The sequence below is a fragment of the Oryctolagus cuniculus genome, chromosome 1 (assembly GCF_051225735.1).
Source record: "Oryctolagus cuniculus isolate XC-2025 breed Fujian yellow rabbit chromosome 1, ASM5122573v1, whole genome shotgun sequence".
NCBI lineage: Eukaryota > Metazoa > Chordata > Mammalia > Lagomorpha > Leporidae > Oryctolagus > Oryctolagus cuniculus.
Genome location: NC_142867.1, coordinates 52,752,651 through 52,965,000, shown reverse-complemented (window position 1 = coordinate 52,965,000; position 212,350 = coordinate 52,752,651). Strand labels below are relative to the sequence as shown.

Sequence of the window (212,350 nt, the reverse complement as noted above, 5' to 3'; positions counted from 1 at the left end):
ACTGCTGGGTTCAAGTCCTGACTTTACTTCCATTTCTATTTCCTGCTAATGTGCACCCCAGGAGTCAGCAGGTGATGGCTCAAGTACTTGAGTTCCTACTACCTGATGGCAGACACAGCTCCAGTTCCTGGTTCCTGGCTTCAGCATGGCCCAGCACTGGCTGTTGTGGGCATTTTGGAAGTGAACCAGCACATGGAACATCTCTGTCTGTCTCTCTGTGTTGCTCTGCCTTTCATATAAAATTAAAATAAATAAGTAAAAATTATAAAAAGATTTATTTTACTTGAGCAGCAGAGTTACAGAGAGGTAGAGGCAGAGAGAGAGAGCAAGACCTTCTCTCCATGGGTTCATTCCCCAGCTGGAGCTGGACCAATCTGAAGCCAGGGGTCAGGAGCTTCTTCCAGGTCTCCCACGTGAGTGCAGGGCCCCAAGGACTTGGGTCATCTTCCACTGCTTTCCCAGGTGCATTAGCAGGGAGCAGGATCAGAAGTGGAGCAGCCGGGACTTGAACTGGTGCCCAGATGGGATGCCGGCACTGCAGGCAACAACTTAACCCACTATACCACAGTGCTGGCCCAAATAATTAAAATTTAAATGGTGGTACAAGTATACAATGAACCAATAATCAGATATTGAAAAATTAAAGTTGTTCTTTTTTGTAACATAAAAAAATCAGAGATAGTAATTGGAAAAGAAGTTGCTAAACAATATCCTGTGGCCTGGTTTTTGTGTGTGTTTGCTTTGTTTTTACTTTCTGGAAGTACACAATGGCCCCTTCTTTATTTGAGAGATAGACTTCTCGTGTATTTGAAATTCAGAGAAAAGCCCTCAGTGTTACCACCATCCACTTAGCACTATGAGAGCTGAAGGGAGGATTTCACTTTTTACTTTATATACCTCTGGATGTTTTCTCATGGCTTTCTAGAGGCGCTTGCTAATTTTTGTCACAGAGGAAACATGGGAGAATGTGGAAGAAAACCATGGTATTTTAGAAGCCCACAAACTAACAGTCTGGGGAAGCGTGCACCATGGACGTGAGGTTTGACAAGGCAAATGAAGATGTCTGTAGTGGAGAAGATGATGACAGCCATGCCCAGTCAGAGGGAGACGGGCCCTGGAAGCAAGTTCAGGATGCTGCCAGTGATGGAGATGGGGAAGAGGAACCAAGGAGTGACCAGGCAGGAAAGAGATAGAGTTGATGGGATTGATTCTCCCAAGTTCCAAGCAGATTATTGATTTAAAAGAGTGCATTCACTCTGGCCTCAGAATCAGCCCTAAAGGCATTCGGATCTGGCTGAAAAGCCCATGAGAGTATTTCAGGCATGGAAAGCCAAGACACTCTGGCAAAAGATCTCTGTGAGTGAGATCCCAGTGGAAAGAACAGGTCTTCAAAGAAGGAGGTACCTTTCTCTGAAGGGAGGAGAGAACCTCCACTTTGACTATGACCTTGTCTAAACAAGATAAGAGTCGGAGAACTCAAGGGGCTTCCATAGCCTTGGAAACTCATGACTGGAGCATAGGGGGATTGCTGATGCCATAGACAGGAGTGTCAATTGGTAAAGTCAACAACAGGAGTCACTGTGCACTTACTCCACATGTAGGATCTCTGTCCTTAATGTGCTGTGCATTGAGATTTAATGCTATAACGAGTACTCAAACAATATATTTCACTTTGTGTTTCTATGGGGGTGCAAACTGTTGAAATCTTTACTTAATGCATACTAAACTGATCCTCTGTAAAAAAAAAAAAAAAAAGAAAAAGAAAAAGAAAAGAAAAGAAACTATCAACTCCCAACTTGACTCTCACTGGGATTAAACATGACAATAGGTCTGATCTGATTTCATCATCATTTAAAAAAAATCATCTATTATTTTTCACTTTATGTTTCTGTGTGGGAGCAAACTGTTGAAATCCTTACTTAAGGTATACTAAGCTGATCTTCTGTATATTAAGATAATCGAAAATGAATCTTGATGTGAATGGAAGGGGAGAGGGAGTGGGAAAGGGGAGGGTTGTGGGTGGGAGGGACGGTATGGGGGGGAAGCCATAGTAATCCATTATTCGTACTTTGGAAACTTATATTCATTAAATAAAAGTTAAAAAAAAAAAAGAGTGCATTCATTCACTCAAAGGTGTTTATTGATTATCTACTATGTAATATAAAATAAAACCCATTGAAATTTTTCTTTTCAAATTACTTTCTTTTTTTTTTTCACCCAAAGAAACCTTTTGTTTCATGAATGCAAATCTCTTAAGTACAACTTTAGGACTTAGTGATTCTTCCCACAGTACCTGCCCTCCCACCACAGTCCCACCCCTCCTCCTCCCTCTCCCATTCCCAGTTCCATTCTCCATTAAGATTCATTTTCAATTAACTTTATACACAGAACAGGGTTGACGCTATGGCACAGTGGATAAAGCCACCACCTGCAGTGCTAGCATCCCATGTGGGCGCTGGTTCAAGTCCCAGCTACTCCACTTCCAATCCAGCTTTCTGCTGCAGCCTGGGAAAGCAGTGAAGGATGGCCGAAGTCCTTGGGCCCCTGCACCCATGTGGGAGACACAGAAGAAGCTCCTGGCTCCTGGCTTCAGATCAGCACAGCTCCAGCCATTGCAGGAATCTGGGGAGTGAACCATCAGATGGAAGACGTCTCTCTCTCTCTCTCTTTCTCTCTCTCTCCTGTTTTGGGAATGAATCAGTGAATGGAAGCTCTCTCTCTTGCTCTCTCTCTCTCTGCCTCCCTGTAAACTCTGCCTTTCAAATAAAATAAATCTTTTAAAAAAAACTTTATACATAGAAGATCAACTCTCTATTAAGAAAAGATTTCGGCCGGCGCCGTGGCTCAATAGGCTAATCCTCCACCTTGCGGCGCCGGCACACCGGGTTCTAGTCCCGGTCGGGGCGCCGGATTCTGTCCCGGTTGCCCCTCTTCCAGGCCAGCTCTCTGCTATGGCCAGGGAGTGCAGTGGAGGATGGCCCAGGTGCTTGGGCCCTGCACCCCATGGGAGACCAGGAAAAGCACCTGGCTCCTGGCTCCTGCCATCGGATCAGCGTGGTGCGCCGGCTGCAGCGGCGGCCATTGGAGGGTGAACCAACGGCAAAGGAAGACCTTTCTCTCTCTGTCTCTCTCTCTGTCCACTCTGCCTGTCAAAAATTTAAAAAAAAAAAAAAATAAAAATAAAAAAATAAAAAAAAAAAAAAAAAAAAAAAGAAAAGATTTCAACAATTTGCATGTGCACACACACACACAAACTGAGAATGTGTTTTACAGTTAACTCTCATAATACAACTCATTGAGGACAGAGGGTTTGCATGGAAAGTTAGTGCACAGTGACTCCTGTTGTTAACAATCAACACTCTTATGTATGATGTCAGTGACCACCTGAGGCTCTTGACATGAGCTGCCAAGGCTATGGAAGCCTTTTGAATCCACAAATCCTATCAGTATTTAGACAAGTCCATAAGCAAAGTGGAAGTTCTCTCCTCCCTTCAGAGAGAAGTCCTTCCTTCTTTGGTGGCCACTCTTTCCTCTAGGATCTCACTTACAGAGATCCTTCCTGTAGGACATTTTGTTTTGCCACAGTGTCTTGGCTTTCCATGCTTGAAATGCTCTCATGGGCTTTTCAGCCAGACAAGGATGCCTTAAAGGCTGAGTCTGAGGTCAGCGTGCTACTTAAAGTGATTGTCATTCTATGGGTCTGCTGTGTGAACTACTTTTCATGTTGGAACATTCTCTCCTTTATAATTCCTTCTATTATTATTACCAGACACTTGATCCTATTTATATGATCACTTTAACACTTAATACTATCTATATGTTCACTTCAAATTACTTTCAGACTGATGGCAGAGGCAGACAAAAACCAAAATTAAAATATTAAATAGGGGCCGGCTCTGTGGCACAGTAGGTTAATCCACCGCCTGCAGCACCAGCATCCCATATGGGTGCCGGTTCTTGTCCAAACTGCCCCTCTTCCAATCCAGCTCTCTGCTGTGGCCTGGGAAAGCAGTACAAGATGGCCCAAGTGCTTGGGCCCTTGCACCAGCATGGGAGACCAGGAAGCAACACCTGGCTCCTGTCTTTGGTTTGGCGCAGCTCCGGCCATTGCAGCCATCTGGGGAGTGAACCGACGGAAGGAGGACCTTTCTCTCAGTCTCTCCCTCTCACTGTAACTCTACCTCTCAAATAAATAAATAGAATCTTTTTAAAAATTAAATAATTGGCAAGGGCTTTGAAAAAAATACTGACTGTGGGAATGGAGAACATGGGGATATTTGTCTAGCCAGGCGCCTCTGAGGCAGCTTGTTTAAACTGGAATCTGCAGGGTGGCAAGACACTGCTTAATGAAAGGGTTGGGATGAAGGGCAGAGGCATTCTAGGCATAGAGGACAGCATGTGCAAACACCGGGGAGAGAAAAGCCCTGTTTGAGAATGGAAGGAAGGTCCCTGTAACCAATTTCCAATTTCTTTTTTTTTCTTTTTTTCTTTTCTTTCTTTCTTTTTTTTTTTTTTTTTTTTTTTTTTTTTGACAGACAGAGTTGATAGTGTGTGAGAGAGAGAGAAAGGTCTTCCTTTGCTGTTGGTTCACCCTCCAATGGCCGCCACGGTTGGCGCGCTGTGGCCGGCGCACTGCGCTGATCCAAAGGCAGGAGCCAGGTGCTTCTCCTGGTCTCCCATGGGGTGCAGGGCCCAAGGACCTGGGCCATCCTCCACTGCACTCCCTGGCCACAGCAGAGAGCTGGCCTGGAAGAGGGGCAACCAGGAAAGAATCCGGTGCCCCGACCGGGACTAGAACCCGGTGTGCTGGCGCAAGGCGCAAGGCAGAGGATTAGCCTATTGAGCCACAGCGCCAGCCCAGTGTAACCGATTTCCAAAATCGCATGGTGCATTTGCCTTCTCTGGTATTCTTTACGGAAGCTACCCTGTTGAGCACCCAGTGTGCCCTCCTGAAAACATGTTAACTAAAGGGTTCCTGCACTACCTGCATTTGAAACAGTTACCTGCTAAATCTCCTACCCTATGCTTCATTCATGTATCTGTAGGAGTTTCTCTGTGTGTATGCGTGTGTGTGTGTGCATGTGGTGTCAGAGAGAAAGAGAGAGACTTAGAGTACAATAGGTATGCTGTTATCTGTTCCTATTTTAAAAAATTAAACATGAAAATCAGTGTACCCTGAAATCGTTACCCTTTTGGAATTGGATATGGTTAAGTCTTGTGGCACAAGCTGAATGTTACTGGAAATTAACTTGAAGTGCATAAAGCTGGGGCTGGCACTGCAGCGCAGCAGGTAAATGCCCTGGCCTGCAGCACTGGCATTCCATATGGGCACTGGTTCAAGACTCAGCTGCTCCACTTCCAATCCAGCTCTCTGCTGTGGCCTGGGAAAACAGTGGAAGATGGTTCAAGTCCTTGGGCCCCTGCACCACATGGGAGATCTGGAAAAAGCTCCTGGCTTCGGATTGGCACAGCTCTGGCTGTTATGGCCAATTGGGGAGTGAACCATCAGATGGAAGACCTCTCTCTCTTTCTCTCTCTCTGCCTCTCCTCTCTCTGTGTAACTCGGACTTTCAAATAAATGAATAAATCTTTAAAAGAAAAAAAAAGAACTGCAGAAAGCCGAGAGGAGGGAAAGCACCAAGACTGACAAGTTGCACTGTGGCTTCTTTTAAATGCTTGGCCATTATCAGAATATGAAGGAGTACAGCAGGTGATGTGTAAACCCTCCATGATACAATGCACTGAAGACTTTTCAAGAGGCAACAACAGAGTAGACATAGTACCCATCCCTGGGGAGCTCACAGCCCACTGGGGAAGTCCAATAATACGGACTGATCCCATACAAGGTGAGACTGCCAGAGAGGCAGCATAGGTGCACTGGAAGTCCAGATAAGAGAGCCACAGCCTCAGCCAGGGGAGGGAAGTGGAGCTCCTGCAGAAAGAGGTGAGAGTTGGGGCTGGGCCAGAGGCAGTCATCAAGGGTAGAAAAAACAGCATAAAAGGGGCTGGCACTGTGGTGTAGAGGGTAAAGCTGCCGCCTGCAGTGCCAGCATTCCATATGGGCACCAGTTCAGGTCTCGATCTGATCCAGCTCTCTGCTATGGCCTGGGACAGCAGTAGAGGATGGCCCAAGCCCTTGGGCCCCTGCACCCATGTGGGAGACCTGGAGGAAACTCCTGGCTCCTGGCTTCGAATTGGCACAGCTCTGGCTGTTGCTGCCTATTGGTGAGTGAACCAGCAGATAAAAGACCTTTCTCTCTCTCTCTCTCTCTCTCTCTCTGCCTCTCTGCCTCTCCTCTCTCTGTGTAACTCTTTCAAGTAAATAAATTAAAAAAAAAAAGAAATAATAAAAAGAAGGGAGGCCAAACTGAAAGTACACAAGGTTTGTAGGAACTACTTAGAGATGCAGAGAGTGGCTGCTGATGAAACTGAAATTTAGGCCAAGAATCAAGGACTGAAGGACCCCGGATCACCTTCAAACTTTGGCACTTCTATAGGTGTGTGTGGTGCCTGGGCAGAAGGGGTCCCCTCGAAGCAAGTTAGGAGGAGTGAGAGGATCAGAACTGTGTTTAGAGAGATCCCTCTGCTGCTGTGTGGATGACGGGCAGGGCCAGGTCTGAGAACAAGCAAATGAGACAGGTCTTTATTTAGGGATGGCCTGTTCCTCCCCTCCCCTCCCTCACCCCAGCCTGACCTCTGCACACTGATGGGTTTGAGGAATGACGGAGTGAGGCATAGTCAGTCTTACCTCCCAGGCCATGGCAGGTCGGACCCTGGCCACCCACCTGTTGTTTTCTCTGGGGATGGCAGAGATGGGGCTTTGGCCAGTGTCTTCATGGAGCCCCATGTGCACCCCTGAACCCCTACCCAAGGGACACCTGTGGGCCCTTACTTATCAGGCTCAGCCAGAGTCACAACGAGGCTGCAGACTCCTTCCTCCGGGGCACCAGGAGAAGGCTTTCCTGTTCACCTGCCCAGGAGAGGATGAACCTAATGCTGGCCTATTTCCTAGGCTGAGCTTTCTCGATTACTCTGCATTTCTATTTGGGAAAACCTCTGTCATTTAGGAGCTCTTTTCTGGCTGCAGATCAACAGCAGCAAACACGGACCCTGGGAACAGGCCCAGAGTCCCAAAGTGATTAATATCGGTGTTGCAAGATGTCACAATGCACGCATAGCCAAAGCTTTTAGAGCCGCAGGCCGTGCGGTGCTCCTGAGTCATGGAGGCGGGGGGGTGAGGTACAGATGCTATAGTCCCACAGAGGAAATCAGTGCAATCAAATAAAGGCTCTGAAAATAACCCCCACCTGGACGTTGACTTTCAGGACGTGCTCCAAGTTTGGTTTCCCATGAATCCTTCCACAAAGCCCTGCCCATGCCAGGCGTACCTTTCCCTCCTGCTGGACCCAATCCCTGCTCTGCCCGGGGACAGCCCTGCCTTCCTGACTGTCACATATCAGTGGCTTTGTTTATCTTCTCGTCAGCCTGTTTTGGAAACACTCTCCTAGACTCCTGCCTGACTCAGAGGTTAAGGAGCATGAGTAATTCTTCTGGAACTCGCTTGGAACAGGAGGGAACCCTTCCCATTGGATTTCCGGTCCTAAAAAAAGACAAGACAGTTCACACAGGATGCTAATTAGTTTTCCTATTCAACAGTGAGGGTGGCCGAGCCCTGCTTGGAAAAGTGCCTTTTGTGCTGTAGGGTTTAGAAATTGGAACACTCCAGCTTTCGTTCGGAATTGTAAAATAACACCGGAATATTGTCTTCTTGTGATGAGCTTTGCTGCTGAACCTGTAGTTTTTGTTACAGAGGAAAACCAAACGATTTCTCCTTCTGAGACCTGGCAATCAGGAGGGACTGACAACTCCTGTTGGGCTGTCGGTGGTGAAGGTAACCTCTCCTTGGCCTCTTCCTGCTGTTTTTGGCTGTCCTTTAGGCGCTGGTGTGAACTCAGTAAAGCTTTCGCCCCGTGGGTGTGGCTCCCTTTGTAGCTAGAACAGTTGGGCGGTCTCTTCCTGCAGCTGCGATGGTGAGAAAGTGGCTTCAGAGAGAGAGCCCTTTGTCTCTAAGGCAGCCTGGGGAGGACCAGCCCCTCGGCAGGACCTGGGTGTCTGAGAGCTGGTCAGCACGGCCTCACTGGGGGCAGGAGTGTGGGGGGCTCTAACTTGCTGCTTCACACGCCTTCCTACAGTTTGAATTTTCCACAATGAGTATGGTAAGGAGACAGAAAGAAAAAAAAAAATCAAAACTCTGAGTGTTTATTTAGAAATAGTTTCATCAGTCTTAGCAGCTGTGTGGTTTGGGGCAAGGTTATGAACCTCTCTGACTCTCTGTGAAGCAAAGATAATAACTCATCCAAACATATAACCCAGGGAAGCACTCATGTTCAGTGCATATAGTCAGTCACATTCCCACAAGCTACTCTCGCTGTGCCGTTGCTGTTACCCATTTCCAATTCCCCAAATCCCCTCCCTGAACCTTGATGCTGAGCGGTGCAGACTGTGACTGGAAGGAAGAATTTCAGTCCTGACTCGCTGCACACTCTATGAGGAAGACATGGGAAGATAAAGTAAAGCCACTTCCTCTCCAGTCTTCTCTAGGAAGCAGCTGAAAGACCCCTTTCCACTCCATACTTCTTCCTCTAAGTGCAAATCGGGTTAGGCAGCTCCCTACTTGAGTCCCTGTGAAGTCTTCCAAAGCTTGTTGGGTGAAGCCAGTCTCATGGTCTCCCCCTTCCCACTTCTATCCTGCTCCCTCCACTCGTTCACCAGCCCATTAAGCTCTGATCTCCCACAGGGCCTGGTGCAGGAAGCCCACCCTCACCCTACTTTCCTACACCCACTGCTTATTGTAGATCTCAGCTTAAATAGCACCCTCTTCAGGATGGACATTTGGTGCAGCAGTTAAAACACCACTTGGGATGCCTGCATTCCATATCTAGAGTGGCTGGGTTCAAGTCCTGGCTCTGGCTCCTAACCCCGGCATTTTGCCAGTGCAGACCTAGGGAGGTAGCAGTGATGGCTCAAGCACTTAGGTCTCTGCCAGTCATGTAGGAGACCTGGGTTGAGTTTTTGGATCTTGGCTTCAGATTGGCCCAACCCTGGATGTTGCAGGCACCTGTGGAGTGAACCAACAGATGGAAGATTCTGCTTGCTCGCTCTCTGTCTCTCTCTCTCTCTCTCTTTCAGATAAAGTAAGAGCACACAAATATGGGTTGGCATTGTGGCACAGTGGGTTAGGCTGATCTCCCGCAATACTAGTATCCCATGTGAGACTGGTTCGAGTCCTAGCTATTCCATGTCCCATTCAGCTCCCTGCTAAGGCAGCAGGGGATGACCCAAATGCTTGGGCCCCTGCACACACGTAGGAGACCAAGATGGCTTTCCAGTATCCTGGCTTCAGCCTGGCCCAGCCCTGGCCATTGCTGCCATTTTGGGAATGAAGCAGCGAATAGAAGCTCGCTCTCTCTCTCACTCACTCGCTCTCACTCTCACTCTCACTCTCTCTTCCCCTTTCTAACTCAGCCTTTCATATAAATAGATATTTGGGGAAAATATATATACACAAATAAATAAAAATGCCCCTTTGTGGCCAGCGCCGTGGCTCACTTGGTTAATCCTCCGCCTGTGGCGCCGGCATCCCATATGAGCACCAGGTTCTAGTCCCTGTAGCTCCTCCAGTCTGGCTCTCTTTGTGGCCTGGGAGGGCAGTGGAGGATGGCCCAAATGCTAGGGCCCCTGCACCTGCATGGGAGACCGGGAGGAGGCACCTGGCTCCTGGCTTTGGATCGGCGCAGTGCTGGCCATGGCAGCCATTTGGGAAGTGAACCATCCGAAGGAAGACCTTTCTCTCTGTCTCTCTCACTGTCTATAACTCTGTCAAATTAAAAAAAAAAAAAAAACACCACGCCCCCTCCTGGCCATCCCCTTCCTTAGTGTATACATAGCCCCAAGTAATTTCTTCAGAGCACCAACATATGCTACATCTCATTTATTTGCTTGCTTGTGACTATCCTCTCTTACTAGGTTATAGGCTCCAGGAAAGCAAAGCGTGTACCTGGGCTGGCATGCAGTAAGTGTGTAATATATACCCCTAGGCAGTGGGGAGAAGCAGATCTGGGGAAAAAGAGAAGGAGAAAGGAGGGAGGATGAGGAGACAGAGCAGGGGAGAGGTGAAATACCAAGATGGGTAGATTAAAAAGCCTATAGACTGGTAGCAGGTGGTGCCAATGACAGAGACAGCTTGGGATGGAAAATAAGGTTAGAGAGCAAACCCATGGCTTTGTTCAAACCTGTTTCATGGAAAGTGTGGCAGGAAATCCAGGTGAGAAATATCCAACAGACAGAGAGAGAGGGAGGGAGGGAGGGAGAAAGGGAGGGTGAGAATGAGCTAAAACTCAAGGCCAGGCTGGGGCTGCAGAAGCCTGTTGCAAAGTCTTGACAATGGTGTTTGACTTTCCAGAATGAAAGAGATCTTTGAAGGGCGGAGAAAGGAGGGAAAGAGTAACCATGAGGCGCGAAGTCTCTGGGCTGTAGGGGAGAATGTAATTATGAAACATAAACCTAAGGAGTTCAGGAAGGCGACATCAGGAGGGAAGCCTGCAGTGTAATTTCACTCAACATGGGGTCTCTGCTCTGGGTCAGTGAATGAGCAGGCGTGTTCAGGCAGGAGAGGGCAAGGTGGGGTGGGGTCCCAAAGAAAAGGCTGATGGGGATACATGATGACAGGTCACTGATGTCACTTGGCTGTGTCCTGCCAACTAAAATTCAGGAACACATGTGCATGGTGGCTTGTGATGAGAGCAGGCAAAACTGTGGTTAATGGTGCTTTGCTTTTCTGCACAGGCTTTCTGCTGCCATTTGCCCCTTCCTGGCTGCCACTGGTGTCCCGTTGAGGTCCCAGGAGAGGAGCAAAGAGAGAGGGCTGTGGAGACAGAGGCCTGGGTTTGTGTCCCCCAGCTCTGTGGGCCTCTGCAAATACTTCTTCTCTGGGTCACAGGTTTTTCTTTTTCAGGTGAGGATGTTACACAAATGCCTCGGAAAGCCCTTGAGCCTGTGGGCTCCCACTCTCGTCAGACGCTTAGTGGAACAACGTGAGCTCTTCCAGGAGTGTTGGCATTTAAAGCTTTCTATACACTTATGAAATTCATTTTTTAATTGTCTGCCCATTCTTTATATTAATATTTATATGAACGCCTACGATGTGGCTGTGATGGTTTGAATATGATTCGGCTCCAGGACTTTAAACCCCAAAGTCATAAATTAGTGTTCTAATTGGACAGAGATTTAACCCAATTATGGTTTTAGGAGGTGGGGTCCAGTGGAAGGTCCTTGGGTGGTTGGGGGCGTGTCTCAGAGAGGAGGGTTATAAAAGCCTGAACCAGCCTCCCTTCCTCCCGTGATCCTTCTGGGCACCTGTGCACCATTCCTTTCTGCCACCCTCATCAGATGCAAAACCAATGGGTGCAGCCTGATCTTGGACATGAAGCCCCAAAACTGTGAGCTAAATCAGGCTTTTCTCTCTACAGTTATCTCAGGTCCTTTGCTGTCATAATGAAAAGCTGGCTGAGACGGTGTCTGGTGCTGAGCTGGGTACCGAGAGTGCAAGGGTGAGTGGAACATCAGTGCGCCACTTCAAAGCTGGTTCGGGCAATTTGCTTTACTCTTCTAAGGGACATGCAGGAGGGTATAATAAGGGTCCTCCAGCCTAAGGGTCACTGGGGGAGCTCATTTAAAACAGATTGCTGGGGGCTGGCACTGTGGCACAACAGGTTAACACCTTGGCCTGCAGTGCCAGCATCCCATATGGTGCTGGTTCGAGCCCCGGCTGCTCCACTTCCCATCCAGCTCTCTGCTATGGCCTGGGAAAGCAGTAGAAGATGGCCCAAGACCTTGGGCCCTGCACCTGCATGGGAGATCCAGAAGAAGATCCTGGATTTGGATTGGTGAAGCTCCGGCCGTCCTGGCCAATTAGAGAGTGAACCATCAGATGGAAGACTCACCTCTCCCCTCTCCCCTCTCCCCTGTCTGTGTAACTCTGACTTTCAAATAAATAAATAAATCAAAAAAAAAAAAAGATTGCTGGGCACTACTCACAGGAGTTTGGTGTTCAGGCCCAGTAAATCTGGCATAGATTCTAGAAATTTGCATTTCTAACAAGTTCCCAGGTATTGCTGCTGCTGCAGCTGCTGGGGGTTCAAGGACCACACTTTGCAAACCCCTGCAAGAGAGTGTTAGGAGGAGGGATAGAACATGAAGTGAGAAGTCGTTACCTATTGTCTTTCTAATAGGTTGTTTTCCTTGATAAGGATAAACTGGGCTTATTCTCCTTAAGGGAGGAATCTGAAGGCAGAGTTACCTCAGCTGCTAGATCCTGGGTCCAGTCGCCTTCAGCCTAGCCCTTGTCCTTCAAGCCCCTATTCGAATCAAAGCCACCTCCTGCTGGCGTTCCTCACTTCCCCAGGCAGCTTTTGGCCAGTCCCCACTCTCGGATGCTAACTATTTCACTGGACTGTAAGTTCGTTTATTGACCCCCGGTTCCCACTGGACGGAGAAGGCTTTATGGGTGGAACTGTGTCCTATCTCCCAGGATCTCCTTCAGGGCTTCCGTGCTTACTGACTGCCTTGTGATTGCGTAAATGGGTATTTTTAACAATCATTAAAGTGGTATAGGGAAAAGCTGTCAAAATTGATACTGCATACAGATCTTGAAAATTGGTAGCAAGTACTTTCTTGTCTGTGAAAGCCGAGTTCAGTTCTTTGCTGAATCATTGGCCATGCAGTCTTGGCTAAATTACTCACTCTGAGTTTTATTTCATCATTGGTAAGATAAGGACAGTGGTGTGTGTGTGTGTGTGTGTGTGTGTGTGTGTATGGATTAAATGAACTAATATATATATAATTGTTTAACAGAGAACTTAAACCAATATCTAATAAAATTTCAATAGTTCATAAAGAGTTGAAATGTGCAAATGGATTGGACTAAGTCACATTGTCCATGAAAGTTATTTATAAAACTTGCCTAATATTTATGTCTAATTTCTAAGCATAAAAATACTATTTTGCATATCACTAAATGGATGACAAATTAACGTTGGCAGTTTTCCAGCATTAAACTGATGTCCTCTAGACAAGGAGACTGAAGATGAAAGAAAAGCCATTTGAATTAGTGTTTAGGGTATCATTAGTGACTTTAAAAAATCGTTATTCAGGAAAACAGGTGTAGAGAAGGATCAGAATTTCAGAGTGAGTATCAAGAGGAAAGAAACATAGGTAACGTTTTTTGAGAAGAGTAGCAACAAATAAGAGATAATAGCAACTCTTTGTTGAACAATGTATCTGTAGAAAATAAATATTTCCACTGATGTTAGTAACCTATGCCAGAATTGAAATGTTTTTTGCTTTTAAGACTATTTATTTGAAAGTCACAGCTACACTGAGAAGAGGCAGAGAGAAAAAGAGGTCCTCCATCCGATAGTTCACTCCCCAATTGGTCACAAAGGCTGGAGCTGCACCAATCTGAAGCCAGGAGCCTCCTCCGGGTCTCCCACAAGGGTGCAGGGGTCCAAGGACTCCATCTGCCACTGCCCTCCCAGGCCACAGCAGAGAGCCAGATCGGAAGTGGGGCAGCCAAGTTTGAAACCGGCGCCTCAGGCCAGCCCCTTGAAATGGTGTGTGTGTGTGTGTGTGTGTGTGTGTGTGTGTGTGTGTTTGACAGGCAGAGTGGACAGTGAGAGAGAGAGACAGAGAGAAAGGTCTTCCTTTTGCCGTGGGTTCACCCTCCAATGGCCGCTGCGGCCGCAGCGGGCCGGCGCACCACGCTGATCAGATGGCAGGAGCCAGGTACTTATCCTGGTCTCCCATGGGGTGCAGGGCCCAAGTACTTGGGCCATCCTCCACTGCACTCTGCAAAGTACCAGGTGTTCTTAAATCTGAAGTTCCACCATTTTTTCTCTGCATTCTGTGAAGTTGAAATGCACATATGATTCATTGTTTCATTGCAAAGGTGATTCCTTCACCAATGGATTCCCATGTGTTTCTTTTAAAGTGCACTTAAAATGTTTATTTTAAAACGGAAGCTGTTTTAAAGGGTAGATATTAAAAACGGGCAAACGCCCCCCCCCACCAGGAGAGAAACATTGTTTATAATTCAGATTCTTTTTTAAAAAAAAACTTATATATTTATTTGAAAGGCAGAGTTAGAAGGAGAGAGGTCTTCCATCTGCTGGTTCACTCCTCAAATGGCCACAACAACCAGGGTTGGGCCATGCCAGGCTGAAGCCAGGAGCTTCACTGGGGTCTCCCACATGGGTGCAGGGCCCAAGGACTTGGGTCATCCTCTACTGTTTTCCCAGGCACATTAGCAGAGAGCTGGATCAGAAGTGGAGCAGCCAGGACCTGAACAGGTGCCCATACAGGATGTTGGCACCACAGTCAGCAGCTTAACTCTCTATGCCACAATGCCAGCCCCCAATAAATCAAATTCTAATGACCTGGGCAGGACACAGCAAGTAGGACTCTGATTGCTGAGTTGGTCTCAAAAACAGGAATACACAGGAAATGAGATGGCAGCAAATTTCCAAGCACAGCAAAAATCCTCATTAATGCTGAACATGGAAGTCATACTTCAGCTTAAAATCTGCTGAAATAGAGATAAAGACCCAACACGAGATCCTTTGGCTCTTCATCTGTACAAAACAACATGAGTGATGTGTTATTCTAGGGGGCTCGATGATAATCAGGCTTGACTGCTTGTTTTTCAAGGAGCTTTTATCTTCACATCCATTCTCGAGGCGAGCTCATCTAGCGCGCCGTCCCCTGCGTGTTCAGCCGTGCATCCAGGGCTCTCCTGCAAACAAACTTGGAGAGGGAAGCTTTTCAGCTTTATAATAAAAGCTGCATTGCAGTTAATGGCCTCCTCCTGCCTGCTTTAAGGAGCGAATGTGCAGTTTGCAAGCATGGTTAGTAACTAGGCAAGAAAAAAAATTAAAGCATGCTTTCTGTTTTTCTGCTTTTCTATTTTTTAATTTTAGAGAAAATGTATTTTTCAAATTCAACTCACCAGATAGACCCCTTCTCTCTTTGCAGAGTAAGAAACAGAATGGAATGCTTGTCTACCTTTTCAGCAGACCATGCTGCCTTCCATTTTAGAACTGGATCTTATTTTCTAATCTTGACTGATCTGTCACTTTCAGATGTAGTGAATTGCAAACAATCATTTATAAGGTGGTGCTTTGGAAGTTTGAAAACATTTTCTAATGGAGGAGAAAGCTCTTTTCAATGACTGCATTTCCACACTAACACAAATCCAGTTAACTCATGATGTGCCAAAAAGACAGTGGGACTGGAAAGTATTGGCTTTTTTATTCCTACTGATAAAAGGTACTATTTGCACTATTTCAAGGATGAAAAGTGCACCAACATTGGAGTCAGAGACACCTGAAACCTGAGTTGAACCCTAGATCAGCAGCTCGCCAGCTTTGTAATGCTGGGAAAGAAGCTCTCCCACACCGAGCCTCTGTGGCCTCATCCATAAAGTGGGGATGATGCCCAGACCTCAGGAGTGATGCTGTGGAGACAGCACAAGGCTTGAGAGTAGTCTGGAGCCCGATGCCTATGCCTGGGTGCTGACTCTGTCATCTATTTGCAGAGTTTTTTAACCTCCACGTGTCAGTGTCCTCAGCTGGTAAAATGAGGGCATAATAGAAACTTGCCCATAGGGCTGATTGTATTGGGTTGAGCTGATACATATAAGTGTTTACAATAATACTTGGCATTTGGTAAGCACCATAAAAGTGTTAATTATTATTAGGCATGCTTCCTGTCTCTTGTTAAATGGCAATAATGAGCTATCCTAAATCATAAGAGATACAGATACAAGAGTTGGCTAGGAAGTTGACTTGGTTCATGGCAATTTACCACTATATATGGAAAATCAGCTTCATCCCCTAGGTTTTGTAAATGAATACATGGGGAAAGAAGGAAGGATTGTATCTAGCCAGAACCACACTTTCAGATGTAACATTCACTTGGTTTAGAAGGCACATCAAGTGTTCTCTATTCTTCACCAGAAGGAAAACAAGCAACAAGTCTCTGCAGCTAGACATAGAAAGTATTGTTTTGAAGAAATGGAAGGAGATCTCAGACATGCTTGGGCAAGATTGTCATTCCACTGCCTCTTCATTACAATTACCATACTAAAAATAGTTACATTAGACTTCATTCATTCATCATTGTTCAATAGCCCCATTGGTGGAATATGAAAATATTTGATGCCTTGCAAATGAAGACAGCTGGATGCTTAAAACCCAGCCTGAAGTATTCCACAGAGTCTTAGTGTATTATCTTCCCCTGTACAATGAAATTGTTGTTTGTCAGCCATAGCTTTAACTCCTAGGATTAGGCAGGGGTGGAGAGGAAATTTTATTGTAATAGGGAGGCTGCCAACTATTTCAGCTTCACCTAGTTGGAAAGGTTAACCCCTGAGCATCACAATGAGCTGGGAGGTGTGGCCAGCCTTCCAAGATGACTGCGCAGCTTTCTGTGTTAGAGGGGTAAGTTGAGGGTGAATGAAGTGGGGCTTCCATGACAAGAACTAGGTCACCCCCTAATTTCTAAACCTGTTCCTGGGAACCAGGAAGTTGCTAAGGCCATGGCTTTAGGGGGAAAAATATATATTTTCCTTGTTTTCAGTCCACACGGGGGCCTTTTGGTTGAGGCAACAAGCTGATGTGGGTGTTGGGGTTGAGGTGCTGTAGCAGGAGGTCTCCCCCCAAGAGGAGCTTGCAAGCTGGAGAATATGAGAAAAAGAGAAGCCAGGCTAAGCACCAGTGAACCTTAAGTTATTTTGGATCCTGTCTCAGAATTGGAAAGTCACGCTGCAGCTCCTGGTATTACTCAATTAGTATATTGTGATAAAAAGGGAATCCAAAGTATAAACACAAATCACCTTGGAAATTTCCAGGGATCCCAGCGCAGCCAGGGCAAGTCATCTTACAGGCTGTCCAATTCTGAGGTGGATAACTGGTGACTTTAAGAAGAGAAAACCAGAATAACATAAAACGTTGCCAGGAAACACACCAAGTGTTCTGCGATTCTTGGCTCTCTGGATTTGCTTTTAAAATAATTATTACTATAAACAACTTTGCAGAAGGTTTATCCCATAGCCTGTCAACAAAATGTAGTTATTGAGATATCTAAACACTTACAACCCTACTCATGTGTACATCTGATTTACAAACTTTGACTTTGTGATGATGAAAGTCTTGTCAAGTCGCATCGTTTTTACTTTCTTTATATCTGTGGTCAAACTTGATATTTAATATTTTAAAGGATGACATTAACATTTACCTGGTTGATATAACTTATTTTTTCAAAGGAGAATCAACTGCATATTGTTGGACTCCCTGACCGATAACAAGAAAACAAAACACAACAGTAACACTATCATGTATGAAATTTTTTTTCTTTTTATACCTAGCAAGATATTTTATCTGAACATGTTAACTCACAATTAGGCAATAAAGCAAGAATTTTGACAGTGGCATCTCAAAATTGGCTAACAAATGATGGAAATAATGCAGCTAATTAAAGGAAGAAAGTGAAAAAAGTTATTTTCTTATACTCTTGCTATAGAATGTGGTAGGTTTTGCTCAAAGCTGAAATCACTCTTCAGAAAGCCAAAATGACCCAATTATGCTAGAATCTCTTGAATTCATCCACTGTTTAGTACTTATTGCACACCTGCTCTATGCTAGGACAGAGCAGTATGAGAGCTATAATAGCAAAAAAAAAAAATCCTTCTATTGCAGACCTTATGGGAGGCAGCACCTACTAAATAAATATATACATAATGAAGAATCAGGTAGTAATATTGTAAAGAAACTTCAAGAAGGGTGACTGGGTAGAGGATAAAACAGGGAGGTTGCTGTTTGAGAAAGGGGCTTTGGGAAGTTTTCTCTGATGAGGGAGCAATGGGAGTGCTTGAATGCAGTGTGTGTCGGAGAAAGCTGCCTTGTGCGTGTCCATATAAAAAGTGCAGCTCACTTTCATCTCTCATTCTTTGATTCATTTGTTCAATCGATGTCTTTGTGAAGGTACTACTACTCCATGGATGGCTGTGGGAGATAAAAGATACAGGTGTGCTACCTTTCTCGCAGAGTTGATGAGCAGGCAAGAAAATACGGGTGCCTATGCTCAGAGAGGAAGTCGAAGGTGCTGTTTTGGCAGATTTTTATAGCTGGGAGGTCAGGGAGCACTTCCCTGAAGCAGTGACCTTAAAGCAGTGAGGCAGGTCTGAGCCAGGGTAATGTGGATAAAGGCAAGGGAGCAAGGCAGAGGGGCAGTAAGCAACCTTTATTTTCCAAGTGACTTACTTTCAACTTTGCCACCCATCCAGTCTAGCAAAGGCTAAGAAGTAGCATTACTTGATTATATTTCCTTGGCTCTCTCTGGCAGCTGCACAAATGCAGGATTTAGGCAGTAGACAAATAAAGGCAAAGGCACAGCTTAAGGGTTCAAAATAATATCACCACCCAAACTGACAATTCATCCTTGAGATTTGGATATCTTTATTTGCAGTAAGGTTTATTGTCTTTTTGATGGCAGCAGTGCCCCTTGAAATACAATACAAAATTGTATTGGTCATAAATTTTCCAAAGATCATTTATCAAACTATTATCATTTTGGGATATATGTTTAACTCAATTACGTATAAATTTTTCTGAGTCTTTAAAATATTGTTTGTGGCAAAGACAGAAGCAGCAGCAGGAGAATAAAATATCAAATTTTTACAAGAAAAATGTAAATTTTATTCGCTGTCTTTATTGAATAATTCCTTGAAATCCAGTATGATAATGATACAGAGGGAGGGAAAGCAGAGAGCCAGTCCCTTTTTAGCTTGTGCCCCACAGAGGGCCCTGCGATTTAAAAATCCCAAAGAATATTCTGTTCAAACTATAATAAAGAAAAATTAGAAACAATTTGGAAGTTCCCAGCCAGAGGGAGTTGCATAATGGCATATGGTTCCTCCGTAAAGTGGAATCTGCTGCACACTAGACATTATGTTGCAGAAGGAGGCTTAATGACATGGGACAGTGTTCACAATAGATTAATTTTTAAAAAACAAGATGCCAAACAAAATTTCAGTGTGGTAAAAAGCAGGTCAAAACAATATAATTACAAAGAAAACTCAACATGGAAAATACATCAATATTTTGACAGGGGTTATAACTATTTAATGGAATTATAGATTTTTATTCATGCTTGTGTTTTCTATTTTTCTTGGGTCACAAATGTGTATTGATCTTGTAATCTCGGGGAAAAAGTAATGGATTTTCTTTTTTTAATTACAAAGAGAAGAGGTTTCAGTCAGAATCATTCTTGGAATGGACACCCCTCTGTGTACCATGGGAGTTTTTCTAAGGTAGGTTTTGAATTGATAGCTCTTGTGTGAGTGAAGTAGAGCACCAAGGGTGCACTGCATAGGCTCCAAACAGGCTTGATTGTTTGAAACAGCCAAGGAGAGAGTCGGGGAGAGAAAGAATGAGAACCAACAAATTCAGGCAACTTGATGAGTAGTAACTGTAAGCAGCGATTCTGTGAAAGGCAGGCTTAAATAATGCCCCAAGAAGCAACTTACATCTCCCCACCCACATTGCTGCCCTTCTAACTGGAACATATACAGTGCGGACTTAATATATACTGTATGATGAGATCTGGTTGGCCCTCTATATTGTTTTTATGGTGTGAGGGGTGTTAATCTTTGCTTTTATAGCCTCTGGATTTTGTGTTAGAGTCTTCAAATTCATAAATTTGCTCTGTTTTTCTAATATTTTTATAATTTTCATAATTTTTTCTTTATTTTTAAAGATTTGTTATATGAAAGGCAGAGTTACAGAAAGAGATGGGGGGAGAGAGACGGGGGGTGGGAGGGAGAGGGAGAGAGAGGGAAAGAGATGAAAGTCTTCTATTCACTGGTTCACTCCCCAAATGGCCACAATGGCTGGGGCTGGGCCAGGCCAAAGCCAAGAGCCCAGAGCTGCTTCCAGGTTTCCCATATGGTTGCAGGAGCTCAAGTACTTGGGCTGTCTTCTGCTGCTTTCCCAGGCACATTAGCAGGGAGCTGGATCGGAAGTTGAGCAGCTGGGTCTTGAACCAGTGCCCATATGGGATGCTGGCATCGAAGGCTGATGCTTAACTTGCTACGCCATGACATCGGCCCTTCATTACTTTTTCTTAAACGGTAAGTTCTTGTGGGTCATATTTTAGCATGATGATAGGGTAGGGAGCCAGTTCTATGCATTGTCGGGTGGCTAGTATGTTTGAATAGCATTTTTAAAGATGTGTATTATTTATCTAAAAGGCAGACTGACAGATCTTCCATCTGCTAATTCACTCCCCCAAATGGCCACAACAGCCAGGGCTTGGCCAGGCTAAAGTCAAGGGTCAGGAATGGACTCTATCCAGGTTTCCCATGTGGGTGGCAAGAACTCGAGTTTTGGGGCCATAATCTGCTGTGCTTCCCAGCCACGTTAGCAAGAACCTCAATTGGAAGTGGAGTAGCCAGGACTCACACTGGCACTCTGACAAGGGATATGGGTATCCTGAGCACTGGCTCTGTGGGGAGCAAACCGGACTAGACTGAGTTACTGGAATTAAGACTTATTCTATGCATCTGCTCTCCCACAATATGGCGCTGGGAGAGAAGTAAACAGCTTCCGCACAGCTGCCTCCAGTTCAATCAATAAACTGTAGGACTTGCTCCTGATTGGGGAGCAGCGTACTCGGCGTGTGGGCAGCCGAGTTGGGATTGGCGGAGGAGGACTATAAAGGAGGAGAGAGACGACATGCACCAGGAACATCTAAAGGGAACATCTAGCTGAAGGACCACCCGTGCAGCCCCCGAGAAGAGCCGGCCGGCGGTGTGCCGCTCCCCTGCGGAAGTGGGGAATGTGGCCAGGGGGAACTGCCCTTCCACGGAGGTGGAAGGGATAGTAGCCAACCCGGGAAGAACCAGCAGCAAACCCGGGGAGGGCCGAGCAGACGAAAGAACAGCGCAGGGTCCTGTGTCGTTCCTCCACGAAGAGGGGGAGCGACAGGCTCAAACCACCACAACACTCCAACAGCATTTATTGAAAAATCCATCTTCCTCCCCAATAATTTAAAATTCAATTTACTTGATGTTCAGTTGTACTTTGGATCTGTTTCTGGATCCAATGCCATTTCATCAATCTACTGGTCTATTTCTATATCAACACCAGGCTATTTAAGTTATCACAGTTTTATAGTTTGTTTTGATGATGTATTAGGTCAAATTCTCCCAATCCATCTTCTTTTAGCTTTGTCAAAAGCATAGTGTAATTCTTTGAGCTGTTGCATTTCTTAAATGGCTTGACTTAACAGTGTACTAACTAGAATAGATTCTTCCTTTCTTATATTATCCCCAGAATGTTAGTGCTGCTCATTTTAGAGAAGCAGGGTAAAAACAATGCCAGTTTTTTTTTCCCTTAGCACAGTGTCTATCTGTTCTTCAGGGCTTCTGTTGAAAAGTGATGTGGTCTTAGCTCCTTCTAGCCAGATGGAAAAGCCCCCTTTACGAGGTGTACACCAGGATCTTTGGAATCTTGGCCACATTTGCAAGCAAGCTCTAAGTCTAAGGCCTAATTACACAGTCCTGGACACATTCCAAATGAGGTATTACTGTTCTCCAGTTATGAGCTGCCTTGGCCATCCCATTCAAGAAAGAAACAAGAGGAGCCAGAGTTGTAATGCAGCAGTCCCATGTAGCTCCCTGCTAATGCACCTGGGAAGGCAGCAGAAGACAGCCCAAGTACTTGGACCTCTGCCACCAATAGGGGAGACCAACGTGGAGTTCCTAACTCCTGGCTTGCTGTTGTGGCCATTAGGAAGTGAACCAGCAGATGGAGGATGAATCTGTCACTCTGCCTTTCAAATAAATAAATCTTTTTAAAAAGGAACCGAGGGACATCTTTCAAAAAAAGCAGCTGAAAGAGCTATAATCACTGGCTAACCCATTAATGCCTGACTTCTAAAAATTCCTATTTCTGTATGATCAGGTGTTGGCCTTGGTTCAAAAAATGAAGCCATTCATCCACACATACATAAGCTCCTCTCATCTGTGACTGTCTTTCCAGTTTCCCCTTAGATGACAAATGTCTTCAAAAGGTCATGGCTCCATGGCACCGTGTTGGCTTCACTCATTTCTGCGTCTGACTTCCCCAGTGTCTTGTGGCAGATCTTCTGACCTCAGAGGCAGTTTTAGTAAACAGATTTCTTATCGTTACATCTCTTTGTTTCTCTAACCTTTCCTCAAGTATAAGTTTCTGTTCCCTTACCTCTAATCCCATCTGTTGAGACTTTGTTCTGCAGCTTTGCAAGCCTGACCTTTTTGCTTTCTTGCTTCTCCTTTCATCATTTAGCATTTTCTCCTGCTGTGGTTCTTCATTCCATTCGGTTGACACCCTTGACTTGTGCTCCCACTGTCTGAGCCTATAGGAAGACAGCCGTGGAGGGCCATCTGCAGTGGGCAGGGGGTGATGAGCCACACAGGAGAGACCTAAAGCAGACAGGCAGAGAGAAGCTGAGGCCAGAGGCCATACGACCCTCCAAGAAGTGAATGGGAGCTGTTTGCATGACCGAGGGCACCCTGGTTCTGTCCTTCATAAGGCCTTGCTGTATTGCTGCTTGTAAGGGTTCCCTAAGATGTCCTTAGTCCATCTCAGTAAGCCTCCCCCTTCTGACTTACACTGGGTAAAGAGGCTTCTGTGTCTTGTGCTCCCTAAGTACATGATGGCCCAAACCCTGAAACACGGTCCTGGTAATCTCCCTTTCTCCACATAAGACCCCAATTGATGGGAAAATTTAATGTTTTTTTGAAGATTTTAGTTATTTATTTGATAGAGTGATGGAGGGAATGGGAGACAGATCTTCCATCTGTTGGTTCCCTCTCAATTATGGCAAGCACGCGGGCTCGGCCAGGCAGAAGCAGGAGCCAAGAAATCTGTCAAGGTCTACCAAGTGAGTGGTAGGAGCCCAAGTACTCAAGTCATCTTCTGATGCTTTCCCAGGTGCATGATCAGAGGTGGGACAGCAAGGACTCAAAACAGCATTGTGATGGGGGATGCCGGCATCATAAGCAACAGCTTAGCAGTTGTACCACAACACTGGCCCCAGAAAAATTTATTTTTAATTGTGATTATCACTTATAAATTGATGATTCTTGAATTGCTACTATATCCCTAAAATATCAAGTTACCTTGTTTTGCCACAGGAATTATGAACTGGCAATATAGCCAAGTGGTGAGCACTGTGCTCCTGGGGTCTCGGGATCTGTGCTTGAGTTTTCGCATTGGTAAAATAGGAATAATAGAGGTACCAACCTAGTAGATAGGTTGTGAGAACTAAATGCGGTAATACATACAAAATTCTTAGAACAGCACTTGAAACACTGCAGGACTGTTATTTATAGCAACACATTCCCACATGGTTTCCATAAAAACATTAACATGTCCACCTCAAGATTCCCCAACATCTACTCGCCCAAAGAGAACTGTCTTGCATAAGTTCCTTGTGCTGTCATTGGTTTCTCCACTCAATCCAACAAACTTTGGATTTGGTCTTGGGCCTGTTTGACTTCAGAGCCTGTACTTATTCCATTAGATCAGCAGTTTGCAAATTATCTGCATCTCAGATACCAAAAACCTTGACTCAGAATATTCCAGATCGGGACTTAGGCTTCTATATTGTAAACACTCCCCAGGTAATTCTAATGGACCTGGGTATTGCATCAGAGGCCTTTGTGAAATATATTAGTTTATCCTCACTAACTTCGTCTGTACAACTGGGAGCTATAAATGCCTATTTGATGGGATTGGTAGCAGTGATACCTAATATATACTGAATTTTTACTGTATGCCAGGTGATGTGCAAAGAACTCTCCATCTGTTACCTCATTAAACTCGCACATCAGTCCTTTGAAATACATATTAGATTACCCCCATCTTACAGAAGAGGAAACTGAGGTAAAAAGAGATGAGGCAGTTTGATAAGTCACCCAGCAGCAGTGGTGGAGAGGGTAGCTATCAGTTTCTAGAATTAGTGAGGGTTATATTAAATATATTTAAAGTAGCTGATATACAGTAGAGATTGCATGAATGTTCTCTTTTCCCTTCTTTTTATTCCTATGATTCTATTCATGCCATTTATTCATTGAGGTTGAGAACAATACTTTGACCTTAGCAATGCCTATGTAATTGAAAGCAGTATTCTGGAAGGTAGAAAATAAACAGGAAGGTAGGTACCAGGGGTAGATAGGGGTGTTGGGGATCACCTATGGGAGGGTACAGTTAGACATGAAGAATGAGCTCATGTGAGGAGAGACAGGTGTTTAACCACGGAGGGTAGGAAAAGGCAGGGTGAAAACTGTTCAGCGAGGAAAACCCAGGTATGAGAACATAAGCACATGACCTCAGAAGAAAAGATCTCTGGTACCACCTCCCTGGCATGGTCATCAGATTCTTGCTTGGCCACTTATTGTGATGAGAACCTCAACGTACCGAGGCAGGGGACGCTCTGGTTGCTAGAAAATTCTTCATATTGATCATTTTAGAGTGTCTACCCACAGAGCCCCCTCCCACCCCTTAAGGCTCTGAAGAACAAGTCTAGTTTCTCTTCTCCTGGACAGCTCTTCAAATCATGACCATAGTTGCCTTGTATCCCCTGGGCAAAAGCTTTGCTTCCTCCTACCTTCCTTCAGGTGACGTGGTTGAGAGTTTCTCTACATCCTGGTCCCTCTCCTGGTGCATGTAGTAATTTCTCTTTGCCAAGTCTTAATTGCAGACATGGGTACTGGCCAGCACTGAGCAACACAATAATAGCACTTGTCTTGCTTTATATACTAGATTTCTATTGATGCAGCCCAAAACAGCATTAGTTTATTTTGACAGCCACAATTCACTAGGGTCTTACATACAGTTGTTACTCACCTAAGTCTTTTATTCTTACCCACAGCTGCTAAGATCCCCTGGCTTGCCCTGGTGCAGCTGGTTTTCCAGAATGGGACCCCACATTTATCCCATGACTCCAACAGAGAATCTGTGCAGTGTTGTCTCGCCCCCTCCTGGCTTTGTGTCATCTGCAGATAGGATGCAAGTCCTCCAAGTTTTCATTTAAGACGTTGCTCAGAGTCCTAAAGTCTGGACCTCGGTGAGAGCCTTCTGCCATCTTACTTACTGGCAGCTCGTGATGTGGAGGTTTTTAAATAAAGAGATAAACATCTGGTTTGAGTTATAGCTCTGCCACTTACTGTGTGACTTTGGGCCAGCTAGTTAAACTCTGAGTTTGTTTCCTCATCTGTGAAATGACATAATAAGAGCTTCCTTTTGGGGTAGTTATGAGGATTAAGGTAGAAAGTGTCAGGAAAGCACTGAGCATAGTGCCAGGCACATAGTAGATGCTGCCAAAATATTGATTCCCTCTACCATTCTTTTGAGTCAACCTTTATCAGCATCTTTAGGTTATGGTTACTTAACTAGTTAATTAACCCAATTAATTATACTAGCATGCAGCCCATGCTCTTTATCTTGTCCACAGTATCTCGTCAAGCACTTTGCTAAAGTTCCCTTTTTGAGTGATCTCAGGAAACGTCAGCAGAGACAAACAGCAACACATTCCATCTATGCGTAAGATTAGGAAAAAACGGTAAGTTGGTTGACCTTGAAAACAGTCTGCATTCGATCCACAAGGGATTGAGCTGGGAATGCAAAAACAGATTCACAATGATAAAAATGCTGCCAGACTTCCAGCGTCCATGGGAGCTCGTCTGGGCCACAGAATTAGGTGAAGTGACTTCATTCCACTTGTTCATGCATCTGCACATTTTCGGTCCCCTTGCTAGGTAAGCGCCCTACCCGCCCCATTAGGAATTAAAGGGGGAGCAGGACATGGATAACAAAGCAGACTGTCCTTGTATCCAGAAGTTTGACATCTAGAGAGGTTAGGCGTTCTTTGTGCTAAAAGCCCTCTGCTATGTGGCTTGAGATGCGAAAGTAAGAGTCTCCGTTCTCAGCACCCAACCCGCCCTTTAGTATTGCGTTTGTATTTTCTGTAACGATTTGTTTCGTCCTGCCTAGCTCACTGGACAGCCTTTTGCAGTAGCGACTGTGGCTGCTGGGGCTGCGTCTGGCACACAGCTGGTGGTCCCAAGCTGGCTCCTGCTCCGGGAGGGAAATGCAAGGACTTCGCTCCACGCCCGAGAATGACAGCCCCAGGGGGACGCCTGGAGGTCAGCTCCAACGAAAAGAAAGTGAGAACGAACGCTCGCAGCCCTTGGGGTGGAAGAGCCTGCGGGAAAATGCCGAATGTTCTTTCCCTCGCTTGGGCTTTGGCAAAACAGGGATTTTTAGGGAGGGTCTGGCAGTCTGCGTTCCTAAAATCGGTTTCCTAGATGGAGTTGGAAGGCGGGGAGCGAGGAGATGCAGCCCTGAGTCAGGCTGTCCCAGTGAAGAGGCGGCAGGAGGAGGGGTGACGCCGGGACTAGCCTGGGACCAAGAGGAGAGGGACCTCCCGAGCGAGCGACCGGCCGCGGGCAGCTCAGCGTCTGGACCCGCAGTGGTCACGGCGAGTGGGAGACCTGAGGGGAGAGACAGAGGGCAGGGGCTCGGAAACCCGGAGGAACGCGCGGATTGGCTCTGTCCTCGGGGCGTGCGCTCCTCTGCGCCGAATGATTGGTGGCGCGAAAGGAGCAGGTAAGTCGGACCCTCGCCGCCCCGCTATTGGTCAGTGGCCTCTCCAGCAGCCACACAACTGGCCGGCGGGCTGCCGAGTCGCGCGCCGATTGGCCAGCGGCGGCCCCTGAGCCCGGGCTCCCTTCGAGCGCTCCGATTGGCTGGCGGGAAGAGGCAGGTATCCGGGCTCCGCGGCTCCTCCATTGGTGGGCGGGGAAGGGGGGTTGGGCACAGCGATTGGTGGGCGGGGGGCCGGGCCTGGGCCGGCGGGGAGCGGATTGGTCGGAAAGTAGGTTAGTGGTGCGACATTTAGGGAAGGCAGAAAGTAGGTCAGGGACGGAGGTGCCTGTTTACCCGCGCCGGACTCGCCGCCGCTGCCGCCGCCGCCGTAGGATCTGAGTGCGGGCGCCGGTGCTCCCGCGGGCCACGGTGAGTGTTGGCCGCTGCGGCTAGCGACGCGGCCCCGGGCGGCCGTCGGGCCGTTAGCATGGGGGCCGGCGAGGCAGCCCCGCCACCGCCCGGGGCGCAGCCCGGCCTCGGGGAACCCTGCCCGACGTGCCCGCTGCCGGCCTTAAAGGGCCCGTGCCCTCTCCCTGCCCCCACCCGGGCCTCGGGGAGGCTGCGCCCCTTAAAGGCGCCGCGCTCCTCCGCCCCCATCCTCCTCTCAGGCCGGAGCCGCGGGCCGAGGCGGGCAGGGGTGCGGGAGGCGCCCTTAAAGGAAAGAGCGAAGTGTCTGCTGCGGGTCGGCGGGAGTCCCCACCTACCCTCCTTGGGCATCGCTACCTGGCGGGGGGAGGGGGCAGCCAGCTGCCCCTTAAAGGGACTGCTCTGCCCTTTGGGAGCGGTGGGCAGGCTGATGACAAGTCCCAGGATGGGTCCCCGGGGATCCCTGAGGGGACCATCCTTGGGAGCTGCCCCCAAGGGCATTGGACGAACGATGCCGCCTCTGCCCTTCCTCCCCCTCTCCACTTCCCTTTCGGGTGCCTGGGAGGTTAGGTGGGGGCGGGGAGGGCGTCTCCACTGGACTTGGGGAGTCCGAGCCTGCCTACCCCTTCAGCCGTGTCCCTGGGGCCATCCGCGGCCGGTGCTGTACCCGGGAATCCCCGGCCAAGCCTGGAACTGACCGCAGCCTGTGAACTTTCCTCGGGCCTGTGCGGTCCGTGTCCTGGGCGGCCCGGGGAGGATCTCCCGCGGGTGCGAGAGCAGGTGTGGGACGGCGTGAGGGTGTTGCTTGGTGCCCAGGCGTGGGCCTGCGGAAGGCCCGGGAGCCCCGCGGAGGGGAGTGCGCAGCGAACAGGCTCGGGCTCCGGCTTTGACAGGTGTCAGGGAAGCGAAAGGTGCCCGCTTGCGCCCGTCGGGGTTGGCCTCCCAGGGAACTCGGGTTTGCTCCGAGGATGAAGTTCAAGGGAGAAATTAATGTGATCTGGTGGGGCGTGTGGTCCCCGGGGTCGCGCGGCTGCCGCCTAGCCTCTGGCTGGCGAGCGCCGGCGAGGGAGGGCCGCGTGGGGTCTGTCACGGAGTTGGTGCGGGCCGGCCCGCGTCGCCCCTCCACTCCCTTGCCTGGTTCCCCGTCGCCTGTTGTGGTCGTTTGGCGCTTGCCGGTGGGTCTCTCCTGCCTTCTTTCATTGCTGCTACTCAGCGAGGAATCATTAGCCAAGTTTTGTCATACTGCTTCTAGAAATCAGATTCGGTATTTATGAAGAAGCGTTTCTTGCCAGTACCCCCGTTTCCAGGATCTTCGTTTTTCAAAAATCCGAACGAGCTTGCCTGTTAGGTGCGTCTCCTGCCCCACAAGCTTGCGTGTCATTTGTCCTGCGGATATCTGCTGCTGTTTCCCTCCCCACCTTTAATCTATTTTTATGTGACAACTATTATTTTAATTCTTCTGGTCCCATTGATACCAGGATCTGTCAATTTGGGTTGGTGGAGTTTTTAATTAATGTGCCCGTTGAATCATGAGCTTAAAATAATCACCGCTGCTCCTGAACAGTTTTGAATAATCTCATGCTCCCTGTGCTGCAAGCAAGAGTTAAAAAAAAATTACTGCTGTTAAATTTGATTCTGGTGTCAATGGAATTCGAAAATATTTTTTTTAAAAAAATACAAAATTTGATGTTTTCATTAGTGCTTTAATCCTGAGTTCAGTTTATCAATTAATTCTTTAAAAACGGTTTGTTGAGCATGTTTAGAAGGCTTGGAAATTTCCTGGATGGGGTTTTAAATTGCCAGCATTATCTCAAGCTGGGGCTCTAGAGGCGTTTTGGTTTTTGTGAGGTAGCCACAGAATAGTCATATTGATTTAAAAGGATAAATTTGTACGTTGTTCTCCCTCCCACCAACCCCTAAAGTTTGAAAGGGGAGAGAGAAGAGCAGGCGTAGTGGAAGACCACTGACTTGGGATTTTGGAGGTAGACATCCTGGTTCCAGCCCAGGCTTGGATGCTCATGGCTGTGCCACCTAGGACAAGTGCCTAAACCTTTCTGGGGTCCATTTGCCTCCGTTGGAAAGTCAGACAGTTGAACCAGGTGAGCCCACATGTTCCTTCTGCTCAAAAGGTGTTAGTCACTAAGTGTTTAATACATTGGAATTCAGGTTGGTATTTATCTCCCGGAACCTCCAGAATACCTGAGCCAAAGCCCTATTTTCACAGGAAAGTTAAGCAGATCAACAGATGGCGTTTTACAGGATCCATTTCAAATGATTTATAAAATGCTGACTACGCTAGCATCTCTGCTATTTGCAAAAGACATTTGTGTGCCTCGGGGCTGGAAAGGGAAGTGGCCGTGCTTTCAGATCGATCCCTTCATACCAACGATCTCCCTGGACTTGGTTTACTAGGAAATGGACAAGCCCTGTAGAAAGACATGGCTACCTTAATAAAACACAGGAATGTGTAAACATGAAATACTGAATATTTGTTTGCCATCCGTCTGTGAGCTTGCTTTCATTTGTGATTCCTTTATTGACTCTCACTGTGATAGGAGAAAGCATTTCAGAAACTGTTTCTGCCCCTTGCAGTGTTATAATTACAGAAAACGATTTGGGTTGGCATCGTGCTAGCTAACGTAGGCACTGGCAGGGGAGTAGAACTTCCTCTCGAGCTGCGGTGCAGCACGGGGCACGGAGACGCAGGCGCAGCATCCTACTCAGCAGCCCTGGCTCTCCCCACCGTGACTCGGACTTGCCCGAGACACTCACCCTGACTTTCTCCTCCTCTCACCTGCTCTGACCTGAGCTGCTTCGGCCTCTCTTCCTTCCCACTGCAGTGTCCCTTGCTTTCCCCGTTGTCCCCTCCGGTCTTCCCAGTTCAGAGAATGCAAGTGGATCTCCCCCGCCCCAGCCATTCCCTCTTCTTGGGCTCTCATTGTGGGCAAGAGCTGGGACTCTGATGCGAAAAGGGTCTGGGACTTGGGTTCAGGCTGTGTGGCCATGGACAAGTGCTTGACTTCTCTGTGCTGTAATGACGGAGTCTGCCTCATGGAGTCCTGGTGTGGATTAAGGGTGATGGTGCATGTAGAATGCCTTCCACACAGGAAGCCCGTCCTCACAGGCGGCTGCCACCCTCCCTCCTCTGCCAGGGTCCTTTCTCAGAACATCCTGTGTGCTTCTTGTTCCTAGCCTTCCCTACCACCCCCAGAAAAACCGTGCTCTTGATTTAGGAGAGGAAGCTGGGAAGAGGAAGACTCAGACCTGCTGTGGGCCTTTGGGTGCAGGGCAGTCTACATGTGTATGCGCCGGGTACCCCCAAGTCTGTGTGTGGGACTCTCCTCTCCTGCCAGCCTCTCGCAGAGCTGTGAGCATGTGCCTCCTCCACTCTCATCTTCTTTCCACTTGCCCTCCAGCTTCTCTGTCTACCACCCTTCTTCACATTTCTTCACGTTTTCTCCAAAGCCTTTCCAGTCTTAAGCCTCAGGGTCCCATTCTTAGTCCTAAATGCTTGTCTTTGCCCCCTTTGCAGCATTTGCCTCACCTGTCTTTTCTCCTTCAAGTCCATCCTCCTCCAGCCTGTGGGTCATGCTGCTTCCTAGATTGTCCTGCAGCCCTTGGAGGAGGGAGATGTGTGTGCGAGCCCTGGCTTGTTCATGCTGGTCTCTTGACTGGGGGTAGGGGAGTCTGGCCCATCCCCCCTGCTTTAGCTGCTGGCAGGTCAGGTCCATCATAGATGGTAATGGCAGCTGGTAGCCAGCATTTGTGACTGTGGGGTCAGGTTTGTAGGCTCCTTGCGAGCTCTCTCCTGTTGAACCCTTCTGTCACCCTGGAGCCTATAACCCCTCACTGCTACCCCCTCTCCCCTGCCCTGACACACGTGCGTGCACACACACACACATACACACACACACAGTGTTCTATGATGTAGAGTGCAGACTTCACATCCTAACTGTTCTTTACATGGCCTCAGAGCCTGTGGGTGAGGTGCTTTGCTCTCGGTCTTTGTGGTTCCCTCTACAAAACTGGGATCCTAGTAGTTCCTCCCTCGCAGAGCTGTGTTATGGCTTAAATGAGGGGAAACATGGAAAAGAGAAATGGAACTCTACTCACAGCATGCAGCAGACATTGAAGGAATGCTGGCTGTGGCATTGCTGCCCCTTGTTGCCTGGCCCAGGCTCCTTGGCCCCATGTGTTCTCCACTTCAGCCTGCCTGTCTGCCAGAGCTTGCTGTGAGCCCCAGACTGATATCCCTTTGCTGCACCCACCCAGTCCTCTTACCCCCCACCTCCCTATCATCATGTGTCCAAATCCTCCTGTGCTTTCAAGAGCCAGCTTGGGTGCTTACTGCTTGAGGAAATACTATTTCATGTTTGCTCCTCTTCCCACGCCTGGCAGCAGTGCCCCTGGCCCTTGACCCGGTTCTGATTCTCTTAGGTTCTGCTACATTCTCTCTGGTGTTGAGTTGTCCTTAGGAGTGTGTCATCTACTCACTCAGGCTGAGCGCTTTGGGATGTGGTCATCCTGGCTGTCCCCAAATGACAGGCACAGGGAGCTGTCAAGATGTGTTTGTCCAGTGTACATCTCATTCAAGGGCTAGAGGAGGAGAGAGAGGATGGGCGCTCAGGGAATGAGCATGTGGGGGGGAAATGGATGTGTGCTGTGGGGGGCAGGTGGAGGCGGGAGAGGAGGGATGCCACAGGGCCATGAATGGCCGTGGTGGTGGGTGGTTAGGTTTCCGTGGAAGCAGGGTTCAAGTTGGGACTTAACCTCTGGGGGAGATGAGCTTTGATAAGCTTTAGTCATCTTGGCTTCAAGGGAACGTTGAGTGCTGACATAGCAAGGAGCATGGTTTTCACTTGAGTACGTGCTGTCCTTTTGAATAGTAGAAGCCCATGTGCACTCTGGGTAAAGGAGGAACCGGATGGCCTCTAATTTAATAGTCTGCCTAATACTGTCCCTGCTGGGTTTTGTGCATATGCCAAGTAGAACATTTACATGTGATTGTTCCTTTAACAGCTGCTCGAAATGTGTGACCTGGGCAGACTAGTTAACTGCTTGGAGTCTGCTTGACTTCATCTGCAAAATGGGAATAATAGTGATTATGATAACTGCCGCTAACATTTATTGAGCGCTTTCCACGTGCCAGAAAATATATTAGTCACCTCGGGCTTGCTAACTCAGAACTACCCCATGAGGTAGGTCCTCTTATGATCTTTATTTTACAAGTGAGGTGGTTCTGTCAACTGCCCAAGGTCATTGAGCTGGTATGGGGTGTGGCAAGGGTTGTGCCCCAGGGGCCTCCAGAGGCTGCTCCCACACAGGGCAGTTGGTGCCTGCTGGGAGGAAGCCCTGTGTGATACCCTTCCCGTAATGGGCCCCACACCAGGCCCAGAGCCTGCTGGGCCCCCGGTGGCTGGGAACCGGTCTTGCTGTCCACACACAGCCCGTGCACCTCCTTTATCGCAGGACAGATGCCCTCTGCAGTGCGGCGTGAGGCCACCCCTTTGAGTGGTACCCTAGTGGCAGCTACAGAGGCTTGTGGCTGCTTGTCACAAACTGCCCTGCTTGTCTGTCTCTCTTGCTTCCTCCTGCCTTTCTGTGGCTTGGCTCTGCCACCAACCCCGTGTGGCTCAGGTAGGTCCTTGGGTGAGATGCACTTCCAGATCTGCTCCCACAAAGCCACCTGCAGAGCTCTTACTGTGGGGGAGACCTTGCCCAATCTCTCCCCTTGGTCCTCCTCTCCCTGGTTCCTTACCCTCAAAAACCTGAAGTTCACCCATAGCCTCGGGGTGTGTGTGTGTGTGTGTGTGTGTGCATGTGCGTGCACATATGCACATGTGTGTATGTGTATTTTTTAATGCCAGTTGTTCTGTGAATACATGCAGATGGTGAAGGAAACATTGTTTTATGTCAAGAACCTGTTACATAAAAATGTGTTATATAATGTTCAAATATATACTGCACAGTGAAATTAGATGCCACTTCTTTTTTTCAAAGAATAGAAAGCTAATAAACACTGGCTATCCTGAATATGTTTGCTCTGTCTCAGATTTGGAGGGTGTGAGGGTGTGGAGAGACGTGCTCTGCTCTCAGCTGTAGGGTTGAACTCCGCTGTGTTCCTCGTAGGGGAGTTGACCTGAATCTGCCACGGGCACTGCCTCAGGACTCTCCAGGATTCAGCTTCGTGGGAAGGGACCCTCCTTGAGCTCTTGCTCACTTAACTCTCTCTCCTAGCTCAGCAGTGGGAAGAAGCTCTTTGTCCCTATACCTAGACCGCCAAGGTCATCATGTCACCAACTTTCAGCTCTGCTTTGTACTTTCGATTCTTCCCACATGAATGGCCAGCTTTGCCTTCTAACAGCCCTGTTGTTGGGCATGTGGTTGACACCCCTCTGTCCAGTCTTCCAGGCTCTTCAAGGTTGGACCCCACTCTCTGTTTCTAGCCCTGCTTCCCTCTTCCCCACCATGCCCTCCTCACCAGCTCCCATTCGCAGATGTGTAGCCCCAAGCCAGAGGTTCAGTTCTGCTGGTCGCCCTCTGCCCTTCCAGGCCACATTTTCTCTCTTACTGTTCTGCTTTGCTTAAGCTGTTCCCTTGACCTAAGTAATTTCTCTTCCTTGTGTCTGTGTCCCTTGAATGTCACTTCTTTGTGACATCTCCTCTAATGACATTTACCCTATTTGCTTTTTCTCCTGTGTGTTTTTTTTTTTTAAGACTTATTTATTTGAAAGGCAGACTTCCGGGGTTGAAGGGAGAGATATCAATTTTCCATCTACTGGTTCACTCCCAAATGGCTGCAACAGCTGGAGTTAGGCTGATTTGAAGCCAGGGGCCAGGAGCTTCTTCCAGGTCTCCCACGCAGGTGCAGGGGCCCAGTGACTTAGGCCATCTTCTGCTTTCCCAGGCCATTGCAGGGAGCTGGATTGGAAGAGGAGCAGCTGGGACTTGAAACTGTATGCATATGGCATGCCAGCATTGCAGGCCGCAGCTTTACCCACTACACCACAGTGCTGGTCCCTTTCTTGTACAGTAAAAAAAAAAAACATTCTGATTGCCAACCATTCATTCAGAAGCACTGATACTTCACAATCAGCAAATTGCCATGTCCTACCTAATTGGTTTGAGGTATGGCCAACCCTCTCATTTTCCAGTCGTGCCCTGATTAATTATGTTGTCCTCACTCCCCACCCTCCAGTTCTGCTCATTGAGTGAAGTTGACTGGACGCTCACCATGTGCGTAACGCCATTCTAGGCACTGAGGTTGTAGCAGAACACAAACAGAGGCTGGGGAGGAAGAAGCTGGCGATAAACCAGTCTGTTAACTCTTGATTCTGCTGGCGCTAGGAAAGAAGTCAAATAACGTAAAATTAGTGAAAATGCATGGTGGCAGGAGGTTGCTTTAACTGGGTAATCAGGGATGACTTCTCTGTGGAGGTGGCATTTGAGCTTAGCTCTGGGGTGATTTGAGAGAAAATAGTCCAGGAAGAAGGAACAGCAGGTGCAAAGGCCCTGAGATTGGAAATAACGTGGTGTTTTTGAGAAACGTTAGGCAGGCAAGCAAGGCTGGATTTTGAGTTCCATGTGTTCAGATGTTTTCTTCCTTTTACCTTCTCTGTAACCCTGAGTTCTGTGTCAGAAAGGCCATGTAAGTACTTGCATATAGAATTAGAGCATTTGTCCTTGGTTATGTATAGTATAAATAGTGGTTTACTGTATCCTGATCAAAGGCTTTTAATAAGTCTAATACATTGTATGCACTGTTGAATATAAACAAATGAAGGATTTAAAGAATTTTCTCATAAGTACATTCCTAGAATGTGTCACCAGCTACGGCTGTTTTAGTAGTGCTCAGTGCAGAGCTTCAGCCCTCAGAATTCTGTGTTCCATGCACAGCCTTCTTAAAAGCAGGTTTGGTTCCAGAAGTTGATTTGTGAGACAGTCAATGGAAGCTTGGAAAACATTTTCCTATATAAAAACTAAACAGTGATTTGCTTTGTAAGTGAGCCCACAAAACCACGTAGTGGTGGCTGTACCTGAAACCATACTGTTTGGAACTGAGCCATTAGTGGCATTAATTAGGTGTTGTGTTGCTGGATCCACCTTCCTTTACACAGCGTCACAGGTCACTTGCTGTTAGCATTAGGGGGACCCGGGTACCTCAGCCACTTCTACTATTTCTGCTGTCCATCACAAAGTTCTTAAAAGGCAGTTTTGACCTGCATGCCATTAAGATTTGGTTTCAGCTGTCACAGATGAGACAGTCGTGCAGAGATTGGGGAAAACCCTGGTGTGGAAAGGGGGAGAGTCCCCTGCTCTGGTCTTGGCCCAGGCACTGATTCACGGAGTAACTTTTGAGTAAAGCTGGCTTCACTGAACTTTGATTTCCCAGGCCTTTCCTGACCATAAAGTCCTCTGTCTTCTCACCATAACAGGAAAATCTACTTCATTGTTCAAACCTGCCCTCAAACGGCCTCTCATTTGTTCTTGACAAAGTATATGGCATGCAAATAATGAGGAAGTGAAGAAGTTCCTGTGTGTAGTGCTCAACAGTTATGCTTTCAGTATGACCCCTGATTTTCATCTGCTATCTTTCTTGATGAGTTCAAAGAAATTTTGTCCTAGAACTTTAGGTCCAGATAAGAGTCTGTGTTCTTGGCCAACTTATCTTCCATATAATTATGAAAATCACTTTTTTTCTTTTTAACTCTTAGGGATAAAAATGGTGACTGTGGTTTGTTTGCTTATGAAATACACTTCCAAGTGTCCTTAGGGAGTGGAATGAGTTTGCAGGAGGGAGCAGAGCTGAAAGAGTGTGGGATCAAAAACAACTTTAAATGTTAAATGCAAAGCTATTTTCGGTATCCTGCTGGAGGAAAAAAAAAAATCTTTTTTCAAGGCTTCAGAAGACAGAAGAAGTTTCTGCTCTAGACAGAAAGAAGCCTGAGGTTTTGCAGTAGGGAGAACTACCTGATTGTGTAACCAGCTGCCTGTCCCTCGCTTCCCACCTCTGAGTTTTGTTTCGGGCATCATGAGCCCACATGTGCCACTTGAGAGGCTTGATATTTAAATGATGTTAGTGGCAGAGCTCAGCTGGTAGTGTTGAAATGACTTAGGTGCGGAGAGCGATGCTGCACACTTCACAGTGGATTCTGGACGATAGATGCTTTGTTGGGAGTGACAGAGCACTCTCAGGGATGCCTGTAGCTGGTCACTCATGAATAAGATGTCCCATTTTCCCCCACCTCTTACTTGAAGCCGCATCCAGGAGTTTGGTGCAAGAAGCTGTTGCTCTGTGGGCTTCACTTTGGACATAGAGAGTGGCATTCCTCCTAGCCTTCCTCCGTAACTGCTGAAAAGCAAGCAGGAATGTGTTGTCTGCCATATTCCCACCAACTAAGACAGTGCCTACACAGAGTAGTCCCTCCATCTACAAACACTTGTTTGTTCATTCAGAGAGTGAATTCAGCCTTGGGGAAGCCTCAACCTTCCCTCACCTGCTAGCAGGAGAGGCCCTTGGACTTGGCCTCGTAATTTGGAGTTCAACTTAACATTTCCTTTTGACAGGTATGTTTTTCTTATTCTGTGAGTTGGCTAGATACTGGTATCTTTTATAATGTTGATGAGTTAACTGGCCATGGCTATCCCTGCCCTGCTGATGTTCATCTTTATGCTATCTTTAATTGGCTCCAAAGTACAACAAATCAATAGCTAAGCCACATCAGCTAAAAGGAAACTTATTGCATATTTATTTGGGCATAGGTACTAAATGTTTGTTTATTTAGTCAACAAATATCTGAAGGGTCATATGCCAGGCACCATGCCAGGCTCAGATGAGCAGAAATAATTGTGACCAAGAAGACCAGACCTCGAAGAACAGAAATACAAGGATACGTTAAAAAGTTGATGGAAAGTAGAATTAAAAGTTAAAATTATTTTGGTGCAAACAGCCTTTGAAAGCCATGCACACTCATTGCTGTTGTGACCAAGGAGCCTGCGGCTTTATCCACGTGAATAAGATGATCCCAGGTCACATACAGTGCCAGTGAAGTGGTCTAGATGATAAGTGTTTGTTACAGGAACTGAGAGAGCAGAGAGATCTTTGTATCACAGAAGAGAGGAGGTGCTATGGAAGTGGTCAGGTTTCACTCTGACTTTAAGGATGCATAGGATTTAGATTCATAGGCAAGAAAAGGATGGGTGCCTTCCATGAGTGTATGGGTGAGAACAAATCATAATTAATTTTTTCTTTATAGATTTGTTTATTTACTTGATTAACCCGGCATTGTGGTGTAGTGGGTAAAGTGGCCTGCCGCCTGTGACCTCAACATCCCAAATGGGTGCTGGTTGGAGATCTGGCTGCCTCCATCCAGCTCCCTGCTAATGTACCTGGAAGGAAGCAAAGGGTAGCACAAGTGCTTGGGCCCCTGAACCCACATAGGAGACCTGGAGGAGGCTCCTGGCTTCGACCTGGCCTAGCCCCTGCTGTTGTGGCCATTTAGGGAATGAACCAGCGGATGGAAGATCTCTCTCTCTCTCTCTCTCTCTCTCTCTCTCTCTCTCGCTGTCGCTTGCTCGCTCGCTCTTTCTCTAAATAACTCTAACTCTCTAACTCTAAATTTTATTTATTTGAAAGGGAGAGAGGAAAGGAGGGAGGGAGGGAGGGAGGGAGAGAGAGAGAGAGAGAGTCCTTTCATCTGCTAGTTCTCTCACCAAATAGCAGCAATGGCCAGGAATGGTCCAGGCCAAAGCCAGGGGTCTGAAGGTCTACCTGGGTCTCCCTCGTGGGTGGCAGGGGCCCAGGTACTTGGGGCATCTTCTGATTTCCCAGGCACATGAGCAGGAGCTAAATCAAAAGTGGAGCAGATGAGCCTAGAACTGTTACTCCAATAAGGTATTCTGGTGTTGCAGGTAGCAAGTTAGCCTGCTGTGCTACTATGCTGGCCCCAACAAATCATGATTAAAAGCATGGAGGTAGGGATACCAGCTTGCCTTCAGGGACACAGCCTTGCCTGGAATGGAAAGTTCTTAAATATGGTGGGAATTCAAGTATGGAAGATCATTAAAGGCCCAGGCCCAAAGCCTGTCATTTCAGATTATATTGCTTTTTGAGCGTGTGTGTGTGTGTGTGTGTGTGTGTTGAAAAGCAAATACCTGCTTTTCCTAGGAAGAACTGCAATCTAGGAGTCAGATAACCTGTATAGAATGTATATGTATATATACAAGAGAGAGAGTGTGTTCTTACAATGTTGTTAGCATTTCACATATATTATCTAATTTAATTCTTATAAAACCCCCACAAAGGAGGTGCTATCATTGTAGTTATTATAGAAATGGAAAAATAGAGGCAGAGTGATCCTAGGGTCACATGGCTAATGAGTGGTAGATTGAAGCTTGAAAACAAGGCCATGGAGGCAGATTGGCCTTGACTGGGGGTGTTTGGGTGGTGAGCTGGGAGTGGGCAATGCTCTCGTTAGCCCATCCCTTCATTCTGTGGTTGAGGATGCTCAGCAAGGTTAAATGGCAAGTTGAGGTTTACCAAGTGAGGGAGATACAGGGAGGTAGTGGGGAGCTCCTGGAATTGCTTGATTATGATGATGATTTTAGAAGTGTGAATGCTTCTCCTAAAGAATTATTGCAGAGTTAGTGTTCCAGGTGGTTTGAAGCAAATGCAGCAGACGTGATAGGAAACCACTAGACGAATCGAAGCAGAGAGAGAGAGGAAGTCCAAAGTGAGAATTAATTGTCAATTATGCTAATGGGCATGGCCATCAGTCACCTTTAGATTTCCAGAGTGCGTTGAGCATCTGCCCTGTGAGTGGCTTTCAAGTGTGGGAATCTGCACTGTACTGTGACTGAGATATTAATGCCATTATGGAAGTGCATTTTCTAGAAAGAGCGCCTTCATTCTGGGAGTCAGAAAACCTGCATTCCAGGCTGCTCCACTAATTAATCAACAGATAGTCTAAGCTGAATCATAAAATGTCTCAAACTGAGTCTGATTCTTTATCTGTGGAACAAGTGTAACGATTCCTGTCCAGCCCCTCCAGTGCTGGTCTGATGCTTGAGTGAGATGAGGGGAGAAGAAGGCTTTTGAAGCTGTGACATCGCTCCCAGGCTTCAGGGAGCAGCAGTGCAGCTTTAATAACAAGGACAGCCTGGCCTTTTGCAGGAATATCCTGGAAGGGCCAGAAGGAAGTTCCTCTACCTCCAGGGCACAGATAGGGATGTGGCGCTGTCCACCAGATGGGTGCTGACAGGCATCACTTTGCTGGGTATAACCATGTTTCAAAGAGTATGCATTTCACCCCAGAGATGGGGAGTAGCAAGTTCGGGCATGGGTGGGAGGGCTAAGCACAGACATCTTTGTGAATCTTTTCTTCTGAATGGGCATATGGTGATGGGCAGCTGTGAACCAGAAAAACAAGTGTCAAGAGTCTAGCCAGCTGGCCAGTCTGGCGTTCTTGGATGTTTCACCTATCCTGAGGCATTAGGCAGAAAGCCAAAGGAACTTTGATTAGCCTAGGGGATTAATGGGTGAGCTAGTGTGCTGTCCAGGTTACAAAGCCTGTAGCCAAGCCGTGTGTGGAGATCTGCCAAATCTTCACTTTTGTCAGCACTACATATGCATTTATTATTATTTTTACAGTATCCAATCTTTGACTGTTGACCATACGCTAAGAACTGTGCTGAGTGCATCCTTGCCTATTGAATCCATGCAGTATCCTTGTGGGGTGGGCAGCCTCAGCCCCACCTTGTGGTTAGGGAGCCTGGGACTCAGATCATGCACTATAAATAGAAAAGCCTTGATTCAAACCCAGTACCATCTCATTCCAGAGCCTGTATCCGTAACTGCTATGATCTTCTTCCTCCCTTTTTCTGCACCCTACATGCTTCCTTGGCTCTGGTTTTGACAGTTCAGTGTGTCTTTGGAAAGCACTTCTTGTTGATGGATGTGTCTCCATGGAGTGGCTTCAGCTTGCTATAGCTCTCCCTCCTTCACAGCCTGTGACTGACGTCCTTGCCAGCAGCTTTGTGGCCAGTGAGCAAATAGATGCTTGAGATGAATGTAACAGAAAGATAACTCTTAGGAGCTAATGCATGTGGGGGAGTTTTAAAGACAGCAAAAGAGATGGTTCTGGGTCAGTTTTTCAGGGTGCCTGAGGAGCTTGTCATCTGCTCAAAGTTTGCATGATGATGTTTGACAAAGTCTCCCCCCAAGAGCCTTTCCAAGTGATCCTGTTAGCAATACTACTTAATGTTCCTGTGTGATTTGTGAAAGTTTCATGTTTAGACTTCACCACCCTATGAGACAGGTGTTAGGACATCTCCTTTTGTGGGTTGGGACATAACCTAGAAGATTAAACAACTGTCCAGGGTTCCAGCGGCAGAGCCAGGACTTAATTATTGCTTTTTCTGACTTTAACTTCTACTTTGTACCCAAGTGTCCTCTTTGCTGTCCCTATTGAAGATGTTCTTAAATGTTGTGATTTACTATATTTGGGAGTCCACAGGAATTGCTAGAGTCAAATATGTTATTCTCTACATTGTTATTAAATCAGGGTACACATTATATACTATAATTGTAGAGTACCAAGCCAGCTCACATGATTAGTAGTTAGTTGAGTTTAATTAATCTGCACTTATTTTGTGTGGTACAGAATACACACATACATGGACTTCAGAAAGTTATTGGAGGCCGGCGCCACGGCTCACTAGGCTAATCCAGCTCCCTGGGTTCTAGTCCTGGTTGGGGCACTGGATTCTGTCCCAGTTGCTCCTCTTCCAGTCCAGCTTTCTGCTGTGGCCTGGGAAGGCAGTGGAGGACGACCCAAGTTCTTGGGCCCTGCACCCGCATGGGAGACCAGTAGGAAGCACCTGGCTCCTGGTTTCGGATTGGCACAGCGCACTGGCTGCAGTGCACCAGCCATAGCGGCCATTTGGGGGTGAAACAACGGAAGGAAGACCCACCCACACTCTCTGTCTAACTCTGTCAAAAAAAAAAAATAAATAAAGTTCATGGAAAATGTGATGCACAAGATAGCATGGGGTCTCTGCATATATGACCCCAACAGTTGATACCCAATGATGCCTCAGGTGGCACATCCCAACCTTGTCATGAAATCAGTAAACCATTGTCTTTGTGCAAGAAAATAAACTTTTTTTTTTTTTTTGACAGGCAGAGTGGACAGTGAGAGAGAGAGACAGAGAGAAAGGTCTTCCTTTGCCGTTGGTTCACCCTCCAATGGCCGCCGCGGCCGGCGCGCTGCGGCCGGCGCACCGCGCTGATCCGATGGCAGGAGCCAGGAGCCAGGTGCTTTTCCTGGTCTCCCATGGGGTGCAGGGCCCAAGCACCTGGGCCATCCTCCACTGCACTCCCTGGCCACAGCAGAGGGCTGGCCTGGAAGAGGGGCAACCGGGACAGAATCCGGCGCCCCGACCGGGACTAGAACCCGGTGTGCCGGCGCCGCTAGGCGGAGGATTAGCCTAGTGAGCCGCGGCGCCGGCCCGAAAATAAACTTTTAATTATGTTTTCATAAACTTTTTGAAGTGAGCTTGTATCTTTTGTGTATATTATTGGTCCCACAGCCCTTCTAACTTTAGAAGTTCTAAGACTTTACAAGGTGATAAAACATGGAGTGGATATAATTTCTTTAAAAAGTTGACCATGGAGTTCTTGGCCAGGAGCACAAGCTCCTATTACAGTACTGTTTCCATGGAGACAATAGCCTTGACTCCCATCATTTCCAGTGTCTGTGCCTTTTCTAGGATTAGAGTGAACTGCTGAAAGAGAAGGACTGGTCGCGGTTGTCAGCTAAAGCTCTGTGGCCTGCTGTTTCTGTAGGAGGCTGGTTTTCTCTGCTGGAAGCTTTCAGTTTTTCCCATGACCAGAACATAAATTGTCTTTGAGATCCTGGTGGTTTCAGTTTTTTTAAGTTTTCCATGAAATAAAACCGAGTGGAACACTTTCTTACGTGGTTTTTGAACACCCGCTTTAGAATATTTAACTGGTGCAACAGCTTTGCTAGAAGGATGTGGAACTGGTCTCGTTCAAACTTGTATTAGTCGGGATTCAGGGCAGTTTGCTCTGGTAACAAGCCCTGCAGGCACAGTGGCTGCAAGAAGGTACAAGCGGCTTTCTCTCTCGTGTACCAGTCCAGAGGATGGTGGTCCAGACTGGCATCTTCAACCATGACTTCCCCTTGATGGCTGAAGAGAGGCACTTCTGTTTATCATTTCCTAGGGGGAAAGTGTCAGGGGATGCGCAGTCAGTTTAAGGGGGAAAACCTGGAAGAAGCACATTCCCTTTTGCCAGTAGTCAGCACTTAGTTCTGTGGCTACATAGGAGGTTGGGAAATATCATTAGTTGAGAAGCCACAAGTCCTGCAAAATCTGTTTTCAAGGGTGGGAGAGAGAATGACTGTTGGGGGAAGCAGTTAGTCTGTTACACGTGGTTGCAACGGGAGGAGGGTATAAGTAGAGTTTGAAGCTAGTGCCAACGTAGGTGGAAAGATGCTTGCGTCAAGAGTCAAGATGAGGCAGCCACACAGAAACTAGAACATGCACATCCATCCAGGGGTCAGGGCAGCTCATTGCCAAGGACTAAGCAGGCAGAGAGCACTCAGACGTTGTGGGGAGCATGAATAACCCAAATGCCATGAAGTTGTCTGTCAGAGGAAATTCACCAGTGTTAGTGGTGCAGTAGAAAGAGCCCTGGACCACGTGTCAGAAGACCCAGGTTTGAGTCCAGCCCTATCACTTCATAACCTAGGGCAAAATACTCCATTTTGAATATTTGATCACCTAGAAAATGGGAGTTGCAGCGGTGGCCTTTTCTGCCTCCCAGGCTTAGTGTGCGGCTAATGGATGGGGAAATATTCTGCAAACTGCAGCTCCATGGAAACAGGCACAGTGGCTGTGCTATTCAGCCTGTGTTCCCAGCACCCAGCCCAGTGCCTGGCTCAGGCGTATTGGCTGAATGAAATAGTACAAGAGGCAGAAAACAGAGTGCGTGGTATCAAGGAGACTTTGATCCTGGGCAGTCGTTTTCTACTGAGCAGAAAGGGTCTGCTGTATGATGGTTAAGGGCTTGGGTCTACAGGTGAAACCAGGCACCCCTTGAGGACGTGGGTGGATAGCAGGGCAGCAGCTCCTGACTGGGGAACACAGGACACATAATATGTCCTTGGTGAGGTCATTTGCTTACTGCATTGTGCGGGTGACACAATGCAGCAATACAAGAGGTGGAGTCCATGGATGTGAACTAATGGTTTTGAAATGAATGGCTTCACTAGCAGATTGGAAGAGAAAAACTTCTCAACATGACAAACTTGATTTCTTGTTTCAAAATCGTGAGATGCAGTTATAAGATTCTTTTGTTGATTTGGGGAAAAATGTGTAAGTTGTTCAAAGTAATATTTATGGGATGATGTGATATATGGGTAAAAGGATACAAAACAATCTTAATTTTTCTATCATGGGCATTTCTAGTCTAGCTATAGTTTTTTTTTCCCTCTTGGTGGTGGGAAATGAGAGTAGTAGAATAATCAGTTTTGTTGTTTTTTTTTTTAACTTCATGCAGAGTTCCTATTCATTTTGTTATTTAATCTTATTCTCTAAGGGTGAGTGTCTTTTCTTGGAACTCTTTCTTGGAATATTCCACTTTCTTGGAGAACTTTCTGGGAGTGCTTTTAGATTAACTGTACTAGAAGAAAAGCAGGGATTGAAATTGTATGCCCAGTGTGCTCCCAGCTCATTTAAATCTCCCTCCTGGAAGGAGGGGAATGCCCCCAGATACTCACAGCGGTTCTCAATTGGCAGAATTAGAAGTGATTTTTATTCTTGGCTCCTTCTCTATGGTTTCCTATTTTTCAACCCATGAGTGGGTATTATTTTTATAATCATAAAGGGGTAGTTAAAAGTTAGTTCCACAATGGCTGGCGCCACAGCTCACTAGGCTAATCCTCTGCCTGTGGCACTGGCACCCCAGGTTCTAGTCCCAATTGAGGCGCCGGATTCTGTCCCGGTTGCTCCCCTTCCAGGCCAGCTCTCTGCTGTGGCCCGGGAAGGCAGTGGAGGATGGCCCAAGTGCTTGGGCCCTGCACCTGCATGGGAGACCAGTAGGAAGCACCTGGCTCCTGGCTTTGGATCGGCACAGCATGCCAGCCGTAGCAGCCACTTGGGGGGTGAACCAACGGAAGGAAGACCTTTCTCTCTGTCTCTCTCTCTCACTGTCTAACTCTGCCTGTCAAAAAAAAAAAAAAAAAGTTCCACAAATTAATACTCTTGAGCCCAATCAAGAAGTTTAAATTTGGCAGCCTGGCTTGGGCTGTTAACTCTCCTGTTATCTCAGTCCTATCTAGATTGTTTTCTGACGGAGGCCTTAAGAAACTTGTTAGTTCACAGATGCTGTCCTGGAAACTAGCGAGCTAAGGGCTACAGTGGGCTAGGCGAGAAGTCCCGAGTCCTCCTTCCTGGACCTGGACTAGCCTCGATTACTGTGACTTACGGAGACGGCTTCTGTGGCTTCCCTGTTCACTGTGTGAACCTTTCTTCCTTTATTCACACTCATAAGTACCCCGGGGCCGCTGCCTCTGTTCTCCTGGGCTTGGGTGACCCTGCCCTTGGCTCTCTGAGGCCTCTTCCGTTTCTGATGTTCTGTGTTCACGTTCACGACTTCCTGGATTTGGCTGCAGGTTCTTCGCCCACACTGTCATAGACTGGAAAGAGTGCATTGTGCTCTTTGTTCCCCCTGTGCTGCTTCCCCTTCCTGGTCCTCACTGCTCAGGCGATGGCCAGAGCAGTGCTTCTGGGCCTGGGTGAAGAGGAGGGGTCAGGACTGCAGGGAAGGGCTGGGGGCACTGAGCTGGCAGCAGCACCTTGCAGAAGGCACTGGGCACCCACCGCTTCGGGCAGGACAGCTAGATATGGCTCGTGAGAATGACTACGTGGTGCTGGAAGCCACATGCTCCCCTGTTGAGGTCCTGCAGTGAGGCAGCCTGTGTTCCAGAGGCCGGCTGAGGGTGCAGTGATGAGCAAGACAGGCTGACCTTGGTGGTTATGGGCCTTTCATTCTTAGTGAGAGATATAGGCAATTAACAGGCAGATCCATAAAAAAGGTACCGCAGGAATAAGAGTAGCCCCCAGGATGATGATAAGGTATCTTAGTGCAATGGACTAGACGGATCTGCATTGAGATAGAACCCAGCTGTCTTTATTTCAAAGCCTAGTCCTCCTCCTCCTTCTTACTTTTTTTTTTAAATGATTTATTTAATTGAAAGCCAGAACTACAAAGAGAGAGAAATAATAAAGAGATACTCCATCCATTGGTTCATTCCCCAATTGGCACAATAGCCAGAGTGGGGCCAGGCCGAACACAGGAGCCTCTGCCAGGTCTCCCACGTGTGTGTGGGGGACTAAGCATCTGGACCACCCTCCTCTGCCTTCCCAGGCACATTAGCAGGGAGCTGGATCAGAAATGGAGCAGCCGGAACACCAACTGGTGCCCATATGGGATCTGGCATTGCAAGCGGCAGCTCAACCTGCTACACTACAACACCGGCCCCAAAGCCTAGTTGTTCTATGTCCCCTGGACTTTGTGGTGGGGAGAGATGAGATGGAGATCTCCCAGGAAGGCTGAACTTCTCCCGTTTAGTCAGCTTGGTCCAGGTCGGGGCCTTCAGGCAGAGAACCAAAGCTGAGGGCATGAGCTAGGGGCTGCTGCACTCTCCATCTCTGGACAACTTCAGGTGCATCGCTGTGTTTTCTGCAGAGTGATGAGCTTATCTGCACATGACAGTCCAGATGTTCACAGGCTGCCACTTTGCCTAAAGCTGAGCTGGTGTTTTCATCCCTATTTTCAACTTCTGATGAGATCAAGCATCTCGATGTCCCTCCAGCTAAGCTGTTGGGTTGGTACCTTCCATGAATTTCTTTTAAAGATTTATTTATTTATTCAAAGGCAGAGTTACAGAGAAGCAGAGGCAGAGATAGAGAGGTCTTCCGTCCGATGGTTCATTCCCCAAATGGCCACAGTGGCTGGAGCTGCGCCGATCCAAAGCCAGGAGCTGGGAGCTTCTTCCAGGTCTCCCACGCGAGTGCAGGGGCCCAAGGACTTGGGCTTTCTCAGGCCACAGCAGAGAGCTGGATCAGAAGTGGAGCAGCCAGGACTCGAACTTGCGCCCATATGGGATGCCAGCACTTCAGGTGGCTCCTCTACCCGTGTGCTATGATGCCGGCTCCCCATGAATTATTTTTAACTAATTCTCCTCACTGCCCCATCACCCAGCTCTGCCCAGCCCTCACCTGGTAGCTCAGAGTTTGTCCTTGCATACATTGAGAATATCTTTGCCTTGTTGTCCTTTATGCAACTTTTTATTTTTTAAGCCCTTGCCCATCACAAACAGGGTGGTGTGTGGTGGGGAGAGAATGAATGATATCTTCCATATGTCTCCTGGTTCATTACCTAGATGGCTACAATGGTCAGACTTGGGGCAGACTGAAACCAGGAGCCTGGAACTCCTTCCAGGTCTCTTCCATGGGTAGCAGGGCCCAAGGACTTGGGCCATCTTCTCTTGCTTTCCCTGTGCACTATCAGGGAGCCAAATCAAAAGTGGAGCATCCAGGACTTGAACTGGCACCCATGTGGGCCAGCATTGCAGGCGGTGGCTTAACCACTGTGCCCCAACACTGGCCGCCAGCCTCAGTCTCTTGATCTGTGAGAGAGTGATCAGTGAATCTGCTCTGTGGCTTTGTGAGGATGAAACAACACAGTTGAGTGTGATCATTATGGTAGCCTCCAAAGCAGTGTCCTGCTTCCAGCCTTGACCTGTTACTGAGTACTTTCTGCCCAGTGATCCTGTGACTGGGGGTGGGGGTGGGGCGCTCAGATCGGGACCGGACTCTGCTTTCAACCCTCTCAACAGTAACTTCGCATCTCCCTAGGAGGAAAAGCTGAACATTCCCATGGTGTTTCTCTGACCTCATCTCCCACCCCGGGCCACTGTGTGTGGCTTATCAGGTTGGGTTCTGCGCAGCTCAGTGTGGAGTGAGTGGTGCCTGTCTGACTTACGCAGTGCACCACTCATGCCACTGTACATTGCTAGTCCTTGCTGCTCCGCTCCAGCCACAGCAGGGTCCTTGCAGTTCTTCAGATAGCTGCTTGTTGGAGCTCTTCCCACTGGCTGCCCACCCTGCCTGTTGGGTCACCTTCTTCAGGTCTTTGCTCAGATGTCACCCAGCTGAGAAGTGTGCCGCCGAGCCCACCATCCCCACGTGTCTCCCCTTCTCCTTTTCTGCTTCATTTTCCCTCTTTGCACTTTGACCGCAGGCACACTCTGCCCCTTTGTTACTGAGCTCTGTGAGGACGGGTACTCATGTTTCGGTTGTTCTCTGATCTGCTGCGGTGTCTAGGATGGTGCCTGGCAGTAAGGGCTCCATGAAGCGCGAGTGAACGAGTCTGGCTCAAAACAGGTGAAGTATTAGGCACGATGCTTAGCACACCGCGAGCACCCGACCGTGTTGGCTGTCATTTTTCCTGTGGTCATGAATCATCTGCAGGGAGTAGCTTGGACGTGGCTTTCTCTGAGCCCTCCCCAGCCCCATTTCAGGTTGACGGCGTCCGCTGCCTTTCCACCTGTTGCTCCTCGTTCCTCCGGGCCCTCTGTCTCTGCCTGACGTTTAAGTCAATGGGGCTCATCTCTGCGCTTTCGCTGCTCCACTCTGGATTCCTGCAGGGCGAAGACTGGCCTGTTCAGATCTGTACCTCAGGTGCCCAGCACCCACCCTACTTGGCACACAGTAGGAGCTTTAGGAAGTGCTTGGCGTGGGCAGCTGGAGAGAGCTGTTCCACCCATTAGTACCCTTCCAGGGTCTCTAGGTCCAGTCTCACTGCCTCATGTTTATGCCCTCCACCCCCAGAGGGGCCTCCAGAGAGACTTTGACAACCACCTAAATGACAGAGCCTCTAATGGAATGCTTAGGGCATGTCCTGGGGAGAAGAGTCCATTGGCTGACAGCATCTGGGTGGACCTGGTGGCTCCACTTAGGACAGTCTGGCCCTCTGGCCACTCCAGCTTAAGGGGTTGGCGTCTTTCAAGGGACACAGTATGAGACTAAAGTGTTTAGAAGTAACCAGGGGGCCGGCACTGTGGCATAGTGGGTAAAGCCGCCGCCTGCTGTGCCGGCAACCCATATGGACGTTGGTTCTAGTCCTGGCTGCTCCACTTCCAATCCAGCTCTCTGCTATGGCCTGGGAAAGCAGTGGAAGATGGCCCAAGTGCTTGGGCCCCTGCACCCATGTGGGAGACCTGGAGGAAGCTCTTGGCTCGGATCAGAGCAGCTCCAGCCGTTGCAGCCAATTGGGAAGTGAACCAGTAGATGGAAGACCTCTCTTTCCTCTCTCTCTGCCTCTCCTTCACTCTCTGTGCAACTCTGACTTTCAAGTAAATAAATAAATTAAAAAAAAAAAGTAGCCAGGAAGAAGGGCAGCAGGAGAAGATGGTTGAGCTGGCCCTTAATTTGGGGGGGGGGGGGTGCACTGCTTCTTGGGTGGTCTCAGGAGCAGGACAGCAGCCCTGCCCAGTCTGGGAAGAAGTGACAGCCCTGTGAGGCATAGGGAAGTAGGCGGTTTGGAACAAGAGCGAGGACTGTTAATGCCCGGACAACAACTGTGACCTCTTGTGTCTGGCAGGGGGGTCCACGTCGGGGACTCTCTGGGAGGAGGTAGGAATCCAGGGGACCAGGAAGGTGGAGGGGAGCGCTCATGTCCCCTTCCAGAGGAAGGACTGTCCCGGGGAACCTGCCTGGGGCTCACGCAGGCTGTGCTCTGAGAGACCAGCATGGATACACTCGGGGCAGCAGTGTGTCCAAGGGACAGAGCAGGTGGAGGCCTCAGTGTCCTGGGGGTTCAGGTAAGAGGGCGAGCAAGCTGAATCCCTCCTGCCCAGGGTCAGGATCAGCCTCGGAGCCACCAATGGCAGCCCTGTGGCCAACCGTGGAGAGGATAGCGTGGCATTGCCTGTCGGAGAGTTTTGCAGATTGTTCTCTGATTCTGCAGACCTAGGGAGGGGCCAATCCCCATGCCCCTCGCCTGTACTGGGACAGAATTCCTGGGAAGGTCGGGGCTTCATGGAGCCTCTCCAGCTCCCATCCCATGCTCCTAAGCTGCTCGCTGCTCTGTGTCCATGTTCTCCTTTTCCTGTGGCTCCTGCACTCGCTCTTATCCTGTTTCCTGAGATTTCCTCTTAGCTTTGCCCTAACTTGCCTTGCATCTAACCTCAAACCTTGAGCCTAACCTGCCCCAGCCAGAGCCCCCCACCCCAGCACAAATACGTGAGTCCCTACCATTCCAAACGTCTTCACTCGCAATGTCTGCTCAGCCTTCCTCTGGTGTCCCTGAGCTTCTCCCAGGCATGCTTCAGACAGCTGCATAATATGCTATCAAGAGAATGTCTCCAGTAAGCCATGAGCTTGTTAGGGTGCATCTAGATTGCTTCTAATTTTTGCCCTTTCAGCTGATGCTACATTAAGCCATCGTTGTGTATAACAGAATCATTTCATTAGGTTGGCATTTAGCTAATGGCAGTGGCCCAAGATTTAATAGAGAATCAGAATTTCTTTTTTTGAGAAGAATGTCATGAGGATATATTAAAAATGTATCTCATGTGCAGGGAAGCAGTCCTTTTTGTGTTCATGAATGAAGAAGCAGGGTAACAATAATGTGAAATTAGCTGTGAGTGAAAGACCGCTTGTGTACAAGTGGTTCACAGCTCGTCTGTTCCCAAGTGTGCAGAGGAGCCAATACCGCCTCACGAGGAACAACCTACCTGTGCAAACTGAGCAATTCTCTACCCCTTCGTCTGAGGCTTTGATGAAAACAGTAACAGAATAAACAGTGAGCCCTTCTTACGGTAGTTTTTGAAATGCCCTGAAACAAGGAAAAGTAAATAGGATTTCTGAGAAAAGAAAAAAAAAAAAAGTGTCTCCTCAAGCAAGAGTGAGCCTGTCGGGAAGTGCTCTTAGCCCTGGAAGCAAGCTGCAAGCTTGCTGCAAAGGTTGGGCTTCCTGTTGGCCATTCAGAGGCAGCTAGAATGAAGCTGACAGTCAGACAGTGCCAGCTTGGTCCCTGCTGGTTTGGAGCCTGTGGATCTGGATCTGGTTGGCTGTGGGTAAGAGGGAGGCTGCCCTGACTTGCTGGTTTGTTGCTTTTATCAGTCCCTGGTTGTTATGTAGACCCTGCATAGCAGTTGCAAATAGCCACTGGTTTCCAGCCCTCTCTGCTACAGGGCTTGATGCAGTGACTTGGGTGAGACAGAGCTCAATCCACCCTTGCTTCTCCGGGGCTCCCTGCCTGGGAGTGGGAAGAGCAAAGCAAGTTGAAGTCTGATGGTTTTCTAAGGGATACTAAGAAAAGGGCACTGGGAGAAGTCAGCCCTGTTAGAGAAGGGAGAAATTCTATCTCATGGAGGGGAGACAGGACCAGGGGAATCAAGAAAGGTTTTGGGAGGGGGCTGCTTTTGTCAGTGCCTGAAGGACAGGCTGAAGTGGAGGCTGGACACTCTGCAAAGGTAAAGGCCCCAGGACAGGAGGCGGAGGTACAAGGACATGAGGCCTTGTTTGGAGTTTGCCTGCGCACTCGGCGTGTGGCAGTGGTCCTAGCACTTCATGGAGTGCAGCGGGCATGGTTCTCGGAGCTCACTCAGGCCACACAGCGACTCACAGGAGGGACCGTCAGGATCTGCATTTTGCAGAGGAGGAAGCTAAGATGTGTAGCTGTTAATTAACTGCCCAACATCGCGCCGCTCCAGAGCCAAGATGGGAGCACGTTGGTCTGGCTCCAGGATCCCTGCGTCTAATCACAAAGCTGCCCTGCCAGTGCACTGGGGAAGAGCAGACACCGGAACCCGGAAGGTGGGCAGAGACCACATGTCCTAGGCTTAGGGTGCCCGTGCTGAGGGGCACAAGGGGGAGGGGTGGGGCTGGGGAGTCTGGCACAGCCCGCGGGCCTCCTGCTGTGTCCTCCGTGACGGGGGCAGGTGAGAGCTGGCACTGCTAGGTTGGCAGAGCTGGTGGCTTTTCTGCAGCCTAATGATTTCGGAAAGCTGCTTGCCGAGCTGAGGCACGAGTGTGACTTCCCCCCATCTGAATGCTGTGGCAATCGCTATTTTTCCTGGAAAATTGGGCCCATGTGGGCTCCGTGTGGGGTTTATTTGAGTTCCATTTTTACAGCCTTATTACCTTGTCCCCATGATGCAAGAAGCCTCTCTCTCTCTCTCCTCGAGCTTTGCTGTGAAAATTGCTTCGTAAAAGGCACAAAATGATCTCTCTCCTTTGGGAAGCGCCCTGCGCGGCAGCACTCCCCTGCAGACCTCTCCTGTGTGCCCCTCTCCTAGCCCCTGCCGCCCCTTGCCGTGCCCCTAGGCTCCGGCTCTGGCTCTGTGGCAGTTGATTGAGAACTTCTAGGCAGCTCTTGAGTCTCATTGCCTGGGTGTCTGCCGAGATTTCTTCCTGGAGAACCTGTGCATGCACACTTGCATTCAGCACCTCCCTCTCTGGCGGGCAGCTCTACTCAGGCGGACGCTGACACCTGCAGCCCAGTGTTGGCCTCTGACCTTGAGTCGGCCACAGGAGCAGGGAGCGCTTATGGAGCCGTGGAGCCGGAGCTGCCTCCAGGTTCGTGAACTCTGTTACTCCTCCAATGTACAGACCAAAAAAAAGGGGTCTAAAGAAATTCATTCCAGGCCACACAGCAGCAGAACTGGGCCTCGACCAGGTCTCTCTGTCCTTGATTCTATGTGCTCCGTTCATTCATTCATTTAGTCATTCATTCAATAGCAAATGATTTTCTGCAACATGCTAGGAACTGTTTTAGACCCAGCCTGCAAAGCAGAGGGGAAAAGGCAAAAATTGTTGCTTTCAGCTTCTATTCTAATAGTAACACCATAATAATGACATTTGCAATGTAGGAGTGAGGAAAATAAAGCGAGGAGTTCAGCTCAGAAGCGTTGGGAGGATTTTCAGTAGGGTGGTTAAAGAATGCCTCCTTGAGAAGCAGACCACATTGTGAAGTATTACAAACCCACACAGCAAAGTCCCAGAGCAGCTACCCCTGATTAGCAGGCGGCATAAGGGAAAGAGAGGAGAAGATCTTCCTAGACACGGGGAGGAAGCACGCCCCCCCCAACCCTCCACCCCCGTTGGCTGGGACTGGGTCACGTGCTTGCCCGCAGCAGCCCACCAGGTGGGTGATGAGGTCTAAGCCACGTGTCCACCTGGGAAGGGAAGTGGGTTCTGGTGAGCTCGGTGTAATGCGTATTACAGGGAATGAGGCCGTGAGGCAAGCTGTGTGCTTAGTTGGGGGAAGGACATGTCACACAAGGGAGAGAGCCCAACAGAGGCCGCCAGTGTGGCTGACGCGGAGTGTGGCGGCGGTGAGGGCAGAGGAGTAGTGGGGCCAGGTCGTTGGTGTCATTGGGAGAACCTGGTTGCATTGAGTGACAGAGTGGAGCCTAGAACAGTTGAGGTTTTGCTGTGGTAGGGATGGGAGAAGAGGGGAGTCAAGTTGAATCGGAGGCTTTGGCTTTTCCTTGTGACTGTTGGGCTCACCTTCTGTCCTCAAGGGTAAGAGGAGGGGACTTTTTGTTGTTGTTGTTGTTGTTTTTTTTTGAAAAAGATAGGCGAGTGTCTTGTGGCCTCCTGCTCTGCTCTCCCCACAGGCCCTGCTCTTCCACAGTGCTTTCTTCACACACAGGCGACTCTCGGTCACAGCTGAGCTTGGAGACAGCGGAGGGCTCGTGCAGCTCCGCCTTGCACGATGATGGACACCATCAGCAATGCTCTTAGTCCTCCTCTGGGGTCTTTGGGCTGAGCTGTGAGACCTCCTTGGCCTGATCTGGGAGGCATCCCATGTGCCCTCCGGGTGGCTAAGAGTGCCTACAGGGGCCACTTCCAAACCCTGTAGTCTGCGGTCACTGGCCAGGGCCTGGCCGTGGTATCAAAGCCCCGTGTGCTTGAGAATGGGAGCAGACATGGTTTCCTTGGTCCCGCCAAGGCGGACACTGAGATGGGGCTTTTCACAAGGCTATGATCTCACTAGGGACATAAAACCCATCTCAAGAAGAAGGGATGTGAGCTGTGTGAACAGATACTGCATGCCTACTAGGTACTGGGCACTTGATTTCATTCCTGGCAGAGAGGGATTCATATGGCTAAATCATAGAATTATTAGTATTTTTTTCTCTTTAGCAGATATGAATGGCATTGTATTTTTAATTTTAGTGTCCATATGTTCATTACTAGTATATAGGAAATTAATTGGTTTTTGTATTTTATCTTCTACCTTTCATCCTTTCTAAACCCATTAATTAATTCTAGGAATTGTTTTGCTTATTTCTAAAGATTGCCTACATAGGCAGCCATATCATCCTCACGTAGGGATTGTGTTCCAGTCTGTTTGTCTTCCTCCCCTCTTGTCTTACTGTGCTGGCTGGGACTGTGGGTCCCATGCTGAATGAGATTACTGAGAGTTGACTTCCTTGCCTTGTTTGCAGTCGTGTGGGAAGAGCGTTCGTCTTCACCATGAAGTGTGCTGTGAGCTGGAGGTTTGTTACAGACGTCACTTGTACTCTGCTTGTATGGGTGTAGGTGGAAACATGGCTAAAATAGAGTGCTTATTTTTTTTAATTATTTTTTTATTTATTATTTGAAGAGCAGAGTTGGAGAGGGAAGAGACAGAGAGAGAGGGATCTTCCATCCGCTGGTTCACTCCCCAGATGGCTGCAACAGCTGGGGATGTACCTGGCTGAAGCCAGGAGCCAGAAGCTTCTTCTAGGTCTTCCATGTGGGTGCATGGGCACAAGTACTTGAGCCATCCTCTACTGCTTTTCCAGGCACATTAACAGGGAGCTGGAGGAAGTGGAGCAGCTGGGGCTTGAACCTGGCACCCATATGGGATGCTGATGTCTCAGGCAGCAGCTTAACCCACTGCGCCACAATACTGGCCCCTTACTTCGGAGTGCCTTTTGTCTACATGTTTTCTGTCTTCCAAGAGGGAGATTTTGTTAGGGCATTTCCAGTTTGTTGGTTTCTTTAAGACTGGGATATATGAGGTGAAAAAAGAAGTAGGAAGCTCACTTTGTGTTGTTCCTTGGGTCCTGAGGTCCCTGAGCTGATCTGCCTTTTCTGCTTTGGTTTTGATATACAATGTCTGGGGCTTTGAGTGATACTTAGCAGGTCAAATAGGGAAAAGTCGAATAGGTCTACTTCATCTTCCTGAAAATGGCTTGGAGAAGGTGGTGTGTAGGTTGGGGCCAGTCTGTGAAGGGCCTTAGATATCAAGGATTTGACTCTGCAGGTGATGGCAGGGCTCCTGGGGGCTCACCCTGACTGCAGTGTGGAGCAGTGGTTGGTGGGGGCAGTGGTAGAGAAAGTAGGCTTCAGTGAGCCTGCTTCCCTTCAGGGAAGGAGCCGCAGAGGAGTCTGGCTGCCGTGTCTGAATCCAGGGGGTGCGCTGGGCAGAGGAAACGCTGTGGGAAGAGGCAGAGAGACAGGAAACAGCATGGTAGGTCTCTTGAGGCTTTGGCTAGTAGAGGCAGAAGTGGCTGGTCACTGGTTCCATAGCTAGGCAGGGTGCTGGAGGAGTTGACAAAAAGAAAGATCTGGAATTCGAGCTGGCTCCGCAGGTATTCCACTGGCTCCTTGCTTTCTGTTCTTTTGGTGTTGGCATTGGTCCTCTCTAGTGCAAACGCAGGCCACCTTCCCAGTGGAGACACAGCTGCCGAGAACCTCGGATCGCCATCTGACGGGGAGCTCCTTTCTCTGTGTCTGAATGTCCATCTGCTCTAGAAAGACCCTCTGATTGGCCTAGCCTGGGTGACGTGCCCATCTTCTGGACCAGTTCTTGTTGCCAGGGAGAAGGTACTCTACTCTGGGCTGGATTATGTGCCCCCTTCTGCTGGGCAAGTACAGCCTTTTTAAGAAAAAGGCAGAGGGGCCCTGGCACTGTGGTGTAGCAGGTAAAGCTGCTGCCTGTGATGCCGGCATCCCATATGGGCACTGGTTTGCATTCTGGCTGTTCGACTTATAATCCAACTCCCTGCTGCTATACTTGGGAAAGCAGTGGAAGATGCCCCAGATCCTTGGGCCCTGCACCCGGGTGGAAGACCCACATAGAGTTCCAGGTTCCTGGCTTCAGCTTGGCCATTGCAGCCATTTTGGGGAGTGAACCAGTAGATGGAAGATGTTTCTCTCCCCTTCCCTTCTAACTTTGCCTTTTTAAAATAAGAAGATAAAGAAAGCAGAGGAAGCAAATCTAGGGAAGATTTAAAAAGACTCCCTCCCTGGGTCCAGTGTTGCGCTGTGAGTTAAGCCAACACTTGTGACGCTGGCATCCTGTGTCAGAGTGTTGTTTTGAGTCCTGGCTGTTCTGCTTCGGGTCCAGCTCTGCTGCTGTGCCAGGGAAAGCAGCAGATGATGGCCCAAGTATTTGGGCCCCTGCCCCCTCCCCGCCATGTGGGAGACCCAGATTGGGTCCATGCTCGTGGCTTCAGCCTTGCTCAATTCTGGCTGATATGGCCATTTAGGGAGTGAACCAGCAGATGGAAGATTGCTCTCTCTCTCGCTCTCGCTCTCTCTCTGCCTTACAAATAAAATCTTAAACAAACAAAACTACCCAGCATGGAACACACTGTAGCAGGCTATATAGAGTAAATAGTATGGCAGCATAGGAACACTGTAGAATTTTGAGCAGGAGGACTTAATCAAAGTCAGGTTTTATTTCTAAAGTTATTTATTTCTTTGAAAGAGGGGAGTGACAGACCTAACCGCTCCCCAGATACCTGCAAGGGCAGAGCTGGGCCAGGCCAAAGCCAGAAGCCAAGAACTTCATCTAGCCCTCCCATGCAGGTGGCAGGAACCCAAGTATTTGGGCCATCATCTGCTGCCTCCCAGTTAACATTAGTAGGTAGCAGGATTGGAAGCAGAGGTGGACTTGATCCCAGGGATACAAATATGAAATGCAGACCTCACAGGTGGTGGCTTACCCTTCTGCACCACACTGCCTACCCCAAAGTTAGGTTTTATTGAAGTCATTGCAGATAGTATACAGAGTTGTGGTGTGGAGGTGTTAGGAAGCTGCCACCTGTGCAGCCGAGACCTGAGCTGGGTAGAGTCCTGAACGATTTTATTTGTACTTCACCTCCAGCACAGTGTCAGGGAGGTGGGGGAGAGGGATGGAGTCCAGAGACAATCAAGTAAGCAAGATGGGTGACCAGCTGGAGACAGGAAGAAGAGGGGCTTAAGGAGGATTCCACACCACCACCAAGGGAGAGGGTAGCTTTTCCGTGGAAGCTTAGCCTTGTCTTTGCAAACTAGAAATGAAGCAGTGGCAGATTGTTCATACCTTACTGCTTCTTGGGAACTGGGAGAGTCATTGGCTTCGTGTAGTGCCCTAACTGGAAAAGGAAGCTGATTGGTTAAATTTCCCTCCCTTTAAAAAAGTTTCCTTTGTTGGAGAAATGAGATGACAGGAAATACCATCAGGACTACCAGTGGGGAAATAGCTGGATGAGAGAAGGGTCCTGGCCCAGAGACCCTCCTGTTCCCCACAACCCAGCTGAAACTGTGGCATCATCCTCACTGGGAAGGCGTTTAGGGGATTTAAGCCTAGAAATGGCATGAACTGATGCGTGTTGGAACAGATGTCCTTCTCGATGAAGATTAGCCTTTGGGTGGAGGTGGGAGTGGCACCAAAGGTAGAAGCAGAGACCTCAGTGAGGCGGCTGTGGCAATAACCTAGGCTGGTGATGGCGGAGGTGGTGAGAAAGGGTCCTATTCTGTGCCTATTTTGAGGGTGATAGCCAGTTTTGGTGAGGGGTGACTATGGAGGAAGAGGGAAAGAGAGAGACGAGACCCACTGCTAATCCTTTAGCCTGGGCAACTGGAAGAATGTAGTCTTCAACTGAGATGGGTCAGATGCTGGGGGAGGCCAGGGGTTTGTGTTGGATGTGTTGAGTTTGAGACACGGTCCAGCTTGTCCTACTCGGAGCTCCTATGAACCTGACTTAGTTCTTGATGGTGGCAGTTGAGTATAGCAGTCAGGGGTTTAGAGGAGGGGGCTGGGCTCAGCATAGACATGACATTTGATTCGAGATCATAGCACATCACCAAGGGAGTGTGCAGACAAGAGAGGAGAGCAGAACTGGGCCCTGGGGCCCTGTGATCCAGGAGGCAGGGAGATAATAAAGGACAGGAAGAGGGGAGAAGCTGCCAGTGGAAGGGTGGGAACACAGGGCCACTCCTAGTCTGGAAACCCAGTGAAGAGAGCAGTGGAGCCAGAAGACAATTAGTTGGTGATGGAAGGTATAAGATGAGAATGAAGAGGTGAACCAGTGAATCCCGCAACATGGAGGACAGGCCAAATGCATGCGTTTGCACCCAAGTTTAACCTTGCAATGAAGATACCGTTCTTTCCCTGAAGGGGCATATAATGCTGGTGGGGTGGGAGGGATCATTTAAAGTGGACTGAAATAAGTTTGAGCAGGATGTAAAGATAGTACCATGGGAGTTCAGTGGAAGGGGACCCTACCCTGGCTTCTGTGTGGAGGATGGAGTCAGATTCATTTGTTTCATCATTCATTCATTCAACAAAGACTTATTGGATGCCAGGAGCTTGAGGAAAAGGAGAAGGGAGGAGTTATCCTTTAATGGCTGTGCTGTTTCGGTTTTGCAGGTGAAAAGAGTTCTGGAGGTAGGTGGTAGCAGTAAGGGTTGTGCAGTCACGTGGAGGCACTTTGATACCGCGGAGCTGTTCACTTGAAAAGTGGTGAAAGATGTAAATTTGGTGCTATGTGGATTTTACTGCAATTTTAAAAAGTGAAGGAAACAATGTTTGGGTCCTCACCATGAACTGGGACAGAGATAATGTGGAGAGAAGCAGGGGTGGACACCCAGCCAGAGTGCGTGTTTGGGAGCTGGCCATCAGTGCTGTCTGCCTGGTGGGGTCCGTGGGGGAAACCTGTGTGCTGAGGCTGCAGAGTCAGGCGGGGCTGGTTGATACAGGCCTGGCATTCTGGCTACAGAGCTGGGCTTGCCCTCTTAGGTTCCTGCCCTGGGCATTGTCATCCCAGAGGTGTGTGTTTAGATTTATCTCATTAACCCTTCCTGTCAAACTATTGCCTATGAAAAGTAATGGGACTGAAGTCTGCATTTCTCTGGTGAAATTGGTGGCCAGGCAAAATTTTAGATTCCCAGGCATGTGTTAATGAATTGAACAGGTTATTTTTATAGTGATTTTATCAATGTTTGTTTATTTCAAAGATTTTATTATTTGTTGGTTTGGAAGCAGACACACACAATTTTTCCGTCCATTGGTTCACTCCCTAAATGCCTACAGCAGCCAGGGATGTGCTGGGCTAGGCTGAAGCCAGAAGCCTGGAATTTCATCCAGCTTTCCCACTTGGGTGGCAGGGACTGAGTTACTTGAGCAATCCTCTGGTCCCTTCCGAGGGTTTATTAACAGGAAGCTGGATCAGAAACAGAGTAGCTGGGACTTGAACTAGCACTAAGATGTGGGATGTGGGCTTCACAGGCAGTAGCTTAACCCACTGTACCACTAGGCCTACTGCTGCAAGTGTTTGTTGAGGACCATCTAAATTGTGCCTTCTGTGTTCCAGGCAGTGGGGGGCTAGGGTTGGGCTGATTTAACAGGCCTTGTCTTTCAGAAAGCTTACAGACTGGAGATCCCCATTCGTAAATAAGGAAGTGTGCTTCATGTGCCATGTGTTGCCATAAACGTGTCACCAGTTTATAAGAGCTGAGAGGGAGGGGTACCTGGTCTGCCTGAGGCATGGTGAGACTCTAAGGGAAGACTGTCCAATGGATTTAAAAGCTACTTGGGGGTTTTATGGGGAAAAAAAGCAGAGCTGGGCATCCTGAAGGATGACGAATTGAAGCCTATTGGGCATTATGAATTTAAAGAAAATGTAAATCTTCTGTTTTACAGCTAAACTCTTATCTCATTAAACTCTTATCTCATTGGCTTTTAGGTGGTGCTGGCTAAAGTGCATGCTTTTGGACTCAACCTTAACTTTTCAAATGTGGAATTCTAGGCTTTCGATGGTAAGTCTGTTTGATGCCTTTTTTACTGAATTGTGCTGCTGAAGATTGGCATTTGGAATGAGTTATCATTGACAAGTGCTCTATGGAGATGCCCAAACCTGAACTGCAGAAGACTCTATAGTAGGGGCTGAAAGCATCCCTAAGAGAGGCAAAAGCTCCCTCAAGTTTTCTGTGGCAGGTGCAGGGATGAAGGACAAAGGGAGAGAATCCACAGGGAATGCATACAGCTGGGCTCATGGAGAGGTGGAGCTTTGATGGCCTTTTGAAGGAAAAGGTAGACTGGGAAAAGTTGAGGGAGGAATGAAATAAAAATTTTTGAGGCTTGAGGACATGAGTGTAAAGTGTAAAGAAAGTAGGCTCAGTCACAGGCCCACAGGAGCGAAAGCTTCCTCCAAGGAGTCGTGGGCAAGAGCCTTGGCTGGATCTGCTGGCATCTGATGATTCTGCCCAGGGTCTGGAAACTTTTTTGTGAAGGACCAGACGCTCAATATTTTTTGGCTTCATAGACCACGTGGTCTCTGTCACAACTACTCAACTCTGCGGGGGTAGCATGCAAACAGCCATAGATGATATATAAGTGAATGGGTGGGCTGTGAGCCAATAAAACTCACAGAAACAGGTGGCACATCGGACTTGGCCAGTAAGTTGTAGTTTACCAACTCCTTTGCCAGACCCTGAAGGCTGAGCTGAGGCAGTTACACTTTATCATGAAGGCAGTGGGAAGTCATTGATGTTATTTTGCCAAAGAAGTAAAATGGCACAAATGATACTTTAGGAACATTGATCTGATGACTGGATAAGAGGTGTGGACCCCTGTTAGAAGGCAAGAGCATCACCGGTGCCACAGCTCACTAGGCTAATCCTCCGCCTTGCGGCGCCAGCACACCGGGTTCTAGTCCCGGTCGGGGCGCTGGATTCTGTCCCGGTTGCCCCTCTTCCAGGCCAGCTCTCTGCTGTGGCCCGGGAATGCAATGGAGGATGGCCCAAGTACTTGGGCCCTGCACCCCATGGGAGACCAGGAGAAGTACCTGGCTCCTGCCATCAGATCAGTGCGGTGTGCCGGCCGCGGTGGCCATTGGAGGGTGAACCAATGGCAAAAGGAAGACCTTTCTCTCTGTCTCTCTCTCTCACTGTCCACTCTGCCTGTCAAAAAAAAAAAAAAAAAAAAAGGAAGGCAAGAGCAGCAATTCAGTCCTGAGGTAGTGTGGCTAATGGTGGTTAAAGTGGAAGCAAAGGACCATTAGAAGAGATGTTACAAAGGAACACTATTTTCAGTCTTCTTAGACTTGAAAGACAGGAATCCAGAAGATGAAAGCTTAAACTTGGTGGTCCACAATGGTTCCATTGGCAGAAGTGTGGATATTGAGGGCGGGAAAGAGTAGTTGATGCACCTAGTTTTAGATACGTTCAATTTGAGATGACAGTGGTTCATTTGCAGGAAATGCCCAGTAGAAACTGGACATTCAGGGCTAAAGCTGTTCTGGGAAGGTTAAGCGTGGAGACATAGAATGGAAATTATAGAAAGAGTGGGCTAGGCCTTGGGGAATGGGTGTAACGCTGGGGTGGGAGGAAGAAGGTAGAGGAGACCCAGAGACTGGCAGAGCAGTCCTAGGAAGAGAAGAGGAGGGAGTGGCAGAGAGTTGAGGGAAAGGGACTGCAGGCAAGCTACTGAATTTGTGATAAGGTATTAACAGCTGACCTTGAAGAATGTGATGTCCCAAAAGAGGAAGCCGGGGAAGCCAGGTTGCATTGGGTGGGTCACATGTGAATGATAAAGAATTGAGATGTTACTGAAGTACACCACTCAGAGTTTGCGTAGTAAAAGAAGGGAGACGGATGAGCTATAGCTCTTTGCAGGTGACATTAAACTTTACTTTAGTTCTCAGGCAGGCAAAGCATGCTGTGACCAGTTCTCAGTTCCTTCTTTGGAGCCAAGCCATGTTTGGGAGCTGTTGTGTACACTGGGCTTGTGAGTGTGTTCTTAGGCTCTCTTGGAGGTGTGGTATCCATAACTCTGCCACAACTTGCACCACAGAATCCAGCCCGTGTTTGGGACTCTTGCCATGAGACAAGATGTGATCTGTTGGGAAAATAGTTGCATTTGTGTAAATTGGAGGATAAAATGGAGTGGATCAAAAATTGGAATAGAGCTTCTTACTGCAGAGTCCATACCAGCATAAGGCATTCGAGTCAGTTCCTCAGGTCATTCGACTATGTATCACTTGGTGTTCTAGCATGGTGAGGGTATGTCCTTTGATTTGAGTTCTAAGTGGTTTTTGACTTGCCTTGTATGGAAATAAAAATCTAGTAGTTAAAGCAACAGGTGTGACTGGTTTGCAGCCACCATGTATTGAATGCTCATCATGTACCAGTGCAGTGCTCAGTGCTCTGTGTATCGTTTCATTTCACCTTTGCAATTGCCAATGACAGGAGAGTGAGTTTTCCTGTTTTTTCAGCAGTACAGAAATTAAGTAGTGAAGAAGTTGAGTAACCGTCCCAAGGATTTGAAGCCAGTTTGGATGATCCCTGGTTTATGCCGCTCCCTGTTTTCTCTGCCCGAGCCCGGAATCTCCCTTCCTGCTCCAGGTTAAATGTTCAGAGCTGTGGTGGATGTTTCCACTTGCTGGGAATCTGTGAAAAGGGTGGGAAGAGGCTGAAGAACCTCAGGTGCTCTCATGGTGTCCTCAGGTGAAACTTTGGTCTAGTTGGAGAGGCAACAGCCTCGGGCTGGGAAAGGCAGATCACTAGAAGGCATGTGAGTCAGGTTCCAGGCCAACTCTGTGGCACTCAACAATGCCATTTCTGCTTACGTACCTGGTATTTCTCTCCACTCCCTTCCAACTTCGAGCTCCAGGGACAGGGGCCTATTTTGTCATTTTGATTGTCACAGTCCCAGCGTCTAGCAGAGAAGTGGGCATGTAGTATATCATGTGCTCCCCGATTACCTGTTTAAAGATTCATTTTATTTATTTGAATGACAGAGTTACAGAGAGAGGTAGAGACAGAGAGAGAGGTCTTCCATCTGCTGGTTCACTCCCCAGATGGCCGCAATGGCCAGAACTGAGCCAATCTGAGGGTCTCCCATGCGGGTGCAGGGGCCCAAGGACTTGGGCCATCTTCTACTGCTTTCCCAGGCTATAGCAGAGAGCTGGGTCAGAAGAGGAGCAGCTCGAACCGGTGCCCATATTGGATGCCGGCACTGCAGGTGGAGGATTAACACAGTGCACCAGCCCCTGTAACTCATTCCTAACCTTAGCCCAGTCATCACCGCTGGGTACGTTTCCCAAGGCTGTGTTCTGTGTTGGGGGTGACCTGACCACTGTCCCCCAAGAGGGAACTCAGCTCCAGTTGCCCCTTGCCCTTCTGGGTACCTTCCTTCTCCACCCTGTACCCCTCTGTGACCTGCAGGTGACCTTCCTGTGGCTCCCAGAACACCCTGCCTGTCTCTCTTGCAAAGCACTTATCAATGTAAGTGTTGATTTACTTATCTGTTATGTTCAGTAAACTGAGCTCCTTCAGGGTGGAGAGCACACACACAGTCTGTGTGTTCCCAGTGCCAGCACAATACACCTGGCTCAGGAAGTGTTTGTTGAAAGAGAGAGGGTAGCAAAGTCTGTTTGTGCAGCCGAACAACAGATTTAGAATGTGATCTCCTGTATTGGAAATTGGAGGTTCATTGGCCATTGCGCTCGGTGGGGGCCCCTCCTCTTCTCAGCGTCGAGTACAGGTTGTTCTGGCCTTGGGTCTGTGACTGCCTGCGGTGTTCCTAGCATATGGAGCTTCAGGAACGTCACTTCTCTGTTTTCTTTACCCCTGACTTTCTGAAGTTCCTGTTGTTGCCGATGGCATAATTGCGATTTGAAATAAAAAATAATCCATCAAGGAATTCTCAAGAATGGGGTCTGCCCAGCTTGGTCCTGGATGAATCTCAGTCTCCTACATTAGCCCAGCCGCTCTCTGGCAACCTCTTCCCCTGCATGGGGCACTGAGAATGCTTTCCTTGCAGGGGGATGGGGGGGAGTGGGGAGGGAGGAGAATCCTCCCCACCCCCCTCCCCGGGGTCCTCTGTGGAGGTGCCCAGGGGCATGTTTGTCTTTGGCACCCTGTGAAGACTCAGTGCTCAGGAGTAACCAATAGGAAGAAGCCCTGACTGCAGGGCTCCCAGTCTGGAGAGCCTGACCGACTCCCCACAGGAGCTGGTATGGTGCCCCTTGTCCATGGCAAGTACATTTGCATGTTTTCATGTAGGGCCTTCAGCTGGACACTGGTGCCTTCCTCACTTCTCAGTTCTGCCAGGAGCGTGGCTGTCATCTGGGGGCTCCCGGCGATCGGGAGAGCCATATCTGGCATAGAGGTGTCCTGTGGTCAGGAGCCCCCCGGCTCTTAGGCGTGCTTTCCTTGCTTGGAGGTGCGGCTGCTGCCACCGTTGCTGGCGGGGCCTTCCTGCAGGCTGTCCCTCTTCCTCCGGGTCTGCCCAGCTCATGCCCACACAGCCTGCAGATCCTAGCCGATCGGTGGAAGCGTTCCCCGAGGAGCGGGCTGGATCGTCTCCCCATTCCTCTCCTGTTGTCCAGCACCATCCGAGTGCCTGGTAGGGTAACCACGTAGTATTAGCCGCTCGCCGCGTGCTGGCCATGGTAAGTGTTATCGCTGTTCCACCAAAGACGCCATCTAGGGAACTGGGGCCCTGACCAGCGGAGTCTGTGGCAGGGAAGGGGTTGTCCCAGGCACCCGCCTGCAGTCTCAGCTCATACCCCTTCTTCTCTGCTCCACGGTCCCTCTGTCACACATCTCAGCAGCCTCCTGCTCCATAGCTCTTGTCGCTGAGGTCCTTTTACACGGACTGTGTGGTTACTAGTGAACCTTCCCCTGCCGGACAGCCCCCTGTAAGCCCCAGGACCATAGGAAGACCTGGGTCTCAGCCCCAGCATGGCCGCCTCACCCCTGGCAGCATGTGGGCCTGGGCAACAGACATAGGAGAGCCACTCAGGACCACTGCTCTTTTTTTTTTTTTTAACTTTTATTTAGTAAATATAAATTTCCAAAGTACAGTTTATGGATTACAATGGCTTTCCCCCCGATAACTTCCCTCCTACTCGCACCCCTCCCATCTCCTGCTCCCTCTCATTCCATTCACCTCAAGATTCATTCAATTATCTTTATATACAGAAGATCAATTTAGTATATATTAAGTAAAGATTTCATCTGTTTGCACCCACACAGAAACACAAAGTGGAAAATACTGTTTCAGTACTAGTTATAGCATTAATTCACATTGGACAACACATTAAAGACAGATCCACATGAGAAGTAAGTACACAGTGACTCCTGTTGTTGACTTAACAATTTGACACTCTTGTTTATGGCATCAGTAATCTCCCTAGGCTCTTATCATGAGTTGCCAAGGCTATGGAAGCCTTTTGAGTTCGCTGACTTCGATCTTATTCTGACAGGGTCATAGTCAAAGTGGAAGTTCTCTCCTCCCTTCAGAGAAAGGTACCTCCTTCTTTGATGGCCCCCCCGTTCTTTCCACTGGGATCTCACTCGCAGAGATCTTTCATCATTTAGGTCTTTTTTTTTTTTTTTTTTCCCCAGAATGTTTTGGCTTTCCATACCTAAAATACTCTCATGGGCTCTTTGGCCAGATCCGAATGCCTTAAGGGCTGATTCTGAGGCCAGAGTGCTATTTAGGACATCTGCCGTTCTATGAGTCTGCTGTATCCTGCTTCCCATGTTGGATCATTCTCTCCCTTTTTGATTCTATCAGTTAGTATTAGCAGACACTAGTCTTGTTTGTGTGATCCCTTTGACTCTTAGACCTATCAGTGTGATCAATTGTGAACTGCAATTGATCACTTGGACTAGTGAGATGGCATTGGTAGCCATGTGTGTCTGTACGTGTGTGTGTGTGGGGGGAGGGTTCAGCTCTCACCCTCACCTTCCTGAGTCTGTCCTCAAGCCCACTGTGCTAAGGAGGCACCTGTGCCTTGACAGTGTCTGTCCCTCAATGCCGTTGCCCTCCCCTCCACCTCGCAACCCACTGTGGCCCTTCTGCAAGGCAAGGGCCCCTCTTGCCTCCCCAGGCAGGACCAGCTGCGCTTCCCTGCTGTCCTGGGGACTGCACATCCTCTGAGGATGACTGACCATGGTGAGTCGTCGTGTCCTTGCCCTTCCTTCCACCCCCTTGACCCAGCCCTGGCCTGCGGTCTCTCAGGCCAGGCAGTGAACACTGCATTCAGGGCCTGCCCTGGGCTGTCCAGAAAGGGTTGATGGAAGTACGGAAGTCGCCGCCCACAGGGCAGCTGCCTTGGCGTGCAGGGGGTGCATTTGCACGTGTGCGTGCATGAGTAGGTGTGTGTATTTCTTCCACACTGTCTACTTTCATAACTTACACCCTCTGCCGATTCTTCAGGGGTCTGGGGCGGGGCTTTGGGTAAGAGATCTGGCTCTTGGCAAAATAAGTCTCTCCTCTCCCAGTGGGAAGCGCATGCCCCCCTTTCTCTGCGCCCCCTCTGTGGTACCTCAGCAGCCACTTCAAAGGGTTGGTGTGGCTCCAGGGCCCCTCTTCCCAGGCCTCATGCTGATGGCAGTGACTGGCTGGCTGGCTGCGCAGGGGAAGCCCTGTCCCTCAGGGCACCTCCCCAGGCCTCCAGGGCCTTCTAAGGCCACCCTGGATGAACTCCAGATGACTCACACTGTTTTTAAGCGGAAAAAAATAAAAATTAAAAAATGGCTTTTGACCAAGTGGGGGAAGTGGATGTGGGGAAGGAGGAGGAGGAGGTTAGCCACACCCTAGGTACCTTTGCCAGCAGTATGCTGAGATGGCCTTGAAGCCCACGTGGCCTCCTGGAGGCCTCTTCAGAGGGTGCTCAGGATGCTGGCGTTGGGCTCCACATGCTAGCTCTCCATGCCTCAGTTTCCTCATCTGTAAAATGGGATCTCAGGTTCTGGTGAAGATGAAATGGGAACCTGCTTAGCACTGTGCCTGGGGTGCAGACAATACCAAACAGTCACAAGCTTCTATCACTATTGTTGTTTCTAAAGCCTCCCTGGTTACTTGTTGGCTACCGTGAGAAGACTTTGCATGGGTAGAGAGCTGTATAGGGAGCAAGAGAGTGGACTGAGCTGTGTCCATATTATTATTAGCACAGATCTACCGCTGTGGCTTTGGGAACCATGACTGTGTGCAGTGTGCTGATGTTACGTCCATGCTCCATGCTGTTTGTTGTTGTTGTGGAGGGAGGTTTGTCAGAAAGCCTGTATTGGAATCTTTCCCAGTGGCTGTGTGACCCAAATCCTGGATGCCAAATACTTGGACAGCACCTGGCATGAAGGAACATTTCAGGGGTTGCTCCTGGACTTGAAAATGTTGTGATATTCCTTTAACAGCTGGTAGGACGTTCCTGCAGGCTCACTGACAGTGGCTGCTCCTCGCACCCAGCCTGCACTTCTCTATGGTCAGCTCTCTCAGTCTTGGAAAACTTTGTCGTGGTGCCTGACATTTAAGATTTGGTGAATTTTGTATCAAACTCTAGATTTTCCAGCTCGAAATGAAAAACCACAGGTCTGGCAGGCCTGACCCATTTCCTTCTTGGCCACGCTGAAGATCAGTGGTCCCAGTCCCAGGAGCTCTTTCTTGTGTGCCCTGACTCTGCCTAGCTGTTTATTTATTTATTTTTATTTTTAAGATTTATTTTTTGAGAGGCAGAGAGAAAGGTCTTCCATCTGCTGATTCACTCCCCAAATGGCCATAATGGCTGGAACTGTGCCAATCTAAAGCCAGGAGCTTCCTCCAGATCTCCCATGCAGGTGCAGGGGCTCAAGGACTTGGGCCATTGTCTACTGCTTTCCCAGGCCACAGCAGAGAGCTGGATTGGAAGTGGAGCAGCTGGGACTCGAACCAGCGCCCATATGGGATGCCAGCACTGCAGGCAGCGGCTTTACCCACTACGCCACAGTGCTAGCCCTGCCCAGCCTTTTTGTACCTTCCCAGGGCCTGCTGAACCCCATAGGTAATTGAGTTTGTCATCCCTGCCAAACATAGCTAACAGCCCTGGGATACTGTGGAGCAATTTAGAGTTGTTTCCAGTAGCAACTCTGACCGCACGTAGGAAGGTTATTGCGCTTGTTGTCATTCTCATGATAACTCAAATGGCAATCACGGTCGTATTTTAGTCTCCTTGGCATTTAGTAGGGTTACCTTCTCTCCTCCCCATGGGGTTGCCTCGTTAGCAATTTTTTTTTTAAAAAAAAGTCTTCAGCAAGGCTCATCCATCAACATAAAATGTTGGATAATGCAGGGTGTAAATTTTGATGGCCACTACTTAAGGCAGGTTGCAAACAAGTGAACTGCTTAAATTCAATAATTTATGATGCAGTAAATTTGAAAAATTAAAAGTAGACTTTTTTATTCGCCTTGTCACTAAAATAGTTGTAATTTGGCAGTAATTTAGTGCAGTAGGTGTGGGTTTTGAGAGTCCCAGGCCTGGAGACCATTCTCTTCTACAGCCTTCCTTTAGGCGAGCTGGGCTTGCTTTTAGCCAGTGAGCTTGCTCAGTGGCCACATGCAGAGGGCGGGGAGGAGATGCAGTGTCCAATGGTGGCACCCGGGGGAGTCCTTATAGACACCAAAGGTTTGAAAAACTATTACTAATATATGAACTTTTTCTGTTTCTTAGAAAACTTTAATTTTCATTTTATTTAAAAGGCAGACAGATGGAGAGAGATCTTCCATCCACTCCCCCCCCCACACACACATACCCTCAATGGCCAGGGCTGCACCAGGCTGAAGCCAAGATCTGGGAATTCAGTCTGGTCTCCCATGCGGGTGTCAGGTGCCACCCTGCCATCTGCTACTGCCTCCCCGGGTGCACATTAGCAGGGGCTGGATTGGAAGCAGAACAGCTGGGGCGTGAACCCAGGCATTCTGACGTGGATGTGGCAGTCCCAAGTGGCAACTTAACTGCTGTGCCAAACACCTGCCCAACTCTCTGAACTTTCAGAAACGGATTTTTTGCTATGGGGAACATAGTCTACACTTGTAACGAGTTCAGACATAAGCAAGAAGTCTTCTGCAATGCCTGCTTCCAGCTGTCCCCCCAAGGCAGCCACTTCTGATGGTCTGTTCCTCACACGCCTGCACACTTGTGTCTGCTTGTGCCCCCCCCCCAGCCCCCTGTCACTGCCTTCTGTCTTCTGCCCAACATACATTTTCCCAAGTCAGTGCTGTACAGCTCCATCTCCTTATTTTTCACAGCTGCACTCCATTGGATAGATGGAGTCTAAGTTTATGTGGTGTTGGTGGACACTCAGGTGGGTTCTGATCTTTTGACATCACAGCCATTGCTGCTCTGGGAATTACTGTGAACACTGGTGAGCTTTTGCAAGAGATTTTCTGTGGTGTAGAAAGCTAGAAATGGGATTCAGGGTTTTGTCAGTTAGAATTTGAATCAGTATTTCCAAATTGCCCTCCAAAAAGATTCTACCAATTTCTACTATCCCCAGGAACATTCTATTATGGCTCTGATAATTTGGTTTTGGCTGCAACATGTAAATGGAAAACACATTTTAAAAGCTCACATACATGCCATTAAAATGAAAAATTTGTCTTAGAAAAGCATTCAACATACATAACTCTGTATATCTAATTAAATGATGTTCGTATCTTGTCTTTGGCAATCCAGCACTTATCCTGTAAGGTGACGAAACTGTCTTCAAATATTGTGACCAATCTTTGGATGATTATCTAACAATATCAGTTGTGTCAGGTGGTTTTTGGAAGAATAATGGCCAAATTACAGGCTCCTTTCCCAGATGTGTACCTGGGTGGGCTTGTCAGTTCCTAGTCTGGGGTGGCACTTGAGAGACTGCACTAAGGAGAGCTGGCTTTGGACCAAGGGTACCTTGGGAGAGAGGGAGATGGCAGCAGGTGACTTCTGTGAGCTGAGACCAAGTTTTTGCCTATGACACATCATGGAAATTTCCTTTAATGAGCTGAGTGGGGGGTGGGGGTGGAGAGGAAAGGGAAGTGACGTTCCCAGACTTCCTTTTGTGACCACAGCTTTCTCCTAGGAGTGCTGACATTTAGATTCATATTCTTGAACCTTGGAAAGTTCAAGTTCTTTGTACTTAAGAAGGATCTGCCACTTCTCTACCAGGAGCCTTAACCGACCCACATGGTTGAGAACTCCTGGCCCAGGCCCCGTCTCCTCCCCTAGGTCTGAGTAATGGGCAGCTTACCATCTGCCATCTGCATGTGAAGTTCTGTCCTCCGGTCCCCTGAGCCAGGGTCTGGCTTCTGCTAGTAACTTGCTCTCTGTTGACCACAGCTCCTTGGGCACTAAGCTCACTTAGGAGACTGTGGAGGTTTGGGTCTCAGTCTGTCCTTCCAGGATGCCCTTGGCTTCGTGTGACCCCTGTTGGGCAGTCTGGCCTCATGGAAAGAGGGACTTGGAGTGAGATAGATGCAGGCTCAACTGCTGACATCATCATTTTCACTAGCCAAGTGGCCCTTTGTCTGGTGACATCACCGCTCTGAACCACAGTGTCCCCTTCTGCAGTCATTGTCTTATAGGGGCATTCTGAGAAATACATGAATTAATATTTGACAGGTACCTGTCAGATGTTCAGCACAGAATACACGTTCTACAAATAGGAGTCCTCTCTCATCCTCTTGCACATAGAGAGAAAAGTCTCCTCCTGGGATGCTGCAAGCTGCTGGCTACTGGCTGGGGATCCTGGGGCCAGGGAAAGTCCACCCCTGGAGCCGAGAGATGAGTCAGCAGCAAGGCGTGTTCCCAGGAGCTCATTATTCAGTAGGGGAGTCCAACAAGCAGAGACGTTGTAATGTGTGCAATAATACAGTAATTAATGGATAAAGAGGAATTAACCCTCCAGGTGGGTAGGTGGAAAGGCTCATCACACAAGTGGGGTATTGAAGACTGAATAGGAGTTTGGCAGAGAGGATTAGGACATAAATAATTAAAGTGCGTCTCTCTCCATTGGAGATAAAGTTATAGTGCTTTTCATACACACATTTACTTGCAAAGCCTGCCAGTACATGGATATGTTAAAATTCAACTCCTTTCTTTTTCCTCTCCTTTTCTTTTCTCTCTGCCTCTCCCTCCCCTCACTCCTCCTTAAAATACTCAGTCACTAAAAATTTCTTACAGAATTTCCTTATCCTTTAGTAAATCCCCAGAGGATGCTATTTCGCCCTAGTAAGATTTTACAAGAGCTTTGCTGTAGCTATTTTTTCCCCCATTTCTTTTTCTACAATGTGCGTACGTTCCTTGTTCAGCAACGGACAAACTCCCAACCCTCTGAGATTGACTGTGTGTCTCCCATATACCAGGCCCGTACGCATCCCACTGAGTCCCCAGAACAGTGGATCCGCTTTGGGAGACCGCCCGTGGCTTCTTTTCTGTAGATGAGGAAACTGAGGCTGGGAGAGGTTAAGCCGCTCCAGGCATCTTTCCCCTGTCCTGTGCTGCCTGGCTGAGTCTCGGGACCCTGCACACAGTAGGTGGACAGCAGGCGTTTGTCAGAATGCCTAAGAGAGCTGTCAGGCACTGGTCAGTCCCATTCATGTCACTGGCTTTGGAACCTGCTCGGTGCTGTCACAGCTGCTCGGTTACCTTTCTGCTATTAGTAAGTCCCTGGAGAGGCACAGCAGTTGAGAACACCATTGTCCTTGCCTCTCGTGTTGATTTTTCTAAGGTTCTTGTAAGCAGATGGGTTGCCCTGTTAAGGTTTTGTTCCTTGCTCTGTCTCTGCTTCCTAGGGAATCGGTGAGAGAGGCAGACACAGGGCTCCAAAAGCCCCACCTGGGAGTAGGAGACCTAGGGCCTGACTCTATTCTTCCAGTAACGCCTCAGTAACCGTGGGCAGACCACATCCTCTCTCCAGAACCCCGGGTCCCTGGGGTAATCTGCAGCTTGAGTGGTCCTAAGGATCCTGCCTGCTGTGGGACCCCAGATCGTGGAGTGAGGCTGTCTGGAATGTGCTGGAAGGAACACAGACCTTGGTGAATCCTGGCTTCTGTATCTCCCAGCTCTGTGAACTTGGGCGGTCCCATGACCTCTCTGATGCTGTCGGTAAAGGCCTGTTTCCCAGGGGCTCCGGCGGCAGGGGCAGAGGAAGGACATCCGCTTCCTGGCCTTGTTTCTGACTTGTGAGGGCACTGGCTTTGCACCCTGGGTGGGAGGACGCGGGTGCTCTCTTGGGAGTCAGGAAGGGTCCGGGACTTTTGAGAAGTCTTGAAAGATGATTAGGGGTCTTCCCAGGTGCTGAACCCCAGAATACCTTGATCAGGTGCTGTGTTGATCACACCTTGAAACGCCCTGAAATACCTCGTAGATTTCCTGAAGTTCATGTTTGCCGAGAAGCTCACGGGAAGGTGCCGTTCTGTCCCGTCGAGCGTCAGGAGTGCTGCAGTGCCAGGGCCCCGGGCTCTCAGCTTCCCCCCTTGCAGACGGCAGCTGCACAGTGAGTCAGTCAGCACGTGCGTCATTTCTGGTGCGCCTCTCTGCAGAGAGGAGAGCTCCATTCATTCAGTAAATGTTCACCATGTCCAGGCCTCTGCTCGCCGACAGGGGCACAGAGGATTAGACCCTGAGTTACTGCCCTTGAGGAGTCACGGGGCGAAAGGTGTAAATAGATAGAGGGCACAGCCTGTGCCCTTGTCAAACGAGCGTCATAGGGTATGGTAGGAGAAGAGGGGGCAGTGGCGTTCTCTTGGGGAATCAGAAAGGGAAGAAATGGCTTTGGGGCGAGTCTCAAAAGATGGGGCAAGTCTGCCAGCTGCCAGAGTGTCCAGGAAGGGCTTCTCAAGCAACGGGTGCCGCAGGGTAGAGCCAGAGCCCTGGTAGGAGGTGGGGCTGAGAGGTGGAAGACGCCAGTCACCGCACCTTAGCAGTCATCCAGATGCTGCCAACCCCCAGGTCCTCGTGACCTGCCAGGACCCTTGTCCTGTGCCACAGCTCACGTACCCACGCCCACACCACAGCTGCACTCTGAGGTGTAATGGACATGCCAGATCCAGGAAACTCAACACGAGCCTTATTCCTCCCTCATATATGGCCTGACCACTTACCTGGTTACCCAGGCCCAAAGTCAGCGCAGCATCCCCGCCCCTTCCTCACACCATTGTGACCACTCCTCCTTCAAGGTCGCCATCCACCCCCTCTCAGTCCGCTCTCCGCCGATCGCCCTACTTCCTTCCTCGCCCCACTGCCATCAGTTGTCCACGTAGTCAAGCAGAAGCATCTTCGATTTTTTAAAAGATTATTTATTTATTTGAGAAGCAAAGGGAGAGAGAGGAAAGCACACACACACGCAGAGAGAGAGAGAGAGAGAGAGAAAAAGAGAGAGAGAGAGAAAGGCTCCGTCTGTTAATTCATTCCCCAATGCTCCCAATAACTGGGGCCAGGCCAGGAGGAAGCCAAAAGCCAGGAGCTCCATCCGGGTCTGCCATGTGGCTGGCAGGACCAAAGCACTTGAGCCATCATCTGCTGCCTCCCAGAGGCATTAGCAGGGAGCTAGATTGGAAGCAGAGTAGGCAGGTCTCAAACCAGCCAATTCTGATACGGGATTCGGGTGTCCCAAGCGTCAGCTTAACTCACTGTGATACAAAAACCAACCCCCAAACTTTTTCAAAGAGTAAGTGCCTGTGCCAGCCCTGCTGAGCACCCTCAGTGGCTTTCTGGCAGCCTCGGAATAAACCCTAAACTTCTTTCCATGGCCTGCCAGCGCCGCCTCTCCGATCTCGTCTCTCAGCACTCCGTGCTTTTCTCCACTTCGGCCCCGAATCATTCTTGCTATTCTCCTTTTTGCCCCAGGGCCTCAGCCTGGATTGCTCCTCCCCGTGTCTTCACTGGACCCGCCTACAGCAATTGTGGTCCCCATCACCTGTCTAAAAGCACCATTTTCCCCCAGCCCTCCCACTCCCACAGTGACTGGCCTCGTCCCCGCTGTGTTTTCCTCCACTAGCTCTCGTCACTTCCCAGTGTTATGCTATGCATTTGTCTTCTTGTTTACTGTTTGCCTTCCCCTACTAGAACATAAATCCACGATGAGGGTCCTTGTCTTACTGAATTCAACACTCAGGGACCTAAAAGCATGCCTGGCAGGTGGCAAGTGGCCAGGAAATGTTTAACAGGTACATGAACCAGTGAATGAGTGCCTGCGTGCCTGCGGGCGAACTGGAACTTTGGAGCTTTCTTCCATGGGCAGCGCAAAGCTAGTAGCCATCTTTCACGAGGTGAGTGACGTGGTCAGCAGTTTTATTTTAGAAAACCAGCTGGTGGCAGTGTGGGGGCTGAACTGTGGGAGGGAGGCAGCAGAACTACTTTAAAGGCTGTTAAAATGGTCCAGGAAATTGATGCTGAGCCTTGTGCCAGAGCTGTGGGGGTGGAGAAGAGGGGCCAGATGGCAGGACCTGGAGACCTCTGAGTACCTTTGATTTCGATTGGGATGACTTGGTGTAGTGATTCCTTTATAAGAAAAGCAGGAGGGGACGAGCTGGCCTGGGGAGAGGCTGGCAACACGCCCTGCTGTTTTTTCTCACCAGGCAAACGTGAGCCCTGGTATGCATGTTTTCCGCAGGGATACCAGCTCTCTGAGGAGCGACGCTGCTCCCCACAGCCTTGCCCATCAGTCTTTCGCTAGGGCTGTCTTCAAGTTAGTGTCATCAGCGAGGACGTGGGGCCGCTGGTGTTTGCACACCGCCAGCCTCGTTAAGTCCATGGTTCTTCCTTGGAGCAGTGGCTGCGTTTCTTCGTATTTGACTCCAGAGCGGACTTGCTGTAACACATTCTCTGTTTTGAAAGAAGGCCTGGGGGCAGGCGTTTGGCACAGCAGTTAAACTGCACCTTGGGGTCAAAGTATCTGGGTTCAAGTCCTAGCTCTGCTTCCAATTGCAGCTTCCTGCTAATACACATCCTGGGCGAGGTAGAAAGTGATGGCTCAAGTACTTGGATCTCTGCCACCCAGATGGGAGACCTGAATTGAATGCCCGGCTTTGGCCTGGTCCAGTCCTGGCTGTTGGGGGGCATATGAGGAGTGAACCAGTGGATAGAAGATCTGTGTCTCTCTGCCTTTCAGATAAATAAATCAACTTTTAAAAAAGCCTAGACTCTGCTCAGGTTCCAGGTGGGGTTTGCTGATAACCAGGAATTCAGTATCTCTCTTGCTGCAAGCAGGCATAGGAGCCCTCGCTCTCCCTCGGGTATCAAGGGCGCACATTCCTGGCACAGGCATGTCTGTGCTGTCTGCTGCTGCCTTTTGAGAACTTTGTTTTGAACTGGAATTTTTCCTTTGTCCAGATTCTTTCCTCGCTGAGTAAACCCATCCCTCTCCATCTTGCTGAGGTGTCCCTCTGTATGCCCAAACAAGGCTATGTCATCCCACAGTCCCTAGTCGTGCTTGTGAAGTGAAGTGCTGCACCCTCCGTGTGGCCACGTGCTTACGTCCCCCCTTTCTCTCCCTCCTGGGGTCCCGATGTGGGAATATCAGAATGAGCTCCACCAGAGCCTCTCATGTGCCGGCACTGCGCTAGGTACTCCCCATGCATTCTGTCTCATCCCAGCCATCCTGTTGTCCTCTACTACAGATGAGGAAGCTGGCGCTGGCAGTGTAGTAGAGTGGTTAAGAGTAGGGGCTGTGAGCAGACTGGATATGGAATTGAATCCCAGCTTTCTGTGGCCCCTGGGCATACTACTTGATCTTTACTCTTCTTTGCCCAGTTCTAGAAAAATGGAAATGAAACTGTGTAGAGAGGGTTCCTAGGGTTGCTGTGAGATTTGAAGGATACCTAACGTGTTATTTTGTTAGTACACAAGTACTTGCTTACTATGTGCTAGACATTGTGCTGTCAGTAAATAATGGCTCATTGCAGATCCTGTTGTCATCGCCATCATCATCCCCATCCCAGGGCCTCACAGCTGGTGTGTAGGTGGAGCCCTGCCTGGCTGTGTTCATTCTTCTGTCCCACCTACTTGCTCCCAAGTTCATCTCGCCTCAAGACTTTCTGGTCCCTGGTTTGCTCTCCTGGTCTTCTCAGGATGTGCCATTTGTGTCTACCTGGGCAGCAGGGTCAAGCTAAGACTCAGCAGTTTCTCACTCCCTTCTGCCAATGATGTCTTTTCGATCATTAAGGAGTTCCCAGTGGCTGGATTGTCTGGGCAAGCGCTGGGATGATTTCCCTGATCAACATCTTGATCACTGTGAAAGCCAGAAGGTCTTCCCTGATAACTGTTTGTGCCAGCAGGACTGTCTAAATAAATCAGGGAGTGACAGCAGGAAGAGCTGGTGCTCCCAAGAGTCACAGATCACTTAGTGAACCTGGGGAAGTTTATAGACCGTCTCTCCAGGAAAAACAAACATGGGACCAATACAAGTCCAGTGTTGTTCATGAGACATTGTCCCTGAAGCTCCCCGCCTCCCCACCCCACCAGGGGTCCCAGTTGAAATTTCAGATCCAGAAGGTGAGGCTGTGTGCTCTTTTGTCACTAGGCTCCTCCCCATCCACACCCTAGGATGTTGCCGCTGGCTGTGTGTACTGGAAGGTTCTTGGGCACAACAGCCTGATAACATTTGGAAATACCTGCTTTATTGACACCATTAATCATTAGCAGTTGTTTCCCGTATTTGAGAAATGTATTCATGCTACATCTAGCCTGGCCATTTTGATGAGATGCACCTGCTGATTTGTGCCTAAATTCATGCCATAGCCTGCATCTCGCAGATGGACTGGAAAAGTTTTTTAGCCTCAAATATCAGACTAATAGGAATTTTACTGTGATTTTAGGTGACACAGGGCGATAAACTCAGCTTTGATGGGGTTCAATGTTCTGTTTACATGAGTGTACATCTCTACTTTTTAATTTTTTTTTTTTTTTGATAGGCAGAGTGGACAGTGAGAGACAGAGAGAAAAGGTCTTCCTTTTCCATTGGTTCACCCCCTAATGGCCGCTGCGGCCTGCACACTGCGCTGATCTGAAGCCAGGAGCCAGGTGCTTCTCCTGATCTCCCATGCGGGTGCAGGGCCCAAGTACCTGGGCCATCCTCCATTGCACTCCTGGGCCACAGCAGAAAGCTGGACTGGAAGAGGGGCAACCGGGACAGAATCTGGCACCCTGACTGGGATTAGAACCCGGTGTGCTGGCGCCACAGGTGGAGGATTCGCCTATTGAGCTGCGGCGCCAGCCATCTACTTTTTTTTTTTTTTAACTTTTATTTAGTAAATATAAATTTCCAAAGTACAGTTTATGGATTACAATGGCTTTTTCCCCCCATAACTTCCCTCCCACCCGCAACCCTCCCATCTCCCGCTCCCTCTCCCATTCCATTCACATCGATTCATTTTCAATTAACTTTATATACAGAAGATCAATTTAGTATGTATTAAGTAAAAATTTCATCACTTTGCACTCACACAGAACATAAAGTATAAAATACTGTTTGAGTACTAGTCATAGCATTAATTCACATTGAACAACACATTAAGGACAGAGATCCCACATGAGGAGCAAGTGCACAGTGACTCCTGTTGCTGACTTAACAAATTGACACTCTTCTTTAAGGTGTCCATAATCTCCCTAGGCTCCAGTCATGAGTTGCCAAGGCTATGGAAGCCTTTTGAGTTCGCCAACTTCGATCTTATTTCAACAAGGTCATAGTCAAAGTGGAAGTTCTCTCCTCCCGTCAGAGAAAGGTACCTCCTCCTTTGAGGCCATCGACTTTTCAATTTAAACATTTTTGAAATGTCAGGTTTAAAGAGTATGCTTTGTTCCCCCTCTCTCTTGGGTTTGGGAGAAGGCACGTTCCAAGCACCTTAACTACCCATCCTGTCTTGCTTGCAACTGGGCATCTTTCCAGTGAACCGTGGACTAAAGCCTGCTATTTCTAACAGTGACAGGAGAAATGATTTTTATTGCCGATGATTCCACCCCTGGCCTGGCTATTGTAGGCTCACGGAAAGACAGGGATGGACGCTTCCTATAAAGGAGGCCCCAGGATCTTTCCTCCTGCTATGGCTGCAGTGCACTACTCTTTAGCTGGAGATGGGACTTGACTATTGAGTACAGGAACTGAATCCATCATCTGATGTAGAACTACTGGGTGATGAGCAGTTTTTCCTCTAAAATTTTTCTTCTTCCCCCCTCCGAATTATAAAAGTAATACATGTTTGTTAGAATACTGGGATTAGGGCTCTCCATATCTGGCTTTGAATTCCAGCTCCTTCGCTTGCTAGCTGTGCCACTCTGGGGAAAATGTGCACCCTCTCCAAACCTTGATCACTGTCATGGTTCATCTCCGTTTTACCTCATCCCATGACTGTAAAGGTAGAGGGAGACGCGTCTATAGAACACTGTCACAGAGGCCGGGTATGCTTTTGTTTGTTCAGTGAATATTTGCTGAGTGCCTCCTAAGAGGCAGTCACTGCCAAGTCGCTCCGGAATAAAGATGGAGCTTCTGCTGTCCTGATGCTCACGTTCTCAGCAGAGCAGACCCAAGTGCATAAGATTATGTCGATCTTAAGCAATTGGAGCCAGCGGCAGGCGTTGGGCGGGTGGTTTATGACCATCACCCCCCCCCCCAGCACCCTTGTCTTGTAGGACTACTGTTTTTAAGAAATCCCACCCTCTGTGTCCCAATTCTAAGTCTGAAAAATGTAACCTCGTGGCACACATCAGTTCTCTCCTGGGCAGTACTTGCTCACTAATGGACTGCTCATTCTCTCACTAATGGACTGCTCATTCATAATCTGGGCCCCTGGGGGCAGGGAGCAGGTGCTCTATCCCTGGGCCCTTGAAGGCCCTGAGAGCCAGCATGTCTAAGTGAGTCCCCAGCCACTGAGCCCACACCAAATGATGGGCCTCGTGTTGGGAAGCATGGTGAGGAGTCTCCTACCAGAGCCCTTTCTGCTCCAGTGCCGCTTTGAGCACTCCGGTTTCTGAGGAACTGCAAGTCTCTCTCGCTCAGTGAGAGTGTGGCCCGCCACAGGCTCTGGATCCCTGCTTACAGTTCTCTGGGGTCATGTGGAGCCTGGTGGCTGGGCCAGTCCCAGCTTACGCTCTGGTACGTGAACTGCAGAGCACTAAGCCCAACACGTGGGCCCTCTCCGGGTGGGGCGTGGACGCTCCAGTGACTACTTCAGCCGTGGGCGACAGGGACCCAGGCTGAGGCGTGAACAGAAGGGCAGGCCTTCTGCATGTGACTCACCTGTCCTAGCGATAGTTGACCTGCTTTCGCGTGACCTTGATTTGCCTGGCAGGCACCGTGACAGATGCCGTCCGTCGTCAACACACTTTCACTGTCTGATTTAATCCAGCATGTGCTGCTGTAGGATCTTAAATCCACACAGGCTGCGGGTGGCTGGTTGGGCAGGTGGTTAGTTCTTCACTCACCTCTAAATTGTAACTCTACCACAAGGAAAAGGCTTAATTTCCAGAACACGGAGCGATTATTTGAGACTAGATATGATGCCAAAGCAGCAGGCCTCGATTCCTCGCTACAGGGCAGCTTAATCAGGAAATGGCCTAGATGGCCGCCTTTCAAGTAGGTCCTTGCAGTATCTTGGCAACAGGCGCAGGGTCATAATCGGAAGAATTTGGCGCTGAGTGTCTGTGGGTGTTTACAGTGCACGATAGGGCAGAGCTTCTCTTATTTATAGAATATTTTGAGCAACAAGCAGCAGAAGGCTGAAAAGCCACTAAATCCCGATTTATTTTTAACAAATTCCATTTTTCCCCTCATCCCAGAAGGAGGACTGAGTTATTAAAAAACAGTAAAAAAATACATCATTGCAGAGCGTGCCATATCTAATTATGGGGTTGCCAGCGTCGGCCTGCAGCCACAGTTTTAAGGGCTTTGTAAATCAGCCATCCATTCAATCTGTGAACTTATATGACTCCCATTCTTCATTTAGATGTAGAGTGGAGTTATTGGCAACTGAGTGCTGATCAGAGAAAGTTCTTCCCTGTCTAAATCAGGAGATGGAAGGTATAAATATAGAAGAGCGCACTTGTGTTCTCAAAGGGAGATAAAATCACTCTTCATTGTCCATTATACTTAGCTCACAAACATACATCCTATAGCACTGAATCCCCATGTTAGGGTTTTCGCTCATTGCCGTGGCATATCTGTGCCACTCAGAGGAGCCACATTGTGATATCTCACAGAGCCCTGCCCCAAGTCACGAGAAGATGTGAATCCAGTGCCTCTTTTTTTTTTTTTTTTTGCCTGCCATCTCATGCTGTGGTAGAGCCAGAGGGCGCTTCCGAGACCCTGTAGTTGAGCTCCGTCTTACTACAGGTGGGAGGCAGAGGCCCAGATTGGAGAGTCCTGGCAATGGTGGGCTGTTTCCCGAACCTACCCTGCCAATGAAATGCAGTAGATCTAATTTCTGCACTTGAGACGAATGCTAAGACAGTCGCATAATCAGCCCTTATGTAGCAGACCAAGTAATACGTCCATGAAAGCTGAGTTGAGCAGTGGAGGTGTAGAGCAGGGGATTTTGGAATCTGCGTGTTCGGATACCAAAGCAAGGGTAGAATCAGTTTGCTCTCTGATACACTTGGGGAAAGCTCTGCGGATGCTGTGATGTTTTCTAATGGAAAAAGGTACAGCCCATTTGCAAAGTGTCGGAGGGAAGTCAGGGGCAGTGGCCGGTGGGCAGCAGGGAAGATGAATGAAACAGGCAACTTTGCAGGAGCCCTGGAAATGGGTTATTAAGATTTCATGGTACTGCCAGAGAGAGCAAAGGGCTGGGGCACAGGCCATGGAATGCCCTGCCCTTTACTGGGATCCCATGTGGGTGGCCCTAGTGCTGTGTTCACACTCCTCTCACCCCACACGGCTAGAAGTGTGACAGTGCGTGGTGGTTGGTGTCTCTCTGTGCCCCTCTGAGTCCGCCTTTGTATTACGTCCTGCTAGTCAGAGTGACAGCTGACTGTGATGGTCCTTCTGGCCCTCTGAACCCCTCTTTGTGCACTGTGCAGGCAGCAATGTCGGTGGACTGGGACTGGAAGGTAAGGAGGAACTTGGATCTGTTTCTTGCCCTTGCCCACCTGCCAGCATGGCTCCAGCCCAGCTGGGCACGACATGTCGGTTCTCTTTCAGAGGGAGGGCACAGGGCCCTAGACAAAGCTTTGCAAGGGAAGACGGGCTGTGAAATCACCTCCATGCCTACTGGAGGCCAGTGATTTCAGAGGATGTGAGTGAGGTGCGAGAGGGTGACCTGGTTCTGAAGCAAGGCTATAGCAGTCCACCTGGAGGGGGGCGGTGCTTGGGGAGGAAGAAGCACTGGGATTTGTCTGCAGGCAGGCAACCAGCTGGAGAGTGGAGAGCGACTGTGGGCCATGGACTGCCCACTGTAGAGGAGGTTGACAATGGAAAGGGAGGAAGTAGGGGCTGTGGGCAGGTCCATGGCAGCTTGGCTCCAAAGCAGAGGCCTTTGGGCAGTGGGTATCTTCAAAAAGAGATGGGCCTTCCTCCTGCCAGCGGGTTCCCAGTCGGCCTGGACAGTGGCTCTCAGACAATGAGATGTGAGTACACAGGGCATCTCCAGGATCCTCTCTCTACACCTTTCCCCCTTGATCTTTTTTATTGCCAACTACCTGCTTTCACATTCTCAGTAGAAAATGCATGAATTCACAGTAACAGGAAAGATCTTGGAAAATAGCATATGAGCTTTAGTTTGGGAATCACATAATTTTTTTCCTAGATTTGTATTATGCTTCAATACAAACCAATTTTTTGTTGGCAAAGTAACTTGATTATTTTAACTGTTTTTGGTTTTTATAGTTTGTAAAGATAGCAGCATTTCATGATAGAAGGGGCCTGCTGGGGGCGCCCACTCTGAACTGGTTTCCAGGTTCTCTCTCCTCCTTGCTCTCCTGTCTTGCTCTGGTCTGCTCAGTGTGTCCCAGCATCGTCATTGAGTAGCTCAGCCCAGGAAACGTCTTCGGTGAGACCCAGGTTGGGGGTTGTGTCTGGGGGTGGTAGGGAGCACTGTGAACCCTTGCCCAAGACAAGGGTGCTGAGCATGGCCCCCAAACCTCTTGTCCCAAGCCCAGCCCAGGGAATTGGCCTGATCCCTTCATTCTGTATGCCCGCAGGTAGGAACGGCATTAGTAATTGATACTGCCTTTAAATCCTCCAGAGTAAGAAAGTGTTGATAGCTTGCTGTCACGGCTCTGTCGTCTTCGCACCCTCTCTGAATTACTGTCCTGGCACCCAGTGCTTTTTGGTTTCTTCAGCCGTCGCTGGTCACTGTCACGGCCACTGCCACTGCCACTGCCACTGCCATGGCCAGCAGTTGTTCTGAGAGCACTGAGTGAAAGTCCTGAAGGTTGTGTGTGTGAAGATAGGGCCAAAGTCCGGCCTGCTTCCTTGAGGCTGATGAGGCACACCCTGGCTATCAGCATGCACTTGCTCCTTATCAGGGAGAGAGAAAGGGCCAGTGGGAGAGGGCACCAGGGTCACTTCCGCTGGCCGAGAAAGCCTGTCTGCACCCTTCGTGACGGGCAGTGTCCTGGCCCCATTGCACACCTCTGCTCTAGGCATCCTGCTCCCCTGTGTGGATGTCTCCAGTTCTCTCAAAAATCCCCTTTTCTGACTCCAGATCTGCCTCCTGGCAGTGTTTCCTCATTGACCTAGTTCTGCCTTTCAGAGCCACATGGAACAAAGGTCCGCAGACATGGCGTGATTCAACTGGAGGACTCTGCGAGCCGTGCTCCCGGGCCCAGGCCGCGCTCCCCTATCTCCCTCCCTGGGGTTAATGTTCACCATTGCCTTCAGCCATTCTTTATAGAGCATGGAAGTCAGGATCAGTATTAATTATCGGGACATTGGTTGAGTGAGTGCTTACCCTGGGCCGGGTGTGGTTCTGCACTCTGCTCAGGAGTTCTTACTGACTGCGAGGTGGGTACTGTCACAATCTTTTTACCAAAGGGGCCAGAGGGCAGGTCTTATCCAGAGCCATACCAGGAAATAGCAAAGTGGAGGTTCGGGCCCAGGCAGTGCGACTCCGGAGCCTGTGCTGTCTCCCAAGCGTTTCTGCTCAGGGCCAGAAAAAAACAAGAGCCAACGGCGCAGCAGACTTGGGCTGGCCCTGCTTGACTTTGCAAGACGTCACTTGACAGGAGCCTGAGTGGAGCTGTTTTCTGTGAAACCTCAGAGTTTGTTGGGACAGAGTGTGCTCCTATAGGGCAGATGCCTTTGCACTGTCTCCAGCAAATGGGTTCGTGCTCATGCAGTAAGTAGTGGGCAGAGGGAGGTGACAAGCATGGGCTATTAATATTTTCTTTTCCTGAACACGATATCTGATGCAATAGGTCTCTTGCTCAAAGTGCTTAGTCATGGTTTTATGGCCAGAAAGTAGAGAAACAGAGATGCCTATGAATTACAAAACTGGATCCCCTCTTCCAATGCCTACCCCAGGCCTCAGTCCGGCAGAACAGCCCAGCTGGTATGGGGTGTACAGATGTGACGACCACTTGCCCTGCACAGCTGGGACCTGGGTGCCAAACATGCTTTTTCCTGAAACAACCCCTGCTGGCTTGGGCCGGGCTCCCCCACCTCCCACCGGCGTCTGGGGAATGCTGACGGGTGACTTCATCCAGAGCCCCCACTTCCTGTGTGCAGGGACGCCTGAGCTTTTCTGCCTGCAGCCACACACTGACTGGGCCAGGACGCCCAAGAGGTTGGGATCGAGCCACCTTTCTCTTCGTGAGCTGCCTTTCAGGTGGAACGCAGCCCAGACACTATTTCCTTGAGAGTTAAGCTGCAAAGTGAGGGCCTTTGTCCCTGACTGTAGGCCCCAGAAACCTAGAAGAGAAGCACCGTGTCGCAGTAGGAAAAGCACTGGATAAAATTGGGTTCTGGCACCTCCAAAAATGGGGCTATAAGCAGTGGCTGAGACTCTCCTAAATGTAGTATCTTCTCTGAAAAAAAATGGGGGTGATGAGAGCCCTGACCTGTAAGGTACAACAGCCCCAGCACAAGGTTTCACAGAGGGGAAATAGTGTTACCATAGTAATTCCCTTCTTCCACTCTCCCTTCCCTTTCTAGTCCTGTCTGCCATCGATTTTCCGGATAGCTTTGGTTGGATGTCTTAACCTCTGCCTCTTTGTGTCTGGCAAATAGAGGGGTGAAGCATGCTATTGGTCCTGAGTGGGTATGCAGCGCCCCCTATTGGATATCTTGGAAGTGTGTGTGAGTGATTTGACTGTAGTGGTGACAGGGCTCTCCTAAGGGCTGGGGTACTGGATGTGTTGCCTGGGCAACAAAGCCTTGTCCAGCATCTGTATAACTGAAGTTCACTGGGCATACTCGTGGGCACTGCTTGGTTATGATGACCTCAGCCAACTCCATTTTACATGTGAACACAGAGGTCGTTTTTGCACATGCTGAATCTAGCAGGAACACAACTGCCAAGGATATGCGATTTACCTACACATCCTGGAAAGCTATATCTCATTGTGCCTTTCATATGTCTTCCCGTGTAGCTGTGCCCCAACACTTGCATGCTGATTTCTGTATTATTTAACTGACTTTATTTCCTTTCTTCTTTGTAATATTGCAATGATTTTTTTTTGAAATTATAAGTGTTGGCAGGTCATAGTCCAAATTTCACTTCGAGAGTGAAGAGAGACATGTTAAAAAGACTTGTATTGCCTCTTTGAAGGTACAAGAGAAGGAGTGTGTGTGTGTGTGTGTGTGTGTGTGTGTGTGTGTATGCATGCATGTGTCTGTGAGCTTATAAATGAATTAGAGAAACCCCAGGGCAGACTTGAAATGACAAGCAATGACTTGGTTCCTCCTAGAGGTGTCCTTTTACACAAGGACGGTGGGAGTCGGGCTGCCAGCTGCACTGGCTGGTTGTCACAGAGGTGCTCTGAGGGTGCCCCGTTCAGGAGCTACACGGCCCTGAGGAGGCGGAACGATTTTCATGATGGCCTTTTCTCACCTTGCCTGCTCTGGGCTTCTCACCTGCCCTCCTGCTCGTACACACAGATTAAAAAACACCCCCGAGTAGAGTTTTACAGAAAGGAAGGCCAACGGGGCTCCCTGCCTTACCAAGTTCCTTGTGGTTGCTCCCTGGGTCAGACTGGCTCTGAGAGCCAGGGGCAGGTCTGAGGTCAGGCAAGGAAGAAACAGCATCAGAGGGGCTGCCCAAGCGCCGGAGTTGAGTGTATGAGGTCGGTTTCCCCTTGGCTTCCTGCTCTGAGCCCAAGCCTCTGTCCATGCAGGAATCCTCCCGTTTTCCTGGAGGCGCGTGGGACCCGACACCCGGGAGCAGCCGTCGCTAGGGGGTGTGCTGTCCAGCACGAACTGCACTGCACCGAGCCAGGCGCTCCCGTGGGTTGGTGCCTGCCCTAGCCAGGCGCTCAGACCAGACCACAGCAGCTGAAGGACGAGCGCGGTGGGAACGGAAGGGACGGAATGCTCCTGGTGCTGGTTGTGAAATGTAGCCCTGGTGGTAACGTGTGCACTCTCCGTTCCTAGACCCTTAACCCTCCCTGTAGTGCAGATTTCACAAGGCTTTATCTCCTGTAGCTGCTGTTTGAAGATGCCCTTGTCCTTTGGTATTCATATCTTAAAAACCAGTTGAAATCTTTTATATACGATGTTGATAGAGCAAATTTGAATATTTCATAGTAAGATTTATAGTTCTGCATAGTCCAAAAGTAATACATGCTCATTAGACAAAGTTTGCGACAGAAAAACTAAAAGGTAAATAGCAGTACCCATTGTCTCAGCCTGCCAAAGATGGCTATCATTAACATTTTGGTTTATTTCCTTTCAGTTCGTTCGTTCATTCGTTCTTTCTTTTTAAGATTTATTTATCTGAAAGGCAGAGTTACAGAGAGAGAGAGAGAGAAGAGAATCTTCCATCACTGGTTCACTCCCCAAATGGGCACAACAGTGGGGGCTGGGCCAGGCCAAAGCCAGGAGCCAGGAGCTTCCTCTGAGTCCCCAATGTGAGTGCAGGGGCCCAAGCACTTGGGCCATCTGCTGCTGCTTTCCCAGGTGCATTAGCAGGGAGCTGGGTCGGAAATGGAGCAGCCAGTGCTCCAACTGGCACCCAATGGGATGCCGGCATTGTAGGCAGCCGCTTAACCTGTTATGCCACAGCTCCAGCCCCCCTTTCAGTTCTTTTTTTTTAATTTCATAATATAAATAATTTATGTTCATTATATAAAAAGATGGAAAATTGAGAAATTATAACAATAAACAAAAGTAACCCATCTCATCAGTCAGACAGTAGTCTTAATACTTGAATGAATTTTCTCGTCTTTCTCCGTATAGCTGTGTAGCATGATTGGACGTATTGAATGCATTGGTCTTTTAGCCACTTGCATAATATTTCATCTTCTATATGCCTGGAATTACTCCCTTCTGCTGAAATTTTTTTAAAGATTTTATTTTACTTATTTGAAAGGTAGAGTAAAAGATAGGGCAGACTGAGAGATCTCCCATCCAGTGGTTCACTCTCCAAATGGCCCCAACACCCAGGGCTGGGCCCAGCTGAAGCAGGAGACTTACTTCTCTGGACCTCCCACACAGGTGCAGGGGCCCAAGGACTTGGACTGTCCTCTGCTGCTTTCCCAGGTGCATCAGCAGAGAGCCAGGTCAGAAGTGGAGCAAGTGGGACTTGAACTAGTATCTAAATGAGATGCTGGCATTGCAGGCGGCAGCTTAACCCATTATGCCACAGTGCCCACCAGGTAGAACATTTAGATGTTTCTGATGATTCCTCACTAGAATGCTGTAAGAAAATCTGTGTATATTCACTGGTCTGCTTATATATGCAGGTGTGGGTTTGTATTTATTAAATGAATGCTCTGTAACAGATGTTTCTTAAGACATAATGTTTAACTTAGACGTGAAATTACATTGTCAAAAGGGATAAATATTTTTAAAAGCGTTTGATCCATGAGGCCACATCTCTTCCCAGAAGCTGTGCCAGGTTCTATTCTAATCTACAGCTCATTTACCTGCTTGTTTCTAGCCCCCAGTGATCCTGGTTCTACCCTTACAGTCGAATCTTGGTGGAAAGTGGCATCTCATTACTAATTACATTTGGATCAGGATGAAGTAGAACATGATCTGAGATATATATACATACATACATGCATACATACATATACATACATACGCATACATATACATACACACATACATATACATACACACACATACATATACATACACACACATACATATACATACACACACATACATATACACACACATACATATACATACACACGCATACATATACATACATACACATACATATACATACACACACATACATATACATACACACACATACATATACACACACACACACATACATATACCTTTCTGTTTCATCTTTTATGATTTCCTCTTCGTATTCTTTGCTTCTTTTTTACTCTGAGGTATTTGCCTTGTTTTTTTTAAATTGATTTCCAGGAGGTTTTGTTTGGTTTTAATTCAGAAAGGATCGAGCCCCTTCCCTGACAAAGCATTTTGGGGTTAGAATGCTGCCTCTCCCACGTGTGAGCCGAGGGGTGTCAGACAGTGCACCTGACCTCTCTGAGAAGTAGTTAGTTCTTCACTGAGAGTGAAATGAAACAACCCCGACTGGCCCAGGGTGGCTTCTGCCACCACCGGTTTGGGTTGTTGTTGTTGCAATTCCTGCTGTGAATATTTTCTCCGAGATTGAGCCAGGGCTTCTTAGAGGCGTCCAGTTTGCCTGCTGTAACCAAAGCTTAGAAGAAGTGAAACTAACATCCTGAGGTGGCATTATTGTTGTCAACATCATCATCATCCTTCATGTAGGAGAGAGGCAAATGGAAGAGAACGAGCTGATTGTATTTGAGTTAAGAAGAGCTTGTACTTTGTAGGGGTGTCCTCAGGGTCAGGAGCCATGGAGAGCAACCTGATAGGTCTAGGGCACAGCAAGACCCTGAGACACATTGCAGGATTAAATCACCTTCCTCCAACTGTGCTCGCCGAGGCAGGCAGGTCATCAAACAATTCTAGAGAAGTTGCCAGTCTCTCTGAGTTCAGCAGAAAGGATCATCTGGTCAACCTTTCTTTGACCCATTTACCAGACTGTCCATCGCCCCAGTCCTGTGGTTACTTGGCATCCTTGTTACAGGTTTGCACCCTTGCACCGTAGGTGGAGGCAGGTGGGTGGGAAGCTGCCCTGCCCTCTCTCCCCTATGTGAGGGAGAGCTTTTGCTGAGTCACTGATTCAACAGAGCCCATGCAGAGTCCCCGTTCTTGAACTGGGCATGTTGGATCGGAGTCCCTGTGTTGCCCCTTCCTGGCCCCGGGACCTTGGGTGAGTTGCCTCACTTCGCCGAATCTTGGTGTTATCTTCTCCGCAATGTTGATAACAATGCGTTCCATGGAAGGTCTTCACGAGGACAGGACAAGATGTGTCAGGGCCGGCGCTGTCCTGGGCATGTGTTTGCTGCCCTGGACAGGCAGGTAGTTGTTCTGGAAGGGTGGGGAGGCAGGTGTCCAATAGCACTCTGGGGGCTCCTGCTGCCCCCTGCCTAGACCCCCTCCGGGCCTCACACCTGCCCTGCCCCCCTCCCCAGGGGCCTTCCTGACTGCCCACCTCCTCCTCTACCCTGACTTCCCTCCCAGGCGCCTCCCACCACCCAGCACCCCACGGGATTCGTGGCCTTGCTTCCTGTGCCTGCCTTCCTCATCAGCACGTAGCCCAGATGAGGACAAGGACTTTTGTCTCCCTGCACCGTGCTGGCACTGCCAGGGAGGACGCTGCCTGGCACTTGGATGTCCTCAGTCAATATTTGTGGAGGGATTAATGTGTGATCGTGGGCCAGCACGCGAACAGAGTCTTCATTATTACAAAATTGCCCCGAATTGAAGTTTGGCTGCCATGCGCAGTTTGTGGTGGAAATTTACTCAAATCGCCGATTCTCTCAGTGCAGGAAGTACCTGGCAAGCGAGGTGCTCAGGCTGTTGTGCTGGGTGATCCCTTTAAGGCCAATGCCTGTGCCAGGCAGCATGAAAGCAGTGCCCCTGGCAACCCCTAGCCAGGTGCTGCTGTGTCCCGGGGCCGCCCACCCAGATGCAGTGCCTCAGTGGGCGGAGCTGCCAGCCTGCTGGGCTCAGCCTGCTAAACTTGCTCTCTCCCCGCTGCGGGCTCTGGGTCCCTCGCTTTCTCCATCTCATCTGAGCAGCTCCAAGATCCCCTTCTTCTCTCTCTGGCTTCCCTTTGGTTGAGCTTTCCATCGGAGGAGCTATTGTACTTTAACAAGACAGAGGGATTTGGGACTCTTAACATCCCTTTGCCTTTGCAACCCCTCCCATGTGCCCCGTGTGGCCAGCAGCAAAAGGCTGACTGGGTTGGGGGAGGGCAGGTGCCCTCCAGTCTGTCCTGCTCCCCACAGGTCACTGTCTGGGGTCTGTCCTCTGCGCCTCTCTTCCTCCTCCCCACTGTGAGCAGCTCTCTCCCTAAGGCCTTCGGTCAGAGTTGGCTTCTTCGCCACAGCCTTTGGCCCTCTTGTGTCCCGCGTGAGGGCGTTGGCACCAGTGACCACGGTTAACCCACGCTCAGTGCTTCTCTTCACGGAGGACAGCTGAGCAGCCCAGCAAGAGGGGTCTCTGCCCCTTCTATAGAGGCGGGGCCTTCAGCTCTGAGAGGCGGCCTGCCTCGCCCGGACACACAGCCACACAGTGCGAAGTGAATTGGCAGAGCTGGGACTCCACTCCAAGGGGCCTTGCACTGCCTGCCACACCCCACAACTCTCAGTCTTTGTGTGTGCTACTCCCCCGCCCCCCCATGCCAGGCCCTGAGGATAATCCGCACCTCAGCTCTGCCTCCGCTCGCTGAGGGGCTGGGAAGTCCACATGCTTGCTCGGCAGACCCCTGCCCAAGCAGCCCATCCCGGCAGCTGGTCCCTGCTCCCCTTCTCCAGGGAGGCGCGTGCTTTCCTGGCTGAGTCTCAGCTGTACCGAGCCCACCCCGCTGCCAGGCCCAGCCCCTGACTGCAAGCGAAGCACCTTTCTGACCTGCTCTCCTTCATGCCAGCATCTCACCTGTGGCCACCAAACAGCAGCAGCGTGTCCTTTTGTTTCCTTTAGAACAAAGTGCAGATGTTTTCCAGAATTTTCTTCAACTTCGGGCAGTAAGCTTTCTAGCTAAAGAGTGTCCTTCCCCTGAGAACCAGGCTATCTTTGCGGTATTTCAGAACAAAAAGTCACAGGGAAGCGGAAGTCAGGCCGAGGTCTCTGTGAGCTGGCTCCTGAGCGTGACCCACTGATCCTTCGCGGTGTCACCAGGACGGATCCCTGTGCCCTCTCTGAAGGCAGGGGCACAGCAAGGCTAGGGGTCAGCAAAGACAGCTTTGCCCTGGCGAGGAGGCTTTCAGGACCGAGGGCAGCAGACAGCGCACCTGCCCCTCCCCTGGATGCTGGGCCACAAAGGAGAGCAAGGCGCAGGCCCCTGCTCAGGGACAGATGGCCCTGTGAGCCCTCCGTGTGGCTCCAAGTCCCGTGTTTGTCACCCAGGTGATGCACACAAGGCCCGGGGCCATAATCATGGAGAGAGTGTGGTGTGCGTTTAACCCTTCCTTCCTGTACAGTCACCGCTGGGCAAGTTTACTCACCCTCTCCCACTTGGCTGCCTCACCTGTCAGGTGGGGGGCAGCACGAGCTGTCCTCACAGCTGCTGTGAGAGTTAATGAGAGAGCACCTGTGCCAGCACTTGCCGTGTGCCGGGCGCCATTCTCAGCACTTCGCAAGGCTTGTCATCTCCACTCCAAGGCAGGCAGTATTCTCCTCATCCTCGTGTCAGGAGGCTGTGACACAGGCTGGGTGTCGTGCCCAGTGGCCCACAGCTGGCAATGCCGGACCTACGGTCTGAACCCAGGCACTAGTGCCAGGCAGAGTCAGGCTTAGAAACCTGACACTTCCCACTGGACAGCGTGCTCTTCACTGCTGTATTAGCATGGTCTGGGCATTAGAAATGCTAAGTAATATCGGTTCACTTCTCAGACATTTTGTGGATGCTGCCAGGGGGATTGGAGGTTCCCGAGACTCCGAGTCGCTCTGCAGTCTTTTTAATCTAGCCTCTTAGGAGCTGACTCCGTCACCTGCTTACCTGTGCCCGATGGCCTCAGCGTGATTGTTCTGGCGCCTCCACGCCCTGGTCCACCTTAATTTTTGCAGTTGCTCAGCTATCAGCTGGAGCTGGGCCCCTCCCCACAGCCGTCCCATCCATAGCCTGTGCATCCACTCCCAGGACCAAGAGTCCTGCCCGAACGCCCAGTGGGTGGCAGCCGGTTCTCACTGCCGTGCCTCGGGTAGAATGCACAGTTTCAGAAGGTATCCTCTTGTCCTGCCTGTGCTGGGCAGGGTGCACAGCCTTGGGGCATTTAGGGGAGCTCTAAGTGAGGATGCTGAATCCCTGTAGCCACCCTTGGGAGCTGTTCAGGACTGGAATTCTGTAGACTCATCCCCATCAACAGTATTGGGGGTCACTGCCACACAAACTTTGCAGGGTGCCCCAGATTCACACATCTTGCTACTGGTGAAACTCAGCTGACTATGCAAGCCCTGTAGCTCCAAATGTGATCTCTGTTTGATTTCAGGGTCCCCAAGCATCTGCAGCTACCAGTGGGATTGGACACACAGGGCCACACAGATGGGGCTGTCCCCCGGTCCCCAGGGCTAGCACCTTTCCAGCTGAGGTCCCACTGCAGATACTGCTCTGCTTGCTACAGAACCTTCGCCCAGCCACCAGGCTACCAGGCGAACACTTGCAGCACCTCCCTTGGGCCCCACCTCCTCCCTGATCTCTCCTTTCACCGCCGCCGTCCCCTCCTTCCTACTGGCCAATAAGCTTGCACCTCATCCGTGCCCCACAGCTGGAGAAAAATAGCAGTCTATCCTCAAGATGCTTGACTGCCATCTGCTGGAAGCTTATCATCACGGCGTAACACATCTCTCGCCAGGACATACAGGTACCTCCTGGAGCCGGGCAGTGCGCTACTGCTCGCACCATGACAAGCCTGGTCCAGCCTGTTGCCTTGGCCGTGCTGCCATGTGTTTATGTCAATGCTTATGTCTCCAACTGCGCTGAGGGCATCTTGAATGTAAGGACTGCTGAAGTCTCCCTTTATCCACGTTGGCCGGGCTTCGGCTAGGAGCTGGAAGTGCTGTTTGAGTGACCCCGGTGCAAACACCTGCCACTTAGGTTCAGGGTCTGTGGTCTCACTCAGTGAAGGGTTCTCTACATCCATGTGTTCCAAAGCAAGGCAGCCCGACTCCCCCCAGGATGTCAGAGGAACCAGAGAGGGGCTAGCCTCCGGCCTCTGAACAAACCAGGGAAACTGGGCTATCTTTCCCTCGGCAAGCTTTTAGGCAGGCCCTGTGTCATGGAGAACGGGCCCAGGGGTCGTCTGCAGTGTCTCTTTGGGCAGGGGAAGGGAAGCAGGACTTCCAGACCATGTGCTGTGCTTGGGGCCTGCTCCTCATAGGTTGTGGGGTTGCAGAGGTGGCGACACAGGTGCCCCTCCTGGGGAGGTGGAGGTTTCGTGGAGAACGTAGGTCACTGAGCAAACAGCTATGGGGGGGTGGAAGGGGTCAAGGGCATTGATTCACTATTGTATGTATTTTCCTAGGCCATACCCCATTATTAGGTAGCATCGTTGAAAGCTGGTGTCTGAGTGACATCCTGAGCTTCACGTGTGTCGTAACTCCACCTAGCTGTCCCACTGGGGATGGTGGAGGACAGGAGGAGAGCCAGGCTTTCACTGGGCCTCTGTGGATTTTATTATTTTTATTTATTTGAAAATCAGAATTATGGGGAAGGGTGGGGAAAGATATCGTCCAACCACTGGATAGCCAGGGCTGAGCCAGGTAAAAGCCAGGAGCTTCTTCCAGGTCTCTCACGTGGGTGGCAGAGGCCCAAGTGCTTGGGCCATCTTCTACTGCCTTTCCCAGGTCATTAGCCTGGAGCTGGATTGGAAGTGGAACAGATTGGAACATGAGCCAGCACCCATGTGGGATGCTGGCATTTCAGGTGGCTGCTTTACCCACTGTGCCACAATGCCAGCCCCTGGGCCTCCATTTTGAAAAGGGAAGCCCTCTGTTCTTTCACAAAGCTTGTTCTCCCTGAGCCATTCAGCACATTGCTACTCAGGCCCCATAGAGAGACTCTCCCCATAGCTACTTCTTGCTCACATCTGTCCTGAGGGACTGACCAATGTACTTCCTGGTCTTACAGTGAGGGCTGCATGTGTCCATCTTTGCCGTGGCTGCCAGGAGGCTCAGAACTTGTTTGCTCAGTTTCCGTAGCTTTCCTGACCCAGGATTTCTTCTTATAATTTCCTGTCATTCCTTCCTCAGGAATGCTTGCTTGTGTTTTGTTTTGCTTTGCTTGTGTCTTTGTGCTTTACTTTTGGATATGGTATTTGGAGACAGGATTGTAGCAGTGTGGTAATTAGAAGCACCAGCAGTGAAGTCACACTTGGGTTTCAGTCCCCACTTGCTAACTGTGCTGTCCATAGCAACATGTACCATTGCACTTTTTTTTTTTAATAAATGTTTGTTTATTTGAAAGACAGCATTACAGAGAGAGGTCTTCCGCTGGTTCACTCCCAGATGGCTGCAACGGCCAGAGCTGTGCCAATCTGAAGCCAGGAACCAGGAGCTTCTCCCAGGTCTCCCACATGGGTGCAGAGGCCCAAGCACTTGGGCCATCTTCCACTGCTTTCCCAGGCCATAGCAGAGAGCTGGATGGGAAGAAGAGCAGCAGAGACTAGAACCGGCGCCCATATGGGATGCTGGCACTTCAGGCCAGGGTGTTAACCCACTGCGCCACAGCGCCGGCCCCACCACTGCCTTTTCAACCCTCAGTTCCTCACCTGGAGACCTGGGGTAATGATGGTCATGCACAGATTTCTGTGGAGTTCAGCTCGTCTAGCATAACGTCATTGTCCCCTTTCCCTCCTCCTCACCTGGCTCTAGGGTCCTCGTCTTTATTTCCTCCTTCCCACCTGTGTCAGCAGCTTCTGATGGGTCCCACAGCCCTGGTCGCTAGCCTGACCCACTGTCCCAGTTTTTTGGGGCCAGGAGATTCCTAGGGCATAGGGCTTGTGAGCTCTAAAACGGGAAAGTCCTGGGCAAGCAGATGATTGGGTCGCAGCTCCGCGCGGCAGTGCCTTACAGTGGGAAGGATTTAAGTCTTCCTATCGCTGCATCCCTCTGGGGCCCCGGTATCCTGGACGCCTCTGGCCCTGGGCACAGACCGAGGGCTGGGGGTTACAGGTCCTGTTGGAGAGTTCATCCGTTCATCCTTTCATCTGTCAGGACGGGTCACAACACTGGGGTGGGCCGCAGGGTGCGTGCTTCGCACAGGGAGGGCTGTGTAGCTTTGACCGTGAGTCCCATCTTCCGGGTTCCCCTCTCTCGTCTGGTAGCCTGTGGGTGCTAGTGCAGGGAGGAGGGGAAGGAGAGAGATTGTGGTCTGCAGTGGGATGGGGCGGCTTTGGGGCCTGGCAGCTTCCTGTAGGTGGTCTGCTTCCCCTGGCTGGCCGGCAAGTCTCCCCTCCCCGCTTTGGGAGTCGCTATCTCGGAAATGGACACACACATGACCCCCCACCTCCAGGACCACAGGCCAGGTGATGCTGAGATCATCCTCAGCACGCACCACTTGGATGGGTATACTGGGGCCGGCACCCGAGGCCAGCCCCAGCCGGGGGCCCTCTCACCGGTTCCTAAGGTTTCTTGGGTCCCCACCGCCTCACCTCGGCTCAGCTGCCTTTTGGCAGTGGTTAGCATGGAAAAGAATGGGTTTTTGTTTTATTTACTGTTCTTGTTTCTAAGTGCACCTTCTTGGAGTGAAAAGTATTCCAAAAATAACGTTAAGTGTCCCAGCTGCCTTACCTTGTCTAAGACTCTGAGTTTTGTTTCACAAAAGTTATGTCCACACCTGTGTTAGCAGTTATTACTTCTGGAGGCATGGTCGCTGGGAAAAGGGATGCAGGTAAGAATCTTCATATGGACTCTGGCACGTGGAACTTAGAGCCAACATTCAAGCCCCAGGGAAGTGAGGGACAGAGAAATGACATGAACTTGAACTTGTTTGTTCACTTTGCATTTGCTAAGTACTACCTGGAGTGAGGTGTGGGGTGGGGCCGGGGAGGCACCCACAAGCCAGAGCCTGGATGTGCCAGCTAAAGCATGAAGGCAAGGAGTGACCACTGGGTGTGGAGGAGCTGGCACCAGGGAGGGCAGGTGCATCTCACCTGGCTGCTCCAGGAGGCCATGCCAGAGGGACTTCACTATGGCTGGGTGGCTAAGGAGGGCTGCACCTGCCCAAACTGTGGGCCCAGCACAGGCAGGGTGCTGCTGCGAGCTTCGCTGTTGTGGTCTGGCTAGAGCTTTGGACAGCTGATGGGCAGCTTGGGCTGGAGACTGAGCGAGGTCTGATGTTTCCTGCCAGGCAATTTGGGATTCTGTCTGGAAGGCTCAGGATGGACCAGCGATGCCACGGGGTGTGTGTGTGTGTGTGTCTGTGTCCTATCTCTGCCTCAGGGTGGAGGGCTGGGACTGGAGGGCACATGGGCCGGACTGAGGCAGGGGCAGGAGACTGAGGGTGGCAGAGAGAGTCCAGGGTGGATGGCAGGTTGCTGATTTGGGACTGGGAGGATAGCATGTAGCCCACATAAGGAGTCAAATGTGGACAGAATTATGTACATTCGCCTGGGGATTTTGCATCTTTTTGCTGCTATTGTGAGCATTAAGGCTTGGGAACTAGCAGGTGCCTAGTCTGGGGTGAGTGCCCCAGGGAAGCTTTCTCAGTCTCACTGTCCGGCCCCTGAGGGACCTTTAGGGTGCACTACAAAGCTGCGTGAGCCACAGAGGGTGGGCATTAGCCAGCGTGGTAGGAAATGCTGCTCACCTCACTGCCGAACGCCAGGGAAGCCCCGCGGGAGAGGTGAACTTGCCGTCAGAGCAGGCCTGCATGAGGAGGCCCAGGAGACGCTTCTCTTCCCGGGAGCAGGGGGCAGCAAGGGGGCCCGTGCTATCAGTGACGCTGGGGGCAGTGTGTGCCCATTCGCCGTGGGTTTCCCTGACAGCTTCCTGTGTGCCGGGGGTGGTTGAGGTTCACAGAGGTTTTCTTTTTTTTTTTTTTTTTTTTTTTTTTTGACAGGCAGAGTGGACAGTGAGAGAGAGAGACAGAGAGAAAGGTCTTCCTTTGCCGTTGGTTCACCCTCCAATGGCCGCCGCGGCCGGCGCGCTGCGGCCGGCGCACCGCGCTGATCCGATGGCAGGAGCCAGGAGCAACACAGAGGTTTTCTTTAAGCGGCCCAGCTCCCTGCCAGCAGCTGGTGTTTGGTTCTGGCCTGCTGCTTTCTAGAGCCAAGTTCGCCACTGTCGCTGGGTGACCACCCTCACTGGAGAGAGTTGTGGGGTGCGTTTGGCAGCCAGGGCAGCTTCGGGAGGCTGTGCCCCTTGAGCTGTGTGACTGTGCCAGGCTCATCCCTGTCTCTGTAGAATGTAGGGAGTGACAACATGGAGTGACTGCACGATTTGAATGAGTTCATCTGCAGGAAACAAGGAGAGCATCTGCCCCAAACAGCGACTGCAGGAGAAATGAACACAGTTACCTTCCTTCCCTTAGGGCCATGTCCAAGAGTCCACTTTTGGTGGCTTGGAGGGCATTGTCGGTCACAGTGTCTCCCGCATCTGCAGTGTGGCTCTCACAGGGAGCCCGGCGAGGGGCAGTGGACAGGGCGGAGCCCAGCCGGTGCCCTCGCCCATGCCTGCCCTGCTCTACAAGGTTTGGGACTTCACCTGCCCCGAGGTGACCTGTCTGGGTTTTCTTCTCCCCCGGTTCCCGCTGTAGGTTTTCGGAAGAACTTGACGGGCTGACGGGAATACAAAACATGAGAATTGCTTCGAGGTGACCAACCAATCCAGCGGTCCCTCGGTCCTCGCACGCTGGCTCTGAGGTTTACCAACCGTGACTTCAGGTAATGAATAACCACACCCCCTCCCAACTGCAGCTCGCAGGGCGTGGCTGTTCTTCCTTCCTCTCGGATTCTCCCCGAACCTGAAACTTACAATACTCTGCCACATGCGGTCATTTGGCTGCTCCAAAAGACGGGGTGAGGACACTAGGGACACCCCATGTCTGGCACGCAGCCCGAGGGGGTCAGGGCTGTGTTGGTCTCCAAGACCTAGGGGGTGGGCTCTGCACGTGTTCCGGGTCCCGCCGCTCTGCACGTGAGTGAGCGCGGTAAGGACAGCCGTAGGAGCCCTCAGAAAACTCTGAAGTTTGAAGTTGTTACGGACGCTTCTGTGAAGGATGAATTAGAGTAGCCAGGACATTCCTGAAGACGACAGAGTAGTAAGAGTGAGACAGTTTGTTCCCTCAGATGCTGAAGGGTGTTCTAGAGCTGCATAAGAGCAGCATGGTAGAACTGCAAGAATTAGATCAGAAGAACGCAAAGAAGTCCAGAAACGATCGATAACTCAATGATAGCAAATTTCAAATTATTGGTAACGGACTATATCGCCTAATGAATGGTGTTAGGACAAAAACGTATCCACTGGCAACAAATAAGAAATTCTTTACCTTAGGTAGTATCCTAAAATAAAGTGCTAATAACAAATAAAATCATAAAAATATTAGTAATTATTTTGAGGGTAAAAAGAGGCTTTAAAGCCAAGTAAAAAGGCATAAGACAAAGAATGAATATTCCTAATTCAATGAATTCCTAAAATCATCCGTTCAGTATCTACTTATTGACACTATGTGCTAGAAAGTATTCTAGGCACTAAGGCTGCAAGGAGTCAGTAAAATTCCTGCTCGCCTGATGGTTATAGTCTAACAGAGAGGACAACTAGTAAATAGAGGAGGAAATCACTGTTGATCAAAATTTTTCAGTAAGAGCTGTAGAGAAAGCTAAGCGAGGGGCTGAGTTGAGTTGGCAAGGTTTGTTTCCTACACATAGTCAAGGAAGCACTGCTAATGAAGAGACTGACATTGAGAACAGAGATGCGAAGGAGATGAGGAAGAAGTGGCCGAATGCTGGTTTTGGAATGCTAGCGGATGTGATATACTGATGGGCTGGATGCAGGCTATGAAAGAAGGGAGCCAGCGTGACCCCCGAGTTTGACTCCTGTGTAGCGAGAGGGATTGAAGCCCCAGTATTTGAAGCAATGAATCTATGTGGAGTTCCCACAGGGTGATCCTGGACAGGAGAGGGAGTCCCAGAACACACACAGGGCCCTCATTGAGAGGTGAGGGCAGTGCAGAGCCAGCTGAGAGCCAAAAAAGAGTGGCCATGGGAACAGAAGGAGAACCATGAGAAGGTGGCATCTGCTGACCTGGCTGTCCTCCTGCCTCTGGCCCTTCTTTTTTTTCCCCTTCAGATCAATAAGATTTCTCATTATGGATAGAAATTCTTGGAGCTGGTCTAGAGCACAGTGTTTCAGTATGTTCTGAAACACACAAGTGGGGCCAGCACTGTAGCATAGTAAGCTAAGCCTCTGCCTGCAGCGCCAGCATCCCATTTGGGTGCCGGTTTGAGTCCTGACTGCTCCACTTCCGATCCAGCTCCCTGTTTATGGCCTGGGAAAGCAGTGGAACATGGCCCAAGTGTTTGAGCCCTTGCACCCCTATGGGAGACCTGGAAGAAGCTCTTTGCTTTGGATCTGTCCAGCTCTGGCCGTTGCAGCCATTTGGAGTGAGCCAGCAGATGGAAGACCTTTCTCTCTCTGTCTCTCCTTCTCTACCTGTAACTCTACCTCTCAGGTAAAATGAACCTTAAAAAAAAATACAACATGTGTTCCCCTTTGACCAATCAGTCTCACTTTTTTATTTTAAGATTTATTTTATTTATTTGAAAGGAAGAGTTACAGAAAAAGAGAAATCTTCCATTTTCTGGTTCACTCTTCAGATGACCACAATGGCTGGGCAGAAGCCAGGAGCCTTGAACTCCATCCAGGTCTCCCATGTGAGTGGAGGGACCCAAGTGTTTGGGCCACCTTCTACTGCTTTCCCAGGCACATTAGCTGGGAGCTGAATCGAAAACGGAGCAGCCAGGACTCAAGAGATGCTGGCATGTCAGGTGGAGGTTTAACCCACTCTGCCACAACGCTGGCCCCTAGTTCCACTGTTGAAAAAAAGTGTGTTCTGAGAGCAAGATAAAATCTCAAGTGCCTGGAAACATATACACAGAGATCCTCACTCAGCAGTGCTTATAAACGTGCAAATCAGTGTGCAGCTACCCTGCAGGGGCCGGTTCCCCAGCGCTCACACTCACCTTCCCATTCTGCAGATGCGGGAACGTGGGCCCAGAGAGAGGGAGTGACCGCTCCAGTCACGTCACCTGGAGCCAGGACCCCTGACTGCGGCCAGGGCCCGCCCTCCTCACCTGACTTTGGCGTTGGAGTCCCTTACGAGGTACGTGGCCTCTTTTTGGAGCCAAGTCACTTTCAAGCTTTTAAACTAGGAATTCTCAGAATGTTTGGCAGATGTGTGGACAGTGACTTCATTGCTTTATGCAAGGCTTTCCTTGGGTATGGAAGACAGGGCAGACCTGGCCCGGGCTCGTGACGGGCACTGGGATCCCCTGCGTCACAGGCAGGCCTTCCACTCTAAGAAAGACGAGAGTGCAAAGACGACGAGTAAATCCCATTGATTGATTTCTTCAATCACAAATGTATTGATGAGAAGAAATAAAATTAGGACTCTAAGAGGGCATTGGGGACTCCGGGCCCCTCATTTGGACCAGTGCAGGGTTGTCACCCCTGGAGCGCGGGTACTCAGCTTCTCGGGGCTTTTGGGTCTTCTCCAGAAAACGAACAGGGGACCCTCCATGGCCCGTGTTCACCCTTTCCTTTCCTCCACATGCCTGCGGGCTGGGGGTTGCGCGGTGCGCTAAGCCAGTTCTGTGTGCCTTGGCACCTCGCAAGAGCACATCGAGTTAAATGCCCTCCTGGTAACGATTGCAGAGCTTCCCATGGCGGACCAGAGGATGGACATCTCTTCCACCATCAGTGACTTCATGTCCCCCGGCCCCCCGGACCTGCTGTCCAGCTCCCTCGGCTCCAGTAGTGTAGACTGCAACCGCAAGCGGAAAGGAAGCTCCACCGACTACCAGTAAGGCCCCCGGGGCTCGTCCACCTCTCTGCAGGGACAATCCAGGGGCAGCTTCTCCCAGACCAAGGCCTGGGATACAAGAGCTGACCCCCAGATGGCTGGGTTTGCCTTTATCTTCACCTGGTTTGTCAATATGGGGCACCTTCGGCACCACGGAGGGGGTCACATCCCCTCTCGTCCCCTGACTGTTCCATGTGTCACCTGGGAGCCAAATTGTGCCTTTTATCCCTTCTTCCTTTGCTCCTTTGAGCAGGAGGATGAGGCTGTGGATGTAATCTCAGGGGTTTCAAGGAGACTTGGCCTGAGGCCTCCTGTGAGAAAGACAGCAAGGAGCAGGTGCTTGGTGCGTGGCTGTGGATTGAGTGCTCGGAGGCCACCTCGGAAAACCATGTAGGGACATTGCGATCGTCCTGAAACATTATGGAAAGTAGTGTGTACCTGTTGTATTAAATAGTATTTTTGTTTCTTTTTAGACTTGATGACTTTTCTTTTGAGTAAGTAAATTTTCACACCTGCAGTCAACTCTCCTGTATCTGTCCAAACGCTTAGGGCATAAGGCAGTGTAGCTTGTTCAAAGGCACGCTTTGTTTTGCTGAGGAAACTGTGTGGATCTTACCCACGTGTCCACTGAAGAGGTTTTCCTTTGTTTACCGAGGGAAAGGCCTCCCAGGCAGCCTCCCCCCTGCACCCCCCGCCCCCCAGCAGATGTCCTTTCTGCTGAAGTTCACAGGTCGGATTTGGGCAGCACAGTGGCTGGAGGTCAGATGCCCACTAGGAGGTGCTCTGATTAATATGTAAGTAATCCCGGAGAATGAAGAGAGCCAACGCCCAGGGGACAGAGAGTGGGTGTGAGGACCGTGAGGGTGTCCTTCCCGGCAGAGAACAGATGGACACACCCTGAGCCGGAGGGCGGCTATCTATGCCATGTTTGTCACCTCCCCAGGCCCTGTGGCTTCCCACGTGGAGCCCATTTGCAGTCTTCTCTAATTTGGGAAGACGCAACCAGTGAAGCAACCAAGATCCATTTCCCTAGAGCTGGAATCTTCCAGGGTCACCTGGAACCGCTCTCCTAAGATGATTGGTGTGTCCTCGAGGACAGCCATCCCGTGGATCCAAAGAGGAGGGGTGGAGCTTGTTTTCCAAGGAATCCTGTCTGATTTCCTGTGGACCTAAGGGCTGGCCAAAGAAACTCTGCCCCGGGGAAACCAAGACACCTGCGTGGGGACGGCTGTCCTAGAATGCGGCCGTGTGAGCCATGCTCTAGGAGCAGTTTGTGCCCATGAGGTTTCGTTGTTTGAAGGGCCCCGATCCCTCCTTGGCTATGGAGAAAGGAGAGAAATCCAGGTGGCAGTCAGTAGCCTCCTCATAACAGGCCAGGAGAAGCGGCAGGGCTGAGCTGGGGGGATTTGGAAGTCCTGCCTCTGGGAATGTTGGTCAGCTTCCTGCTGAGCCACAGGGCGTCAAAAGCTTGTGTTTCTGGGGCCTGTGAAAGGCAGGCAGATCTTGCCGTGACCTCAGGACCCTGTGCAGCCCCCAGCCCCACTCCTCCTCTCCATCCCGATTCCCAAAGCCTAGGATTCCTACCCAGCTGAGAGGCAGACGTTTGGGAGCAGGGCCTTTGAAACACTGCCTGGGGCTCTGTTCAGTCCTTCTCTGTTAGTACTTTCATTCCCCTCCTCACTTCACCCCTCCCCTCCAAGTAGATACCTATGCACATGTGTCTTTGACGCTTGACATGTTTTGCAAATAGAATCAGCTCCATTTATCCAGAATGCTGGAGGAATGAAATGTTGTAGATATTTGAAGAGTTTCTGTAAACACTATATATTCTCAGTTTTCAAACAGGATAAGGTAAAATTTATGTTAACACCCAAACTCTATAGAGACTATATATAATTTTATTTCATAATCTGGAAAACCATTTCAGGTACTACAGTAAGTTCAAGTTCATTGTTCTGTCTGGTTTGCTATTATCCATCATTAATCAATACTTAGGTTACTTGAGCTTTCTGGCATTTGGTTTCTGGATAAATGAGAGCTTTCTGTATGACAGTGAACTATTCTGTATGTGTTCATTGACACACAGTCACGTTCTGTCTTGTTTTTCCAGAGAAAGCATGGACACAGACAAAGATGACCCTCATGGAAGGTACCACAAATTTGGTCATTTGAACTTCTATATCCCTGTAGCTGTTTTCTTGCATGGTTACAAACTATATAACATGGAGCTGGTTCCTCCCATGTCCTTGGTTAGAGAGAGCCTGTAGGTTCAAGGCTGTCTCCCAGCATGCCCCCTCCCCAATGTGAGTAACAAGTGAGAGCCCCCGTGTGCCTGTAGAGAGAGGACAGGGGCCAGGCAGGAGGAAACAGAAGTGCATGGCGGCCATCCCCCGCCCCCTCTTCTCCCGCCAGGGGATTGCATTTTGATCGTTTGCATTCTCCCCTCCAGGTTAGAATACGCTGAGCACCAAGGCAGGATCAAAAACGCGAGGTGAGTTTGGACTGCATTTCTTCTACCATCTGTCCGGGTTCTGGCTGCGGTGCACCGAGTGCTTGGTCCCTGGCATGTCTGTATGTCCTTAGGGAACAGGGGAGTGGGGAGTGGGTCTCCACACGCCATCACCTTCTGCCCTCTGCTTTCTGCCTTTTCTGACTAAGCACATTCAACCTAAAGGGGACTTTGGAGGTGGCAGGAAGTCACTCAAGGCTGAAGTCTCCCTCCAAGTCTTTAGCAGATTGCTCCTCCCTGACTTGAGGGCCCCCGGAGGAGGTACAGGGTGAGGATTCCACTTCTAGGCTGCGCCTTGCCTTCTGCAAGGGCCCTTGCTGCACTTGTGGTCCTCTTCCGGTGGAGTCCCAGTGCCCACCTGAGGCTGTGTCGTGACACACACAGCCAGGGGCTGCACAAGTTGGCTGGCCTAGTATCTCTAGCGGTTGGTTCCGTGGGTGTGTAGCTGCCCCTCAGAACCCCTCAGAGGAAGCCCGGAGACCCAGATGCAGTGTCTGAATGCTGAACCATGAATGGAGGCACTAGTGCCCAGGGACCTGTCCGGCTCTGAAGGAAGTGATGTCACCCACAGGCCACACTGCCCACTCCTCCTGGACCTCAGATACAGCCCACCAGGGACTAGGCCCTTGCTGTGGCTGTTCTGGGAAACCTCCACCTCCCTTCTCTCTCTTTCCATTCCCATCTCCAAATCCTGTTTACAGGGGCTGGGAGGGGAAGCAATGAGGAGAAACTAATTGAGTTTGCTCAAAAGGACAGTTTATGTAATTCTCTTCCGTGATCCTAAGGATGAGCTAAGCACAAGAAAACTGGTACCGACCTGGCAGGGGGACCGTTCTAGGGGCTGACTTGAGTAGAAAAACCTGATTGGAAACATTGTGCAAAGTCTGAATTGGCCTTATCAAATGAATATTGAAAAGTTACAGTTCATTTATTTTTGTCTTCTTGTTGCCGCTGGGTTCTGTTTCCTGAAAAATCGCTGTCCGCATTGGTGTGTTCAGAGAGGCTCACAGTCAGATTGAAAAGCGGCGCCGGGATAAGATGAACAGTTTCATTGACGAGCTGGCTTCTCTGGTTCCCACGTGCAACGCCATGTCTAGGAAGCTGGATAAACTGACTGTGCTGAGGATGGCCGTTCAGCACATGAAGACGCTACGAGGTGAGACCCTGGGCTTGCTTCACTGTCCTTCTGTCCTTGTTCACAGATGTTACCCACCTCGTCTAGAATGTTCCTCAGTGCCTAGGTGCATATTGATTACATCAAAATCTGTAGCCATGAGGTAGTTACTGAGCCCGCGTGGGTCTCGAGATGCAGTTTTGCAGGTCGTGAATCTCTGGAGTGTCTAAGGCATGTGTCGTGCGTGTCTCCAGGTGTGCCTGCCACTGGGCCACGTGCCTATCGGGACCCTGCGGAGGTCCCATCTTGTGTAGATGTGAGTGCCCCTGGATTCCACCTCAGCGGTGGTATAAATCAGAAACGTAGGTGCACACAGTGACACACAAGAGGCGCTTTCCGTTTTTCAGAGAATAATTTGTTCCGGTTCCTTTGTGGAGTGAGCCACTGATGGCGCCTGCTGCGTTTGGTTGTCAGGGCGGAGCACTGCTGGTGTTCTCATCTTCCTGGAATTTTCCCCGACCAGGCTCACTCTGTGAGGGAGGCAGTAGCTTCCTTCTTTGCTGAGTGTGGGGAGGGTGAGAAAACAGAGGCAGGAAAGTGGAAGTGACTTTTCCAGATCGCAAGAGAAATCTGAAATGTATCGGGCATTTCAGTGACTGCTGTTCTGGAATTTTCCATAGCTAGTCTTGGACGATTGGAGGAAACTGGGAAGTGGACGCTCATTCTGACCTCTGACCTGTGTCATAAAAGAATTTGTCTTTAAACTTGCACAAGGCCAGTGGAAATAAAAAGCTGATTTTGTCTGACTTCTGATCATTATTCAAAACTGTAAATGCTGTATCCTGTGCTCAGAGAATGGCATTTAAAAGTTTATGTCAGCAAAGGCAATGAGTTAAATTATTTATTAGAAACTAATTTCTATTAAAATGAAAGAGGAAAGTGGCAAATCTCAAGCTATACTCAGAAGCAGAGCTATGGATCAGGAGTAGAGGCCCTGAGTTAGTCTGTATGAAAGTCACAAACACATGGAGTTGATCACCTTCCCACCTACTCTGAATTGTTATGCGTCCATTTCATCCTAGTCCTTCTCTATTCCACCCGCTCTCTGCAAGGCCAGGTCTTTGGCTGCTGGCATTTTGCCAGGTATCGCTCTCCAGATGGACAGCCCAATTTAAAACCCAAGGCTCGCCCTCTCTCAGCCCAGGGAGGCTGCGTTGAAGGGAGCTACGCATTTCTGTGCGTTGCCAGGCACCTTTAACTCGCCCCGAAGAAGAGAAACGCGCAGTAAATAGCTTCTGCAGCGCATTTCCCCAGGGCCTGGCCAGCAGACTGGATGATTGCCAAGGACGCTGCCAGTGGTGGCGTGGGGGACTGCCGGACAGCCCGAAGGGGCAGGGTGGGCCTCCAGGGGCCACTGCCAGTTTCTTCTAGAGCTGCTGTCCTTCTTAGAGGCAGACTTTTCAAAAACGTCTTCTGTTATCTCTTGGTTTTCCCTTAAATGAGGAAAGTGAGCTTAAATTTCCTGTGTCCAAAGCCAGATTAGTGTTGTCTCAGTTAAGGAAAAAGAAGATGAAATTGAAATCCCACGTGGTAGGGACTGGGTCCCATCCCAGATGGCTTGAGGCGAGGAGTCGAGAGAGATGTTATGTAAAGATAAAGTGTGCCAACTCTTTCTTTTTCCCCCTAAGGTGCCACCAATCCATATACAGAAGCAAACTACAAACCGACTTTTCTGTCAGATGATGAATTGAAACACCTCATTCTCAGGGTATGTGGCAAATATGGGATTGTTTTATGTAGCATTTACATAGCATTTACTTATTACTTACGTGTACATTTCAGAGTAAGAACCAGCATGTGGGAATCTGATGTCTGAACAGGGACCTTTTATACCTGTGTCCTCTCTTGGGTCTCCACCTTTTTTTTTTTTTAAAGATGTTTCATTTTTTTAAAGATGTGTTTCATCTGTCACTGTTTCAAACAGTGACAGAGAGAGAGTAAGCAAGCTTCCATCTATTGATTTGCTTCCCAAATGGCCACAATGGTCAGAGCTGGGCCAGGCTAAAGGCGGGAACCTGGACTCCTTCCAGGTCTGCCACGTGGGTCGCAGGGGCCCAAGCACTTGGGTCACCTTCAGCTGCTTTCCCAGGTGCATTAACAGGGGTTGGAAGCAGAGTAGCCAGGAGACAAACCAGTGCTCCAGTATGGGATGCTAGCATCGCTGGTGGCCGCCTAACCCACTGCATCACAATGCCAGCCTCGATTCTCCACGTTTACCTTAACTGTCTGGACAGGCTTCGTATTCCTTCCACAAAACCTTTCTCTTCTTCTCTGACCTTGCTTAGGTAAAAATGGAAGGTCTTTGCTACTGTGATTTTAAGTCAGAAGAGCCGGATTTTGTTTAAAGTAGGTGGGGTCAGGAACCACGCTCCTGAATCTTCGGAGACTCTGTCTTCCCCTGGCTTAACCACTGACGTAAAAAGTTCCACCTAAGTCTTTGCATGACAATCCCAATCAAAACCACAAACCTAAAGGGGAAAACAAGGAGAAGAGGTGGATGCTTTTGCCTGCTTGGCTTGGCGCTGCTTTGTCAAGTCTCTGCGGCAAGCTGGTGGAGGTGGCTCCCTGTACAGAAGCAGGCTTCTGTTGGCTTCCGTGCAGAATGAGGTCTGCACGGGTGCCCACGTGGGCTGCTGGCAAGAGTAAGATTCACCTGCTCTGGACTCAGAGCATGTCCTTTATACATTGGAAAAAGAAAACCAGGAGCCACCTCCACCTCCCAGAGAGCCAAGGCGGCCTCATCTCCCAGCGCCCTCTAGGAGCCGGAGCAGAAGTCTGCAGAGCATGGGGTGGGAGCCAGTCTGGCTGGATTTTTGTCACTGTCGCCCATTTTCAGCTCCCCCTGGCTCCGGCACCCCTTTGATCTGGCCTGTGCGCTCTCTGCAGTGTTCTCCGGCCATCCCCTCATGCTGGGCTCTGTCAGTTGGGAGAGCTTTCAGCTGTAAGGGACTGAAGACCAGATGGATAACAACAGTTTCATTTTTTGGGTAAAACTGGCCCTGGGCAGGTTGTGTGGAGTTACTGCAATGATTCAGTGAGGTCAGCCTGAGCCAGGCTCTGTCTGTCATTGTCATCTTTTTTTTTTTTTTTTTTTTTTTGAATTATTTTATTTATCTGAAAGAGTTACAGAGAGAGGTAGAGACAGAGAGAGAGGCCTTCCATCCGCTGGTTCACTCCCCAAATGACTGCAACGGCCAGAGCTGAGCTGATCTGAAGCCAGGAGCCAGGAGCTTCTTCCAGGCGTCCCACAGAGATGCAGGGGCCCAAGGACTTGGGCCATCTTCTACTGCTTTCCCAGGCCATAGCAGAGAGCTGGATTGGAAGAGGAGCAGCCAGAACTTGAACTGGGGCCCACATGGGATACCAACCCTGCAGGCAGGGGCTTTAGCCCAATGCGCCATAGCACTGGCCCCTGTCTGTTGTCTTACACAGGCTAATGAAGCTAGCAGCTAACTGGGTTCCTTTTTTTTTTTTTTTTAATTAATTTATTTATTGGAAAGGCAGAGTTACAGAGACAGAGGAAAAGACAGAGATTGATCGATCTTCCATCTGCTGGTGCACTCCCCAAATAGCCGTAACATTAAGAGCAGCACTGACCTGAAGCCAGGAGCCAGGAGCTTCATCTGGGTCTCACACATGGGTGTAGGGGCCCAAGCATTTGGGCCTTCCTCTGCTGCCTTCTCAGGTACATTAGCAGGGGAGCTGAATCGGAAGTGGAGCAGCTGGAACTCGACTTGGCACCCATATGGGATGCTGGCAGTGCTATGCCACGGCGCTGGCCCCGAGCTGGGTTCCTTTTTATAACGAGGTGGCTATGTCCAGGTTGGCGCTGTGGTATAATAGGTATAATAGAAACCAGCCACCACCTATAATGCTGGCATCCCATATGGGCACCAGTTCAAGTCCTGGCTGCTCCACTTCTAATCCAGCTCTCTTCTTGGTCTGGGAAAGCAATGAAGGATAGCTCAACTCCTTGGGTCCATACACCTGGGTGAGAGACCTGAAAGAAGCTCCTGGCTTTGCATTGGCACAGCTCTGACCATTGTAGCCTTCTAGGGAGAGTACCAGCAGATGGAAGACCTCTCTCTCTCTGCCTCTGCATTTCTGTAACTCTGCCTTTCAAATAAATAAGTAAATCTAAAAAAAAAAAAAATAGCTATATCAGGTCTGTGTAGCCATACCAACTGAAAAAAAGGAGAGATAGGGGAGTCCAGGCTGCTGTCCTTCTTATCAGAGAGGGTATGCCTTCCCTGGAGGTCTGGGACTGGACTTGAGCTTACTGGGAGTATGTTACTTGGTCACCTCTAGCTGCTGAACAGGGTGAGAAGCAAGTATGCAGGTTTTCCAGTCTCCAGAGTGGAGTTGGGGTTGGGAATTTCCCCCTCCCCCACCAGTATTTCCCAAACACACCTTCTGGAGCCACATCCATTGCTGAGTTTCCATCCAGAAGTGGCTCCCACAGCCCGGTGCAGCTCCTCAGCCCTTTGCTAGTTGGCCTCAGGACAGCTGGGGCTGAGGCTCCCTCGCCTAAGAATCCATCCTCTTGATGCCGCATTCTGGGTATCTGCAGTACTCCTCTCCCCGGCTCCCTTATACATGAATGCTAGATTTTTACATCTTGTGTGGGTAGACTTCATGGTTTTGAACCAAGATGGGATTTTTATCCCTACCAAAATGGCCCAGCTTGTCATCGGAGACACTTGCCTCTGTGCCTTTTGTTCTTGTTTATTCACAAGCTCAGAGAGCATTCTTGCATCCTGATGCTTGGCACTGTTCTAGGAATATGCAAATCAGTGACGACCCCTTCAGGGTGGGCCCAGTCGTCCCAGCCAGTGACCACTGTGGGTGCTTGGTTATTCTGATTCCCACGTCTGCCCTCCCTCGGGGCCTTGCCACAGACACGTCCTCCATCTCACAGAGCGCATGCTGAGGCTGAAACATCGATGTCTGCAGCAGCTCGGAAGCTGCTATCAGGGCTGGCTTCAGGCGGTCACACAGGGTCTGGGGGTGGGTGTAATTCTCTGCTGTCACCGTCTGGAAAGTCGTAATATTTTCACACAAGGGTCCCAGCGTTTTCATCTTGTACTGGGCCCTGAAAATTACGTAGCTGGCCCTGATGGTCCTCCTGCTGCTTCGATGCTTCAGCAACAACCTAAATGCCAGGGTGGCTGCAGGGACCAGCATCCCGCTTCCCTTCACCAACGCCAGTCTAGCAGCTTTCTTTACTTTATTATTTTTTTAAAAGTATTTATTGATTTGAAAGGCAGAGTTAGAGAAGGAGAGATAGAGATCTTTCATCCACTGGTTCACTCTCCAAATGACCCCAACAGCTAGGACTGAGCCAGGCCAAAGCCAGGAGCTGGAATCTTCTTCCAGTTCTCCCACATGGGTGCAGGGGCCCAAGGACTTGGGCCATCTTCCACAGGGACTCTCCTAGGCACTTTCGCAGGGAGCTGGATTGGAAGTGGAGCAGCTGGGACCCAGGCTGGCACCCATATGGGATTCTGGTGCTGCAGGCCAGGGCTTTCACCTGCTGAGCCACAACACTGATCCCTTTACTGTACTTGAAGATGTCTTTCATAAGCTGTGGTCAGGGATTGGCAACCCTTGTCGGTTTATAGCTAGATTCTCTGCTTCCCCATGTTTCGCAAGCCTGGCAGACCCCAGCAGGGCTCTGTCATGTGTGGACGTGTTCCCCAAGAGCAACCTATCCCTGGTCGGCCCTTACGGTATCCTCACCACCTCTGCTCCCCGGCTGTCCCCTCGTGCCCAGCCCCTTCCCCCACTGGCCTACTTGCAGAGTGTAGTGGAGTCCTCATCTCCCCACATTGACTGCATTCATGGGGCTCCGGAGCCAGCTCCCTTCCCCCTGCCCGGGTTGAAATCTGCTTTGTGTCTCAGTCCAGGCCTGTCTCTGCCCAGCCACCCCCTGCCCTGCAGGCTGCCGCCATCGCCTTCTTCCCAGACAGCTTTGCAGCCACCTCGCCACGTCAATGAAAAGCCTCAAGCCTCTCCTCTTGTGAGATGGGAGGCAAGTGAGGAAGTTATTAATACCTCACTTCTCACAGAGTGAGGCTTCCAGCAGATGGTGCCTGGAAAGGGGCACTCCTCCCTCACTGTCATCCCTTGCCCCCAGGCCGGCTCAGCGACCTAAGTTAGGAAAGGATCCTCCTAGCTTCCTTCCGGCTGGGTGGCCTGCCAGGTGCACACAGGAGTAGCGATCTGCTCCCCTCCATCCCTCGTACCCTGGCAGAAGCAGGTGTACCAATCCTTTACCTCCTGGCACTTGTATTCATTTCCTAGTTCTCTGAATTAAACTGCACCCCAAAAGTATTTTGTGGAGAAGGGCACAGAGTTTCTCTGGATTTTTCCAAAGGTTAGTAAACAAAGCAAGAGATTGGCCCACTGTGTGGACCAAAGAGGGGAACAGAGGCCTAAGAGCCAGGAGCACCCTGCCTGTCACTAGGAGAGCTCCAGCAGAAGCCATGGTTGTCCCTGTCCATCTGCACAACTGGGGGAGGGAGCCACACACACGTGGACGAGACAGAAGCTCTCGGGCTCCGCAGCTGTGGTGTGTGCCGGCTTCAGTCTCCACCAGATGTGCTGCTGTCTCTGTACCTGTCTCTACTGGCGCTGCAGACTTTACCTGCATTTAAACTGAGGAAGGAGTAAGAAGCTGAGAAGAGGGAGCTCTTTAGAAGAGTGTTCCCAACATTTGGACTGGTTTCTTTATAAAATTACTTGTTTGAAAGGCAGAATCAGAGAGAGAGAAATTAACTAATGGATGTTCCATTTGCTGGTTCATTCCTTAGATGCCCACAGCAAGGCCAGACCAAGGCCAGGAGCCTGGAACTCCATCCAGGTGTCTCACATGGGGATCAGGGACATAAGTAATTGAGCCATCAACTGTTGCACCCCAGCCTGTGCATTGCTGGGAAGCTAGATTGCGTGCCAATAGGGGACGCTGCTATGCCAAGCACCCCTGAACTTACTGCACCGCAACAGCTCCCCTGCAGTGCTGTTGGGCTTTCACTTGAGTGCCGCCGGTCTGACAAGGGGCTGCGTCACTGGTATTGTTTTAAAAAATCCCCCGCTCCAACGTGGCTCAAATGCGCACAGGGTTGAGAACTACTGCTCTCAAAATTTTCTCTTGATTCAGGACTGGGATGTTTGTATTCTAAGACAGGGAAAAGGAAAGTAGAAGTTGCCACTTAGATTCTTCAGTTTAAAGACAGGTAAAAATCCGAAGTGCCAAGAGAGACAGGAGCACGTCTGGTGGAGACTGAAGCGGGCACGTACCGAATGCAGCTCCTGAGAGCTTTGCTCTCGTCCACATGTGCGTGACTCCTACCCACAGCTGTGCAGGTGGGTGACCACTCAGCTCCTCACCTGCGCCATGCTGGCTTTGTTTGTTTGTTTGTTTTTTAGATTTATTTTATTTATTTTAAAGAGAGGTCTTCCATCTGCTGGTTTACCCCCCAAATGGCTGCAATGGCCAGAGTTGAGCCAATCCAAAGCCAAGAGCCAGGAACTTCTTCTGTGTCTCCCACGTGGGTGCAGGGGCCTTAAGATTTGGGTCCTGCACTGCTGTCCCAGGTGCATTAGCAGAGAGCTGGGTTGGAAGTGGAGCAGCCAGGGCTCAAACCGGTACCCAAATGGGATGCCAGCGCTGTAGGCCAGGGCTTTAATCCGCTGTGCCACAGTGCCGGTCCCCCCATGCTGGCTCTTCGGACTCAGCTCCCCACTGGCTGATGTGTTCAAGATGGAGATGTTCAGGGAAGGTGGTGGCTGAGATACTGGAGAAGGGAATCCAGGCTCAGCTTCTGCAGTTCTCCATGGCATTGTCATTCATTACAACAATGAAACATGATTCCTTGCTGCCTTCTTTGAAATGGTTTGTTTAGTTACTCTTTCCTTGTAGTCATTCAGTGCTCTATGGATGTATGTGAATATCCATGCAGATGTCTGTCTGCCTTGGGGAGAGCCTCTTCCCATCAGGTGTTTAAGTATCTTATGGAACTGTCGATGAATGTTCCTGTGGTTGGGATCTTTGGGAAACAAGTCCTTGATTTGCTGTCAGCGTGATGACAAGTCATATTTCCTAAAGTGTGATAACTCGATTATCCATTTCTCCTGATTAGGCAGCAGATGGATTTTTATTTGTCGTAGGATGTGACCGAGGGAAGATACTCTTTGTCTCAGAGTCTGTCTTCAAGATCCTCAACTACAGCCAGGTATGGTCCATGCTGCCATTGGTTGTGGGCAGCCTCAGGATAGAGATATCGCCATTTCTCAGAATATTACAGTGTATATCACATATGAAATCCTTCCTCCAGAAGGATTTAACTTCTTAATAGAGAAATTAATTTAAACTTAGAATATGTTCCATGTCTTCCCCCTCCCACCATTGGAAAATCAAGCCAGGAGCTTCTTCCGGGTCCCCCTCAACGATGCAGGGCCCCAGGCACTTGGGCCATCTTCTGCTGCTTTCCCAGGCCATAGCAGAGAGCTGGACTGGAAGTGGAGCAGCTGAGACTCGGAACTGGTGCCCAATGGTTTGTTGGCACTGCAGGCAGCAGCTTTACCCACTAGCCACAGCGCCAGTCCCGACTTTGTTACTTTCTTACTGCTGCAACATAAACATCCAACAATTATGGGAAAAGGGTGATAAAGATAGGAAGGTAATTGTATACCAGAGAGTAAGAAACTTGAGAATCCACCCCATACTATTGTGGTTATTTATTTTCATTTCATCTGAAGGCAGAGAAAGAGATCTTCCATCTGTTGGTTCACTCCCTAAATCGCTACAATAGCTGGGGCTGGGCCAGGCTGAAGCCAGGAGCTGCAACTCGGTGCAGGTCTCCCACATGAGTGGCAGGGATCCACATACTTGACCATCACCTGCTACCTTTCCAAGTCCACATTAATCCAGGCACTCCAGGATGGGATGTAGGCATCTCAAGGTGCCTCTTAATAGTTTGTTTAAAAATGTATTTATTTGTAAGGCAGAGAGAGAGAGATTGATCTTCCATACATTGGTTCACTCCCCAAATGGCTGGAACAACCAGGGCTAGGCCAGACTGAAGCCAACAGGTCTCTCACTTATGTCTCTAACAGGGTGGCAGAAACCCAATCGTTTGGGCCTATCTGCTGCCGGCCAGGATGCGTTAGCAGGATCTGGATGGGAAGCAGAGTAGCCAGGACTCAGAGTAGACATACCAAGAAAGGATGCAAGCACCCCTGCACGGGCTCAGCCCGCTGCACCACAGTGCCTGCCTTAACTGCTGGGCCAACAGCCCCGCCTCCCCGCACTGCTCTTGCAGTGACGTCAGCTCTGTTGAAACTCGTCCTCCTCTAAAAGTGGATTACAGTTACCTAGGCCTTTTATGGCTGTTTATAAGAGCAAGTAAGAGTGGCATTTATGAAGGCCTCAAGAGTGAAGCTTTTCAAGTATTGTGTCCCCCAGAGTCAGTCATTCATTGATTCATTCATTCACAACTAGTCTTTGCATAGGAGCTTGGTAGGCAGAAAAACTGAATCAAAGTGACATTTATATAAATAGAACTATTGTAAATTTAATGCTTTTAACCTCAGAAAAATCATACAGGAAGTTTTTTTATCTCTTTATTAAATTAAGGTGGCAGAGGCGTATAGGATGACATAATTTAAGAACCGAGGTGCTTAATGGCAGGGCAGGAGTGAATCCACACCCTGCATTCCTCCTTACGGGGGAGTTTGTGGGCCTCAGAAATACATGAGAGAGAATATCCATGGCTCAAAGATTCTTGCCTTGGGGATGCGTGAGCTGTTACTATAATTGAGACTTTCCCCCTCGGTGTTCATCAGAATCACCCTCTCAACGCCTCCTTCATTGTGTTAATCTAGACAAAGGTTCACTTGTGAAACGTTGGAAATTCTTATGCTTAAAAATACAAAATAAAGGCGCAGACATACAGGCTGTGCACTTGTTGCATAATTTATGTTCCACACTCGGCTAACCTGTCATTTCCAACGTTCCGTCCCCACAGAACGATCTGATTGGTCAGAGTTTGTTTGACTACCTGCATCCTAAAGATATCGCCAAAGTCAAGGAGCAGCTGTCCTCCTCCGACACTGCGCCCCGGGAGCGACTCATAGACGCGAAAAGTGAGTAGAGGAGAAGGCGCCCCGCAGTGCCCTTCCAGCGCAGGGAACGCGATGTGTGGCCTCAGCCCCTCTGCCCACAGCTGCTATCAGTGGCTGAGGGGAATCACTTACATTCTCTGGGTTTGTTTTATTTATATATAGAGAAAAAAAACCCTCAATGTCGAAATGTATTGGGAGGAAGAAGAGCTCTTTTCACTTGATCTTCCTGGATTTCAGTCAATTGTTTCAGACTCTAGAAATTCCCACTTGTGTACGCCTGAGGATTCAAGGGCTCTCCCCACTTTGATTCATTCTCCCTGAATAAATTAGCTCTGTTTACCTGCGTTGCACACATGTAGCCTCAGGAGATAAAAGCAAGAACATTTCTGATTTCTGATATAAATGTGTTTCTTTGGCCAGAGTGTTTGCCCAGTAGATTAGCTCCTGGCTTCCTCCTGACGGCAGTGGGGCCACTGTTCACGCACTCCCTGGATGAGGCTGTGGCTGCCTGCCCTCCCAGTGCCTCCCGTAGTAGCTGAGTGTGGACGCTGGAGGCAGATTGTCTGGCTCACGTGCTGGCTCCGCCCTCCACGAGCCGTGTGACCTTGAGCGAGTTGCTTAGCCTCCCCACGCCGCCGCACTTTCCTCAGCTGCAGAGCGGCACCTATTTGTCGGGTTGTTGTGAGGACTGGATATGCCGGTACACTAAAAGAAGAACTCGGGCCAGTTCCCAGCACAGAGCTGTGTCACCTTGGCCCAGCCTGCTCCCACGCTCTCCACGTGAGTCCCTGAGGGAAACACCACCGAGGAGCGTCCTTTTACACATCCTTTTCATGAGGGCTCTCACCCCTCTGCCTCCTGAAAGTAAAACATGCCCCCTGAGCCTGTGGCCCTTTGTGGTCTGGCCTGGGCGTCTTTCCAGTGGCCTTAAGAGGAGTAGATGAATGGTGTTTGGTCCTTGCCCCGGAGCTCTTACCCTATGGTCAGGGAGGTGAGGAGACAGCACCTTCACAGTGGCAGGTGCAGCCATAGAAATAGATCAGGCAGCGCCAGTAGGATGAGCCATCGTCGTGTGGGTGTGAGCACAGGCTTCACCCAGAGAACTGGGGTGGGTCTGCGGGTAGGAAAAGAGGAGAGGAGGCGTGTGGACAGGCACAGAGGTGCTGAGCTGAGTGGACTTCTTGGTGCTGTTGCAGTAGAATGTGTGTGTTGGCTCAGGGGAGCTGGACCACGAACATCTTTTGCACGTTGGGGATAGCGGAGGACTCTGAGCCGCAAGTGGGGCAGGCTTGGGTCGGTGTTGGGGGGGTGCTCACCGAAGTGGCGGTGTGGGGGGTGGACTGGCCGGGAGGACACGCAGGAGGAGCCCCACTTCAGCCTGGTTGCTCCGAGGGTGGTCAGGGGGTACTCCCCTCCAGAAGTGTGCTGTGCGTCAGAATCCCGGGGAGCTCTCCAGTGCACTCGTGCGCCACCTGCAGGCTAGTCGGGGTGATCCAGAACAACCCAGGCTAAGAGAAACTACTGCGGAATTCAAACATGAGCCACATGTGCAGTTTCACATTGTTCTGGCAGCCACATTTTTAAAAAGTTAAAAAAAAAAAAAAAAAGAGAGAGATGTAAAGTGAATTTGAATAATAAATTTTTTTCTAGCCCAGTAAATCTAAAATATTACTTTAACATGTCATAATTATAAAAAATTAGTAAGTTCATTTACTTTTTTTGGTACTAACTCTTTGAAATCCTGTGTGTATTTCACCTTTAAAGAGGCTCAGTTTGGTTAAGTCCACATTGAATGGTTCAAGAGCTGCGCTCAGCTTAGAAGCTGTATCGGACAGCATGGATCCCGAATGGGGCCCAGGAATCGGAATGTTGATAACCCCCCAGGGGATTCTGGCCCAGGCCAGGGTGGGGACTCGGAGCCACATGCTTCCCACCAGCGCCAGTCTTCCTTCCTCCTCTGGGAAGCACAGGCTGCCCTTGCCATGTATTGGTGCCAATCACACACCACCCTGTGTGTTCTCCGTCTGCTCTCCGTGCACTTCCGGTTCCCCATTTCAGTCAGGAGCTCCTGGTCGTGGATCCCACGCTGTATTTCTCTGTACGCCCCCAGAGCACCTAATCCATTCATGCATGATCCAGATTGGCAACACATCTATGCGTGGTGCATCTTCTGAGGCCCGTACTGGGGAGCAATGGTATTCTCAGTCTCCGTATAAGACATTGAGGCATTAAAGGAAAGGCTCGGCTCAAGGTCACACCGCCCCTCCTGACGGACGACACTGCGCTCAGTTTATCACGTTTTGTGTGTTGATTTGCAGCTGGACTTCCAGTTAAGACAGATATAACCCCTGGGCCATCCCGATTATGTTCTGGAGCACGGCGTTCTTTCTTCTGTAGGATGAAGTGTAACAGGCCTTCCGTAAAGGTGGAAGACAAGGACTTCCCCTCGACCTGCTCAAAGAAAAAAGGTAACCACCTCACACTTCTTCACAGTCCCGGACAGGTGAGGCTTGCTTCCTGCAGGGGCGCTCCCCACCAGAGCCGCAGGGCTGCACCCAGGGCCCTGCTGCCCCCCGCCCCCTGCACTGAGGGCGGCTGGGGCAGGGGAGGGGGCCAGGCATCCCCGCTGTGTGGTCAGGAGGACAGGGATTTGTGGGGAGGCTTTGTGCCTTCCCCATCGGTGCTGCTGTGGCTGGGCACGCGTCCTCTGAGTGGCTCCTCACTGCCCCCGAGCGCCCGCTGGCCCTTCGGGTCACTCCTGCTCCCCTTCATGCTGCTAACTGCAGTGGTCAGGTCCCTGTTCTCCCTCCCGGAAGTGTTCTCCTTCCCAGGAGGCCCTGAAAGGGCACCTTTCTTGTCCCCCCATCCCGCCGCTCCGGGCGCTCTTGCTGGTTCCTTCTGCCGGCTCCTCCTCTCTGTGCTGGGGCAGCTTCCTTCCTCCATCCCTGCAGATCTGCAGGCAGTGTCACCACTCCCTCGGCGTCAAGTGCTATTGACCTGCCAGTGACAGTGTTTCCAGTCCCAGCTTCTCTTTTGAACGCCAGGTTCATCAGTTACTGCTTAGTACATCTACCTGCTTGGGTATCTCAAGGGCATCCCAAACATGATGTGTGCAAGCCGAAGGGGCCACTGAGCCTCGCCTTCCGTGTGAATGGCATCGCCTCTCATGCCAGAAGCCTGGGAGGGACCCTTCCCTCACCTCCTTCAGCTACTCGGCCTGCCACAGGGACACCCATCTGCAGAAGCCAGCTGCACTGTTTATGCACCTCCATGCTCACACCGTCCCTCACGTCCAGACCACCCTCAGCTCCCACCCAGCTCTGGCGAAACAGGCTCTGCATGCTTCCCCATCCACACAGCAGCCAAAGTCTTTTAAGTTTATTTATTTGAAAGGGGGTGGGGAGAGAGAGAGAGATCCATCTTCCATCTGCTGGTTCACTCCCCAAATCCCCAAAGGCTCCCACTTGGGTGGCAGGAACCCAAGCACTTGAGCCGTCATCTGCTACCTCTCTGAGTTTGCATAGGCAGGAAGCCGGATCAGAAGTGGAGGCAGGACCTCAGTATGGGGCGTGACTGTTCCAAGTGCTGGCTTTACCTGCTGCACCCTAACACCCGCCCTCTGAATGGTCTTTTAAAAAGCAAATCTCTTTTTTTCAGTCACTCGCTTAAAACTCTTCAACATTTTTCTTTTCTCTTGAAGAAAAAGTTTAGAATGCAACCCCTGTCCCCACCACCACCCAGTACATCTGAGCCATGCAGACTTCTCTTGATAGCTGAAACCTTTGTGGGCAAGGCCTCTGGACATGCTGTCACCTCTGATTGGAGTCTGTTGCCCCTCCCCACCTAGGTCGCCCCCCCCCACCCCGGATGCCTCCTGGCTCCCTGCAGCCCCCTGCAGGTTTCCCCCTGGTACCTGCTTATGTTGCAGCTGTTGAGTTTCTTGTGTGGTGATTTGTTTCAGGTCAGTCTTGCCACTAGGCTGTAAACACCACAAGGGCGTGTCTTGATTTGCTTCCCACTGTAGTCCAACGCAGACTTGTGCTTGGCAAAGGGCAAACACTCCGTGATCGCTTTGTTGTTGAAGCCTTCAGGTGCTCCACACCTACTGTGTCCTGAATTCAAATGTTTTCTCGTCTATCTAGTATGTACTGGTCTTTCCCTAGCTAGTGAGTGACACTGGTAACCACCCAGAAAGACTGGAGTCATTTTCTTGCTTTTCCTGCTGCCTAGTAATCTGCCAAATTCCAGCCGTTCTACATCGGAAATTTCTCCTGCTTCCTTCCCCGCCTTCTCCTCATTGCCGTAGTTCAGTCCTCATCATCTCTTGCTGCGTTGTCGCCGCTGGATTATGAACTTGCATTCCTACTTCTGATTTCTTTTTTTAAGATTTATTTAATTATTTGAAAGTCAGTTACACACAGAGAGACGGAAAGGCAGAGAGAGAGAGAGAAAGAGAGAGGTCTTCCATCCACTGGTTCACTCCTCAATTGGCCGCAATGGCCACAGCTGTGCTGATCTGAAGCCAGGATCCAGAAGCTTCTTCCTGGTCTCCCACGTGGGTTGAGGGGCCCAAGGACTTGGGCCATCCTCCACTGCTTTCCCAGGCCATAGCAGAGAGCTAGATTGGAAGTGGAGCAGATAGGACTCGAACCGGTTTCCATGTGGGATGCCAGCACTGCAGGCAGCGGCTTTACCTGCTACACCACAGTGCTGGCCCCTCTACTTCTGATTTCTTCCCGCTCACCCATCACCCTGCTCCTGAAACATCTGAGCCATGATTTGATTTTTCTGTATCTCCACTTAAATACCTTTGGAAGTTCTCCTTTCCTATTAGAAAAAAGATCAACTCACTTGTTAGCCCAGCGTCCTTACAGTCTGCCCCAACCTGCCTTCCTGCCTCTTCTCCCTGGGAGCTTCCCCCACTTCACCTCAGACACACACAGTGCCTGCTGTTCCCTGTGTAGGATGTGCCTCTGTGTCTCTGGACAGTCTCTGCCTTGACACGTTCTGGTCCCTTAGCCACTGTCCACCCTTATTTATTTATTTGAGAGGCAGAGAAAGGGAAAGAGTGCACTCTCATCCACTGGCTCACTCCTCACATGCCCACAATGGTTGGGGCCAGGCTGGAGCTGAACCTGAAGCCAGGAACTCGTCCAAATCTCCCATGTGGGTGGCAGGGACCCACACTGCTGCCCTCTGTGGTCTGCATTAGCAGGAAGCTGGAGTCAGGAGCTGGGAACTGGACCCAGGGGCTCCACTGTTGGATACAGGTGTCTTAGTTGCCAGGCCGAATGTCTGCTCCCTGCTCATCTTTTTGGATTGTCCCACACTGGCTTTTCTGGAGTGCCTTCCTATTCCCAGGTAGACTTAGATATTCCTTCCTTGGCATATATGATGCCTTTGGTATAGCTGGTTCTACCAGGCATATGGCGATGAATGATGGTTGTCTTATTTTTCTTTCTGCCTCTCTTTTTTAAGATTTTTTTTATTTATTTATTTGAAAGAAAGAGTGACAAAGAGAGGGAAAGAGAGACAGATTTTTCTATCTGCTGGTTCACTCCCAAATGGCTGCAAATGGCCAGGGCTGGGCCATGCTGAAGCCAAGGGCCCAGAGCCTCTTCTGGGTCTCCCACATGGGTTCAGGGGGCCCCACTGCCTTCCCAGGTGCATTAGCAGGAAGCCGGATCAGAGGTGGAGTGCCAGATCTTGAACTGGAGCCCCTATGGAATGTCGGCATCACAGGCGAGGGGTTAACCTACCATGCCACAGCACCGGGCCCCTTCTTCCTGCTTTTTGCATAGGTGCTCAGTTCTAGAGAGTGGGGCCTTGGTTTTGATTTTTTTGACTCCCTACCTATATCCCACCCCGCCATCAGCTGGCTAGGCCTCCATGACCCAAAGCCAGCCCTGACACTAACCATGGACTTTATTTTCTAGCAGATCGAAAAAGCTTCTGCACAATCCACAGCACAGGGTATTTGAAAAGCTGGCCACCCACCAAGATGGGGCTGGACGAAGACAACGAACCAGACAACGAGGGGTGTAACCTCAGCTGCCTCGTGGCCATCGGACGGCTGCACTCTCACGTGGTTCCACAGCCAGTGAACGGGGAAATCAGAGTGAAGTCCATGGAGTACGTTTCTCGGCACGCCATAGACGGGAAGTTTGTTTTCGTAGACCAGAGGTAAGGGTCGTCTCGTTCCCTCGAGGCCAGGGTGGTAGAGGGGTTGCAGCCCAGAGCTGAGGAGCAGGGGAGGCTGAGTCGGCAGTTAGCTTGTCCAAGAAGAAAGACCGGGTGGGACGTGGTGAGGGCCTCCGCTGGGAAATGAGGCCCAGGACAGCATCGCCGTCAGCGTTTAGAGACAGACGCGTGGGGCCGAAAGGGGAACGCTAAGGGTCGCTCCCTGTCTGTGTGGACCCACACTGTGACTGGTCGCTCCCTGTCTGTGTGGACCCACACTGTGACTGGAATCGGGGAGTACAGGATCTGGAAACAGTTACTTCCACCCGAGTTATCTAACACGGGAGTCATTGCCATGGTAGCCTCACGTGGCCAGTTGGTTTTTTGTTTTTTTTTTATTTTTTTTATTTTTATTTTTTTTATTTTTTGACAGGCAGAGTGGACAGTGAGAGAGAGAGACAGAGAGAAAGGTCTTCCTTTGCCATTGGTTCACCCTCCAATGGCCCGCCGCGGCCGGCGCGCTGCGGCCGGCGCGCTGCGGCCGGCGCACCGCGCTGATCCGATGGCAGGAGCCAGGAGCCAGGTGCTTTTCCTGGTCTCCCATGGGGTGCAGGGCCCAAGCACCTGGGCCATCCTCCACTGCACTCCCTGGCCACAGCAGAGAGCTGGCCTGGAAGAGGGGCAACCGGGACAGAATCCGGCGCCCCGACCGGGACTAGAACCCAGTGTGCCGGCGCCGCAAGGTGGAGGATTAGCCTAGTGAGCCGCGGCGCCGGCCAAGTTGGTTTTAATTGAATCAATTAGAATGAAGGGTCCACTTCCTCAGGCTCACCAGTCTCACTTTTAGCACGCAGCTCTGTTGGGCAGCACTGGTCTAGTCCAGCCGCCTCATTCAGTGGACGAGGAGCTGAGGCCTGGCCTGGGGACCGGGCTGCTGCAGGATTCTCAGCTCATCGGCAGCAGGCCTGGGATGGGAGCCCAGATGTGCCAAATGCCTGCTCCCTGCTGCCTCCCTTAAAGATAGCCAGAGGCTACAAAACTTTCTGGCTACCAGAGACAGCCACGAAATGCTAGAAAAGGCCGCTTCTTAATGTTCTGTGGCCTCAGCTGCTGGGGCACCAGCTGGTTTGGTTATTCTGATTCAAAAAAGAAAAAAAAAAAGGAAAAGGCCACTGAACAAGTGAATGCTATCTAATTAACACGGCTGCCCCTTTAGAAACTGCTAAACCTGATCTCTTGTGAGAGCAGCCCCTTTGGAAGGCTTCTTTGCTTTTGCTTTCCTCTCTTATAGCCTTGGTTAAATGCAGATACCTGGGGAAAAAAAACAAAAACCAAAGAGCCGCACAGCAAGCCCTCTCCCACTGTGACGTGCGCTCACCCGCTCAGAGCTGTGACTACTCGGCCGCGTGACTTTGTCATCGTTAAAAGTGTCCCCCTTCCCTTTCAGGGCCACGGCTATCTTGGCATATTTGCCGCAGGAACTCCTAGGCACGTCATGTTATGAATATTTTCACCAAGATGACATAGGGCATCTTGCCGAGTGTCACCGGCAAGGTAAGCGGTGTGGGAGAGAAGGCCTGAAGTGGGAGGTGTCCCCTGCTTCCAGCCTGGTCCCCGTGACCTGGCAGGAGCCTGCCCTGGCGTGGGAGGCAGGCAGGGCTGAGAGGGAGGCAGGCCACGCCCAGGCACTGCTCAAGCCCCTGGCAGCTGCCGGCCCGCGACTGCGCAGCAGTGAGGGTGCATCTGGTTCAGAGTGTTTGTGCAGATCCTGTGAGGTCCGCACGGTCCAGGCCCATCTGAGTGTCTTTTCCGAAGAAGCCGGCCTGTGCCGTCTTTCTAACTAGTGTTTGGTGTGTTTGCAGCCCTGAGGGAGAAGCCAGGGTCGACCCCTGCCTTGGCGGCATCTCTACCAGACCCAGTGCCTTTGCCTCAGGGGCCCCTTCTGTCACATGCCTGCTGGGACGTGGGCTTAGGCCCGGCGCCTGCCTGGAGACCTGACACAGACTTCTGGCAGGTCTCCCTGCTCCTGCTCATCCCCACTCCATCTTCTGTAGTGATCTCATTTGTCCTGGGACAGAGGGCGCCTGGGCACGTCTCAGCCCAGCTGTCTCTGACAGGCATTGGAATCCAGGCCCTCCCACTGCCTCAGTTTCCCCCATCCATGCCTGCAGGGGTGTCGCTGCAGCCACACTGCTCGTCCCCTGGGGCCCTGCCCCGCCAGGCCCTGTCGTATCTGCTCACTCCCGAGGGCAGGAGTCACATCCTGTCTCCTCGTGCGGCTCTCGTGCTTGGCCCCTGCAGGGCACTCACGGGTGATTGCTGCCCGCGGGACCGGGGCTTGAGCAGGCAGGTGGCCTCGCTCCAGCCCGGAGCTCCATAGCTGCGGCAGGTGCTGGCTGCCTGCACGCCCCGTGGCTCCTGCCTCTCACGCTGGCGTTCAGCTGAGAGCAGACCCCGGTCAGGTGTGTAGATGCAGTCGCTCCTTCCCTGGAGCCGTCCTCTCGCAGGCTCCGGGAAACTGTGCCAGACTCACGAATGAAGTGAGACTCCGGCGTGGAGTGCCGGCCCCTTGGCTGTCCAGGGAGATGGTGCCAGGGCCTGGGGCTGGGTGTCCTATTGATCGCTCCACTGTTTCCAAGGAGACGGTATGGAGGGTTTTTTGTTTCCTTCCTGTCTTTTCAGTTTTACAGACAAGAGAAAAGATTACAACCAACTGCTATAAGTTTAAAATCAAAGATGGTTCTTTCATCACACTACGAAGTCGATGGTTCAGTTTCATGAACCCCTGGACCAAGGAAGTAGAATACATTGTCTCCACCAACACGGTGGTTTTGTAAGTAGTCTTCCCCTTAACCCAGGGTCTCCTGCTCCTTAGCTGGGAAAGGGCATCCAGGCAACAGCCAGGATCAGCTCCTCAGTGCCACCTTGCTAATACCTGTGACCCGCTCCAGAGGGGTTGTTGGGAGCAGACTAGCTTTGGTGCTCACCCCCTGCAGGCCCCGGCTGGGGTGGAACTGCTCCAGGAAGCAGCAACACAGCCTTCCAGAAAGAGCAATCAACCTTGGGGTTCCACAGGCCCCGCGGCGGGGCATCCTCCTGCGCTGCTGTGGAGGGAGGGGTTGACAACCCACAAAAGGCTCCCACAGGCCTGCGCGGAGCCGCGCCTCCATCCTCCCTCAAAGCCTGCCGCCTGCCGGGTGAGCAGGCGGCGGCGGGAAGGCACCTGCGCCTCACACCTCGTCCCCACGGTGCCCAGACCCCCATCTGTGCTGAGAGCCGAACCAGGGGTGGGGGCGGGGCCGGCTGTGCTGCACACAGCTGGCAGGTGCGGAGGGGTCCACAGCGGCGTGGCAGTCGGCCCGTTGCAGGCCTGTGTCCCCCAGGCAGGCAGTGAGGCCAGCGGCTGCAGTGCTGTCCGTTGTGTTATCAAACAGCAGGGCGACCTGTCAGCCGCTGAGACAGACACTTCATTTTCCGGCCTGTCCAGGTCCACAGTGGACAAGGACGCGGGGCTGAGGGGACAGGTGCGCGGCTCTGAGCAGGCCTGACTCACGTTTGCTTATTGCTGCGATGTTCACAGAGCCAGCGTCCTGGAAGGCGGGGACCCAGCCTTCCCGCAGCTCACGGCATCCCCGCACAGCGTGGACAGCGTGCTGCCCTCCGGAGAAGGTAACTGTGTACTGCCGGGGCGGCGGGGCTCACCCAGGAGACGCTGCTTGGGGCCGCCAGTGCGCAGGCTCGCTGTCCTCACGCGCTGTGCCCCAGGGGCGCCCTTAGGGGGCGCTGTGCTCATGGGACACTGTCGTCTCTGTCTGCTGAGCCTGGAAAGCTGAGAACTCTCTGTTGCGCTTCCGGAGGCTGCCTGGACCCCGGAGACCCTTGAAAGAGCAACTCCCTTGCTCTTCCTGTGCTTTGCTCCCGAGCTGCCCAGTGGCTGTGACGTGGAGTGCGGTTGGTGACTGTCGCTGTGGGGAGTGTGTGCCACACCCAGCGGGCTCCTCCCTCCCAGGGCTCGGCCCCAGCTCTCGCTCTCCGCGGTGGCCTCGGCCTTCCGGGGGCCATTACCGCTTGCGTGGCTACTATCCCTACCTCTGCAAACGTGATTCCCACACCCACATCTGTAGCCCCTGTCTCTCCTGAGCTCCAGATCCGTCTTTCCAGCTGCCTCCCAGACAGAACCGTCTGGAGTCCCAGAGGCACTGGACATTCAGAAGATCCCACACTGATTCTCTGCATTCTCCCATCGGGTCGATTGTTGAGGCCAGAAACCTTGACTCTTGCCTCTCCCCCATACTGTCTGGACACAAAGTCCTGTCCCTTCCATCTCTAAACGTCGCCGTCACACCGCGCACTCCGCATCTGCTGCCTGCTTCTAACTGTAGTCTCGTCTCCCCTCCCCGCCTTCTGCGACACTCGTGTGCGGGGTAACAACGTCCAGCCAGCGTTGAGCCACACGTGTGGCAGAGGTCCTGGGGGAAATCCCCGTTGCTTAGTGACGTTGCGGCCTTCATGATGTCTTCACTCCCAGGCTGGCGCAGCGGTGCCCACGAGCTGTTCACGCGTGTTCCGCCGCTCCGTCCTTTACTGCGCTGCACTGGCCTGCGGCGTTTAGTACAGTAACAGCTGTACCTCGTTGCCTCGGCGTGCTGTAGGCTGTACTGTCTTGGTTTCTGTGAGTTCCTCTGTGATGTTTGCCCAGCAATGGAATCACTTAGCAACGCATTCTTCCGAGGGCATCCTCCTCGTTAACTCATGGATAACTGTAGTTCATTCTCCGAGCCGTGAGCTTTCTAATAACCCAGATCTCATTCGGTGCATCCTCTGGGTTAAGACCTATGCTAATCCTTTTCCCCTTGTGGATAGTCTAAAATTTGCTGGTGTGGCATCCAGCGCCCTCGTGATCTGATGGGTACTGGACACTCCAGTCTGCCGTCTCATGTCCTATCATCACTCCTAAACTCCTTGTGTTAGTGTCCCAAGTTTGGCCCTGCCTCAGCGCTCATGCACGTGTTGGCCGCTGCGCCTGGAATGCTTCCTGCACCTGCTCATCGCTCTGCCAAGCTCGCTCATGCTCATCTCTAAGATTCGGCCCAGTGAACCTCTTGCAGAAAGCTGCCTCGGGCCCTGCTGCATGCTTGCCTGGTACCCTTATCACACCGTGGCTGCAGCCATCCTTCATCTCGTCTGGCTGCCCCTTAGACTGTGAGCTCCCCGAGGGCAGGGACACCCGTGCGTCTCTCTAATCCTGGTGTATAGCGCTGCGCCAAGGGAATCAGCTGCCTCCCACCCTAACCGGGGCCTCTGGTCCCGGGAGGAAGCGTGACCCTTCTGTTGGAATGCCTTTTTCTGGCAAGCTGTGGCGGTCACGGCTCACGGCACAGCCCTGATGGTGAACTGGTTGTAACACGTCGTGGTGTTTCTTCCTCAGCTTTCCCCTTTCCCACTCTGATTCCTTTGTTGTAGGTGGCCCAAAGCGGACCCACCCGACTGTTCCCGGGATTCCAGGGGGAACCCGGGCTGGGGCAGGAAAAATAGGTCGAATGATTGCCGAGGAAATCATGGAAATCCACAGGCAAGTAACACTTCGTAGCTGCTTTCTTAAAGGAGCAGTTGTCCAGCGGGGCAGTTTGGGCAGGGGTGTGTTCTGCACTGTCCGGGACGTCTGGGTTGTTGCAGCTGGGTGGAAGGTTGCTGCTCACTATCCAGGGAGTAGAGCACGGGGGGGCCGTTTGCTGAGCGCCCCGTGGCACACAGGACCACAACCCAGAACCCGTCGGTCCAAAGTGTCAGTAGTGAAGCTGCCTTAAATAAAGAAGCTAAATGAGACAGACAGAAGCAAAAGGGGGTTCGTGGGGAGGCTTTGTGTCTGACTCGGGGGCTTCCCTTGAGGACGGATGTCCCTCACTGTGGCAGGACTACAGGGGTGGAGTGGCGGTCGCTGCTTCCGATCGAGAGGCTGCCTAGGGTCAGTGGCGGAGGTGATGAGCCAGCATGAGAGGCAGCTCTCAGACTTCCTTCCTGTGTGAGAGCGGAGCCCAAAGCTGTGCCCTGCCCCCGCCTTGCAGCTGAGTCCTGGGCCTGCCTCCCCGGGGTCCTGCTTAGAGAGCTCATTTTGTCCTCTTGGTCTCTGTCTCCCAAGGAGTGCGGGGAACTCAGGCAAGTTCCAGGAACACTGACAGTGAGTGCTCCAAAACTGATAATTAAATCCAAGTCTTTAAAAGCAGTCAGTAGGCGGAAGCAGTTATTACAAATCCATGTGAATGTGGGGGAATGGAGAGCGTGGTAACCAGATAGTTAGAGATGCAGCCTGAATGGAGCGTAATCATAGAAAAAGGGGGCAAATGATGCATGTGCCTTGCTGCGCTGCAGTAATTCCCTCCAAAGCGGAGGCTAGCCTGTTTCCCGGGGGGGCCGGGGCTCCTGCCCCGTATGCAGCAGTTCTGCACCCACCTCAAGGAGGAGACGCACGGGTCGTGTGCAGTACAACAGGGCTGACGGCCACATCAAGCCCTGTGTTTTGTGTGAGGCCATCCGAGAACAATCTCAGAGCCCTTGATCTCAAGATCTTAATCTTTATATTAACAGGAAAAGGGGGGAGTGTGTGGGCTGAAGCAAGCCATTCAGGGCCTTAGCCCGGGTTTGCAATGGCGGAGGTGTTCCCTCTAAAAAAAGAGGCAGGCATAGGTTTTTTTTTTTTTTTTTTGATAGGCAGAGTGGACAGTGAGAGAGAGAGACAGAGAGAGAAAGGTCTTCCTTTGCCGTTGGTTCACCCTCCAATGGCCGCCACTGCAGCCGGCGCACCGCGCTGATCCGATGGCAGGAGCCAGGAGCCAGGTGCTTTTCCTGGTCTCCCATGGGGTGCAGGGCCCAAGCACCTGGGCCATCCTCCACTGCACTCCCGGGCCACAGCAGAGGGCTGGCCTGGAAGAGGGGCAACCGGGACAGAATCCGGCGCCCCGACCGGGACTAGAACTTGGTGTGCTGGCGCCGCAAGGTGGAGGATTAGCCTATTGAGCCACGGCGCCGGCTGGCATAGGTTTTTTAAAAATAATTTTTTAAGATGTATTTATTTGAAAGGCAGAGTGACAGAGGGACAGGCTGGGGATGGGGGTGAGAGGGGAGAGACAGGTCTTCCACCTGCTGGTTCACTCCCAAAATGACCTCAATGTTAGGTCACTAGGCTGAAAACCAGGAGCCAGAAACTCCATTCAGGTCTCCCACGTATGTGCAGTGGCCCAAGTATGGGCCATCTTCCGCTGCTTTCCCAGGTGCGTTAGCAGGGAGCTGGATCAGAAGCTGAGCAGCCGGGACTCCGGAGCGGCCCTTCAGTGTGGGATGCTGTTTCTCAAGCAGCAGCTTACACTGCTGCGCCCGGTGCCGGCCCTGACGGCAGGCATGCTCTTGCGTAGGCTGGGAGTGGCACCTTCAGGGTCAAGAAACAGGCCATCCGAGTGCATTCTGTCCAGGAAAGAGCCACAGAGCTGTGATGGGAGATGAAGAATCCTAAGAAATGATAGTGAGCAGACGAAAATGCTAAGAGCCCATTCATTGCAGGATGCCGAGCAAGGGCCCAGAGTGTGTTAGGCATGTGGAAGTCGCACTGGGAGAGGGTGCGCGTGTCTGATAACCCAGGAATGAGCCCTCCCCGACAGCGATGATGCTGTCAGCAGAGAAATCAACGATCTAAGAGCTGAAAGTTGAAGGAAGGAATGATGGAAGTTATATGCTGGGGAACCTGGGAAGCAGTGGTTGTGTAGATGTAAGTAGGTCGAGATAGGAGAAACGGAGCAGTTTTTAGGAAGCAATGTGTAGTACACAGGTATGCAGAGAGGACACGCTATATAATTCTGTGCTGGTTTTGAGGAGTTTATAGTCGAGGACAGGGAAAACATAAAAATCTAGACCGCTAGCAGTACAGGCCAAGAGCTAAAAGACCGGTGCGCAGTGCAGTGCTCCCCAGATGGCCCCAGTGCCGCGTCAGTCCACGCAGGAGCCGAGTCTGACGGTCGCGTAGCGGACCCCACGTCAGCCTGAGAGTTCATGTGGATTTACAGGCTGAGTCTGCGAGCCGCCACGCTGGCTGGGGAAGGCCTGGCCCGTTTTCCATCAGCTGCCCTAGAAGGCTGCGATTTCCCTACTGCTAATTCTACGGCTGTGACCACCAGCACTGCTACTTTGTGGGTGTGGCTGTGCCCCCCTGGCCTGTTCCCACTCGGGTTTAGCTAGTATTACTTACTGTTCGTAGGGAGGAGAGGTCATTTGCTGTGGGTTCCAGCTCATCGTATTAAAGTCTGAGCTTCTAAGGTCTCCATTCATCTGAATCTGTGAGGAAATACAACTGCTCCTCACTCTAAATGCAGGAGCTGAATCTAAACTCCGACCCAAGGGCTTTGTCAGTGAAACGCCTGCTACAGGTGCCTGCAGAACGCATCCCGTGTCTGTAAACAGCTTTCCCGAAGCATCGCTGGGCCCATGCAGGCAGAGCAGCAGTGACAGAGACCTTAGGGCCTACAGGGCCTCAAATAGTACTACCTGGCCCTACCGAAACACCTGCCCACTCCTAATCTAGATCTTCATTCTCCCCTTACCCTTACTCCTTAACAACACACACACACTGCACCGAAATAAGGTAGTATCACTAACTCTTCTCTCTGCGGCAGGATAAGAGGGTCATCGCCTTCCAGCTGTGGTTCCAGCCCGCTGAACATCACAAGTACACCTCCCCCTGATGCCTCCTCTCCAGGAGGCAAGAAGGTAAGGCCCAGGACTCAGGCCAGGCAGCCTCGAGCCGACGCTCACAGGTAGGGAGCAGAGTAGAGATTTAGTCGTGGTCACTGAAACAAGTGGCTTTTGTCCTGGAAGTGAATGCATCTCTAAAGGTGGGTACAGAGTAATCGTAGAGGAGCTGGGGAGGCCTGGGCCTGCTCACGTCCTCAGAGGACTGAGTCCATGTGAATGGGGAGAGGCAGGAAAAACAGTCTAAGGAATTCTGCAGTCCACTGGCTGAGGGAGCAATTCTAGAGTTCCTATGAGGGTAGGATTAGAGTGCCTCACGTAGCAAAGCGTCTGATTCTCGGAGTTTTCAAGGGAGAAAATATGCCTGGTGAGGAGCTAAACACAGCAGTGGCACAGCTGTACTTTGGAATTCTAGCCATGTTTTCCAGCTGCAGAATACCTGGGGCCTACTGCCTGGGTTCCCCACGATGTGACAACATTGGCCACCAGCCCTCACGAAGAGTAGGCTAGAAGTATGCACTGTAAATAAGGTTAGAAACCACTCACCTGTTTTCACCTTTGTCAGAGAATTTACAAGCCTAGGTGCATGTTAATTGAGAGCCATAAATCTATTTCTAGTGTCCAGGTCAATATAAGTTAGGGCAGCCCAAGGGCTAGCACCTTAGGACTTCTTATCCTATTTCCGCAAACAATTGAGGGCACAGGGGAGGGGAGAATACTAGGATTTACCTGGGAGGGCTCCTAGGGTACAAAGTATATATAAAGCCAAGGCAGGTTATTCAAACCTGGACTCCTCAGAGGAGCAGGTTACCAGGAGCTACTGTGTTACCAGGTGACATGAGTTTTGGGGGGGAAGGGCAAGACTTCTGCTTTTACCAGGGCAGTTTTACTTCTATTTTATGTGAATCTTCTACAAGTGTTTATAATTGAAAAGGATTTGGTTCCCCCCACAAAGTTGAAAGAACACAATCCAATTCAGACAGACATGGGTTTGAAGCCTGGCTTTGCTAGTTATGTGGCCTTGTATAACTTCTAAGTCCCAGTCTTCTTTCTACTGGGGCTGATACTGGTTAGGGCCATCAGCATCTTTGTAGAAGTTGTTTATTATGAAACAGTGTAGTGCAAGTACCTGGTCCTTGGTAATGACTCAGAAAACAGCACTAGATTAAGGTGGGCCTGGTATCCTACCCACTGCTTGTTGGCTGTGCTGTCAGCTCTGCTACATACCCTAGGTCCTTTTTCCATGTTGGATCCTTCGTCTTGTTGGGGTAGCCTGTCTCTGCATCTCAGCTTTGATTTTAAAAGGTTACTGTTCCAGTGTGTGCTTAAATATCACTTTGAGAGCTTTTATGCACAGTCTCACTTCTTCTCACAACTTTTTCAATTCAGGTTCCCCAGCATTTAATAAGCAGGGCCTCAAAACTACAATCCAGGTCTCAAGGCAGAATTCTCATTCTTTTCACAACTGCCAACAATAAAAAAGTTGTTCTCTGTATCATAAAGCCCCAAGTATTTTTTGAGGCATTTGTGAATTTTTTATTTTGTATAATTCGGCAGGTCCAGAAATGAACCAGTTAGCCAGGAGTTGTTTCAGTCAAGATCAAGCTAAAAAAGAGGCCAAGTTGGCTTCCACAGGTCCTAGGACATCCAGAGGCACTAAAGTCAATTCACTAAGGGGATGGAGAGTGTACCTCAAGACCATTTCATGGGTTTGCAAGGTCAAAGCTAATTTCATAATAATGCCAAAGCATTAAAATTTTTTGGCATTGTGTTGTATACATCAACAGTGCAGAAGCAATGTTGGGTAAGACTACTGGTGTATTTGCAAAAATAAGAGCAGTGGTGCCAAACTGTACTAATAGTCATTGTATTCTTCACCACTGACTCAATAAAAATAATTTAAAATCCAGCTTCATTTAAGAATGACATTAATGAAGCACTAAAAGTCTTGCAAGTGCTTGTCATGCATACTAGAGTATGACAGTGGCTCAACTAAGTTGTGAGCTCAACTACCTACTTTGTTTATAGGATAGCATTTCTGCCATGGTGAACTGTGGCTATTCAGAGTGTTTAGCAAGCATTTTCTTTTTTTATGGATGCAGTAAACCTGTCCCTTAAAGGAAAACAGCTGATAACATTTGTTGCCAATGATAAAATATGAGCTTTCAAGTAAATACTGGAATTTTTAGAAAACCTGTTATCTGTGACTTGGAGCTTGACAGCTTCTCAAAACTCATAAGATACTTCTGATGAGATAGGTGGTACGAACACTGGCGATGTGTTGCTACTGAGTTATGGAATGTGTCAACATCTGAAAGATATATGTAACTCAGTGAATGCATAACTCAGTGGTCTCTAAATGACCAATGCAAGATCTTCCAGAATCATCCAAGGATTAAAAAAAAAATCCTAAATGCCAAGCTACACCAAAACCCTTGAACAAAGTACAGAAAATTCATTATTAGGTTTCAGATTCCATATTGCAACTAATCTTTAAGAAACTTCCATGTGCCAAGTTCTCTCTCTATACAGACTGAATGTAGAAAGATATGAGAATCTAGTTTAGTTAACCCTAAAGTTAGACTTGTAAAAATGTAAAATTTGTAACAGTCCTTTCACTAATGTTTTGTTATTGTTTAGGAAAACTCAGTTCTTTATTAAAATGTTGTTCATTATCCAATGTTAATATGTAATGAATGGGCTTATTGTGTTTCAGAAATCTATTGGTTTTAATGTCAACTATGGTAAAAATTGATACACAACCTACATAAACAAAACTTCTGTGGGGTTCTCAATACATTTTAAGAATGTAAAGGGGTCCCTAGATCAAAAAGTTGAACTGTGGAGCTAGAAAAGTTGTAATGCCACCTACTGGCAAGGCCTGAAATCACTGCTTCTCATGGAATCCAGCACTGAACTGTTCCCTTACCGCTATCCAAATATTTCTCGAAGAATGCGCTTCTGTGAGACTCAGGCAGAGAAAGGAACCTTGTGGGGTAGGGTGGGATTTTGAGACAGAATTCCTTTGAGGTGTAGCAATGATACTCTTCAGTGGCCTATCTTAAGAACTTAAAGCAGAAATTACTGATGTTGGCACTTGCAGTATACTTGTTGCTCAAAGATTTACTTTAGGTGTTTTATTGTTCATTTGTGACTCCAAGCTGATTATTTCTTCTTCAGTAACATCTGTTGCTATGTTCAAGGTGTTTTATTCCCTTACCAGAGGTACTGCCCAGCTGGCTCACTGAACTTCATGAAATATGTGAACATGATCCCAGGTGGTTGAATTCTATAGGGATTTATTCAGCTGTGACTTTACCTGAATCAAATGCAGAGAGTATCTGGGGGGAGAGATTTTCATCTTATTGTGACTATTCCTAATAGTTCCTTGTTTAAAATCATCCAATAGGACACTGAAGCCATTTGAAGCTCCCCCAACTTCCTCTTTCCAATATACTTCATTTTCTTGGTGATACTGCACGTGATATTGATTGAAAGTTCCATTTAAGAGTGGAAAACTTCTGGGGCTGGTGGTGTGACGTAGCAGGTGCAGCTGCTGAATGCAATGCCAGACACTAGCATCCATATTGGAGTCCCAGTTCAAGTCCTGACTTCTGCCTCCAGTCCAGCTTCCTGCTAATGCACCTGGGAAGGCAGCAGATGATGGCCCAATTGCTTGGACTCCTGTCCCCTGACATAGGAGATCTGGATGGAGTTCTTGGCTTTGGCGTGACCCAGATTTGGCTGTTGCAGTCATTTAGGGAGTGAGCCAGTAGATGGAAGATATTTCTCTCTCTGTCACTCTTTTTAAAGATTTATTTGAAAGAGTGTGTGGTGTGAGAGAATGAACATAAAACTTCATATTTTCCCCTTTTCATTGCAGATTTTAAATGGAGGGACTCCAGACATTCCTTCCAGTGGCCTATTACCAGGACAGGCTCAGGAGAACCCAGGTTATCCATATTCTGATAGTTCTTCTATTCTTGGTAAGTGGTATTATTCATTTCTATTGTAATGAGCTTGCAGAAAATCTGGCATAAAGTCATCTGTCAGAACTGAATTTTACAAAAGAAACTAGCTGTAGATAAATTTAAGAACAAGGTAAAGATTTGAAATTTAAATCTGAGTAGACTTTAATGGTAGAGTTTGGTGGGGATCTAAGTTTGTTCCTAGCACTTCCTAAATCTAAACATGTTTGGTTTCTGTTGAATCACTAACCAGTCTGCCTCCTCCCACAGGTGAAAATCCCCACATAGGCATAGACATGATAGACAACGACCAAGGCTCGAGTAGTCCCAGTAACGATGAAGCAGCAATGGCCGTCATCATGAGCCTCTTGGAAGCAGACGCTGGGCTGGGTGGCCCTGTTGACTTTAGCGACTTGCCATGGCCGCTGTAAACACTACATGTTGCTTTGGCAACAGCTACAGTATCAAAGTGCATTACTGGTGGAGTTTTACAGTCTGTGAAGCTTACTGGATAAGGAGAGAACAGCTTTTATGTACTGACTTCATAAAAGCCATCTCAGAGCCATTGATACAAGTCAATCTTACTATGTGTAACTACAGACAAAGTGGAACTAAGCCTGCTCCAGTGTTTCCTCCTCATTGATTATTGGGCTAGCTGTGGATAGCTTGCATTAATTGTATATTTTGGATTCTGTTTGTGTTGAATTTTTTAATCATTGTGCACAGAAGCATCATTGGTAGCTTTTATATGCAAATGGTCATTTCAGATGTATGGTGTTTTTACACTACAAAAGTCCCCCATGTGGATATTTCTTATACTAATTGTATCATAAAGCTGTTTATTCTTCCTTGTAAGAATCCTTTACTATAAATATGGGTTAAAGTATAATGTATTAGACAGTTAAATATTTTTAATAAATGTTTCCCTTGTTCTATATATACTGCTCCATTTCAAATAATAAGAAAAAAATCCAGTCCTGGAATACAGACGATTGTCAGTTCCCACAGTGGGTGTTTAAGGGTGACAATTTGTGCTGATGTCACTTGCAGGGCCTTTCTGGACAACACTTCTGGGACTTCATTTCCCAGGCTACAAGTGTAGCTCTATTGTCAACTATACTTAATTTTCAGATTGTTTGCAGATTTAATTTCTGCAAGGCCAAAGACGTTACTGCTGAGAAATTGTGAACCCTGAGTTTAGAAGTCAAGGTTGGATGTAACACACTGGCTTCTCTGATTCGTCAGCGTTTCATCCCTGTAACAACACCTGAGAGGCTTGCTTTGGCTCATAGTTCAAGATCAGGCGGGCCCCCCTGGTTCAGCCATCTGGTGAGGCCAGAGGACAGCAATGGCTGAGCACATGCAGACAAAGGATTGCATGAGGAGCCAGGAAGTGGAGTGACAAAGTTGGTTTTGATAACCAGGCTTCTTCTGAGACCCACCTTCTGAGCGCATGCCAGTAGACTGAATTATGCTTCTAGTCTTCTTAGTACCACTAACATAAGACCTTGGAGTCCAGAGGTTACACAACATGGTTGTGTGGCTTCAAAGATGAAGTGACCCCTGACCCAAAGCACTGAAAGGTTTCCGCTTCTGGCCGCAGAATATTTCAAATAGAATTTCCATGAACCACATGGTCGAGAGCAGCACAGCTGAAGCCTCAGCTCTAGTACAAAAGTGCCTCATCACACACATCCCAAGGTAGAGTTCCTTGAGCTACTATTTGCTTTCTGCTTATACTTACACCAACAAGGCAGGACATCTGCTAAATGTGCAACTAAAAATCTGGCCACAGAGGTTATAAAGTTGGTCAGAAACCTTAAAACAATGGAATTTTATTGATGAAAAAACTTGAGTTTACAATCATTTAGTAAATGAAGAGCAAACACTTCATTTTCCTATCCCAAACTCTCAAAAGTATTAGTAAATAAATATCTGTGAACAGATTAAGGGTAAGGCAAACTGGATCATAAACCACCTCTGCTGTTCACTTCTTGCATGTGACTCACTCTGAAAGGGTGAAATGGCACTGGAGAAAAGTGAACAGATAAGACGTGGGCACTGACTCATCCTAATCACCCAAATAAGCCCAAGATAAATACTCATTTTTTGCTCATCGTGGGCAGCAAACTATACACATCTTACTGAAGGAATACTTTGATAGAAGCACTTATTTAAGTTATATTGTGCATCACAACTAGAAAATGGCTTGAACAGTTCCATTTGACCACCATTTATAAAGTGCAACTATATAATATTCTGCATTTTATCTGGGGTATAACAAATACCAATCTGAAAAGACTGAAAGTACCCCAGCTGCCAATTTTGACCACTTCTGAAAAGACCTAGATGTGTGAAAAAGGACTGTCCCCATACAAAGAACCAATTTCACAAACCTACTGGTAAACAAAACATTTATGTAACTGGAACCTCAAGATGCTAGAGTTGTACTCACTTAAGAAAACCATTCAGCTACCTTTGGTCTTTGAAAAAGCCTACACTGCAATATGCTAAACGTTATGTGCATCTTACAATGAAGAAGAGTGGCCTTGCAGTGCAGAATGAGGAGAGTACAGCGTCACTGTGAAGAGTAGCATGCTATGGTTTCATGGAACATCAGCATCACAGCATTGGATTCTGTGCATCAGGATCGAGGTCATTGCTGCCCGACGGGGGATGCATAGGGAGAATATCCAGCTCATCCACTTGGGGAGTTGGGTGCATGACTACCAGCTGGTCCTGGGGAATGTCTGCAGCAGCTGCTGCCAGGTTAGTGATAGATTTGCTCTTTACACACTGAAAGTCTACATGCCGACTCTTTCCTTCTTCCTTCTCCCATGACATTCGGATAAAGGGTCTTTGGACATAGTTGTAAATCACTTCTGGGCGACCTCCAGGCCTTTTCTTTACTTTTTCTTTGTAGGTAGGGTAACCTGAGAAAAGAAAAGTTTTAAAAACTTAGGATCCCTCACCCAACTTAGCCTCTGAAAGCTTTTCTGCTACAGATCCTGAACACTCACAAATGAAAACAAAGAAGGAAAACCAACATTCTATCCACTTAGTCATGAGTTCAAGAGCCAGGAACTAAAATCCTGATGTCATTCACAAAACCTGCCACCTTCTCATTCACTCAGCACACCAACCACCAAAAAACATGCTTAAAATGGAGGTATGAAGGGGATGGGGCCCCAGTGCAGTGATATATGACCTACAGAGATCCTGCACTCCAGCTGTGTATCCGTAATATCCCCAAACCATTCTCTTCACAGAACGATCTGGCCTAAATGCCTAACCACAGTAGCTTTCTCATTTCCTTAAACCTGAGTCTCATCACCATCATATTGCTCTGAGTATTTTGTTGTTGTTAAATGTCAAAGAGTTATTCAGTTCTTCAGGTGGTTCCAGATAATTCTGTACCTGGGTCAGTAAGGTTAATATAGTAACCTGTATCACTTCAATATTACTATTCTCAACAACAAAAGTAGCCATCCATGATTAATTATACATTCTCCTATTGGATCTTAATCGCTGAAAAATAGCAACTGGTAAGGACGATCTTAGTTTTGGAAACATTCCAATTAATTGTTTTTCCATAGATTTGCCAGTTCTCAGAAACTAATCACAAGCGCCTGCCCTCCTTTCTACAAGCTAGAATTTCTAGTCACTCTGCCCATGTAAAGTGACAAATACATAAATGAGCAAGAATACACCCCAAGAGTCAGCACTGTGACACAGATTAAGCCACCACCTGCATCCCCTATGGGCACCAGTTTAAGTCCTAGTGCTCCACTTCCAATCCAGCTTCCTGCTAATGCACCTGGGAAAACAGCAGAAGATGACCCAAGTATTCAAGCCCCTGCCACCCACGTAGGAGACCTGGATGGAGCCCCTGGTTCCTGGCTTCGGCCTGGTTGTAGTCATTAGGGGAATGAATTAGCTGACAGAAGATCTCTCTCCTCCCCCCACCCACCTTCCCGCTTTCCCTAACTCTGCCTTCCAAATAAAATAAATGTTTTTTAAAATAATATGTTCCAATAAAATTGTATTAAAAAACATGTGTTTTTTTTTTTGGGGGGGGGGGATTTTGGCTTATGTGCCAACTTAGACCATTGTTACTATCAGAAAAAAAAAAACAGGCCTCACATAGTAAGGGTTCAATTAATGATAAATGTATAAGGATGTATGCAGGTATTACTGACAGTAGTATATTTAGCCCTGTAGGAGTGTGGGGGATGCACAAGGCTAAAAGAATCTTGTGAAGACCTATAGAATGCCTTCTTTGCTTCCTATGTTAGTCAATCTACCAACTGCATTCAGGGCAGCACCAGCGATCAGAAAGGTCTCCATCTCTAATTCTCTTGTCCTTGATTACTCCTGGACAATGAGAAAGTCTTTAAAATTCCCATTTCATTCATTGTATTTCCATCCCAATTTTTCCTCCACACAGAATCACCATCCTAGACAAATGTGATCATGTGTATCCTAGCAGAAAACTATCACTGGCTTCCCCATACTTCAAGAGAAATTCTGTACTCCTTAAATAGCATATGAGGTTTTTTAAAAACCTATTTTCGATCTACTTAACCTCATCTGTCCTGCTACACTCCCTCTAACCCTAGAACTCTCAAATATACTGGCCATGTTAATCTTTCTCTAAATATGCCTAGGTGCGTTCAGACATACTGCTGCCTTGCTTCCTCTCACACCTTGCACTCCTACAGCTCCAACCTCTTTTTTCCTCCCTTAATGTTTTATATTAAGGCTCCCCACCGAGTAAATAATTTGCTCCTCATGTTCCATAGCGTTTCCACTATGCCATTAAATTGTAACAATACCTATGTCATTAAACTGTAATTAATTTTTTACATGTCTGTCTCACCTAAACAGTGGGTTCCTACATGGCAAAGGCAGTGTCTCTGTTTCCCTGGTACCCAGCGCAGTGCCTGATAATACTGCAGGCAGTAGACAAATACCTGAGCAAATTGTAAATTATCAGGACATAGCAGTTTCAAATGATACCCACTTCCTGCATAGCCATCTTATTGAGGAGGACACTTTTTCTCCTTTAAAAAAAAAAAATCACGGCCGGCGCCGTGGCTCAATAGGCTAATCCTCCGCCTTGTGGCACCGGCACACAGGGTTCTAGTCCCGGTCGGGGCGCCGGATTCTGTCCCGGTTGCCCCTCTTCCAGGCCAGCTCTCTGCTGTGGCCAGGGAGTGCAGTGGAGGATGGCCCAAGTGCTTGGGCCCTGCACCCGCATGGGAGACCAGGAAAAGCACCTGGCTCCTGGCTTCGGATCAGCACAATGCGCCGGCCGCGGTGGCCGTTGGAGGGTGAACCAACGGCAAAAGGAAGACAAGACCTTTCTCTCTGTCTATCTCTCTCACTGTCCACTCTGCCTGTAAAAAAAAAAAAAAAAAAAAAAAAAAAGGCAAATAAATCTTTAAAAAAAATCAACTTTGTGCCTGGCTTGCAGATTCACCCATCTATTTACTCAGCAAGCAATGATTTAGCAGCTCCTGCATCAAAGATGTACACACCAAGGTGCTGCCTTAAGGCTTTTATAATCTACTGGAGGTGATAAAATTTGTCCATCAAAAGAACATCCCAAATAGCCAATTACACACCTAAGGGAAAATGTGAAGACAGTGGTGTAGGTATAAGAATTCAGAAAAAGAATGAAATTTTAAAGGGCTAAACTTAAACTTACAGCTTTGTTCAAAGTCTTAAAAAATAACTTTCCCCTGAACTCAGGACAAGGCTTCGAATGTTAGGAATAAGGCCGTATTAGCAAACCCCTGCAGTCCTAAACTGCCTTTGAAACTCTTAGAATTTTTTAAGATTTTATTTATTTATTTGAAAGGTAGAGTTACAGACAGTGAGAGGGAGTGACAGAAAGGTCTTCCGTCTGCTGGTTCACTCCCCCAAATGGCAGCAATGGCTGGAGCTGAGCCAATCCGAAGCCAGGAGCTTCTTCCAGTCTCCCACACGGATGCAGGGGCCCAAGGACTTGAGCCATCTTCTACTGCTTTCACAGGCCATGGCAGAGAGCTGGATTGGAAGAGATGCAGCTGGGACTAGAACCGGTGTGCATATTGGATGCTGGCGCCGCAGGCATAAGATTAACCTACTGCGCCACAGCGCCGGCCCCAGAAACTGTTAGAATTTTTTAATTAAAGGCTTAATTCAACTCTTCTCTAATGATTAAGTGTGTAAAGGCCACATCCTTCATTATAAGATTAAGCAGTGCCTTTGTGGGGTATTATTTTAACACCATAAGTATGTTCAACTTCCCATTAAATATTACCTAACAGTTTTTAAATACTAGTTGAAAAATCTTTCCTGAGTCAGTAGTTTCATTAGCGAATTGCAAAATCATCATTTTCTAATTCTGTCATTCCTTTTACATTCATTAGCTAGTATCCATCAGTAGAGTTTTTCCCTTTATCAAATGAGGCCATTTCATTATTCAAAATTATTTGTATTTGTAGGGGCTGGCACTGTGGCGTAGCCTGAAGTGTCGGCATCCCATATGGGCACCAGTTCAAGTCCCAGCTGCTCCACTTACGATCCAGCTCTCTGCTATGGCCTGGGAAAGCAGTAGAAGATGGCCGAAGACCTTGGGCCCCTGCACCCACATGGGAGACCTGGAAGAAGCTCCTGGCTCCTGGCTTCGGATCAGCGCAGCTCCGGCCATTGCAGCCAACTGGGGAGTGAACCAGCAGATGGAAGACCTCTCTCTCTCTCTCTGCCTCTCCTTCTTTCTCTGTGTAACTTTGACTTTCAAATAAATAAATAATTTTTTAAAAGATTTATTTATTTAAGAGGAAGAAACCTATTAAAGTTTCATGGGAACAAATAGCAGAACCAGGACTTGAATCATGTCTCCAATATTTGAGTCTCAATAGTTTTGAAATATTAACTGAATATGCCTTAAAAGACGCAGCATGCAAACTTACCTGCCTGTCTACTAGAAGCTTAGGTAAATTGGTCTTGACTGTGGCAGGGCAATATATAACCAGACTTGTCTACTGTTCCTTCAATAACTGCTTCTAGATTCTGAACCATTCTTTTCTTTTCCTAGCTAATATGTAGACACTGAGCCACAGTCTTCCATCAAATCTAACCTTTTCCTTTTAAAAACTGTAAAATAGAATCCTAAATCCTGGTAGAAGCTATCTCGTTACTGATACTTCAATCAACAGAGAAGACTTAAATTAAGCTTCTAAATATAACTTATAGTTTCTAGTAATTAGAGAAGAGAGGAGAAAACTGAAGGACATCACCGAGAAGTAGGATACATCCAGAAGCAGGGCCTTCTACAGGAGAACTGGCCCAGACTCTGCAACACTGACGGGCACAAATCAGACTGTTCCAGATTAGGCAATCTGATAAAACAAGCATTTAGTTGCACTACTTCCCACCCAGCTCCCTGCTCATATGCCTGGGAAAGCAGTGAAAGATGGCCCAAGTCATTGGGCCTCTGCTACCCATGTGGAAGACCTGGATGAAGCTCCTGCCTTTGGCGTGGCTCAGCCCTGGCCATTGTGGCCATTTGGGGAGTGAACCAATGGATGGAGGCTCTATCTCTCTAACTCTGCCTTGTAAATAAATAAATAAACCTTAATTAAAAAAGACATTTGGGGGAACCATTGGGAAGTTTTAATGAAGATTAATACTAAGAAATTTTCCTTAATTTTACTGGGTGAAATGATTTTTAAAGTAAGACAAATAGGTCCTTATGATTATATGAAAATTCATTTAATTGTTTAGCTCGATGCTTAAAGTAGTGCTAGTATTCCCTTATGACAGAGATAGAAGTCCTTTAGTAGATAACTTATAGGTAGCTTTTAGATAAACCTATTCACTATTTGAGAACCCTTCTATGCCAGTTACTAGGCCACATGTTAGGTATGTAATATGCTACCTGACTTCTCTCAAATTTATTTTGGGTAGCTGTGTCATCGAAGTTCCAAGAAGGATGAATAATAGTATCTATCTATCGAACACTCAAAATTAAGGTTGGAAGGAGGTGATTTCTAATATATCTCATTTCATTTTCACGACCATCCTCTAGAATATACAGAATATTCTTCAGACTATCCATGTAAAGAAACTGCTGCTCAGAAAGATTTATCTTAAGACACCTGGCCATGACATTCTCTACCATGATCTGCAGCACCCTCTATCTTCTGAATCTACTCTACTGCTCCTATCAACGTTCATGTATCTCTTCAAATCGCATCACTTGCCATACCGGTCTTATTTGTGCTTTCTGTACCTCAAATATACTAAGCTCATTCCTATCCCAATACCTCTGTAGGGCCTGTTTTCTTTGTCTAGAATCATCCTTGTCATCAGACCTCAGCTCAAATGTTTCCTCCTCAGAAAGGCCTTCCTTGTCTTTCCAATCTAAAGTGGCTTCAATTGCCTGCTCTCTAGTTCTGAGACCAAGTAGCTGAATCACTTTGTTTGCGAAGTGATGAACCAGAACACACACAGGTGAAGCTAAGGTGTCAGCAATTCCTCCATTTTTTAAGCCCAAAATCCTCCTTTGGCTGCAAACATCTTGTTTGTGGTCATTCTTCTCATATATTTCAATAGCCCACTACTGTGCTCTCCAGCAGGCCATCCAGGTCAGTAATCAACATTATTATCTTCATTATCACTCTCACAAACATTCACTGGGAACTTAATATGAACCAACTACTATTGTGTTTTTCTTCATATATTGACTCGTTCTATCCTCACAATAACCGTATCAAAATACTTATTAATGCTACCATTTTAGATGAAGTAACTAAGGTACAGAGTTTAACTGCCTTGGCCAAGTTCATACAGTTATCAATTCATAGGATTTGAACATAAGCAATCTGGCTATAGAGCCTTTCACTTTATAATATGCCATGTTTTATATGGAAAAAAAGGTATTTTGTTTTGAATAGGGGTATTTTAAAAACAAATATCCAACAAAGCATATGGAAAATTCGTTTATAACATAAAGTAGCTATCTGAAGAGTGTGTGCACTTAGATAAGATGAAAGAAGTTTGGCAATTTTCACTTAACTCAAACATACTAACTATTATCATATGTTAAGATTCTTGATTAGTATATGCTACTAGTCCTGCCTCTATGGGAATTTTTGGAAAAGTATTTTTTAATTACATTTGGCTTCCATGATCATCATTAGGCAAAGAGCACTGCCAAATTTATGGGAACGTACACACATGCATACCCACATAAACTACATGAACTTTGTCAAAATGAATTAGGGTAAGTTGCAGCAGAAAAGACTAATTTATTTCCCATATCACTATGAAAACTCATAGAATAAGTAATTTCTAACGGTATCTGTCTTCTCAGATAAATGTAGTTGATTTCTGTCATTTATGTCTTCTGCATAAATATTCAATCACCTGTCAGATTTTTCTCAAAGTATTCAACTATATTCTGAATAGGATCCAATTGTTTAACCTTGTTTTTTCAAATGAAAATTAATAGACAATAACAAAAATACCTTACCTTCTATTCCCAATCTAATCTTCTTAAGACCCCTCTCCTTCAACACTGATTTGGCCACATCTCTGTTTTCAATATACTTGAAAAATCTATATAATTTTGTGCTATAAATAACTGGGGAAAAAGAGACAAAAGTGTTTTCATTTTAATATCAAAGTACTTATTGAGAGGAACTTAAGTTTAAGTTGATTATCAAAGGGACCTGATAGCCCTAAAAGCCCAAATAATGGATGCAGTAATGCCAAAGGGTAACTAGCCAACATGACAGGACAATATTCAGTGCAGTTAATTTAAAAGCAAATGTCTACTGAAGTGGAAACAAGAAAAGCTTTGATAACCAACTGGGTAACCCAATCCATAGGAAGAATCTCCTTTTGAAAGATATGTCACACACACGCTTACTGCAATGGGATCTGTCTGAAGTTTCAAATAAGAAAACAAAAAAAAAGAAAAACAAAAAACCAATATTACATCATTATTGAGCAGGCAAAGTAAAGGACTTCACTAAGATGCCTGTAAGGCCTACTCTGGACAGGGGGAAAAAACTGCCTTTTCAAAGAATACAAAACAGATACATTTTTATAGTTCATGGATTGAGCGCTATTAATAAATCCCCCAAAGCCAAAGACCCACCCACACACTGTTTTCCATTCAGGCGAACAGCCCCATTTAATAATGATGTTAAAAAAAAAAAAAAAAAAGGCAGATTCGAGCATGTTCTGCCTAGGTTAGTCCGTTTAGAGCAAACTGGCTTTGTAAAGGACAGACATTCCACTGACAACATGTTGAGTCTTCCAAATGTGCTGGGAACTTCGGGGAGTTAGACTGATGGACCTTCCTCGCCTTCTCTCTTTCAGGTGAAGTTATCTCCCTTAAAAGGTGAACTGCAAAGGTTTTTTTGAAAAAAGAAAAACATACTCATAAACCAACCAAATATGCTGGTTTATGAGCCAATGAAAGGAAAATACATATACAAATTCTATTCATGGAGTAAATCTGTGATTACCAAATCTTTTAAGATTACTGATATTTTAAGACGAAGTTTTTTTTTTTGACATTTCAGAAAGAATAGTGTCACAGAGTTACATTTTAGAAAAACTAGGCTGACAAGGCTATCTCTAGCTCCTCAAACAAATCTTCCTTAGGTTGGACCACCCTGGCACAAAATGAAACATAGACAAATTAAATATCATTTTTAAGTTCTTTTAAGCTTTTAAAAACCATACATAAGAATACAAAATAAAAAAAGTTGAAATGTAAAGTTCAGCAATAGAAAAAAAAAAGAGCCAGATCCATTATAATTCCTTTATCACTACGATGTCATTTCTGTATCCTACCTTTGTCTCTATTCTCTTGGAGGGAAACCTTTTAAAAATTAAAGTATAAATTATAAGCTTGTTTATCCCTTTTTCATAATAAAACCACTGCCAGCAAGGAGCCTAAGGATGAGCAAACAGCAACAGAAATGCCTGTTACTAAAACTATCCACAAAAGAATCACAACACTAATTTAAGTACCTCATGCAAAGGAAATATCTCAGTATAAACTCTGAAAAATGCTACCATACCTTAATATTAATAATTAATTACCTTAATATTAATCTTTTGAAAATATTTTTTCAAAGTCAGAAAGAATACTATTTGTGGTTGGCTCTATTTTATTCAATTTTTGAATAGGATATAAAAAATGAAAAAAATCAGACATTAAAGATTTTTGGTACTTTCTATATTACTGTATTTTTTACTTAAACTCTAATCCTTCCTAAACCAACAGACTGGAACACAAAACAGGAAGTTAGCTATTTTACTCAGTCCCTTGAGCCATTCTTTCAACTCTTCTTCTCCATCTATGAAACTGGCCAAGAATACTAATATTGGGTTTATCAAGCAAAAATGTAAGATAGATTTTTTAACAAATAAGTTAAAAGAATAATCACAAAAGTGTGGAAGTGGATTAAGAAAAATATTAGACATTGCTGCTCAAGAAATGCTGGTTTTTTTTCCCAGAAATATCTAAAAGAACTATAGTTCCACAAAACTTTCTGAAAGACCATTGTGTCTTCCTGGAACACATACAGTATTATGAAAGAACATCTTAGAGTTATCCCACACTGACAGTCGACAAAGAGCAAACCACCTCTGCGTGTGGAAGGGTGGGCACATTTTTTTCTGTACAGGGACAGACAAGAAATACTTTGGGCTTTGAGAGCCATGCAGTCTCTGTTGCAACTACTCAACTCTGCCATAATAGCAGGAAAGCAGCCATTGGCAATACATCAAATTTATAAACACAAGAGGTAGGCTAGATGTGACCCTAAAGCCGTAGTTTGCTGCTCCCTAGTGCATGGAAAGAGTTCAGTGTGTGTGTGTGTGTGTGTGTGTGTGTGTGTGTGTGTTTTATAAACAAACCCTATCCTTTGATTAATATGATAAAAGATGAACAATCTGATGATTCTGGAGAGAAGAAACATGCCACAATACTCACTTTGTGAATATTCTTCTCCCATCTGTGGTGGATACTCTTCATCCCAATCAACCACATCATCATCTGTAAGCACCACTATGTGGCATTCTCTTTCACCACTCTGGGCACTAGCTACCATAAGAGGGAGGATCATTTCTTCCAGATAAAATTCAAATTGTCTCCGAGCACCATCATTTGATAACTCATGCATTAGGGCACCTGAAATGAAACCCACAAAAATATCTCGATTTTTTTGGATGATTGATAAGAAAAACACAACACCACATTAGTTCAGCATCTATTTTGGGACCCTACAAACAATATAATGGTTATTATTTAGTCACCAAAACTAAAACGAGTTCTTAAAGAATTGTAGAATATGACAGCAATAAAGGACAATTAAAAGACAACCAACACAAGCCCCCTTAATTCATACATCATGAAGTCATTTGCTCAAGGTTACAAAACTAATTTGCAAAATCAAAATTAATACCTCATTTCCACCCAGGGTACTTTTCATTATGTTATCTTCCATCAGAACATGGAATTATGTCTTAAAGTATATCTTAAATATACATTTCAGATTAGCCATATAACTAAAATAGTTTCCCATATTCCACTCCTACATTCTCCCTCTCAGAAAGCTATTCACAAACAGTACTAATATTTCAGTGTAGCAAGAGAGTTGAGAGGAGAAGGATCAACAGGAATAATGCAGGCAAAAGGCCAAGCAAAATATAACATGATTAGGAATTCTATAGCAGACTTGAACATGGAAGTGAGAAAGGTGACTGATTTCTCTCGTTAAGTGAATGTCAACTTCCTAAGTACACAGTCACAAACTCACCTGAACTGACCTAATCTTATTTTCTTTTATTCTTATTTCTTAGCAATGTCCTATCTCCTACCTAAGAGTCCACTATCTTAGGTGTAACTACTACCGCATCACCCTGGAAGCAGATAAAGCAATTCTGTGGGCGAGTGAGGAAGGGGACAGGGGAAAGGAGACAGAGAAAGAGACTGTGTGTGTGTGTATAGGAATTGGCAGTGGGTTAAAGAAGGGCACTAGATTTCAAATCCACAATCTTCTAAAGGAAAGCTTTTACCTTCAACATGTTATCTCTATAATTATATATAATAAATGATAACTAATGATTAATCTGATTATTAATTAGCCATGTCTCTCTCTCTGCCAGCTATTCCATTATTTTTTATAAAATCCCTTTACAGCCAAATTTATAGATGTTTCAACATAGTCTTTCCCCTCCTAACTTCTGGACCAATTCCAATGTGGCTTCTACTCTCACTACTCTATACAATTGCTCTCACAATGGTCTCCAAATGGCTTTTATATTGTTCTCCAAGTGGCTTTTATATTGTTAAAGGAAATAAACACCTTTGGTCCCAATCTTTTTTTCTTCAAAGACTTATTTATTGAAAGGCAGAATTACAGAAAATGAGGGATACACACACACACACACACACACACAGAGAAAGAGAGAGAGAAAAGCTAGGAGCTTCTTCCAAGTCTCCGACATGAGTGGCAGGGGCCAATATCTCAGGCAGCAGCTTAACCCGCTACGGCACACGGCGCACCCCTTTTAGTCCCAAGCTTACTTGACCTCTCAGTTGAATCTCTTAGACTATACTGTTCCCACTTTCTTGAAATATTCTCATCCCTAAAAATCTAATTTGTTTATTCCTGGTTTACTTTCTCCTCTCTGCTATTCTTCTCAGTCACCTTTACCAACTCTTTTCCCTATTTAGTATTTAGTGCTCACTAAATACTGATATTTCTCAGGACAATTTCATATTCTTTTCCTCTAGCATTCTATGCTGACAATTCTCAAATTTATTTATCTTAATTCTGTCTTCTATATTTGAAATGTATTATAAGCAACTGACTTCTGGAAATATCCACCCAGATACTTCCTCACAGAGACCTCAAACTCAGATATTCAAAATTAAACTTACTTATGGCTCTTTCCCTGCAATGTTTTCAATGTTATCATCCACTCAGGTTCTCAGAATACGGTCAAACACATAATAGACACTTAAATTTATTTGCAGAATAAATGAACAAATCCTTGCTTTCTCCTTCACATCCTAATCCAAATCATTCCTCAAGTCCTTTTAAACATATCTTGCATTTAAGGTTTTCTTACTCTGGCAGATTACATATTTCAAAGTTGCCTGCAAACTCTCTCATGCTATATGCTTTCTGCTTTGACATTTCCTCCTGAAAGGTAGGGCCTAATTTCCCTCCCCTTTAACGTAGGCTGGTCATACAGACTGGCCCATTACCATGAGAGCATGGCCACATCAGGAAGAAACTTACAGGTTCTGGTCTCTGGAATGCCTGCTCTCCAAATGCTCCCTTCCAAATGCTCCCTCCCTAAACAGCCTCTAGGATTTGAGAAGCCCAAGTCACAATGAAAGGTCACATGTAGGTATTCTGACTGGCATTTCTGGCTGAGCCTAGCCTCTGAGTTATCCCAGCCCACATACAAGGCATGTGAGTGAAGAAGTCTTCATTTAGCCTTTAGCATCACCCCAGCCCTTCAATTCTTCCTTGATGAGGCCTCAGACAGTGTGAAGCAGCCATAATCCACTTCTGCTGTGCCTTGTTCAAATAACTGATTCACAGAATCAACGAGAATAAAATGGTTGTACTTCATGGTACTAAGTTTAGAATGGTTTATTATATTGCAAAAGTTAACCAGACACATTCTGTTCTGAACTCTCATCCAAACTATAACAAAAGCATTTTAATTATATTCTCCCAACATTGCTTTTGCTTCCTGTAATCCATCTTCCCCCACAGCAATCAAATCTAATTGTCTCTGCTAACTTAAACCATTCATGACTTGTACTACTTAGAATAAAAGTCCCAAATCCTCAACATGATCCATACAGTCTATAATACAAAAAAGGTTATAAATCAGTGTGTACAATAATTTAAGGAAATATTTTCGTTAAATAAGGCTCCTACATTTCTGATCTCCATGAAGTTCCCTCAACTACAATTAATGACAATCTTACACTTTCAGTTAAAGCCTTCTTCTCTCTTTCCCACCCCACATTGAAGCAACAAGCAAATGGTGACAATTCTAGTAGCCAATATATCCAGAATCTGACTTTCTCACAACTTCCATCCTGATCCAAGCCACTACTACCTCTTACCTGGAGTTTCACAATTACATCTTCACTTCTACCTCAATTCTCCTTTTGGTTCATTTTTTTCAAAAGATTTATTCATTTATTTGAAAGAGTTACAGAGAAGGAGAGGCAGAGAGAGAGAGGCAGAGAGAGAGAGAGAGAGAGAGATCTTCCATCTGCTGGTTCACTCCCCAAATGGCCACAATGGCCAGAGCTGCACCAATCCAAAGCCAAGAGCCAGGAGCTTCTTTCATGTGGGTGCAGGGCCCCAAGCACTTGGACCATCTTCCATTGCTTTCTCAGGTGCATTATCAGGGAGCTGGATCAGAAGTGGAGCAGCTGGGACTTGAACCGGCACCCATATGTGATGCCAACACCAAAGGCAGCAGCTTTACCCACTATGCCCCCTTGGTTCATTCTTAAACAGTCAAGAGTGATTCTTTTACACCCTAAGTCAGAACAGGACTACAACAATAAGCAACTCTACACTTAATAGTGTAAAAATAGTATCCCCATGAAATGGCATAAGGTGGCAGCCTTACAGATCAATTCACTTATTTGTTCAAAACTATTCAAATGACTTCTCAGAGTCAAAAGCCAAAAAATAGATGAACTAGTACTTTGTTGCTTCTCATCTCATCTCGAACAGTACTTAGTGTAGAATGGATAGTCATTACATATTTGTTCAGTTATGTTTCTTCCTCACCCTCTAGCCTTATTCTTCATCACTTACACTCTATCCTTCAGTTTTAGCCACACTGTTTCCTTCTTCAGTTCTTCATGCCATGTTCCTCCCCACTTGAGAGCGTCTGCAAACACTATCTTTGCATAGTTAGCTTTCCCTTCTCGTTGCTTTTCCTTCAGTTTTACTATCACTAACATAGATAATTATTCATCATAGTCACTTTGAAATATACTGCTCACAACATCTAATTTCTCCACTGCATTTTTCACAACTTTATTTGTTGAGTGCTTGTCTTTCCCATTGGACACCATAAACTATGGAAAATGTCTGTCTAGTTCATCTCTATAAGGAACACATAAAAAGCTTGATAAGAACAGAGGAAAAAGAAATGACAAGTCAAATGGTAGACTAGAAATGCATGACTAGTACTCAGGAGTTAGCAAATACAGAGGTAGCAATCATAGTGTAAAGGTAATTTTGAAGCCACAGTGATGAAGGACAACACTGAGGTGTTCCTTAAGTGTAGATATGCAAAAAAGAGATAAAGGAAAGAGAAGGTAACAGTAGAGAACAAGATGTTTACAATTTTTAAGATTTAAAAAATATATATATTTGAAAGGCAGAGACGGAGGGAGGGAGAGAGACAGAGAGGGAGGGAGAGAGATCTTCTACCTGCTGGTTCACTATCTAAATGCCTGCAACAGCTAGGGCTGGGTTAGACTGAAGCCAGGAACCATATCTCAAATACTGTTTTTGAGAATTATTTGTTTCTTCCAGAGTGCTCAGGATATTACAAGATAGTTATCAAAAATAAATTTTTGGATGCTGTGATCTGAGTAATGAAACACTTGACCAAAATCAGGATCCTTAGCAAGGAGATAAAGACTGATAACAAATGATAAAGGAGCCAGTCAAGGAAGAAAGTCTAAGAGTTCATAAAAAAATAAATTATTAAAGTTGGAAAACTGCACAGAGATTATATCAAGAGCTCAGTGCACTTCCATAATAATTTTCATGGTACTAGAATGCTTTATAATTCAACTAAATATTTGAAGTCTAACTAGGTAAACTGCGTAGTTCAGACTTTTCATTACAATATTCGTAATTCTATAAACCACTCACACATAAAACATAATACTTACTGAGATCTCTACATTTAATAGTACTATATTCAAAAGAGATACAAAGATAATCGCATGCTTCTCTCAGTTCAGGAATGGATATGCCATCAGGACAACGGATTATTCCTGTTTTATAGTAATCCTAAATGAATAAACAAATGTAAAAAATGCATAAAATATTTAAGTATAAGGTAGCCAAAACATTATTAAGGTTGAATTGGTAATACTTTCAAACATAGTGAAGCTTTGACATTTCAGAATTATGAAATTTTTAAGTTAGGTGGGATCTCTGTTCACCTAAGAACTTTTTCATTTTACCTATAATGATAATTCAGGCCCAAAAAGATTCACTGATTTAACCAGTCACACAATTTAACAGCAGATATAAGACTAGAATACAGGTCCTTCCTATTACCTTGTACATCTCATCTGTTACATCATACCACATTCATATATATCTTCATCTTACAAGTCATTTTTCTAACCATTTACCATAAATTTATAAATTTTTAACTGTTATTCTCCAAATTACTTAAATATTACCTAATGAATTTAACTTCTACAAAATTTAAGATTTTTAGTAAATAACTGCACAGTTGTATCCAAGTATTAAGAGATGTCAAATAAGATGCACCAATGGATATTCTTCTAAACAAAATCATTTCTTGTTTCCATATTACAAGCAGTCAATACTAATTATTTCCAAAATCTACTTAAAAAGTGGTTAGATTGACCCCAGAATTACAAATAAGTCACTCCACAGATGAGTTACAAAAATTGTCAACTCCAAAGAGGATCAAACATTAGTATGGGCAGCTGAAAATGTACTTCCCCCCAGAATTAAGACTTGTTTCAAGTTTCTCAGAAATTTAGAAGCACAGTAACCAGAAACACTGTTTCAAAGGTTACTGCATCAACAGAAGCAAATCAAGTTTTGGTAGTTGTCCAAGTACTAACCTGACCAAAAAAAAATTTTTTTAAAGATTTATTGATTTGAAAGCCAGAGTTACAAAGAGGTGGGGAGGGGGAGAAAGAGATTTTCCATCTGCTGGTTCACTCCCCAAATGGCTGCAATGGCTGGAACTGGGCCGATCTGAAGCCAGGAGCTTCATCTGGGTTTCCCACGTGGGTGCAGGGGCCCAATTACTTGGGCCATTTTCAGCTGCTTTCTCAGGTACATTAGCAGTGAGCTGAATCAGAAGTGGAGCAGCTGACACCAAAACCAGTGCCTATGGAGGGTGCCAGCACCACAGGCGGCTGCTTTACCCACTGTGCCACAGCTCTGGCCCCAGACCAAAAATTAACTACTTTTCCCCACCTATCTTCTATATCAGGATATGCTCCTTCTTTAATATCACCAAAACTATTTAAGGAAACCACATATCTTCAGAATGTGGCACACACAAAGTGCCACACCAGAAATCCAATCTTTATCACTAACTGCAAACTACATGTAGGGACAATGAAATACTACTTCAAATATTCCTTGAAACAAAGCGTTAAAAACTCAAAGTTTGAAATACAGATGACAACAAATACATTTTGGAGATGATTTTAAAATATAAACTTTCATACTGTTGGTTATAGGCAATAAAATATTAAAATTCAAATAATCACATTCATTCTCATGTAGCAAAAATGACTGACTTACCATATTTAACAGAATTAAGAAGGAAGGAGTAATATGACTCCAGAAATATTACTACTAAGTATCTGAAAGAGATGAATTTTCCTATCATTTTTTCTCAAGGTCATAAAATTTGCTTATATCATTTCTTTATGTGCTAAAATAAAAATGAATTAAATGGTATTAAAAGGAAAATAATATCTTACATACCTCCAAAGAGATATTTAAGTAGAACTTTGCTTCTAATTCAAGAACCTACCAAGCAGGGGGTCTTACAACTAAATGAATATATGCAAAAATTACTCACCAGGATAGCTCGAAACACAGTGGAACCAATTCCCTCTGCTACCTCATACTCTCCCTTCTCATTGGGACGTGTAAAATTATGTTCTCGGCCAGATCCAAACATCCTATGATAACAAAAAATTAAGAAATACATCAATAAAATACTTCCTTCAAAAGGTAAAATCAATTTCCTGCACAAAATAAAAAGGAATTATAATTTAAGCACTAAAAGTTATGTTAAATTGAGAATTTTTATCAAATTTTTTCTGGCAAACATTATAAATGAAGGAGTATAAAAATTTCTTTTGATAGGAAGGAACAGTCGTACAGATTCCCTGAAACAATAATAAAATCCAACTCAGAAAACAAACACCTTCTTGGCCGGCGCCGCGGCTCACTAGGCTAATCCTCCACCTAGCGGCGCCGGCACACCGGGTTCGAGTCCCGGTCGGGGCACCGGATTCTGTCCCGGTTGCCCCTCTTCCAGGCCAGCTCTCTGCTGTGGCCAGGGGGTGCAGTGGAGGATGGCCCAGGTGCTTGGGCCCTGCACCCCATGGGAGACAAGGAAAAGCACCTGGCTCCTGCCATCGGATCAGCGCGGTGTGCCGGCCGCAGCGCGCCGGCCGCAGCGGCCATTGGAGGGTGAACCAACGGCAAAGGAAGACCTTTCTCTCTGTCTCTCTCTCTCACTGTCCACTCTGCCTGTCAAAAAAAAAAAAAAAACCTTCTTGAAATTAAAAAAAAAAAAACTAGAGTGATTTTTTTTGAAGATTTATTTTATTTTATTTATTTGAAAGACAGAGTTACAGAGAGAGGTAGAGACATCTCAGATTTTAATTCTAGAACTGAAAAATAAGCAATCAAATGCTTGAATAGACTAGTATGGAGAAGTAGAGAATCAAAAATTTAGTAGAAAGCTCTGAATTTTTATATAAGAAAAACACAAATGATTTATATTTCAAATCATGTTGTTGGCCCTTTAACAGTATTTAGAAAGGAGGCCTTTATGGCCCTTTGGAAAGAAATGCTGCAGGCAGTACTCGCAATAAAACTTAAAACATCATGATTAAAGAAAGTTGAACTTCAGAATTTGATAACAGCACTATTCTCAAAGTAAATGCAAACTGGTCTAAGAATTCTGCTCAAGTTTCCTAATTTAAATGTTTTCCTCTTTTGTTGAAACACAGAGACCTAGGAAGAACAAAGCTTTTTTATTTCAAAGCTTCCAAAAGAATGTCATCTGCTTTTTATAGTTCCCATGAATATTAATTTTCATTCCCAAAGATATGAGTTAGTCAACTGACATGAAAAGAGGGCTTCACTGATTAAAGAAAAAAGAAAAAGAGTCTTTCAAGAATCAAATGTCATGCAATTTTCTCAAATACCTGAAATTTTTACAAATGGGAAAATATTCTTTACAGATCAGTATGAATACTTAAACTAAAAATACTTAAACTAAAATATTCTTTACAGATCAATATGAATACTTAAAAAACTAAAAATCTTAAAATATAGCCTAACAGCTGAAGCAAACTGTCAAACACCCACATTTCTTATTGTGTATTTCTTTAAACTTTACATCAAAATATGAAGTATTAGCATTGTCACTCTTTTCCTAATAGCTACCAACAATAATCTCCTAAAATACTGAAAATGTATAAAAGCCTGTTTACAGTTCAAGTATTTCTTTTCCTGGCTATAAAGGCTAGTGTCAATATTAAAACATTTAGCAACTCAAAATGTATATAGTGTTAGAATACTCCAGCATTTATTCCGTATCTTGATACACTAATTCTCTCCCTCACACACACACACAAGCACAAAATATAGAAAAATATAAATTTTCACTGTACATAAGCTTCTATTTACTTATACCTTCATTTTATAGGAGTGTGAAAAAGATATAAATTTTTATAACTAAAAGGTATTTGATCTTAATTTTAGACATACTATCAAATTTATGTTGTCTATGATTTCCTTCATTTTACTAAGTGTACTTGTTAATGGCATTCCTTTTTGCTTTTGTTTTTTTTAAGTATCTACATCAAACTGGTAACTGATGCTGACTTTATAGCTAACCAACTGTTTTCTTTTTTTCTTAAATAATGCTAACACTTCTTTATTTGGTGTTTGGACTTGGAAATACAAGTGCAGGAAATGTATCACTGCTAAATTTACATGGTTAGATTCAATATTTGGTCTTAATATATAAAGATCTTTTAGTATCCTGACTTCAATAACTATTTATTACTCCTCCTGGAATTGCAAAGAATATTAGAAATAAAACCAAACTCGAGCTTTCACTTTACCATGTTCTCGCCATATTAACTTGGACAAGTGATTTAACCTCCAAAACTCAAGTTTTTATCTGTAAAACAGAAATGCTATATTCCAACAGAGAATTACTATGAAAGTTAAGTGAAAATGATGACTGTGAAAGAGCTTTACAATTAATGGTATAAAAAAGAAGAACATAATACAAACCTGCCTAACATTGTATTTGGCTGCGCAGTAAAAATGGATGGGTCTACAACAAATCTAGTGTTATCCACTATTAGCGTTACTCGTTCTGATGTTCTTACACTCCGTGCTCCTTCTTTTGCATTTTCATATACAAAAACCATCTCTCCAGATGTCTTACAGCTACCATCTGAACTTGACTGACTACTGTTTCTGCTGCCATTCCCAGTACTACTGATGGAACCATTGGGCGATGCCTTTTGAGGACGAGGACTGCTTGGACGAGAGGAACTGTGATCTTTTTCTCGTTCTGAAATAAAGATGTTAAAGTTATGCAAATTTTTAAAAAATATTCAATCCCTGATATATCTTTTAAATTTACAGAAGCTGTTTTAAATCACTATTTCTGTTTTGATTTCAGATAATATTATCACAGAATGCCATAAACATTAATTTATTTTCCAGTATTAAAACTCAAGACATCAAAACGTTTTTACATCTTTATTTGTAGATTTTTTTTTTAAAAAAGCATAGCTGACTAGGGACTGGGACTAAGATAAAAAAATTAAAGCAAATGTTATACTCCACTAAAAAATATATAGAAACCCAAGGGATCAAGTATTATAAGTCCAATAGGCTTAATTTAAGTTAGTAACAGATTACTAAGAATACCAATTTAAACTGTTTTAATTACTGAAGTGGGTAATTTTATTCTGAAAACACAAACTTTAGAGTCTTACTATGTTAATAAAGGCATTCTAAAACCAGCAATTTATCACATTCACAAAAGAAAGGTCCAAAAAAAAAGAAAAAAATTTCACTAATGGCCGGTGCTACGGCTCACTTGGCTAATCCTCTGCCTGCGGCACTGGCACCCCAGGTTCTAGTCCCGGTTGGGGCGCTGGATTCTGTCCCGGTTGCTCCTCTTCCAGTCCAGCTCACTGCTGTGGCCCAGGAGTGCAGTGGAGGATGGCCCAGGTCCTTGGGCCCTGCACCCACTTGGGATACCAGGAGGAAGCACCTAGCTCCTGGCTTCGGATCAGCACAGCGTGCCAGCCGCAACATGCCAGCCATAGCAGCCACTTGGGGGGTGAACCAACAGAAAAAGGAAGACCTTTATCTCTGTCTCTCTCTCTCTCACTGTAACTCTGCCTGTCAAAAAAAAATTTTTTTTCACTAAGGACCAGAAAAAACTATTTTGCCCACCAAATAAAGTGCTCTAACAGCTGATGATCTACTGCTTTTTCATTCTCATTTTTGTTATATAAAGCACTGCTACAAATTTTAAATGATCTATAATTACTGTCTATGTCTTTTACAGATTAAAATACAATTTTTGTTCACATATTCCAATATTCTATCAAAAGAAAATAAAGACTAAGATTTTATGCTAAGTTTCATTTAGAAGCTGGAACACAAAACTTTAAAGGTGACCTAAAAATGTACCTCCATCTCATCAGTTTCATCAGCTTTTGCCAAATTCCTCCATGACTCAGGCTACTCGGAACACTCTGTACAGCATTACTGATTATATAATTAGGTTTTGCTATATCTCCAGAGATACTCTGACACTCCCCCCCACCTTCTTTTTGCCTGTTTGCACAATGATGGTAGACTTCCAAAAGCAAAATTTGCTAAAAGTAATAACATAGTTTATTATATCCTGCAATTCTACTGCCAGACACTAAACTAACAAACTGTTAACTCTTATTTATACTTATTTAATATCTGGTTTATAAATACTAATCTGTTTTCAAGGATCTACTTAAATATTGACAATTTCTCTGCATTACTAATAGACACTAATATAAATGAATTTGATTTACAATAGACTATAAGAACCTCTTCCTAGGGTAAACTGAAGTATTTCATTTGCCCCCTCCCCAGGAGAAAATGAAAATCAGCAAGCTCACATTCCTTCAGCACCTCTGTTTCAGACTAGTGCTTGACAGTCACACAATGTATTCACCTGGAGTAATAACGTTCATTTATAGTAATAAGTAGGAAGAAGGGGAAATACTTGAGTTAGCTGCTAAAAAAAAAATTACACACCTCCTCATTCATCTTCTATTTTTATTAAATTTGAAATATTCTTAAAAACCAAAGTCAATAACTCTATAATGGTTATTCCAATTTTTACTTTCTTTATAAGAGATTTTTATTAACAATTTACTACAAATTATTTTAAAATAAAATATTGCAATATACACCTTGTTTTTATAAAGTCTTTTTTTTTATTTTATTTATTTTATTTTTTGACAGGCAGAGTGGACAGTGAGAGAGAGAGACAGAGAGAAAGGTCTTCCTTTTGCCGTTGGTTCACCCTCCAATGGCCGCCGCGGCCAGCGCGCTGCGGCTGGCGCACCGCGCTGATCCGATGGCAGGAGCCAGGAGCCAGGTGCTTTTCCTGGTCTCCCATGGGGTGCAGGGCCCAAGCACCTGGGCCATCCTCCACTGCACTCCCTGGCCACAGCAGAGAGCTGGCCTGGAAGAGGGGCAACCGGGACAGAATCCGGCGCCCCAACCGGGACTAGAACCCGGTGTGCCGGTGCCGCTAGGCGGAGGATTAGCCTAGTGAGCCGCGGCGCCAGCTGCAATATACACCTTCAAAGATAAAAATTAACTTGAGAAATCCATAGGCCAGTTTGAAATGCATTTTAGTTACTTCATTTATATTATTGCCCTAGACTTTAAAAAAAGTTCACCTTTAAGTTACATTTAATAAGATGTTTTTTCATAACAAGAACCAAACTCTGCTAAAACAGAAACAACCTAATAGAAAGTAATTTTACTCTGAAGTATTAGGCACATTTCAGTGTCACTACCACTTTAAAAAGGTAAACCCATAGCTCTTAAGAACCACTGAGCAGACTAGATGATTTTACATACCAACATGGTGCTGTCGTGTTGGAGAAGTAACATTTCTAATACAAGGAGTAAGCTGAGACTCTGTTCTTTCATGTGATGAATCTCGCGATCTGTCACTTGACCTTCGTCTATCTCTTGATCGCTCATGCCCCCCACTAGCACCATGTAGACTCATTTTGGTGTGGTCCACTCCTCCTTTAGCAACACGCGAAGGGGTACTGGTAAGTTAGAAAAAAATTCACAATTAAAATAGAAAGATCAGATCACAAAATCGTTTTAAAGAAAGACACGATTAACAGAAGGTATCATAACATTTTTAAGTAAAAAAATAAAATGCTACTTTCCAGTTCTGAAATATAACATACCTCAAACTTTTAGGTTTCATGAATCCTGGAATAATGGGTTTGTAGAGATCACATAATAGAACTCATTTTTTAAGATGAGGAAACTAAAACCCTAAAAGGTTAACTGACATTTGAGTTAGAAGTACAAGTATAAGTTAACAGTAGATCACTCAGATATTCCAAATATTACTCAGTATTCCTTTTGATTTCTTTGATTGTGGAGGAAAAAGAGGTGGGAAGCATATCAGCTTTTAGAACATTAAAAAACTAAAGTACAGGGCAAAGTAATTGGTCTCCCTGCTAAGTAAATTTACATGCCAACTTCAATCAACTCACTTTGAGAAGTCTTTTCAAAACACTGTTAATTTTTAAACAAAAATTTTGAAAAATATCTCTCTGAAAATTTTAACTGCACTGACTGCCTAAAGTCAAGGGACTTTAAAACATCTTACAGAGTAAACAGGTCCACAAGAAGTAAAATCTCTCTCTCTCTTTCTCTCTCTCTCTCTTTCTCTCTCTCTCTCACACACACACACACACACACAGAGAAAGTAAAATCATTGAGAATGTTAATTAAAATAGTCTAAATTCATTCACACAATTATTTACATGTACTATGTGTACAACACTGCTAAATGTCAATAGAAGAAGCTCCTTCATGAGCTTATGATCTAAGCATAGCAGTAATACATGAACATGTAGCAATTTTCAGGAGTTATCTCATCTTCCAAATATAAAGCTACTACATATATCCCAGTTATATAACTACTGAGTGAGTGAGAGATGCGTTAGGAACTCAGCACAAGATGACATTGCTATACATCAGAGTTAATACTAGTCCAAAAGGCCCTGACAAATAGACAAGATTTCAATAATCAGAATACATTGCAGGTTAGAAAATTGATGGTTATACAAATGAGAGCACCAGACACAGGCAAATCAGAAATTTACCATGTTAGCATACATAATGGCTCATAGTTTAAAGTTACTTAATTTTTTTTTAAGAAACATAAGGAACTTCATCAATTTAGGATTATAAATGCAATCAAATTGTCCTTTAATACTAAACTTGACATTTTGAATGTTATTTAATATTTTGGAACCTTGGTTTCCCATCTGTAAAATGTAGATTCTATTTACCTTTGAAGGTTAACATGAGGATTAAATAAAGTGTATTAAGTAAGTTAACACGAGGATTAAATGTGAACTATAAGTAAACTGATCAGCTGCCACAATATAATCTACCCATTAAATGTCAGTTTAATTGTCACATCATATTTAGTGGAAATCCTCTATCATTTAAGCTTTTTGGTTCATCCTAGTGCCTCCTCCATAATATTATACTCTCACCTTTACCAAAATCATACTAGTTAATATTTCAATTTTTTTTTTTTTTGAGAAACAAGGAGAGATCTCCCATCTCCTGGTTTGCTCCCCAAACGCCCACAACAGCCAGGGCTGCGCCAGTACTAAGTTAGGAGTCAGGAATTTAACTCTGTTCTCCCATGCGGGTAGCAGGAAACCAAATATCTGAGCCAATACCTGTTATCTCCCCAAAGTGTACATTAGCAAGAAGCTGGAATATTGAGACTGGAACTGGGATTTAAACTCAGACACTACAATATGGGATGCAGGTTATCTCAAGCAGTGCTGTAACTGCTATGCCAAAGATCCATCCCTAAAATTTAATTTTCTTAGTGACTTAGAAAGTTTTAAATCCTTCAGTGTCTCAGGGTCATCTCTTTTGTTGGTTTATTAGCTATAAGCCTTTTCATCATTTTAGTAGTTTTTTCATTATGAAAACCAATCATCACCTTGCTATAACATGGAATACAAGAACTTTGTATTTACGCCAAAAGTCACTTCTAGAAAAATTTAAGAAAAAAAAAAAAGCTATGAGCCTTTATCAGTCATTTGTCTCTCATAAACATACAGAGAAAAAATTCCACTCCCATCTACTTTCTGGCAAAAAAAAAAAAAAAAAAATTCACATGATTGTATCTTCGAAAGATAATCTTTCTTCATATAGAAGAAATCAAAAGATCCTAAAGCATTTATGTTTAAAAACCTCAGAGTAGGAACAATGGAATTACTGGTTCCTTTTCTTAAGTAGGAAAAAGAAAAAGAACCCATATTAATAAAACAAGGATCATACACAGGAAAAAAATAATTTCAAATTATTCTGGTTGCTAAGTTGTAAACATTTTCAACTATATTTTCTAAATGTTTGTCTGCTAATTTAATGAATACGGAATAAACACAGCTACAACTAAAGCAAATGGAGAGTAAATGCTCAGTTTGAGCAAGAGCCAAGTAGACTGATTAATTGAAAAAGCATTTCCACTAGACACCTCAGTAGCTTAGACACTGCTAAGCATTCTGCTGAAATATTGGCTTCATTTCTAAACTGCTTATACTTTAAATGAATGCAAAAAGTGTCATAATATACTTCTACTTACTTTCTTTTCACTCCCAAATAGTTATGTGCCTGGAACCTGATCTCAAAATCAGATGTCAGAGAAGACTAATTATGTCCTACTCTGCTTAATTAAATAATTTTAGATCAGTGAAGCACTCTAAAGATAAAAATAATTAATATGTGCAAAAGAAAATGAGGATGCGCAGGTTTAAAAGGACAGTTCTGCTTTAGGGTACATTTAAAAGGATGTGAGAGACATGAATTGAGGACAGGTAAGGAGATGAAGAGTAAATCAACCCCAATTCCTGCTTCCAGCCATGACAGAATAAGGACTGTATTTTACTTACTTTCCTAAAATAATTAAAAAAAAAAAGAATATGAAACAATTTTTTTTTATTTTTATTTTTTACAGGCAGAGTGGACAGTGAGAGAGAGAGAGAGAAAGGTCTTCCTTTTGCCGTTGGTTCACCCTCCAATGGCCGCCGCGGCCAGCGCGCTGTGGCCGGCCGGCGCACCACGCTGATCCGATGGCAGGAGCCAGGTGCTTATCCTGCTTATCCATGGGGTGCAGGGCCCAAGGACTTGGGCCATCCTCCACTGCACTCCCTGGCCACAGCAGGGAGCTGGACTGGAAGAGGAGCAACAGGGGCAGAATCCAGCGCCCCGACCGGGACTAGAACCAGGTGTGCGGGCGCCGCAAGGCGGAGGATTAGCCTAGTGAGCCGCGGCGCCGGCGAAACAATGGTTTTTCAAGACACAATACAGCAGTAAATGAAGAAGAGTAATCCCAATTTCCACGGTAAGCACAAAAACAGGAAACTCAGGGAAACCCAGTGGACTCTTAAATTAAAGATTCAGAGCTGAGATACTGGAATAGGTGGCCAGAGTCCTCAGAAGAGGACTAGAGAGGAGAAGTAGCACAGAGAGAGAACATTTGAGAGATAAGCAGTCTTCCTTGAGTATTCAACTAAATATCAGAAGTAAATACATACAAGGAAACTACAAGAGGGTAGGGAAAGAAACCACTCAAAGGATTCAAGGAAACAATGTCCAGCACACACACAGAGCCAGTAATAGAGTCTCTTTCCATAAAACACAGTGAAAAACCTCATAATGTATATGTAGGACATGGAAGAGAGAGCCAGGCAAGTCCTGATTCCAAAATAATAAATAATTAGACCCAGAGTCAACACTGCTTTAGTCATACCTAACCAATTTTAACTTGACCTGAAAGCATCAAATTGTTTCTGAATAACTGAATAAAAAACAAAGCTCAAGAATATTTGTAGGAATAAAACATATCAACTCTGACAAGGAAAAATTCATAATGTATGACATGCAATCAAAAATAACCAAGCACAGGAAAGTCAGCTTGGTGAAATGGGTTAAAAGGTACCCCTTGGGAAATCTGTATTCCATAACAGAGTACTTGGGTTCAAGTCCTGACTTTCCTTCCAATCCAATCCATGTTAATGTGCCTAGGAGGCAGTGGATGATGGCCCAAGTTGGGATAAGAGAGATTGGGGGGAGGGGAGGGGACCTAGATGTAGTTCCTGGTTCCTGGCTGTGTTGGGACCCAGCCCTAGCTGTTGTGAGCATGTGGGAAGTAAACCAATGGATGGAAGATCTTTCTCTCTGATTCTACTTTCTCCCAGTCACTCTTTCAAATAAATAAATGAAACTTAAAAATGACCAAGTACTATGTAAAGAAGCAAGAACACGTAATTGATAAGGGGAAAAAATCAACTGAAATGAAGCCAGAACTGACATATATGTTAGAATTAGAAACAAAGGCATTTGGCTGGTGCTATGGCATAGCGGGTAAAGCTGCTGCCTGCAGTGCCAGCATCCCATATGGGCGCTGGTTCAAGACTAGGCTGCTCCACTTCCAATCCAGCTCTCTGCTATGGCCTGGGAAAGCAGTGGAAGATGGCCCAAGTCCTTGGGCCCCTGTACCTGCACGGAAAGACCTGGAGGAAGCTCCTGGCTCCTGGCTTCAGATCGGTGCAGCTCCGGCTGTTGCGGCCAATTGGTGAGTGAACAAGTGGATGGAAGACCTCTCCCCACCGCCCCCCCTTCTCTCTCTGCCTCTCCTTCTCTAACGCTTTCAAATAAATAAATCTTTATAAAAAAAAAAAGGCATTAGAAAAGTCATCATAACCGTATTCCTCCAAAAAATTACACAGAGAAATAGAAGACAAAGACACAAATTAAATTTCCAGAAATAAAAATGAGACAAAAGGGGCCAGTGCTGTGGTTTAGTGACTAAAGCTGCCGCCTGAGGTGCCAGCAACCCATATGGGCACCGATTCGAGACCTGGCTACTCCACTTCCGATCCAGCTTTCTGGTGTGGTCTGGGAAGGCAGTGTAATATGGCCCAGGTCCTTGGGCTCCTGAACCTGCATGGGAAGACCTGGAGGAAGCTCCTGGCTCCTAGCTCCTGATTAGTGCAGCTCTAGCTATTGTGGCCCATTGGGGAGTGAACCAGCAGATGGAAGACCTCTTTCTCTCTCTCTGCCTCTCCTCCTCTCTATGTGTAACTCTGACTTCCAAATGAATACATCTTAAAAAAAAAAAAAAAAACACTGAGTGGAATTAATGGGAGATTACATGTTACAGATTGATGAATTTGATAACAAATAAATATTTATTAAATATCTAAAATGAAATAGAGAAAATAGCTATTAAATAGCAGGAGTATACTGTGGGTCAACTTTAATTGGCCCAATACAGGTATAAATAGAGTCCTTACAGGAAGAGAAATAGGAAGCCAAAAGAAATGTGTTCCTAAGATCAAACTCACAGATGGGATATGCACAAATTCTATAACTAAAACAAAATTTGCCAATAGGTTTGTTAGAAAAGACATCTTTCAAAAAAGAGAAATACAGACATTCTGACAAAAAAAAATTTACCATGAGCAGATCTGTACTACAAAAAGGAAGTCCTTTGAGCAGAAAATATAATGCCAAATGAAAATATGCATCTACACAAAGGAATGAAGAACCTTGGAAATAGTAACTGCAAGGACAAATATGATACTTTTCTCACTGTTTAAATCTCTTCAAAATATTAATAATTATACCATTATAATGTGAAGTTTATAACATACACGTATGATTACAATAGCTAAAATTTTTATTTATTTATTTGAAAGTCAGAGTTACACAGAGAAAGAAGGAGAGGCAGAGAAAGAGAGAGAGGTCTTCCATCTGCTGGTTCACTCCCCAGTTGGCTGCAATGGCCAGAACTGCACCAATCCGAGGCCAGGAGCCAGGAGCTTCCTCTGGGTCTTCCACATGGATGCAGGAGTCCAAGGACTTGGGCCATCCTCTACTGTTTCCAAGGCCATAGCAGAGAGCTGGATTGGAAGTGGAGCAGCCAGGACTTGAACCGGTGCCCAAATGGGATACCAGCACTGTAGGCGGTGGCTTTACCTGCTAAGCCACAGCACTGGCCCCATATTGTAAGGTTTTTATACACGAAAAGAAATGGTGTAACATCATTTGAAGGGAAACTGTGATAAATTAAAATACATACCATAAATGTTAAAGCAATCACTAATAGAAAGGATCTTCAAAACTTTCACAAATAATGCATACTATGAAAATAAGACATATGGATTTCACAATTTTTGAACCAAAATAAACTTATCTTTAATCCCATTTTCCATGAACTTTTTGAAGTTCCTCTTTTTAAGGACATAAGGAATTATAGCTAATATGCCAACAAAGGAGATGAAATGAAATCATTTTAAACAATACATTTAACCCAAAGGAGAACAAAGATAAAAAAGGAAGAGGGAGAAATAGAGAAGAAAAATTCATAGGACAAATAGAAAACACAAAGCAACATAACAGACTCTAAACATAAATATAAATGGTCTAAATCACTTAAATGTAAATGATCTAAGCCATAAAAGGGGGAGATTATCAAATTGGACACAAAAACTAAACCCAACTATTTGTTGCCATCTACATATGTTAAATATAAAGGTACTACGAGGTTCAATATAACAAGAAGAGGAAACATACAGTAGGCTATATTAGTCCAAAGAAAGAAAAAGTATAGGGAGACCAGGAGGAAGTATCCGGCTCCTGGCTTTGGATAGGCGCAGCGTGCCGGCCATAGAGGCCATTTGGGGGTGAACCAACGGAAGGAAGACCTTTCTCTCTGTCTCTCTGTCTAACTCTGTCCAAAAAAAAAAATAATAGAGCTCAGAGCAAAGAATGTTATCAAAGTATTTCATAAGGATAAAGGGGCTGATTTATTAAGAGTATACAACAATCCAAGCCTCAAACAGAGCTTCAAAATATATGGAACAAAAATAAAATTACAAGAACTAGACAACTCCACAATTATAGTCAGAGATTTCAAAAACATCATACTGTTTAACAGAAAATCAATTAGTAAGATTTGAATGACCCAATCAACTGATTTGACCTGACATTCAACAGAACACTTCACCCAACAAAGGCAGAAAACTTATTCAATCATATTCTGGGCAATAAAGCAAGTTTTAATAAACTTAAAAATTTTAATCATACAAAGCATTTGTTCTGACTACAATGTAATTAAATTAGAATTCAACAACAGAGCCATCTGGAAAATTCCCAAGTATTTGGAAATTAATAATTTTATCCAAATAAGTCATGGGCAAAGAAGAAATTAAATGGGAAATCAGTACATTTTGAACTGAGAGAAACTAAAAACAAAAAATTTCCCATCAACATTAAAATTTGTGGCATGGCATGACATTATACCAGTACCTAGCAAGTAAATTGTAACATTAAATTTCTACATTAGTTTAAAAAAAAAGTCTACGGAAATGACCTCACTTTGCACCTGAAGAAAATAAAGAACAAGTTATACCAAAAAGCAGTGTAAGAAAATAATCAAGATCAAAGTAGAAATCAACATAATTAGAAAAAAAAAATAGGAAAAAAACAATGAAAACAAACCTGGTCCTTTTGAAATGAACTGATAAATTTCTAACCAGAATGGTTCAAAGAAAGAAGATATAGACTACTAACATCAGAAATAAGAGTTGATATCTTCAAAGCTACAGTTATTAAAATAGCAAAATATTGTAAGCAACTTTATGCAAACAAATTTCACAAGTTAAGAAGAACTGAACAAATTCAAATCTACCAAAGGCCACTCAAGAAGAAAGATAAGCTAAAGAGCTGGGTATTTATCAAAGAAAATGAATTTGTAATAAAAACATCCTCTACAAGAAAATTTCATGTGGCTTCACTAAAGAATTCCTCTAAGGCTTTAAGACAGAATAATATCAGCCCTAGCTTCCTGCTAATGGGCCTGGGAAAGCAGTAAAATATCCCATGGCACCCACACGGGAACTAGGTGAAGTTCCTGCTTTGGCCTGGCCTAGCCTTGACTATTGCAGCCATCTGGGGGGTGAACCAGCAGATGGAAAATCTCTTTCAGGGCCAGTGCTGTGATGTAGCAGTAAAGCCGTAGCCTCCAACGCAGGCATCCCATATGGGTGGTGGTTGTTGTCTTGGCTGCTCCACATTTGATCCAGGTATAGCTGGTAAAGCAGCTGCCTGGAATGCCAGCATCCCATATGGGCAGCCAGTTAGTGTCCTGGCTTCTCTGTTTCCCATCCAGCTACCACTAATGGCCTGGGGAATGCAGTAGTGGATTACCCAAGTGTTTGGGCCCCTGTTACACACGTGGAAGACCTAGATGAAGATCCTGGCTTTGGTTTGACTTAGTCCTGGCTATTGCTGCCCTCTAGGGAATGAACCAATGGATGGAAGCTTGCTTGCTCTTGTTCTTTCTCTAACACTGCGTTTCAAATAAATAAATAAATTTTAAAAACAAAAACAAGGGGCCAGCACTGTGGCATAGTGGGTAAAGCCACCGCCTGCAGTGCTGGCGTCCCATATGGGCGCCGGTTCAAGTCCCAGCTGCTCCACTTCCGATCCCGCTCTCTGCTTAGCCTGGGAAGGCAGTTGAAGATGGCCCAAGTCCTTGGGCCCCTGTACCCAAGTTGGAGATCTGGAAGAAACTCCTGGCTCCTGGCTTCGGATAAGCACAGTTCCGGCTGTTGCGGCCAATTGGGGAGTGAACCAGTGGATGGAAGACTCTCTCTCTCTCTCTCTCTCTCTCTCTCTCTCTCTCTCTCTGCCTCTTCTCTGTGTAACTCTTTCAAATAAATTAAAAAAAAAACTAAAGATATCTACTCTTATCACTTCTTTTCAATCATGTACTTATGATTCCAGCTAGTGTGATATGGCAAAAAAAAAAAAAAAGACATTGAAAAAATTCAGACGGGTAAAGAAATAAAACCATCTTTATTTGTAGATAACATGATTATATATTGACTCCAGTACAAAAAAGTGATTTGAACTGCTGAGTTACTAAGTTAGTTTACCATGGGTGCAAAATACAAGATCATTATTTTAAAGTCAACTATTTCTATATATTAGAAATAATCTGAATTTGAAGACTTAAAAACAATACCATTTACAATAATATTGAAAAACTCAAATATTTTGATACATCAGAAGACTCAACAGTGTTAGGATGTCAGTTCTCCCAAAATTGATGTATAGATCCAACATAATCACAATCAAAAATCAAGCCAGCTTCCTTTTCAAAAGTGACAAACTAAATCTAAAATTAATACGCAAATGCAAAGGGCTTTAAAGTGCCTACATAACTTTAAGGGGGGAAAATGGGGTTATAAGACTAACACATATGATTTTAAGACTTATTATGAAGCTGCAGTAATGAATACAGCATGCAAGTAGATCAGTGGGCCAGAACAGAAACTCTAGCAAGATCTATACACCTATACATGTACAGACAACTCATTTTCAACCAGAGTTCAGAAACAATTCAAGTAAGAAGAGTTTTTCCATGAAACAGTCCTATAATAAATGCATATACAATGGTTATTTCATTTCCAGCACTCTTAAAACACAAAAATCCTCTGATCAACAGCTCACATCATATACAAAAGTTAACTCAAAATGAATCACAGACATCTAAAATCTAAAACCATGAAACTTCTAGAAATAGAAGGCACAATTTCGAGAGGAATAAACTGATAATTGAATTTCATCAAAATTAGAAAGTTTTGGGGAGGGGCCAGCGCTGTGGCTCACTTGGTTAATCTTCCGCCTTCAGCACCGGCATCCCATATGGGCGCCGGGTTCTAGTCCCGGTTGCTCCTCTTCCAGTCCAGCTCTCTGCTGTGGCCCGGGAGGACAGTGGAGGATGGCCCGAGTGCTTGGGCCCCTGCACCCACATGGGAGACCGGGAGGAAGCACCTGGCTCCTGGCTTTGGATTGGCTGCAGCGCTGGCCGTGGCGGCCATTTGGGGAGTGAACCAACGGAAGGAAAACCTTTCTCTCTGTCTCTCTCTCTCTCTCTCCAACTCTACCTGTCAAATAAATTAAAAAAAAAAAAAAAGTTTTGCACTTCAAAAACACTTTTAAGGGGCCGGTGCCGTGGCTCACTCGGTTAATCTTCCACCTGCGGCACCAGCATCCCATATTAGCGCCGGGTTCTAGTCCCGGTTGCTCCTCTTCCAGTCCAGCTCTCTGCTGTGGCCCAGGAGGTCAGTGGAGGATGGCCCAGGTGCTTGGGCCCCTGCACCCGCATGGGAGACCAGGAAAAAGCACTTGGTTCCTGGCTTCAGATCAGCAGCACTGCTGGCCCTAGCAGCCATTTGGGGAGTGAACCAATGGAAGGGAGACCTTTCTCTTTGTCTCTCTCTCTCACTGTCTATATCTCTACCTGTCAAATAAAAAAAACACTTTTTAAGGGGCAGGAATTGTAGTACAGAGAGTTAAGCTGTCACTTGGGATGCCAACTCACACATCAGAGTGCCAGGGTCTGAGTCCTGCCTCAGCTTCTGAACCAGCTTCCCATTAATATACACCCTGGGTGACAACAGACAACAGCTCAAGTATTTGTGTTCCTGACACATGTAGGAGACTCAGGAGGGAGTTTCTAGTTCCTGGCTTCAGACTGGCCCAACCTTGGCTGGTGTGGATATTTAAGGAATAAGCCAGTGAAGATCTCTTTCAAATAAATAAAAATAAACATTAAAAAAAAATAGTGCTCAGAGAATGAGGACAACTCACAGAGAAAATATCTGAAATCATATATAATAAAGGATTTGTATGTAAATTATATCAAGAATTCTCAAAATAATGGGCAAAATGTTCATGATACACAGATGGAAAAGATAAATACATATGATGTTAAATATTAGTCATTAAGGAAATGCAAATGAAAAACTATGTTATACCATTATGAATCTATTTGGATGGCTAATTAAAGAGGTTGACCATATCAAGTACTGATGAGGGTGTGTATAAGATGGAACTATCATACCCTTTTGGCAAGAACAGAAAATGGCAAAACTACTTTGGAAATTGTTTTGAAAAAATTTCTTTCTTAAGTTAACCATATACTAGCCATATAATCCAGCCATTCCATTCTGTATTTACTCAGAAGAAATGAAAACATGTCTATTAAAAAGACTTGTACAAAAACATTCTCAGCAGCTTTATTTGTAAAAGCTCAAAACTAAAAACTTAAATGTCCATGAACAAGTGAATGGATAAACAATTTGCAATATATCCATATAACAGACCACTACTCACCAATAAAAAGGATGAACTATTGAGACAAGTCTCAACATGAGTCAACCTCAAAGCACTATGCTGAATGAAAGAAGCCAAACTCTTCAAAAAATTAAATAAAATTTTAGAAAACACAGACTAAAGTGTCGTGTCGGCAAAAAAATAAGAATAAAAAAATAAAAAAGGCTTGTGGGTTGCACTGGCATAAGCTATAGGGACTGGAAGGGAAGGGTTAAAAAGGGCCCCAAGGAAACTTTTTGGTATGATATCCATGCTTATAATCCTGATTGTGGTAAGATTTCAGGAGCATACACAGATACAAACAGTACACCAGAAGTAGCCTTTTGGTCAAAACACAAACTGCTTGAGGCAAGCCTAGCATCCCTAATCCGAAAACATGAAATTCAAAACACTCCAAAGTCTAAACGTTTCTAAGCATAAGTGGAAAATTCTGTAACTGACCTCACACAACCACTGCAATCAAAACACAGGTACACTAAAAATGTTATATAAAATTATCTTCAGGTTATATAAAATTATCTTCAGGTGTATAAGGTGTACAAGAAACAAATGAATTTTATGTTTAGGCATGGATTCCACCCACAAGGTACCTCATTATATATATGTAAACAGTCTCCCAAACTTGGAAAAAAAAAAATCCAAACTGAAACATTTCTGGTTCTAAGTATTTGAGATAAAAGCCACTCAACCTGTATTATTGCTCACGGCAGCTTTCACACTACAGTGGCAAAGTACAGTATTAGAAACAGTGTAGCCCACATAACCAAAAATATTTGCTAACCAACCCTGTAAAGAAAACATTCATTGGCCCCTATATTTTCAATGACTGATGACGTAAGAAATGCTGTCAAGCTTTTGAAACTATTTAACAGCTTTACTAAAAACTTCTCTCATCGTTTCCTTCTTTTGTTCAATTAGCCTTCTATAAACTTTCTGCTCTTCCACTTAATACATAGTCAGTGTACCAAGATACAAAGGCTAATTACACAAGTTCTCAACCATTGTAGGGCTGCTCTCAGAAATATGCTCAAATTTCAACTGAAGTCACTTAAGATCTAGATACTAGCACTCCTGAGAGATAAGTATCCTTAAAGACCAAACTAGCATTTTACTACAAAGTAAAAGTTTTTCAAATGAGAGAAACTGATTTTATGTGAAAAATCAAAAAAAAGCTGTAATTTTTCTTTTTTAAAATTTTCTTTGAGAGGCAGAGATCTCCCATTCATTGTTTCACTCGCCAAAGAGATCTCCCATTCATTATTTCACTCGCCAAATGCCCAGGAAGCAATCAAGCTCTCTTACATTGTGGCAGGAATGAAGTACTTCAGCTATCACTACTGCCCCTTAGGGTCTGCCTTGGCAGGAAGCTGAAGTCAGTAACCTAAACCAAAAATCAAACCCAGGTACTCCAATTGTGGGATGTGGGCTTATTAACTGCTGAGGTAAATGCCCACTTCCCTACTTGCAGAGGTTTCTTTTAAAATGTTTATGATCTTGTTTTTTATTTTTTATTTTTTTAAAGGAAGATGTTGTTAAACAAGCACTTCTTTAAACTGAGGAGACTGAATAGATAGATGTTTCTAATAAATTAGCTGAACTATATGCCATGTACTGTTCTAACTCTGGTGACTATAACTGAAGAAATCCCTGCCCTGAAAATTAAACCAGTCTAGTAAAGAGTAACATAGTTATAAACATATTTGATGTCATATGGTGATAAATGATATGAGGAAAAATAAAGCCGCGTAAGCAGAGCATCACCACTTTGAGTGCTCAAGGTAGAACTCTGAGGGGGGATGTCTGAGCAAAGACCTAAAGAAAGTAAGAAATGAAGCTATGAAATGAAGCTCTCTAAGACCCTGTGGCAAGAGTTATCTTTCAATAGCTTTGTTCTACCTTTGGAAAACTCTTAAGGCAGGTTTTCCTTAACATTTAAGTCTTAAATCTTTTTACTTAACCCTAGTTTAAGGTTTTAAACTAGAAAATTATTTGTTGTAGGGAGGCTGTTCTGTGCACCTTAAGATATCTTAGTACCAATCCTGGCCCCCAAGTATTTACACTCATTAGGTCCCCAGTTGTAATCACCCTGGGCTGAGTACAACTTCCCTAGTTCTACCTGGTAGGATCAGATAAAAGCAGCAACAATGTTAAATCTGAGCATTTACTATATGCCAGACACAATAATATTGAGTACTTTAATTCTCAAAACCATCCCCATTTCACAGCTGAGAACATGGAAGTTTAGAAGCTGAACAACTTGTCTGAAATCATATAGTTAATTCGTAGTGTGTCTAAGACAGGGTTTAACTTCACAGTTCACATTCCTAACCTCAAACAAGTCTGAATCAAACCAAATCTAATTCCTTTGCCAAAGGATGATTCCTCAAATAGGTAATGATATCTCTCATTGCAAGATTCCTTAATATCCATCCAGTGCCACATCAAGATCTTTCTTAAGTTCTTAGTTCCGTAAGCTGACAAGGCATCCAAATTCTTCGCATCCTTCCCCCTGACTATACACACAACCAATAAACAGCACTTCAGTGTGTAGCAGAGCAGTTCTATCTTCTTTTCCATTAACTGAAATGCAAATGGTTTTGGGGGAGGGGCTGCTCTGAGAAAGATGATGACAGCCTAATTGTACTACTGTTTTAAGTCACATTACTGATAAAAACCACCTTTAGGTCTTTTTCAAATGTGATATCGTAAAGTCATGCAACTTTAAGGTAAATTGCTGTTTTTCAGGCCTTACAAAGACTCTGAAAAAGTTCATCTGAATTATTCCAACAATCTAGACTTAAGACATGATTTTGGATCATTCAGTATACATATTTACTATCCTTTCATTAGCCTCACAGAAAAATTTGGCAATTTATTTTTTCCAGATGAGCAAGAAGACAAAGAATAAAGCCACCTCCCAAGATCAATCTGCCTTTGAATAGGGTCATTCAAAATCAAAACTATATTAATCAACATAATCACCTCTTAGCTTACTAGTTCCCTCACCTTAATGTTCAAGTATCCTATCAGTCTATTAACTGAATCAGTGAAAAGTCAAAATTTGTCTGACAAAATGGTTTTAACAAACCCATTCAAGATCATTTTTCATCCTTTTTGTTCAAGTTAGTCATAAATAATTATTTTTATTCATATCCTAAAATCTTATACCTCTTTTGAAATCAGGACTAGAATCTCCCATTTTTAACAGCTATTCTTTTCTCATAAAATCTTCAAAGAAAACGATTATTACCAATAATTTTAAGATGTTGCAAGCAATTCTTTTTATAACTATGTTTCAAATGACCCCCATGACAATTCATTTAATGAAATACATTCTTTACCTCCATACCTAAACTGATTTTTGTGTCCTTCTTAGCAATGTTTGAGTTGTTATTTTTATTGTTGTTGGTGGTGGTTTGTTCTTCCACTTTGATAAACAAGTTTCAAAATAAGAACTAAAATTCTTTTTCTACTACCCTCATTGTCATACATCATTACTATACTTTTCTTGGTTACCTTGGTTGGGTTGTCTTAGCTTTTTTTTAAAGATTCAACTTGTGTGAGCCTTAGTTTTCCTAGTGTTTTTAAAAAGATTTATTTTTTAGACCTTATTATGGCAATCCTATGTACTTTTATTTTAAAAGTAGTAAGCATACTTTTAAAGAGTTCATTTTGTAATCACACTATCATGTGAGTACATGTTTCCTTACCTCCTTTAGATAGGCTTCCTTTCTGGAGAAATTAATGCTATCAAATCATGCTGACCTTTTTCTCTGATCAAGTATCAGAAAAACTCAGGTTGGTGAAATAAATTACAATAAATATATATATACCCACAAAATATAATACTTAACATTATGCTATAGGAGACTATTAAATGACAGAGGATGTTCATAATTTTTTAAAAGAAAATAGATTATATAACAATACATACAGTAATATCTGGAAATTTTTAAGTGCACATGTCTGATTTTATTTGTATGTACCCATAGGAAAAAAATGCTACTGCCAAAATATTTAAAGTATTCTTCCTTCAATAGGATATTTTTTCTATATGCCGTCCTATATTTAATATTTATGCAATGAATATGCATTTTTACAAGAAAACAAGCATTATTATATTAAAATAGCAGAACCAGAGGAAAGTATTCTACAAAGTATGAGATAAAAATGTCTACCTAGAGTTTCTGCTTTTACCACTATTACTATCAGAAGCTTAGAAAAACATTTCTAGACCCCAAACCACAAAAAAGTCAATATAAGATACCACTAATCTAGCTATATAAATAAGTCATGACACTGATCAGGAGAGCCATTCAAACTATTAGAAATTAAATGGGGCAAATCACAGGAGTTTTTTTATATTGCATAGGAACAATGTTATGAACTACTTAAACATAGAAAAATAAAACTAGCTAAAGATGTGTATATACCAAAAGTCCCTACAAAATGAAGGATGGGTAAGGTAGGGGGTAGCAGAGAAGGAGAAAAAATCAGTTAAAATGTTTGGAATTATGCTACAATTTCCTAATAAAGTAAGCAATATCACTTGTTAAGAGTTAACATCTCACAGAAAGAACAATTATCTTTATATAGAAAATTTATCTAGCTGAAAATCAGTTGCACTAATTCAAAAAGTTATCTTTTCTCTGTTTTATTAGCAGTATCTAAATCTATTTGAAATCTGTGTCCTGTAAACCTAGAATGAAAAACCATTTTAATCAATTAGAACTCTATCATTCAAATACATTTAGTTCTGTAAAATACTACTATCTCTAAGTGGTTGAACCAATCCTTAATTCATTCAAAGGTAAAAATATATTCAACTCCTTCTTTAGGAAATTATTTTGATTATTTCATTTCTCTACCTTAAATTTTATTTTCAAGCATATCAAAAATATTATTTCACAATTAGTCTTTCCTTAAATTTATATATATTCACTAAAACAATCCTAAACATACCTCCTCAAATTACATGAAATAAAAAATAAAGCATTAAACCCATGAAAACATACTCCATTTATTTAATTAACTCACCATTAAACTGACAATTATGATCTTTTATATCTAAAAATGTAAATGACTATAATGAAACAAGAGCCAAACACAGCTTTCAATCTATTTCTATATGTACATAATTATAACCCAGAGATATCATGTAATAAATGAATACACACCTTCCTTTAGTACATGCCAAGGTAGACACACAAAAACAAGAAAAAAAATTTGCAATCAGAGTATAAAGGGACTCTGCTCTTTCAAATAATGCAGCACTGAAAGCCAGGTCAGGATCCTTGGGCATTACTAGGAAACTTTAAAATATCTGATATTTCCATTATCTTCAAGATTCCTCTGAACAAACAGAAAATTTCCCAGGCTCCCCTACCTCACCTGTCCAGACTTCTTTTAGCTTTCCTCCCTCTACTGTGTAATAATGCTGTTGCGGTTACTTAGGCTTTAAATGTTCAGAGACACAACCCCCTCTATATATTAATTCAGTTCATTTTCTCACAGACACTGACTCAGCCCTGGGTTGTGCAGCACTGACGTTTCTAACCAAACAGGATCCTGTGAGCTGCGATCAACCCCTTTCTTCATCTCTGAGCAGTGATTGGGTATTGTAATTGATGGACAGGTTGAAGAAAAGGCAGGGGATGAGGGCTTAGAGATATGTAGATATGTTGCCAATGCCATCTGTAAAGCTAATTCTAGCTCTGCCAGCTTGCCAGGTTTTGGAGAACTAGGATGCAGATAACTTTCTTTTCTCCTTTCAATATCTGTGTATCCATTCCGTGCAATAAAGCTTCTCTTTAAAACAAAAGTATTATTTGTAATTTAAGAATTCACTCAAGAACTATTCTCTCAAGCAATCAAACTTTTCCATTTCTAAACTGCTGTGACTATTTAATGACTTAAAAGGGAAACTGGAAAGCTCACACTTCATGCAGTCTCAGAAGAAATGAGCATGCGTACTTCCACGTGGCAATGAAACCTTGCGGCAAAGTCTGATATTGAATGTATGATGTGTTTATCTTTAGTAACTTGAGCAGACTGTATATCTGAGTTTTATACAGTTGTATTCTACCCAATTCAAATATCAAAGAGCTTTTAAAATACTGTCTACCTAGACTCTTCAATGTTGTACAGAAAAGGCACTCTTTTTTAAACAGTAAAATCTTTTCTAATTCATAATTTAAAGAAAAGTTGTCACATTTTAGGCCAAGTATACTTCAACTGAAATGATCTGTAACATCACAGCAAGACACCAAATCCTTCATTATAGTATTAACTATAACTACTCACACTAAGGTCACTAATTTTAAACTATTTTTGTATATGCCTGCAGAGAGATCATGGGCACCCTGAAGTCCACCATCCCAGACCAGTTTCTGTCCATTTTTATATCACAGAATATTATACTTAGAAGCCTACATTAAATAGAAAAAAACCTTAAAACCGTACCTTAAAATTGTATTAATACAATAGAAATCATAAGGCAATGTCCAAACCTTCAATTGTCAATAGTAAGCACAAAAGACAGTTAACTATTATTGTTACTTTCACAATTCAAAAGCTTATTTTTGTCACAGCCACCAAAAAATAGGGGAAAAAATCAAAACTAAAGCCTGAAAAAAATACCAGGCTATTCCAAAATACAAGACAAAACACAACTTGAAACAAGACTTCCATATTATTTGTGAAAACTGAATCAATAAAGAAAAGTATATTTGTTTACATATTGTAAACTTAAATCTCCAATTTCTTTTGAGGTGGCTATTTACCCAGTTTAAAAACTACATTTCTGGGCTGGCATTACAGCATTGCAGGTTAAGTTGTCCCCCATAATGCCAACATCCCATATAAGTGCCAGTTTGAGTTCTGGCTGTTCCATTTCTCATTCAGCTCCCCGCTAATGCACCTGAGAAGGCTACAGAATATGGTCCTAGTATGTGAGGACTGGATGGAGTTTCAGGCTCCTGGCTTCGACCTGGCCCAGCCCTGAACTTTGCGGCCATTTGGGGAGTGAACCAGCAGAGGGAAAATCTTGGGTCTGTCTCCCTTTGTCACTCTGCCTTTCAAATAAATAAATAAAGTTTAAAAACAAAAAACTCCTACATTTCTTAGTCTTCCTGACCTAGGGATGGCCATATGACATGGTTCTAGCTAATGATTTATTAGTAGATACCTGCTGGGAATTACTGAAAAATTTAATTTCCTTTTATAAATGAAAACCTATCTCATCGTCTCTTTCTCCTTTTTCCTTCCTTCTTGTCTAAAGGGTCAACATGATGGCTGGAACTATAGTATCCACCTTGTGATTATGAGGGAAAAGTCAAGAAAATAATTTTTCACCCCAACATACTTAAGCCACTAAAGACTCATCAGTCACTGCCCACCTCTGAACTTCTCACATACAAGAAAAGTAAATTCCTAACTTAAACCAGTGTTTACTCTGGATTACTTTTACTCAAGCATCCTGAAATAAAATGCAGAATATTCACAAAGTAGGTAAGGCACACATGAAACAAAATTCAGCTGCAAGTAACAAGGATTCACTATACCTATTTTTTTCAAATTATTTAGAATTTGAAAGGAAGAGAGAAATTTGTTTATAAATCTCAGCTCTGCCATTTACAATATGGATGGCCTTGGGTAAGTATATTAACCTTCATTTTTTTCATCTGACACATGGGGACAGTAATACTATCCAGAGCTCTATCTCCAGATTCAGCCAAGGTAATCTACTAAAGGTCCCTGTCAGTAGTGTCCTTCACCTATCCAAATACTCTCATCATCCAAAGATAAGCTCAAATCTCATTTTTACCTATTCAAGATGATAATGATTTCTTCACTCACTCTTATCTTACAACCCAATACCATACTTCAAGTGCTCTGTAGTCCTTTAACTGTTTCATACATATATGGATAATAAAGTATTCCACATGTACTTTTGACTCTCTCATAAACTGAGGTTCTCAATAGTACTTGCTGATTGTTATTTTTAAAATCTCTCAAGCAATTAATTTACTATCAACCTCAAAACATACTATCTTTAAAAAGTCAAAATGTATTCTTTAAAATATCCTAACTTGTACGTTTCTAAGTACATACAGAAAAGAGGTTTCTAAAAGTAAGCTGTTCTTCCTTGAGCAGAGTTTCCATGAATGAAGATTAAATAAACTCATTCAAAGTACTTCTTGGTCTTTATTTAAAAAAAAATCAATTTATTGATATTTGTTTTCTATTTCACTTTAGGGTTTTTCATTCAAAGAATCCTAAATACTAACACAAGAGACTTAAAAACAAGTCAATAATATTATAGTTATCAAGAACAGCTATGATACTTGTTACTGAAATGAAACAGCAATGAAAAGAATACTGTTGTTTTTATAATATTTTTCCACTGTAAGCACGTAGCTTTCTACAAAGCAAACAATGACTTATTTTCACCCTAGTCACTTCCTCAATACCTAATGCAGTAGTGTACCTCATCAGAACACTATAAAAAACTAGGAAAGATAACATATTTTATCTGGAAAAATATATACAGTAGATATAAATACAATCTCATATAATATGATAAAACCAATAACTCTTTCATCTCAAAAGATAAGAAAATTATCCATGAAATAGAGAAGAACTACAGCCCCACTTGCAGGACACTGAAACACACACACACACACACCTTAATATTAACATTATATATCATCACATTAAAGGTCTATTAAAAAGTTGAATGTCTTGTCAGGAAACTTAAAAATTACTCCAGTCATTCAAATTTTCTACCTATACTAGGAAAGTACATGAACTATTTCTTTAATATTACAAAAAGGATTTCAATATCATGGCATTTTTTTAAGGAAAGTAGTATTTCTTATCAATGATCAGGAGAATTTATATGCAAGTAAGTTATATGTTCAATAATATCCCCTAAGTAATATTCATAAAGCAAAATCCTATATGAAAACATGCTTACATACCTGTAATGTGAGGTTAATGGGCTGTCAATTAACATCTTAGAATATCAGATCACAAAGTGCTGTTCTAAATAAGGTTATTACTCATTAAGTCACCCAGCACAAAATGAAAGCTTAAAAAATCACAGACGTACTGAAACTTCATTGCATGCATCACACTTTAAATGAACCAGTAGTCATTTCAGATACATTAATTTTCCCATGAGGATCAAGATGAGAACACAAAATCACGTAGTTAAAAACATATGGTGGCAAATACTGACAAAAACCCACAATTTATCATATATAATCTACATACACAACGTATATACAGCATGAAAAGACTTCCTTTTAGAAGAGTTTTAAAGAACTAACCTGTCTTTGCTATAGTTTCCAATAAATCAATTACAGAACTTATTTAGAAGTAGAAACAAATATTCAAATAAATTAATTTAAAAAAAGAAATGTTTCTCTAAAAGTTGTTTAAGGATAAATACAAACATTCATAATATTTTGTAAATCAGTCCCTGTCCTCTCACAGGATTTGCCATAATCAAATGCAGTTTTAGCAGAGCTTTGATATGTGAAATACATATTTTCTACCTACCTTGAATGTTTATAAAGTTTACGAGGTCTACTATGCAATTTCCGATCCCAATTCTCTGGATCACTGGAGTTACTGTCATAGGGATGAGGCCGTCCTGCCATCCCACTTCAAGTTTCCTCAAACTACTGCTCTGAAAGCACACTTGTAGCACCCATAACCTACATAAAAGAGTAGTGTTGACCTTTAAATCTATTCCATGCAGAATAAAAGTCATAGAATGTAATACACTTGATTTATTGTGACATATTTTGAAGTGATAAAAAGATTTTAAAATATTAAATGCATAAAATGCCACAAATCAGATGAAAATAAATGCTAGAAACCTTTTCTAGGTACTTTCCATTTGATTTACTATTAAATTTGCTACCTTGGGTAATACTTTAATACTGTGATATTTGTATTTTAGTAAATATATTTAACTGTCACCTAGGTACCTATTTCCAAACATAAAGGTAGGCCTAAAAAGGTTTAAAAAAATTCCATAGTATGATTCTTTTAGATAAAATTTTACAAAGAACACATTTCTTAATTACTAAAAGTCAAGATACTTAATAAAGCATCTACTAAGACCAAATAACAATGGTATCATTTATTTAACCCAGTTAAAGACAACAGCAATTTAATATTGATCAAATATAAATGTATATAAACATCCTGATGTTTGTTTATGATGCAACTACCATGAAAATGTTGTCAGTGTGATTCATACACTAAATGTATTCTTGTGTGAGGCTTATGACTATTTCTACTATAGTCTTATGAAATTATTTTTAAAAACCTCACTTGAACAATAGTTTCACAGGATACCTAAACTTAGCACTTTCAAAGTATACTCACTACCTAATTTAATCTTCACAATCACCTTGGAAGATAAGCATTGTAATCCCCATATATAGAGCATAAAGCAGCCTCACAATTTTAGTAACTTTGTCAAAGGTCACAATGCTGGTAAATGGTAGAATTATAAAGAGCAGCTGGTAAATGGTAGAATTATAAAGAGCAATGAGAATTTTCTATACATGGGCCAGTGTTGTGGAATGGCGGGTTAAGTGGTTGCCTGTGAAGTGAGCATCCCATCCAAGTGCCAGTTCCAATCCTGGCTGCTCCACTACTGATCCAGCTCTCTGCTGATGTACCTGGTGGGGTAAAGGGCCTACCTGTCTGGTAGTGTTTTACCCCCTGTCACTGGCAACTGTTTGGGGCCATTTGGAGAGTGAACCAGCAGATGGAAAATCTCTCCTTCTGTCTCTGTAACTCTGCCTTTTAAATGAACAAATCTTTTTTTTTTTTAAAAGGAGTATTCACTGTATAAAAGTCTTCATCTTGAAAAATGCTCAGGTTACAGTATTTGAAAACAGATCAGATCTTTTAAAGACTGTAAACATCAAAAGAGAAACCAAGTAAAGCCAAACAATTTGAAGTTATATAAATTGAAACATAACCCAGGTTTCCTCCGACCCACTCCTCTTTACTTTTCTATGCTTTTTGGAGCCGTATTTAGTGGAAGGAAGTGAGAGGCAGTAGAACACAAAAGTCAAAGGGAAATCCTAGAGTTGGGAAATATGATACCTTCCTCAGTTTTATATGGTAATCCAGTACAATCTCACAAAGAATGACAAAGATAAACTCATTAAAATTTTGAATCTGTATCCAAATCAGTAGAAGCAGCACTTCCATTTTAGAGAAATAGTTTTGCTGTTTTACAAATTCTTCTCAGTACCTTCTTTCCAAACACAACTGAAAATCTTGGGGCCTGTACTCTGGAGAAGCAGATTAAGCCACTGCCTGCAGTGTCAACATCCCATAAGGGCACCAATTCATGTCCTGGTTGCTCCATTCCAATCCAGTTCCCTGCTAATGTGTCTGGGAAAACAGCTGAAGATGGTTTAAGTCCTTGGGCACCTGCCACCCACATTGGAGATCTGGAGAAGCACCAGGCTCCACCCTGGCCAAGCCCTGGCTGTTGCAAGCATTTAGACTGAACCAGGGGATACAAGATCTCTGTCTATCCTTCTGTTTCCATAACTCTACCTTTCAAATAACTAAATCTTAAGAAAAAAACTTATTTCATACATTAAAATATTCATTTTAAGTACATAGATCAATGAGTGAAAAAAAGTAGAAAAGAGAAAATAGGACTAGTACAATGGCTGATTCAAATATCTAAGTAAATGATACATAGTTTCTTTTCTGAATACTCTAGAAAAGGAAATTATTTTCTTAAGAATCACTGAATTGAGCCGGCGCCGTGGCTCAATAGGCTAATCCTCCACCTTGCGGCGCCGGCACACCGGGTTCTAGACCCGGTGGGGGCGCCGGATTCTGTCCCGGTCGCCCCTCTTCCAGGCCAGCTCTCTGCTATGGCCAGGGAGTGCAGTGGAGGATGGCCCAGGTGCTTGGGCCCTGCACCCCATGGGAGACCAGGAAAAGCACCTGGCTCCTGGCTCCTGCCAGGATCAGCGCGGTGCGCCGGCTGCAGCGGCGGCCATTGGAGGGTGAACCAACGGCAAAGGAAGACCTTTCTCTCTCTGTCTCTCTCTCACTGTCCACTCTGCCTGTCAAAAAAAAAAAAAAAAAAAAAAAGAATCACTGAATTATCAAAAATAAATCAGGTATTAAGAAGTAACAGGCCGGTGCCGTGGCTCAATAGGCTAATAATCCTCCGCCTTGCGGCGCCTGCACACCGGGTTCTAGTCCCGGTCGGGGCGTCGGATTCAGTCCTGGTTGCCCCTCTTCCAGGCCAGCTCTCTGCTGTGGCCCGGGAGTGCAGTGGAGGATGGCCCAAGTCCTTGGGCCCTCCACCCGCATGGGAGACCAAGAGAAGCACCTGGCTCCTGGCTTCGGATCAGCACGGTGCGCCGGCAGCAGCGCGCTGGCCGCGGCGGCCATTGGAGGGTGAACCAACGGAAAAGGAAGACCTTTCTCTCTGTCTCTCTCTCTCTCACTGTCCACTCTGTCAAAAAAAAAATTAAAAAAATAAAAAGAAGTAACAAAAACTATGAAATTATTCTGAACACAGAAATACTTCAATCTCATCTGGGATTTTAAATATAAAAATAAAAATGTCTTTACTACAAAGGAAACTTAAAAATTTATATTATGGCTAGTAGAGAAAAAAATTAATCAGTGGAGTGGGTGTTTGGCATCCACTAAAAGAAAATTTAGATTCAGCAGTGAAGACAGTGATTGGAATGTCTACTCCATATTCCAAATGGAGTTCCAAATGGAATATCGCACTGGGATCAAACACCAGCTCTGTTCTCCATTTCAATTTTCCAGTACTGTGTTTCCTGGGAGGTAGCAGATGATGGCTCAAGTACTTGGGTTCCTGACCAAAGCATGTGGGAAACTCAGACTGAGTTTTTGGCTCCTGGCTTCAGCCTGGCCCAGCCCCGGCTGTAGTGAGCATTTTGGGAGTGAATCAGTGAATAGAAGACCTCCCTCTGTCTCTTTGCCTTAAAAACAAATAAACTTTTGGGCCAGCGCTGTGCCCTAGTATGTTAAGCCTCCACTTGTGGTGTCAGCATCCCATATGGGCACCAGTTCAAGTCCCAGCTGCTCCACTTCCAATACAGCTCTCTGCTATGGCCTGGGAAAACAGTGGAAGATTGTCCAGGTCTTTAAGCCCTGGCACCCGTGTGAGAGACCTGGAAGAAGCTCCTGGCTCCTGCAGATCGGCACAGCTCCAGCTGTTTCAGCCAATAGGGGAGTGAACCAATGGATGGAAGACCTCTCTCTCTCTCTGTCTCTCCTTCTTTCTCTCTGTGTAGCTCTGACTTTCAGATAAATAAATAAATATTTAAAAGAAAAAGAAGAAAAAATCAGAAATACAAAGGAAAAAGTCAGAAAGATACAGTCACCAAGAGACAAACAAATGGTATAAAGAAGAACAGGGAAGGGACCTTGTGGCACAGCGGGTTAAGCACCACCTATAACACTGACATCAGCACATAAGTTTGAGTCTCAGCTGCTCTGCTTCCAATCCAACTCCCTGCTAACACTCCTGGGAAAGCAGTGTAAGATGGCCCCAGGCTTGGGCCCCTGCACCCGCATAGGAGACCTGGAAGAAGCTCCTGACTCCTTGCTTTGGCATGGACCAACCCCGGTCATTGGAATCATTTGGGTAGTGAAACAGCAGATGGAAGATTTCTTTCTCTCTGTCACTCTGTCTCCTGAATAAATAAATCTTAAAAAAAAAAAAATTGTAGGGCAAAGTAAGTAAAGAGGGAAAAGAAAGATCTAAAGACACAGCATTGTTCTATAGAGACAACATTTTCTCCTAATTCTGTAGGTCTTTTAGTAAGCAATTTCAGGAATTAACATTTCTTCGAGGAAATTTATCTTTTCCTTACCCTTAACCATCAGAGATACTCCTCTGAATAGGATAGCCACAGATGTCCACTGATGGAAAGATGTTTCTAAAACATGGAAGGTGATATCCCAAAAAGTAAAACCACAAGAAACAAAGAAAATTTAGATTCAGATTTCCCACCACCATTACAGTGATAGCACTCATCTAGAAGTAGGAAAATACCAATGTTTTCCTAATCCTGTTGAAATTAATAAGCATGTATGTCAAGAAGGCCACAAGAAAGTAAAGAATGTTCATATGAAAGCTATCAAAAATTCAATTAAAAATCATATTCACAGGTCCAGCAGCGTGGCGTAGCAGAGAAAAGCCGCCCGCCTGCAGTGCCAGCATCCCATATGAGCACAGGTTCAAGTCCAGGCTGCTCCCTGCAAATGTGCCTGGGAAAGTAAAAGATGGTCCAAGTACTTGGGACCCTGAACTCACATGAGAGACCCAAAGGAAGCTCCTGGCTCTGGATCAGCCCACCTCTGGCCATCAGGGCCATTTGGGGAGCGAACCAGTGGATGGAAGACCTCCCTGTCTTTCAAATAAATAAATATTTTTTTAAAAAATATGTTCACATTTCATGTCTATAACATTATCTGAGAAATTTCTCCCTGCCTCTCCCTGACAATACTCATAGGAATACAAGCATTAATTCAAGTTGGGATCTTTGGGAAAAGTAAGCCTATGTTTGCCTATACATGCTAGAATATTTTTAAATTTTATTACTAAACTATAATGTAACTATAAATGGCTAAAAGGCACAGGGTATACATCATATGCCATTTTGTACTCAATAGTAACAGAAAAACTAATAATCTCTTTAATTTTAACCACCTTCTGTACCACACTCATAGACATTATATTTGTATGGCTTCATTTATTCATTCAAGCACTTACTGAGTACCTATTACAATATGCCAAGAAATTTGCAAGATACTAAAACAAGTCAGACATTATTCCTCAAAAAATTCATCCTAGAATTGTTTTGAGCCTAAGTATCTTAATCTTTATTCCAGGTTCCTGTTACAGAGGTAAGGATTCAAAGCAGATGCATAAATACAGTACACAAGTGATAGCAGGATTTATTTAAATGAGAGAGAGAGTAAAACTACATTCACAAATGAGTGTGGGCCACCCCACATGGGAAAATACCTGTCACGAGTGGGCTAGAGAGTTGCCTATCAGGAGAGAGTGAGGAGCTGAGAGAAGGATGCATATGCATGGTCCAGAAGCCCCGAGTCAAAGCCAACCCCTTCCACATTATGTCTCTTTTGAGATAGGGGGCAGTGTCCTAACTGAACATACAAACAGGATGCAGCTTAGGGTTTCAAGGCAGCCCCATGGGGAGTTTAATTTCCATGTGGTCATCATGACCTCTCCTCCTTCCTGGTCCTGGATGAGACCCAGCTGCATATTGGGAAAGTGGGCATACCAGATGACAGGTAAGGGGATATAGTTACAATGCGGGTCTGGCAGAAACTGTGAGAAAATGTTCCCTCTCAATTTATCCCTATCTAACCTTCCTGTCCAATTACCCCCATACCAGTATGGTTCCATATGCCACTTCCTCCTTTATCTTTCTCCTTCCTGTAGCACCTCTATTCAACTTCTTGCACTGTAACTCTACCCTTTATCCCCACTAAATCTCGGTTTTTTTAGGATTCTACCTTCCTTCTAGACTCTGCTTGCTGGGTCCAGGAAGACAGCAGACAAAAAAAGAAATCAGGGCCAGACCCTTAAGAACATTGGGATCTACATAGCACATGAGAAATGTCCAAAAGGTTGATGGGAAAATGCACATTATGGGTAAGTTTATTTTGATACAAAAAATTTAATCTTTTCATTCCAGTTTCCACAAACTTTTTGAAATACCTTCATACAATCTGTAGCTATTATCACTATCTGAATTCTTCAATAGGTACCCCAAATTCTTTATGTTTTTAAAGATTTATTTATTTATTTGAAAGTCAGAGTTACAGAGAGAGGAGAGGCAGAGAGAGAGAAGTAGAGAGAGAGAGAGAGAGAGAGAGAGAGAGGTCTTCCATCTGATGGCTCACTCCCCAATTGACCAAAACGGCCAGAGCTGCACTGATCTGAAGCCAGGAGCTTCTTCCAAGTCTCCCAAACAGGTGCCGGGGCCCAAGGACTTAAGCCATGTTCTGCTGATATCCCAGGCCATAGCAGAGAGCTGGATCGGAAGTGGAGCAGCCAGGTATTGAACCAGCGCCCATAGGGGATGCCAGTGCTTCAGGCCACGGCATTAACCTGCTGTGCCATAGCGCCAGCCCCAGTACCCCAAATTCTCATTATCTTGGTCTCCTCCATCAACTAGTGTCATTACTATTCACAAAGTCAAAAACTTTGATGTCACTCTTAATTTCTCATTTCTGCACATCAGGTCTACTTCAAAATTTTCTTCTTACTCTTCTCCCTTTCCATTTATATGGCTAATACCTTCATTTAAAACCTCATCACATAAGCCTATTGGCTGACATCCTTATCACCATTAAATTCTGTATTTCCTCTGTTGTAACCAGAATTCTCTCTCTAAAAACTTATAATGGCTCACCATTTCCTATAGCTAACCTCCTTAACTTAAAAAGTTCCTTCAAAATCTGACACTTGAGGGGCCAGCACTGTGGCATAGTAGGTAAAGCCTGCAGTACTAGCATACCATCTGAGCGCTGGTTCGAGTCCCAGCTATTCCTCTTTCAATCCAGCTCTCTGTTAAGGCCTGGGAAAGCAGAACATGGTCCAAGCATTTGGGCCCCTGTGCCCATGTGGGAGACCCAGAAGATCCTGGCTTCGATCAGCCTAGCACTGGTCATTGTGGTCATTTCCATGAACCAGCAGATGAAGATCTCTTTCTGCCTCTGCCTCTGCCTTTCTGTAACTCTTTAAAATAAATAAAAACAAATCTTAAAAAACAATTCCGATACTTGAATCACCAATACCTATTATATATTAAGCAAAAATAAAATTTATTGTTGTTTGGATCTTATTTCAAAAAGAAAAAAACTTCAAAACTTTCAAAGTGATTATAATCATTATATTTTCTGCTTTTTGGGTGGTACAGTTTTCTAAAAATAGAGGCTCAAATGATCCTCAAGTTTCCAGTCCTTTAGAATTCTTCCCTCTAGGTCCCTCAGAAGACCTCCTGTATAGTTAGAATTAATTGTGTGAATGTTGAGGCATTTGTTCCTTTGACTTCCAGTTTCAAATGATTCATTTTCTCTCTGTGGTTGTCTCCCCCTTTTCCACATGGAGATGGCTACCTTAAGACATTTAGCTCGCTCAAGGGGTCTTCTTGGTTACCTCTAGCCTCTAGGTTAGCCTCTACTACCCACATTTCTGGATATCTGGCTTTCTAACCAGCCAAAGGCAACCTTTGGCTCCTAGCCCTCTGCCCTTTTCTTCTTTTTTTTTTTTTGACAGGCAGAGTGGACAGTGAGAGAGAGAGACAGAGACAAAGGTCTTCCTTTGCCGTTAGTTCACCCTCCAATGGCCGCTGCAGCCAGCGTGCTGCGGCCGGCACACCGCGCTGATCCGATGGCAGGAGCCAGGTACTTATCCTGGTCTCCCATGGGGTGCAGGGCCCAAGGACTTGAGCCATCCTCCACTGCACTCCCTGGCCACAGCAGAGAGCTGGCCTGGAAGAGGGGCAACCGGGACAGAATCCGGCGCCCCAACCGGGACTAGGACCCGGTGTGCAGGCGCCGCAAGGCGGAGGATTAGCCTATTGAGCCGCGGCACTGGCCCAGCCCTCTGCCCTTTTCACCATTCCTCTTTTGCCTATCAAGTCTTTCTACCCAATAACCACAATCACTATCCTTGAATTTACTTTGTTTGCAAGGTTTGAGAGAGAGATTTCACAATACTATTAGAAAAACTCTATCTGATGACAGTATTTAGATTGAGATCTCAACATGATGGTCAAAGACACAAGATGGTTGAGCCTTAAAAGGGACGTTTGTTAAAAATAAAGAATCACAGTATCTGATCCTATAGACCTAGTTTGGTACACAGGAAAGAATATGGGCTTTGGATAAGATAGGCATAATGGGTTAATTTTAGTTCCAAGATTTCTCATATATGAAACAGGATAACAATACAGAGTTGTTTAAAGCTTTATATAGGAGGAAGGAGAAAAATTCTTTAGCACACTGATTGATAGTAAGAACAAATTGTCTCCTTACATCATGTTTTAAAAAATCCTTCCATGGATCATTGCCATTAGTTAATGCTATCTGGAAACAGTGTCCCAGGCAGCACATATTTATTATGTCACTGCAGTTTTGAAGATTCTGTTATAACTATTCCTCTCCTCTTTTGAGATAGTAATTCCCAAGAGAAGAAGAAATAATTAAATCAACCTTTTTTCAGTTGACTTTTGCCAGTCTTCCAAACATGTCCCTAATTAACAGGATCAATTATTCCAGCCTCTGTAGAGATGATTTCTGGATTATTTGGAATTTAGAGTCAATATTTCTAAGAGCCCAGTAAGTATTTTTTGATGATTTACCATTAAGCATAACATAAATTCATAAGTTAATTGACAAGGAACTGAACAGTTGTATTTAAGAAAGTTAAAAACTGGAGGAGCTTGAGAAAGCAGATACTACTATTCAAATAATCATGTGCACAAAGAATCAATAGAAAGCATTTTTTAAAAGAAAAACAAGGATAAAAAGGGACTTCCTGTAAATGCAGCCTGGTAAAGTGATCATGCAAGCTTCCTACAAAAATTTATCTCTGTTTAAATTTTAATCTCCTAAAAACTTAAAGTACTGGAAAGTATCTAAAAGCAAACAGTGAAAGAGTTTACTCCTGAAAAGCTACAAATGGAGAAGAACAGAATCATGAGTTCAATTTAAAGTTGATGTGTTGAATGCATTCCCCATTCCTCACAAATATGGTGACAGAAATCAGCCAGAGTCTAAAGTGGTAGAGAAAACTTACAGGATGGAAGTGCAGATGGAAATTTAAGTCAGGCACACCAGCATGAAAGAACCACAGAAAGGTGAGACCCAGTATCTGAGCAAAAACTGCTCAAATCCCTTGCTTACTGCTGAATTAGACATGCATGCAGGGGAGACCCTGGATGGCCTAGCAGAGGCATCTATGCTTGAAAGTAGCATAGCATGAAATCCTTGCGTTTGATTCTTTTTCAACTGAATGTATTTCCTGACTATACACGGCTTAAGCGACACAACGTGGGGAAGTCCTCACTGGTTGGGGTATCAGAGGACAGAGACCACCACAGCTGGCAATTAAGAAGGAATTCCTAGAAATAAAGGACACACAAGATGAATTCCAAACTCTGAGTATAATTGCTGCCCAAATTCTTGGCTATCAAAAAACAGAGGTACAAGAGGGCCTTTCCTCTTCTAAGACCAAGCTAAAAATAAGTATCTTGAAGAAGTTAGATCTGAACACAAATAGTAGCTGCTATACACTGCAGGGGAAACAAGTCTGCAGTTTGAGTCCAGGTGAGTCACCAGTCACTAGATCAACAACAAAAAAATCCTCATAAGAACACCACAACAATCAGGTTTCAACCAAAAATTATGATACATGCAAAAAAACAAGACAGTAAAAGATAATAAAAAAATTGACTTCAAGTAGTTCCAGATGTTGAATTAGCAAAGACATTAAAGCACCCATTATAAATATATTCAAACAATTAAAGAAAAATATATCAAAAGAACTGAAAAAAAAATCTTGATGATTCACAGGGAATTTTAGTAGGATAGTAAAAACTCAAGAAAATAAAAAAGGAAATTCAGCTCTAGTTGCTAATAATAAAATGAAAATTTAGATGGGCACAATAGCAGATAGAAAAGAAAAATGAATAAGGCTGCAGAAATGGGGGGGGCAGTATCTAATGATACAACATGTAAGTAATTAGAATGATTTTCTGATACATACAACAACAGGGATGAATCTAAAAAGCATTAGCTAAGTGAGAGAAGCCAGATTTAAGGTGTCTAGAAGTATATGTAGAATTTATAACTAGTTGCTTCTAAGGAAATGCTGAATTAAGAGGAAGACTTACTTTTACTGTATCCCTTCTCTCATGCTATTTGAATTCTCTACACACTGTTTTTATAATGATAAATATTGGAAGGGTCCATAATGAAGTATCTGGAGGTGACTTGACTTCGTTTTAGAAAATTTCTTCTTAGGCCGGCGCCGCGGCTCACTAGGCTAATCCTCCGCCTAGCGGCGCCGGCACACCGGGTTCTAGTCCCGGTCGGGGCGCCGGATTCTGTCCCGGTTGCCCCTCTTCCAGGCCAGCCCTCTGCTGTGGCCAGGGAGTGCAGTGGAGGATGGCCCAGGTGCTTGGGCCCTGCACCCCATGGGAGACCAGGAAAAGCACCTGGCTCCTGGCTCCTGCCATCGGATCAGCGTGGTGCGCCGGCCGCAGGGCGCCGGCCGCGGCGGCCATTGGAGGGTGAACCAACGGCAAAGGAAGACCTTTCTCTCTGTCTCTCTCTCTCACTGTCCACTCTGCCTGTCAAAAAAAAAAAAAAAAAAAAGAAAAGAAAATTTCTTCTTTAATCTTACTGCTTGCTCACTTGGCTAATCCTCTGCCTGCGGCACCAGCACCCGCAGTTCTAGTCCCTGTTGGGGCGCTGGATTCTGTCCCGGTTGCTCCTCTTCCAGTCCAGCTCTCTGCCAGGAAGGCAGTGGAGGATGACCCAAGTGCTTGGGCCCTGCACCCGCATGGGAGACCAGGAGGAAGCACCTGGCTCCTGGCTTCAGATCGGCGCAGCACACCAGTCGTAGCAGCCATTTGGGGGGTGAGCCAATGGAAAAAAGACTTTTCTCTGTCTCTCTCTCTAACTCTGCCTGTAAAAAAGAAAAAAAACCTACTGCTTAAAAACTTACTGCCTATAATTTTGTGGACTGATTACATATAATCAATAAGCATGCATTAACAGAACGTTTCTGCTTTAAGTCTCCCATTAGACCATAAGACTCTAGAACAAGACCAAAGTATGATTTATGTTTGTGTCCCCACAGCCTAGTATAAATTTTAAGTAATCGTTTCAAAATACTTTAAGATGAAAGAAATGAAAGACACTTCATTTAGCAACCACTAGTGCAGAGGAAATACAAAATATTAAGATTTATAAGCAGTGTTTCAATTCTAGTTGCTTGTCTTAAAAAGGATATTATCACATAATTATACCCACATTTCAGCTATGGAAAAGAACACCAACCATGTGAACCTCATCCTCAAATGAGCAAAATTTACACTAATTCGGGGCTAGCACTGTGGCACAGGTTAGGCCACTGCCTGCAATGCCAGAATCCCGTAATGGGCACAGGTTAGAGTCCTGGCCACTCCACTTCCGATTCAGTTCCTTGCTAATACAGCTGGGAAACCAGTGGAAAATGCCCACATTCTTAGGCCCCTGCAATCACATGAGAGACCTAGGAAAGTTCTTGGCTGCCAGCTTTGGCCTGACCCAGCCCCGGCTATTGTAGCCATTGTGGGAGTAAACCAGCAATGGAAGACCTCTCCCTCTCTCTGTGTCTCCTCTTTCTAACTCTATCATTAAAATAAATTGAGGCGGAAATTACAATAGTTCAATTTTAAGGCCAATACTTGCTCTATCAAGCAGTATTAACAAAGTAGGAATAAAGGAGAAAAAGTGTAACATTCCTAGAAATATTTTTCAAGATACCAAATAAGCTCAAAATATTCTCAGATGCCTGTTTACAAAGAAGCCCTTCCAAATGTCAAGGTTTACCCTTCCTGACTTGCCACAGTTAAAAGTGATACTTTCATAGATTCCTGTTCAAATTTGCTGACATAATTAAGGTGTTAATACTTAAAGAAATGTTTTCACTCAATTTTTTTCCCTATTTCAAATATCCCAATGTTTGAAAATCTTTCTAAATTTTAGGGATTTACAAAGTACTTATGTTAGATAATTAGCTCTGCAAATAGCTAGATTCTGTTAACAGTACTAAGTTCTTAAATTCACTAAAAGGGTTAGTATTTTAATATTCTAAAGAAAAGTCTTAATGTTTTATTTTCTAGACTTATGACCCTATTCTTCCTTTTCTACTATGGCCACCTTCAAAACCAGAAATACCTCAGTTGAAGCAAATCACCTTGACATATTTATTTTATACAGGCAAAGCTCCTTTGTAAGCTGATGATGTGACTAAATCAAAGGAGATTACATTTAACTACTAAGAGGCAACATCCTTTAAACAAAGTCAGACTCTTAAGCAGTATTTTTTTCTCCAATGCTTTTCTTTGTAAGTCATGTTATTTTCATGTAACTATTATTGCATTGCTCCATTTTGACCTATTCATGACTCCTTTTCCTTCTACTCCTTTCATATGTTTGTTTTTGTTTATCTTCTATCAACTTAATAGGCTAGGACAGGCTCTAAATATAATTCAAGACAGTCTACAGTTCTATCCAATAGAACTTTGTAATAGTGGAAATATTCTACATCTGCAATGTCCAAAAAGTAGCTGCTAGCTACATGTAGCTACTAAGCACCTGAAATGTAGCTACCAAATACAAATATAGAACTAAATTTTTTGATTTCCTTTTTAATTAATTTAAATTTAAAGGACCATATAAATGTTTTATTTTAAGGAATCTAAAATTTGTCCTGAGGCAAAATACTTGCTCACAAAGAAACTCTCTAGACATTTTATGTATCAAGATTACAGGTAGTTTCATTTTAATAAAAATTATTTTCTTGGATTTAGGATTATTTCAGTAACTAAAAGTCTGTGGTGGGGCCGGCACTGTGGTGTAGTGGGTAAAGCCACCGTCAGCAGTGCCAGCATCCCATTTGGGTGCTGGTTCATATCCTGGCAGCTCCTCTTGTGATCCAGCTCTCTGCTATGTCCTGGGAAAGCAGTAGAGGATAGCCCAAATCCTGGGGCCCCTGCACCCGGGTGAGAAACCCAGAAGCAGCTCCTGGTTCTGGATCATCTCAGCTCCGGTCATTGCAGCCAACTGGGGAGTGAACAGCAGATGGAAGACCTCTCTCTCTCTTTGTGCCTCTCCTTCTCTCTCTGTGTAACTCTGCCTTTCAAATAAATAAATAAATCTTTAAAAAAAAAAAGTCTGTGGTACATTAACAGACAACCAGACAGTAGAATAAGTTAAAAAAAAGTTCAGAAATAGGCCCCTAAAACATAGAGAAAATTGATATATGACAAAGTAGTCTCTCAAATCACTTGATGAAAAGACAATCACTAATTAATGGTACTGGGACAACTATATCTACATTTGGGAAAACATAAAACTGAATCTATACAAGAATCAACATTCTAATTGTGAAAATTGAAATCATCCAAATACTAGGAAAAAACAGGTGATTTCCCTTATAATCCGAAAGGAAGGAAAGCCTTTCTTATTTGACTATGCAAAAATAAACATCTTTGGGGCCAGCACTGTGGCACAGTGGGTTAAGCCTGCAGCACTGGCAATCCATATGGATACCAGTTAAGATTCTTGGCTGCTCCACTTCCAAACCAGCTTCCTGCCAATGTGTCTGGAAAAGCTGCAGAGGTTGGCCTAAGTCTTTGGGCCTCTGACCCATGTGGGAGACCCAGAAGAGCTTCTGGCTCCTAGCTTCAGGTCAGCCCAGCTCTGGTTGTTGTGCCCCTTCGGGGAGTGAACCAGCAGAAGCAAGACCTTTCTCACTGTCTCTACCTCTCTAGCTCTGCCTTTCAAATAAATAAAATAAATCTCGGGAAAAAAAGATACAACTCTACAAATTCTCAACAAAATATTAACTGTAGCATTATTTGTAGTGGCAAAATTCTAAAAACAATTTGAATGTGTGCAGGCACGGAAAGCCAAAACACTGTGGCAAAAAACAATCTACATGAAGGATCTCTGTGAGTTTCCGAAGGAAAGAAGGAACCGTCAAAGAAGGAGGTACTTTTCTCTGAAGGGAGGAGAGAACTTCCACTTTGCTTATGGACCTGTCTAAATACTGACAGAGTCTGTGGACTCAAAAGGCTTCCATAACCTTGGCAGCTCATGGCAAGAGCCTCAGGTGATCACTGATGTCATATGTAAGAGTGTTAATTGTTGGTGCCGGCACTGTGGCACAGTGGGTAAAGCCGCCACCTTGCAGTGCCAGCATCCCATATGGGCACCAGTTTGAGTACTGGCTGCTCCACTTCTAATCCAACTCTCTGCTATGGCCTGGGAAAGCAGAAGAGGGTGGCCCAAGTCCTTGGACCCCTGCGCCTGCGTGGGAGACCTGGAAGAAGCTCCTGGCTCCTGGCTTCGGATCAGCTCAGCTCTGGCTGTTGCAGCCGTTTGGGGAGTAACCAACGGATGGAAGATCTCTTTCTCTCTCTCTGCTCCCTTTATGCCCCCTACCCCCTTCTGACCCCCTCTCTACTCACCCCCTGCCCTCTCTCTCTGCTCCTACCCACCCCTCCACCTCTCTTTGTGTAACTCTTTCAAATAAATAAATAAATCTGGCCGGCACCGCAGCTCAAAAGGCTAATCCTCCACCTGTGGCACCGGCACCCCAGGTCTAGTCCCGGTTGGGGCGCCGGATTCTGTCCCGGTTGCCCCTCTTCCAGGCCAGCTCTCTGCTGTGGCCCGGGAGTGCAGTGGAGGATGGCCCAAGTCCTTGGGCCCTGCACCCCATGGGAGACCAGGAGAAGCACCTGGCTCCTGCCTTCAGATCAGCGCGGTGTGCCGGCCGCAGCACGCTGGCTGCAGCGGCCATTGGAGGGTGAACCAACAGCAAAGGAAGACCTTTCTCTCTCTCTCTCTCACTGTCCACTCTGCCTGTCAAAAAGATAAATAAATAAATCTTTAAAACGGTGTTAATTGTTAAATCAACAACAGGAGTCACTGTACACTTACTCCCCATGTAGGACCTCTGTCCTTAGTGAGTTGTACTATGAAAATTAACTGTAAAACTTGTTTTCAAACAGTACTTTATATTTTTTGTGTCAATGTGGGTACAAACTGGAAATCTTTACTTAGTGTAGAGTTGGTCTTCTGTTTATAAAGCTAATTAAAATCAAAACTTAATAAAGAAAAAAAAAAAAAAAACAGGATTAAGCACCTGGCTCCTGCCATCGGATCAGCGCGGTGCGCCAGCCGCGGCGGCCATTGGAGGGTGAACCAACGGCAAAGGAAGACCTTTGTCTCTCTCTCTCACTGTCCACTCTGCCTGTCAAAAAAAAAAAAAAAAAAAACTTAATAAAGAATGGGATGGGAGAGGGAGTAAGAGGTGGGACGGAAGTGGGAAGGTGAGTATGGGGGGGAAGAACCACTATATTCCTAAAGGTGTACTATGAAATTTGTATTCATTAAATAAAAGCTTTCAAAAAAAATTGATGGGACTGGGAATACGAAGGGAGGATGTGGAGGGGTGAGAGTGTGGGTGAGAGGGCGGGAATGGTGGGAAGAATCACTATATTCCTAAAGTCATACTTATGAAATGCACAAAGTTTATATTCCTTAAATAAAAGGTTTCATTGGGAAAAATAAAACAATTTGAATGTGCATCAAAAGGAGCTAATTGAACAACTCATACATCCATACAATAGGATACTTTTTGTATACCTAACACTATAACTAAATATCTATACTTATGAAGAAAGGTGGTTTATTTTGGCTCATGGTTTTAAAGGTTATGCTCAAGATGGAGTGAGCCCCACTGGTTCAGGCATTTGGTGAGGCTGCAGGCTGGCAACACAGAGCATGTATGGAGGAACAAGCACATGGCAAACGAGGAAACAGAGAGCTAGGAAGTATGTTTCTTCTATGTGACCACCAATTATAAAGCCAGCAAGATTCAATCACAAGGGCACTCTGCATCAATTTAATCCAATCACATCCAAAAGGCTCCACCTTCCAACACCAGAATTGGATTATATTTCCATCCTTAATTCAGTAACATAAACTTTGGAGGATCAAGCAAGCCTTTAACACAGGCCTTTAGGGGAACACTCAAACTAATATTTACACCATGGCTCTACGCATCTGTAAAATCACTAAGATTTCCGTGGACTAATAGGGATTAATATTCAAGGTACAGTGATAGGTGTTGGGGGATGGAGGAGGCTGGAACAGGTGCAGAACAATATATAGTTTGCCACCTTTTATGACCTAAAAGGGAAGTAAAATAAACATACAGAGGCCAGTATAGTGGTGCTGTGGGTCATACCACAGCTTGTAAAACTGGCATCCCATGCTCGAGTGCCATTTTGAGTCCCAGCTGCTCCACTTCTAATCCAGCTGTCTGCTAACACACCTGGGAAGCTAATCGTTAAGACCAGGATGGAGTTCCTGGATCTTAGCTTTAAGATTTGAGAAGTAGAGACAGACAGAAATGTCTTCTATCTGCTAGTTCACTCCCCAAATGACCACAATGGCGGGAGCTGAGCCGATCCGAAGCTAGGAGCGAGGAGCTTCTTGTCTCCCAACTGGGACAGGGGTCCAAGCACTTGGGCCATCTCCCACTGCTTTCCAGGCTATAAGCAGAAAACTGGCTCGGCAGAGGAGCAGCCAGGACTCAAACTGGTGCCCATATGGATTGCCAGTACTGCAGGTGGTGGATTTACCCACTATGTCAGCACCAGCCTTAATCTGAGGTGTTTAACCTGTCAAAGATATGCATTTTTAATGATAATCAGTGATGGCTAAGGTTCCGGGAAAATGGTTACTCAAGTACATTGGAGTTTAAATTGATTTCAGAGACTCATTCTTGACATAGAACTCTTCTAAAAATTTATCCTAGTATGTTTATCAAAGTGTTTATATATCAGAAAAGAGAAGGTCCAAATTTCCAACAATTGGGTACTGATAAAGTAAATACAATATAATACAGTACCACAGTGCTGAAGAATAACATGGCAAACAGTTTCTACAAAATTCTCGAGTGATTACAGGTAATAATAAATTCACATGTGTAAGATGTTAATTTTTCAATCTAGTCATAAGTGAACATTACTTGAAATTTCTTTCAATTTCTCAAAATAAAATTTTTAAGTCATTACATACAGAATCCCAATTTTGAGTGTGTATGTATGTACACATATATATTTGTGACTGGACATAATTGTCCTTGGGTCATGGAATGTGTTATTTTCTTCTTTGCCCCTTGCAAAATGTCCCAAATTACATGCACTGTGCATTACCCTTATAGTCAGAAAGAAATTACTCCAAAGCAACTTTTATAAGAGAAATTTCAAAGTACTTATTATAAAACAATTTTAAAGTTAACAAGTGTTCAAGGCCACTGTTAAATAGTATCATTCATTAGAGGAGAAAAGATGATCCAAGATCCCATGCCACTTTTCCTTTAAAATGTCAACTCAAATGAACTCATGTATGCGTATTTAGAAGTAATTCAGTCTATAACATTATCAATATAGTATATACAAAAATGGAAAGAATACAGTGAAAAATATAAACACAAGTTCTATTACTTTATCACACAATGGAACATTTTTTATATACCACCTAGAAAGAACATACAGCCAATGAGAGGCCTCTGGAATAAACCACTCACAATGGGAGACTCATGGATATGAACTATAGTCTCAGTTTTCCTACTATCAGCTAGTTCCTACTACCTTTTATCAAAATCATTCAACGGAGATTGATCCATGCTTCAGTTCTCTCTTATTAGAGTATTACTGATTTTTAAAGTATTCAGTATTATGATTTTATAATCTTACTAATCCAATAAACATAATCTTCTAAAAAAGAAACTTAGGCCATTTGGAAAATTTAACATGAAGGAAACAAAAGTGCCCAACAGTTAATCATCTTACAAGAAGTTAGACTTTTGAAGAAAACTCTAAATGAATAATTGAGAGTTGAAAGGTAAGGACTACATAGCTTGCTTTCTAGATGTGTGAAAAATCAAATGCAAGTCTGTATCATATAAAAGAAAATGACTGTAATGAAATAATTACCTTTAAAATAATTTAGCACTTCGTATGTCTATCCAAAAGTGAGAAAAGCCTAAAAATATTTACTGAGCATTTTGCACCTGATACCTTTATCACATATCTGAGCTTTTAAATTTTATTTCTAAGCTGATGTGCAATATAATCTACAAAAAGGAACCTCGTGATAAATTTCTATTCACCTTCTGTAAACAATTAAAGATCTTAAAGAGAAATAAAAATTTTTTAAGATATTTATAGAAGCAGATAACAGTACTCCACTAGATGACTTTTTTTAAAACACAATATTGCTGTCTTCAATCTATTCTCTTCCCTTTGTTTACTTTTCCACCTGAATTCAAATTACAAAGAACAGGTATCAGTCAATAGATGCCAACATGAAAAACAAAAATGAGCTTCCCCCTAAAAAATGTAATATATATGAGAAAATTTAACATTTTAAGATTTTATTATTGTTTATAGCCCTTGTCTATACTCCTGAGGAACAGTGGTTTTTCTACTTACTACTTGTTGAATTCTTTATTTAGTGGTGTAAAGCTTGTGATTATAAATTCAAACTATGTAATTTTAATAATTAAAAAATAAGGAAGCTGGCAGTGTGGGAGGGAGAGACATTAGGGTGGGAAGTGTCATTATGCTCTTAAAGACATACATATGAAATACATGATCTGCTCTCTTTATATAATTTTAAAATGTTTAAATGAGCTTCCCATTGTTCAATGCTTACTAGAATAAATAAAAGGACAAAAAGCTTCATGATTTCCAGCAAGAGTCATATTGGCATGTCATTTGAACTTGTTCTCTCCAAATGAGACAGATGTGAATGTAAATTAACTGACGCGTTCAGGAATAACTAGTAGAAAAAGAGGAGGAGGGAGGCAGTAATGCCAGAGTGTTCTCTGCTGAGTAAAAACAGAACAATGTGCTAACAACTTAAATTCATACATCAGCATTTTTATATACCTCATTTCATACTTAAATCCCTGGCTAATTCTATATACATTTATTCCTGAGGAAACAAAGGCTCAAAGAGGTTAACTTTAATGACATGAAAGTTAATAGCATGCTCTAAACTCAGATTTAAATTACTGTAAAAAAAAAAAGGCATTCCAAACAGCAAAATATGATTACAATTTAAAATGATCTTAGAAAAGTATTATTCATAATTTCTAATCAAGTAGTCACTTTTTCAGTGATTTCACTGACAGACTTTTCCCCTTAGCTAAGTAGTAAAAATTAGTTTCTGACTAAAAATACCAATATATCATTAATTTCAGAGATAAAAAATTAGTTGGCCCTCCATTTCTGTGGGTTCCGCATCCATCAATTTAACTGATTCAGGAAAAAAAAAATTGTACTTAACATCTACACACTTTCTTGTCACTACTCCCTACCATGGGTGGAGAATCTTTTTTCTGCCAAGGGCCATCTGGATATTTATAACAGCATTCATCATTTGTGGGCCATACAAAATTACCAACTTAAACATGAGTCTGCTACAGTTTTATTGAATCTCAAGTTCTGCCTGAGGTTGGTTGCCTTGGCAGGGCCAGACCAAATGATTTTGTAGGCCTTTATGACTCGCAGGCTGGACGTTCCCCACCCCTGCAACACAGTCTAACAATTATTTAGACAGTACTTGTACAGATTAGGGATTATAATATACAATTTAAAAAACATAGGACAACATATATTGGCCATATGCAAATACTACATCATTTCATATGAGGGATTTGAGCATATGATGATATTCGATTTTGGCATCTGTAGGGGTCCTGAACCAATCCTGTGCAAATACCAAGGGATGACTTAACCATATAATCAGGTACTCTACATTTTTAAACAGAGTAATCTAATGGTATGAAGGAAGATGCTTTGTCAAGGATAACTTACATCTTCAGAATTCTATGGTGAAAATATTTTATATAAAACCTTCCCTCTTTATGTTTTACTATTTCTATTATAGGCTGAACATCCCTTACATGAAATGCCTAGAAGTTTCCTTTTTTTTTTTTTTTCAGGCAGAGTGGACAGTGAGTGAGAGAGAGAGAGAGAGAGAGAGAGATTTGCAAAGACTGCCTTTTGAGCATCCCTAAAGTAGAAAAATTTAAAATCTGAGCAGATTTTTAATTAGGGGTGCTCAACATATATTCAGTTTATTGTATTTCCTTGGCTTTGCAACTAATATTTACCAGACTCTTAATCCTGAGAGGACATCTCATTTTTTTTTTTTTAGATTTATTTTTATTTGAAAGGCAGGGTTATAGAGAGGGAGGGAGTTAGGGAAATAGAGAGGTCTTCCATCCACTGGTTCACTCCCCAAATCACTGCAACAACTAGATCTGCACCAATCTGAAGCCAGGAGGCAGGAGCTTCTTCCAGGTCTCCCACGCGGGTGCAGGGCCCAAAGACTTGGGCCATCCTCCACCACTTTCCCAGGCCATAGCAGGGAGCTGGATTGAAGTTCAGCAGCTGGGACTCAAACCGGCAACCCACATGGGATGCAGGCACCACAGGCATTGGCCTTTCCCACTGGGCTACAGCACCGCCCCTCTTTCATTTCTGATTAGTCACCTTCCACCCAGTAATTTAATATTCCTTCTTTCTCGGTAGGTCTGTTTTAAGGATCCCAAGTAAACCAGAGCAAACCATACTAGGGAAAATCAAACACTGACTTGAACCTTAATTAATATTCTATTTGAGAGAAAAAAAATCTGAATATAGGTTTAGTATTCCTTATTAAAAGTGTTTTAGATTTCTAATTTTTTTCAGATTTTGGAATATCTGTGTGTGTATATATATATAAAGATATCTTGGGGATGGGATGGTCTAGACATAAAATTCATTTATGCTTCCTACATACCTTATATACATAGCCTAAAGATAATTTTATATGCCACTTTTATTTCTTTTTAAAGATTTATTTTATTTATTTGAAAGATGGAATTAGAGAGAGGTAGAGACAGAGAGAGAGGTCTTCCATCCGCTGGTTTACTCCCCAGATGGCCACAACGGCTAGAGCTGTGCCGATCCGAAGCCAGGAGCCAGGAGCTTCTTCCAGGTCTCCCATGTGGGTGCAGGGGCCCAAGGTCTTGGGCCATCTTCTACTGCTTTCCCAGGCCATAACAGAGAGCTAGATCGGAAGAGAAGCAACCAGGACTAGAACTGGCGCCCATATGGGATGCCAGCGCTTCAGGCCAGGGCTTCAACCCGCTGCGCCATAGCCCCAGCCCCTTATATGCCACTTTTAATAATTTTGTGCATGAAATAAAGATTGCATACACTCAATTATCAGACTTGTAGGCATATTGGCACTCAAAGTTTTGGATTTTGGGATTGGGGGTACTCAAATTGCAGTTCTTCCATAAACAAACACCCGTAACTATCTCTTCCCTCAATTTTATTTCAAAGAAACATGATAAATAAAAATAACTGAAACAGACCCCAAAAAAGTGTATTACTTTGACTGTAAATTAATCATAAGCTGTTAGAACTGTAGGTATTCCATTTTCTTTCCTCTCCTGTGAGTCCATGAACAGAGAATGTATATCATAAGAATGAGGAATACCAAAAACAATCAGAAGGTACTGAGAAAAGTATACTCAATTCCTTCCCCTAGCTTCACCTAACCCTCCTTTGAGAAAGCATTTCAAGGGGTAAAAAGGAGGGAGAAAGCTACTTTCAAGACAGAATTTCGTACTTTAGAAGTAGTAACATGGGTAGAGGAAAATGATAGTTCATCCTTCAACAAACACTATCTCCAAATATAAAATTTTTAAAAATTCTCAAAAAGGAATCCCTCACAAACATAATATATAGTTCTCCTTTCACCTCTTATTCTACAGAAAGGAAATGAAGAAATACTAGCCTGGCTTGACCCGAGAAGACAGAGCTAAAATGAAGAAAAAAATCTATTCTGTAAATACCCACAGCAGACTTGATTAAAAGTAAGTATCCAATGCAGTCTTTGCATGAATTATGATAAGTTTATTAATAAAAGGCAAATACTTAGCCAATTCATTTTCCTTTTCAAAACCATCCTTCACCTAGCCAACTCTGACAATTAACCTTATTGAGCACTTTCCCCTTGCCCTTTATATGCCAAAGGCCCATCTCTTACTCAGGTCTGATGTCTGATATTGCCCTTCTCCATAATCTATTTATGTATCAGATTATGTGATTAAAGTACTTCATACTAATGAGTAAATGAATTTTTTTATTTTTTGCCAGGTAGAGTTAGATAGTGAGAGAGAAAGACAGAGAAAGGTCTTCCTTCCATTGGTTCACTCCCCTAATGGCCACTATGGTTGGCGCTGTGCCGTTCTGAAGCCAGGAGCCGGGTACTTCCTCCCAGTCTCCCATGTGGATGCAGGGACCCAAGTACTTGGACCATCCTCTGCTTCCTTCCCGGGCCACAGCAGAGAGCTGGACTGGAAAAGGAGCAACCGGGACTAGAACCCGGGGTGCCAGCGCCACAGGCGGAGGATTAGCCTAGTGAGCCGCAGCGCCAGCCAAGTAAATGAATTTTAATCCACAAAGTTCAATTCCACAAACATCACTTAGCTCTACTATGTATAAGACACTAAGTTTAATCAATTCAAAGTATCTCTTCTTATATGAATTAGTTAACCAGGGCCAGTGCTGTGGCGTAGTACTAAGACTCCACCTGCAGCTCTGGCATCCCATATGGGCACCAGTTCAAATCCCGACTGCTCCTCTTCTGTTCCAGCTCTCTGCTATGGCCTGGGAAAGCAGTAGAAAATGGCCGAAGTGCTTGGACCCTTGCACCAGCATGGAGACCCGGAAGAAGCTCCTGGCTTCAGATCAGCTTAGCTCCGGCTGCTGTGGGCCATTTGGGGAGTGAACCAGCAAATGGAAGACCTCTCTTGCTCACTCTCTCTCTCCCTGTCTTTAACTCTACCTCTCAAATTAATAAATCTTTAAAGGGGGGGGGGGGGGGCGGTGCTGTGGTGCAGCAGGTTAAAGCCCTGGCCTGAAGCGCCGGCATCCTATATGGGCACCGGTTCTAGTCCCAGCTGCTCCTCTTCAGATCCACCTCTGTGCTATGGCCTGGGAAAGCAGTAGAAGATGGTCCAATTCTTTGGGCCCCTGCACCCAGGTGGGAGACCTGGAAGAAGCTCCTGGTTCCCATCTTAAAAAAAAAAAAAACAAAAATCCAGTGGAAAGAACTAGTTAATTTTAATCAGTGTTTTCATGGACAATATAAGGAAGAGGCACAAGAATACCTGCCTCATCACACTTGCCCCATCCCATTCCTTTCCATCCCTTTGCTAACATTCCCCTATCCCCAACTGTCAGTGAATAAAATCCAACATATGAATATTTTTTTTAAAGATTTTATTTATTTGAGAGGTAGAGTTACAGACAGTGAGAGGGAGAGACAGAGAGAAAGGTCTTCCATCCGCTGGTTCACTCCCCAGATGGCCACAATAGCCGGAGCTGCGCCGATCCGAAGTCAGAAGCCAGGAGCTTCTTCCAGGTCTCCCATGTGGGTGCAGGGGCCCAAGGTCTTGGGCCATCTTCTACTGCTTTCCCAGGCCATAGCAGAGAGCTGGATGGGAAGAGGAGCAGCCGGGACGGGAACTGGGGCCCACATGGGATGCCGGCACCGCAGGCGGAGGATTAACCCACTGCGCCATGGCACCAGCCCCCAGATCATTATTTTTTCCCAGTAAAGTCAAATCCAAAGAAGACAATGTGGGATGGCATAGCAAAATAACAAACTTTCAAATCCTAAAATGGCTTAAACTGGGTCTCTTGAATCTAATTTTACATATTAGCTTCAAGTACATTAAAGAGCATCTAAGCAAATTTATTTCCTGACAAGAAATCTATACATCAACTTTGGTCAAAATTCTGGTTATGGCAAGCACTGTGGCATAGTAGGCTAAGCCTCCACCTGTGGCACCAGCATCCCATATGGGTGTAGGTTCATGTCCTGGCCGATCCACTTCTTATCCAGCTCCCTGCTTATGGCCTGGGAAAGCAATGGAAGATGGCCCAAGTGCTTAGGCCCCTGTGCCTAAATGGGAGGCCTGGAGGAGGCGCCCAGCTCCAGCCCTTGCAGCCATCTGGGGACCTTTCTCTGTTTCTCCCTTTCTGTAACTCTGCCTCTCAAATAAAATCTTAAAAAAAAAAAAAAAAGGCCAGCACTGCGGCTCAATAGGCGAATCCTCCACCTGCGGTGCCGGCACACAGGGTTCTAGTCCCAGTCAGGGCGGCGGATTCTGTCCTGGTTGCCCCTCTTCCAGGCCAGCTCTCTGCTGTGGCCAGGGAGTGCAGTGGAGGGTGGCCCAAGTGCTTGGGCCCTGCACCCCATGGGAGACCAGGAGAAGTGCCTGGCTCCTGCCTTCGGATCAGGGCAATGCGCTGGCCGCAGCACGCCACCCCCGGCGTCCATTGGAGGGTGAACGAACGGCAAAGGAAGACCTTTCTCTCTGTCTCTCTCTTTCTCTCTCACTGTCCACTCTGCCTGTAAAAAAAAAAAAAAAAAAAGAAAGAAAGAAAGAAAATTAAAAAAAAAACCATAAACATCGAGGTTTTTTTTACCTTTAGCTATTTTCTTGTTTTAAATGCTACTATAGTAGACCTCACTTATGCATGGAGGATACATTCCAAGACCCACAATGGGTACTTGAAACCTCAGATGGTTTAGAACAAATGCTACCCATAGTATGTTTTTTTCTTAAACATACATAATGAAGTTTAAATGATAAAGTAGGCATAGCAAGAGATTAACAATGAAATAGAGCAATTTTAACATTGTAAAAAAAGGTGACTGCAGTCTTTGTCATATTACTGTCTGTAGATCTTAACAACTGCTGCATACTTTTTTTTTCTTTGAGAACTTTTACTTCTTCACTTAAATGAAACAATTCAAATCTTTTCTTTGGCACACCCAAAATGGTCAGCATCACTACTCCCATACTCTGGGACCATTATTAAAGTAAAATAAGGGTTACTTGAACACAAGCACTGCCATACCCAGATAGTCTGATAACCAAGTTACTAAGTGACCAACAGGTGGGTAACACACACCGTGTGGATGTGTTGGACAGGACAAAAAGGATGACAAGGAATTTCAACTTGCTACCCAGAATTACACACAATTTAAAACTTATGAATAATTTATTTCTGGAATTTTCCATTCAATATTTTTGAACCACAGTTGAACACAGGTAACTGAAACCATGGAAAGCAAAACAAGAGACAAGGGGGAACCACTGTACAAAGCACCAGTTCAATCTGTCCCACTGTATTTAAAGGCTATTGAATCCTATCTACAAGTTCAAATACAGTTCAATTAGACTTGAAATTTTTTCCAAGTCCTCTTGAAATTCCAAACTAACTGGCAAGCTTGCGTTAAACCTATATATTTTTTCGGTTGTAACTTCATTAATTCTGACCTATACCAGAGCTCCTAAAATGGAGAGCAGGATGCAACTACAGAGAGCTTTGGGTTTAACTGGGCCATGTGAAGTTATTTTAAGTTATTCTGACTAATTGTTGAGACTTTAAAATCAAGAAACTGCACAGAAAAATCCAGTTTTATTGTACACACCTGAAAAGACTGGCATTCATACATGACACTCATCAGGTAGACCTGAATAATGGATGTCCCGCTTTACAAAAAGCATAAACTGTTTAGCGTATTTCATTCATTTTCAGTATCTGACTACTATCCAAAGGCACGTGAGTTTGTTACTCATAATCCATCCCTTTGAAAGGCACATATTTTCCACAGCACTTCTATACTTCACTAAGTCACCTAATTGCTTGCAAAAAGCCACAAAGTAAATAGTTTGCAATTCATAGTTAATAATAAAAACTTTTTTTACAAGGCTTAGAAGGGTGAAAAAGAACAAAATTCGGATTTGTGGAAGGATAAAATATAATACCTTAAAAAAAACCTGGAAGCTTTTGAGAGAAAGGTGCAAGCACTCAAAAACATTGTTGAGACACAGCTTTCTAGAGGAACACCTGTGTTAGTCTGTGGCTCCAGGACAGTTAGGTCACAAACTCCGAAATGTCACCGAAATCCATGAAATTACACCTTCAAAAATCATTCACACTTTTTGGACAGTATCAATCCAAGTAAAACCAATATCCTGTACTTTGTCCAGCTTGCTAATTAAAATAAAAAGCAGGAAGGCTCAAAAGGTAGAAACTGTGAAATAAATTCACTTGCCCAGTGCACCCAGTGACATGTGTGGACTGCTGACTTCTCAGCACGGACCCAAAATACTGAGGAGAAAAGAGGCGGAAATCTGGGAGGCTCGGGGTGCTCCCACTGGCCCACACGAACACAAGTACTAAGTGAGGTCTCCCCTCTTTGCACCCCATCCTCAAGGATTCGGAACCCTTTCGGGGCAACTGTTGAGAAAACAAAGCTCTGCCACACGGGACACTGTCGTAGCATAACAACACGCCGCACGTTAGCAGAGTTTCACTCTTCTCCACCCACAGGGAGACCACCCACCCACCACCTCATCCCCTATTGTGATGCGCCCTCCTCAGGATGTCGCCGGGCTGGCCCCGAGATGACAGGAAAGGGGCGGGGCACAGGATTACTCTGCCCTGGATAGGAGGGATGAAGGGATCGCCTTCATCCCCGGGGAAAGGCCTCCGGACTCCCAACCCAAAAGCAGCAGCCCCGAAACTCAAGCCCCTGTCCCTGCCTCTCCGAACCGGGCGCCGGGGGCCGGAGCGCAGAACGCCACCCACGCTCCCCTATCAGGGTCCCGCCGCCGGGACCCTTCGGCAGCCGGGCTATCACGCCCAGATTGGCCCTCCGCCCCTTTCCTTCTTCGCCCCCGCCAAGCCCAGCCTCCCTCGCCGCCCTACCACCGTCCCCCAGCCGAGTCCAGTCACCCTCCAACCTGTAGTCCCCCTTGAGCGACCGCTGAGGATCAAAGCAAACGCCGAGGCCAGCGACACCTCCGCTTCCTCCTCAGCCGGATCCCCCCAGAGGTAGCTGTGGAGGCGGCCGCTCAGGCGGCTGCGCCTACAAGAGCCGCCCGGGCAGGTTGCAGGCCGGCTCCTCAGCCTCTTCTCGCGAGAGTCCGCAATCCTAAGAGGCGAGGCTAGCTGCGTTCTCGCGAGAGCGGCCGCTCCCCTCCCAGGGTGGGTGGGGCGTCGGGCACGGGAGCAGTTAAGGGAGCGGCCGGCTAAGGTGGGCGCTTGCCTCGGCTGGGTGAACTGTGCCGCGCGGCCCCCTCCTCACGGACGTCAGGGCGGAATACGCCACGAGCCCGGAGCCTGAGTGGCTGCGAGCCGTCACTCCCAAACGTTCGAATCCCACGTCTGCCCCTTAACTTCCCGTCACCGTTAGAAAAAAGCGGACGGCGTTCCCAGTCCAGAGTTGGAGAAATACCTGTGGGACTGCTTGTTCGGGAGAATCGTCTCCCGCGGCCGTGCGGACCCCGAGATCTGCTCGGGGCGGGTCAGCGAGCCGGCGTGCGGCGGCTGGAGTGGATGAGAGGCAGGTGTCGCGAGGCGCACCCTCTGTTCCCCGGCGTCCGCCGCTGCTTGTATTTGAACGCTCGATTGGCGGGAACGAGCTGGAGCTGCCGGAGCTGGCCGGCCTGTAGAACAGGGAGAGTACACTGGATGAGCTATGCTTCTTGTGGCCAGAGGATCGCCACGTGATAGCGTTCAAGTCGCTCGGCTTCCCAGAGCCCGCCGTCTTCAATTATTGGACTATAAGGGGGGGGGGGGGGGCAGCGTCTCCACTCTTGAAGCTCACAACACGGGGAGCCAGACCCACGGGAGAGGAGGTGGGTCATCTCATGATGCCCTGGTGAACGCACGCTGCTCGCAGCGAGCAGAAAGGGATCCACCTGTTGGCCCCACCTGGCAGGTTGAGGTGTTGAGGAAGCTTACACCAGGAAGTTTACTTTTGAGCTGAATCCGCAGGATGAGTAAGAGCTCACCTGTTTGGAGACGAGTCGGAAGGGTGTTGCAAGAAGAGGAAACAAAAGAGGAAGAAAACCTGGTTTGGGTAGTTTGGTATGAAAACAGACGTTGCAGAAAGAAGGTATTTGTTGAGGGGCTGGCGCTGTGGCCTAGCAGGTAAAGCCGCCGCCTGCATTGCGCGTTTGGGTCCCTGCTGCTCCACTTCCCATCCAGCTCCCTGCTAATGCACCTGGGAAAGCAGTGGAGGACGGCCCGAGTCCTTGGGGCCTTGCAGCCACGTAGAAGACTCAGATGAAGCTCCTGGCTTTGGCCTGGCCCAGCCCTAGCCGTTGTGGCCATTTGGGGGAGTGAACCAGTGGATGGAAGGTTTCTCCCTCTCTGCTTCTCCTCTGGAACTCTGGCTTTCAAATAAATAAATGAAAATTTTAAAAAGTCATTTGTTGAAAGTCACCTTTAATCACTGTTTAGTTCTGAATAGAAGATTACCTGGGGCCAGCACTGTGGCGCAGCGGGTTAACGCCCTGGCCTGAAGCGCTGGTTCAAGACCCAGCTGCTCCACTTCGGATCCAGCTCTCTGCTGTGGCCTGGGAAAGCAGTGGAGGATGCCCCAAGTCCTTGGGCCCCTGCGCCCACGTGGGAGACCTGGAGGAAGCTCCTCGCTTCAGATCAGCGCAGCTCCAGCCGTTGTAGCCAATTGGGGAGTGAACCAGCAGAGGGAAAACACCTCTTTGTCTCTCTCTCTCTGCCTCTCCTCTCTGTGTAACTTTCAAATAAATAAATAAATCATTTAAAAAAAAATCACCTGTCTCCATTGTAATACCCTTAGTGCTTCCCAAACTAGTGTTTTATGCTAAGGATCTGATTGCCTGGGCTCACAGTTGGAATTGTCAGCAGTCTTTTCCACCTTTGAGAACATTTAGATGTCGGAGACCTAAGGGAATCATAGGTTAGTGTCGTAGTATACTGAATTATAGCCAACACTGCTAAATTGGAAACTACCAATAATCTTTGAGGATGTTCAAGTAAGAAATTCTAACAGGAATTTTGTAACATACATTCTCTCATGGAAAAACTGAAAATCCTCAAGCAAAAAGACAAACAAAAACCTCACTAATCTTGATGTATTAGCAGAGATTCTCTTGTAAACCATGTTCGAGGGAGGTGATTGTATAGCCAAATTAAGGTTAGTGACGTCTGTCAAACAGGAATCATTCCTTGCATCAAAAAATGTCATTTTCTAAAAAGCTCTGATATTTCACTATAGATTTTCTACCAATCTTTTTATTATTGCTATTATTATTATTTGTTTGCAAGGCAGAAGGATGAGAGAGACCTTTCATCTGCTGGTTAACTCCCCAAATGGCCAAAATAGCTGGGTCTGGCAGATTCTGGGGCCAGGAGCTCCATCTGGATCTCCCACATGGGTGGCAGAGGTCCAAGTACTTGGACCGTCATCTGCTGCCTTGTCAGGCATATTAGCAAGGAGCTGGATCAGAAGCAGAGCAGCCAGTACTTGAACTGGTGCTCTGATGTGGAATGCTGACATAGCAAGTGGAGGCTTAACACGTTGCACCACAATGTCTGCCCACCACAGCAGTCATCCTTTAGACACATATGAGGGTACTTCAGAAAGTTTGTGGGAAAATGAAAAAAAAAAAAGTTGATTTTGGTGCCAAAAAAATCTAGCTGTTTTCATAATTTCCATTTTCTGTGAACTTTTTGAAGACCAGTTGATTTTTTTTGTATTATATGTATATATACTGTAGTTTCATTTGGCTCATGCTGCTTTCCCTACAAATAAGCTCACTACTTGATAGGACAACAAAACGAAGTCATACTATTCATGCTGCATGTCAGTCAGATGCTTTGTTGAGTATAATTCACAAGTTCTAGTTCAAGTTCTAGGAATTTTCCAGAGAACATTATAAGACTTATCAGTAAAAGATTCCAGGTAAAATCAGGAAATTTTATTCCATGCTGGTATCAGTTCAAACTATTTTACCCTACTTTGATGGTTCTTGGAGCTCTCTTACGTTCAAGAAAAAGAAGTAACCAGAGAAAGAAATAATAATAAAGTTACCAGTGTCTATTGCTTAAAAAGACAACCTTTCAAATATTAATTTGATAGTCTTGGCAACAGCTATACACACAGTAGGTAATGCCAGTGATTCAGACAATCACAAAATTGCACAATATATAAATTCTAATACTGCTTGGGCTAAGGTTCAGACCTTTAATAAAAAACCTTCTCCCACAACATCAGTGCACACACCAAAGAGGTAAATACAAAGGTAATAAAAAGTTTGTATAGAAGCAATGAAAAAATTACTTTGGTTGTCTATATTATAGCAAACTAAGAAAGTTGTTTCAAGGCAGAGGATAAGATAGGGTAAGATAAATGCTTGACAAACTGATGATAAGCCACAGATCCAGAATCCTATTTAATTTTTAAAGCCTGAGGTTTCTTTGTACAACAAGATTTATGCAAAGCTATCTAATGGCAGGAATAGAAATATTGCATACAAAGAATTCTATCTCTTTCAGCAAGTATTGTGTATTAGTCAAGACCTTATCTAAGAATATTGAGATACAGACATTACTAATAAACTTATTGTAATGATAAAAATGATATATAAAATTAAGTAACAGAAGGCAGGTTGGGTCATAGAGATGTAAATAAGTGCCATGGGCCAGTGGGAGATCAGAAAAATTGCTTCTGATTGAAGAGACAAAGAAGATGTGAGGAAGGGGTGGAGAAAGGAAGAATGATCTGGATCTAAAAGTATAGAATTCATACATGAGGTAAAAGGAAGGGACATTCCTATGGAGAGACCAAAAAGACATAAAAATGGAAGGTAAGTATATTGTTAGGGGTACAATTAGCAATGAAAAGGAATGAATGGTAAGTAATAAAACTAAATCGAAATTGGGACACAAGGACCTGGGTTGTTAGATCAAAGTGAGGAGCTGTAAACTTTTTCTGAAACTTGTTATCTTGCAATAGGGTAAAATTTCAGAATTTGACAATTCCTTTTAGGCTTTTTTGGTGGAAATTAACAAGGTTATCTAAAAATTTACATATAAATGTAAAAGACCTGAACTAACCAAAAGGTTTATGAAAGGTTTAGCTCACTTGGCTAATCCTCCGTCAGCGTCAGCGGCGCCAGCACCCCGGGGTTCTTGTCCCTGTTAGGGCGCTGGATACTAGTCCCAGTTCCTCCTCTTCCAGTCCAGCTCTCTGCTGTGGCCCGGGAAAGCAGTGGAGAATAGCTCAAGCGCTTGGGTCCCTGCACCCGCATGGGAGACCGGGAGGAAGTACCTGGCTCCTGGCTTCGGATTGGCGCAGCACGCCGGCCATAGCAGCCATTAGAGGTATGAACCAATGGAAGGAAGACCTTTCTCTCTGTCTCTCTCTCTCACTGTCTAACTCTGCCTGGCCAAAAAGAAAAAGAAAAGGAGAATTTGTACTTCAAAATTTCAAAACTTACTAGTGAAATCAATATGATGTGGTAATGGCATGTGATTAAGCATATAGATCAGTGAAATAGAATTGAGATTCTATGGGCAGTTGGTTTTCAGCAAATGTACCAATATGGTTTAATAAGGAAAGGATGGTCTTCAAAAAATGCTGCCAGGACAATCATATGCAAAAAAGTAAAACAAAAAACTTAGATCTTGGATCCTTACCTCACATCACTAAAAAATAAAATTGGAGAGAATCTTTGTGACCTTAGATCAGTCAATTCCTAAACATAACACCAAAAGCATTCAATTATTCTTTATAGCATTGTCTATATTCCCACTAAAATAGGGTCTTTTTTACTTGTTAAACTGCTTGTTTGGTGAAGTATTAAACCTTTTTATTGTAATGTAATTTTAAAGTATGTTATCTCAAAAACTAAAAAAAAGAGAGAAGGAAAGAGTGGGAGAGAGGGAAGAGGAAATAATCATGACATTCTTAGAACTGGATCTACAAATCACATTGACTGTTAAAACTAATTAAAAATTAAAATAAAAATTTTAAAAATTGATAAATGAATTAAAACCTCTTGAGCTTCAAAATCAGTATTAAAAGATAAGTGATACACTGACAGAAAATGTTTGCAAATTGTATAAAAACCTGTATCTAAAATATATAATGAACTCTTAGAAAAATAACAAGAAAATTCAAAAATGGCAAAATACTTGCACAGATATTTCTATGAAAACATACAAATGGCTAATAAGCATAAGAAACGTGTAACTGCAGAATGAGGTCAAACTGGCCCTGTCTGTCAACAACAGGTAGAGTGGAACTTTCCCAGTCAAAGAAAACCATCTTGGACTGAGCTCTGGATTCAAATAATAAGATGATACAAGACTACTGGGATAAAGATGAAAGTTTCAAGTGTACTAGAGGATTCCCACAGCAAGACTTGGCATAAGATCCTTAGAGCTACACATTTCAGGGCAAACTGTTTCTGTCTGGTTGTAATCTAACTGAATCTAGAGAGCCTCAATCACCACAGATTGGAAACATCTGGGAATTTCAAGTACCTGAGGTACATTTAATTGTTGACACAGATCCTAACACAGGTGATGGGCCTCTTGCAAACAGATGGGGCTGCTCTGCTGGACCAAGATCTGGTGCTAAAACCTCCCAATCAGAACTTGCATCATTAGCACTTCCCATATACCCACTTGTCCTCCTTAACCCATAAAACCTGTCCCAAACTCCAAATTCAGGAAACAGATCTGTGCTTTGCTTCCTGTCTCCTTGCCAGTCCACGGTACAATAAAGCCTTTCTTTTCTCAAAAGTCAGTGCCATAGTATCTGCTTTTATGCGCATTGGGCATTGAGCCCCTGCTTGATAACAAAAGCTCACCATCATTAGTCAATATGTAGATATAAACTAAAATCACAACGCGTCATTGTACATGCACTTGAACAGCTATAATACAAAAATCGGACAATGAAAAATGTAGATGCAGATATAGAGAAAACTAGAACCCTCATACATTGCTGGTATGATTGCTGTTATTTTGGAAAACAGTTTGACAGCTTTTTACAATTAAATGTGAACCCCTACCATTGTAGGAGCTTGGAATATCTCACCCCAAAATATGACACTCTACCATGGGATTATGAGGAAGGGGCTTTCTCTTAACTTTTTTTTTCTGCTTATAAACAGATCCTCAAAAAAAGTTATAAAATCCCTTCCTGGAGGTTTCATCTACCAGGGAAGACTGACATCACAGAAGACAAGACTGGAAGCCAGCAGCACACCCAGACACTGTGACAAACTAGAACACCTCCCAGCTCTTTTCCTAGGGTTCATTTATCTTCCCTGAAAGTCATTTGCTCCCCCATAAGTGGCCTTCTTTTCCTTCTCTTTCTTCTATTAATATGGCATAAAAATCCTCAAATCTCATCACTCCTTTGAGTATTCACTTTTTTCCACAATACCCCCATGGTTGTAAAATTTGAAATTAATTAATTTGTATGACTTTTCTCCTGTTAACTTGTCTTTTGTCAGTTTAATTCACAAGTTTTCCAGCCATTGGACAAAGATGGTTGAGGAAAAGTTTTTACCTACCCTATACCATGCTATCTAGCAATTTCCCTCCAATGAATCTGAGAGATTGTGAGCCTGCAAAGTGAAAGCAAGAGAATTTTACAGCCATGTATGTGGGTGCAATTCTACCTTTATGGGGTCCAGGAAATATATGTTAATATCTAGGTAGAATTCTTACATTATTTCTGGGAAAAGGACAGTGAGCTCCAGAATTAGGGATCTACTTCTTTTCAATCATTATATCATCACTTCAATAGGTAGTCATGGCAATTGCAAACTGTCGTGATATTAGAGGGAGTAATTTTTACTACACCAAAACATAATAATGAGAGTATACTGAGAGTTCAGGAATCCTTGAGGTTAGGTTAGGTGCTATCTTGAAGTTACCTGTTTTGAACTAGTTCTTTCACCTGTATCTTGTTTTTCAGCTCACTTCCTGGTGGAGGGCGTTGGGCTTGCCACATCACTATTTTAGTCCCCCTTGAGTGATTTATGGAGATTTCATCTTTTGTAATTGCTTCTTGCTGATCAGCTGATCATGCATGTGGGCCCTGCCTATCACAGTTGGAATAAAATCCTCTCACGACCCTCTCTGAGGGTCCCAGTGGCAAACAATATCCATCATCAGCAGGCAGTGACTGAACCCCTTGCATAAGCATGATTTTTATATGAAACTGTTGAAGCCTAGGAAACACAAACTTAATAAGCAAATTAAAGAATCAAGGTGCAAATACCAGAAGAGTACAATGACTATCAAGTTCCTAGGAGAGGTAAAAACCAGGTGAAAGAGAGAGCTGTCTCTATGTCAGTCCAAGTCAGTTGTTGCTCTTGTAGGTTGTAGTGATGTCACCGCTCCTCTTCTTCATAAATTTTGTAGATGTTGTGTTCTATCTCACCTGACTTTTTTTATAGACATGTAACAAATCAGATTAATTACAACAGACGCCTCCTTGTGCAGCCAGTAGTCAGTCTAATGCCACATAGTGACTGAAGACTACTCCTACAAGGGAACCTTTTCAGAGTTGTTTTCCTTTTTTTCCCAATTTTAATTACTCTTACTTTTTTTTCTTACTCTTAGTAACTTATGTATAGCAAAACTTAGTAAACAACTTATTTGTCAGTAATTTTTCATCAACAACTCATGACAATATATTTACTAATAGGCCCAATGCCTTTTACAGAATTGAAGAAGCCAACAGTACATAAATTTATACTTAGAAACATCTCCTTCTTTTACATGTCCTTAATTTATTTATTTATTTATTTATT

General features: G+C 45.8%; 2 protein-coding genes across 17 annotated transcripts; one reads left to right on the top strand and one right to left on the bottom strand.

Annotated features, from left to right (window-relative positions):
• Positions 1 to 26,998: 26,998 nt before the first annotated feature.
• On the top strand, positions 26,999 to 133,070 carry BMAL1 (basic helix-loop-helix ARNT like 1). 7 transcript variants are annotated; one of them, XM_051851660.3, is made up of 21 exons: positions 27,029 to 27,173; positions 59,213 to 59,285; positions 96,178 to 96,304; positions 98,618 to 98,742; positions 99,294 to 99,441; positions 99,915 to 99,935; positions 101,552 to 101,590; positions 101,891 to 101,932; positions 102,949 to 103,106; positions 104,753 to 104,832; positions 111,266 to 111,358; positions 113,153 to 113,270; positions 115,568 to 115,717; positions 119,189 to 119,432; positions 120,877 to 120,983; positions 122,112 to 122,262; positions 123,010 to 123,098; positions 124,893 to 125,001; positions 128,090 to 128,183; positions 132,049 to 132,151; positions 132,404 to 133,070. In XM_051851660.3, the coding sequence occupies exons 5-21, from the start codon at positions 99,302 to 99,304 to the stop codon at positions 132,562 to 132,564; spliced, it is 1,899 nt and encodes a 632-aa protein (XP_051707620.1). In that variant the 5' UTR covers positions 27,029 to 27,173; positions 59,213 to 59,285; positions 96,178 to 96,304; positions 98,618 to 98,742; positions 99,294 to 99,301; the 3' UTR covers positions 132,565 to 133,070. The 7 variants fall into 7 exon arrangements, with proteins under 7 accessions (XP_051707635.1, XP_051707629.1, XP_051707620.1 ...); XM_051851658.3 differs by having other exon boundaries at positions 119,186 to 119,432; XM_051851675.3 differs by lacking the exon at positions 99,915 to 99,935 and having other exon boundaries at positions 26,999 to 27,173.
• An 882-nt stretch (positions 133,071 to 133,952) lies between these two features.
• On the bottom strand, positions 133,953 to 205,265 carry BTBD10 (BTB domain containing 10). Of its 10 annotated transcripts, none has more exons than XM_089311143.1 (10): positions 204,985 to 205,122; positions 177,295 to 177,452; positions 156,343 to 156,539; positions 153,478 to 153,763; positions 151,016 to 151,118; positions 149,103 to 149,223; positions 144,138 to 144,335; positions 142,422 to 142,537; positions 141,657 to 141,767; positions 133,953 to 135,066 (listed from the first exon to the last, which is right to left on the bottom strand). In XM_089311143.1, exons 2-9 carry the CDS (start codon positions 177,393 to 177,395, stop codon positions 141,696 to 141,698), a joined length of 1,194 nt encoding a protein of 397 aa, XP_089167269.1. In that variant the 5' UTR covers positions 177,396 to 177,452; positions 204,985 to 205,122; the 3' UTR covers positions 133,953 to 135,066; positions 141,657 to 141,695. The 10 variants fall into 10 exon arrangements, with proteins under 10 accessions (XP_089167269.1, XP_089167264.1, XP_089167241.1 ...); XM_089311138.1 differs by lacking the exon at positions 204,985 to 205,122 and adding an exon at positions 204,491 to 204,683; XM_089311115.1 differs by lacking the exon at positions 204,985 to 205,122 and adding an exon at positions 204,491 to 204,683 and having other exon boundaries at positions 142,433 to 142,537.
• Between the last annotated feature and the right edge of the window lie 7,085 nt (positions 205,266 to 212,350).

Excerpts from the sequence above, each read along its gene's own strand:
- BMAL1 (XM_051851658.3), top strand. The coding sequence starts at position 99,302 with ATGGCGGACCAGAGGATGGACATCTCTTCCACCATCAGTGACTTCATG. Across the intron at positions 120,984-122,111 it reads TGCCGAGTGTCACCGGCAAG|TTTTACAGACAAGAGAAAAG; the intron begins GTAAGCGGTGTG and ends CTGTCTTTTCAG. Across the intron at positions 122,263-123,009 it reads TCCACCAACACGGTGGTTTT|AGCCAGCGTCCTGGAAGGCG; the intron begins GTAAGTAGTCTT and ends CGATGTTCACAG.
- BTBD10 (XM_089311114.1), bottom strand. The coding sequence starts at position 173,032 with ATGCCCAAGGATCCTGACCTGGCTTTCAGTGCTGCATTATTTGAAAGA. Across the intron at positions 156,540-172,907 it reads TTGGCATGTACTAAAGGAAG|TACCCCTTCGCGTGTTGCTA; the intron begins GTGTGTATTCAT and ends CTAACTTACCAG. Across the intron at positions 142,538-144,137 it reads GGGAGAAGAATATTCACAAA|TTCACCTTTTAAGGGAGATA; the intron begins GTGAGTATTGTG and ends AAACCTTTGCAG.